Source organism: Gopherus evgoodei, chromosome 6 (assembly GCF_007399415.2).
Source record: "Gopherus evgoodei ecotype Sinaloan lineage chromosome 6, rGopEvg1_v1.p, whole genome shotgun sequence".
Taxonomy (NCBI): Eukaryota; Metazoa; Chordata; order Testudines; family Testudinidae; genus Gopherus; species Gopherus evgoodei.
In genome coordinates this window covers 97,525,078-97,775,140 of record NC_044327.1, presented here as the reverse complement: position 1 = coordinate 97,775,140, position 250,063 = coordinate 97,525,078, and the positions used below count along the sequence as shown (strand labels likewise).

General features: G+C 41.3%; 4 protein-coding genes across 13 annotated transcripts; 2 read left to right on the top strand and 2 right to left on the bottom strand.

Annotated features, from left to right (window-relative positions):
* Positions 1–13,848: 13,848 nt before the first annotated feature.
* Positions 13,849–71,688, bottom strand: ERCC8 (ERCC excision repair 8, CSA ubiquitin ligase complex subunit). Of its 3 annotated transcripts, XM_030565910.1 has the most exons (13): positions 71,452–71,688; positions 66,673–66,768; positions 66,438–66,539; positions 62,880–63,003; positions 56,547–56,628; positions 55,460–55,528; positions 52,593–52,659; positions 44,670–44,773; positions 42,248–42,372; positions 37,871–38,068; positions 24,532–24,618; positions 22,540–22,638; positions 14,940–15,024 (listed from the first exon to the last, which is right to left on the bottom strand). In XM_030565910.1, the coding sequence occupies exons 1-13, from the start codon at positions 71,526–71,528 to the stop codon at positions 14,968–14,970; spliced, it is 1,287 nt and encodes a 428-aa protein (XP_030421770.1). In that variant the 5' UTR covers positions 71,529–71,688; the 3' UTR covers positions 14,940–14,967. The 3 variants fall into 3 exon arrangements, with proteins under 3 accessions (XP_030421773.1, XP_030421772.1, XP_030421770.1); XM_030565912.1 differs by lacking the exon at positions 22,540–22,638 and having other exon boundaries at positions 14,938–15,024; positions 71,452–71,683; XM_030565913.1 differs by lacking the exons at positions 22,540–22,638; positions 24,532–24,618 and having other exon boundaries at positions 13,849–15,024; positions 71,452–71,686.
* Positions 71,689–72,002: 314 nt separating this feature from the next.
* Positions 72,003–214,928, top strand: NDUFAF2 (NADH:ubiquinone oxidoreductase complex assembly factor 2). The gene is made up of 4 exons (XM_030567306.1): positions 72,003–72,243; positions 145,760–145,849; positions 185,546–185,586; positions 214,076–214,928. Exons 1-4 carry the CDS (start codon positions 72,117–72,119, stop codon positions 214,325–214,327), a joined length of 510 nt encoding a protein of 169 aa, XP_030423166.1. The 5' UTR covers positions 72,003–72,116; the 3' UTR covers positions 214,328–214,928.
* Positions 214,929–218,900: 3,972 nt separating this feature from the next.
* On the bottom strand, positions 218,901–220,465 carry SMIM15 (small integral membrane protein 15). Of its 2 annotated transcripts, none has more exons than XM_030567308.1 (2): positions 220,363–220,465; positions 218,901–219,614 (listed from the first exon to the last, which is right to left on the bottom strand). In XM_030567308.1, exon 2 carries the CDS (start codon positions 219,597–219,599, stop codon positions 219,363–219,365), a length of 237 nt encoding a protein of 78 aa, XP_030423168.1. In that variant the 5' UTR covers positions 219,600–219,614; positions 220,363–220,465; the 3' UTR covers positions 218,901–219,362. The 2 variants fall into 2 exon arrangements, with proteins under 2 accessions (XP_030423168.1, XP_030423167.1); XM_030567307.1 differs by lacking the exon at positions 220,363–220,465 and adding an exon at positions 219,829–220,215.
* Positions 220,466–220,578: 113 nt separating this feature from the next.
* Positions 220,579–246,543, top strand: LOC115653721 (THAP domain-containing protein 6-like). Of its 7 annotated transcripts, none has more exons than XM_030567301.1 (7): positions 220,585–220,664; positions 230,522–232,838; positions 240,084–240,199; positions 242,687–242,894; positions 243,584–243,694; positions 244,432–244,527; positions 246,202–246,543. In XM_030567301.1, the coding sequence occupies exons 3-7, from the start codon at positions 240,120–240,122 to the stop codon at positions 246,394–246,396; spliced, it is 690 nt and encodes a 229-aa protein (XP_030423161.1). In that variant the 5' UTR covers positions 220,585–220,664; positions 230,522–232,838; positions 240,084–240,119; the 3' UTR covers positions 246,397–246,543. The 7 variants fall into 7 exon arrangements, with proteins under 7 accessions (XP_030423163.1, XP_030423161.1, XP_030423162.1 ...); XM_030567302.1 differs by having other exon boundaries at positions 220,598–220,664; positions 230,525–232,838; XM_030567299.1 differs by lacking the exon at positions 220,585–220,664 and adding an exon at positions 229,620–229,707.
* Positions 246,544–250,063: the final 3,520 nt, after the last annotated feature.

Genomic DNA, 250,063 nt, shown 5'->3' with positions numbered 1-250,063 from the left:
CAAGAAACTTAAAACTGCTATGGTGATATCAACTGGAGAGATTCAGAGAGAGTGATGACATACACACTATGCTAGGATTATTTTAGTGGCTTTATTTTACATAGACACGAGGAGATGGCATAATATAGGCAAAGTAATGAAGATGGAAGAGAAGGTAATCAAAAAAGTTTTTTGACTCTCATCACAAAGAAAAGGTCAGACTTTAGAAAAGTTATGGAGGAAGGGGTGGCAAGATCTGGACTCTGTCAAGATTTGGACCTGTTGGATAACAGATGCATGCATGGGTCTGAGTGACACAGAGGTTGCTGCTGTCATCTTCAGTGACAGAAGATGAAAAAGTTTTGGCAGGAAAGTAAAAAGTGCAGTCTGGTCCATCTTCAGCTGACATGGTGAATACAGGAAATGTCAGATAAGCAAAAATGTGAGTTTGGATAGAGAGACAAGTCAGGCATGGAGGAGCAGATTTGCAAATTATCTGCATAAAGAGTAGAGCTGGTAGACATCTTTACTGAATTAAGTTTTTTTTTAAAACAGAAAAATGGTCTTTTTTTTGAAAATCAAATTTTTCATGGATGTTGTCAGTATTAATGAAACATTCCACAAAACTTTTTGAAACATTTTTAATTAGAATTATTTTGTTTAAAATGTTCATGACTTCAAAAAACATTCAGTATCAACATTTTTCATTTACTGATAAAACTTCAGGAACTCTTGAGTTTCAGAAAATTGATAATTTTTTTTTAAAGTTGTAGATAATTTTGCAAATGTCAAAAATGTGTTTATGTTAAACCCTGAAAAATGAAAACAACTCTTAAATATCAATATTTTTCACAAAATTATTTTCCATTTTCTGCTCTCTCTAATAAAATGGTAGGTGAATGGTGAGCTGATGAGGTTACCCGGATTAAGGGTATAGAGGGAGAAAAGGAGGAGGACACACTGAAGAGACATGGAAAGAATGATCAGAGAGGTAGGAAGAGACTCAGGTAAGGATGGTGTTGCAAAACCCATTGAAGCAGAAGATATAAAGAAGTGTGATCAACAGAATCAAAAGAAGTGAAATGGTTAAGGAATGGAGTATATACCTTGAGACTTGGCCAGAAAGGGGTCATGAGAAGCCTTGGGTGATGCTCCCAATGTTGACTCGAGAGCATGAGTACCAGCCTCAGGGCAGATTTTTTTTTTTTTTTAAACAAACTACTAAAACCAGGCCATATATCCAACATTGGTTGTGAGTTCTAAACTTAGATTTCACCAACCAACTGCAAACTCTTCAGGCACTTTAACATGGAATCACAGACAGTCCCCTTGGGTCCTCTGGTCTGTCTTGCTGCCCAGGTGAGCGTTAACTCTGTGATAGATGGACTCCTTACACCAAGAATCACAGCAGTCTTCAAGTTACTCCTACTCCCAAAGGACCAGTCGCTTACCGCAGGGCAATTGTGTTTTAGGTGTCACACCAAGGATAATGACTGAGGTTAAGGAAGATGGGGCAGTAGTTGGGAATTCACGTGGAGTTAGACCTGAACTGGACTGGACAAAACAGAGAAAATGCAGGTTATTATGTATCATTGTGCTGGGGTCGCTCATTGTTATCCCTAGCATGTTGTTTTCAGTAGAGTGCATACCCTATTTGCAGCCCACAGTATTTCTGTAATTAACAGGAATAATAAATCATAGAGCTGAATAAATAATCCCTTCATTACAAAAGATGGAGAGATTATAGGTATATAGGAGATACAATGTAATCCTCATGAGGTATCAATCTATAATATAACACAGTTATTAAATTTTGGGAGGAGGGATAGCTCAGTGGTTTGAGCATTGGCCTACTAAACCCAGGGTGGTGAGCTCAATCCTCAGGGCCACCCAGAAGATTCAGGGGGTCTGGGGTCTTTGGCGGCAGGGGGGCCCCTGCTTTGGCAGTAATTCGGCAGCCGGAGGGTTCTTCCACTCTGGGATCCGCCACTGAAGTGTCCTGAAGACCCGCAGCAGGGGCCCCTCGCCGCCAAATTACCACCGAAGTGGGACCTGCCACTGAAGTGCTGGATCTTGGGCGGTAATTCGCTGGCTCTGGCCCCATGAGAGTTTTCCGGAGCTCCCGAAGTGAGTGAAGGACCCCACTCCAGGGGCCCCAAAAACTCTCATGGGGGCCCCTGTGGGGCAGTTTTGTCAATCCTTGAGGTGGCCACTTAGAGATCTGGGGCAAAATCAGTACTTGGTCCTGCTAGTGAAGGCAGAGGGCTGGACTCAATGACCTTTCAGGGTCCCTTCCAGTTCTGTGAGATAGGTATATTTGCATTTTTGTTTAGACAGCAATATAAATCTTAACTCATAGTAGCTGTTCAACTTGAATCCTAGATAATCACATTTAATATGGTAAAACCACCGTGAATGAAATACAAAGCAAAGAGTTCAGCAAACCCTGGCTGCAAGTTTGTCAGTTATTCTCCTCCTTAAGGTAAGCACCTCCTGCTTGGTGGAACCCTGACTGATTTGCTTAAGATGATTTTAATATCTTACCCTGACTTTATTGAACATGCTCAAATTTTGTGCAGGTCCAGCCATCATCTGCAAATTAGTGTAGTCTAGAAACATACAGTAGCCCTCATTCTGTAATCAGATTGGAGCAGGCAGGCTCTTGCACCTACATAGACTAAGGCCAGAAGGGACCATCATGATAATCTAGTCTGACCACCTGCACATTGTAGGCCACAGAACCTTGACCATCCACTCCTGTAATAGATCCATAACCTCCAGCTGAGTTACTGAAGTCCTCAAATCATGGTTTAAATATTTCAAGTTACAGAGAATCTGCCATTTGCACTAATTTAAAGCTGAAAGTGACTCGTGCACCATGCTACAGAAGAAGTCAAAACTTCCCTAGGGTCTCTGCCAATCTGATCGGGGGGGGAGGGGGGGGGAGATTCCTTTCCGACCCTGAATATGGCGATCAGTTAGAGCCTCAGCATGTGGACAAGACCCACCAGCCAGATAGTTGGAAAAAATTCCCTGTACTAACTCAGAGCCTAGTGTCCCGGTGCCGGCTGTTGGACAGATTTGCTAATAGCAGTTGCAGATTGGCTACATGCCATTGTAGGCAGTCTCATCATACTGTCCCGTCTCATCATACTATCCCCTCTCTAATCTTACCAAGATCAGTCTTGAAGCCAGTTAGAGTTTTTGCCCCCACTGCTCCCCTTGGAAAGCTGCTCCAGACCTTCACTGTTCTGATGGTTAGAATTTCATCTGATTTCAAGCCTTAGTCCTTAAGTGCATGACCTTGCACTGCGCACTATTAAATATAATTCGAGCTCCCATTGCTATTACTCCAGTTTTCAAAGTCATCCAGACCCACTGAACCCAATGGAGCTCCACAAGGGTTTGGCTGGATTTGACTGCAGGATCAATCAATCTAGGTGATGAAGGCAAAGTTATATAGAAAACCTGGTCTTAGAAGAAGGTTAAGGTTGCAAGGTCAGACACTCAGATGGTAGGAAACACCAGCAGTGACATTGTCCATGAAATCTTCTCTAATTCTTCCTCTTAGTGCTGACATGTTGTGATTTTTAATTCTATTTTTTCTTTTAAAGTAGTCCTGGGTTTTGTTTGTTTCACATGCAGTTTAACATATGTTGCATTAGCACCCAGAGACCCCAGTCAGGATCACCATTAGTGTGGTAGGCACTATACAAATACACAGTAGGAGACAGTTCCTACAACTTGCATATATGCATGCAAAGCTAGCAAGGATAAATTAGTTGATTGTAAACCCTATTTCCTTTTCCAAAAGTTGGTTTCAATATGCTGTAACATAGTGTACTAGTTAAATATAAAACACCCACCAATACGAACTACCTTTTGTCATCAAACAATTCCATCACATTTCATCACCCCAAAGATAATGGTTTTCCCTTTTATTCATCAAAACATCTTATTTACACCACACTAGCAGAAAACATATGGACACAGGCTAATACAGGCTGGGAGTAAATTGTAGAATTGTGAAATGAGTTCTAATTAAATAGCATACTTCTGTAGATATGCAAGATATGCAATAACAAAGGGGCACAGCTACGGTTGGGTGACAGGCATAATGTGCATTAGGTAATAGTGGCTGAGTAAAGTGGTTACCTCCCTTAATTATTCATTTCCATACCTGCAAACAGATTTTTTTAGGTTACACTGGGGTTTTCTGATGGACGATTTAGTCTCTAGAAGTAAAACATTTGTCTGTTAGGGAGACTCCACTGATAACACACACAAAATCTTAACTAAGTCCTAAGTTTTTGTATACTAACACTAATATACAGTGATATTTTGGCTGATTTTCTTAGTGTTTGCTGGAAGTTGCCCAGGGTATTGTTTAGCAGAAGTGCTTTGTCAGTATTTCTTACAGTGTGAGCTAAAGATCAAAGGTGAAGAGAGCACTGCATTGTACTCATTTCCTCTCCAACAAAGCCAATCTATTAGGCTTGGGAGTCTGCAGCTGGACAGGATGATTACTTTCTAAGGAAAAAGGCCTCCCCTCCTCCCCCCATGACTTGTTGCATAAGTTAATGCAGACTGTCATAAAAACATTGTTTTTATTTATTACAGTAACACCCAGAGGTCTTAATCAGTATCAGGACTCTGTTGTGCCAGGAGCTGTACAAACACACACATTCTCTCTACTAGACCCTTTACTATTTAAACTGGCAAGTGACATGCAAAAGATTGGGGAGAGAGGCATAATCAAATAGACATGATTATAATTTTGTTTAAAGTGCAAATGTATACAAAAGGGGAATAGAATCTCCTAATGCTAGCAAGCATTAATAAATTGATATTTTACAGGCACTGTAGCAGACTGGTGTGGGATTAGCAATGCTAATTACTTGTTGGGGAACACAAGACATTCCCTCCCCACTGCTTTGGAGACCCTCTTTGCAATGTTCCTGCCAGACACCATCTGATGTAACTTTAAGGAAAATCAACTTGCACTCTTCCAGTAGCTGAATTCACTCTACATCCTTGCTAGAGCATCCATAGAGAAGAGTAAGTGGACAGATGGTCAGAACAACTTACTGCTACAGGCAGTACATATTGTAGATTAATTTTTTATGGCAGCACATGCAACATGACTATTCAGATTTACACTATAGTAGAACCTCAGAGTTACAAACTGACCAGTCAACCACACCCCTCATTTGGAACCAGAAGTACACAATCAGGCAGCGGCAGCAACAACAAAAAAGGTGTCTACAGTACAGTACTGTGTTAAACTACTAAAAAAAAGGGAAAGCACCATTTTTCTTCCGCACAGAAAACGTTTCAAAGCTGTATTAAGTAAATATTCAGCTGCAAACCTTTGAAAGAACCACCACAATGTTTTATTCAGAATTATGAACATGTCAAGAGTTATAAGGAACCTCCATTCCTGAGGTGTTCGTAACTCTGAGGGTCCACTGTAATAGGGCCTGAGTCAAAGTCCATTAGTCATGGACTTCAGTGGGCTTTGGATCAGGCTCACAGAGAATTAATGACATTTTATCTTAGCTAGAGGGTTAGTTTTCTACATTTAACAGCCCCCCTTTTTTTTCTTCTTAAAATGGCATCTGACAGATTACAAATTCTTACAGACCAAGGATTATGCGTTTGGCAACCTAAATCAAGTTTGTGGTGGTCAAAAACTGTGTCTTCAGAGGCCCTGATGAAATACAAACAGAGGATTAATAATCAGCTTTAAAACTGTGTATACAACTGAAGTTTTATGGCTGTCAGGACGGTCGTACCATTGTTAGTCTCCACTAAATGAAAAAACCCAGCACACAAACTCACTTCTCTCCTCGCCTTATTTTGTCTAGAATTTTCACTAATTTTGCTAAAAGGATGTGTTCACGTTTGCTTACAATTTCCTCACAATGCCAGTGAAGCTCAAGCCCTGCATTACTACAGGTACATTCAATCCTGCTGTGTTGAGTACCTTTTGAAGTCAATGGGAACTGAAAGCACTCATTAGTTTGCATGGCCGTCTGCCTAGTGAACACAAAGCCTGGAGGAAAAGTAGAAAGGTGTAATTTTTGTATCGCAATGTTGTCTGTCAAAAAATAGAAATGTGCAATTTTTGTGTTCCTGCCAGCTGAATTACCTGTTCTTGCTTGCACGTTAATGTAGTTTGCAACAGAGCAGACCAATTTTTAAATTAGTGACTCCAATCTTTCCTACAGCAAGTTTCTCTTTCTGTGGGAAAAGTTACTAAACTCTCTGTAGTGTTAAAGGAGCAGAAAAAACACTGTGCTCCTCCCTCACAGATCCAGGGAAATGGCAGGAGCTATGAACTGCCAACGGCACAGAGCTAGAGGATCTTCCTCAGCACTGATAGCTGGTTTTGTTTTTTTTTTAATTTCAGATCAGTTTCTTTTCCTCCTCTTTAAGTTTCTTTTAAAAAAAAAGAGCAAGCAAGAAATATTTTAAAAATAAGGCCTAGCATTTTTGGCTTCTTTATTATGTAAGGTCCAAAAAGTTTTATTTTTTAAAAATAGTCTATTTTTACTTTACATTTAATATTTCTAAAGACTCATCTTTCTTGGTTTTGGTGCAAGCTCTGAAACTCCCAAGAATGCCTGCAATGTGAGAGCAATCAGACTTCAATTGAAGGCGTGTAACAGATGCTCTGAGGTACATCACCATGGCTTAGGATGCCTGATATGGCCTTTAATGGGAGGGTCAGCTAACCAAACATGATGTGCTGGAGACAGAGCCAAGGTTATTCCTTGATACAATCTTAACAAGATGAGGGTTGAGGAAAGACCCTAAAGGAAGTCAATCATGAGAAACTTTGAGGAGCCCTCTAGGGGATAGCTAGGAAGGTTGTCATCTTCCCTTCCCAGCTTGCAGAAAGCAGGACAGGGCTCTTACAAAAACCTTAATACACAACGCTGGGGATCTTCTGTTTATTAATAACACCAGCCCACAGGAAAGGGACATGGAATTCAACTCGAGTTTGGGTTTTATTTTGGCTTACATGATGACAATGTTAAATTTTAAATAACCTCTTCCACAATGTTCATTTGTCATTGGAGTTAAATAGCAGTTAAGAAAAACAGGTTCCCTAAAAATTGCTCAGTTTTGTTTCTTTACTCTTGTGATGTTGTATTTGCACTAGTGTTCTAGCCACCACAGTTTTTCACAGGCAGGTAAGACTAGACTTTCTAATAATAATTAAAAATGGAGAATCCCAATTCTCTCCTGTTTTTCTATACAAAAACCCCTCAGTTCTTACATATAAGCACATAAAACAAAACAAGCCACGCAAGCCCTTTCCATAACTTACCATTAAATATTTACTCAGAGCAATGAAGTACATTACGTAAAATTAATCTTAAATTTGTATTTTAAGAGTTACTTACGTTATGTTTTGATAGAGGGTGGGAAATATGGAATAGCAGAAATACAGGAAGGAATCTGCTACCCTTTGAAACAATATACTGTCTTCAAGAATATCTTCTAGCTGGAGAAAGCTAAATGCACATTGAGTAGTTCAGCTAGCATGCCACAAAAGGTGTAACTTGTATTATTTGTATTACAGTAATGTCAGGAGGCCTTGATCAGGGTCCTAGCACATCAAATATTGGAGACACATTCTAAGACTGCACTGAAGAACTTACACTGTACTGATCCGTAGCGATTTACACTGGGAGCCTTTAGGGTTCTTACATTACAAAAATGAGACACAGGTAAAACTGAGGCCCTTTCTCAAATGGTATGATAGTTCTAGCATACATGTGCAAGGCAGAAGGACTGTAGCACTGGATTAAGGGAAAAAAAAAAAAGGAAAAATACCACAAAGGAAAATTATAACTATCACTCTAAGGGTCTCTGGCCCAGTGTTGCCAGATCTAACAATTTCCTGATCAGTTTTGCGATATTTGTTGCTTCTCAAAGCCCCAGTTGCTGGAGTAAAGTGATTACTGAAGATTGCTGGAGATGAGTGGGATGAAAATCTTAACTTTCAATTAAATGAAGATAGCTTAGTCCTCATGACTGCATAGAAAAGCTTGAAAACATGAACCCCAACAGCTCAGAACAAGATGACACAAAAGACTCTTGCATTTATTACAGTTTCATGGATTTTGAGGGGTTTAACACATCATTTTTGAACGCTTGGAGTTGACAATATTGATGGCTTCAAATCACAGATGACAATGCTGGCTGGCCCCTTGAACCTCAGCCCTGGCTATAAGGAAAAAGAACCCTGTTTTCCTCTGTCTTGAGTCATTCGGAAGGGTCCACTACTAAACCACTAGCAGACTCCTTTCAATCCTCATAACCAAACAGAAACACAAAATCATACATCATACCTAAGAGTCTCATTGGACAGAGTTCAGGCTTCACGCAGAGATGAAGCAGGCTGTTTCCAAGGGTTGCCTGGCTCTTCAGTAGGCCTGACTCAATTCCCTCTTTAGAATGGAAGGAAAATGGAAGAGCGAAAGAGAGGATTCTGAGTAAATCATTTCCTTTTCATGTTACAGTACTTGTCCTGCCAAGTCCTGGTGGAAAACTTCCTATTTTACTGGAAGGCAAAGCAACTTCTCTGGCCAGAGTAGATTCCTGGTCTGACCTTCCCTGCAGAGAATTAACCTCTTCCCTCCTGCTCTAAGCATTATCCCTGTACCCACTGCTGTAGCAGAAGTGCCCTCAGTAAACTACTTCCTTTTCTATGGAACTACTTGCTTTCAGAAGCAGTAGAATTTCCCTCTTCTAAGTTGTTCTGAGCTTCCAAATTTCTTTCAGATTATCAGGCAGTATTTCATAAAGATGCTCAGATACCATGGAGATGGATATGGTAAAAAGAATCAGACCAGAACTCATTTAAGGTCTTAGGCTTGAATAGCACACAGAAGAAAGAACTGGGACTGTTCTACAGCTTCTACAATTTAGTGTAGCCTATACCTGGCACTGTTTCAAATCCTGCTACACCGCATTCAGTTCTATCTTTGTTTAGTATTTGGTGTCTTCTGTCATAACATTAAGGGAAAGAAATTACTGCAACAGTCCTGTTACATTTATATGGCATATTTCACCCAGAAGAATCCTAACCACGTAATGTATCAATGAACTACTGTAACTATTGAAGAATGGAGTAGCAATTTAAAAAAAACAATAAAATCTCCTGTAATATTTTAGGGAAGGAAGTAAATGTCAAAACTGAATCTTTAGGGGAAATCTAAACAATTACCCGCAATAGAATTTGTCCAGAATGTATGTAATGACAATTAAGATTCTGTATAGTGCCCAAGTGTTTAATAACTTGGGAACTAGCCATATGCTATGGGGCACTGCCAGTATGATTTAAGATTTTCGGCTGCTGGGAGATGGCCAGGACTTTTGCCTGGTGTCAGTGAATACAAACTGGCCCCACCTTCCCTCAAACTCCTCTCCCTTCAGCTTGGAACTAAAGCCAGGAGGGTGCATCAACAGCCAAGAGGTTCTCAGGCTGGGAAAGGATCGGTACACTGCAATACTACACAGAATGAAGCCAGGCAGAGATTCCCTGAGTGCGCAGAAAGTGGGGGAATGGGAAGCACGTAGCATTTCATTTTGAAGAGAAAGGCAGTGCCACACACAGGAGACATAATTAATGACTGTCAGTTTGGAACCCTGGCTGGAAAATGAAAACTCTCTTTACCGTATTTGTCTTCTTCCATTGGACAGATTTGGATCTCTCTACCTCCCACTGGGTATGGAACACAAAAATTACCCCGGGCCTGCTTCTTTAAGTACCAACATTTTCCATGATCACTACACAGCTCAGGAAGAACTGATTAGTATGTTATTTATTTCTCCTTTTGATGGTGGGCTCTGAAGTAATGCACAAATCAGATGATCACTAAGGAGAGTGGTTTAAAAAACACAGGATTTAATGAACATTCCTCTCAAGACCAAAAAAACACCTTTTTACTAAATTTTGAAAATGTGAAGTACAAATATGATATACAATATGTAGCATCTGTATATACACATAACATGTTACAAAAACGTTGCCCAAAGATACAAATAGTTTATTCATTTTGCTTTTGTCTTGTAATAAAGCTTATTTTCATTAAGTTACCAAGGTTCCCTATGCTTTGGGAGGAAAAGAACTAACAAGTGGTAATTAAATGAAAGTTTCATCTTTAAGAAGCCAATTTCAATTTGTTATATTCCCCTACACTTACTGGGTCTGGCTGGTCCCTTGAACTAAGATTAAGTGAAGCTTTTGGGAATCTCCCTGCCCCCAACTAGTACAGCTTCATAACAACTTTAAGGGAGGCCAAATTTTGGATTTCACCATTCCTGGCAATTGTAAACTTAGTATTTTTATATTAACACTTCTGAATTACTAGGATTTCCTTGAGTCTCTCCATGCCCCTTTCACTGGACTGGTATATGGAATAGTATGCAATTTTTTACAAATGTAATTCTGAAATGTGCACTAATTCTGTTAGTGACATACAATACACAGGCTAAATAATTTTCATCCAGTTGCGTTACACTTTTTCCCTTGTTGTTTGAATCCTGCTCCTCCATTTGGTATGAACTTTTTCCTTGGAAGTACTGCATCCCAGCTATCCTTCCTCCACTTGATGGGAAGCTTTTTAGTTCAGTTCCTTAACTCAGTCCTCAGTGAATAGCGAGTGCTGCTCCTGTAGCACACTCAGCCCAGCACTGGGCTAAGAACTGACCCACCAAACCTCCCGCAAGACAGTACAAAGCAAAGACCCTACCCACACATTCAATTGAAATGAAGACATTTTGAAGCACTGTTGTTTACATTACCATTTTATTCAAATTTTTCTTCTGACTTACTCATAGACTCATAGGTCAGAAGGGACCAATCTGATCATCTAGTCTGACCTCCTGCACAAGGCAGGCCACAGAACCCCACCCATCCAATTTTATAACAACCCCTATCCCAGGACCGAGTTATTGAAATCCTCAAAATTGGTTTGAAGGCCTCAAGCTGCAGAGAAACCACCAGCAAGCGACCCGTGTCCCACGTTGCAGGGGAAGGCGAAAAACCTCCAGGGCCCCTGCCAATCTGCCCTGGAGGAAAATTCCTTCCCGACCTCAAATATGGCGATCAGCTAAACCCTGAGCATGTGGGCAAGAGTCACCAGCCAGCACCCAAGAAGGAATTCTCTGCAGTAACTCAGTTCCCATTCCATCCAACATCTCCCCGCAGACCATTGAGCAGACCTATCTGGTGGTAATCCAAGATCAATTGCCCAAATTAACGATCCTATCAAAACATCCCCTCCATATACTTATCAAGTTTTGTCTTAAAGCCAGGAAAGTCTTTTGCCCCCACTACTTCCCTCGGAAGGCTGTTCCAGAACTTCACTCCCCTAATGGTTAGAAACCTTCGTCTAATTTCAAGTCTAAACTTCCTAATATCCAGTTTATACCCATTCGTCCTCGTGCTTACATTAGTACTAAACTTAAATAATTCCTCTCCCTCCCTAACGTTAACCCCCCTGATATATTTATATAGAGCAAGCATATCCCCCCGCAGCCTTCTTTTGGCCAGGCTAAACAAGCCAAGCTCTTTGAGTCTCCTTTCATAAGGCAGTTTTTCCATTCCTCGGATCATCCTTGTAGCCCGTCTCTGAACCTGTTCCAGTTTGAATTCATCCTTCTTGAACATGGGACACCAGAACTGCACACAGTATTCCAGATGGGGTCTCACCAACGCCTTGTATAACGGTACTAACACCTCCTTATCCTTGCATCACAAAATCGCATTTGCTTTTTTAACAGCCGTATCACATTGGCGACTCATAGTCATCCTGCTATCAACCAGTACCCCAAGGTCCTTCTCCTCCTCCGTCGCTTCCAACTGATGCGCCCTCAACGTATATCCAAAATTCTTATTATTAATTCCTAAATGCATAACCTTGCACTTTTCACTATTGTATTTCATCCTATTTCTATTACTCCAGTTTACAAGGTGGTTCAGATCTTCCTGAATAGTATCCCTGTCCTTCTCCGTGTTAGCAATACCCCCCAGCTTCGTGTCATACGCAAACTTTATTAGCACATTCCCGCTCTTTGTGCCAAGGTCAGTAATAAAAAGGTTAAATAAGATCGGTCCCAAAACCGATCCTTGAGGGACTCCACTAGTGACCTGCTTCCAGCCTGACAGTTCACCTTTCAATACGACCCTCTGGAGTCTCCCCTTTAACCAGTTCCTTATCCACCTTACAACTTTCATATTCATTCCCATCTTTTCCAATTTGACTAACAGTTCCCCATGCGGAATTGTGTCGAACGCCTTACTGAAATCTAGGTAAATTATATCTACCGCATTTCCTTTATCTAAGTAATCCGTCATCTTCTCAAAGAAGGAGATCAGATTGGTTTGACACAATCTACCTTTACTAAATCCGTGTTGCAATTCGTCCCAATTACCATTGACCTCTATGTTCTTAACTACTTTCTCCCTTAAAATTTTTTCCAAGACCTTACATACTACAGACGTCAAGCTAACAGGCCTATAATTACCCGGATCACTTTTATTCCCTTTCTTAAAAATAGGAACTACATTAGCAATCCTCCAGTCATACGGCACAACCCCCGAGTTTATCGATTGCTTAAAAATTCTCGCTAACGGGCTCGCAATTTCACGCGCCAGTTCCTTTAATATCCTCGGATGGAGATTGTCCGGGCCCTCCGACTTCGTCCCATCGAGCTGTTCAAGTACGGCCTCTACCTCAGTTGCGGTAATATCCACTTCCATATCCACATTCCCGTTTATCATCCCTCCATCATCGCAAGGTTCCTCACTAGTCTTATTAAAAACTGTAGCAAAGTACTTGTTTAGATGTTGGGCCATGCCTAGGTTATCCTTAACCTCCATTCCATCCTCAGTGTATAGTGGCCCCACTTCTTCTTTCTTTGTTTTCTTCTTATTTATGTGGCTGTAGAACCTTTTACTATTGGTTTTGATTCCCTTTGCAAGGTCCAGTTCAATGCAGCTTTTAGCCTTCCTCACTTTATCCCTACATGTTCTGACCTCACCAAGGTAGCTTTCCTTACTGATCCTGCCTTTCTTCCACTCCCTGTAAGCTTTCTGCTTTTGTCTAATCCCCTCTCTGAGTTGCTTGCTCATCCAGTTTGGCCTACAACTCCTGCCCATGGTTTTTTCCCCCTTTCTTGGGATGCAGGCTTCCGACAGTCTCCGCAGCTGCGACTTAAAGTAATTCCAGGCCTCCTCCGCATTTAAATCCACTAATTCCTCTGTCCAATCCACTTCCCTAACTAATTTCCTTAACTCTTTAAAATTAGCCCTCGAGAAGTCAAAAACCCTAATCCCAGATCTACATTTGTTTATCCTTCCATCTAGTTTGAACTGAATCAGCTCATGATCACTCGAACCAAGGTTGTCCCCTACCACCATTTCTTCTACGAGGTCCTCACTGCTCACCAACACCAAATCTAAAATGGCATCTCCTCTCGTAGGTACTTCAACTACTTGATGAAGAAATCCATCCGCTATCACATCCAGAAAAATCTGACCCTTATTATTCTTGCAAGTACTCGTCCTCCAGTCTATATCTGGGAAGTTGAAGTCCCCCATAATCACACATTTCCCCTTTGTGTTTACTTCATTAAAGACATTAAAGAGGTCTCTATCCATATCCCAATCAGATCCTGGCGGTCTGTAGCACACGCCAAGCACTATCTCAGGGGAAGCTCTAGTTGCTTTTTTACCCAGTGTGATTTTTGCCCAGACAGACTCTGTCTTATCCATTCCATCGCTTCTTATTTCGCTACAGTTAATTTCATCATTGATGTACAAGGCTACTCCACCACCTTTGCCTTTCTTCTTGTCTTTTCTAAACAGCACATAGCCTTCAATACCCGTGCTCCAGTCATGAGTACTATTCCACCAGGTTTCAGTCAGATTTAACATTGAGACTTGTTAAATCTAGAAGGCTACATTATAACTGAAGAGGGAAAAAACACACCCAGCAGAGACAGGAGACTCTCAGCTTGCTGAGATTCCTCTAAATAATCTTGATAAGAAAGGGAGAGCTGGTCTTGCGCACCCAGAACATGCAGGAGGTTCAACCTCGTAAGTCACAGCACACTGGCAGAGGCCCAGTGACTCAGCACTAGCTTTCCCTTTCTCCTCCTCATCCTGACTCTTTGGCTGTCACAGAAGCCAAGTCCCCATTCAGTGTTTGCCTGCTGCTATCCATGAATTTTCCCCTCCACTTGTGGGGGTTTCATGCAGCAGAGGATGCCCACTGATCTTGTGATCATGTTAAAAGGACCAGTAAGATCCTATTCCATGTACTTTGCTTCTACTTTTAAATACCTGGGATGGAGTCAGATATTAAATTGATGGGGGCTATATAAATACCTAGATAGAGAATACCAGCCTTGCTTCCTTCTAATTGAGAAAGCTGGATTCCATAATGCACCCATGGAGAGGCATCTGTAAAATGGGGATAATACAAAGGAACTGGGATTTACACACCCTAGCTCCTCTCCACACTCATCTTGTCCCAATCTGCCCAATTTAGAGTCCCTGAAAATAGAAGGAATCGTCAGGCCTCACTATTTTAGTGACACAAGAAGAGAGATGGGTTGTACTAGCATCTGATGATCAGAAATTTTGCTTTTCTTAATAGTCAGCTCAACAACTAGGTACAATATAACAAATTGCTTTGCCTAAAGTTTGGGGGTGGGTGGGAAGAGAGTGAGAAGGCCAGGTGAAATAAAAGAATACTAGTTCAAAATATAGTAACAACACAGAGGAAACATTAAGACAGTACAAGAAAGTAACTTTATAAGAAAATCTCATTTCTGAACGCCTGAGCTCTAAGCAACTCTACAAAAGAAGCTGATGACAAATACTTGTTCAATTCTGCAGAAAAAGTCCTTTCTTCACAAACATGGTGCATGAATGTCAGCTTTATATCAACAGCTAATTGAGATTCATCCTTCATCATCACTGCTGCTCCATCCATCTTCAAATGCTGGATGTAAGTGTTGCTGAGGTAGGAGATAAAAGATTTTTTTTCAATAGTTTGCTTTTTAAAAACAGTGAAATAATTGAAATTTAATTATGATTTAATTAATAAACATTTAATTATGAAGAACTAAATTAAGGTCACCACTCAAGTCATTTCTTATATTACTATTTAATATATACTATTCATTTTCTCTTACTTTTACTGCATTTTTGAAGCAGATGGCTGTCCATCCTATAAATTAATATATTAGAAGAGTAAATTATGAAAGAAAGTAGTATCCTGCATATGACTGATGTAGTCACATGGTTTCTGGCACATGGATTGAAATGTACAATTTCTTACCCAGTAATTTCCTTTCTGCTAACAGCATCTCCCACAATTCTGTTACATATGGGCTATTCCCTTCCTGCCTGCAATTTACAGAGGCAGCTCAAAGCTGCAGCAGAGCCTGTGCTAGCCACACACCTTCTGCTGCTTGCTGCCAGATGATTCATTCCACAGCTGTGAAAAACCTCCTAGAAAAATTAACAAAAAACGTCAGTGCCAACTAATGAATTATGTACAGTAGGCCACTGCTGACTCTTGGTTGTGAAGCCATCCTGCAGGAGAGAATTGTGGATGATCCTGTTAGCAGACAGAAAATTACTGGCTAAGAAATTTTTCATTCTGCAGCCCAGCATCTCCCACAATTTGGATATGTATGAGAAGTAGCACACAGTGAACTGGAACAGGGAGGGACAGAGAAGTGAATATAAGAAAACAGGATATACCCCACTTTTTGAATTGTTCAAATGGCCAAGTTATGTCTGGACCACTACCTGCAGAACCTTCTTGCCAAAGAGGCCTCTGTGGATACAGAAACTACATCCTATAGTTTCTGATAGAGACATTAGCCAATGATCACATGGCTGCTCCACAGATCTCTGCCATGGAAGTGCCTCTCTTTTGGCCCAGGAGGTTGCCATGGATCTTGTAGAATGCACTTTGATTTTCCAGAACCAGCATGCTGAATGACTTGTATGCCTCAGCAATGCATAGTCTGAGACACCTGGTATGGGATAGCTTAGATACTAAGCCTTGGCACCTCGGGATGAAAGGAAATGAAGATGGCCTGATCTCCTCAAGGATTCTGTATGCCTGATATAAATATTCAGTGCTCTTCTGACACCTAGGGTGTGCCACTGCTTCTTGGTCAGGTGCTGTGGCCATGGGCAGAATGAACAGAGGCTCAAAGGGTGGCTGAGTGGTTAGGGCTTTCAACGCCAGTGGTAGTTCCCACTTAGGGAAGATCAGTCTGATCACTGTTTTTTCTCTGACAAATCTGCATACCTGAGGGTTTTGCCAAGGAGCCCAAGGATCCTGCAAATAGTACACTGCTTACGGCTGGCAGCTGGTAGGCTACAGTGCTGGGCAAAAGACCTTTATCCACACATTCCCGAAGGACGTCCAGAGTGGCCAGAATCCCAGAATCCCTTGGATCTCCGCTGTGCTCCCTGCATCATGAACTGAATTTGTCCATATGTAGGAGCAGGTTATAGGGTGGAAACTCTCCTGGATGAGTAGAGTCCTGATCACTTTAGAAGACTGACAGAGCAGATAATGCTTCCCTCTTTCAATAGCTAAGCTGCCTGTTGAAGACTATCTGGGTCTGGGTGGACAAATGGGTCTTGGAAAGAAGACGTCTGGTCTTGTCAAAAGCTGCAACAGTGGTTCCAGCTTTAATTCTCCTAGATTAGAGTAGTAGGGTCTCCTTGGTTGGTATGGAATTAGCACTGTCTCCCTTCCTTCTTCTTGCCTTATAGTTTGGATCACCTCCCCTAGAAGATGAAAGGGTGGAAATGTGTGTAGCAGGCCTTGTGGCTGTCTATGCAATGCAGCATCTGTCCCCATTGGGTCTGTTGCTAGGTGAAGAACTTTGGCCATTTTGTATTCTTGAATTTGACAAACAGGACAACTGAAGGGAGACCGAAGGTCTGCAAAGATCAGAGTTAAGACTTCCTGGTGCAGGCATCACATTGAATAGTTGACTTTGCATCTGCGGAGCCAGTCTTCCTTTAGGTTCAGCTCTCCCTTTTATATGTATCACCTTTAGGGAAGGGAGAATCTTCTTTAACCATTTCATTATTTCCATCACTTCTGCATATAGAGCTACACTCCTCGTTCCCCTTTGGTTGTTTATGTATGCAGTTGTGGCTGCGTAGTTGAACCAAGACATGGCTGCCCTCCTGATGCACTATGCTGTTCTGGGTCCTGGAAGCATTCCCCCTCTCTTCAGCCTGGCATCTGTTGTGAAAACCTACAGGCCTGGAAGGTATATATGAAGATCCCTGTGGATGTTCTCTGAGACTATCCATTATCTTAAGGGATTCCAGCACCTGGTTTGGAACCGGAAAGTGGTCTTGCATTCGCTCCAAGGAATGGTCCCATACTCTCAGAAGAAAGGCCTGGAGACACCAGATGTGTGACCCAGTCCTTGGGGAGACCCATGTGTACGAGAGCAGAAGGCCCAGTGGATAGAGACACTGAGCTATGGTTGGCCTCATGCATTTGTTCAGCATGGATATGAGATCTTGGATCATCTGGAACCTGTCTAGATGGGTAGATCTTTGTCACTGAAGTGCATCTCCACTGCTAGGTGAATTATGTTTGTCTAACGAATCAGGGAGCTTTTCCTGGTGTTATTGCAAAGTCTGGTTGTAGCAGGGTGCTGGTGCAAAAGCACCTAATTACCTCTGTTCAGCCAGCTCCAATCAAGGGAAATACATTGGGGCTGCTGGAACAGACCTGATGCCTGGCCTGGGGATTGGCTCCACCTGTGGGCCTGACAAGCCAGCAGTTATAAAGGCTGGGAGCCAGAAGAAAAGCGAGGCAGGGAAAGGTCAGACTCCTAGCTGTGGGCTGACTGCAGGAAAAGAGGGAACTAACCCTGTAAGCCTTGTATATAGCTCAACGCTGGTGGTGGGAGAAATGTGTATGTGTAAATAAAGCCAGAGGTGCTGCATACCTGAAAGCCTCTCTGCACTTTATTGGGATAGCCAGCAGGCTCTGGAAGAGGGGTGTGACAGAGAACCTGTCACACTGGTGCTTGGAGATAATCCAGAGTCTAGGTTGTGGCACTGCATGCTGTGGTTTGTGAGCTGTGCCTTGTTGTACAACCAGCCACTGAGGACTCTGGGTGCAGAGGGTGAATCTCAAAGAAGGATTTAGTTATGCTGAGGATTTTGTTGGTGTGGAGGAATACTGATTTAGGTTTCCTTGGAAGCTTCTGCTGCAGATTTTTTCCCTATGCCACTGTACAAGTATTGCAATGCAATCACTATCATGAAAGTGCAACTTACATTTTATATGAATGCACTCAAAAACAAAACGTAAAAGTTTAGAGCCTACAAGTCAAAGCATGAAGGGGCATATGAATGTTTAGCATATATGGCACGTAAATATCTTGCAACAGCCACTACAACAGTGCCATGCGAACACTTGTTCTCATTTTCAGGTGATGTAAATAAGAGGCAGGCAGCATTATCTCCCATAAATGTAAACAAACTTGTTTGTCTTAGCAACTGGCTCAACATATAGGATTTGTATGAGGTGAATTGAAAAATACTATTTCTTTTATGTTTTTAGTGCAAATATCTGTAATAAAAAATATAAAGTGAGCATTGTACACTTTGTGTCTGTGTTGTAATTGAAATTACTATATTTGAAAATGTAGAAAAAGATCCAAAAATACACATAATAAATTTAAATTAGTATTCTATTATTGTTTAACAGTACAATTAAAACTGTGATGAATCATGACTATATTTTTAATCTAGTTAATTTGTTTTGTGTTAGTTGCATGCATTAGCTATAATTTATTGACAGCCCTAATATAAATATAAAAACGCATTTTAGTTTAAGACTTGGTTTAATCAGGTGTGCTCATTTCGCTTGTGATACCTTGAAAGAAGGCATCAATGGGAAAACATGCATCATCATAATGCTCAAAAAGAAAGATCTGCTAATAAAAAGTTTCTTCCACGCCACTGACAGACATCTGGTCTTGGAAAAGTTCTGCAGGGTTTTTTTTTGGTTTGTGCGAGTATGCAGACAACAGGGCTGTCCCTAGCCATTTGGGTGTCCTACGCAGGAGGGCCGTGTGGGGCCACAGGCCTCCCCCTCCAAGGGTCTGGAAGGCAGGAGCTGGCTGTGGGGATTAGCAGGGGGCTAGAAGCAGCCTGCTCTGCTTCCCTCATCCCTGCCCCAGACCTGTCACTCGGGGGAAGGGATCCCCCACTCACCAACAGCAGCACGAAGCAGAGCAGCCCAGTCCCAGCCCAGTCTGCTCTACCCCACCAGCTCCCACCTGTGGCCTCTGCTTCCAGCCACCGGTGAGAGCCGGGGGCGGGCCTTTCCCCAACCCGAGGGACATAGCTGAGGCTGGGGCAAGGGAAGCAGAGCGGGCTGGGGCCACGTCTCTCCACTTACCACCACCAGTGAGTGCAGGAGGCAATCCTTTCTCTGCACTCACTGGGCGACAGGAAGTGGAGCGCTGAAGCTGGGAGCTGGTGGAGTAGAGTAGGCTGGGGTTGGGTTGCCCTGCTTTCCGCTGCTGCTGGTGAGTGGGGGGGGTCGCTGGGGGAAGAGGTGGAATGGGGGCAAGCCAGAGGCAGAGCAGAGGGGAAAGGTAAGAGGCAGGGCGGAAGGAGTTGTCCGGGGCCCCGCACCCCTCTAGGGACAGCTGAGGGATAGGGCTGGTGCCCCAAATTTCATGGTGCCCTAGGCAGCTGTGTATGCCTAAGGATGGCCCTGGCAGGCAATGCCTTTTTCTTTTCTTCCCCATCTGCTTACAGCGGGAAGTAGTACACTATTCATCCTGATCTGGGGACTGTACAATAGAGGGGTACTTTATACATCTCTCAGTTGTGAAAATAGTTGTTAGAGGTCCCAGAAGCTTGAAAGATTGTCTGCCTGCTCCTCCTAGTAGTAAGTACTATATGAGCAACCCAGTACCACTTAGATATACTCAGGAAATCAGTATCACTTTGAACATGGGAAGGGATTTCTCACATACCCCTATGTAATCCTACAAAAGTGCCTCTGTTCTGGTCACAGACTGCCTGAAGTGCTCAAGACTTTAATGTGGCACCACCCTGTGGAGCTGGGAAGGGGCACTGAGAGACCCTTCCCCACCTTTCAGAGTCTGAGCCCCTTTACATGGCACAGCACAGGTTATGGCTGATGCTCAGAGGGCACAATTCCCATTCTGCTGCGGCCTCAGATCTCAGCCACTTTCCTGGCAGAGTGAGAGTCCATGGGCTGAAAGCCAGACAGACCATGCAGCCAATTCACATGAGGCTGCAGTCCGAGGCAGAGCTGCACAGGAGGGAGATGCTTCTCTGCGTGCCTAGACATGCCGCAAGGTGGGAGAGGGATAGTGAGCATGCTACAATGCACGGGGAGAGACTTTGTGCAAGAAAAAAGCCCCAGCAAACACTCTTTCAGGAGGAGAAGGCAAAAGTAGGGTTGCCACCTGCCCAGATTTTACTCAGTCTGGGTTTTGGCTTCTTGTTCAGGAGCCAACTAGGGTTGCCAGGTGCCTTGTAGTAGACCAGAAAGTCCAGTCAAAAAAGGGACCTGGCAGGGTCTAGTCAGAGGTACTGACTGGACACCAAATGTCCAGTTACCGCAGGGCAGGGGGAGGTGCCAGGTCATTAACCCACACTAGACCCTGCTTACCAGGGCTCCCTCCTACTTGCAAGAAGGCTCCTTGTCAGGCTGCAGCAGCTCCTGTCCCAGCCACAGGGCAGAGGGAGCCCAGCTGAGGGGGGGGGGAAGGGGGGGCATGTGAGCTGATTTTCAGTGGCTCTCATGCTGCCCGGATCCTGGCCACTGGTCTGGGGGGCTCTGCATTTTAATTTAATTTTAAATGAAGCTTCTTAAACATTTAAACAACCTTATTTACCTTACATACAACAATAGCTTAGTTATATACTAAAGACTTACAGAAAGAGACCTTCTAAAAATGTTAAAATGTATAACTGGCATGCAAAACCTTAAATTAGAGTGAATAAATGAAGGCTTGGCACACCACTTCTGAAAGGTTGCTGACCCCTGATCTAGAGAGCAATGGAGGAGGGAGAGGAGCAAGTGATTGCAGGGGGCCTTGGGGAAAGAGGCGGAGAAAGGGGCAGGGCTTTGGGGTGCCGATTACCAGAATTAGAAAGGTGGCGACCCTTGGCAAAGAAGAAGTGGTTTAGCCCCTGATTTTCACGCCACCCCACAACAGTAGTACTTGCTCCCTTGTGCAGGACACTGTTGCTTTTGCCTTTCTGGGACAAGTTGCAAAATCCAGAGAGTATGGTGTGAATCTGGATTCAAGATGTGAGGAAGCAGAGCTGTGTAGGAGCCCTCCTTCTCTCACCAAGAGATTCTAGGACCCATTTTAGGACTTGTGGGGTGACCCATAGCCTTTGCTGCTCCAGTATTTACCCCCCTGGATTGAGTCCTCCTCAACCTCAGAGCCTCCCCCTGGTCTGCTCTGTCTCCCCTGGTTGGGTTTTGCAGTGGAGTTGCAGCTACTAGGGGAGGACGGGGGGGAGGGGCCAACATGCCTGTCTGACTCAGAGCCTCTGCCCAAGCAGAGAGAGTTGGCTGGCTGGGCACATTTTACCTTCTGCCAAGCCTGAGAAACTTAATGCATATATAGAGCACCTTTTGGATTTTGCCTGGTGTTTGTACAGCTGCTCTGCCATACCTGAAAGAGGGCAGAGGAGCTTGGCAGGGAGGCATTACTAAGGTTGCCAACAACGTTCCCTCTAACTTTTCCCATCCGTGTGCAGAATTAATTTTGCTATATGCACCAATATGGAGATGATGTGTGGTGGGGGTGGAGCCAAGGGGTTTGGAGTGTGGGAGGGGGCTCGGGGTGGAGCCGAGGGTTGGAGTGCAGGGGGGTGAGGGCTACAGCCTGCGGTGTGGGCTCTGGGGATGAGAGGCTTGGGGTGTAGGCTGCCCTGGTGCTGTGACGGGGAGAGAGGACACCCCGCCATCCTCTCTCACTGCAGCACCTCCGGGGCCAGGGGAGAGGCACCTCTCCGTTGCACCAGCTCTGTGGCCAGGAGGGAGAAGCGTTGCTCCCGCCCCACGGGTGCGCCCCTGCAGCCGGGAGGGAGGGGCGTCGCTCCTTGCCACACTGTAGCCCCAGAGCTGTAGGAGTTAAGTGCTTTCCCTTGGTGGTCTCCTGCACGGCCAGACAGGTGCTCACCTTAGAGGGAATTTAGGTTGTCAACTTACCACAATTGCCTTGGAGTCTACAGGAATTAAAGACTAATCTCTAACTAAAGATAATGTCATGTGATGAAACCTCCAGGAATAAGTCTAGCAACCCTAGGCACTGCTGGGGAGGCTCCGAGTGGCTGTGAACATCATGCTGCTCACATCCCAGACCAGAAAGAGGCAATGAAGCTTGAAAACAAATAAAAACACTTTAACTGTCCAAAAAAACAGGTACATATAACAAGAAGAAGAGGAGAGGAATGATGAAAACCACCACCTGACTGCTGCTGTAGCAGTGGCAGAAGATCTGGCAGCAAACAGGAGATGGGGTATGGCTTGCACAGGCAGTGCTGCACCTTTTAACTGTCACAGGAAACTGTAGACAGGAGAAGAGTAGCCAATGTGTATCAGAATCATAGTCGATGCTGGGCTGCTGAAACTTCACAAATATCTGAAATTACTTCCAATATATTACGTACAGTAGCCAACTTTAGTTTTGTGTTGGTCTTAAAAATCTAGAACAGATTTCAAAACTCAGTGGCAGTTAAAAGGTCACATGTGTCTCTCTGATGGTGGGTAAGGCTATGTTTTAGTCGTGTATTTTTAGTAAAAGTCATGGACAGGTCACGGGCAGTAAACAAAAATTCACGGCCCATGACCTGTCCATGACTTGTACTATATACCCCTGAAACTTGGGCCGGAGGTGCTCTGGGGGGGCAGTCCGGGGCACCATGGGTGCTGTGGGGGGTGACCTGGGACCCCGGCTAGTGCTGGGGGGAGGCAGGCTGCGGCACGCGGCCCTGGCTGGTGCTGGGGGAGGCGGGTGGCACATGGCTGGGGACCCCTGCTCGGACTGGCAGGCTCCCTAACGGGCTCTGCACAGCTCCCCGGAAGTGGCTGGCATGTCCCTGCAACCTCCGACTCTGCAGCTCCCATTGGCTGAGAACCACAGCCCTGAGCCCCTCCCACAATCGAACTACCCCAGCAGTGGCTGGTGCAACTGGCCCAGGGGCTGTCTCATCTGCTAGGGCAACCCCAGAGCTAACTGCACCGACCATTGCAGAAATCAGAGGTCACAGAAAGTCACGGAATCTGTGACTTATGTGACAGACATGAAGCCTTAATGATGACAGCAAGCCTTAGAGACCAATAAGTGAGGGAAGCAATGTATATGCCTTTGGAAGGTACTGGTGCTTAGGTTTTCCCTTTGGAAGCTGAAATTAGAGGTATTGCTACCGAGAAACACACACTACTCTAGGTATCACAGAATAGTTACAAAATAAAGAAAATAAAGACTTTTTAAAAATAACGTTACAAATATGCAGTACCAACTATAAATCATGAAACAGCTAACAGATCTCCAGTTTAAAAAAAAAGGATGATGAAACTGGACCCCATTTCATAAATAGATCCTGTAAGACAGAGGTCTACATCTAAATTCACTTTATAAGATTTCCAGACTTTGTTTTATAGGCTTCAATGATTCATTAAAAATATGTAGATGTATCAAAAGTGTCTTGGGAACTTGGATAGTAAATACATACCAGCCCCAACTTCCTTTTGTCTCTAACAGACTCTTGAGTAAGCTTGCTTAGCATTTTCTTGATGTACTTCCAGATCCAAGTGTAACTGGATGTGAAAAACTGCTACCCTTAATCTTACTGTTCGTTTACTACTCTAACTTTATATTTTTAATTTTTTTTTTTACTATATTTCCAAAGGACCTTAAAACTATGGCAAGTAAAATGTAGTATGGAAATTGGAAAGACTAAGAAGAAAGTCAAAAAAGCCAAACAACATAAAAACAAGAAACACTTTAAATACAGGAGAAGCAGGAAGTCTAGTAGAGAACTGTAAACGCAGCAAAGAATCCTGTGGCACCGTATAGACTAACAGACATTTTGGAGCATGAGCTTTCGTAGGTGAATACCCACTTCGTTGGATGCATGTCGACGGATGCATCCGACGAAGTGGGTATTCACCCACAAAAGCTCATGCTCCAAAACATTTGTTAGTCTATAAGGTGCCACAGGATTCTTTGCTGCTTTTACAGATCCAGACTAACACGGCCACCCCTCTGACAGTAGAGAACTGGCTACTCTGCACTAGAGGAAAAGCACATTGCAGAGAAAAGACAGCTAGATCATTTCTGTGTATCAGTCTTCACTGCAAAGGGCAATAGGGAAATATTTTCTTTATATCTAACTTTCCCTTTGCTGTTTAAAAAAAAAAAAAAAGGTACAATTGACATTCATAGAATATTCTATACCTTTGCAGCATCTTCATCAGGCATTGGCTCTCGTAGAGCTGGCACCCACGCAAGTATATTGCAATCTTTGCTACCACTATATAGTTCCTGTGAGAAAGAAAGAAAGCAAAAATAATGTCTCTCATGGTATAATTCCCCACTCTGAACCTTAGCGTCCAAAAGATGGGGTACCAGCATGAATTCCTCTAAACTTAATTACCAGCTTAGAACCTGTAGTGCTGCCACCAACCAGGAATTCCAGTGCCTGGTACACTCTGGTCCCCCCAAGACCTTGCCCGGGGAACCCCAAGACCCAGACCTTCTGGATCTTACCACAAGGAAAGTAAACCCTTTCCCCCACCATTGCCTCTCCCAGGCTTCCCCTCCCTGGGTTACCCTGGATGATCACTGTGATTCAAACTCCTTGAATCTTAAACAGAGAGGAAAATCCACCTTCCCCCGTCTTTCTCTCTCCCCCTCCCAGACTCTCCCTGAGAGAGACAGTAATCCTAACACAGAGAGAAATTAGCCTCTCTCTCCCACTTCCCTCTTTTCTCCCCACCAATTCCCTGGTGAATCCAGACCCCGTCCCCTGGGGTCTCACCAGAATAAAAAAATCAATCAGGTTCTTAAACAAGAAAAGCTTTTAATTAAAGAGAGAAAAACATTAAAAATTATCTTTGTAAATTTAAGATGGAATATGTTACAGGGTCTTTCAGCTATAGACACTGGGAATACCCTCCCAGCCTAAGTATACAAGTACAAATTAAAATCCTTTCAGCAAAATACAAAATTTGAACTCCTTCCAGCCAAGTACACATTTGCAAATAAAGAAAACCACCATAAGCCTAACTCGCTTTATTTACCTAGTACTCACTATTCTGAACTTATAAGAGCCTGTATCGAAGAGATTGGAGAGAAACCTGGTTGCACGTCTGGTCCCTCTGAGCCCCCAGAGTGAACAACCACCAAAATCTAACAGCACACACAAAAACTTCCCTCCTTCAAGATTTTAAAGTATCCTGTCCCCCGACTGGTCCTCTGGTCAGGTGACAGCCTGGCTCACTGATCTTGTTAACCCTTTACAGGCAAAAGAGATCTGAAGTACTTCTGTTCCATTAACTCTTAACTATCCGTTTATGACAATGTCACTCAATGTTTGCTGAATATCGAACAAGAAATGCTTATGAGAAATATTACATTTAAGTGATGTTTAATGTTTAGACATAAAGAAACATTCTTAGAATCCAATCTGTAATGTAATCTAGATCACTGCAGATTTTAAAACGTAAAAGACAATAGGACACATCTGCTGCTAATTTCCTTAGGAAGAATTTACCAAAATAGCGTTGCTACCATTTAAATTGACTTTACTGTTAAATTTAACTCATTTCTCATCTCCCTACCAACTGTTTCCAAATTTCTTCAGAGCAAAACTCCTTCCTTTGACACCATAGATCAATAATTTAGGTTTTGTCTACATGGAGCATTTAAACCAAATTAAGTCGAGTTAATTCTGTCTGAAAATGCTTGTATACACCTGACACAATCCACTGTAGTATACTAATTGAGTTAGTACAGTGTATTGTTCGTGTGCACACAGTGCTGCAGCAAACTATTTGGCAGGTCTCAGACAGTTATCCCACACTGCTTTCCAAGCAACCATTACTGACTTGTCTGTTTAACTTTGTGCTCTCCCCTGCTCTGGCGTCAAGTCTGCTGATGTTCTATCCTTGTTTAAAAGCTGGCATGGGATCAGATTTTGCCCATTTGCTCCTGGATTCTAGTATATCAGAACTACAGCATTATTATTCTGGAAGCCCTATAACAGGGGTTGGCAACCTTTCAGAAGTAGTGTGCTGAGTCTTCATTTATTCACTCTAATTTAAGGTTCCGTGTGCCAGTAATACATTTTAATGTTTTTAGAAAGTCTCTTTCTATAAGTCTATAATATATAACTAAACTATTGTTGACTGTAAAGTAAATAAGGATTTTAAAATGTTTAAGAAGCTTCACTTAAAATTAAATTAAAATGCAGAGCCCTCCAGACCAGTAGCCAGGACCCGGGCAGCATGAGTGCTACTGAAAATCAGCTTGTGTGCCGCCTTCAGCACGCATGCCATAGGTTGCCTACCCCTGCCCTATAACATGTCTCAAGCAGCATCTTGGAGCAGGGCCACCCAGAAGCAATTTCGGGGGCCCCTTTCATTACAAAAAAAAAGTTGCAATACTATAGAATACTATATTCTTGTGGGGGCCCCTGCGGGGCCCGGGGCAAATTGCCCCACTTGCCCCTCCACCCCCCTCCAGGCAGCCCTGGCTTGGAGCAATGTTAAGACCCTGAATCTCATCACAACCTGAGGTGGAGAATCTGTGCCGTAAACTCTTGTGGTCAGGCACTGCAATAAAGATCTTTTCTGTGGACATTGCTAAGCAGCAGTCTGTGACTAGGATGCTGATCAGTGCCAGATAATGAGCAAATAGCTCAGGAGAATCTATATTAAAACAAGGGTGACATTACCTAGCATGAAATGAGAACATTGAAATAACAGACATCATGGAAACTTCATGGAATGAGGATAATCAGTGGGACACAGAAATAACAGGCTACAAAATATGTAGGAACAACAGAGTAGGTCATGCTGGTGAGGGAGTGACACGATACATCAAAGCATAAAGTACAAATCTTAAATGAATCAACTACCATAGACTTGTCTATCGATAAAAATTTCATGCTTGAATAGCAAGTGTACAGAAGTAGGAATACACTACCAACCACCTGACCAGTATGGCAACATTGACTGTGAGGTGCCTAGGGAGATTAAAAGGACTATTATTGCATCTTCTACCTTCGTAATGGGGGATTTCAACAATCCTTACATTGACTGAGTATGTGTCATCTTAGCAGAGATAATATTTTTAGACCCCATAAATGATTGCTTCTTGGAGAAGCTTATCCTGGAACCCACAAGGGGAGAGGCAATCCTTGATATAGTCCTCAGTGGAGCACAGGATCTAGTCGAAGAAGTGAATATCACTGAACTGCTCTGTAACAGCGACCATAATGTATTTAAATTTAATATTAAAGCAAGAAAATACCAAAGAAAGTCACTACAGTAGCATTTAAATTCGAAAATTAGGAAGCTAGCGAAACAGAAATTAAATGCAACAGTCCGACAGAAATACCTGTAAATTGCAAGGAGACTATTTTAAAACACCATAATAGAAGATCAATCTAAACATACACTCCAAATACCAAAAAAATGTCTCCATGGCTAAAGAGCAGAGTAAATGAGGCGGGTAAAGGCAAAAGGGCATCCTTTAAAGACTGAAATTCTACTGAGGAAAATAGAAAGGAACGAACAGATATAAAATTATAAGGCAGGCCAAGAAAAAATTTGAAAAACAACTAGCTAAGAACAAAATGTAACAGCAAAGTACATCAGAAGCAGGAAGCCTGCCAAAATGTCAGTTGGGGCCACTGGATTGAGGTGCTAAAGGGGCACACAAGGAAAACAGGGTCATTGCAGAAAAGCTGAATGAATTCTTAGCACTGGTCTTCAGGGAGAGAATATGAGGGAGTTCCCTACATCTAAGCCTTTTTTAAATTAAAAAAAAGAAAGTGACATAGCTGAGGAACTCTCCCAGAATGAGGTATCAATAGAGAAGGTTTTTGAATAAACTGATAAATTAAACAATAAGAAATTATCAGGACCAACTGCTATACACAAGAGTTCTGAAGGAGTTCAAATATGAAAGAGCAAATCTACTAACTGTGGTATATAACCTATCGCTTAAATCAGCCTCTAATCATCTGGTACAAAGGAGAGCTACTGTAACAGTGATTTTTAAAAAAAGCCTCCAGATGGGATCGCTGCAATTACAGGCCGGTAAACCTACCTTCATTATCAGGCAAACTGGTTGAAACAATAGGGGAAACAGGTGAACACGATATGTTGGGGAAGAGTCAATACAGCATTTGTAAAGTGAAATCATTCTGTACCAATCTATTAGGACCAGAACTGTTCAACGTATTCATAAATGACATGGAAAAATGGGGTAAACAATGAGGTGGCAAATTTTGCAGACAATACTAAATTATTCAAGATAGTTAAGTCCAAAGCTGACTGCAAAGAGTTACAAAGGGGTCTCCCTAAACCAGGTAACTGAGCAACAAAATGGCAGATGAAATTCAGGAATAGCTGAATAGTCATTCCCCTTTATAGTTCACAATTCCCACTTCTATAGCACTTCTGGGGAGACCTTCTTCGTAAATAACTTCACAGAGTATCTTCCTGGCCTACCCTTTGCCTTTTTGAATGCCATTCTCTGCCTGCCAATCACCTGTCTCCCTGTAACATTATCCAGAGCCAGGACAACCTAAAACAGGCGTGGGGGGGGGGGTGTTACTATCTAGTTTGTACTCAGATGCACCCTACTAAGCCCTCTGACACCATACAGACACCTCCATAATTCCCCTCAGCCACCATAAGACCAGGAACATAATTCTTAAAAACACCAGACTCCAAGGCACAATAGCAAAGCCAAACAGCATATCATGCACAGACAAAAATGCCAATGCACACGCTGCTCATCTCTGAGGTACCCTCAAAACTGGGAAGACTCTCAGGGAGGTGAAGTCAGAAATGCTTATTAAAAAATGCTGTCACAGCCTCTCTGGAATATGAATAACCAATTGTGATTTTTATTAATACTCCCAAAACTACAGCACCTACACTGGCCAGACCTTCAAGGACAGGGACTGAGTAGGGCAGCTAACCTAAGTGAGAAAAAAAAATCAGAAACTTGTGATGAAATGTTGGACCTCATTGCAGTGTTCCTCCCAGTACCACAAAAACACCAAACAAAACACTCCCCTGCCCCCCAAAATAGCAAAGTGCAGACAGTATTTGAGGGTGGAGAGAATGACAGACAGGGAGTGCTAGAGAGAGATTGTGGGAGTGGCCAATGACAGTATGGCAGTTGCCAGGGGCAGCCTTGCTGTGACAAAAACGGCTCCAAAAAAGACAGGGAAATGCCGAGGCAATACAAAGCCAGAATGCCCTGCTGAAGTGTACACTGCTGTTGGTGAACAGTCTGCATTGCCTGCTATCCTCACACCCAGCCATGTTATGCAGTCCCTAGACAAAAGAGTACTGGGAACAACGTTACCCCCACTGTGCCCCTGCAGCAGTACTCCCAGAGGCCATTCCCTTCACAGGGCACTGAGAACAGCTGCACCTGGGATCCCAGCTCTTCTGAGCCCTGCAGCACGCCTGATACCTTTGAGCCTCACCACTAAATATTGGAAGGCTCACAAACAAGAAGAGATAAATGCAAAATGTATATTCACCTATGACTTTAAGCCTCCCCACCCCTAGTGTTGTGCCCACAACTGCACTGTTGCACTTTGGTATTCTGTTTCACTATTGTTTTAATTACAAGTTTACTTATAGTCATTGGACAATAGATTGTTATTGTTACATAATATAAAATGTTTCATTCTTGTTTTATTTAGAGGTTTATGTTTGTTATACAATATATCATTTAATAACAAAAACTTTAAAAAACTTCATTCATAAGCAGCAAAGAATCCTGTGGCACCTTATAGACTAACAGACGTTTTGGAGCATGAGCTTTTACAGATCCAGACTAACACGGTTACCCTCTGATACTTCATTCATAAGGAGTCAACAAGGCATTTTACACAGAAAAGCATTACATTTTATATAATACATAAGGTTTTACAAAAAAGTATCTAAGCAAAAACACAAGGTAAAAATAGGTTGGCCACAACGTCGCATCTCCTCTGTCCAAAAAACACTGAGCTGCTCTCAATCCATGCTACCCCCACAGTCCTGAGACTAAAAATTAAGAATAATGCATCCTTGACAGAACTGCCCTGAGTGTTTCTATTTTAAGTTAAATGCCTTGCTGGTTGCTTAAATCGCTGAGCAAGACGCTATGCCCAAGTCTCCCACTTACCATTAAGGCTCTCTCATTTATTCTAAAAATACTGCACAAAATATAACATATTGCTACAATTTTTGACATTTTTTTCCTGCTGTGTCCAACCTATTCCACAAACAGTATCACCTTCCTTTTAAATGCACACTCCACTACCATTCTGCAACTACTGAGGAAATAGTTAAACAGTGTGTTCCTTCTGTTCATGCAGCCCATGAATGGCTTCATTAACCAAGGAATCAGAGGATAACCCGAGTCTCCCAGGATAACCAGAGCAATGCAAACTCCATTAATGTCTATAGTGCTCCTGGGGGCAAACGTTCCTTTCTCCATTAAGGTAAGCAGCTGAATTCTGAAAGATACTAGCACTGTGAGCCGTTCCAGACAACCCTGTTTTTATTTCTCTAAACCTGTCATGTATGGAGAAATACCCCTTTCTGTTTATAAATTCTGATCCCTGATTTGGCTGGGGGAGGAGGAGGATAATAGGCACATGGGTCCCATCAATTGCCTCAGTACAGTTTGGGAAGCTGACATATGGGAAGCCGACATATGTGAAGCCACCAATAATCTCCTGAGCATTACACTAAGCTTTCTAAATTGGTGCAACAGCACCTTTTCCATGGCATCATATACCTGCATGACAGCAGCCGATATCCCCATGCTGAACTGGCTGGTTATAGACTGGCAGCATTTGGGAGTGGCCAGTTTATAGATGGCAATGGTAAGTAACCCCACTTTTCCACAAATATGTGGCACCACATGATGGTATGCTGCCGCTGCAGCTCCCTATAGCTCAGCACATATCTCCAAAAAGGCTGCCTTCCCCATCAGGAAATTCTCTCACCACTGCTGGTCATCCCAGATCTGCATAACAACCTTTCCAATCAATCCAAACAGCATGGCACAGGTGAAGTTGCTCCAGGAATCGATCCTGTACTATCAATTGCTTGGTGTCTTCCTTTTCTTCCTTGTACTGCTTCCTCTGCTGTTGAAATTTCTGCTACTGTTAGAGGAGCAGCTGCTGCCACATCTTCTGATTGTTGGTATGGTGGGCAAAGTCCATAACTGAATTCATCTAGCTTTGAATGCTGAAATATAGCTGAAGCAGCTTTTGTTCATTCACAGTTGCCAGTATGGACTGTTATTGGGGCCATACTGGCTGACAAAAATTGGAAAATGGCACTAGCCCAGCCAAAAATTAAGTATAGGATGGAGACAGGAAAAAACGGGATTTTTTAAAAAACTTGCCTGGCTTCTGCTATGCATCCCAAAATGCACAGGTAGAAAAATTTCAGAATGCACACTATTCAGCAGCAAAGCAAAGAACCACGGAATACCCTGCAAGAATGCCACACCCTTAGTATGCAGTAAGCCACCACTGTATATACAGAATGATGTGCAATGAAAGAAGGCACGCCATCCAACACACATGCTGTTAGTGCAGTTTATGTAATGTGTGTTACCTGACATCCATCAATGTGGATTAAACTCCCCCTACCTTCACCATACAGACAAAATCTCAATTATGCAGATGGCCACTAGGGGTTCGGATATTCATCTTATTTGTTTACTAATAATAATGTGTTAAAAAAATTAACCAACTGAAAATAATCTGTGCACATTTCTGTCTTAGATGTGCAATTATGGGAGCAGTAAGGAGGTGGGAGAAATCTCGTTTTGTTCAGGGTGAGAAAAGAAAATAGGAATATAATGTGAGGCTTGTATCATGTTAGGAAGGCAAAAATCAAACATGTTCATTATTATTGCTGGTCATGTTTATTATGGTAGTGCCTAAGGACCAACCAAGAATGGGGCCTCATTGTGCTAGACTGTACAGAGTAGCAGAGAGTTCCTGCCCTGAAGAATTTACAATTTTTTCACATTTTATTAAAAGGACTCTGGTATTTTCCAGACTGCCATTTATACAGATGCATAGCATAGGAGGATGTTTATATAAGGTACTGTCTTCAAACAGTTATTGAACTGTTAATTTTTTGCTACTAACGCATTTAAGACAAGAAATGCTGCATGTTTAAACAGCTGGAGTGAAATATATTATGTATAATTTTTTGTATTTAAGTTAAATAATATAAATTCTGCTTAAAGAAGCATTAGCTTTTACACTAAGCTATTGAGCTGCTATGATGCCTTCAAAACAGCAAGTTAACTTATTGGTACCTAAAATGGATCATCACTACTCCTTCTTTCCAAAGGCTCTTTTCATATTATATCTAAAGTAAGTTCCAATACAGGCTGAACTGATTAAAGCCTGATACCCATTCTATGGCCCCAGTCATGCAAACACTTGTGCACATGAATAACTTCTCAATGCGAGTTGTCACACTGGCCTCAATGGGACTATTCACACAAAGTTGTGCGTATAAGCGTTTGCAAGATCCTCTGGATCCTATAATCCTCTGGATGAACCTGCAAAACAGTTTTTTTCTTTTTGTTTTTTTTAACGATTAATAGGTATATGCTGTGCTATACAGACACTAACATGGAATCTTTTAATCTTGCCAACAGTGCATTTAAGTGTTCTACACAATTTTTAAGAGGATATTATAGATCAAGTTAGTCCTTATGTATTCAAAGATTATAAACAATGCTAACTCACTAGGATTTGTGTACAGCTGTGGATATTCTGCATGTACTGTTTTCACAGATTATATACTTAAAAACAAATTTGGAAATAAAAAACACTTTAGTCTATAGTAAAGTGTAGATCATTACTAAGGCTTTAAAAAAAAACAACCACCCAACAATCTTCCCTTTGAGCAGTGTAATGGGGACATCACTACATTTACTGTGAGCATTACAACTATTCTGTCTTGCTTTCCTGTCCAAGGATTATATGGTTTTTCAGTTAGCCTACAGTTTACATTAAATACAATTATATTAATACAAAATAAACATATTTGAGCTCCTGAGTCAATTAAGAGCCGAACAATATGTAGACTGCAAAGCACCATGCACGTCTATGGCACAGTATAGCGTAATTCTGGGAATTCCTAATACAGGATGCATAAACCTTGTGTAGTTTATAATTATCTTAATTTTTCTGTATACTTACTGACCTGCCACATCAGGGCAGGTCATCAACTGCCTTTGGGCGTAGTTGTCATAGATACTGTACAAAAAAGCAAGGTCTCAGGAAAAAAGCAGCTAAATTTTCCAATGAAGTTTCAATTCCTGACACATTAGGGGCTCACTTTATACTTAAGGCCATGTTTTTGGCACAGGTATTTTTATTAAAAGTCACGGACAGAATGTAGGCAATAAATAATAAATCACAGATTTACTGAAACCGAAGCCTGAGCTCTGCTGCCCAGGGCTGAAGCCGAAGAGCAAGCCCCACTACCCAAACTGAATTATTGGAATTTTCAAGATGCCATGGAGGTCTCATAAAATCATGGAATCTATGACAGATTCATAGCCTTATTTATATTGTTCCTTAGGTTTGCATGCTGCTTTACAGACAAGACACTGTCCCTACTCCTGACTGAGTCAGGAACTCAAATCATGTTTATCATCTGAATACCAGGCCTGGTCTACACTACACGTTTAAACCAAATTTAGCAGTGTTAAACCGATTTAACCCTGCACCCGTCCACACAACGAAGCCCTTAATATCGATATAAAGGGCTCTTTAAACTGGTTTCTGTACTCCTCCCTGACGAGAGAAGTAGTGCTGAAATCAGTATTGCCATGTCGGATTAGGGTTAGTGTGGCTGCAAATTGATGGTATTGGCCTCCGGGCGGTATCCCACAGTGCACGATTGTGACCGCTCTGGAAAGCAATCTGAACTCAGATGCACTGGCCAGGTAGACAGGAAAAGCCCAGCGACCTTTTGAATTGCATTTCATGTTTTCCCAGCGTGGAGCTCTGATCAGCAAGGATGGCAATGCAGTCCCAAATCCAAAAAGAGCTCCAGCATGGACTGTATGAGAGATACTGGATCTGATCGCTGTATGGGGAGACAAATCTGTTCTATCTGAGCTCTGTTACAGAAGATGAAATGACAAAGCATTTGAAAAAAATCTCCAGGCTATGATACAGAGTCCACAGCACAGCGCTGTGTGACAAGCGTAATGGAAAGCCAAAAATTAAATGGACGCTCATGGAGGAAGGGAGGGGGGACTGAGGACTCCAGCTATCCCACAGTCCCCACAGTCTCCGAAAAGCATTTGCATTCTTGGCTGAACTCCCAAGGCCTGTAGGGTCAAACACATTGTCCGGGGTGGTTCAGGGTATATCTCGTCAGTTTACCCCCCCTTCCCCCGTGAAAGAAAAGGGAAAAAAATAATTTCTTGACTTTTTTCAATGTCACCCTATGTCTACTGCATGCTGCTGGTAGACGGGGTGCAGCGGCACTGAACAGCAGCATCCTCTCCCCTTCCCTCCCCGGTGGCAGACGGTACAGTACAAAAGGACTGATAGCTGTCCTCGTCATCATCCTGTGAGTGCTCCTGGCTGGCCTCAGGTGAGGTTGGTCGGGACGCCTGGGTAAAAATAGGAATGTCTCCCGGTTATTCCCGGCAGATGGTACAGAATGGCTGGTAACCGTCCTCATCATAGCAACGGGGGGCTGAGCTCTATCAGCCCCCCTTTTCATATCTAAAGAAAAGATTCTGTACTGCCTGGACTATCATAGCAGCTGGAGGCTGCCTCCCCTTCATTTTATCTCACTAACAAGTCAGTGTTTCTTATTCCTGCATTCTTTATTACTTCATCACACAAATGGAGGGACACTGCCACGGTAGCCCAGGAGGGTTGGGGGAGAAGGGCAGCAATGGGTGGGGTTGTTGCAGGGGCACCCCCTAGAATGGCATGCAGCTCATCATTTCTGCGGGATCTGACACGGAGCAGCTGTGCTCTCTGGTTCTCTGATGCACTGGCTCTTTAGTACTCTTGCCCCATATTCTAGGCAGGACTGACTATTTTTAGATACAACATAAAGGAGGGAATAACCCGGGGAGTCATTCCCATTTTTGTCTTTGCGCCCCCGGCCGACCTCAGCGAGGCCAGCCAGGAGCACCCATGACAGCAGCAGACGGTACAGAACGACTGGTAGCCGTCTCTGCTACCTTGCAAAGGCAAATGAATGCTGCTGTGTAGCGCTGCAGTACCGCCTCTGTCAGCGGCATCCAGTACACATACAGTGACAGTGATAAAAGACAAAACAGGCTCCATGGTTGCCATGCTATGGCATCTGCCAGGGCAATCCAGGGAAAAAGGGCATGAAATGATTGTCTGCCGTTGCTTTCATGGAGGAAGAAATGAATAAGTGATGACATTTACCCAGAATCACCCGCGACACTGTTTTTGCACCATCATGCATTGGGATCTCAACCCAGAATTCCAATGGGCAGGGGAGACTGTGGGAACTATGGGATAGCTACCCACAGTGCAACACTCCAGAAACCAACGCTAGCCTCGATACCCGGACGCACACCGCCGAATTATCGTGCTTCGTGTGGCCGCGTGCACTCGACTTCATATAATCTGTTTTACAAAACCGATTTATGTAAAATCGGAATAATCCTGTAGTGTAGATATACCCCCAGACACTAAATGCAAAATATTAAACTCCCATAGCAGATTTCACAACCAGGCTTTCCTCTGCATAGCCTCCGAAATCATCCAAACCCCCGAGTTATAATAATGGGCCAAATCCTGCAGTCCTCAATACTTCATCTCATCAACGTCAATGGGATATTTGCTTAAGCAGAATTTGAGCCAATAATAATAATAATATTGTACTTGCAGCATCTTTACTCCCGGTATCTCAAAGTGATATATAAATATGAATTAAGCAGGACACCATTCTTTGAAGGTAGTATATATAACAGCAACAACTCAAAGAAAATATTGTAAGCAATGTCAGGTAACTATTTTAGATCTCTTTATGATGGATAAAGATGAATAGATAGCCACCAATTTTTCGTCCAGTTTTCTAGGGACCAATGATCATGACATTCATGGGCAAAGAGAGGACAAATTCCAACCAGTAGTATATATACGTGGAGATTCCAAAGGGCTAATTAAGTTTAACGATTAAAAGCCCATCCTGGTTAAGAGAGGAAGTGAAGGTAACAATTAAAAATTATATATAAACAAAAAGGGGAAATAAACAGCAAGCAATGTAAAATTCAAGGTTATGGAGGTGTAGAACAGAGATGACAGAAGCTAAAGATCTCTCAGACAAATCATACCTGGCAGGTCTAAGGACAACAAGCAATTTTTATTTTAAGTATATTAGGAACAAATTAAACCCTAATAATAGTACAGGCCCATTGCTAGATAGAGATGGTAGAATTGTTTATAATGATGCAGAACAGGCTGAAGTCTTCAAATAATATTTCTGTTCTGTATTTGGGAAGAAGTAGAATGATGTACTCATATTACATAAGGATGAACTAATTTTCCAGTATATTAACTCAGGAGGATGTTAAACAATCTGTTACCACAGATACATATTTTTAAATCCACAGGCCCAGATAACTTCCATCTATGACTTCCAAAATAAATGGTGGATGAGATCTCCTGGCCTGCTGATGTTAATTTTCAATAAAGGAAGAGTACTCAAGTTGTACCAATATTGAAGGAGGCAAAGAATGGGAGGCTATATTCTGGAAAACAGGGACTCTGAAAAGGATTTAGAAATCATACTGGATAAACAACTGAACATGAGCTTCCTGTGTGATGCTGTGGCAGATGGCTAATGTGATCCTTTTTTATATAAAGTAAAGTAGGGAGTTAATTTTACCTCTGTATGCAGCATTAGTGAGATGGATTCTGGAATACTGCATCCAGTACTGCTGTTCCCATTTAAAAAGGATGTTATAATTTGGAAAGTGCAGAGAAGAGCCAAAAAAATGATTTGAGGGCTGTAGAAAATATCTTTAAATGAGAGACTTAAGGAGCAATCTGTTTAGCTAATCAACAAAAATATCAAGAGGTAAATTAATTATGTTGTAAAAATAGCTGCACAAGGAGAAAATAAAAGGTACTAAAAGGTACTCTTTAATCTAATCAGAGAAAGGCAGAACATGTACCAAGGATTGGAAGTTACAGCCAGACAAATTAAAAATTGCAAAAATAATAAAAAGGTGGTTTTTGGACAGGGAGAGTGATTAACTAGATAGCCACTGGAACAAACTACTAAGGAGAGAGGTAGATTCTCCCTCTCTTGATGTTTCTAAATCAAGTTGAGAAGATAGCTAACATACTCCTATATTCAGTCAAGTAACTTGGGCATCTGGATGAAATACTATGGCTTATGTTATATAGATCAGACTAGATGATGTGATTATCCCTTTCTGGCTTTAAAATCTATGAACTCATTATTTTATGAACATTCTAAATTCTCTTAAATACTTCACTTACCTGAAAATTAGTCTGAAATACACAGCAATCAACAGTATTATAATGTCCCCTAAGCATAGTTATCAGTTCTCCTGAGTAGATTGTATAAACAGCAATGGTGCTATCATATGGTACAAATGCAAATTCTGGATCACAGCCAGTAGAGGTGGTGAATTTAAGTCCTTTTCTGCTTTCATTACAGACTTTCCCATAGTTCACCTGTAGGACGCAAATTATACATACATTATACAAAGCTAATTCTTGTGGTTTAAATTATTAAAACAAATTTAAAATTATGAGTTAAAAAAAATCTCAATAAAGCAATGGTTATGCAAGCACCCTGCTACTTTGGAATTTAATGCAACTCTGAGGTTCCCAAATGTACGAACCTTATTTTTGGTTCCAAAGTTAATGAAAACAGTACAATTTATCCTATTCATTATGCTGAGTGGAAGATATGGGACAATGTAGTTTCTATACTCTATTTGAAGTATAAGAGATCTACTTTCTTCTCATTCTGAATAGGTGAGTGAGGGAGTGGGTTTCAACTGGGATTGATAGGTGATGTGTGTTGGGCAGGAGGCAGCCCAAGATCACAACAAAGTACAAAAGGGTAGATTAGATATGCTGTTGGCATTTTCTGGCGGGTAAGTGGAAGATGGTTACTAGTAAGAGCATTCATGGGATGGTATAATGGCCAGTATTAAGACTGTTTGTGGAACTTTAAATCTGGCTTTCAAACATTTAATTTCTTCCAAAGGCCAACATCTCAGTAAGGCCATTTTAAGTTCAAGTATATGTCTTTTTATCCATAACTATCTCAATTATTTTTTGTTTGGGAATTTCTTATAGTAGTTTAAATTTTTGATTAACCCTCATAATGGCAATGTGTCAAATATTTCAAAAGTAAGTCAAGTAAATGGATTTCTCTGACATTATAATTTGTTAGCGATTTAAAACCAAATGCTAGAATTTTAAATTAATGCATACAGGCTCTTTGGTGTTACTGCCAATTGTATAATCAGTTCTCTGTAAAATCACTGCTGAACAAAGAGTTCTTTCTGTGCAGGTCTTCTGATGCAAAACCAGTTACTTGCCCCATGGAATTTACAAGTAATTGCTGGCACGTTCCTTCAACCAGAACTATTTACCTTCCAGAAATTAAAAGCTCCACCAAGCGTGTCTGTAGACACTTCTTAAATTGTTGAACCAGAACCATGTGGCTTATGAAGTTAGTAGATTCAGACTATTCCATGGAAGATTATATATTCTGCAAGACCTATGAAGAAGTTTCTAAGGACATCAAATATATGACAGAGCTCTCAGAGATTCATATTTTCACAGTTAAATCAAAAAATTTTCACCGAACTTTAAATAACATTAATGAAAAATCATACAATTCTGGAAACTCTAACCAAGCTATTCTACAGATGACAATATAAAGAAGATTTTTTTTTCCAAATGTGAAAATAATCACTCCCCCTCCCATAGTCCCATAACTCAAAAATACAAAAACAAAAATCAAAACACATGCACAAAATAACTCCTCTCTCAAAATAACTTCTCTAACTTCATTTTCCCCAACATTTCTTTTCTCGCCAGAATTCACATATGAGAAATTTCAGGTTAAAAAAATATTTTCACACATGGAAATGAGAGGAAGGTTGAAATCCAACTTGAATAATGAAAACAGAGTCATATTTTTAACTATAATAAAGTAGCTACTATCGCTCCATAATGCAGAAGTTGAGAGGGAGGGGGAGCTAGATAAATTAAGTCACTGTGTGCATGGAAGCAGCCAATCAGAGCCCAGTAGGCTCAGATTAAAGGTGTTGCTGGGCCTTTGGAGGGTAGTTTGTGGCTGGGACCAGAGGGACACTGAAAAGTGCTCCTCTGTAGTCAATGGAGTTCGACTGGCTGCATTTGCGTAAGCTAAGAGGGAGAGGACTTGAGAACTTTAACCTTAAGGCATAGGTGAGATGGAACATTTGGGGAAGGGGGGTGGGCAACCCACCACAGGGGTTGAGGAGGGAGTGACACCCAGCCCCTCTCCGCCCCCAGCTCTGCTCCGGCCCCGACTGCAGCCATGTCCCTGGCTCCTGGCCCCATCCCCAACCTCAGTGTGGTTCCATTCCTGGCCCCACCCCCGCCCCTGGCAGCAGGTGGGGCTCGGAATGGAGCAACACCTGGCCGTGGGCTGGCTACCAGCCCCCACCATATATTGGCTGCCATATATTCCCTCGAATCAGAGAGCATGAAATCACGCAGGGCACAGATGCAGCCCCACCAGACATCGCTGGTCAAAAATTCTGATCTTGTGCACGAGGTGCATGCACACTGCAAGTGGGATCCACACAAAGAATGGTAGAAGTGGTAAACTTTGCGTCTGCTTTTGTAATCAAAATCCCTATTCAAGAGCGCAAATACTTAGATATTCTCTTTTTGCATTCACTCATTTTTTTCCCAATAAGAAGATAACCTAGTTTTATAGGCCAAACTCTCCTTGCCAACTCAAAAGGGATACCAATATTTACTCAGAATCCAGAATAACTCTTGTGGTACAATGTGAGAAAATGCCTCTCTCAACCTGCTCCATAACAAAGCCTACAAGCTGTGAAAAGACAAAAATCACCCTCTTTCTGGAATTCTGACAGTATTATCAAAGACCAGTTTCAGCTCTAAGCCTTCTCCTTAGTCATCGCTACTACCAGGGCTCCTCAGCCCACCTTTTATATACATTCTCTGGAGAAACACTGCCACCTCCCTTTGGGGGTGTCTTCACAGCAGAGTTAACCCTTGGGCTCTTACTCAGGTGTTGCCCCTCACCCCCTTTCCATCCATGGGCAAAAGCTTCTCAACCAAGTTTAGTGGTGCTTTCAGTCTGGGCCAGATTGCTTATATGGGGCTGTAGGCTAAAACCTGAGTGAGGCTTTCATTTGGGCTGGTAACCTACTCATTTTACAATGAGGATGCAGCCTAAATCACGTATCCCGCAATTCCCCACAATGTGCCCTGAAACACAGACAAGTTTTCCCACAACCCACTGGGAAAGAATCATAAGCAGGTCATCTTATGGTAGCACAAAGAAGCATGGGATATTCCCCCAGAAGTCTCAGCAACCAAGGGTAGTACTGGTAACTCAGATAGACTTTGCAGAGTGGCTGCCCAAACTCAGGCCAGGCTAAACCAGATGTTCAGAACCTGTTGCCGATCAATTAATGCTGGTGCTGAATTAATGCTGCAGTGAAGACATACCCTTAGAATATCTAGGTGGGGTACTGAGCCATTTTGCCTCAGAAGGAACCCATTAATCTCTTCCCAGCAAGATCAACCCCTTCTAACAGGAGGATGCTGCCAGTTTTTAACGCTCACTTTCAGGCTTATCTTGTTCCCACTGACAGGAGTTTTTTGTCATTTACTCGAATGGGAGCAGGATTTGGGCCTCAGTCTGTACTTTTGGGTAGGGATTGCCATTTATACTTATCTAAATTCTTAATCAAATGTTTTTAGAGTGTTCCGAAACTTTAATTTTATATTACTAGGGTTGTATTTTCACTGGGACTGTATATCTAATCCTCTCTAGGGAGAAGCTGCAGAAGCAGTTTAAAGCAGGCACAAGAGCACTGGGGGCAGGGAGAATAGAGAGCTGAAAGGATATAATCTGTATCCATACTGAAAGGTGGTTGTGATCTGTGATATCAGGCATTAGTTGTCCCCTACTGGACGACCCACTTCCTTGGTACAATCTACACGAAGGTGTCCTTTTGGGGTGGAGGGTGGGGAGATGGCCTTCAGGAATTACCTAAAAAGGCCATTCAGGATCCGCTATGGGTGGAACCAATGAGAAGTGGCCCTCCCAGTGGCTAAAACGATTAGGAGGGAGCATGCAGAAAACAATAAGGGCCCACCAGGCTGCATAAAGAGGGCTAGCTGCAGCCTACTTCTCCCAGTGTATGTCAAACTTATTTGGAAACAGCTAAACCTACTGACAAGAGATTAATTCAGTCTCCATACTTACTCAGTCTGTGGTGTGAACACTCACCCAATGAAAAGTAGACTGAGAACCAAATTTATTTCAGACAAACTGCCAACAGATCTTTCTTTCTGGTTACTGCCACCCTGATCTGGATTTGAGCTACTGTCACAAATGAACGGTTTTATAGTCTCATCTTCAAACTGGTGGGCCATGCAGACCCTTAGTTACTAATTTTCACTGGACAAAATGATAGAAAATAAATTATTTTGATTAAAAATATAGAGATCAACTGAGATTACGCAGCAGTGTCCAGCATGAATTTACTTCCAAAGCTAAAACTATGTATCATAACTGGACCACTGGTCTATTACCCTCTTAAAAGTAACCAAGAAATGCAACGGAAGGTCCTTTAAAAACCTTACCAGTGTGTTTTCCCCACTGGAACTATTCCAGAGTCTCATACGGTCATCTGTGCCAATAGTCAGAAGATGAAGCCCATCACTTGTAAAGCATAAGCCATTAACTCTTCCATTGTGAGCAGTGTTTGCTGTCAGAAAAATATAAGCCTGTTCAGTTTTTTAGGGAAGATTTATTATTTTATTTTGTACACCTGCAGAACTGAATGCACTATTCAAATATTCAAACAACTTTCACTCGAGAATACATAAATGTTTATTTGAAAGCAACAAAGTTTCTTATGAAATATATATTGTAAAACCTTTGGCTTTTGATACCAAGTGATGAAGTTCCTTATATGTTAGGTTCTATATGGTACATGTATTATGTGCATTTGAACATATTTCATTCAAAATGAGAGTAAACATACAGAAGTTTCAATGCCCTTTTCACTTTCTACAGATATCACAATGCTCAGATGACATTGCTCTACTGTTGATGTTACTGTAAAGCGCTAACGACGACTTCCAGAAAGGACCCAATCCTGAACTTTTGGCAAAACACTGACTACTTTAATGGTTGTTTTGGGTGCAGAAAGAATGCAGGATCTGACACCATTTTAAAGGTTTACAAGTGTTTCTGTAGATAGCTTTTGCTCCATCTATAACAAAAATATATTTCTCTTTTACAGCATAAAATATAAGCTTTTTGGGAACATGATGTAAAAGCCTATTTGTCCAATGATCTGTTCTGTAGCACCCCGTCACAAATATTGTTTACATCTACATTTTTTATATATGTGAAGAAGTCTTTTGCACATACTTAGTCTTCTTCTCCCCACCCCCAAGTCTGTAATTTGGAGCTTCCACTTTACTTTGTTAAAACTGTTTTACTTGCTCTGCAAATTTTTTGGAAGAAATTAATGAACTAAGTTTATTTTAGAGTTCTGACCTAGTATTTCAAATTCTCTTGATTTTTTCCTTCCACTGTTCATAATTTCTTCCTCAGTTTCTATTTTAAAAACACCACAAACCTAACAGTTCTCATTAAACTATATAGACACTTCAAAATTTGTCCTTCCAGAGAAGAAAAAAAAAAATCAATCAAGTGGGAAGTAGAGGAATTAACTGTGTGTTTACATTTCTAACATACAACAGTCATCCAAGAGAACAGATTTTTTCCCCCCCATCTTTGGCATTTCTCAAGCACCTGAGTTATCGATTTTTGTACATTCATTAATCCATTTTAAGACAACATACACAGAGGTCCATTTGTTGGCACCCAAAAGTTGTAAGCTAAATTAAAAAGAAATTTAGTTCTCCCAGTATGTGGTCATTTCAATAACTTGAGTGTCAATGACATTTTTAATTCTCAAAACCAAACATTAATATTCTATATATGCAACAGAGAACATGACACGTTAAACCACAGCCTACAAAACAAACTCAAATGTTGTTTTATGTATAAATCCACCATCAGTATTTTCCTGAATAAAACTCTGATCCTACATGCTTAACTTTACACACTGTAATTAGTCCAATTTATGGGACTGCTCACAGTGTTTAAATTTAGGCATGAGTTAATCTTTTCAGGATTAGGATTACAGACTCAGTCTTTTACTTTGTCTGTGTTTAAATAAAACATCCTTTTTCATTTCAGAAGCTGCTTTATGAGATCTAATATTTGGTTTTGTTGGCCCAGTGTACGGAACTTTGATCCAGAGTTAATCCAAACTAATTTCTTAACTACAATTTAAAGTACAGTGCTGCTCCTTTAATTTAGTTTGCTTCCCAAGTGCAGAAATTGTGTTTAGCCGCAGTTGTATAAAATGTTAATAATGTTAATGTTTTAACCAAGGCATATTTAGTATATTCCAGGACCAGGCCACCTTTGGTAGTATTCGAGTAACACATAATTTATCATTAAGCAAAGTTAATTTTTTTTTGAATTTTATAACTAATGAATACATATAAGTCTTACTTAGTATAGATGAAGATATCTACTAATAGAGAGCTCTTTAATCGAAAAGACCAAAGCATAACAAGATGCAGTGGCTGGAACTTGAAGCTAGACAAACAAACTGGAAATATGCACACATTGTTTAACAGTAAGGGTAATTAACCACTGGAACAGCTTATCAAGGGATGTGGTCAATTCTCCATTATTTGAAAATTTTAAATTTCCATTAACTTCAAACAGAGCTAAGATTTCATCCAGTATGCCTTTTAAAAAGATATGTTCTATTTCAGCCCCAAGTTACTGGGTTTAATGCAGGAGTTAACAGGTGAAATTCTATGGCCTGTATTATGCAAGAGATCGTACTATATGATCACAATGGTCATTTCTTGCATTAAAAAATGTGATGGTATGAAATTCACAAATGCTTCTAGGTAACGATGTAGCATATCACCACTATCATATATCCTTTATAAATATATTCTTTATTACCTGCTTCAGAGGATGCTTTTGACTTCTCTCCATTGTACTGATCAAGAGTAATCAGACATCCAGATGCTCTCCTTACATCCCAGAGTTTTACTCTACTGTCAGCACTAAGAAAAATAAATTATATGAATTTATTAATTAGAGAAACTGCCTCCAAACATCCCCATCTCTTGCTGTTATGGGTCCAGCAGATGTTCCCATTTTGGGCTGGATTCTGACCTGACTTACATCTTGTGCTATCACAGTCAAGCTAATGAGAATGCAGAGTGGACATCAAGGCAGACTTTGAGCTTCTTGCTCATCAACACAATGTCTGAATAACTAGTACAATATTATTGTACTTGTTAATAATATTGTACAAGTACAACAACAAATAGAATGTGGTGGCAAAAATGCTAAGGAACAAGATACAAGTCTACCTAGTCCTTGGAGAAACAATATGCCCATGTAATTTAATCTTTTCCTGCTTTTATGCTGTTATTTTTATTTTGTCCCTATTCTGCAAACAAGAAACAGATTATTTGCTTTGCTGTTTTTGATCCTCAGTTTTCTTCTGCTAATGTTGCACACTGAATGTATGCTGAAAAGGCAGTAGTGCACCAACTGAAAGTAACAGCTTTTCATTTTGCTTATGAATTAGTGGTACCAAGTATTTCCAACAATGTTTTCTGGGTAAAAATAGATCTGGATTAATAAAGGCAGCAGCATATTTTACCTTCAGTGGAGAATATTAAAACATACACTTGTTCTGGAGGAGAGACCCCAAATTGTATCCACTTTATATACTGCATATTTATGGTGACACAAAGTCTACTTGATTTCACATACATACATGCATACACACAGACACACCCCCAAGAAAAAGAAGGCTAACAACAAAATTTTACAATAAGAAAATGTTCTGCATTCCTGAGTGAATAAGATACAAAATATTGGGGGCATCAATTTTCTCTGCAGCTCTTAAAGCCTATCTATATCTTCCCTATTCTTTAAGATAGGTCAGACGTTTACAAGAATGTGTCTCTCTCCGGATTCCTATAATTTTAAAAAGGGTCCAGTCACAAAAAGTGAGCAGAGAGGGACACAGTCAAGAGTAGCTTATTCACAATCTCAATGTAGCCAGTAGGGAAAACATGTTTTTTAAAATGGAAATATTAAGCAAAAGACACAACAGTGGCTATTTTCCTTAGGTTCACAACGTGACAATGCACAGTTATACTGTAACAGTATACTTCCAAATTAGCCAAAATTTGTTTTTTCCAAATTTTTTATTTCAGCTAAAATTAGGCAGCTAACAAAGTGTAAACACCTGTAGCTTCACAGATTCCAGGTATACTGAATTATAGTGAAAAAAACAACAAACAACAACAACAGGAGCTACAGGTAACCAGCTACAGAAAATTCTCTTCCCAGCAGAGGGATCTCTGAATGCTTTATGTCAAGATCAGAGAATCTGGTTAAGTGTGTTATTCACTTCTGGGGTCAGTACTAGCTGAATGTTAGTAAATCTGAGTAACTTCCCTGGGAACTCAAACCTTTGCATTCATCTTAGGAGACTCTCTACCTGAAAATATATGTATTTAAATGTATTCATTGTAGTTGCTGAACAGCCTACAAGATTTGAGATACATCAAGCACCACTAATAGAGGTTTAAAAAAAAAAAAGAGCTGCCTTTCCCTCTTCTTTAAACCGGTTGTTTACAGAAACCAAGTGCTGGTGACTGGCTCCCTCTGTGCTGGGTGTCTCGCAACATGAGTGTTGAGGAAATGCTTGTTTAAACAGGCATAGCTTGCTGCATGGTTTGTAGGGGGTGAGATTCATGGTTCGCTCAATATCCTGTGGGAAGCATGTTCCATAACCATATGTCCTTCACCAAGGATGCAGTCACAAATCCACATTGAAACCTGAGCTCTGTGTGTCCCTCACTGAGCACAGCAGCCATTCAAATGACTTGTGACACAGGCAGTTGCCAAAATACTGTAATTACGTTTTAGCTCATTGAAAGATTAAGAGAACAAGAATCTTAAATATGATTAGCAGCAAGCATAGTAAGAACCAGTTGTGTGATAGTTTAATGCTGGTCAGCTTTGCATAAAATATGGGCTTCAGCCACCCGAGTTTCTTGATGGTTCCTTGGGTTGTCTGAAATAGAGTAACAGCTGTCTACTCCAGAGGAGACAGATTTGTGAATCAGTGTTACAAGGTCTATTCAGATGTGACTGGACATAGTCAGGTGGTCAGCTGAAAGTGCTAAAAGGCATTTCTACTCACAGCTGCTACACTGATATTTAGAAGTAGTAAGGAAGTCAGCAGGAAATGGATTGCTTAAACACTTTGAACTCCAGGAATGAGATGCCTTCAACAAGAGGTAAAATTATCTTAAAAAGGAAAAAGGAACCCACGAAAGAGACCTGAGATGGAACTCAGTTCATAACTAAATTTGGAAACACCATATGAACTCTCTCAAAGTTTTATTAACGTTCAGAATGTGACAGCTTTACCAGCTGAAATCTGATGGATCATATGCATTTTTTTTCTCTTCTCTGAAAAGCTTCCCCACTTTTGAACCTATAATCAGTCCCCGTTTTTCTACTGCAGCTAGACAGTTCATCAAGTTCTTACAAAGCAGTACAGTAACTCCTCACTTAACGTTGTAGTTATGTTCCTGAAAAATGCGACTTCAAGCGAAATGATGTTAAGCGAATCCAATTCCATAAGAATTAATATAAATGAGGTTAGGTTAGGTTTCAGGGAATTTTTTTTTCACCAGACAAAAAAAGACACACACACACACAGTATAAGTTTTAAACAAACTATTTAATACTAGTACACAGTGATGATGATTGTGAAGCTTGGCTGAGGTGGAGGAGTCAGAGGGTGAGATATTCCCCTTACTGCTAAATGATGAACTAGCAATTGGCTGAGCCCTCAAGGGTTAACTCTCTCCCTCTGCAAGGCAGCAGGAATGGAGGGAGATATGCGCATTTCCCTTAAGTATACTGCCTTGTTAATTTGATCAACTTGTTGAGACTGCAGCCCTGGGTTGTTCCCCCTGCTCTATGGAAGATGGGGTAAGTGAGATGCAGAAGACACCCAGACATTGGCCCCCCCCGCACAGCAAGCAGGAGTCTCGTGGAGCAGCTCCAAGGCAAAGCAGAGAGGGACACAGCTGAACTCCAGGCAGCTGCTGCACAGGGAACTTAGGTGAGCAGGGAGCTGATAGGGGGCTGCCGGTCCACCCTGGTTCCAAGCCCCCACCAGCTAGCTGCAATGGGCTGCTCTTCCTGCAAGCAGTAGACAAAGCAGGTAGCTACCAAACGATGTTAGAAGGGAGCACTACACAACTTGAAACGAGCATGTTCCCTAATTGATCAGCAACATTAACAACGAAACAACGTTCACCAGGATGACTTTAAGTGAGGAGTTACTGTATTCTTGAAGAAAGATGAAGGTTCTCTCTGTCCTTTGTAACTATATCCTGGGAGAAAGTCACCCTTAGCAGGTCAGCCATCAAGGAACATACATAAGTCATATATTTGGTCTGATTTCTAAAGCCCCACATCTTCTCATTTCCTTTGTCAATTGTGAACATCTAATGCTACCATTTGTTTTCTTCTCCCTCTTATCTCTGTGCCTTCTTCTAGCTACTTCTGGGTGTGTAACACAGCGGGCAGGATTGAACCTGGGACCTCTGAAGCTTAGCGTATGAGCCTCTAAAGCATGAGCTAAAGGCTCAGCCTGTAGTAGACTCATTAATCTCTAAGTGGTCTAGGTGCCACTAGTGGGGGGACGGAGCTCCACACCCAGCAGGCCTGGGTTACCTATGTATGGACAGACATTCCACTCCAAGCATCTATCAGACTATTTTGAGACAGCATCAGGGAATCCTGGTCAGTCACACAGCAAGCTCAAAGCTAGTAATAATTTCATATACTGCTGGCTAATATTTCTTTTCTGGCTAATATTTCTTTTCTCAGTAAATCAGATTATATTGTCCAAATCTACAAGCCAACTGTTATTAAGAAGATAATAGCTCCTCCAGTTTGCTGTCAGTGCATCATCAATCATCATCACCTAACAGAGCAATATGAGAACATTTGATACACAAACCACATAATATATTCCCTTCCTCTTGTGGACTAGCTGGTGTATTTCAAAATACTACTTCTGAGTGAAACTTTTACCACATTCTATATATTTACAATACTCTTCTCTTGTGAGGATTTGATGATATTTACATGAAGTTTTGTAAGTAGTCTCTCAAATATGGAGAACATATTCAGTTCTAGATTTCTTTCTATAAGTTCAGATCATCATGGTTTCCCTTTTTCTTCTGACGCTGACTCTGAACTGCTGTTACTAGAAGACGATCATTTGTGTCTCTCTTATTCCTTTATGCTTTGTTTGCACTTCTAGTATCTATTATTGTGGTTTATGGTGCTTTAAGAATGCTGGTGACTGACTATTGTACCTTAGATTCTTGAATGCAGAGTTCAAAGAGACTTGTTATTTGGAAGCAACTGTAGCTAGCATTGGTTCAGAATAATACTAAGAATAAGTGTGCTGGATGCAGCTTGTAAGAAAGAACCTCTCACTATGCTAAATTGATTTATTTTGTTGTTACTTTAGTTTGCTGTTTTTTATTTTGATGAATTTAAAGTAGTTGTAAATGCACAACTGGCTGAATCTTGGGGAAACATTTATGTACAGATGAATCAGAAGAGCAGATGGAGAGCAGAAGATAATAAGAGAAAACGGAGCATGATCCTCTTTTTTTGGACTTCAGCTGATTCCAATGCCACAAATAAATTTGCTGCAAACATTCCATTAAGAGGCATATTCAGAACCTTTCCCTCAAAATTTTGGACACCTTGACTGGAATTTCTCTGAATTAATGAAAGTGTGTAGAATATTTCAGAATAAGATTAGAATTATTATTATATGGCAAAGACTCAATCTATGGTTTTAACAACCAAAATTACCTCAATTTTTCAGCCACTTAAATGTGAACACTTTTGTGGTAAAAAGAATAACATTATTAATTATGGATCATTGTTGTGATTGTTATGGTTTTTATAATCAATATTTAGAGTTTTGTACATATCACATTTCTCTGAGTTAAGTGATAGCTGTATATCAGAGATCCCAGTGAAAATGAGTTTGCTGACAAAAAAAGTGACTGGCATCTAAAACTGCTGACTGCAAAACTTATGACCTCTAGATGACAAACAAATCTCATATTAAACCTGTTAGTCACATCTGCAGTTTTAGAGATGAAATGCTGGGTCATGTGAAGTGTTACTGGACTAAAATTCTATTAACATTTTGTCATCTAAAGCTTTGGATGACAAACCTTTTCCTGACTAAAACTTATGATTGCAAATAAGTTTGATGCCAAAAACATTTCTCATCTTTAGATGACAATGTTTCACCTCTCACCAAAATATCTAAACTGCAAAAATGTACTCAAACACAAAGGAGGATTTCAAATTACAGCAACAGGAATATTCATGTTCTTTAGAGTAATGTGTCACATTCTGCAACACACTCTCCTTAGTGTTTTCCCCATTTCTGTTATGGAAGGCACTCTAAATATAATTGTTAAGTATTGAGATAACTTTTACTTTGAGAGTCATATAAACTTTGCAGGAATTTTCAGCATTGCCTAAATAACAAGACATTTTGAAAATTTTACCCATTGTCTAAAAATGCATAGCAATTCAAACTGTGGATTACAGAAGAGTTATAGGATGTAGAAATGTAAGACAAGAATGAGGTAGCAACAGTCAGTTCATTCTCAAAAAAAATTAGAAGACCTCAAAGCCTCTCTTAAGCCTCATAATGAGCTATCACAAATTAAAAATGATTTTTTACACTGAAAGAGCCAGTGAATTAGATTTCTGCAAAAGAGTAGATCTACTATTAAAAATCTTCTAAAATTTTGCGTCATTATTTACTGATGTAAAATGATATTGGAGATATGAAAATAATACATTTGTTACAGAGAAATGTTGCTGCACTGACTGCCTTGTGCTTCTTTCTCCCTGGCTTGACATACTGGCTTCCCGACGCAGCTTGACTCCTGGCATTTGACTTATCATTCCTGACCTACAGTTTGGCTCCTGCTTCTGACCTCTCAGTATCCTGACCTAGCTGACATTTGACTCCTGTGTTGTGGCTGTGGATTCTGGCTCCAACTATTAGTCTGGCTACCCACGACCCTGTGGGACCAAGCCCAGTGCAAGAAGGATGGACGTGACACCACTATCATAGCCACCAGAAGCATCAGACTTGCTCAAATGGATAATCCAGGTAGATAATCAAGCATGGCAGTCCCATGCTGCATAGTGACAAGAGATAACCAGTGGCTGCAGTAGCAAGTTACACAGACCACAGTAGCAAGTTAGGCAGCTCAGCACTGATAATACCACTCTGTCAACCCTATCTGCAGGGCCTTGTCCTGAACAGGGACATTTGCCTGAACAGTTAGAGAGGAATTGACAGCAGTTCTTAAGTTTCATGAGCCAATCCAGCTTCTGTTTCAGATACATCCCCAAATCTATGTCTCTAACCAGGCCAAGGTAGCCTTAGTTATCAGCCTGCTGACAGGAGACACATTAATAACAATTCTGGCGGGGGTTGCAGGAAGAAATAAAGATGAACTGGTCTGAGATGCCTGTAGGTCTAGACTTCTTTCTGGACTTTACCATCTGCATAGATAATTGGCTGGGACAACAAAGAGATGAAAAGACACTTGCATCTCTTATATCCATGTGCCATGACCTTATCATCTGTATCATCCACCAAACCCGTCTCTTATATGTGCTACCCATACACAAACTCAACCCATAACCTAGCCATAGTGTAGCTATAGCTTAAGAACAGCCCTCTAGCATAGAAGCAGCCTACACTGAAAGGAGGTGTTTTTCTGCTGATTTAAGACCACTTCTCCAAATTTCATTAGCTTCACTGATGTAGCTGCGTCTACACTGGGGATTTTCTTGGCAGAGCTATGTCATTCAAGGGTGTTTATTTTTCACACTCCGGCCAACACAGCTATGCTGACATAACTTAAATGTAGACCGGGGTGGGCAAACTTTTTGGCCCAAGGGTCACATCGGGGTTGTGCAACAGTATGGAGGGCCAGGTAAGGAAGGCTGTGCCTCTGCAAACAGCCTGGCCCCCACCCCCTATCCGCCCCCTCCCACTTCCTGCCCTCTGACTTCCCCCCTCAAAACCCCCAACCCATCCAACCCCCCTGCTCCTTGTCCCCTGACCACCCCTCCCGGGACCCCCACCCTCATCCAACCTCCCTGCTCCCTTTCCCTGACTGCCCTCCTAACCCCTATCCACATCCTTGCCCCCGACAGGCCCCCTGGGATGACCACTCCCAACTCTTCCTGTTCCCCATCCCCTGACTGCCTCCCCAGAACCTCTGCCCCATCCAACCGTCCCCTCCTCCCTGACTTTCCCCCTGAATCCGCCACTCCCCACCCCCTTACCAGCAGCAAGAGCTCGCAGCCGCGACATCTGGCCAGAGCCAGCTGTGCTCCCCACACTGCCCAGTGGGAGCAGTGGGCCAGAGCGCAGCCCAAGCAGTGGTGTGGCTGCAGGGGAGGGACTCGGGACTAGGCTCCCCGGCCGGGAGTTCAGGGGCCGGGCAGGATGGGTCCCACTATAGTTTGCGCACCTCTGGTGTAGACCAACCCTGTGTGCACCATTTGGCTAGCTCTTCAATGCAATTTTTTCCATCTAGGATCTACAGTATCACGGTAGTATAAATACTAATGCAGACCTTTACCTCATATGCATATTAAACTTCACAGATGTTATGTATCAAAATATTTTTTCTAAATAAGTCAGTTTACAATGCTTTCCATAAAAGACATTCTACTGCTTATTTACATTACAGAAATAGCTTTTACCTTGCAGTTGCCAAGACATACTCATAACGCGGGGACCAGGCCACTGCCAGCACTTCCTGTCTGTGACCTAAAAATATGGTACCATGAGAAATTTCAGGTAACTTATTGATAAACAACTTTTCTGATATAAGTAAATGTAGCATATATTTAAGAGAAATGCAATTGGACTAATCTATCAATTTACAACTGTCATAACATTTCTTCCCAGATCTGGACCTTAGCGTCCAAAATATGGGTGTTAGCATGAAAACCTCCAAGCTTAGTTACCAGCTTAGACCTGGTAATTGCTGCCACCAGCTAGGAATTATACAGTGCCTAGCTCACTGTGGTCTCCCCAAAACCTTCCCTGGGGGAGACCCCCAGACTCAGATTCCTTGAGTCTCACAACAAAGAGGAATAAACCATTTCCCTTCCCCCTCCTCCCCTCCAGGTGTTCCCTCCCTGGGTTCCTGGAGAGATATACAGAAGCAAGCTCCGTGAATCTAAACAAAGGGATTCTACCCTCCCTGTTTCAAGTCCTGGAAATACAAGTACCGAGAGAGCTAATCTCTCTTCCCCCTCACCCAAAGGGTATGCAAAGTCAGGCTTAGTAAATCTAACACAAAGAGATTTTCCCCCTGCCTTCTTCCTCCCACCAATTCCCTGGTGAGCTGCAGACTCAATTCCTTGGAGTCCCCACTATAGAAAAACTCCAACAGGTCTTAAAAAGAAAGCTTTATATAAAAAGAATGAAAAAGGACATAAAATATAGTCTCTGTATTAAGGTGACAATATACAGGGTCAATTGCTTAAGAAAAAAAGTGAATAAACAGCCTTATTCCAAAAGAATACAATTTAACACATTCCAGCAACTACACACATGTAAATACAAAAGAAAACAATATAAACCTATTGTCTTACTATCCTTGTACTTACAACTTGGAAACAGAAGATTAGAAAGCCTGGAGATAGAAAAATCACTCTCAGAGCCGAGAGGGTCAGACCCAAGACAAAAGACTCACACCCAAAACTTCCCTCCACCCAGATTTGAAAAAGTCTTGTTTCCTGATTGGTCCTCTGGTCAGGTGTTTGGTTCCCTGTGTTAACCCTTTATAGGTAAAAGAACATTAACCCGTAGCTATCTGTTTATGACAACTACCACCATCAATATTCTGGTATTAATTTGGAGTTTATGGGAAGAGTGTTCCTTATTTTGGATTATTGGCAGTTTACCCCTCCCCGGCCCCCCCTTTGCTTGGGTAAGAACGCTTTCAGCTGAAAGTGATATGAAGAATACTAAATTTAATCTCTCTATACTTTACTAGCCCAGACGACTTTATCATTCTACAGCTATGCTAGCAAAAGAATAGAACATACAACTCCCAGGACTACTCCATTACTGTTACAGAATTTTTAACAATAAGGTTTTAAATACACAAATGTAAAAATCAATTTAGTGCCAGTTTTTATTGAGCTATTTCACCGTGTTTTACAGCAGATTTTTTTTTAAATACATGTTTATTCAGCAGATCTTATATCTAGATTATTTATCCTACTCCTTACCAACATCCCAAATTTGAAGTTAAGTGCTTGTTTTCTTTTGGTCTCTTAGCAGCATGAGGATCATGCACTGCTTATTGAGTGGTGATACAATACATTTATTAACAAACCATAGTGGGTTTTGAGCTCCTCAAGAAGATGTTTAGAAAAACTATAAACAATAGAAAGTGTTAGGCAATTTAAATACAGTGTTGCTACAATGCCACTTATAATAAAATGGGCATGAGCGAGCAAATAATCTGATTGATAAAAACTAGGTGAGATCATATATATACACATCTTTGGCCTCATAATCAAGAGTTATTTACACCACTTCCTTCTGTACATCTATATCAGTACACTCAACATTTCATCGTTTATATTTCCTTTATAGTGTTTCATTTCAATTACCCACAACCAACTCATCACCAAGGCTTTCCAGAGCATAAAGCCCTAGGGCCTCCTAACATTATTAGATAAAGTTAAAGGTTCAGATACTGCTATCCTTATGTCGAGTAATATCTTACTCCCCGAGCCTCTGAAGCCAAAGAATCTTAAAGGAAGTACATCCATAGAAAATCTCTAGAGGATATTTTGTTTTTAAATATTACGGTTTTGTAAAAAAGCATACAAACACACACACACACACACTCAGAATCTTCATGAACACAAGTATAACATTCCTGGAGGTCCTAAAACGTTTGAACAAATATTCATCTATACTGAGTCAGAACTTCAGATGGTGTAAATTGGTACAACTGTGTTGATTTTCACCAGCCTAAAATAGGGCCCCTTATTCTCAAGGGATGTTATACGGAATTTGCCTTTTTATAGAACGATAAATTAAAAGGCCCCCAGAAGTCTTTTAAAACTTGATCTCAAATTCATAATTTGTTTTTAAAAATAAACTACACTAACTAGATAACACTTTTGCTCTGCTAATTAATATTTTGATTGAAGAAGTCTGAGTTATGCAAACGGAAATACCTTTGAACGTGCTTTTATAATTTTAAACGTATAAACTAATTTTCCTCCAAACTGGTTTCACACACGTCTAGTTACACTAAAATGATTTAAGACTAACTAGTACTCCAGAAATCAGGGTTTATTATGAAAATTCTCATAACCCTAAAATGATAGCTGTTCTTTAAATAGTATTTGCGTTCTCCAATTCAGTAGCACTAGAATAATACACAGAACAACCTTTTCCACTGTAATTTTCACAACTGGTACTAAACACATCAGTCACGTTACTTACAGAGAACACATTATTTATAGTGTTTCTTTACACTGGCTGGTCTACTGAAAGTAGCTATTGTTTAAAAATTATGTTTCAGACTAAGAAGTACCCTGCAGAATTTGAGAACAGGATCCAGACTTCAAGTCACAAAGCTGTACTTTGGGGCTTTTGGTACCAACTGTAAGAAGAGAAACAGAACAATGTAAAAAACAACACTTAACAAGGAATAAAAAGAGTCTAACTACAAAGATATAAAGAAACTATCAGCTTTATAAGATTTCACACACATTTGAACTGATAAAGTTACCAAATAGATTTTTAAAAATGTATTGCAACTACAATAGATTTATATTTTAAGTTTCTGCATACAGTTCTACTAAATTTCCCACATTAACAATATATTTAAGGGTCGTTGGGCAGGAGTTCTCAAACTTTCTTTGCAACAACAAAAATTACTACCAGACCTCAGGAGGTGGGACTGAAGCCTGAGCCCTGCTGCCAAGTCAAAACCCGAGCTCCACCACCCCAGGTAGGATGACCAAAGCCAAAGCCTAAAAGCTTCAGCTCCAGGCAGGAAGCCTATAAACCTGAGCCCTGCTGCCCAGGACAGGAGTCTTCAGGTTTTGGCTTTGGATCCAGGCCCCAGCAAGTCTAATCCAGCCCTGGCACCCCATTAAAACAGGACTGGACCCACTTTGAGGTCCCAACCCACAATTTGAGAACCACTATTGTAAGAGAAACAAGGCTGCCCTTTTTTCTAGATTTATGAATTAAGAATATAGTCCCTTGTCTATTACTAAAAAAAAAAATCTTTAGAGAACAGTAAATACATACAGTATACAATACGCATTCAACTCCAATAGATCTCAAGACCAAATACTGATTTAGCTGCATTAATCTGAGTTGTGTGTATTTAGAAACACTAGCTGAACCATGCACACTCGGTGGTGCATGGTTTGCTCATTTCAAAAATGCAAAAGGGGTACTTTCCTTTTGTAACAGTATAAGCCCGAATGAAGAGATTTTATTTAAAAAATGACCTCGGTTTTACAAAGCCTTTGATATTATTTGCTTGAAAATAGACAAGACTGTTGCATAGGTAAAAAGCCATTATAGAAAAAAATGCTAATTTTTAATCGTTTGCCTCTTACTTCAACCCAAATATAGATATGAACTTCTTAAAAATATATACATACCTGCTATTAAGCAGTGCTTGGTAGCAACTGGAGACATATGATGGCTATAAACTGTTCCCTCAAAATTAAACACATCTGCAGGCTGGTAATTAAAAGAAAACATCCATCAGCTTTTCCCCTTGATTAATATCATAATGAAAAATGCTTAACAATTTTAAAGAAGATTCAAATTCTTAAGTTAGAGTTACTGTTTACAGGGCTGCTCACATGCTAACTCTCTACTGACTAAGTGCTTAATCATGAAAAGTCATGCTATCAGAACTAGATATCCAGCACTGGCAGGTCATGGAGCTAATGTCGCAGAGTACTAAAGCCTGGAAGAAAATACTCTGATTACAGTGAAAGGAGGGAAAAAAGGAGGAAGAAAAAGTAGCAAGGAAGAAGGTGGGGTATGGAAATGGAAATCAGTGGTAACACTGGTCTACAACTTTTGAGAAGTCGTCTGCTTCAGAGATAAAATGTGATATTATGTATTTTGATGTACTGAATTCAATTATGACAATTAAAACAACTGATTGGCTACTGTTTCTAAGATATTTAAGTTTTTACATTTTATGTCTATGTATATTGTGTAGATAGAGTTTTAATCATAAATTGTAAACCTAGGTCTTTTCACGTGTTTATGGTTGCTTTACATGATATTTCACCTGTCCTATTTACGTAACACTTTAAAAATCAGCAAAAGGGTTATATAAATAAAATTTATTATGAAACAAAAGGCAAAAAACTATTATGTACATAGTTTAGTCCTATTCAGTGTCTACTCGGCGCTTCTTGGCTTGTCTCTTGTATTCATTAAATGGAGCATCTCTTGTCACTATCCAGCAATAGTCTGCAAGCATTGATGGGCTCCATTTGCCCTGATAGCCTGCCAGGAGATTTCACTGCTGTAGTCTGGAGCCCAACAGCTCTGCCTTACTCTTGGGGAGTTCCAAATCCCTGACAAGGTCATTCAGTTCACCTTGTGTTATGAGGTATGGTTCAGAGGAGGAGGATGGGAGAAAATGTGGGTCCTGTGACATTGATGATTCAGGACCAGAGGTTTCATCCCCTTCCTCATCTGACTCAAGTGAGAATGATTCTGGTGCATCAGGAACCGGCAGTCCTTCTCCGTGGGGTACTGGGCGTATAGCTGATGGAATGTTTGGATAATGCACAGTCCACTTTTTCCTCTTTGACACACCTTTCCCAACTGGAGGCACCATGCAGAAGTAACAACTGCTGGTAGAGCTGTTGGCTCTCTCCAAATCATTGGCACTGCAAAAGGCATAGATTTCCTTTTCCTGTTCAACCGCTGGTGAAGATTTGTTGCACAAGTCTTGCAGCATGTGTGTGGGGCCGACCTCTTGTCCTGATGTCCAATTTTGCAGCCAAAATCAAGGTGATACGCTTTCTTAACCATAGTGGTTATACTGCGCTTTTGTGATGCAAAAGTCACTTCACCACAAACATAGCAGAGGTTATCTGCACTGTTCACACAAGTAGGAGGCATCTCTGCTCACTTTGGCTAAACAGAAATGTGTCCCTTTGCAAAATCAAACACTGACAAATAAGAGAGCAGGACACTGTATTTCTACAGCTGATATAGGGCAATTTGTTCCGCAGAGTGATGTAAGCTTCGTTATGATTGCATCATCCATGACTTCTAGGAATAACATGATGCAATTCATATCATGTATGACGCAATACCAGCTTCAGATTGCATCATTCATTGTTTTGCCTAAAAAGCAAGTACTGTCCAAACCCAGTCATAGATTTATTCATAGATCCAGTCAAAGATGTATTTTAGTCATTTCTGGTTTAAATTGAGATCCCTTCCCTTTATAACTCACTTATCCTCCGCCATTCCCAAGTCAAGGGTCATATATACTGACCCAATAGCATATCTTGAAAACTAGAGCCAATCAACAATTTTAAGCATCATTTTCGTTCTCAGTGACCCAGAATTAGTAAAGTTGGACTACATTTATTTCAGAAGCATTTTGAGCATACAGAGCAGTGTAATAGCAAAGAAAGAAAATGTTGCATACCAGAGCTAATACCTCTTGTTAATCACATACAAAATATCCTACCTCAAAAAAAGTATATAAACAAAAGGCAACAGTGAGTGGCTAAACTGAAGTGTCATCTTAATCTTAAAGTTGGTTCCTTATTTTATATATTTTTCTCCCATTTTCTGTTGGGGCTCAAGAGCTATGTTGACAAGTTCCTGAAATCACCTCTGTTTTGTTGTTTACATACTAAAATATAAGCCACCAAATACACATAATGGTAATATTAGTTTTCGTGCACATAAAGAACCTTGACTTCTCAAATTTCCTTACCAGTATCCTCAATTTTTCAACATCAGTGTTGCATTATTGTCACAGTTCCTGAATTGTTTAGTACTGTCTCCCCCTTATCGATATTTTAAAGCTTGGTGGCTTCTCACAACCAAATAAGGACACGAGTTTGGACTGTTTTGTGATTTACATACTGTTTATTACATAATCTGATCTAATCTGGATTTTTAAAACTATAATGTGAAAATTTGAATTTTTTGGCATGACTAGACACAGCCTAAGATTTTATTGGGACGAACAGACCTGTTTCAAACTGCATAGTTGTGCAATGTTTTATTGAATCTCTGATAGTGCCAGTCATTTTAGAAATTTAAATTACTTCTGTGTTTAGTTTTCATAAAAATTGTTGCTGACTACTTAGACTCGGAGAAAACTGGAAGTGAAAGGAAGCAGCACTTTCATAGCTCTATCACAGAGTTCTTTGCGCTCTCTCAACAGAAAATCTAGAATTCCTGATCTATAAGATTTGAAAACTTGGCCTTCTGAATAAGATCTCAGCTTAAAAAAAAAATATTTGAATTGTCAAGAGAAAATAAAGGTTGGAATGGATTCAAATGTTAGTGAGAAGAGGTTTCAAATCCATTTGGTATCCAAAGATTCATGTTCAATTCCAGGAAAATCATCATCAAAATAGGATTATTATCCAAACAAAAAACCTCGCAGTTCCTTCTGACCCTATGATTCCATAAATGAGTTAATATTTGGTCTTTAATAGAATGCAAGTGATAAAAATGCTATTTAAAAATGAGAACACTGGAAACATCTCAGTAATTTCCTTTTCAACATGGCACCTCTAAAGACAATGCTTGTTCATGAATCCTTCAATTTTATGTTTCATATCTAGTATATTTGTATTTCTACCTTGAAGTGGTAGGCTCAGTGCATTAAATTTGCCTGCTATATCCACCAGGTAAGCTAATGTAGTCAAGAAATCCATATTACTCATGTTATCTGCAAGATCTGTTTTCCCAAGAAGAAAAATTCTGATTTTGTCAGGCAATTCAAAGATGTATTGTAACACTTTCCCATGTGATAACCACAACTTTACTGTGAAACAGGCTGTAATCCAACTCAGCTTCTATCTCTTTGCACACTAAGACACTGTGTGTTCACTGCCTGGGATTTTATAAAGTTAACACCACTACTGAAGGCCTAAGTACTTCAGGTCACAACTTTTTCAGTGCTGATGCCTGGTGATGAATCGTTCAGTGTGTCCAAACGATGCCACTTCCTTTACTCGCGCTGCAACCCCATTGTTCTTCCCGGCCATGGCTGCTGCCTCACCACACAGGACAGCACACCTCCGAGTGTCCAATTAACACCTTCATCCATCATTAATTTATCATCAAGGATCTTGAACATATGCTCACTGGTTGTTCAGGGTTTCTTTGCAAAATAAAAATTCTTCAACTATTGAACTGCTTTGACAAATCTCACACAACACAGAAACTGAGCCAGGTTGGCTATGTTTGTGGATTCATCAAACTATGGTGAAAAATATTGACTTCTTCACTTGTTCTACCAACTGGTCCTGAACATTTTCTGCATGGTCATCAGTGCATCAATGGATGGTATTACTTGACATGGGAATGGTTTTCAGTGCCATGACTGCTTGTTTCCCAACTTAATTCTTCATGGCTATTGCTGGTGAAAGTGTAAGGGTCTTGCCAGTGGTGTGTGCCTGCTTGCATTTTGTAATTCACAATAACGTAAGATGAGCTTTTGAAGAACTGCCGCTTCTTTAGACATGACTTTGTTTGTTTTTATTCTTCTAGTTTCTGAAGGAAAAGTTTGTGGCTCTTGTTTACTAATTCCAGGGGTTTCATTTCTAAATGTCTCTGTAGTTTCCCTGGCTTCATACTTTCATTTACTAACACTTGAAAACAAAGGCCACATTGTGGCTGGGAACTTTCTGCAGCAATACTGAGACACAAAATCCAACAGCAAAGAATCCTGTGGCACCTTATAGACTAACAGACATTGTGGAGCATGAGCTTTCGTGGGTGAATACTCACTTCATCAGATGCATGCATCTGACGAAGTGAGTATTCACCCACGAAAGCTCATGCTCCAAAACGTCTGTTAGTCTATAAGGTGCCACAGGAGTCTTTGCTGCTTTTACAGATCCAGACTAACACAGCTACTCCTCTGATAGTTAGTTACTCTGTTTGGATTTTAAGTATTATCATATCGTCTACTTTTCTTCCTTTTCTGTTTAACTTTATTAAAATCTTCATCTTCAGCTTAAGATCTGCCACATGTAAAAGTCTTAGTACTTGGTCAAAATCATTCTATTATAAAGAAAAGATCCACCTCTCTCTCTTTCCACCCCTCAACCATCTGCTAGTGCCAGAAGAGTGGGCAGGGAGCCTCCGTTTGCCCTCTGCACCACCAAGGGCTTTCAGCCAAGAGGCTTCCTGAACGCTTCCTCCAAAAGGAAGTCTCTCTGCTGAAGGTCCCCTGCAAGAGCAGAGGGCACAACAAGCTTCCAGCCTAACAGCAACAGCACATAAGAGACACCAATCCATTTAAGCCTAGCTAAATAGGCTGATTTACAGCTTAATATGGATTTTTTAAGCCTAGTTAATAGTCTCCTAATTAGAAAAACAAAAATGGGCATTATTGATTAAAACTTCCCCATCCCCGCCACTCACTGAAGGCTCCCACATGAACTTTCATGGTTCACCAAGGAAGCCACAGCTCACGGTTAGGGAAGCACTAGTTTAATGTGAGGGTTTATGATAAGTAGCACACTGTGTCCTGACATTTTAACAATTACGAAGTTCAACAGTTTAAATCTGGGACTTCATCTTTAATGTTGTGGACAATGTCAGGTAATTTCATTTTGTTGTTATGTTTCTTTTTTTTTTAAAATAGTTTAAAATTGCTTTTTATTTTAAAGAATGAACTCAAATCTTTTGGAAATACCCCATTTTGTAGCAGTTTAGACACGAAATGTCCTTTATATACTGTTTACATTTTGTAACTTCTAAGAGGATGGTCTAAAGTAGAATCTTGTTCTTGCTAAGCACACAACACACTTTAAACAACAAAACACAAACACTACCTCCTCCCTCCACAAAAATAAAGCTATACATCTCAACATTTCACTTTTAAAAGGTTGTGAAAATAATAATTTATTATTCAATCAATCATATAAATATAGCCTATTGTGTCCTTGGGATGACAGAATCTCCAGTTTTCAAGATCGTCTCACCTTAATGCATGAGCCAATATTCTTGGCAAACAATATCAATGTAAGGCCGTTGATACATGAAATAAGAGGTTAACCACAGTCCAAAATTCATATATCAGTTACTAGAGGACAAAATTTAGTAGCAGATTAATAGCTGTAATATGCAAACTTCATTTAAGTCATGACAAATTGGTTAGTGTTTCTCCTCATGGTTTCTCTTGTTCTATTGCTTTAAGCTTACAAATCCTCTCACGCAAATATGGCAAAAGGTTTAAGCCATCAAAGACAGTGTTCATATTGTATATAATTATAACATGTGCTCCCATGGTACACTACCAGTGCTATGCAAATAAGATAACCAACAATTAATATTGTTCACTAGGTGTTTAACACCTCACGTGAAATAAATTATGCTCTCAGACCAGTTGCTGCTGGACAAATGTACATATACCACAAAGTCTACCATAACAAATCACATTCTTATTGGCAGGCTAAGCAGAAAAATCAGGCAATCATGAAGACTTTGAACTACCATATTATGGGTAACATAAAAGTGGTTTCTAAAACAAGGCTGAAGCATGGTGGCAAGTATGGGAGTGCCTAAACTTCTGCCCTTTCATTCCGTACCTACAGTTTTGAATGCTACCAATCTGACATTTTTCATCCTTCAAAATGCTGAGCAACTCTCACTGAGCTCAATGGGAATTTCAGGAACACAATCCCTTAAAAAGGGTGCTCAGCATATCACAAGGTCGAGTGCATAGGAAGTTATGAAAATGGTTAGTAATTACTTACTTGTAATGTGTTTGTATCCCATATTTTCAATGTTTTATCAAATGAGCTTGATGTAAATATGCCAGTGTCACGAGGGTACCATTGAACTGTCTCTACGCTGAACTTGTGTACATCAGGATGGCTCCTATAATACAATAATAAAATTGTACTGGTTAAGGTCAGCAGTGTATTTTTTATTTGATACTAATTGACCAAGATGGTTTTAAAAATTTTACTAGGTTTTCTTCTTTTTTTTAATTTTTTTTTATTTTTTAAACTACTAGGTCTAAATTTTCAAAAGCGACCAGTAATTTTGGTGCCTCAGTTTCTGAATGACCAATTTGAGCCCCCTTGGGGCTGATTGTCAGAAAGCACTGATCATCTGCTCTCTCAAAACCAAGCTATTTTGACGTGTCTCAAGTTGGGAACCCAAATACTGAGACACCAAAATCTGTAGTCACTCTCGAAAAATGTAGGTTTTGACATTTAAATATTATTTTAGGGCCTGGCTCTTAAAACAGTTATGACCCTGGTGAGCTCTGCTGACTTAAATGGGATCCATATTATACGCACAAGTTTGCAGGAGTGGGGTCTTTAACAATTATTTGCTAATGGTAATGTCAAATCACAACTATGACTTAAGTGCCACAAAATTTTACTATTTTAGTATGTTGCTAACCACACAGTCTTAGTTCCAGTAGTAATCTGGGCAAGATCAACACTTAAGGGAATTTAGATAGTATCTTGTAACACAGATCCTGTTCCATTTCATCTTCACAGGCTCCTGAATACATTTCAATTTAATGAGATCTTGAGAATCAGTGAACTATTTAGGATAGCATATTAGAATCTCAAGTGGTTGCTGAGGAACTATAATTGGATCTCTGCTCCTATTAGTATCCTTATCACTGAGAGTCTCACCTCTTTTAGATGTTCCCAAAGCTCACCGTCATTACAAGTGAACTCAGGAAAATAAAATGACAGGGATCAAGATTTAGAACAATGGTGAAGTGGTGAGCTTCAGGACTCTAGGATACCCTCCATCAAGTCCATACGTAGATGTATCATAGCATTACAATACAGAGGAGAATATCTGTCTTTGCTACAGCACAGAATCACTCAGTGGAGCTGTAGAGACAGGTGAAGTGTAGAATCCGAAATTTCCTCTCCCTCTGAAGCCATCTCCTAGTTTAAAAAACTTAAGCCATTCTCTGTGTCTACTGAGAAAAATCTGTCATATTAGAACCAGTCTCTGCTATGCTAGGCAGTGTCTTATCTTACAGTAGGCAGACGTCTTCTAGTAAAAATCACAATCTGAAGCAGATTCACAGGGCTCAGAATCTATAGTTCATTTTGACCATGAGATGAAAATGGAAGCACAAGTTTAATCTCTCAAATATTTGGAGGCTGTTAAGAGTTGTATCTTCAAGAAAAATCATCACAGTGCTTAGATCAGTGTTTCTCAAGTTGGGGTCGTCGCTTGTGTAGGGAAAGCCCCTGGCGGGCCGGGCCGGTTTGTTTATCGCCCTGTCCACAGGTCTGGCTGATCGCAGCTCCCACTGGCCGCGGTTCGCTGCTCCAGGCCAATGGAGCTGCTGGAAGCGGCACAGGGCGAGGGACTTACTGGCTGCCGCTTCCAGCAGCCCCTATTTGCCTGCAGCGGTGAACCGCGGCCCGCGGGAGCCGCGATCGGCCGGACCTGAGGACAGGGCAAGTAAACAAACCGTCCCGGCCCACCAGAGGCTTTCCCTACACAAGTGGCGACCCCAGTTTGAGAAACAGTGGCTTAGATTCTTTCTGACTGCCAATGCAATTTATTCAGGACTCCCCTTGACACATAGAAATTACAACTCTGTAAAACACAGCAGCACAAGTACTAAAAGCTCTTTTCTTCTTAATGGCAGGCATTGGCTTGTGATGTTCTGAATCAGGAAGAGGGATAATTATTTCCCCTGTCTAGTTTAACTCCAGATATTATATTAGAAATCTATATGAATTATAGATAATTACATTTAATAATACTAGGCTCTTTGCCTCATTTTAATTCTCTTTGGTAAAAATGTATTTCCTATTGTATCATTGGATAGAGTCTAATGAATGAGATTAAGTTTTACTATTAGTGTTTAAAGCTGGAAATAAGAGATGTATCTGTCTGAGGATTGTGCCTGTTGTGGAAACAAACTGACATCCATCTAACTGTATAGTCTTGATGTGGCCATAAACAGGGTCTTCAGCTATGGAATATTCCACTCATTCTTGACATACACTAAGAAATATAATGATGGCATCGTTCAAGGCTGGATTCAGAATTATTCTCTTATTTAATGTTTTATGTTGTTAGTGTGTATTATGTAATTTTGTTATGTTTAAGAGTTTGTTCCAATTCTAGGATTTATTCACTTAATGTTAATCATCATTTTAGTTTGTCCAGACACTCATAAGGATGGACATCTAGAGACTGCAGGTTATTAACAGTATCTGTACCATGTTTTGATGCATTCTCTAGCATATTTTATTAAAACTATCATGAGACACAGAAAAAAAGTCTTTGCTTGTGGGAGGGCCCAACTTCCTAAGTACAAAGATGGGCAACAATAAATACATAAAAAGAACAAATCCATATGACCTGCAGGGAAAGTCTGACAAATCTGTAAGGGCATTGGAGACTTGTGAGTAAGTTATATAGCTGCATTAATTCTACTACAGGGCTACCATATATACTGAGTTTCTGTCAGTTTTAGCTGTAATATTGTAGCATGAATTGTGAATAAAAATTATGGCCTCTTTCGCCAGTAATATTGGGACTGTCCTCATTCAAGCATGACCTTGGTAAATTCCAGATTACCACTGCATGAATCATTTATGTCTAGAACCCTCTAAATAGTTTTTCCAACTTCATAAGTAACTAGCTGCAAATTATTTTAGATTCTATCCAGTTTACTAAAGAAAGTAAAGTGTAAATTACTGTCCTTATGCCTAGACATAGCACTGTACATCTACATGGTCAATTTCAGTGTGGGATAATATGAAAGAGCCAGAATAAGGAATCTGTGAGTTGAAAACAGGAAAAGCAGGGTTTTCTAGTGGTTAAAACAGGACTGTAAGTCGGGAGACTAGGCTTCTATTGCTGACTCTGCCACCGATGATCTGTGAGGTCCTAGGCAACACACAATCTCTGTGTGCCTCCAATTTTCCTCTCTGTAAAAATAACCAATGTTTTACAGTATTGAACTCCTTGGATGAAAAGTTTTATACAACTGTATCATCAGTAGATTCCTATTTTTACAGGTATTATTAATGAAACAACTAGCCAACATTTAAAAAACAAAACAAAACAAAACACTCCAAACAGCTGCTCCTACAACTTCAGAATTGATATATTATATTTTTAACTGAGTGTGTCATCAATGTTTTTTTTAATCCACTTTCTCTAGTTCTATGCATGATTAGGGTTTTATGCAGGAAGTAAAATACTGTAAAATACTAAAGTGCAACAATTTGTCAATTTAATGCAAAAATACACAATAAAATTGCTAAAAATATTTCACAGTGATTTTTTTTTTTAAAAAAGGTACATACCTGCCCACAGAGCAAATTGCTTTACATGTATAACATGGTTTTCTGCTGAAGTTTTCAAGGTCATAAAGTACAATAACACCATCTGATCCACCTGATAACATGCTATAAGAACAAACATAACATAGCTTTTAGATATCCTACACTCACAGTGTGTTCAAAATAACTGAATGTTCACATTCAGCAAAGTAATTTCTATAAAATAGAGATGATAATATAAACAGCATAATTTACTTACTATCTTCCTTCAACAGGTTCAATATCCAGGGTGTTAACACCACTCCCATGGATTCTTTCCACATCTCTATCTTTGTTTAGCTCCAAGCTTAGTACCCTTTAAAAAAAAATAGAATATATCAAACCATGAACAGTGAGAATCAGGAAGTACTTGAATTTTACCTTTTCTTTAGTACAACAGAAGTCAAATTTGTGATCCTCAGAATTCTTCTTTGACTCAATACATGCAATTATTACCCTTTACATTTTAAAGTAAAAGTTCAGACTTGATGTAGAAATAAAAATAAGAAATGTGTGACTGGCTGAAATTACCACACTGTATATTATTTGGAGGTGGAGAACTATAAATCTTTATTTAGCAATTAAAGTCAACAAATGTATAACTGAAAATTGGCATATAATGCAAGTATCAGAAATATAAAAAAGTGAAATGAAATGTTTATATACTTTTATATCTAATATATTCACAAATAAGTTAGTCTTCATCCCAATTATGATCATTTGGTAGTTTATTTAATAAAACTAGGACACCTAGTGGACAAACCAGTTATTTTAGTAAATGAAAAAGTGATTTGTTATACAGAATGAATAAGAAAACTACCAACATGTGATAATTATAAAAAAAATAAATGTTTTCCACATCTTTTGTATCATTAAGAAAGAAACAAAATGACAGCCTCATGAAAATTATTTCTGATAAAAATTCAAATTCAGCTAATGAAACATCAGAAGCATTCACTGTGTTATGGACAAGATTTGTTTTTACTCCTAATTTGTATGATTATGCAAACCCAGCTACTGTTGCAAGTGTCAATCAAGCAATATCCTACTGTTGTAATTGACAAGAATAACTACAATGTTTCTCAACATCCAATCAAAGATAAGAAAGATACTTGGTCTTAAAAAAAAATACAAATTAAGCAAAAAAGTGTGTTGCTGAGATCACAATGCGCTCTGAGTTTATTATCCATGATGAAACAACACCAAAAAAAAAAAAAGACACAGCATTTTATAGATTTAGAAAAACACTAAGTAGTTCATTTGACCAAAAGACATATGAACAGCAAAAGGAAATTAATGAGAAAAATATGGTGAGTTCATAGTTGTGGGTTTATTAAAATATTTCTATGAAAGTCCTTTCACATTTCAACTGATGTCTTCTAATTACTGAAAGTGAAACTAGCTTTGAACAAGGTAGCTGATAACCAGAAACACTTTTGATATGTTCTTTGGTTCAATGAGTTACGACTCCTCTTAGTTATGAAAACGTGATATGCACCAAAACCCAGCTCCTTAAGTGGAGTCAGAAGTCCTGCTTCCATGTTATGAAAAATCTACACTCTACTGAGCAATCCCACTTGCCAACAAAAGTACAGGAAAACTACAATTTATGTGTGAAATAAACATCCAGTTTTCAAGGTGCTGAATGTCTCCTGCAGCTGAAGCCAAATAGAGCTGGAAGTACTCAGCACTTTCACAGATTGGTACCTAAATTTTGGCTTTAGCAGTAGTCTCTTACCTACTATTCTTATACTAAAAGCTATTTATTCTCCATTGCAATCTGGAACTAAATTCTGTGCTAAATGCCAGGGTGTAGCAGACCGGAAATCCTGCTGCAGCTTAATTAAAAAAATTAGGGTTCTATTGAATTAAATACAGAAAACGAATAATACAATCAGATGTTTGGATTGACAATGCATAGCTGCATCACAGAGATTCTTGAGAGGAGCTGAAGATTTCGGCAGGTGGGTAGGTGTACACATCAGGCTCTCGGTACGTGGAAAAGTGCAGGATGCTGTTTGGGATTATGAAAAACATGTAACAGACCATGAAATCTGGTCTTTTTTGTGCTTTTACCCTACACCAGGGGTCGGCAACCTTTCAGAAGTAGTGCTCCGAGTCTTCATTTATTCACTCTAATTTAAGGTTTCACGTGCCGGTAATACATTTTAACGGTCTTAGAAGGTCTCTTTCTAGAAATCTGTAATATGTAACTAAACTATTGTTGCGTGTAAATTAAATAAGATTTTTAAAATGTTTAAGCAGCTTCATTTAAAATTAAATTAAAATGCAGAGCCCCCCAGACCGGTGGCCAGGACCCAGGCAGTGAGAGTGCCACTGAAAATCAGCTCACGTGCTGCCTTCGGCATGTGTGCCAGAGGTTGCCAACCCCTGCCCTACACTATACAGATTTCATGAGGAAGACCAGCATTTCTCAAATTGGGGGTCCTGACCCAAAACAGAGCTTCGGGGTGGGGGAGTCACAAGGTTATTTTAAGGGGAGAGGGCGGCACAGTATTGCCACACTTAGTTCTCCATTGCCTTGAGAGCTGAGCGACCGGAAAGCGGCAGCTGCTGACTGAGGGCCCAACTTTGCAGGCAGCAGCACAGACATAAGGGTGGCAATACCATACTATGCCATCCGTACTTCTGTGCTGATGCTAGCAGCGGCACTGCCTTCAGAGCTGGGCAGCTGGAGAGCAGCGGCTGGTGGCCAGGAGCCCAGCTCTGAAGGCAGCACGGCCGCCAACAGCAGCACAGAAGGGTAGCAGTACTACAACACTCCCTACAATAACCTTTTGACCCCCACCACAACTCTGTTTTGGCTCAGGACCCCCACAATTACAACACTGTAAAATTTCAGATTTAAATAGCCAAAATCATGAAATTAACTATTTAAAAATTCCTATGACCGTGAAATTGACCAAAATCGATGTGAATTTGGTAGGGCCATAATTATGGGATAATGAGACTGATTATGGTTTTACTAGAAATATTCAGCTAGTGAACCTTTTAACAATGTTGACATTTAAAATTGTCATCTTTAGGTTTCAGAATTAACACCTAATTGAGATTAAAAGAGAAATTCATGCCTCATTTATTGTTTTAGTGTGCCTGCAGATTCACAAGGCTTTAGTGTATTGGTTTTCACATAGACCTAGTCTACACTAGAAAAGGTTCTCTGTTATAGCTAAATGAAAAGAATTGTGACTTGACAAGTCCAACAAGGTCCAACCATAACTCAGTGACTTATCTCTAAAATATTCAGAAAGAAGGAGAAGCCACACAAAATTATTTTAAGATATGAAGCTCAAGATGTACATATTAGTGTCTGTGAACAGGTGCTGTATAAAGGATGTAGAACAAATACACTTTAAGGGGATGGAAATAAGCATGCTATGTTAATGTGTTCATCGTGTAGGATATAACTTAGTTTTTACAATGTCATAGTGTTTACTGTAGCATGTTACAGCAACACAATGCTACATTCTGGCAAAAACAGCATTATATCACCTGGCATTGCAATGGCTGCTGCGGTGAAACGTACTTCACTGAAGCCAAACTACTTTACATGCACCAGGTAGTGGAAGGTAGCAAGCATGAGTCTGACACAGATTTGGGGTAGAGCATAATTCTTGTTTCAGAGGAATAGCCGTATTAGTCTGTATCAGCAAAAACAATAAGGAATCCTTATGGCACCTTAGAGCAGTGGTCCCCAATGTGGTGCCAGCAGACGCCATGGCACCTGCAGGGGCACTTATGTGTGCCCACCTCTTGACATGGGAGCACCTGCCCTGAGGAGTGCAGCCGCCGGACAAGCAGCCACTAAAATGCCGCCAAGAAGCGTTGTTGCTGAAATGCCAGTGCTTCTCGGTGGCATTTTGGCAGCGACGCTTCTCGATGTTGTCACTTCTCGGGGGCATTTTGGCAACTGGTCGTCTGGTGCCCGCCACACTGAAAGGTTGGAGACCACTGCCTTAGAAACTAACAAATTTATAAAGCATTTGCCCAAATATATTTGTTAGTCTCTAAGGTGCCACAAGGACTCCTTGTCATAATTCTTGTGTATTTTAAAACACTATATAACACAATTAAAGTGTGCAACTGAAATGAACACAGCCAGTTCTATACATAACTTTGTCCAGCCAAAGGACAACAGGCTAGATCACTACTTCCATGCAGCCAACTCTCATTTTATCAACAGTCTTAGTAATAGTTGTAATTTTTTTTATTAAACCCCCAGCTTCATGAATTGTGTGATTACATGAGAATCTCAGTTTTCATTTTCTAAGAAGGAGGTTTCCAGCCTTAGTGGTTACAGAAAAGTTTAAACACGTGAAACCAAACACACAAAATCCAGAAAGTAAGTAAAAAGAATCCAACATACATGCTTTTAAATACCTTATTTTTGGACTCGCATTATTTTTCAATGCTTGGGGTTGGCACTACTACTACCATCTCTAGACTAAACACCTATTTTAGAGTGACTACTCTCAGAAACAACGTTGTACACAACAGCACCAATTAATATAATCCTTCACATCTGAAGAAATCATTTAATTAATAGCCCGTCCTCTTTTTTCAAACAAAGGTCGGTACAAAGAGCTGGTAGAAAAAGCTTAATTGGAAAGGGCCGGGGGGCGACGCGGGCGCAAAGAGGAAGCCGAAATAGAGGGGAAGAGCGTGACCCTTGGTTGCATCCACTGACACTCAAACTGGAAGCGAGGGTAAAATACAGACAAACGAGACCGACATGTCATGCCCAAACGCTCGCTGTGACAGGACAGTGTCAGGTCCTGCCATCCCATTCCCAGTGAAAAGCTCTGGCCCAGCAGGGCCCTATCGATGTCTAGTGGTGGGCAAAGGACGACACTGGTGTAAAAAACATCACCCCCTACCCCGAGTGGAGACACTAAGGCACGGCCCCGTCACCCGGCCCTGCCTCCCACAGCCCCCAGCCGAGAAGAGACTGAACTGCGGGAGCCGAAAGACTCTTTACCTCCGGGTGGACTCAGCCCGGCGCAACCGCAGCGGATCGTCGAGACCGGCCTGGCGGGCTGAAATGAAGGCCAACATGGCGGGACCAAGCAAGTACCAGACCCAAGAACGCCGCCATGTTGTAAATAGGGTGACGCCGATTGGCTCAATGCGAAACGACCGTGACCAATACAGAGCGCGGTTATTGGATAGTCGGCAACCCACCTCTAAGCAGGCGAGACTGAGACAGGGGACCGGGCATGTACACGGTGCTCTGAGCTTAGGGGGCGCTGCTGAGACGGAAGGGGCGGGGCACGTACAAGGTGCTCACAGCGTTGAGGGCGCTGCTGAGACGGAAGGGGTGGGGCACGTCACGGTGCTCACAGCGTTGGGGGCGGGGCCGAAGCGGAAGGAGTGTGGCATGTACGTGGAGCTCACAGCTTTGGGGGCGGGGCCGAAGCGGAAGGGGTGCGGCACGTCACAGTGCTCACAGCGTTGGGGGCGGAGCCGAAACCTAGGGGGTGTGGCACATACGTGAAGGTCACAGCGTCGGGGGCGGGGCCGAACGGAAGGGGCGGGGCAGGTACTTGGCGCGGTCGGGCTCAGGGGCGGGGTCTATGAAGATGCTGGCCTGGCGGCTGGGGGACGGCGTTATCGCGGCAGAGTGAGCGGGTCTCGCTCGGCAGGATGGGCAGGCTCTGGGGGCTCCTGCGCGCTCTGCGGCTCCGGCTCCTCGGACTAGAGAAGCAGCTTGTGGGTAGCGACCAGTTTGGAAACAAATATTACAAGATCCCCAAACACCAAACCTGGGCTGGTAAGAGTGGGGGGGACGGGGCTCCACAGCTTTCTCTCGGGGGGTCGCTGGGCCTGTCTCTGGCAGAGCACCCCCCCTTGCAACTCAGCCCGCCTATAGCGTTTCCAGGGTATCCCCTCACCGTCTACGCCCTGGTCCTCAGCCTCTCCCAGGCACCTCGCTTGCCCCCAGCCTTCTCCCCCAGGCACCCCCAAACCCACCACCCTGCCTCCATGGCACCCTACTCCCATTCCCCGAGCCTCCCCCAGGCCTCCCCTGCCCCTAGGCTCCCTTCATTGTTCCCTGTACTACTCTCTTCTGTGCTGTATTGGTTCTTATACCGTGCTTATCATCCTAGTGCCTGAGCGCCTTCCAGTAGTTCATTAAGTAGCATGACAGCACGTCTGTCACATGTTTGTTCTCTCATCTTCTATACAGGGGAGACCTGTGTGCAGCACAGTGTCTTCTTGTGGTCAGATTTTTAAACAAGTAAATATACGTATGGCTGTGTGTTTATATTCGAGAAGGCAAGGTCAAAGAAATGAGCTAGACACTTGGAATGTAAAGTGGTGAGGTTTGTGGTGGCCTTTAGTTCCCAGGGGACTTCATTCCACAGCCTAGGACCGCTCCTGAACAGAGCTGTGTCTCCCACAGACACTAACTTTATTCTTACCATTGGGGGTTCCGTTGGGCAGGAGGAGTGATGTCGGCAACGTGGTCTTCGTCACAGAGCTTTAGATTGCATTTCATATATCCTGGGTGATGGTCCCAGAATAAGGAGAACTTTGAAGATAATGACTGAAACCTTGAACTTGTCTCCAGGATACCCACTACTCTTAATCATAGTCTCCTTTGCTTACATCCTATCCCTTGCCAGTTTCATCTCCCAGAAGTCCTTACAACTTCTCAATACTTCTTCTCTGCCAGCCTCTCCACCAGTTTATGTTATGTGGTCCACCCCATGTCCATATGTTTGCCCTTTCATAGATTGTTTCCTGACCAATTATTTATTCTCCATGCACATTGCCCAGAAATTCCTCTGCATGTCTTTTAGGTGTTTCTCCTTCTTCCCCTTAGTTCCCTATACACCCCCACATTCTCTATAGTTTTCCTTAGGCTCCTAATCCAAGTACTTTTTATCTTCCTTCAACTTTGCCACTACTGTGAAGCTTGTACTGTGTTCCTTCTCAGATCAGCTAGCAGCATACTGTATATTGGGGGCTGTTTTGATAAAGACGGAAAGGGGGAGGTGCCTCTGAACTAAATTTGTTTAATAGCGCTGTAATATTGAATCAGGTTCTTAACTTGTGGTCTAGTCTGACTCTGTTCCCTGTCCTGGTGCTTTCTACTATTGTTATTTTAAATAATTCTATTTCCGTGGGGGGAGGGGGGGGAATTTGAAAAGACCTGCATTAGCCATATTAGAGGGCTATATATAAAAGAAGGAAATAAGTGAACCAGGCTTGAAAGACTAACAAGATTAATTTCATAATACTTAATATATATACAGGGGGTCCCCTGTATACGTTGAGGGTGAGTTCTTGGAAAGGGCAATGGATACTGAAACAATGAATACCAGGGAATTTTCCCCCATGAGAAATAATGGAATAAGGGGGAGATGTGTTCACAACTTCACCGCACTTGCCTATGATAATGCTCTTTTTGCCTAAACAGTATACCTAAACAGTGTATTTTTTTACAATGACAGGTCATACAGTACACATTACATATGAAACATTGAATAAAATGTAGAACCCTACTAACACCATTCAAACACACAGAATATTTTAATAAAGTAAATACAGTACTATAATACAGTATAAAATAGTGTCAATTACACTAAACTTAGGTGGGGTGGCCACTGGGTTTCCTTGGGCTGGCTTTTCCATGGTTGACCTGGTTACAGAAGTCTTAAAAAAGGATTTTAACGATATCTGCTCTCCTGCATGAATCTTTGAACAATAGATTTCCTTGTAGCAAGCCACTGCATCGAGAGCCCTGGAGACTTTGCCAGACTGTTCATGATTTCCCTCATCTCATCCAGCAATCCAAAGAAATGGGAGAGATTCTTTCTCATCAGACTCCTGAGTTCCTGCCCTATGTCATCATCCTTGCTTTCTTCAGATAGCTGTTGTTGGTCCAGCTCAATCAATTCTTCATTTATCAGTTGCTCAGCGCGAGACTCCAACAACTCCTATACATCCTCCTTCTCCTCCACCTCCTTGAAGCTGACATCCTTCACCAACTTGACAATTTCTTGCTTGAGAACAGGAATGGCATCAAATCCCATGAAGCTGTGGACAGCATCTGGCCATGCATGGCACCAAACGTCATTCATACATTCTTCCCACGACGTGTCAATGTTTTCCATGCTGTTCAAGATGTTGGAGGACTTCCAAAACTCCTTTACACTGGGCTTCGCCTGTCTCCTTAATCAACATGGAGAACGTCCTCCGTAGGTAATAAGCCTTGAATGTGGCCAGCAGACTTAAGTACAGTGCTGTACTGTACAATAGGGGAACGTGTTCCAATTCACGTCAGTCCCTATCCGTGCAAATGATGGATATGGGATCAGGACTAGTGTAAATTGTAACATGTTCCCCTATTGATGAGTGACAGATATCCAAAACAACGGATAAAGGGGGGATGTATACCAGGGACCTCTGGTAACCTTTTTTGCTCTTTCTATAGTCTGTTAGCTTCCCAGTTTCTAATGCACAGGACAATAGGGAAGAGAGACCTTTTTTTTTAAAATAAGAGAGTGGGGAAGGGTCTGGAACATGAAACTCATTAAAAAAAACAAAACACCGATTTCAAATTGACTCTTATTTTAAAGTAGGTAAAGATAAACCCACACATCAGGTGATCTTAGAGCTTTGCTTTTACCTCTGTCAAAACAGACTTTTCTAAAGGACTTCTTTTTCATTTAGGACATTTTTTAGGATATGCATGTAGATGAAATTCTTTGGAAACTTACACGAAACTAGTCTGTCTTTCTTTGGACTATTCTCCCTAAACTGTATAAACTCTTCCATAAGTGCTTTTAATAGTATCTGCTCCCACAATTCTCTACAGATATTAGACTCCTTTCTTATATTGCACATACCCACATTCCTCAATCCAGGCAGCTCATGCAGCCTCTTCTCATCCTTCCCCAGCGCATAGTTTTGGATTAAGTGTAGTTTAGAGTGTGATATAGTACGGTTGGGGTGCTGGAATGTTCTGTAATTATGTCAAATTAATCTTAATTGTTCCATCAGATTATCTAGCGTCCTAATCATTATGGTTTTCTGTAGTCTTTTAAAATGGGACTAGTTATGAGCCTTAGTAACTAATTTACCCTGAAAATTGTCTCTGTAGATCACAATGCTAGTTTTAGAACAACTTTGTTTTGTGTGAATAATTTTAAATTGCACGCTTTTAGCAGCTATTACTGCAAGTAGAAAATGTCTTCAGGCTTTTAGAAAGAGGATCTTAGGGAAGACTAAAACCTTTTTGTCTTGGAGAAAACAACAAATTAAAATAACGAAAAAGGATTTGATGGTGGTAGGGACTTGATTTAAAGGAAAGTTGCGCTGCAGAAAACACTCACTCATTCATCTTCTGGTATTATTTATTTGTACTTTACTTATTTTTGCGGCATGCTTTGTTCGCAATGTGTTAGGTACTGTCAAGATGAATAGTTAGCTACAGTAGCTCTTCCAGAGATCTCATAATCTAAGACAGGGATCAAGGGATCAGCAACTTTTGGCACGCGGCCCAGGACGAGGGATGTGCTTGCTGCGGCTTCTTGTAGTCCCCATTGGCCTTGAACGGTGAACCGCAGATAGTGAGAGCTGCAATCGACTGAACCTGCAGACGTGGCAGTGAACAAACCGGCCCAGCCCACCGGGGGCTTACCTTGGTGGGCCATGTGCCAAACGTTGCCGATTCCTGATCTAAGAAGACTTAACAATTAACACTTAGAGGAGAGGGATACAATGAACAACCAATTTTTTAAAAAAAGGGGAAATATCCTTGCAAAATTTTCTGACTAACTCTTATTAGTCGAATGATTTCTTGTAGGAATCAGGTAAAATTGTCGTAGCGTTTGAGACCAGAAGGGACCAGCAGATCATCTAGTCTGATCTCCTGTATATCACAGGCCGCTAACATCCCACACAGCACCCACACACTAAACCCAAACAACTGAAAATAGACCAAAGTACTACAGGACCTGAGAGAGAGAATGCTGGTGCCATCTCAGCACCCTGGCCCTCCCTTGACAATTTCTCATCTTGAAAAATCTGAAGAATTAGTTTAGAGAAGTGGGTTCCATATGTAATAGGTGAAGGGAATTCCATATGTAAGGGGTGGCATAGAAAAAATGCAATTGTGGTTATGGAAGAAGTGGACAAGCAGGTTGCGAATACTGGTGGTACTGGCAGAGAAGAGGGAATAATATGCAAGGGTGGTGCAATAAGATGACTGATAAGGAGAGAGACAGTGTGGTGAAAAGTTTAAAGATGAGGGAGGGCCCGTTCAAAGCACTTAAATGGTTTCTTCAAAATATTTTTAAAAAATGAGATCTGCATTTATGAACATAGCGAGTCTATATAGTCAGCTGTTCCTATTGCTGTTGTGCTCATCTTCCTCCCAAATCCCCACCCCTTCCATTATGGCTTCATCCACTTGTTATCTGTTACTTCTATTTAATTTGTAAATTCTTCAGGCCAGGGACTTAATTTTACTCTGTGGTGAAGTGCTTTGAGGTTGCAAACCTGCTTGAAGCCTCGGGTGCTATCAAAATAGAAATGATTAACAATAATGCGGACAGGCAGCTAGACTTTGCAGTGAAAGACTGGGAGGCAACCATTGGAGAAATTCAAAGAGAGGAGGATGGCTGTTGGAATGGCAGGCAAAGAAGATGATCTTAGCAGTTGCGCTGTATATGCCCGGAAGTTGGAGTAGGGATGTGGTGTTTAGGACATCGCAAAAAAGAAAGTTCATGTGAGATGATGAGTGCCCAACAAGAATTCTTGCTGTGTGGACTGAAAAATGGCTTTGCTGTTAGAAAAGTTATGGAAGGGAAAGATGCATTTGTGAGCCATCAATGCAATGATGTTAGATGAGTCTGCAAGTGGATGAAGTTCTTTGAGGAGAGGAAAGAGAAGGAAGGGAAAAGAACAGAGCTCTGAGAGACACCGCAGAGAGTACGAATGGAAAGTGGGAAAGGGGAAGGAAAGGAACCAGGGGAAGACAGAATCATAGAAGCTAAGGGAGGATGAGACTTTGAGAAGGAGAGTATGACTAATTAGTGCGAGAGAATTTATAAGAGTTATAGCAGTTCATTTTCCTAAAACAGAAAATTCAAGTGTCAGATGTAGCTGGGCAGAAAACACTCTCATATGGCATTGTCTCAGACCCTTGTGTTAAAGCAGAAATGTTACATGGTCTCTAGAAAATAAATGTAAATCTTCAACAATACTACTCTGTTGTTTTCTACCAAATAAGCTTATGCTACAAGTTAAACTTTTTCAAAGATTAGTAAAAAATTGATGACAGTGATTAAATAGTACAATTTCATCATGCCTGTCTTGAGAGGAACATCCAGTATAACTCATTAATTCTGAGATTACACTTCAGATGCCAGTCCTGAAACTGGATGTGATAGAAGGTGAGGTTGGACATTTAGATAACAGTGATTGATGACTAATTTTAGTATCACAGACAAATATTTTGCCAAACTGGGTAGCTTAATCTATGTAATGTATTTATTTTTTAACTGTATAGCACACTGTCAGAGCATCACCATAGCTTGGCTACATGATGAATTGTTTGCTCTGCAACCGGCAATGATTTTTAAACTATTCATAGTTCAGTAATTGCTAAAATTCCTCATACAGTTTATGTATTTTATTAAAACTGCATATATTTCATAGGAGGTAACTGATCCCATTTTCCACTGTAAAACTTTGTAAATATGAAGATTGTTAGGGCGTAGTTCAAGAGAAAAATTTAAACAATGTAAAATGCACTAGCAGTAAGCATCGTTCAGGCTCGAGAGATCCTGGGTATGTGTCCCTGTGAGGTAAAGAATTTACTCAGTTAGTTTTATGGCAGCTGTAGCTGAAGAGATTCCCTCGAGAGAGACAATCTCTGCTGCATCGGTCACTTTTAAAGGTGATGTTTTGACCCTTTGGGCTCTGCCTTCAGGTAGCTCTCTTCTTCTGTGCTAAGCTGGACTGCTTCCTCTTGTAACTTTAGAGACCTTTATTGAGCTCTTGGTTACAAAGGCTGCGGTCCTAAGTGTGATCTTCCCAGTTGTCCGCATCCATGTCCATTTCTTTGAAGTCTCGCACACATCCTTGAAATGCAATTTTGGGCATCTTTTGGGTCATTTTCCAGATGCCAATTCGATGTAGAGGATGTCCTTTGGGATGCGTCCATCATTCATTCGGCATACATGCCCAAACCAGGGGAGGCATCTCTGTTTGAGGAGTGTTTGCATGCTGAGTATGCTGGCCTGCTTGAGCACCTCAGTGTTGGTGACTGTCCCTCCAGGAGATTCCAAAGATTTGACGAAGGCAACACACATGAAAGCGGTTGAGCCACTTTTTCTGATGAGAGTATAAGGTCCATGTCTTGCTCCCACACAAAAGTGTGCTGATAACTCATGCACAAGACACACAGATCTTTGTGTGTTCTGTCAGTTTGTTTGCCATACCCTCTTGCTCAGTCTAGATATTACTGTGGTGGCTTTTCCGCTATACACTTAATATCTAAATATTTTCTAACTGGTATTTATAAATATTGTCTTTGTACACAACTCATTTGTCAAACTATGAAATAACTTCGTTTGTGCTGGCATTCATAGTAATGGCTGAAACTTGAAATGTATGTGCTCTATGAAACATTCATTTATACTTTTTAAGTTTTTTGTAATAGATGGGGTAGCAGATCAGTGAAAGTGTAGGTAGTAACTTTAAAAAAAAATAGTAGTAATGAAGCATAAAAATAACTGAAACAACAAAAGGCTTTAGAAGCACACTGAAAAAATAATAAAGGTCACCAAATTAGCTGATTTCTATCAAGAGAGGATGTTCCTCTGAGTGCCAAGAAGAAGGCATCACCTTGGAAAATGTTTAGGGGAGCATAGGATCTTTGACGTTAACTGAAGGGGAAGTGGCAGATGAGGGTCGGGCTGGCCTGCAGCAAAGCAGCCTAGAGCAACTTGAGTAATGTGCATAGATTTCTGGATATGCATCTGCCCCAAAATCATTGGGCTCCTGTGGTGTGGGCCCGTGATGTGCTGAGCTTTGACTTGTCTTGCAGGAGTATGTTCAGATATTGGGAATTAAAGAAATAGCCACCAACAACATCTACTGTAGCAACAAAGAAGTTGCATAAATAGGAAAGGACATCCAGTTCTCAAACACATTAATTTTCAGTTTTCAGGGTACGTAACTGTACTGAAATCAACATAGTTACCGTGAGGGATGAATTTGGCCTTAATTGCTCTCTAAAAGTTGATTTGACATTGCTGTCAGTCTTCATTCCGGCCTGGATAAGAATAAATTTCATTCCTCCAGAGGTGTGAGGGGAGGAATAAAATGGAATTACTATAGTTGATGCTTGAGTGGATTACTATTTTTATTATAAAAATCAGTGGGAGAACTAGTTGTGGAAGAAAAAATTCTTAATCGGATCTCTGCAAGGATATGTCTGCACAGCAATTAAACCTATTGTATTTGTGCGTGAGAAGTGCAGAGTAAAATTTACCTGTATATTTTCAGAGTAAAGTGCAAAAATTAACCTTTTAAATGAAAAGCAGATCTTGAGAACTTGACATGATGCTTACTAACCAGGAGAAAAATATGTTCCCACACCCCCTCCAAAACCATGCTTCCTGCAATTTAAGGGCTAGATTCTTCTTCCCATACTTTTGAGTAGTACCTTTTCCCACACCACAAGTAGTCCCATTGAAATCCAATGTGAGTACATTAAGGGCTTGTAGATGAACAGGTTGTAAACCTACCGCACTCTAGTATACATGCTCTAACTGTCCCTATAGATCCCTAGTGTGCTTTGATTTACTCCACTTTGAAATGGGAGTAGGTCAGTGTGCGCTGAGGAATTTCTTATTGTGCGACAAAGTCCACACAGACAGTTTGCGGCATACTACTGCGCTGTAGGTTATACCCCAACTTGGGGCTCACTAAACTGTTCATCTAGACAAGCCTCAGTGTAAGTATGAGGGTTGGAATCTGGTCACCAAGGTATCAAATATTTGTGCACAGTGTATTGAATGCTTTAGTTGTAACATTGTAATCAACTTTCTGTTTAAGCTCTTTAATGCTTCTTACTACACATCTCTTTTATTAAGCCCTCTTTTTTTCTTTTTTGGCTTCTTTTCTCTTCTTCAATAGATTGGGGCCTTCAACATTCAGAGACAACTCCCAGGAAAGAAGCCAGGCTTCCCTCATTATTCCCTCACCCCCAAAATAAAATAGGGAAAAAAAAAGTCCACAAAGCTGCTGCAGAAGTGGAGGGTGCTGGAGTTCCTATAAGATGTTGTCCCTGTAAGCTATTCATGGGCTCTATCTCTGTAGCCTCCAGCTAATAGATGTCTAAAACACTGGGTGCTAGGAGGAAAGAAGAACATTCTTGTTTTATTTTCTTTGCAGCCAAATCCCAGGGACTTTTGGCTTTTGTAATGTTTGTGCTATGAATCTTGGCTAATGTGTCATCTGTGTTTGCTTGTTTTAGGTTCCCTTACCCAGTGTATGACTCCATTGATGCTCATGGTTAGGGCCCTACCAACTTCATGGCCATGAAAAACGCATCATGGACCGTGAAATCAGCTCTCCCCCCATGAAATCTAGTCTTCTGTGTGCCTATACTATCCAGATATCCTACCCTATACTACCCAGATATATTACCCTATATTATCCAGATTTCCCAGGAGAGACCAGTGTTTCTCAGATTGGGGGCCCTGACCCAAAAAGGAGTTGCCGGTGAGGGTGGGGGGTTGTAAGGTTATTTTAGGGGGATCACAGTACTGTCATCCTTCTGTGCTGCCTTCAGAACTGGGCGGCTGGAGGGCGGCAACTGTTGGCCAGGTGCCCAGCTTTGCAGGCAGTGCCCTGCCAGCAGCAGGGAAGGAATAAGGGTGGCACTACTATACTATGCCACCCTTCTGTGCTGCTGCTGGCAGAGGCTTTGCCTTCAGAGCTGGACTCCCGGCTAGCAGCCGCTGCTCTCCAGCTGCCCAGCTCTGAAGGCAGCACTGCAAGCAGCAGTGGAAAAGTAAGAGTAGGAGTACTGTGTGCAGACCCTACAATAACCTTGTGACCCCTCCACCCCCCGTACAACTCCTTTTTGAGTCAGGACCTCTTCAATTGCAACATTGTGAAATTTCAGATTTAAATAGCTGAAATCATGAAATTTATGATTTTTTAAAAATCCTATGACTGTGAAATTCACCAAAATGGACTGTGAATTTGGTGGGGCTTTACTCATACTGTTCACAAGCATAGTGACATTGGCCTAATTCTTCTCTTTTGCTGCTGCCAATGGAGTTTCCACTAGCAGTAGTGAACACTGACAAGTCTTTGATCAACTGTTGTTCTTGCTGCAACTAGTGGAAGCTATAAGCAGCAACAGATGTTGGAGCTCTGCCTGCAGATTTAGAAGGAAAACATTGCAATGGTTTACTCTTAGTTCCCATTTGGAAGTTGCTTTACAACAATAAGAAGTGGGAAAAAAATTTAAATAAAATGTTAGAATCTGTAAAAGTTAGTGATGCTTGACAGTGAAAGCTTCTTTCAAGAGGACTTCACAAGTTTTGGTGAAAATAAATGAGCAATTTTTAAAAAAAAAATTAGATTAATGTAATCTGAAGTGTTATGGAAACTTACTTAAAATTATAATTTTTACATGAGCAGTGAGCATTTAAAATAATTAGACCAAGTTCAAAATAGTAAAGTGAAATTCATTTGAATAAGAGAATATTGTCATAGCATTGAGGAGGTTTATTTTTTTTTTCTGGCAGGAAATATGTACTACCTTTGATTTTATGAAAAAAATTGACACTCTGGATTTGCCCAGAAGGAGGCAGCATTGTTTCACAGATGTCCTAGACTGACAGTTTATTAAAAGTACTGTTTTCCTCACAGTTGATAGGATTTTTTATTTTTTTAAACTCTCTGCAAAATAATTGGGTGTATATTTTTTTCTTCCAAAAATAAACCTTGCATTACTAACTGCCAACTTTTAGGACAAGGATTCTGGAGTGACAGTACAGATGTTCGATGTGGGCCGTGTACTATGTGCTGAAGCAATTATACTCCAAGGAACTCACTACAGATTTCTTTTCAAATATTTATGCTTTTAAAATCTATTTACAATGTTTCATTTTTGTCTTAAATTCCTAGAAGTTGATTGATTTGGGACGTGTTAATCTCACTGACTTGTAAATCACGAGTGACTGAAAACAGTGAAGATGATAGTGTTTAACATTTGATTTGTTGCTATAGCCTAGCCAGGCCTTAAGCATGTATTGAGTACTATTTTCCTAGTAGCAAGGTTCAGTTAAACTGATGATCATGTTGAATTCAGTCTGACAACAATAAACTTTCTATTATACTCATTCATTATCTTTAATCATTTTCCTACTGTTTTTGGCTTCAGGACCAGGTTTGGTTTCTTCAGTCTTTTTTTTGTTCAAGTCTATTCCCCAGCCATTTTTTCCTGTGGTATGTCTTTTTGTCTTAATTTTCTTGAATTTGTAGCTGTTTATTTTTATATTTAGTGCAACTTCTATTAACAATAAACTGTTACCTGTAGTCACCTGACCGAACAGCTGACACTCTGAGGGCTTAGATTTTTCTTTTTTGTCAATCATACTGCCTTACACAGCTAGCCAGTTAAAATGGTTTAGATAGGAATAGCTCTTTTGGTGACTGTTACTAACATTAAACTGTAACTGTGCAGAAGAAATGTGTGTTTGAATAAGCCCTGATGAAACCTCAGCATTATCATGTGTGTATCCAGATGGTGATATGATGAACCAATACAAATCTCATTGTAATGATTGCCCAGATGAGCTTATAAATGGAATTTGGGAGACAGGAGGAGGACAGCCTTTGGGAAAAAAGCTGGCCAAGAATAGGCATATGTTCTGGTAGTACATGTCACTTTCGTAACTGGTACCTGTCTGTCACTTGTACTTCATTCTCAGAACATGAGCTCTGCTGAGCTGCTAGTGTGATGTAAGTATCACGATATCAAATCTTCTACACTCTGCAGATAAATCCTACTATCTTCAGGTTCCATTACCCCATAGAAAATAAAAGAAAACATAAACAAAAAGATTGTTTTGCCTGTTCAAAATGGGAAATTCAAAGTTAGAGCTGCTAATCTATGCTTTTAACTGACATCATTGTTCCTGCAAACTGCAATTCTGTTCTGAGAACCTGCGCTGCTTATCTGAATAGATGTATTAAGCACAAAACTGCAACTTTAACCCTAACTTGCTGTTACTGGTAAAGTGACCATATACAGTTTCAGCACAATGTGTGTGTGGGAAAACGAAAAGCATGACGCTTGCTACTATGGGAATTTGGGTTATGCATTTAATTCAGCCTCTGACAGTGAGTTTCCCAATTGTATTTCAGTGTTTGTGTGTGCAAATTTCCTTAAATGTGACTTGATTAGAATACCAGTTTTTTTACTGGTAGTTTGAGTAGAATTTTAATTCTGTCGTTGAATGAAAGGGAGTCAGACTCTCTGCAAAGTGATGTAACTGTTAAACTTCATGTGAGTAAGAAACTTGTGTATTTTTGCTAGGAATTTTTCTATTAAGTGTGCTACATGCTGACACTTAAAAACTCCAGTCCTAAATTGATGATTTGCAGAATTATATTATTATTTTGTGTAGATGCACTAAAATGTGATAGGAACTGCTTATAAGTAAATCTTATTTTGCTAAGCTCATTTAACACGCAGTATCTGCACTGCACACAATCTGTAGTGGCAGTACAGATACTTCTCAAAGTTCCATATTTTAATACCATTAAAAGACTGAAGACTTAAATGCAATAATGTCTGGAGATGGCCTGAAACAATAGTTCCTCATGCATTTTAATGAGACATTTACTCTGAAACCGTCCACCAACGTCCTTCAGTGAGGAACTCTTGATGGGCTTGTCTTCATTGCAGTGTTAGCGCAAGGCATGACTGCAGTGGTGCTCCTAACTTTACTTCCATCCAAACACAAAAATCTCTAGCTCAAGTTAAGTGGTGCTTTATATTTGAGCTAGCTGGCCCACCAGTGTTTGTGGGTTGAAGCTCAAGTGCTGCTGCTGTTTGAGCTGCAAAGCAGTGGAGACTCAGCAGCTCTGTGCTGCTCACATATTGTTTCTATTTTGTGCACCTTTACATGCTGTTGAACTGGGTGAGAGCTCAGTTCTCCTTCCTCCAGATGGTCCCCGGTCTTTCTGATGAGCTGAAGTATTCCAGGGAGAAGGGAGGCCTTAAAGCAGACAGCACATGTAGTGACAGGGGCCAGCCACACTGCTATAAACATGACTTGTGGGCGTGGCTAGGATTTTGGATTGCCTTTCTTTGGCCCTGCACCCTGACCAAGCCACTCTTCTTCCTTTTTATTCTGTTCACCAAGTAGGTAGGCAACCAGGCATTCAGTTTTGCAAGGGGATAAAATGAGATGCCTGCATGAGCTTCATGCTCTGTAAAAGCTGCTGAAAGGTTTGCTTTGATTAAGAGAGATGAGGACCCAGAGTCAAATACTAACAGATTTTATGAGAATTGTTTCAGTGTTATGTTGAGACAAATGTTATGGTGGAGATTTTCATAGTCTTCTGATGTGGTCCGCCTGCTTGTACTTGAAATGGGATGACCTTTTCTAGGCTGACATATCAAAATTGAAGTATAAATATTAGATACTAATCTGATATAATCATCTCAACGGTGTAGTAACCAAGCTGCTTTAAACTTCACCTGAGCTAGTGTCATAGCTCCTAGAACAACATTGTCTGTCCTGACTTAAAAACTCCAGTCCTAAATTGATAGATGTATGATTATTACAAATTTTCAGGAAATATAACATGATTTTGATATAGGCTTTTTTGTTTTTACCAGATAAGAAACTTAATATTTAAGTTTTACATTTAATCAGTGATTGTTGTTTTTTGCCTAGTTATCACTATGTAACTGTGTTTTATCATGGGAAGAAATCCTGGCCCCACTGAATTCAGTGGCAGAATTCCCAAGGCCCCGGGCTTTGCCATTCTTCTCAGAAGCTACTGAGAGAATGAGCTTCATGAACATTTACCTATCTGACTCAGTGTATGTTGGCTCTAGTGAAGTTTTTGATTTTTTAAATGGGTTTAAGCATACTTTAAATACCTTTAAACAGTTACTATGGAAAAAAATAAAAATAGAATATCTCCATTAATTTTATTTTTTTTATTTATCTCCTAGAACTGGAAGGGACCTTGAAAGGTCATTGAGTCCAGCCCCCTGCCTTCACTAGCAGGACCAAGTACTGATTTTGCCCCAGATCCCTAGGGGGCCCCCTCAAGGATTGAACTCACAACCTTATTTAGCAGGCCAATCTCAAACCACTGAGCTGTCCCTCCCCCTCATGATTCATAATTGTCCATGACAAACAGCCCAGTATTAAAATACTGGGAACCGTTGTACAACAGTTATTACTTTTTTCTCATTTTTGCCCTGACAGCTTTGAATAAAAACAAATTGGAGTCTTGCTGCATAGAACCTAAATTCAAACCCTGAAATACAACAGTATTTTCTAAGAAAGCATAGTCCATTTGCATATGGAAATCTGGGTAGTTCTGGGAAATGACGTAGAGGGACAGATTCTGATCTCAGTTACACCAACATAATTTTTGGAGTAATTCCATTAGCTTGGAGCATCAGCGTCCCTCACATTTATTTGCACCTCTGTGTAAACAGGTAGTGGAGGTTTGTAGGATGATAGTATTATTTTATGAAGCTCAGGATTTGGTTACATTGTGAAACTGTTGCAGTTTTTTGTCTTACAAAACAAAATTCAGTAGTAAAATTTGTGTATGATTATCCACTAGTCACAACAGCTGCTGAAGTCATAATTATATGGTCTCACTGGGAAAAGACTCAATCACCTTAACAGTATTACTTCTTTGCAAGGGACTTTTTTTTTTATTTAATCTTGTTGCAAGTTGTTTAAACAGCTGAAAAGCTTATATGCTTTAGCCAAAATTGACTACTTCATTTATAAAAGCTTCAACTTCCAAGCCTACAGCTAGGTAACATAACCAGGGATGGGCTGAGGATGTCAGTATCTGATCAGATGTTGCCAGCTCATGGCTAAGATGTAGATTTGATGCACCAAAATTTCATGAGCTGTTTTTGCTCGAATTCAGCCACAGTGAATGCCCGGAGAAATGAATGAGACTAGGCTCTTCCAGGGCAGAAATCACTAACCATTTAAAATTTTTCAGGTCAGTTTTGCTCCATGATCTGGAGAAGGATTTAGAGGGACAAATTCCCAAAGGGAAGCTAAATGAGCAGTAAAAACAGCGCCATTTCCCCTGCTGAGGAAAAGAATGCAGTGGGGCAGGTAATTGTCAGAGCTTGGTTTGCCTGCTCACCTTCACAGAGTGCAGTAGGGCAGGTCAGTGTAGAAAGCACCCAGCCATAGGCACATGCTGATTCCTCTAGGCATCCATGCACTCCACACCTTTGCCCCAGGAATTCTTTCTTCTTAGTAGAGGAAGGCCAGCAGTCCATATCGGAATTAGAGAATCAAATAGTAAAAATCTAGTTAAAACAAACAAAAATCAAAATAGCAGATAGACTTCTCCAGATAAGAGTGTACTGTGTATTGTGAAACGATGCTTAAAAAGTCTTCAGCTGCCCTGTATAAGTGATAGCTATATATTCCTTCTCATGCACCCTGGAAAGGTGTAACAGATAAATAAGGATTTCCTGCCATATCTAAAAGACTAGGAAAGTATCAAGATATTGTTCCCAGCTGCCATTGTGGGTCACCATCCCCTAATGTTCAGATTACTGTTCCCAGCGTCCATTGTAGGTTAACATGCTGCGCTACCACCTCCCCCGCCCCTCCCATACTGATACCACTGTGGATGGAGGAGAGAGCTAGCAGCCAAGATGTGGAAGAACTGTCAGGCAGTAATGGGCCTCTTGGCCCACTATTTCTTTCACTCTACTGCACCCTTTCCTGGCCTCAGTTTTTTAGTCCAGAAGATTCCTTGTTGTGCACCAGTCAAAATATCACTACAGGGTATTTTCCTTGGTGGTCAGGGACTCTGTGCTTCTAACTAGGGAAAATTTTTTTACCTGAAAGAGTGGCCTCCTCACTATACAGGGCCCTTCATTGGCAGCAAAGTCCAGGCAGGCGTCGTATCAGCCCCCTCCTTTGGGCATGAAAACAGGTGGTATTAAGCCAACAAAAATACATAAACAAATGTGAAATTTCCTCTGACACCCTAACAGCTGTCTTGGTAATACAATGGGAAACTTTAAGTAATTCTGAGACTATTCAGAGTCCTCAGAAAAGTCAGCTTAAAATTGTAATTCCTGCTAGAATCTTTAGAGAGGAATACGGGTCATATGGCAAATTGAAGCAGTCCTTAAAGTACTAATGAGAAAATACCTCTAGCTAGAATAAGTGCACCCTTCTGCGGGTCAGTAACTGCCTTCTGTTGCCTTAGAGCTATCTGGAGGTCTCCTAACTAGCCCTATCTGGAGTTAGATCCTGATCAATGCCAGGCTGTTTCAGTTAGGGAGCAAAAGAGCCACCTATATCTTTGATCAAATGAGGACATTAGATATGCCCCAAGGGGATACCCTATAGACATGTGCAGGAATTTTAGGAGCAGTGTGTCCCATTCCCAGCAACGGCTACAAGATAAATAAAATCATCAATCATTTACTCCATATCAGAGCTTTTAGCTTTAGAGAATTGGGGACAGGCAGAGTAAGGGCCTAAGGGAGGCTTGTCTTCAAAGCATTCCCATTTTCCATCCTCGGACAACTTTTTTGCAAATGGATGGCATTCTTTTTCTTTTCCCAACTTCTGTCATCACCATTTGATATTCCCTGTGCTCCCAAATGGTCTCTCCAGGACCATGATAGCAATATTATTAGCTTTCGAGAAGAAAAATTCATTTATCTCTTCCTGGACAGTTTTTTAAATCAGGTTTCTGTATAGAAAAGCTGAAGCAAACAGTGATATGGTTCCTGGAATATATTGGATTTGGGACAGACATGTAGCATCAGTGAAGTCAATCATAGACCTGGGCTGAGGAAGGAAACTATTAGGTACAAGGTCAAATCTCAGAAGAATTAAACAGAAGATGAAGATGGCCACAAATGGTATGTCAATTAAAAATTCAATTCTTATTGGAGACTACTGGAAATTCTCTTCTCCTAGACAGATATGTTTCAATGATTCAGAGTTCATATGACAGCTTCCAGTAATTCCAGGTTTTCCATCTGCGTCTCATCCTATCTCATTCATTGGCAGATGTAGCTCCAGTTGTATGTTTTCTACTCCCACAAATGGTGAACGTGGAGAATCAGATTTGTACTTGAAGGGATCTTCAGTTCAGGGAACAGATACCAGAAAGAGCATGCATTTCATCAATCAGCTGAAACACAGTGCTTCATTGATATCTCAGAATACTGCTCCCTCTCTGGGTAACAAACCAGTTCTGGTTTTGACAGTCCATCCGATAGTGTTCTTTCCCCTTATGAAAACCCTATCAGCCCTAGCCTGGAGAGAGATTCTCCTGTCCTGGGTAGAGCAAATACTTGTATCTCTAGATATACTGCCTACCCAGGAGGAGAGCGATACCAAGACTTATATGGCAGAAGTCATTAGCAGAGTGGCTCCTACACCAGGAAATACCTTGTTCATTATAAGTCAGTTTGGTGGGCTGGTGATTGACCTCTTTGCATCTGGAAATAGTAAATCAAGTGCCCTGCAGCTTCTGTGTGTGTCAGGATCTGGAGTGTGAGGGGGTGAATGACCTCAGAGGTGAGAGAGGTCCCTGCCATAAGTTTTCTCACCTTTTCCACTGCTCCGCAGGACAGTACAGAAGATAGACATGAGACAACAGCAGTGATACTGTTTGTCTTTCTGGCTGAAGAGGCTGCGGCTCTGAGGCCTGATTAACCTAGCACTGGATCTTTGGATGCCTCTACCTCACAGAGGAAGTCTGCTATTGGAAGCCTGGTCCTCCATCCAGGATCAGAATATTTAAAAACTAATACTTAGCTGAAATGATTATTGTTCTCAGGGACTCCAAAAGAGAAGTCAACAAATACAACTTACTTTATTTGCTATGCAAAGTCAATTTGCAATTTAACTACCATGCTAAATCAGTGAAATATAGGCTTGAGTTCTTTTGGGAGGGCTTTATTATGGGCATACAAGCAAAAAGGTCAAGCCTCTGTAATATCATGTTCTCTGCATATTGAAAAAAAGGAAGTGTTTTTGTACAGATCCCAACACTGAATGCTGTCTTAAGGCGTCAGCCTATTCCAGTCCTGTAAGGTCAGAGCATGGCCTTGCAACCCCATTCTGCTCCTTATAGTACTACCCAGACTGAGCCTCTGTGGGAAGTGTCTTTATACATCTGTGCCATTAGAATAGGCCTCCTGATGGTTACACTGTCCAATCATATTGAGTATTTTGTTTTTCTGTTTGAAATTGGGAGCTTTCTCTGAAACCCAGTATTGTGAGGACTGTCTGACTTCAAAGTACAACTGTCATAACATTTGTTCCTTAAGTAAATTCAAGAAATAGTCCTCTTTTAGTTAAGCATCAAAATCCAGTCTTTAGAAGCACTGACAATCCCAGGGCACAGTAATTATGTGTAAAATTAGTAAAGTTTTTTTTTAAATTTCAGCCTCAGCTTACAAATATCCAAATACATTTGCTAAATACATTCAGCTCCCAGTCCCAGACCATAATCTCCAGCCTGGAATATATTGTTACAGCTGGGTCATAAGGCCCTTAAATAAGAGTGTATAATAGAGATGTGAAAACAAACATACATTATAATTATCTTATGGTAATCAAGACAAAGGATTCAGCAACTGAAGTACAATCACTTCCAGTCTCTCTAAGTTTGAGCAAGGGAACACAATCCCTTTCATGTTCTTAAATCCATGTGGATACCTCTGTGCCTTCTCCCACGCTGCCTCACATGCTTTGGAAGCACTCCCCATAAATATCGCAAAGCTATCTCATTATTTATCTTCAGATACCTCCTCAAAACTCTCCTTTGTTGGGGTGCCTACTGAAAACTAGGTAAGTTAGGCTGTGTGTGTTTAGAGATCATTGCTTACATGCTGACCAGTATTGTCCCATTATTTTCTGGTATTCACCTGTCAGTGTCTCTCCACCTGTGGTCTCTTATACTTAGCTTGCTAGCCCCTGGGGATAGCAGTGAACTTTTTGTTCGGTATTCGTACAGTGCCTAGTGCTATGAGGTCCAGTTCATGAATAGGGCTCCTAGGTGCTATGGCAATATAAATAACAATGATTATCCTGAGTCCAAAGGCTTCATCAAAGAGAATATTTGTTCAGTAGAAAGGGTATGGCATAATTTGAAGAAGGAAAATAACTGACGAAATATACAAATGGGGAATTAAGTAGAAATAGTCATTTGTGTGAACTAGAAGAAAATAAATTGATACAGTTTTAATAGCATGTAGTGTGGAAGTCAAATCAAAGTTCAGCTCATTTATGTGGTACTTTGTTCTGTTTAACCACAGACCTTGAGAAGCTGCAAACATGAGCCCTCTCAATGTAAGTATGAGGAGAAATATTCTATAGATGTGGATTTTTTTTTTTAATGACACTTGTATTTCTCTTTAAGTAGGCACATGTGACCTGGTGCTCAGTGTGGTGTAGGTGATTGGAGTTTTTGTGTGCCTATCCAGACTAGGTCTGCTAAATGTTCCTAACTAACCACATATCAACATTTGGTATTACACTACATTATTTAAATGAGCTCTTGTAGTGACCACATCATTCTGTTCTTCCAGAACAGCAGAAAAGTGAAAACCAGTGTTATGGTATCACACGTGCACTGCACACACTTCAGCTAATATCGCCACCAGTGTTCTCCTGTCAATGGTACTAAATCCTTCTTCTTCTTTTTTTTTTTTTTAATTTACTGGTAAGAAAGAATGTGCTGTGCAATAAAAACTCTGCCTGAGGATAAGAGTGAGAGAGTTTGGTAAAATTCTGCTTCCCTACATGCTTTTTCTGCTATTGTATTTTGTAACACACCATTCCCCACCACTAGAACTGAGTGAATAATTGATTTTTTTAGTTCCATTAGGTTCTGAAAATGTTTTAAAATTTTCTGACAAAGTCCTTTTTGGAGCAGGATTAGGGCACTTGCTGGGAATGTGGGAGATTCAGGTTTGAATTGCCTCTCTGGAGCAGAGGCTTGAACTCGGATCTCCCCTCACCCAGGTGAGTATAATACTATAGGCTATTCTGAGTTGGGTTGCTCTCAGTTCTCTCTTGTTGAAGGTGTGCCACTTTATATATAAATACTTAAATATTTGTTGGGCCAAGGAGAGAGAAAGAGTGACTCTTTAGCCTGGTGATTAAGGCCTTCACCTGGGAGGGAAGAGACATGGTTTCAAATCTTCTCTGTCTGATTCAGAGGAAAGATGTATTGTAAGGGCTGCGTGACTGTGGCAGTAAAATGAAAGGTCACTGAAAATTCTAATATATGGAAGGGGAAATTTCAAGCATGTGACATTCTGAATGGAACTCAAGTTTCTCCAAGTACTTTTCCTGATTCCTTATGATGGGCAACTGAATCAGACGAAAAACTATGTAATTAAAAAGGGGGGAAAATACATGTCAAAATTTTTGTAATGGCTATGTATTAAATTGTATATTAAAGTGTTATGGCTACATAGTGCTGTATGTTTCAAAGTCATATACAAAGGTTATCCTCATAGCCACTCCCCTTGCCCCCAGTGACTTCTCTGAATAAATTAGTGGTAGTGATGATACTAATATTCAGGAGTTCTTGGGTCTCTGTCATGTTCCCCCAGTAATGGACTGAAAATAAAATGTGTTTAACATGGAAGTGCTGGAAACATACTCCACTTGATTGAACAGACTGCTGGTTGGCAAATGTTCCAGCTGCTGAGAGGTGAATATAATAAAGGTTGGAGGATTGAAATGTTTGGTGTCTTTTTCTAAACTTTTGGCCTTACCTTTTGTCCTTTGCACATTCAAAATTCTCACTTAAATCTACTGGAGTTACAGCTGTGCAGAACCTTAGCCCTTTTGGATCCTTAAAAAAAAAAAAAAAAAAAAAAAAAGTCTGAATTCCTCCCAACCGTTGGTTCTCTGACAGTGCCCAGCCTCCTTCTAGTGACCTTTGCTGGACAGTAAGAGTTTCAGGGAGAGTCATCTGCTCTCACCTTCCAAATAGCAGGATTTTTAGCAGGATTGTGATTTCTCGGTTCTCCCACAGAAGAAAATAGTCATGTTCTTGGGCCCTGCTGCCACAGAGTTATAATACTGTGCATCATCCTAGACTGCACAACTTCCATTCAGTACTAATCAGGGCCCAGCTGTGAAGAAAAATAGGTTATGACAGACACAGGAGAATGAGGGTGATTAGAATGTGGGCAATGAAATGAGGAAAGCATTGGAGGGTCATGGGGTTGCAACTCTTTACTGGAGCAGCATGGAGAAAACACCTGTTTTGAAGAGAGAAAATTAATTCTTTTTTTAAAATGAATTCTAAACATAGTTTACAACAACACTGTGCCAAAAACCACATTTGGCAGTTTAGCATAGAAGCAGATATATCAAGAAGATGACCATTTTGAAAATTGAGAAGTAGAAAGCTTTGTGTCTATAGTTCTGTAGTTGGATGTAGATCCATTGTGTATTTGTGTACAGCTATTTGGTGCAAGATGCTCACAAGCTAGGCTGCTGAAGCTGGTAGAGCTTGCAAGCTCCATGAGCTGAACCACTACCTAGCATTAGTTTACAAGCTCTAGTGGCAAACATGCAAAGCACGTAACTGTGGATTATTTTTAGGAATATGCACCAGGAAGTCAAATATAAAAATTTAAAATTCCTACAGCAGTGTGTACATGCATCCATAGGCGCTAGTATTTCCTATTAATATTTTTCTTGTTAAATATATAAATAACGAGAAAACAGCATATTAACCTAGAAAAACAGGACTGAGATCCACATTGCACATTTTGTATTAAGCTCATGTTATGGCAACTTAAAATTTTTGCCCTTCCTGACGTTTTGTGTCTTCTGAAAAGTGCAGTGCCATTGCACTTTTTAGTATTTGACTATATCCAAAGTAGTTTACTAACGCTTGATTCTAATATGTACAATTACAATAGGATACAAACTTCATTGGGCAGAATTTGCTAGCCCTTTGACCTCTTCTGTCTAAAACAGAATAAGACCTCTAAAATAAAGATGACTGCATTATTTGGATGCTGGATACACTTGGTCATTGGTCTTTTGTTTCACTCAATGTATAATCAAGTTTATTTCACAGCAAACTAAAATATTTCATATCTCTCTGTAGGCTGGTTGGCTGGGGCTCATCTCTCTCCGGGGCAGTGGGGAGCCAGACCGCCTAACTGCGTTGGTCAGGTGTGTTGGGGAATTGATGTGGTCCTGCAGCAAACAGTCAGTATTAGCAGGTCCAGGCCCTGGGTCAGGGCAGGGCAACAACCCGTAGTAGGCCAAACCCTCCAAAGGCCTGGAAGAGGGGGAGACTGCCACCCGCGAGTTGGGTGGCAGGGGGGACGCAGGACCACCCACTCCATTGCGTCCCAACCCAGGGCCCTAGCAGTGGCAGAAGACCCGCTGCTGTCAGTGGGGATCCTTGCTGCAACACACTGACATGGGCTCTGGCAGTGCTGCAGCCAGACTAGAGTTGGCTGCCCCCGGGCTACTTCCTTCCTCCCCCTCAGAGGTATCTGAGTCACAGTGGTGTCCTCCGGGCGGTCTAGCACCATGGACTCCTCAGGATAACTGGTGAGTGGTAGACTTGGCAGCTCCTCTGGGTAACTGGCACACAGTAGGCCTGGCAGTTCCTAGGGGTAATGGATGAGCGGCAGGCTTGGCAGCAACCCTGGGCTCGGGCTAGCTTCCAGTGGTGTCTGGTCAGGCCAACCCTTGGGTCAGCCGCCGATCACCATGGTCTCCCCACCGGGAGCTACGCTGCAAGCGTCTGATCGCTCCGGTGGCTGATAGCCGAGTGAGCTCTGGGGAAGGGCTTTTATACTTTCTGTTCTGCGCCCTGACCGCTGAGGGGCAGGCACAGGGTTTGCTGGCTCTGCCCACTTTGGTGTCCAGAGAGGCTCATCACCCTCTGGGGTGGCAGGGAGCCAGACTATCTCGCTACACTCTATCAAAAAATAGTTATCCTCCTGTAGAGATCTGTCTGTTTTCCAACCCACCTCCTTCTAGCACAGCATAAGAATCCTAAAAAGAAGCATAACTCTTCTGCCGCACATAGTGCCTCCTCACCAGTACTGACATAAGGGCCAGAATCAAACTAACAAGAATTTCATAGTACTTAACCTGTTTCCCTTTGTTCCTGTTAGTGCTGCCAAGGAAGCATAATCCTCCACTTGGGCTGTTTTGAGGATGACGGCAAAATCAAACAAGTGGAAAAAGTAAGGAGTAGACAAAAGTAATCTCACTGAGAGAGACTCACAAACCTAAAGGAATTCTAGTTTAATGGCAGCACATCCAAGGTCAAGAATCTTGTTTTCCCATTCAGAATACTAAGAAGGCAGTATGTTCTTCCTCTATAGAGAAGGTGTGCCTCATGGTTCTTAGTTACTCCCTCTCTCTGACTGAAGGCACAGCACTTGCATGTACTTGAAGCTGTTTCCAGCTCTAATGAGTCAGAGTTGCTGTTGGAGGCAAGTGATCTCTGAAGATATTGTAATGTAAAAGAGAGGGACCAGAGGAATCAGTGAGGTGGAAAGGAAAGTGAAGAGAGAGAAATCCATGGGAAGACAAGTTGGGGGTGAAGGTAGACAGCCACCAAAGAGGAGGGAGGAAAAAAGAATGAAGTGAATATCTTGTGAAGGGAGGATAGGAGGGATACTGTTTTTGAGGCTTTTTTTTTCAGACACCGGAATGGCAGCCTTTCTTAAAATGTCTGCAGTCTTGTCCTCACTTGAAGGAACAGGAGATGAAAGGAGGCAAAACACCCCAGCAGAAAAAATGAAATTAACCCCTTGCAAGTAGAAATAAATCCTCCTACATAAAATTATTTTGAAACACTGCTTCCTGTAAGATCAGTAAATGCTCCCCCATAATAATACTACTTTCAATATTACAGTAGTGATGAGCAATAATAGTTTGGCATCTGTTTTAGTTATTTCAGTATTTGCTTTTCCTCCTTACACTTCATTTAATTTTAATTACAAAATTTGGTATCTGCTTTCACTATTCAGATAATTCAAAATGCTAAGAGGCAATAGCATCAGGGGAAAAAACATTGTTAAACACTTTAAAATTACGTATTTCTAGAACTATTGCTACAATCAGATGGTATAGGGCTTTCAAAATGTCAGGTCTTCTTTACTGCTCAAAACCCGCCCAAGAGTTGTGATCTCTAGGGTTGGGTGTGTACTTCAGTATTGTTCATAATTCAAAAGATTGGTGTGTGCGCATACATGCTTTCTAAAAACTGGATCTGACTCTTCATTGAAATAAAACTATTCAGCACTATGGACACTGAAAATACTTAAAGGATTTGTGTGTAGCGTGTAACAGTTTCTTTTAGCTGGTGCTTACAAAACTATTCCTTGTAGCTTAACTGGCAAAACCCCGCCCACATGCTGTTTCTTGGAGGTGCAAGTACAGTCTAACAACTTTCAGTAAACAAATAAATGAATTGGAGCACATACTTGGTTATTGAGGGAGTAGTGTGGTGACCTCTATTAGTGCACGTGTACAGTACATAAGAGCAATGACATAACTGATCCTAATTCTGTCATTGATTCTCTCTGCCCTGGTTTCTTATCTGTAAATTAGGGATAAATTGTACCTACCTCCATAGGTGTGTTGTGAAGATTAATTGGAAGTTTTTCTAGAGCTTTGAAAATGTAAAATGTTACATGAATGGTTAGTAGCATTATCATTCATGGAAAATTACTTATCACATTGGCTTCAACCTGACTTAGTAATTATATAGTTCTTCACGTGTTGGAAGCACTACAGAGGTAATAACTAGTTAATCATCACAAGGCATGAGAGTAAGTAGATGCTTTTGTCATGTTACAGATGTAAAAACTGAGGGTCAAGTGATTTTGCCCAAGGCCACACAGTGAGGCAGCGGCAGAATCAGGAATAGAGCTAGGGAATCTTGACTCCCAATGCTCTGGTCATTCTTTCAGACCTGACTGCCTTCCACTTAGGCTTATTAATGTGATTATATTACTATTAAAAGAGCCATAACTGTAGATCCCTCTTTATAAACATGCTTCATAGTCCTTGCTAAGCTAAGAGTCCAGTTCTGATATAGTACAAATAAATAATGCACAAAAATGTGAGTAGATGGGAACAAATTAAGAAAATTAGAAGAGGAGAAAGATGTCACTTGGTGCATGCACAGGAAACAGGAGGAAAAGAGGTGCTTAGTCAACAGTTGCAGGGTGCAAAGGGAGCACTTAGAAAAAATGGCTAGCCAGAGTTGAGGGCACATCACAGGGGATAAAAGAGAGAAGAGCTGGTGGGGGGAGGAATCAAGGGAGGTAGAATTGTGCATAGATTTGAAGGTAAAGGTGAGGTGACTGAACTTGATGCAGAAGAGGAAGGCAGTGATGGAGTTTAAGGAGGGAAAAATGTGGTTAATGCAGGAAAAAAATGATTTTCAAAGCAGCATTTTTTATGACAAAGGGTGCTCAGTTTTAAAAAAGACATGTTACACTAGTCAAGGCAAGAGATGACAAAGACATTAATCAGATCAGGGATTTAGTAATTAGGATGTTTGAGGAAGAAGTGGATTTTAGAGAGACGGCAAAGTTGGAAGTTACAAGACTTCGTGAGAGCTTGGATATGAGACAGTGATTGACTGCATTTCAGTCCATCCATACCAAAAGGCTTTGAACTACAACACTAGTTTTGTGCTCCCCCATTCTCTCCCGCTAAAATCAGCCCTTCTGTAAAGGTGGTTGTCCCCCACCTCTTTCCTGTGGACTAAAATCAACATGCTGAAATTTAAGGAAGTCTTATTTTAATGCATTTTTTCACCAGAGATTATGATGTATCTGCTGTCACGCTGATGTACTAGACGCACAAATGTCTACTGTTTCATCAGCAGTTAGACTGAAATATTGCATAGATGTACAGAATGATATAATATCAATTTAATCTCTGCAGCATTCAGTTCACTGTTTCTGGGGTGACACATCTACTTCTTTAGAAGAAAGGAGAAGCTTTCAGCTTCATTTCCATTATATTTTGGGTATTGGTCCAGTTAACAAAAAATGAAAAATTCCATCTGTTCAATTGTCATGAAGAATGTTTTATCTCTGAAGCACATTATCACATCTAAAATTGACAGCATAATCTGTCTGTTGATTTTCCCTGCTTCTCTTGGTACAGCTTTGATTAACAAGAAAGATTTCTCTCATAACCTTCCTCAAATGACAGGTTGTCTTCTACCTTTTTTTACAGTGTCCCAATGACCAACAAAATACTGATAGCTGAATACTATTCTTTATTCTGCTTGCCTTTTTCCCACCTAATCCTTGAATTGCACAGCAACCAATGCATCTCTTAGATTGCTAGTAAGGTTGTACATGCAAAGGCAGAATTTCACCCCCTGAGGGCACGTCATTTAGCTATAGTTGGCATTACATTGAATGGCACCGGTATGCTTTCTTCCTCCAAATGTACTGTATCAACATATATTGAGTGTGTTACATTCTGTCCTTTTGAACCTGATTTGATGAAGGTATATGATAATGCCCAGTTATCTTTGTGGTGTTTCTCTTGCAGTGGAAAGATTCCAATTTCAAATTGTTTTGTTTAAAAAAATAAAAAATAAAAAAATGGTTACCCATAATAAAAGAGCACTCAGTATCTCCAAAACAGATTTAACTTTCTGCTTGAAATAATTGGAAAGTCAAAATTCCTGTCAATTAGTTAATTCTTAACAACATTAAAATTTTAAAATTATTGTAAATGCACTCATTTGTTTGTATTGCAGTAGCATTTAGAGACGCCATTCAAGATCAGATCCTCCATTGTGCTAGGTGTATAAATGCTTAGTAAGAGATAGGAGTTGACAGCCTAAATAGATAAGGCAAAGGGTGTGAGGGAAACTGGCACCACAGAGTTAAACTGTTTCATTTTATAATTTCGGGGAAGGAGAATGGAGCTTCTTTCTCATGTATTGAGCAACCCCAGCCATGTTCTCTGAACTTCTGTGGGTTGACCAATATTGTCTCATTGTTTTCTTGTACACCTCTACCAACCTATAATTGTTGTGTTATACTTAGAGTGTCAGCTTCTTGGGACCATCTTTTTGTTCTGTTTTTACAGTGCCTAGCACAATGGGGTTTGGGTCTGTGAGTAGGGCTTGTAGGTGGTAAGGTACTACAAATAATGAAGAATTACCATAATGGGGTTCAACAATGCATTGAACCAGAGGCTGACTTTGAGTATGAGCTTCACAGAGAATATTTTCTGCTTCTCTAATACAACTGCTGGTAGATTAAAGGTTTTAAAAGTGAAATGTGTTAAAATGAAGAATGAACCCAGTGAACTAGACTGGCAATGTTCTTAGCAGGAAACACAGTGGGAGAAAACTGGCTAAAGTTTAAAGAGTTCATGGAGTGAGTTCAAAAAGAGTGTTTGCTGTTGGGCAAACTTAAATATGGGAATCAGTGTGGATGAGTAATAAATTGTTAAAAATGACAGCTAAAATAGAGCTCCTGAAAACTACAATACGTAGAGAAAAAACTTGCAGCACTGTTGGAAACTGAAATGAGAATGTAAAAAGTGTGTTTGAAGAACAAAATCTGCACATTGGGGAATTAAAACAAATAATAGATTCTTTAACACAAAAAATACTGGAGGTCAAGTAAATGACCAATTTAAGCGTGGCTGTTAATAAAGCAACAAAGTCAGATACTGAAAGGAAATGGTGAAAGAATTCAGTAGTTTCCTCGCAGCAGTTTTAGTGAAGAAAACGTTTAAAAACATCTCTAAAATTTGTTTAATGTGTACTAAAGAGGATAAACTGGCACAGAATGAGTTAGTGAAGCAGATACCTTGGATAATAAAAAAGTAAATGAAGCTCTTTGTAGTGATGGGTGAAAACTTGATTCTGAATTTTATTTACGTCCTTGAACTCTGTAGAAACTACCACCTCATTGGAGACAGCAGATAGTCCCAATGTTTACAAAGTATCTAGGAGAGATACTTAAAATTGGATCTTCTAAAATCTAAGCAAAATACATTTGAGATGACATTTATGTACAACTTCATGATGTATTTGAAAAATTCATAGACTATAGAAAGGTGAATCATGATGGGGAAACTAAAGCTAATTGTAACTGTGAGCAATACTTGTAAAAAGATTTTAGGGTATATGGTATCTTGATTATGATGTTTACTGTACAGTCATTGCAAAATATAGATCAAGGTATTTTCAGGAAAAAAGTGAATGAGTTTATTATTCTTATTTGTGGCTTTTTACCCCTAAAGCAAAAACTTGAATCAGAAAAAGTAGTATAGCCAGTCCACGTAAGTATTGTTTGAGGCACTCACTCTATTTAGGGTGCTTCTGTATTTAGGGGGAGTACCCTACATCTTATGGTACCCCTATGACTTGCTTTATACTTCAAAAACATTTATTTTAATATGTCGAAAACTCAAAATATTTTAAAAGTTATAAGTGTGAAAGAGAAGGCCAGTTTTATTCAGATGTATATTGTAGCCTTTTATTTAAAATGATTTTAGTAATGTTGTGTTATACCATTGTGGGTTCAGCTTTGATGGTTATGGTTTTAAGCTCAGACTGAAAGTTACTTCTGCTACTTGCTTTAGATTTAGAGCCTTTAGGAACACAGAAAGAACGTGAATAGTGACCACACATACATTTACACATACAAGGTTTAGTTTGTTTTACAACTTTATTAAAGTTACAGTTAAGGTTATAATTATAGAATTTCTATATGAATGGGTAAAGACCTATGCACCAGTTACCAACATAGCCATACTCACATTCTTAATGATATTCTAAGGGTTTGATGGATGCCTTGCCAATTTGCTCATTAGTAGAGGGATGGTTTCTGCTGGAATTTTCCTGGAGGGAACTTATTTTACCGAATTTGGTTTCTTATTTGTATTGTATTCCCCAAGAATATTGGGGTACCCTGTTTTTTTATAAGATGGTTATAGTTTCTTTAGTATTTACTCCTGCTATTAGGGCATGTATTAGAACAATGTGACTATTGGGTGTTCTGTGGTCAAAATTACTCTTATGGTTAATTTTTTGCAGTACTGCCCATTGGCACATCATTTTCCATAATCTTGTGGCATAAATAAGTGACCAAATAATTCTTGGGTCACTTATATATGTCAAGCATTTTTGAGCCTATAGCCTCCTATATCTAAGCTGTCATTTTACAGGCCTCAGTCTGTAGGCTTTGCATTTCAGTCTTTCTTAATACGTACTTATTCCTTTTAACTACTAATCAATCTTATACTTTTATAATTCTACAACTTAAATCCATTTAACATACAATGGTTATATATGACATGACATGTTAGTTAATCATAACATCACACAATAAATGAATGATAAAATGAAGTAATTGTCTACAGCTCCCTCCCCACTTTGACAGGGTGAGTATTATGTTTAAAAAAAGAAAAAGGTTACATATCTATTATATGGCAGTGCACAGCAATTATTAGTATAGTAATATACAGCAAAAAATAATTGATAGTATTTAAAATTTTATATGCAACTTAAATTTATGCTTAAAACTTACGTAATAACTTTCTGTAATTACATTATTTTATACTTATTAGGAATTAGTGTATTTTTAGGGATTACCGTAAGTGGTGGATTTATTGTTTTTCTAGACTCTGGTATATCACACAACAAATAAATAATAAAATCAAGTAATGACAAAAAGTATTGTAGGCAAAGTTTGTTAAAACTTTTTTCTTTAGACATTTTTTAACATGGGCAGGTCTAGTTGTTTCAAGACAAACTATTAGTACTGTAGGTGTAAATACAGGTATTAGAGTGTAAAATGCATTGAGATAGTTTATCTGAAACAGTGTACAAAAGGTAGGGTTTTTTTAATATTACTGTAGTTATTGTCATATTTTCCAGTGTTACTTGCTTGTCTGTTCTACCTATTCACTTAAGGAAAATGAGTAGCTACAATTGTGACTATTAAGTCAGTGGAAGTCTACTAAAATATCGTACTCCTGCCATTACACTATTTCCTGTTCTGGTATTCAGTTGCAAGCACAGGCTCCAATTGTCTCACAGAGTGCTCAGCCCCCGCTCTGCCATGGCTTTGCCCCCACACCACCCCTACCCTCAAGCCCCCACCTCTGCCCTGCCTCTTTCCTGTCCCTGCTCCTCCCTCTCCCTCCCAGTGCATCCTGCATGCCGCGGAACAGCTGATCTGCGGCAGGTGGGAGGCACTGGGAGGGAGGATGAGGAGTTGATCGGCAGGGCTGTTGGCAGGCAAGAGGCACTGGGGTGGGGGAAAAGGCTGCTGGTGAGTGATAGGCACCCACTAATTTTTTTCCGTGTGTGCTCCAGCCCTGGAGCACCCACAGAGTCAGTGCCTATGGTTGCAACTATCTGTTCCTCTTAGTGGGTATGATATGCGGATAGGATTTTGCCCTCCTCCTACTCCCCTCTTCTGCCCCCTACCCGGCCAAAAAACACCCACACTGTAGAGAAGGATAATTTACTTCAACTGTAGGACAGATCCTGTAGAATTAAATGGGAGCAGCAGTAGGTTGTCTATGTTGTGTGTTTGATAGTGTTAACAAATGACCCCCATTAAAGATTCTGAAACTTGGCTGTATGCAGACTAGGTACCCAGCATTAATTTTGGGGCCTTCCTTGAACATTTGAGATATGCCTATGTCCTAATAACTACTGGGAACAGATTTCCGAAGGGAGAATACACTGTACTATGCAGTGATACTCTAAGAAGGCATGGGATTTTAGATGATTTAATTAGTACAGAAATGCTATCTGCTATACACGTCTATCTCGATATAACGCGTCCTGATATAACATGAATTTGGACATAACGTGGTAAAGCAGCGCGGCGGGGCTGCGCACTCTGGTGGATCAAAGCAAATTCGATATAACACAGTTTCACCTGTCATGCAGTAAGATTTTTTTGGCTCCCAAGGACAGCATTATATTGGAGTAGAGGTGTATTTTTATTATATGGCACTTTTTTTTTTCCAAGGGCAACATTAAGCTGCCAAGTGAACTGTTGCCAGATTAATATTGCATTCTCTGGCACTTTAAACATAGGCACATTAATATTTTAACATTCTCTGGACCTGCAATTTCATGTTATAATGGAAAATGTAACAAAATGCTCTATCTGCTGGAATTCTTTCTTTCCTTTTTCTTTCTCTCTTTTTTACAGCAAAATCTGACCAGCCTCAACCAATACTATGGCTATGAAAATGATGTATGCAAACATAATTTCTCATTTTAGGTGGGATGGCAGGTAACAGTTTTAGGTTAAAGGCCTAATGTTCTAATACTTACAAACCATGGCCTTAATACAGCATATCAGCAGCTTGACTTCTTATGTAGTTCTATGTTATCCTCAATATACTCATACTCTTATCTACTATATTTAGTGTATTTTGACATGTATTTGAATTGTGGTTGAAACTGGGTTTCTATAATAAACCATAAGATGTAGGAGACACTGAGTCTCAAGAGCAGCAGCGTCCAACCTTTAAAACTGGGAGTGCCACTTCATCTGTGGAGTCATGTTATTGAAACCAGTCTGTTTGATACTGCATTGTCATGATTCTGTTGTCATGCAGCAATAGAACGTCCTGATGAGACACTATTGAATTTTCATTTTCACTTCCTACCCTTTGGCTACTGAAAGGAAAGATGTGTATCCCATCCTTCCTCCTTGGTGGAGGTGCTGATAAGCCAATGGTGAGGGAGTTCCTACACTATCAGGCTCATTTTCAGCGCTCTCCTTTCTGTTCTTTATCAGGAAGATCAGGCCAGGACAGTGTAGTGTTGATTAGCAACTACAAGAGCCATATGTGGAGCCTTGAGCAGGCATGTATGTCTTGGTTCTTTGATGGCTCTCTCTGGGGTGCCTGACTCACATAGGTCTGGGAGGCCATTTATGGAGGAAAGGGTCCCTCAGCTGAGGGAGTTGTGGAATAGCTTTTTAAAAAAAAAATAAGGAATTAAAAATATTAACAAAGAGAGCGCAGCACTTATAAAACAAACAACGGTATTTTATTAGAGATGGTTAGGTCCCTATTCCCTAAGCCTGCCTGCCTACCTTTCTCTTTTTCTTATCTTCTTTCCTTCCAAGTTGAACTTCATGTCAGTTTTTAAAAGAATTTTCAGTGTATAATGATTAGAGTAATTATTTTAATTTTATTTAAAGACTGAGTTACAAAATATACTTGATAAGAAAGTCATTGACAATTATTGAAACTGGGCAAACCCAAGTTCTTTTTGTTCCCCCACCTCACGCAGGGCCGGCTCTATTGTTTTCGCCCCCCCAAGCAGCGCGCTGAATTGTCGTCGCGGACGACGGGGGCAGTCTGTGTGCCCTTAGGGCGGCTCGCGCATTTCCGCGGTGGCGGCAATTCGGCAGCAACTTCTGTCTTCAGCCAGCTGAACAGGACAGGTGAACATAGAAGCTGTCTCCGAATTGCACTGCCACGGAAACGGGCGTGCCGCCCTAACGGCACACGGACTGCCCCCGCCGTTCAAGGCGGCAATTCGACATGCTGCTTGGGGGCAAAAACACATGGAATGCCGCCCTTCGCAGATTGCTGCCCCAAGCACCTGCTTGGGAAGCTGGCGCCTGGAGCCGGCCCTGACCTCACATTTTAAAAATAATGTACTTTACCATGTTTTGTAGTGCAGCCAACCTTTTGAAGCTGTGATCTTGCAGCTGTCATAATACAGCAATTTAATTTAAACTTCTTTAGCAAGTCAGCTTAGGAACAGGAAAAAATATTCTTAATATTATGGAGTTATTAAATTACAGGAAGCAAAACCAAATTAGCTATTAATACTATAGATAATTAGACAGAAAAGTCAAGGAATTTATGGAATGTGTAGGTGGCTTGTTTTTGACTCTGGAACACAACTGAGGGCTTGTCTACACTTAAAATGCTGCAGCAGCGCATATGCACCACTGCAGCTGCGCCACTGTAACACTTGCTTCAGTGAAGACACTACGTATGCCAATGGGAGGGCTTCTCTTGTTGGTGTAGAACTCTCTCTCTCTCCAAAAGGTGGTAGCTAGGTTGACGGGATAATTGTTCTGTCGACGTAATGTGCTCTACGCTGGGAGTTAGATAGGTTTAACTGCATCATTCAGGGTTGTGAATTTTTCACACCTCTATGTGATACAGTTATACCAACCTAATTTCCTAGTGTATACCAGGGCTGATGCGTAAAAAATACTAGTGAGATTTTATTCATTTGAAACACTGCTGACAATTTAGAAGAAATTCGGTTCGCTTCCTCCTAAATGCATCTAATTTTTTATGCAATTTCTTTGGTCTCTCCTTTCTAGCTATCTATAATCAAATCTCCCCACTCATTTTTTTAAAATGTTAACTAAACTAAAATACTACAAAAACAGTTGTTCCACCGGTGATTATTTGATTTCTGTATATTCACTTTTTGTGTTTAACATAATTAGTAACTAATTGCTGTTTTCAGTGTCTTTAGGGTCAGATTGGGAAGAAAAGCATAAATGCTGTTCATTAAGTAGTTAATAGATAAGGTGCCAGTATATAATGCTTGAGAACATGTAGCATAGTTTCTGGGTTTTGTAGGACCAAAAAACTTGTGCACTGCAGATGGCTTCCTTTGTGCAGCTCTTTGATCATCTCTTAACAATATTCTCAAATTGCATGTTGGTGTTTAAATTTAAAAAATACAGAAGTATTTTCAGTTTTGAAAGAAAGCTAAGATTTAACAGATCTGACTCACTTAAAAAATGCAGAACTCAATAATTTCAACTACGCTTTAGGTAGATGGAAGTTTTAGCAACTTTCCTTTGGAATTGCTTTGGCCTCTGATCTATCAAAGCATCATGTCTCAGATCTTAGAGGATATGGATGGAGTGGAAATATTGTTTGATCTTCTGATATGAAGTGAATATGATCAACACAATGAGATGCTATATAATATTCTGCAATATTCCAGATAAAAGAATCTAAAAAGGAGTAGGAACAAATGTCGTTCTGGCCTGGTCTACACTACGCGTTTATACCAATTTTAGCAGAGTTAAACCGGTTTAACGCTGCACCCGTCCACACAATGAGGCCCTTTATATCGATAAAAAGGGCTCTTTAAACCAGTTTCTGTACTCCTCCCCGACGAAAGGAGTAGCGCTGAAATCGGTATTACCATATCGGATTAGGGTTAGTGTGGCCGCACATCTACGGTATTGGCCTCCGGGTGGTATCCCACAGTGCACCACTGTGACCGCTCTGGACAGCAATCCGAACTCGGCCAGGTAGACAGGAAAAGCCCCGTGAACTTTTGAATTTCGTTTCCTGTTTGGCCAGCGTGGAGAGTTCGCCAGCACAGGTGACCATGCAGAGCTCATCAGCACAGGTGGTAATGCAGTCTCCTGAGAATCGAAAAAGAGCTCCAGCATGGACCGCACGGGAGGTACTGGATCTGATCGCTATATGGGGAGAGGAGTCTGTGCTAACAGAACTCCATTCCAAAAGACAAAATGAAAAAACATTTGAAAAAATTTCCAAGGCTATGATGGAGAAAGGTCACACCAGTGACTCAGTGCAGAGTAAAAGTTAAGGAGCTCAGACAAGCCTATCAGAAAACCAAAGAAGTAAACGGAAGGTCCGGGGGCAGGGCCGAAAACATGCCGCTTCTACACTGAGCTGCATGCAATTCTAGGGGGTCTGCCACCGCTGCCCCACCCGTGTCCGTGGATTCCGAGGTGGAGGTGGTAATCTCAGCCATGTCTGAGGATTCTGCGGACGGGGTAGAGGAGGAGGAGGAAGAGGACGAGCTTGCAGAGAGCACACAGCACTCTGTTCTCCCCAACAGCCAGGAGCTTTTTCTCACCCAGACGGAATTACGCTCCCAGCCCTCCCAAGCAACTGTCCCAGACAATGAAGCCATGGAAGCGACCTCTGGTGAGTGTACCTTTTGTAAATATAAAACATGGTTTAAAAGCAAGCGTTTTTTAATGATTGATTTGCCCTGAGGACTTGGCCATGAATGCATCCCAGTACAGTTATTGGAAAAGTTTAACATGTCTGGGGATGGAGCGGAAATCCTCCAGGACATCTCCATGAAGCTCTCCTGGAGGTACTCCAAAAGCCTTTTGCAGAAGGTTTCTGGGCAAGGCAGCCTTATTCCGTCCACCATCGTAGGACACTTTACCACGTCATGCATGTAGCAAGTAATCTGGTATCATTGCATGACACAGCCTAGCTGCGTATGGTCCTGGTGATTGCTGGCATTCAAGCAACATCCGTTCTTTATCTCGCTGTGTTATCCTCAGGAGAGTGATATCGTTCATTGTGACCTGGTTGAAATTCAGGAATTTAATTAAGGGGACAGAGATGGCCATTCCTACAGGGCTGTTTGCTTGTTGCTTAAAAGAAATCCTTCCTTGCAGGTAGCCAAGTGGGGGGAGGGGAGGGGTGCGATTGGCGCCGAGCTTTTCTGCGTTTGGCTAGCAGGGATCTTCCCTGCTACCAGCCACACGGTGGGGGAGGAGTAAAGCGATCATCCCAGAGAATTGGATGTGGGGGGTGCTTTCTGCTGCTACATGTTAACAGGAAAGAAGCAGCACTGTATAGGATTTGCTTGGTATTTGGGAAAGGAGGGCACTGTGTATATGAAGGCTGCAGAAGCCGAAAGACAATGGCTTACCATGGCCACATTCAAGCTGAATTCTGCTGCCCGGACCTGCGTCTGTGAGATCTCTAACACCAGAGCCACAGGCACTCAATTTTAAGATGCAAAATGCGACCTTGTAGTGAAATCACGTGCTGTGTAAAGTGAATAGTGTTGTTCACTGTGAAAGAGTATAACCATTGTTCTGTAAAATGTATCTTTTTAAATACTTCTCTCCCTTTTTTACCTCCCTCATGCAGCTGCAAATTTTTCAAGCCTCCCTACTCCGTCCCAAAGGCTATCTCAGATAAGGCGGAGGAAAAAAAAAGACGTGAGACGAAGTGTTCTCAGAAATCATGGAAGTAACCCGCAATGAAAGAGCTCATCTGAATGAGTGGAAGGACGTGGTATCAAATTACAGGAAAGATGCCAGTGAACGTGAGGATAGGAGGGACCAACGTGAGGAGAGGAGAGACGCTCGAGATAAGAGGTGGCGGCAGGAAGATCAGAGGTGTAGGCAGGAAGATCAGCGGTAGCAGGATGCAACGCTGGGGCTGCTGCGTGATCAAACTGACATTCTCCGACGTCTGGTGGAACTTCAGGAACAGCAGCAGGGTCACAGAGTGCCGCTGCAGCCCCTGTGTAACCACCCTCATCACTCACCATGTTCCATATCTTCCCCACCCAGACGTGTAAGAACGCGTAGGGGAAGGCTTTGTGCACCCGCCCATTCCACCCCCGTGGACTGCGCAACCAAAAGGCTGTCATTACATTGAAATATTTTTAGTGGCCTTTTCCTTCCCTCCTATCCTCCTCGCAAACCACACCCAGGATACCTTGTCAGTTCTCTCCCTCTTTTTATAATGACTTTTTAGTAAAGAAGACATGATTTTTAAACGATAGTGACTTTATTTCCTTAAGCAAGCTGTAATCTAAGGGGGAGGGTGGGTTGCTTACAGGGATTGAGTCAATCAAGGGGGCGGGGTTCATCAAGGGGAAACAAACACACAAGTCACACTGTACCCGGGCCCGTGATGAAACTTGTTTTCAAAGCTTCTCTGATGCGCACTGCTTCCTGGTGTGCTCTTCTAATCGCCCTGGTGTCTGGCTGCATGTCATCAGCAGCCAGGTGATTTGCCTCAGCCTCCCACCCTGCCATAAAGGTCTCCCCCTTACTCTCACAGAGATTGTGGAGCACACAGCAAGCAGCAATAACAATGGGGACATTGGTTTGGCTGAGGTCTGAACGAGTCAGTAATGTGCGCCAGCGCGCCTTTAAACAGCCAAATGCACATTCTACCACCATTCTGCACTTACTCAGCCTGTAGTTGAACAGCTCCTGACCACTGTCCAGGCTGCCTGTGTATGGCTTCATGAGCCATGGCATCATGGGGTAGGCTGGGTCACCCAGGATAACGACAGGCATTTCAACATCCCCAACTTTTAATTTCTGGTCTGGGAAGTAATTCCCTTGCTGCAACCGTTTAAACAGAGTAGTGTTCCTGAAGACGCGAGCGTCATGAACCCTTCCCGGCCATCCCACATGGATATTGGTGAAACGTCCCCTGTGATCCACCAGTGCTTGTCGCACCATTGAAAAGTACTCCTTGCGGTTTATGTACTGGGCACCCGGGTGCTCCGGTGCCAAGATAGGGATATGGATTCCATCTATCACCCCCCCACCACACACAGTTAGGGAATCCCATTGCAGCAAAGCCATCCACTATGACCTGCACGTTTCCCAGAGTCACAACCTTTCATAGCAGCAGCTTAATGATTGCTTTGGCTACTTGCATCACAGCAGCCCCCACAGTAGATTTTCCCACTCTAAATTGATTCCCGACTGACCGGTAGCTGTCTGGCGTTGCAAGCTTCCAGAGGGCTATTGCCACTTGCTTCTCCACTGTGAGGGCTGCTCTCATCTTGGTATTATGGCATTTCAGGGCAGGGGAAAGCAAATCACAAAGTTCCCTGAAAGTGCCCTTACGCATGCGAAAGTTTCGCAGCCACTGTGAATCACCCCAACCTGCAAAACTATGCGGTCCCAGCAGTCTGTGCTTGTCTTCTGGGCCCAAAATCAGCGTTCAGTGGCTAGAACCTGCCTCATTACAAGCAGGATCTCCAAAGCGCAGGGGCCCACGGTTTGAGAGAATTCTGTGTCCATGTCCTCATCACTCTTGTCACCACTCTGCTGTAGCCGCCACCTCCTTGCCTGGCTTTGCAGGTCCTGCTTCAGCATAGACTGGACGAGAATGCGTGAGGTGTTTACAACATCCACGATTGCGGTATTGATCTGAGCAGGGTCCATGCTTGCTGTGCTATGGCGTTTGCACAGTACACCCAGGAAAAAAGGCGCGAAACGGTTGTCTGCTGCTTTCATGGAGGGAGGGGTGAGGCTGTACCCAGAACCACCCGCGACAATGTTTTTTGCCCCATCAAGCACTGGGATCTCAACCCAGAATTCCAAGGGGTGGAGGAGACTGCGGGAACTGTGGGATAGCTACGGAATAGCTACCCACAGTGCAACACTCCGGAAATCAATGCTAGCCTCGGTACATGGACGCACACCATCAAATTAATGTGCTTAGTGTGGCCGTGTGCACTTGACTTTATACAATCTGTTTTACAGAACCGGTTTATGTAAAATTGGAATAATCCCGTAGTGTAGACATACCCTCTCACAAGAATCAGGCAGCCATAGTCTCTTCTTACAGCCTGCCTTCATTCCTTGGAGTTTTTAGCTAGTGCCACAGTTGGAAATAGTGTAATGCTCAAGATACTGTGGTAATGGCAGCCATTGTAAAACACAAAATACAGTAAAGGCCTTTTTTATGGCAACTATGACAGCATCTATGGCTAGGTGCACACTCACTGAAACTAGTGACTAGAAACTACTAGTGTGTCAATACACAGGCTTTTTATTTTACGTGATTGGTGTACATTTTAATCAGTCTGTTAAAACCAACCAATATGCAAAACCTTATAAAACTGAAACATAATTCCTCAGCATCATCTAATGAGGATTTGTGACTTGATGACACAAACAGTCTTATTAGTTGGAGCTATAGTTTGAGCAGAAAATGGCTGTCATGTCTGAGTGGGATGTTAGCATTTTAGTACTAATCGGGAAATCAAAGAGGGAGTGGAAGACTTATTAAGGTCACTTCTTGAACAGGTAACTCCTAAACTTAATGCTGAACAGGCTTTGCTATATAAAGTTGTTCCTCTGACCTGTATTCTGATATGGAGGATTCACATTAAAAATCAACATCCTGCTAGATGTCAACAAAATATGTCTTTGTGCAGATGTTTTACCCAATGAAACAGTGGAGGGATATTTAAAGGTCAGTTACTTGGGAAAGTTAGGAAATATGAGGAACTTGATGCTTCTGCCAGTCCAAGCAAAGCATGATGCAATCAGGGTGACAGGGAGAGTTGTGCTGGGTGTAGGGTGACCAGTCAGCAAATCTGGAAAATCGGGACAGGGGGTGGGGGATAATAGGAGCCTACATAAGATAAAGGCTGAAAAATTGGGACTGTCCCTATAAAATCGGGACATCTGGTCACCCTAGTTGGGTGTGACTGAAGAATGATAGGATAACTTTTTATAAATAAGGGCTATAAAACCTTGTGCTTCCAGCCACAAACAAGCAAAAACCTTCCTCCATGGGTAGTTTATTCCATATCTATCCACTCTTGAGGCTTCTTATAATCTCTGAAGCCTCTGGAACTGCACACAGTCAGGCAGGATAATGTACAAGATAATCTGAGTATGGCAGGTGCTAATGATGATTGCTTGTGTTGGAGGCAGAAGTTCTTCATCTAGCGGCTTGGCATAATTGAATAATTTAGCGGGGCAATATGAACTGTGGTCTCTACATTTCCTTGAGCCCAGAGAAATCTGTGTAAATTATTCCCGTGCATAATGGTATGACCGGAGACATGGGCAATATTTGTCACATTCCTTTTAGTCCATAGCTAATATTTGCTTCTATGTGAGGAAAGAGATATACAAACATTTTATATTTGGGGGTTCTCTTTATGCTATGACAGTGACTACTTCATTGTGAATTATATTTATGTTGGTGAGGTGGTGATGAGAGGAAAATGTAACAAACAGGCTACTTAAAGTTTACCAGGACACATTGCAATTAGCAAAACAACATGTTGCATATTTTACATTAGTATTCTGGGAAGAGAAAAATGGATGTCTTTCTAAAGAAAAATATTTGAATTGGTATAATAAACCTTGTCTAGTGAACAATCTCTTTAAGCTATTGTAAAAAATAGCAATTTGAATGGAAAATTATATTCTCTTTTAGCTGCTCTCAAGAGAACAGTGAACTGTTCAGATGTATGTGCTAACCATCCTAGCCGTTTAAATTAATTTTATATTTTCACATTTTCTTTTTCCCACCAATATTTAATTACAAATAAGATTTACACCAAAGAAAGAGGAAACAGCAGCCATTGTTTCTCTGAACTGAACCTTCTCTATTCAGATGTTTGACTATTTTGACACCGTAGATAATTCTTTAATTTCATCACAGCTAATTCCTGGATTTTCATCACTGCAAAATACTATAAAATGAATAGTGAAGACCAGAGATCAAATAAGTAGCTCATTTGAAAACCTAAAAAATACATTGGGGTTCTTTATATCATGTTTTAATACTAAGTGGAATAAGAAATGTAATATAATTTAATTTTTGTTTAAAAAAATAAACCAGGTCACGTGTTACGAGTTTTTACAGTTTAACTCTGAACGATAAGGAGAGATAATGAGAAAAAAATTACTTGTCTCAAGCTGGTAGGCACTATATCTAGGCTAGCTCTATTTTAGTGCAGCTGAAATTCAGACATGAGAAAATTGCAGAAATTTACAATTCAATGTGTGTTTCATCAAGGAGAAATCCACAGTTTGTTTTGACACTCAGAAATTCAGCATGAAGATGGACGTCTCATGAAATTTGCAGCTGCTGATTGAATTTATATTTCCATAAAGGCCATCAACAGTAGCAGCCTGCAGGGGAAGGGGAAGGCGGGATGGGAGAGAAATGACAAAAATTGTGAGGCTAGCATTTTTCCTCAGCCTTATAGTAGCAAATTACTTTTAATAAGGTCTTATGCTGACCAAGATTAAAGAAAAATATAGGGAGCCAGAAGGGAATAATTCTCAGTTTAATTGTTTTGAACTAAAAATGTCTAAATTTGATACCTAAATATACATTTAGTCATTTGTAAAATAAGTAAAATGCAGCCACAAATCAGAAATGTCCTTAAATTGAAAATAAAACACTTACTCATAGTTACAGAAGGTTCATCATACAGGTAATTTGATTTTATAATAATTTGCAAGATAGAAGACAAATGTTACAGAAACACACAAAAGTAGGTCGTCTTTATTGGAGAGAGGGAGGAGAATCTTACTTCACTATCTCTATAAAAAGCCCTGGATTTATTTTTCTGTGTAGCAACAATCCTATATATATTTTAAACAGTAGAAAAGAAAAACAAATACAAAATCAGAGCTATGATATTTAAATGCTAACAAAACAATTAGTAAGGATTGCCATTTATATATGTGAGGTAAAAATAATTGAACAAATTGATTCTTTTTTCAGAACATTAAATATGTTGTTTTTATGCTATGTTTCCATAGAGGGAGAGAAAGTTAAATGTTTTATTAAATGCTGGGTTTTATGGTAGAGATTTGTCATTTATTATCATCCTTGAGAGAATATAATACCTTTAACAGCCAGGTTTCAAAATACTCACAGATCTCAAGATTATTAGAAAGTTAAACATTTAGAGGTTTAGTTTTATCTCATTGCATAAGGATTTGTGTATGTAACTCCCCATGCATAGTGAGGAGGCTATCCCCATAAGGTGTACTCTGAGGGCTTTACTCTGAAAAATACGGTGGCCTGCAGCCATGCCTCCTTGTGCTGTACTCCTGTTAGATCTCACAAGGGTCAGGATGAGCAATGTTTGGATAAGAGACTTTCAGAAGGCACCTAGGTATTTCAGGAAGTGAGGAAGATTCTCATTAGTCAGTGCTCTTTCTTCAGCATCTGTATCTAAATAGTACACTAGCATGGCCTTAGAAGTATTGTGCAACTGAAGATGTCCCCTTTTAAATAAGATAAGTCATTGGAAAACTTAAGAGTCTAATCATTTATAGTAACTCTAAGCACTTTTTGTAAGAGTAGCCATTTTAACCCTAGTGTCCTGGCCAAATTCCAATTTCAGTAACTACATTTTGCCTGCCTCAGTTCCCCCCTACAGTGTGTTGGAAATTGTATTCTTCACTTGCTGTCCTAAACTGTAGTCTACTAGTAGTTTTCCCATGTTTCATTGCAGTGTTTTGTTTGTGTGTTGACATACTTGATTCATGTATGGTCTTGTATCTCAGTATAGCCTTTTAGCATTTCGAGATGCTTAAGAACAAATGGACCTGTATAAATATTAAAATGCAAAAACATACATTACCCTAACATTAATATTATGAATCTAAATGCTCAAATCAGGAAAAGAAGATAAATAAAGAATTCAGGTTAACTCATTAGTATTGCTGAATTAATAGAAACTTAAAACTCAAAAGTTAGGAAAGTTTACTGTAATGTTAACATTGTGAATGTAAAGTTTATATTGTCTGTATTTTACATATAAAATGGGAACATCTAGAGCTGTTAAATTAGCAGATTGTATACATTTTTAAAGTACCCTTCACCTGAAATTATTGGATTGCAGAGTTAAAAGAATTTCATAATTTGTTCTTTGATCATAAGCGCCACATAAAAAAGGATGGAACAGAATCATTTGAAAGTGGTGGACCTCCCTTCTGTGGAGGCCTGAAGCTGTGCAGGAACAGAATTGCAATGTAAAATCTCTTTCTACCTCAAAGTCTATATAAAGAGAGGTTTCTGCAGAGCTGTTGGCTACAGTATGTAGTGCTGCAGTTAGTACTCAGATGCTGACATTAGAAAAGGTCACTACTACTATACATGCATGAAAATTGGATTTAAAACACTTAAACCTTCCTTAGTTTTTATTTATATATTATGCAAGAGCCTAGTCCTCCGAGAACTGCTTAGCCTAAAAATTTCAAACTGTTTAGTTCAACTGCTCTTGAGCTGTGTAAGCAAAAAAAGGGAAAGTTATATATATTTTTTCATCTTTGCATAACTACAAAATGACCTAAGAGATTGTTCAAACTTGAAAAGAAAAAATCAATCCCTCGGCTGAATCAGGTGTAGAAAGTTTCAGTTCCCAAGCAGTGTTTAGTTGGCCCTCCACTGTCCCCTTTTCCTGGTCTTGGCAGCTTCAAGACCAGCAGAGACATCACTCCAATGGTCTTGGCTCTGTGCAGTTTCTCCGTTTTCCTCCCACTTTGATCCCAGCAGGGCCAAGAGCAGCTAAGGATATGTCTGCATAGAAGCTTTAATCTAAAGCTTTTTGATGCACATCAGGTTAATTTGCAGTATGCTAGTCTCACCAATAGCATGCAAACAAAATGCCTGTTTTATTTTCAATTCACAGTGTGTCAATACATGGCGGTAGTTTGCTGCAAACTGAGAGATAGCATTCTTGAGGTTATCCATGGTCCTCTGTTTCACTGCTGAGCAATGTGCATCCTGGGATTGTTTTCCTGTGAATTGTGGGAAGCTGGATGCATTCTTTTTTTAAAATCCCATGTTTCCACTGTTTGCCCCACGCTTCCTTTCTGGATGAGTTAATATCTTTCTCAAATTGCTGGCTGCTAGCATGGACCCAGCAAAACTGCACACCACTACAGCAACAAGTGCAAATACATAGAGGCTGCTTGGGCTGTAATAAAATAGTAAATGCTGGATGAATTTGGCATTGCACTTTGCCTGTCGCATCACCAAGCAGATAATGAGGGAGCGGGACAATGTCCTGTGGTAGCAGGAGCAGTTCCTTTGGCAGCAGGAAAACATTCTGAAGTGGTGGCAGCAGGGTGAGGAGGTAGGGGATGATGCTGAGCTGATGGAACTAAGGGACCAGATCATGGGTCAGCTGCACAACGTTCAGTGCTGTTTCTGGGTCCAGGAAACCAACATGGATTGGAGAAAGAGGATCATTTTGCAGACCTTGGAGAGTGCTTTGTCTTTTGAGATTTGTGCAGAACTGACCCTGGAAATGCAATAACAGCGTGCCAACATGTGGTGCTTCATGCACATATAGAAGCACATTGTCATTGCCTTCTGTTAGCTGGTCACTGCAGAATGCTAATAGTCTATAGCCAATAAATTTCATGTGGGAAGATGAACGGTTGGGACCATTCCCATGCCAGTCTGCTTGGCTGAGGATAAAGTGCTGTCTAACTGGGTCACAGAGCTGTGTCATACTCAGGAGATGGTTGATGGCTTTGCACACATGGGGTTCCCAGACCATCTTGGGGCAGTTGCAGGCCACCCATGTGACTATCATTTCCTCCTCCTTCCCCTCCCTCACCCCTGCCAGGGTGCAGAATTTATGAGCAGAAAGGGTTACTCTGGTGCTCCAAGGACTGGTAGACCACCACAACAGGTTTATAGACATAACCGCAGGATGGTCTGGGAGGGTCCACAATACTAGGATCTTTTGGTACTCAGTTCTATTTAAATTAATGAAGAAAGGACTGTTTGCCCCCAGGACCATTGTGGATGTTAATGGGATGGTGGTTGGACTGGTTATTATGGGAGAACCATTTTATCCCCTGAAGTCCTGGTTAATGAAGCCACATGCAGGCTGCTTGGACAGAAGTCAGGAACATTTTAACTGTCTTCTGAGAAGTTGCAGAATGGCAGTCAAATGAGCATTTGGATGCTTGAAAGGCAGGTGTTCCTGTTTATGAAATAGATTGGAAACAGCAGAAAAAAACATTCTGACCACTATAACTGCATGCATGATGTTTTGAAAGCAAGGGAGAGGTACGTTGTAAGAACTGAAGTGTTGTGTAAGGGTGGTGGAAATGGAACTTTCCCTATGTACTTTTGTAAAATGCTGTAAATATATTTAAAGCTTTATTTCAAGGATTTTGTGAGTTAAATGCAACAATGACTCAATGAATGGATTTTAATTTTTTATTATGAGACAACAATAACAAAAATAAAGCTTTAATCAAACTGATGGAAAAAATATTTTTATAAAGCAGTATTTTTATAAAGCAAACCTTTAATTAAAGCAACAGCACAAAAAAAAAACAACAAAAAAAAACAAAGTGCAACAATACACATATTTGTTCTGTTTGTATGTGGAAGAAGGGGCTTAAAGTCACAAGTGACTATCCATCTTCCCTCTGCTGCCTCTTATCAAAATTATTGGGAGCGCTGCAAGGCTGCCAAGTGCTGAGATCCCAAGAGCTGGTGTTCCTGGTGCTAAGAGGTTGATTCTAAGAGGGGAAGTGCCACTGGTAGCACTGCTGTGGGGATAGAGCAGAGAGAAGTTGCTGCTGGTTTTGTAGCCAGTATTGTCCAGGGGCTGAAGGATATGGCTGGGAACCAAAGTAAGGGACTGCTGGCATAACAAGAGCGTGTTTTGAAGGAGAGCATTCTGGTTCCGGAGAGCGTCCATAAGTTGCCTCGACTTTCGCAATACTGTTCCTGACCACTGCAGTGGTATCCTTGGTTGATGTTATGATGTCCTGGGAGAGCTGCATTTCTTTCTCCTTCTGGGTTCTCATGTACTGCCTCTGCCTCTCAGCTAGGTTGGTTTTCTTTTGAGACTCTGCCATGAGTTCTGCAAACATTTCGTCCCATTTTTGCCCCCGCAGGTTGGCCAGTTTCCTAGTGGTCGATAGAAGCCATGTACTTGACAGTCTGGCTGTTGCAGGTGCTATAGCTGGGGGGATGAAAGAAAAAAATCACTTATTATTCATATTCTAGGAAGGCCATAACATTTTTTAAATTATATATGTGACTTTACCTCCCTGAGACTCTTCCTAATCTTGGGGGAATCTCAGAAATAAATGATCTGAATGTGAGGAGGTGCTGGGGACATTGGGATTTCTGTTTCCTATTGATACTGTTATGCTGTTTGTAGGGTGGGTGGTGGTGGAAAGGTTGGAATTATGTTCCCATTTTAGTTTTGCAATTTTATTTGTGTGGTGAAGGTGCTTTTGTGGTGTCTTAGGGCTTAAGGAGGATTATGGGGGCACCAGGAGCTGAGCCAGATAGTGATAATCTCTACATTTCCTGTAAGCTGTCCTCACTCTCTGAGATTATACTGAGGTGGGTGACTAGAAGGCAGAAACTGCTCTTATTCAAAAAAGGCAACAGGCACACCAGCAAGATGAACTGTAAAGCTGTTCCCCAGGATAGTCTCCCTCAAGCTCTTCCAGAGTGGAAGGAGCTGGCAAGTTGTAACTGTGGGATGGGTGTGCGGCTATTCCCTATGATGTGCAAAACAAAATAGAGCAATTTATCAGTCTTAAATTCTGGTACATCTCTCCCCAGAGACATGGGGAAGTGCTGAAAAAAATAGATCAGGTCTTGCAATGATTGTCTGTGCAGGGCATTTGTACCTCAGCAGGGAACGGTATAGTTTGTGCCTTTACTAGCATTTATACCTCCTATAAACTATGAACACTAGCTAAACTTTTTTTCCTGTTAACCCCTGTCTCAATAAATGTTAAACTTTGCACAAATGAATGGTTTTGTTATTTAAATCTGCTACAGGAGGGGGATGGGGACAAGTGTGACTGCGCCATGCTGGCATCCTCCATTTTGAGATGTTAAAAGCAGGGGGAGGCATTGCTAGGCAGGACAGATGAGGGAAGGAGAAGGAAAATGAGCAGATGGGCAGTGGTCTTGAAAACAGTTGATACTCATGCCTTCAGTAGGATTACCAACTTTCTAATCATACAAAACCAAACACCTTTGCCCTGCCCCTTCTCCAAGGCCCCATCCCCTGCTCACTACATTCCTCCTCTCTCAGTGGCTCACTCTCCCCCACCCTCATTCACTTTCACTGGACTGGGGTAGGGAGTTGGAGTGCAGGAGGGGTGGGGGCTCCAGTTAGGGTTGCGGGCTCTGGGGTGGGGATGAGGGGTTTGGGGTGTAGGAGGGGGCTTCAGGGTGGTGGGGGGGTCGGCTAAGGGATTCGGAGTGCGGAAGGGAGCTGCAGGTTGAGGCAGAGGGTAGGGGTGCAGGTGGGGGTATGGGCTCTGGGCTGGGGGTTCTGCGGTGGGACTGGGGATGAGGGGTTCAGGGTGTGTGTGTGAGGGCTCTGGGCTGGAGCAAAGACATGAGGTGAGGGCTCTGGCTGTGCAGGCTCTGGGGTGGGACCTGGGGTTAGGTGATAAGGAGTTTGGGGTGGGGGGGGCTCTGGGTTGTGGGGACTCAGGGCTGGGGCAGAGGGTTTGAGTGCAGGTTTACCGTAGGTGGCTCCCAGTCAGTGGGGCTAAGGCAGGCTCCTTGCTTGTCCTGGCCCTATGCTGCGCCCTGGAAGCGGCCGGCAGGTTCGGCTCCTAGGTGGGGGGGCCAGAAGGTTCTGCGCACTGCCCTCGCCCACAGGAAATGCCCTCCAGCTCCCATAGGCTGCAGTTCCCGGCCAATGGGAGTGTGGAGCCAGTGCTTGGGGTGGGGGCAGCATGCAGAGCCCTGTGGCCCCCCCACTTAGGAGCTAGACCTGCTGGCCACTTCCTGAACACAGGATGGAGACAGAACAGGCAGGGAGTCTGTCTTATCCCTGCTGCATTGCTGACTGGACTTTTAATGGCCCAGTCGGCGATGCTGACTGGAGCCCCCAGGTTCCAGTCGAAAACCGGACACCTGGCAACCCTAGGCTTCAGCACGTCATGTAGGCTAATTGCCTGGATGGTGCAGCTGCCATTTTGGAAATGTACAGGGGACCTGAAAGCACAGTAAGGACCAACAGAGGGAGGGAGGAGCCCTTCTGAGTATCCAGCCTCTATCTCATATCTGCCTACAATGGCTGCAGCCACAAGGCACCTGGAGCCAAAGCTGGAACCCCAGTATAGCAAAATAATAATAAATACATTGTAAAGATAGGTACATATATGTGAAACTGCCTCTAGGGGATCTGCTTCTTTGGACCCAGCCTGGGTTTCTGGCTGGGGCTCAGACTCAGACAGTGCAGGGCAGGAATCAGGGACTGCTGCAGGGCAGGACTAGGGCTGGCTTTCCAGCTGGCTAGCATCAGGGTCCTGAGTCCCCAAAAGATCCTGGCTCTTGGGGGACAGCTTCTCTGGCATCCTGCTCAGCGTCCAGTAGGTCTAGTCAGTTGTCCTCGATGGGGAGACAGTGCGCAGGCAGCAAGCTCCACACGGTGTCTGGGATAGGCTGTACTATAATTGTGTAGACTTCTATCCAGTTCATCAGTCATGGATGGGTCACATGTCCCCTGCCAGACTGGCTCTTTTTGTCCCTTGTTTCAATGCATTTTTTCCTAAGCTGCTTGCTGTTTTTCCAGCACTGGTTGGCATCCAGGTTGTGACCCCTCATAGACTTCAGTGTCAGAAGGGACCATCGTGGTTATCTAGTCTGACCTCTGTACATTGCAGGCCACAGAACCTCACCCACCCACTTCTGTAATAGACCAGTAACCTCTGGCTGAGTTAATGAAGTCCTCAAATCATGATTTAAAGACTTGAAGTTACAAAGAATTCACCATTTACACTTGTTTAAACCGGCAAGTGACTCATGCCCCATGATGCAGAGGAAGGGCCCCCCAAGATCTCTGCCAATCTGACTTGGGGGAAACTCCTTCCCGACTCCAGATGTGGCAGTCAGTTAGACCATCAGCATGTGGGAAAGACCCACCACCCAGATACCTGGGAAAGAATTTTCTGTAGTAACCAAGAGCTGTCTGCCTCTAGGGTCCTGTTTCCAGTGGTTGAGGAGTTTTGCTACCGGCAGTCACCGATGGGCCACATGCCATTATAGGCAGTCCCATCATACCATCCTCTCTATAAATTTATCAAGGTCAATCCTGAAGCCAATTTGTTTTTTTGCTCCCTTTGGAAGGCTGTTCCAGAACTTCACTCCTCTGATGCTTAGAATCATTTGCCTAATTTTGAGCCTAAACTTGTTGATGGCCAGTTTATAGCCATTTATTCTTGTGTCCACACTGGCGCTTAACTTAAATAACTCCCTCCCTGGTATTTATTCTTATGATGTATTTATAGAAAGCAGTGATATCTCCAGTCAGCCTTCTTTTGATTGGCTAAACAAGTCAACCTCTTTGAGTCTCCTCTCATAAGGTAGGTTTTCCATCCCTCGTATCATCCTAGTAGCCCTTCTCTGCACCTGTTCCAGTTTTAATTCATCTTTCTTAAACACAAGAGACCAGAATTGGATACAATATTACAGAGGAGGTCTCACCAGTGCCTTGTATAATGGTACTAATACTTTCCTGCCTCTAATGGAAATGTCTCACCTGATGGATCCTAGGACTGCTTTAGCCTTTGCAGTGTCCATAAAAAGGTCTTCACTCCAATGGCTGGCCACAAGAGCTTCCTTAACCCAGATAACGATAAGATCCAGGGTTTCAGCATGGCTCTAGGCACCTGGGTGAGGCATGTTGTGGGGCTTCTGGAATAATATTGTGGTTGTATTCTGGGATCTGGGGAAAATGTGCAAAATCTGGATTCATGTCAGCTTTAACAGGGGTAGGGGTTATCATCCTGGGAACTTGACACCAGAACAGCAGTGGGCACACACTTAAAAAGACTGGTTTGTAATAGTTGACCTGCAAAAGCATTGTGGGAGAGCCATTGGAAGTATGCAAAAAGTGTTGTGCAGCAATTTCATCCACATGAGCAATAGACTGAACTAATTAAATTTGGAACAAACCAAACCACTTTGCAAAAGGACTCCAGACTTAATAATAAATTCAGTTAGTGAGCAGTGATGGATTGCATTGTGTGTACGCAAGCATTTTCAAACCGTATTAACTCAATTTGATCTGATTTAAACCTCTATGTATGCACACTTTTAGATGTACTGTAGTATTGCTGGTCTCTGTTTTGTTGGAACAAGCCCTAAATAATAGGTGGGACACAACTCAGTTTAAGAATGCAAACCTTACTTTAAAAGTTTCTTTAAAATAGTTTAAGATTTAAAATGAGATCTGGCAAGACTTCTCAGCTACTTGAAAATTACAGTTAAATCCTGCTAGCCCTGAACCACTAAATTATTATTTTTGATTCGTGTTATGATTCAGAAAATAAAATAATTATGGGTTACCTTGAAAATACATGCTTTTCTTTGAGCTCAAACAGCTGAAGACTTTCATTTCTTAAATATATCTCATAATTACCAGTCATTACATAATCTGTATCCAGTTGTCTATTAATCATGACTCCTGCAAACTACTAATTCAGAATTACTAAATAGTTTGCTAACTCATACAACAATAATATTCATTAAGCTTATATAAGCAGTAATATTGCATGTATTAATCATACTTTAAATCTATTTCCTGTTATTAATAAAACTAGAATTGTAATTAATTTCAGGAGTCATTAAGCAAAAAGAGCAGACCAGAAATATTTGTGTATATATAAATGTGTATATTGTGTGCAAATAAATTCCAAAATAAATCAAAATTTATAGTGAATGTTTATGCTAGGGAACAGGTTTCAGAATGGTAGCTTTGTTAGACTGGGAGTGGATGGGTCATTACACAAACTAAAAACTACCTCCCCATGCTAATTTTTCCCGCTACTGTTACTCACACCTTCTTGTCAACTGTTTGAAATAGGCCATCCTTATTATCACGACAATAGTTTTTTTCTCCTACTAATAATAGCCCACCTTAATTGATTTGTCTCGTTAGAGTTGGTATGGCAATCCCCATCCTTTCATGTTCTCTGTGTATATCTGTATATTTTCCTACTGTATTTTCCACTCCATGCATCCAATGAAGTGGGTTTTAGCCCATGAAAGCTTATGCCCAAATAAATTTGTTAGTCTCTAAGGTGCCACAGGTACTCCTGTTCTTTATGCTAGGGAAGTTTTCATTGTACTCACAGATAGTATGAACTGTTTTGTTGTTTATTCAGATAATGCGTTCAATGTCAAATCAGTGACACAACAATATACCATATTTGCACCATAACTAATATATAGCTATAGTGAGATGTGGAATACTCTGACGTTATTTTTAGGCTTGGAAAAATTCAATTGTTTTTTTAATTTTGAAGATTACTATCAATTTTTATTTTAAAGATATTTTTAACTATTTTTACAGTTGTTGGAAATTAGGGGCGGGGGGAATAGGGATAGGGCAGCACTAACAGTGGGGTTCCAGCACACTCAGCAGGGCTGCAAGGAGGAGGGCAGTCCCTGGCTGTGTGGCGCTTGCTGAACAGTTCCTGCACAGGGATAGTTCCTGCACTCCTGACTGGTGAGTGAGTGAGCAGGGATGTTTACAGTGGAGCTGCAGATAGTTCCCTGCACAGACACAGGGTCATTGATGTGGGGAAGGCTATGGTCCTGGTGGGGAAAAGCAGACACCCCCCACCAGGCCTGTGAGAAGCAAGACAAAGATGAGTTTCAAGTTGCAGTGGCGGCTACCCTGCTGCTGAATTGCTTTCCCTAGTGAGGAGCCTACCCTACGGCCCAGGACTTGCACTCCTCCTTACAGCCCTGGCTCGGTATCTCTGCTCTGACCTGTTAAGATCTCAGCCTTCCCCACACCTTGTATCTTGGTGTTGGGTGTCAACAGCCCTGCAGCAGCAAAGGAAGCCTTCTGCAGCCCTACTGTCATGAGGATGAATGAGCAGGGCCATGAGTAGGTTTCAAAAGGCTCCAGGTGACACCTGACCCCTGCAGCTTCAAGCAAGAGAGGCTGTTGTTAGTGCTGTGGAATGTTGCTTTTGCTGCAGTGTGCTTACTGCTGCCAGTGTTGCTGTTCTAGGAGTGCCAATGTCAGCTACACTAGCATGCAGTGCAGCATGTTAATTCAGCAGACCTCCATGTTATTCATGAGAGAGAACAGAGGCTTGGTTTGGTGGTGAAGGTGCTTAGCCAGGTTTATTGTCAACAAAGCACAGTACTTGTGCCCCATAAATGCTACAGGTACATTAACACATGTATGTCCACGACAATGCTACCAGTTCAATCAGGACACCAGGATCCTGTCCCCTAGGCTAGCACAAAGTTGCCCCTCCTGTGACTTCTCCTTTTTATACATTGATACAAACCAGTTACGTATTATGCTCCAGAAGTTGTCAGTTACAACCCTTATCCATGGGTGGTGGGTAGGGAAGGCTGAACCTCTCCCCAGAGAGTCAGGCATGGCTCTGCCCACACTCAGCCCCCAGGGCTCTGCTTTGGTGGTGCTGCTGGGCTCCAGGGGCTAGGGCCACACCGCCCACCTTCCCGTGGCTGGGGAGGCTGCAGCAGCACTGCTGTGTGCTCTCCCTCCAGGTGCTGCAAGGCGGGGGGGCAGCAGGGTGGGGGTAGTGGCCATGGTGAGAGGGCTCTGTGTTCCTGGGTGCATGGAAGAAGGGGCGGGGCCTCAGGCAGAAGGAGCGGGGCTGGGGGCTAGCCTCCCACAGCCAGAGGTTCACGAGCTGTACCTGCTTGTTCGAACCAAACATCCTTATTCATTATCCTGTCATCCTATCCTTATCTTACAAGGTGTCAGTGTGTTCTTATAACATCCCTTGGAAGCTTGTTTACACAGTTACTTGAGAGACCTATGTGTTTTGTACCATCCTCTCCAGTCATGATTGTGCTTTCTTGATGTTAGCTAATGCCCAGTTTGGTGGTGTTTGCCAAGGCCTGGCCTACTCTCATTTACAGCCTTTGGTTCACACTGTTAGTTATGCTTGGAGCTCCAGCAAGGCCTACAGAGGCTAAAGTCTGTTACTGATCAACATTTTTCATCTATTTCGGTGTTTCAGCTGAAATCGATGTTTACCGACATCAATTTAAAGTGAATTCTGCCAAGCCTAATTAAATATAACACTTTGAGGTATAGAATAGTCTAACATTGCATTTGTTTCTCACGGAAAAATGAGGTTAAAAGTCCATCTTTATATCCGGGTCTGAATAAAATATTTGTAAAGCAGAAATCCAAAATTTTAACAGTTATTGCTGAATCTTTTCTCCTGTTTTTTTCCCCTATGCCAGTGGTTCTCAACCAGGGGTACTCGTACCCCTGGGGGTACACAGAGGTCTTCCAAGGGGTACATCAGCTCATCTAGATATTAGCCTAGTGTTACGACAGGCTACATAAAAAGCAGTAGCAAAGTCAGTACAAACTAAAATTTCATAGACAATGTTTTGTTTATACTGCTCTGTATACTACTGTATACTGAAATGTAAATACAAATTTATATTTCAATTGATTTATTTTATAGTTCCATAGTAAAAGTGAGAAAGTAAGCAGTTTTTCAGTAATAGTGTGCTGTAATACTTTTGTATTTTTATGTCTGATTTCGTAAGTTTAAGTGAGGTGAAACTTGAGGGTACACAAAACAAAACAGACTCTTGAAAGGAGTACAGTGGTCTGGAAAAGTTGAGAGCCTCTTGTCATAAACAGATAGCTAAGGGTTAATGTCTCTTTCACCTGAAGCACCTGACCAGAGGACCAATCAGGAAACCGGATTTTTTTCAACTCTGGGTAGAGGGAAGTTTGTGTCTGAGTCTTTTGTCTGTCTGCCTGCTTTCTCTGAGCTTTGGAGAAGTAGTTTCTGCTTTCTAATCTTCTGTTTCTAAGTGTAAGGACAAAGAGATCAGATAGTAAGTTATATGGTTTCTTTTCTTTGGTATTTGCATGAATATAAGTGCTGGAGTGCTTTGATTTGTATTCTTTTTGAATAAGGCTGTTTATTCAATATTCTTTTAAGCAATTGACCCTGTATGTGTTACCTTAATACAGAGAGACCATTTGTATGTATTTTTTCTTTCTTTTTTATATAAAGCTTTCTTTTTGAGACTTGTTGGAGCTTTCTTTTCTGGGAAATTTTAGGGAAATTGAGTCTGTACTCACCAGGGAATTGGTGGGAGGAAGAAATCGGGGGGGATCTGTGTGTGTTGGATTTGCTAGCCTGATTTTGCATTCCCTCTGGGTGAAGAGGAAAGTGCTTTTGTTTCCAGGACTGGGAACGGAGAGGGGGAGTCACTCTGTTTGGATTCACAGAGCTTGTGTCTGTGTATCTCTCCAGGAGCACCTGGAGGGGGGAAGGGAAAAAGGATTATTTCCCTTTGTTGTGAGACTCAAGGGATTTGGGTCTTGGGGTCCCCAGGGAAGGTTTTTCAGGGGGACCAGAGTGCCTCAAAACATGTCTAATTTTTTGGGTGGTGGCAGCAAGTACCAGGTCCAAGCTGGTAACTAAGCTTGGAGGTTTTCATGCTAACCCCCATATTTTGGACGCTAAGGTCCAAATCTGGGACTAAAGTTATGATACCTCTGCTCTATACTGTAGACTTAAAATGTGTTAAATTGTTTTAGTGTTAGCTTATGTTTGTAGCTGCCTACCCAAGATCTTCAAAGGAATCACTGAAATGTACTCAGTACTGTATAATAATTATATTAACTATGGAGGAATAGATGAGTGGTCTATTCTTTTAGTAGATACCAGGAAAAAATCTAAATTTATTAAAGGCACAAATGCATCATACCCTGGAATTACTATCCAGAACTGTCTTGGAACCCCTCACAATTATGTTTTCTTTTTGATGTGGTGAACATCTGTGGCTTACTGGCAATAATTGCAGTGTGGGAGATACCCAAGTTGAAAGCGACTACATTGAACAGAAATATAAGCTTTGAAGTTTGAAAAGCTGTCTATAAGGAGCAAATACACTTTAGTTCATTAGTATAAATGTTCAGTACATAATATCAAGATTTTGGTACAAAGTTCTTGGGTTTCTAAATCTTGATGTTTAACTAGTATTTTAAATCTTTCATTAACCATCCTCAACAGGAGATCAGTATTATGTGAATGGTAATGGTGCAGGTGGGAAGGAGGTGGTGGTCTGAATATGTTATGAGAGTGCTAGTTCTAAACTGAGGCTGTGATTCCTTTTGGTTACAAGTTCATCCCCACTGGGTGGTGGTTTGAAGTGCCAGTCTTCTAAAAGGGTAATTGCAAGTTGTGATGGGGCACACTGACCTCTTGTGAGCTCCTCCTGTCAGTTTGATGCAAACCTGCACTCATTCATTCACACTCTCTGCTCCTGGCACCCCCTGTCCGTTGTTAACCTCATCAGGTGGGGCTTCAGTGAGCCAGCCCTCCAGCCAAGTCACACATACTCAATATGAATGAATAAACCCCTTTCGGGGTGAGAGGTTCAACTGGGTCTGTCCCAGTTACCTTGCTAAAGTTTTTAGCCCTGTCTCTAGGCTCAGTCCTCAACCCCTTCTGGACTAGCTTTAAGTCCGTGCCTGCCCTCATATAGAGCAATGGCCCTAGGGCTTTCTCCTTCGAGACTCTTTGCCTTATCGGTTCTTATTGCCACAGCTCTCCAGCCAGGTCACTTCTTCAAGTTCAGCCCTCTTCCAGGGGGTAACAAAATGCAACAAATGGTTGGCCCTCTGCAGAGTCTTCAGCCCCATCCCTGAGCCCTTTAAATTCCAGCCCAGTGCTTGGGCTTCTAATAAAATGTGTGCCAGTAGCCAGTGAGGGGACCCGGGCCCACCCACTACTCCAGGTCCCAACCCAGGGACCCTACAAGTAGCAGCCATGTGCTGCTTCCTTTTATAGTTGCTGCTGCTATTCCCTAAGTCACTTCCCACATAACCACTTTCTTTTCACTCTTACCTCAGGGCTGAAGTTCTCCACTCCTCTCCTTCCTCACCAAATGCCAATGCCACCAGAACCCATCTTCTGGTTCTCCCTTGAGCTCCAGCTAGGAGCACCTTTCCTTACTTCTCTGGTCCCAACCAGGAACTGACCTGCCCAAGCCCCGTATCTCCTTTTAACCGAGCCTGCTGGGCACTGATTGGCTGCTTCCCTGCAGCCTTTCTAGGGAGGCCTGAGGGACTTACCTTCACTGCTACTTTTCTGTGATGTGGTAGGACAGTGAGACCTCCAGCAGGGGGCCTCAAAGGAACAGTACAGGTCTGGCGCATTTAACATGCGCGATTTCAGCTTTACGCGGTCGGCAAAAACAAGAAAAAAAAAAGAATAACAATTTAAATACTGTTTCTGTAGTGCGGGCGATTCTATCTGCCATTACACTCAATGTAATGTTGACTATACGCGGTTTTTGCTTTATGCACTGACTGTGGAACGTAACCTCAGCGTAAGATGAGACAGACCGGTAAACCCTGCCACACAGGCCTATCAGTCTGACATTGATTCTGGGCAAGATAATGGAGCTGTTGATATGGGACTTGAAAAAGAATTAAAGGAGGATAATGTAATTAATGCCAATCTACGTGGGTTTATGGAAAACAGATCCTGTCAAACTTAACATGATACCTTGTTTTGATGAGATTACAAGTTTGGTTGATAACAGTAATAGTGTTCATGTAATAGATTTTCTGTAAGACATTTGACTTGATACCTGTGATGCAGTGCTGGTTTGTTACTGTCAGCAGCTCTTGTCAGACCAACTCGCTGTGGGTATAATCTATATATAAAAGATATAATGTAATATGTCTGTGGAAAACTAATAACTCTCTGATCACTAATATTCTTCTGTGATGTATGTACAAAGAGTTATGGATATGTGCTAAAAAACCCTGAAAAACAGACTCCAACTAGAAACTGCAGAACTGGAATTAATTTGCAAACTGGACACCATTAAATTAGGCTTGAATAAAGACTGGGAGTGGATGGGTCATCACACAAAGTAAAAACTATTTCCCCATGCTAATTTCCCCCCTACTGTTACTCACACCTTCTTGCCAACTGTTTGAAATGGGCCATCCTGATTATCACTACAAAAGTTTTTTTCTCCTGCTGATAATAGCCCACCTTAATTGTTTAGTCTCATTAGAGTTAGTATGGCAACCCCCATTTTTTCATGTTCTCTGTGTGTATATCTTATCCTACTGTATTTTCCACTCCATGCATCTGATGAAGTGGGTTTTAGCGCACAAAAGCTTATGCCCAAATAAATTTGTTAGTCTCCAAGATGCCACAAGTACTCCTCATTCTTTTTGCTGCTACAGACTAACACGGCTGTCACTCTGAAACCTGCGATCCCTTTGTAGCTCTTCACAGTTAGCTTTGGGCTTAACTATCTTGCATAATTTGTATCATCTGTAAACTTTGTCACCTCACTGTTTACACCTTTTTCCAGATCATTTATGAATATGTTGAACAGCACTGGCCCTGGTAGAGATCCTTGGCGGACCTCTATCCACTGTGAAAACTTACCATTTATTCCTACCCTTTGTTTCCTACCATTTAACCAGTTACTGGTCCATGAGAGAGATCCTTCCCTCTTATCTCATGACTGCCTACTTTGCTTAGAGCCTTTGGTGAGGGTCCTTGTCAAAGGCTTTCTGAAACTCTAAGTCCATTATATCAACTGGCTCACCGTTGTCCACATGCTTGTTGACCCCCTCAAAGAATTCTGATAGATTGGTGAGGAATGATTTCCTTTTACAAAAGCCATGTTGACTGTGTGCCTAATAATTCTGTTCTTTACTATCATTTCAACCAGTTTGCTGGGTACTCAAGTTAGGCTGTAATTGCCAGGATCGCCTTTGGAGCCTTCTTTAAAAATCTGTCACATTAGTTATCTGCCAGTCATTTGGTATAGAGGTTGATTTAAGTGATGGGTTACATACCACAGTTAATAGTTCTGCTATTTTAGATTGTCCAGTGGCCTTCCACTCATTGTTTGGCATGCGTCCTGGTTCTGGTATAATAGCAAACTTTTTTTTGTGTCTTTTGCCAGTTGCTCTTCAACACTTCTGCAAGCCTCAAATGATGATTGAATCAGCTGATCGTATACAATATTACTGAATTATAAAAGTGTATCAAATAAGGTCTTTTTTTGAAAGCTAATTGCACACTGGTGATTAATATTATTGTATAATATATTAATACTGTATGAGGAACTATGAATATTCACTGATATTATGTTTAAAGTCTGTGACCCAAAAAAAGGAGAAACAGGCTTTCTCCCAGACAGTAGGGAAGGCAGCTATCTACCTGTCTACAATGAAGTTAAGCAAGGTGTGATAAAAAACAATGGAAACCCCATTTATATATAAATCCACAGGGAGATGGGACATCTCCAGGAAGGGCACAACAGCATGAGGTTATCCTGAATTGTGGACCCAAACAGTGAGTTTGGAAAGATAGAGAGAAGAAGCCATCTTGGTATCCATCACTAGACAGACTCCAGTGGCTAGAGCTTTCTGCAAGGTGAGAAAGATGGATCCTTCAGACAAGGAGGTTGCAGTGTCTGGAAACTGAGTCTTTAAGAATCTGCGTAGGCAAAGCTCCTTCACCTAGGAAGACAAAGGAGACCAGTGATTTGTACTTCTGTGGAAATTTGTGAATGGGAGAAAGTCAGCTATGTCTGAAAAGAAAAAGATTGGAAAGAAATCTACCTTGAATCAAGGCTGTATCTTAAGTTAGATCTTAGACATTAGAATAGTGGTCCCCAAACTTTTTAACTGGCATCCCTCCACACTTGCCCCTGTCCACCTGCCCTTGGGGTGGGCCGGTGGTGGGACTGGGGCTGCGAATGGGGGCAGGGCCGGAATGGAGCCAGGGCCAGGAGCAGGGTACAGTGCAGGGCTGGGTGGTGGTCCTTCCTTGCCCCCCCATAGGGGCTGGCCCGGGACCTGCTGTGCCCCCCGAATGTTCCTCCGTGTCCCCCTAGGGGTCATGCGCCATGGCTTGGAGACCACTGCATTAGAAAGCGTATTTTTACTTTTATTTGCTTGTAACCACTTCGTCTTTGTTCCTTTTACTTGACAACTTTAATAAATAGTCATTATCTCTTACTGACCTTTATTATTTCCCTAAATGTTCTGAGAGAGGGCTGGACATTTCCAGGCAGACAGTTTTGGGGAAGGTTGGGACCAGAGGTATGGTGTGGTCACTTGGGTAATAGTCACCGAGGCTGATGGAGACCAGAGTGTGGCTGTGGTGTAACAAACAGGCTGTTGGATTCAGAGTTGCTGAACCAGGGCAGCTTAACCCCCTGACACTCAGTAGAAGCTTGGCTGGGAGCGTAGAGACAGGGAGCTACAAGAACAGAGCATACTAAGACTCTTGTGCTTACAGGACAAGTGGTAACAGAACCTGTCACTGATCTGAATTTTGACCCAAAACATGACAATATCTTGTGACATTTTGATTAAAACACTAGAACAATATAAACTTAACATGGCACATATTAAAAACTGGCCAACTGAGAGCTCTCAAAATGTAATTGTAAATTGAGGATCATTATTTCTAGTGGGATCCCTTGGGGATTTGTTCTTGGCCCTATGCTATTTAAGATTTGTATCAGTGACCTGGAAGAAAACATAAAATCATCACTGATGACCCAAAAATTGGGGGAATGCAGAGCATAATAAAGATCACTGAATCGGAGAGATCTGGATCACTTGAGTGCAAGCAAACAATATCCGTTTTAATATGGCTAAACGTATACACCTAGGAATAAAGAATTTAGGCCATACTTACAGATTGGGGGACTTTATCCTGTGAAGCAGTAACTCTCTGAAAAAGGTTTAGGGATTGTGGTGGATAATCAACTGAACATGAGCTCCCAGTGCAACATTGTGGCCAAAAGGGCAAATGCAATCCTTGGATGCATACACGGAAATCTTGAATAGGAGCAGAAAGGTTATTTTATGTCTGTATTTGGCACTGCTGCAACTGCTATTGGAATACAGTGTCCACTTCTAGTGTCCAAAATTCAAGAAAGAGATTGATAAATTGAACAGGGTTCAGAGAAGAGCCATGAGAATAATGAAAGGACTGGAAAACATGCCTTCCAGCAATAGGCTTAAGGAGCCCAATATAGTTAGCTTAACAAAGACTTTATCACAGTCTGTAAGAACCTACATGGGGAACAAATATTTGATAATGGGCTCTTCTTGCTAGCAGAGAAAGATGGAATATTGTCTAATGTCTGGAAGCTGAAGCTAGATAAATTCAGACTAGAAATAAGGTGTACATTTTAACAGTGAGGGTAATTAACCATTGGAATAATTAATTTACCAAGGATAATGGTGGATTTTCCATCTCTGGTAATTTTAAAATTAAGATTGGATATATTTCTAAAAGACATAGTCTAGGAATTCTCTGGGGAAAGTTCTATGGCCTGTGTTGTACAGGAAGTCAGGCCAGATGATCACATTGGTCTCTTTTGGCCTTCGAATCTATGAATCAGATTAGAAAAAAATTACTTTCTAAATCAAGTTTTTGTACATGAGGGAAAAATGTCTGGATAATAGCCAAGAACATGTTATCTCATTTTATATTTAAAGCAAAAAGCACCCTACCATGTCTCCCCAACACTTTGGTAAATTTTCCAGGAAGTAATTACCCTGGCATTAAATATGTCAATATTGGAAATTCCAGGTGGATTGGTTGTAGTTATACAATGTATAGAGGTCAAAACTGGTTTTATAATAGAAGGCTAGGTGCAATGTATGGAGGAGTCTAGCATCTCTCCATTGTGAGGAAACTTTCTCCCAACCAGAACTCAGATGTATTGTTTTAAATAAAAAAAACCCAAAACCTTTATTTGAGAACTTCAACCTTAACTACTAATTCATGGTTTTATAACAGTTTGTTTTTAACTTGAATTTTCTTGGAAGTTAACATGTACCCTTAATATGTACTTGCTACGTTTTGTTTATTTAGGATTGCACTTTAAAGTGGCTTATTAGGACATAATATTTGTAGTTAATTCAACATTTTCAGTTACTAGTATTTTTTTTTTTCTGGAAATGTTTGCTTAGTGGTATGACTGCCTAAAGAGCAATGAAAAGGCATGCTATATTTTAGTGTGATAGTGACTACTTTTAAATGGTCAAATTGTACTCCAGACCAAAACAAAACAAAAAAACATTGTTGGGAAAAGGAAACTTCCAAAATATTTTAGATTTAATCTTATTAAAATTAATTTGTTAGAAATTCTTTAGTAATTTCATGGGAAAAAATTTCTCCCCAAAACTGTTCTTTACGTTGTATATCTGAAAGAGATGAACTAAAAAAAACTAAATTCTGTCCTCAGATGCAGTTAGTGCTAAAATATTGTACATATGTAGCTGTAAATGTGTAAGATTTGAACACTACTGAATTTCTTTACAAATCTCAAACCAATAAGCCACTGTTTATAAAATGTATTTAAACTTGTTATAAAAGCAGAAATAGGTTTAGTTCCTTGAGAATATTTGTACAATAATTGACTTTATTCTGAAAAAGTAAATTGTTAAATGAGTCTTTGCAAATTATGTATAATTGAAATGCAATTAATCATCCAAACCGGACCATAACACTGCTGTGTTGGGTCATATTGCTTAATTGATGTTCTCTCCAGCTGTAACTTTGCAATTCATACTCTGACTGTCATTTGCCCATTTCTCTTCCTTGCATGATTGCCTTTTTGTTTATCTTCACACCTGTCTTTATTTATAGACTACAAGATACTGTAAACCTCCTCTCTGCTTTATAAATTCCCGTTATAGATACTAAATCCCCATGTTATGCAGGTTTTTGAAAAATGTACAGAAAATATTCAGTACTTTAATCTTGGATTTATTGATACTGTGACAGTAATTGGTAGAAAACTGTTTCTTGCAGCAGATAGGCAAGCAAAAAAAGGCAGTTGGGACAAAGCTAGCAGCACCATGTGCCAGAGTGCTGAAAATCCATCAGGATTTTAAGAAGTGTACTTACATTATTTAAACCTCTGTTGAAAAAGGAATTGCAGTGCTGTATGTTTGCAGTAAACATATTAGGGAATTCATTTGCTAAACAGTGATTTTTATGTTAAAAGTGTAGTATCTATTAGGCTCAACATTGTTTTTGCTGAGGTGGAATAGTGTCGGAAGCTTTTCAAAGAGCAGAAAACAGCAAACACTGTGACTTACATGTTTGAAAACTGGCTTTGAGTAACTCTTACTGCATTCTAAACAAGAGCATTGTTAAAACTGCTGGTCTTTCTAATTCCAACTGAGGGCTTGTCTACATCACAAAGTTGCAGCGCTGGTGAGGGGGTTACAGCGCTGCAACTTAGGAGGTGTACACATCTGCAGGGCATCACCAGCGCTGCAACTCCCTGTTTGCAGCGCTGGCCGTACTCCCGTTTTGTCTCGGGTGTAGAGGATCCAGCGCTGGTAATCAAGTGTAGACACTTACCAGCGCTTTTCTTGACCTCCGTGGAATAAGCAGGTATCCCAGCATACCTGAGGAAGCCTCTCTGGTAATCAAGCAGGTCTCCTTCCCCGGTTTGCTCTCGTGTTCCCCGAACCCCCGTGCAAGCAGGTCTCCTTCCCTGCGGTTTGCAGGGGGGTTCGGGGAACGCGAGAGCAAACCGCGGGGAAGCTGGTCTCCTTCCCCGGTTTGCTCTCACGTTCCCCGAACCCCAGTGCAAGCAGGTCTCCTTCCCTGCGGTTTGCTCTCGCGTTCCCCAAACCCCCGAGCAAGCAGGTCTCCTTCCCTGCGGTTTGCAGGGGGGTTCGGGGAACGTGAGAGCAAACCGCGGGGAAGCTGGTCTCCTTCCCCGGTTTGCTCTCGCGTTCCCCGAACCCCCCTTGAAGCTGCCCAACAGCGCTGCAGTGTGGCCACATCTAACATCACTTGCAGCGCTGGTTGCTGTAAGTGTGGCCACTCTGCAGCGCTGGCCCTATACAGCTGTACTAATACAGCTGTAACAACCAGCGCTGCAAAATTGTAGATGTAGACATACCCTAAGAGGTTTTAGATCTCATTGTCCACTGAAGGAATTTGTGTGTCAAAACAAAATACAGTAAAGAGAATTATTACTTCAGTGCCTCTGCTGTACAACAAACTTCCTGAAAAGCAGTAGCTCTGTGTGCCTTCATAAAAGCCAAGGACTTCAGTCCCCAAAGCAGTCACTCATTCATCTTTTACAGGCATTAAATTCACATTCAAAAAGCCCAAAATATTACAAAACATATAGCTGGTGTGAACAAAGTTATGGAATGCAATTGGCTAATTCTTTTGTTTTGACTGGTTAACCTTTTGTGATATAATTATTTGCAGCATTGTAAATGTATTATAAAGGTCTCTTAATGTGTTCAGTAGGAAAACAGAAGTATTTTGGCTCTTTTCTGACTCATGTATATGTATTAAAAATGATGACAGACACTATATCTAGAAGCAGTGCCAAACTCCAATTGAGAACTGTGTTTAGGTCAGTTGTGTGTATTTGTATGGTAAACCTGAATCTGTGCAGTTTCCAAAGGTATGGTGTGCACAGGACAATTTTCACATCCCACTCACATAATGGTTGAGATCTGAAATGAGTTTCAAAGCAGATACATTCTTCTTTGAGTGCTTGCTCATGTCAGTTCCATTCTAGGTGTGCGCACACCCACATACGCAGGGGTTGGAGATATTTGTCTTAGCAGTAGCCGGAGGGTCGGCTGTGGTGCCCTCTGTAATGCTGAGCTCATATGGTGGTATATCAGGCGCCACCGGCGCTATGCCCTCTCAATTCCTTCTCAGCAGCTGTGGTGGTTAGTCGGAGCGCCCTTCCTTGCTTAGTAAGGGCTAGTGGTTTTTCTTGTTCTATTGACTTCGAGCCTTAGGGCGTTTGTAATAGTTTGTATATATAATTAGTTAAGTAGTAGTTAAGTGTAGTTGACAGAGTCGGTGGTCTCAGTGGTTTAAGCCCTTCATGGACTGCAACAGGCCTATGCCTGTGAGTGACCCCCATAGCAGCTGCCTTCAGTGCTTGGGAGAATCTCACATCCGGGATCAGTACCAGATCTGTAAGAACTCCTGGCCCAGAACCCAGAGGAAGCATGACATTTGTTTTTGAGGGCTCTCCTTATGGAGTCTGCCCTTCGCCCAGCTTCTGAGCCATCGCACCAGGTCGTGCCAAGCATCTTGGCCACCAGCACCGAGTTCTACCTGGCACTGTTCCCCATCGCCAGTGCCTAAGAAGAAAATGAAAAAACACAACTCCCCAGCATGAAGCAAGAAGGACCAAAGGTCATCTAGTAAGGGACCTGGGCCAGGCTGCCAGGCTACTCTGAAGCCACGTGTTCATGCCTCTCTGGCCAGGGCCTCTAGCCCCTTAAGAGGTCAGTCACTGACTCTCAGGAGCAGTACAGGACTCAACCCCCCGCAGGCACTGTCATCCTCCCAGGCTCCCCTGGCACCAAGAGAGCATAGGTTTGATATTGATATCAAAAGTATTTATGGTTCTTAGCAATTTCTTTTGAGTGTGAAGTATTCAAAATGGAATGCGTAACAGTCATCTGCCTACTCTTCATAGAAGCAATATATATTACAGCCAATGATTCAATCAACACATAATGAGTCTTGTCTTCTAGGGAAATAAGACGAGGGAATAGCCATACCAAACATCTTAAAAGCTTGCTCATAAATGGATATTACACCAGATTCAGTCTATTGATGAGTCTGCCTATGTGTCTGCTTGCTACTTGTTTTACAAATCAATTTATTGCACCACACTCTGGATTGGCTTCCCACTACAATTCTCAACAACTTGCCACCTTAAATGGAGTTACCCAAACAATTTAACTTAGTTTCAGTTAAAGAATAAAACAAGTTTATTTAACTAAAGAGGTTTTGAGTGAGTACAAGTAATGGACAAAAATCAGAAATGGTAACGAGAAAAATAAAGGTAAAATGTTTCCTAGTGCCGAACTTAACAAACTAGACTTTTTTTAATAAATTAGATTATAAAAATTCAATTTTTGTTTTTTAAAAAAATTAAGCTGCTGGAGGAGAGCAGGAGCAGAAGTTACCTCCTAATGGAACAGCATAGACAGACAGACACATGGACTAAATAGATTTATCACCAAACAATCAAAAAATGGATATAAAAAGGCCAACAGAGCTACAGCATCCAGGAACTCAAAACCACACACAGTCTAACCCACCCTGATCGACACACCCAATCCTGAAAAGATTGCTCCTAGTAGATGTAGGGGGGGAATCTGCATGCGTTTGGCGTGTCAGGCCTTGGTTTGGACGGCCTTGGGCCTTTCCTGTGCTTTGTAACCTGCTAATTTGGGTGGCCACAAGGAGAAGTCACAACTAATTTGGAGTATCCTCGTCTAGCCATGCTGCACTGGGGGTGCCAGAAAAAGGCTAGTTTTTGCAGGTGATTATTTTTTATCCCAAAGCAACTTCTTCGCTACTGGCCGTATCGGCGGGTAGCAATCGATTTCTCGGGGATCGATACATCGCGTCTCATCTAGACGCGATATATCGATCCCTGAACATGCTCCTGTTGACTCCAGAACTCCACCAACATGAACGGCGGTAGTGGAGTTGACAGGGGGAGCCACGGACGTCGATCCCGCGCCGTGAGGATGGTAGGTAACTTGATCTAAGATACTTCGACTTCAGCTACGTTATTCACGTAGCTGAAGTTGTGTACCTTAGATCGATCCCCTCCCCTAGTGTAGACCAGCCCTAAGCCTGCATGTGTGCGTGCACACAAAACGTAGCATATCCCTGAAAACCACCATCTGCCAGATACCCTCCAAGTGCTGTCCATTTGGAGCCAGTCTGAAGAATCACTTGAGAGGGGCGAGGGATAGCTCAGTGGTTTGAGTATTGGCCTGCTAAACCCAGGGTTGTGAGTTCAGTCCTTGAGGGGGGCCATTTAAGGATTTGAGGCAAAAATCTGTCTGGGGATTGGTCCTGCTTTGAGCAAGGGGTTGGACTCAATGGCCTCCTGAGGTCCCTTCCTGATATTCTATAATTCTATGACTTGATTCAAAGTAAAGTCCTTACAATATCCTTCCAACAGCATTATTGACCAAACTTTTCAGGTCAGGAGCCTTCCCCCAAAGTCCAACAGCTGTTTCCTTTGTCATCTTAGGCGCGAAGGGGGAGATGAACAGAGAGAGAGAGAGGTGTTTGCCCCCTCACTTTTGAAGTTCATTTCCCCCCTTTCAAATGCAAGTTCTTGAGTGTGATTTCTAGGTCAAAGTTCTGAGAGCCAGGCAGCATGAAGTCTTCTGGTGAAAAGTCTCATGCTGTTTTTTCTTGGCTCTGTTTGCTGAAATGCAGATTCTTTGTCCCCTGCATTCCCCTTTCATTGTCTGAGGACTCTGTTTACAAATATATAAATTTGAGGTAAACACATCCATTTGTTTTAAGACCTGCTTGACCCATTTTGCTTAATTTTTGCTACGTGAGTTTTAACATGCCCTATTAATATTATATTTATGGGGGATTTCATAATTTTACACACAACGTTGCTGCATACATTTCACCATAATATTATTGACCAGTGAGTTATTAGTTTTCAAATAATAGCTCTGTGACACTCCCCAGGATACAGTGTTCACTGTTGAACAGTGGTGCCCCCTTATCTCTATAACCTGGGATGCCTTTTACACAATTTTGTGGTCAGAGCAGTCACACCTGGCCTGCTCACACAGCCTTCAGGCTGGAAATTTACTCCCAGCTAAATACATGAGCACTCTAATCAGCTACTCATGAATTACACACAGGACAACACCCACAAATTCTTAGTCCCAGCTTTGTTCCCCCAGAAATGTGCATCTCAAACTGTCTAGTATGCTACTGAATCACAATGCACGCTTATAGAAAGACCATCATTTCATCAAAGGAAATGATACATGCACCAGTCTTATCCTAAATTGAGTTTCCCCACACACTTTAATCCAAACACACTGGTTAAGATAAAACAATAAAATTTATTAACTACAGAAAGATAGATTTTAAGTGATTAGAAGTATTGATACATAGAAGTCAGGATTGGTTACAAAATAAGAGTAATACACAAGCTAATATCTAATTTAACAAATGAAGTGGCTTTAAAAGCAAAGGTTTTGTCTCACCATACGATGCTGTAAATTTCCTAGACTGGGTCTCCTTTCAGCCTGGAACCACTCCCCCTTAGTTCAGCTATTTGATAGTCGTTGATGTCATGAACAAAGAGATGGGAGGGGGAGAGGTGAGTTGGAGGTCACGGTCTCTCATATTTATATCCCTCTCCCTTCTTCGAGGATTACCCCCAGCTGGAGTGTAGGCAACAAACCACCTCTTGTGGACATGAAATTTGAAATATTCATGTGATGCAAAGTAAATTTCTTATGCACACCTTCCTTCCTGCCCGGGAATACCCGTTTTAACTAGGTGATTGTTCAATTAATTATGCTTCTACAAGGCTGGGGGAGCCAGTGTGTCTTTGTCTCTGAAGAACTGGTTTGAGCCTGCCTTTCTAACTCTAGCCATGTTGTACAGTAGACACTTATAACTTTACACAGAATGTTGATATGCATATTTTACCAGAACATAATGTTCAGCAGATTGAATTTTCAAATGATAGCTCACACAGGGCATACTTTGTACAAAATTTATCAGAGTCTTGTAAAAGTGGTGACCATAATAGTATAGACTGTCACATCCTCACAAGGCATATTTTGTACAAACATGTTTACAATATGTTTAGGATGTGAATACAAGGGTGCATCCAGTTGCAGGCATCCTTTCAGAGGCCTTCAAAGTTGCCAAATGTGGCTTTTGGCTTGTTTTGAATTTTAAATGGCTCAGTGGTTTTGTAGACTGAAGACATTTCAAGACTAGTGAAAACAGGTTTGTTTAAAGATTAGTGGAATTCAAGCTCCATTTTATCGGAGAAGTGGGGGCAGAAGTGGAGGGTAAAACAGGAACAAAACTTCTTCAGGACTTACCTTCCTTGTTCCCTTTGGTCAGGACTAAATGTGACTCCCCAGTTCCTCCTTACTTGCCCTTATCATTAGGTGAAAAGACTGGTAGAACCTTTGGATGCTGAGAATTTAATGGCTTGTCTATCTCCTAGTAGCATATGCAGTAGTTAGACATGACTAGCAACTCAGAAATAATGTAAGTCTCAGAATGAATATCTACATTTAAATTCTTTGATCCCCATGGCCCAAAATAATTTGACAGATTGTTGATGACATGTGGAACGTTTCCTTGGAGAAGAGAGTCTGTATCTTCCAGATTGTGTCCCAGAAAAATAGCCTGATTTCTGTCTCAGTGACAGATGATCATGGACATCCATCTTGTCAGAAACTATTTTGAGCCCCACCCACCAGAAGGACATAATTTTGGAACTTGTGGCTCTGGTAATCAAATTCCTGGAGATGAGCCCAAATCCTATACATCTCATTTGTAAATAACTAACAAACTCATCACAACAGTCAGTCAAGGTCACTAATAGGGCACTTAAGATTAATCAGAATACACGCTACTCACATGATGTCTGCTAGGCAGTTCCACTCTGAGGCCGTGGCTGAGAACAACAGAAGTAACATCTTGGAATATTATAGCTTTTATGTTTTGTCCACATACAATCCCTGTATTGAGGATAGCAGGCAACTTCTAAGCTATCTGCTCTCCAGGCTCTGGACTGAGGCCCCCTCGAGAGCAGAACAGGTGATATTTCATGTTGTCCCTTGTAGTGACCCAGCTGATCATTGGGATGCCCCAAGAGGCGAAAATGACTCATCGATTTCTGGGGTTCAGGGACCACTCATGATTCAGGAAAAAATTCCTGCTGAGATGGTCCATGAAAAGATTCTGAACCCCGGACAGGTGATGAGCTATCTGAGTGAAACTCTTCAATGCAGAACTGCCACAGCCCAATTGCCTCTGGCTGAGCACCCTGGAGTGTGTGCCCCCGTGCCTGTTCACATAATAGTTTGTGGTGGTATTGTTGGTAATTATGTGAACCACTGAACCTTTGATATGATCTAGGAAAGCACGACAGGCATTGTAGCTAGCCTAGAGCTCCAGCACATTGATATGCCATGAAGCTTCCTTCTTTGACCACAGACCCTGAACCTTCAGCAACCCCAGATGTGCTTCCCAACCTATCAGGGAAGCAATAGTGACAACAGTCCTAGTTAATAAGAGCCACACAAAGTGACTACCCTGACATATATTCCCCTGAGCTATCCACCAATGCAAGGAGTCCAGGATCAATGGAGGGATGTGGACCAATCTGTTTAAAAAAAGGCATAGAGTAGGACGGGCAATTGTCATGAGCCACATTTGAAAATGGTGAAGGCACAACCTGGCAAATTGAACCACCTGTGTGCATTCAGACATGTGGCCTGAGAGCCTCAGGTACATCTGAACTCTCGTGCAAGATTGAGACTGGAGATCAAGATAAAGGGGCAAATTGCCTGGAAACAGTTGGCAAAACTGCTCTGGAGCTTGTAGAGTCTATTTAGGGCATCAATGAACTTGATTTTCTGATGGGGACCAACACTGACTTCGTAGTGCAGTAAACCAGTCATTCTGAGTCAGTGCAGGGACAATAGCTGGTAAGGTGACCGCACAGAACCTTGAGTACCTAGCACATTTGTTGAGGTTGCAGAGATCAAGAATAGGTCTTACTCCTCTCTTGAATTTGGGAACCAGGAAGTACTGGGAATAAAAACCTTGACCCCAGTGCTCCACAGGAACCTTCTCCACCACTCCAAAGCCAGTAAAGAGTGTACATGCTCTAAGAGCAATATCTCATGAAGAAGTGTATGGGGGAGGGTGGGAAGGAGGTCCCTGCACAGTAACGGGGCAGTTGAAAGGACCTGTTCCATCTCGTGTACCAGCAGTGGCCATACTCTTCTTGGAGGAAGAAGAAGAGTCTCCATGATGCCTAGAGTGGTCCCGATTGGTCTTATGAGATCTTTTCTTTGGCACACTCAAAAGAGAGTGATTTCTGCATCTCTTTGGAGAGGTAGTGGCTGCAGAGTGTGAGCCAGGACCACTCACCGAAGTCGAGGGCAACCTCTGACATGACACAGGCCTCAATACCAAAGCAGGCCTCATGGCCTACTCAGGCAGGTGCCGCTTCAGGTGAAGGTGTTTAGCCATCTGAGTCGGTTTTGTGAACAATTTACAGATTGAACACTGCTCTTTGACTTGAGCCTCATCTAAGCAGAGCAAGCATCTTGTGTGACCATGGCTGGGGATAGCCCCGCCCCCACACACACAGAGCCATTTTCAACCATGGTGAGGGCATCACCAAGGAAAAACACTTAACTAGCTAACGAACACTAATACTAGCGTACTACTAACTGTATACAACTAGAACTACAAAGTTGAAGGATTTTGAGGTATTGTGAGATTTAAGAACCGAACAGCGCTGTCACTCCAGCTGTGGGTTGTAAAAAGGAACTGTTGAAAGTTGTAATGCACTAGTTATTATTTTAACAACCTATGATGATATAATTCATTAGTGAATATAGCTGACTTTCTGACTTCCTTTCAAATAACATAACGTCCAGTTAATTGGAACACTTTTGAAATTTCTGCTTGAACTTTATTCTAGTGTTTTCTGAAATATTGGATAGATTAATAGCCCCTAAATACAATGCAACTTTTTTTCTTATCTATTAAAAAGGTCTAGATGATTCTTTATTTTTTCCAGGTCACTTTTTCAAAAAAATAAAATTAATAAAGTATTAGCATGGCTCATTTACTTCTCTATAATAACAAACAAGTGGTCTGGTCTGAGAACAGATGAATACTTCAGTTCTCTCTGGTGTGGGTGGGAGTTGCAGAGACTCGATGTAATGAATTGGCTTCGTGTTTGATTGTCTCCCTTCAGTGGCTGATCTCAGTGACTGTATAACCTGCTGAAATTTCACAGCCAGTGAAAGCTCAACTAGCAGAAGCTTTGGATTTTGATGGTGACTGCTGAAGGGTTCCAGATTTCTGCCCACACTCCTTGTGTCACTTTATGCAGCCATGGTTCAGTACACCTTTCATGATTTAAGCCTAGTATATGTACTTAGAAGCGTTGCACCGAAATCTCTCTCTTTCAAATGATTACTTTAAAAACAGTGAGTAAAAATGTATTGGAAAAATTAAAACACTATTTTAACTAATCAATAAAACCTTAAAATCAAGGTGATATTGACTACTTAAAACTATATGCAAAAAGGATTTTTATTGGCTCTCAGAAGAATAAGCCAAGCTTGAATTTGTTTGCGATAGTTGAGCCATTCTGTTTTGAGCTACATCTCATACAAGTACGATAGTGCAATCTCTTTATTGTGAATTTACAACTTGCAAGTGTAGAATTAGTTGGTTTTTTTTTTTTTTTTTTTTTTTTTTTTTTTTTTTTTTTTTTTGCATGAACCATGCTCAAAAACAAAACAATGTAAAATTTTAGACCTACAAGACGAATCATGAAGGGGCATATGAATGTTTAGCATATCTGGCACATAAATACCTTGCAATGCTGGCTACAATACTGCCATGCAAATGCCTTTTCTAACTTTCAGGTGACATTGTAAATAAGAAGCAGGGGCAGCATTAGCTCCCGTAAATGTAAACAAACTTGTTTGTCTTAGTGATTGGCTGAACAAGAAATAAGACTAAGTGGACTTCTATGAGGTGAATTGAAAAATGCTATCTCTTTTTTGTTTATCTTTTTTTACAGTGCAAATATCTGTAATAAATAAATAATATAAAGTGAGCACTGTATACTTTGTATGCTGTGTTGTAATTGAAATCAATATATTTGAAAATGTTAAAAAGATCCAAAAATGTTTATAATTTAAGTTGGTATTCTATTATTGTTTAACAGTGCAATTAAAACTGATTAATCGTGACTATTTTTAATCTAGTTAATTTGTTTTGTGTTAATTGCATGCATTAACTGCGATTAATTAATAGTCCGTGTCATTTGTGTTTAAGATCTATTAATGTCACATGAAGATTGGATTCATTTTGAAATTTAAACCATAGAATATTGAACTGTGACACTTGAGTAGGTACTTGCGTTTGCTTCACATATGTAACCCTTGCAAGGGAAGTTTCTTGAACTACCATAATGATGTCCTCATTACAAAATTTATGTGAAAGCACTTTATTATAAATGGACAGTTTCATACACAGCAAAATGGATATGAATGTTATTCCTGATTCATTTAAAAAAAAAAACTTAAGAATTGTGCAAGCAGGCTTTGTATTAGGAAGTGGAATAGCTTTAAGGCAATTTCTGCCCCAAAATATCAGTATCTGATTATGAAGAAGTACCTCTGTAACCTATAAAAGGGCTTAATTTAAATCCCAAAAGCCTTCTGTATGAACTTTCTTCAGTAGATAAATATGTGAATTACTTGTAAGCAAAAGTCTGACGAAGGAAAACTAAGGGACAAAGCAAACCAGACTGTTGTCGTTAATAAGCATCCTTTCCACATCACAGATGCAGAAAAGTTGTAAAAGCCACCAACCCAACAGCATGATGATTCCTCAAAATAATGACTTTGAGAAGTAATTTTTGGTGTTTGGCACCAGGCTCTGATTGTTACAAGACTGGCCTGTGTTGTACAGAGGATGAATACTGGAGGAAGGAGCCTCAGTATGCCATTACTTTTATCTGTTTTTAAAAAGCATGCATCAGAATGATCTAATAGAAGAAACATGTTTAGTTCAAAATGCATAATTTGTTATGTATGTAAACTTTATATAGCTGGGTAAAATACATGGATCCCATATGGGCTGGTGAGATCCATGTGCTGAATGACATTCAGTATACACCCTTCTATGTCCTCCACACCCAGGCCATTATTCCATCTCTGCCAAGACTGCAACATGTCTGAGCAGCTTTAACTACAATAAATCATCTCCACCTTCAAGGAAGTGGAGGAAAATATCTTCACTCCTCAGAGAGATACTGGCTTAGGCCTAGTATCTTTACAAGACAAAAGAAACAAACAAAAAGACACCCTGTGCTTTATATCAGTGAAGGTTGCTCTACTCAGAACATACCTACCACAAAAACAAGGAGATTAATACTCACCTCCACCCAGTGACATGTATCAGTACATAGAACAACCATCGAACAGTACAGACAACATGTTAAAACCTTAGCTCTTTCCCCATGCAGATGCTGTGTTTTCAGGACTCCTTTCACAAACTTGATTCCTCTCACAGGTCCCATATTAGTTAAACTAATTGCATTTGTCATTATGGGTAGAATTCCTGCTTATACCCAACCTTTAGAGGTACGTGATGGCCTTCCTCTTCTCTCATTTCCTCACCACTGGAGCTACTGCTCCATTTATTCTATGTGGGGGGAAAATACTTAGCAAAATGCCTTTTCTGCAGCTGATGAAAGGAACATGGATGTTACCTCTTTTACAACATGCTGTGGCCTGCGTTTTAGGCAGAACTGACGAATCAGAAGTGACATCACACCTGCATTGTATGCTGGCTTCCCGTCTGATTATGGAACCATTTAAAGATTCTGGTCCTTGGCCATTAAGGGCCTTAATGATATTTGAGTGTGTCAGATACAGTTTATGGGAAAGCTTCATCAGACAGTCCTCAGTGTGACATTCTTAATGCAGGAAACTCTGCACAATGAACTGATATTGAAATACTGTGTTTTCAAATTTGTCTTTGAATGACTTGATCTTAAACTTTTAAAAATACATATAAAAAGTTTAGCAGTTGGAACTGTAATATCTAATTGGCCATCTTTCCCCTCTGCATGATGATCCTTGATTTTAGTCTGTGGGGCTGATTTATTTTTGTGAACATAAAAAGTAACATTTGTTCAAATGAAAGCATATGTGATAGGGTGATTACCCCACATATGCTGTGAAAGCGTTATTATGGGGCTGAGAAGCCAATTAACCTGCCTGTTTGCACCTGGAGGGTGGGCCAGGCCTGATTAGAAAGAAGGCACAGGGAGAACAGGGCTTGTTTCCATAAAGAGCTGGGTGAGCCCGCTTGGGGAGAGGAAACTCCAGAAAAGAGGAGTTAGGCAACTTCCCTTGGTCTGAGAAGCAGCCTGATGGAAGGCTGTGAAAGAAAAAGGGGCAAAAACCAGATATGCTTTTCCAGGATAGAGCTAGACTGGAGCCTGTCTAATGTCCTAGATAAGAGGAGGAGGGTGCCAGGCCCTGGATCATGGGGTTGATTGAGGTACAGAAGGACAGTGTAAAACAGCAGGGGCACATTATGATGAGCTGGCTGCCAGTTGAGCCCATGTGGGCTGAAGGTTTGTTTTTTGTATACATTGCAGTGCTGAAGTGTGGTCCCAGAAAGGACACAGGACTCGAAAGTGGTCTGTACAGAGAAGGCAAAAGAATAGAGGGAAACTGAACCAAGGGCTTTGCAATGCCACAGCTAGTCAAGAAGGGGATGTGTTGGGGCAGCAACTTTGTCATAGCATGATCTGCTTGGCTGTTAATGTTACATAGGTGTAACTTTTAAATGTAATCTTTATTTATGTTAATAGGACAGACAATTCCAGAGAGAAGACTAGTAGAAGCTGTAAATCAAGAGGAGTATAAGTATGAAGTGGGCGACCTGCCAACAGAATGGGAAGGTAAATATTTGGGATTTTGTTTTTATTTTCATGTAACCTTGAAAGTACAAAATGCTGAAAATTAAAGTCAGTGGAATACCTGACTCTACACACTTACTTGCTCTTTCCTGAGATCTTTTTATTTTGAGTCATGAAGACTAAAGTAATCATATCCAGCTATTGTCAATTCTGAAAGTATCCACCTTTAAGCACGAGTAAAATGATGTTTGTCTTTAAGAAATGGATCAGTACGTGAAAATGTATGTAGTTTGCATGACCATGATTTTGATTTCCTCTAACCAGTTGTGAAAATATTTGAGAGTGAGGGAGCAATCTAACAGAATGTCCCTGAAAAGAATGTATCTGGGCTAAAACCTTTTCAGGTTCTCGCTGCCAGTGATTGGTGCCCATGTCTGAGTGGCCACACTCAAATTCCTGGGTCTGCACTCACTCAGGTATGTGGCTAGGACTTCTGGGGACACATCCCTAGTGTTTAGCGCTGCAGTAAGTTGATGCGCTATGATTCTTTCCCAGTTAATTGTGGGACAACTTGTTTGTCCTTCTGTGCACACAGCAGGAATTGTGGGAAGGCATTGGAGGACTATCAGCTTTCGAGTTGCTTAGCCTGCACCTCACACCAAAGGAGGCAGGTTACCAGCTGGAGTGAAAGCAGCACTTGGGCTTTTGCCTACACCCATTATTGGCCTGCTAGTTTGCATTGAAAGCACCATCTAAACTGAGGTCAGAGGATTTTGTGTGGGCAGAAGCCAGGGTAGGGACAACACTTGAGTAGGAGCCTGAGTTAACTCTTCAGTGAAGATATATAACTAGAGATGGCGTCCAACATTGTCAAACCAAGGGTGTTTGTTTAGCTTTCTACCTTGAAAAAAACATGTATGAACCACCACATTTTTATTACCTACATTTGCACTTTTAACACCACACTTTGCTTATTCTTGTAATTGCCATAAAAAATGCTTTGTGACTGGCAGCATTGAATTGGAAGGATGCATGAAGGTAAGGATAATTACCTATTTATTTTTCCCATTTCCATTTTCTTTTTAAATACAGAGTCTTTCAGGGAATAGGAAGAACAGATTCAAACCGCTGTGTTTCCCATCCATTATTTGAACAGAAGATATGTGCAGTGCATCTTATTTATGACAGATAAAGTGCAAAAAAATTCAAAGAGCCCAAAATGTGAACAGTGATGCTAAGTGGATTTTTCAGTGCTGTGTTAGTTGAAATGTTAACAGCTGAAATGTTGTGTTGTGGAACTATAGATGACTGAAATAAATGGAAAGGGCCAAATCCTGTCTCCTGTAGTATAGGTTTAGAGGGCCCTGTACCACAGCAGGATCAGTGTGCTTTTGCTGTGTCGGAGGGGTCAGATTTGGGAAGCTCTTTCAGGAAGCCATGGAGTTCAGTTCCTCAGTGACTTCATATGTATCTGTGCAAAGCAAGGATTGGGTGTAGGGTGAACAGGGGTATGGGAAGGCCTGGTGAATCAGTCCTACATGAATTCTGGTTAGTCTTACTACATTAAGTGGCCTCATGGAAGCTAGTGAATTTCTGAAGTGAAGCAGAGCTTGATTATGGTGGTATCCTAAATCCTATTACCCCATTTAAACGTGGTGTTCCTTCTTGGGGTGATAATAACAGGGGACACCACACAGCAGCTGTCTGCTGGGTTGGTGGGGGACCTGTCACTCCTTTGTGTAGTATGGGCTCTCCCCTCAGTTCTGTGGCACACTGTTCCCTGTCTTCAGGATGGTGGGGGTCTAGTTTAGAGAAGGGAGATCTCAGTCCCTACCAACACAAGCAGAGGGGCCTGGTTGACACTATTCCATCAGAGCTAAGATGAAGGGCAACAGTAAGGGCCACATCAGAGTCCTGTGCTGAGGTGATGTTGGTAAGGGATCCCCAGAGCAGCAAGCTTAAGAGTTAAAATGAAGGGGCATGTCACATGGTTTGAACTGTCATTTCAAGCTATCTGCATGCTTGGAACCAGGGCCATGAGGTACCTCACTACCACCTGCCCTTGGCATGAGGAAGCCTCATTCGTGCCTGCTGTGGTCAGCTCCCCAATTCCACCTGCCACACGCAGCATTAGCACTCCCCCCTGGGCTCATGCAGCCCTGCTATCTCTCTACAGTTGAGCTATAGGCATATTCAAGCTTCTGAGCATCTCCCTGGAGTGTCTAGCCTCTGTTCTGCTGGATATCTTGCAGATTTCAGATTCACTGCTTCCAAAGAAGCAGTACACAGCAGCTTACCCTTTTCACCTCAGATCACCACACCTCTTCACACAGAGCATTCAGATGTGTTTATAGTGAAAACATATTTATTCACTTATCATTAAATAAACTTTTTCACTAAATCTATAGATTCAAGTGATAACAAGTAGAAGCATTGGAAACAAATGATTGTATATAAAACAAAGTCATAATATGCATTCTAAAGCCTAGACTTATGTAACTACAGTAGGACCTCAGAGTTATGAACACCTTGGGAGTTGAGGTGGTTTGTAACTCTGAAATGTTTGTAACTGAACAAAATGTTATGGTGGTTCTTTCAAAAGTTTGCAGCTGAATGTTGACTTAATACAGCTTTGAAACTTTATTGTGCAGGAAAAAAATGTTGCTTTCCCTTTTTTCAATAGTTTATGTTTAACACAGTACTGGTTTTTTGTTTTTTGTTTTTGTTTGTTTTTTTTGTCTCTGCTGCGTACTTCCCATTCCAAATTAGGTGTGTGATTGACTGGTCAGTTCATAACTCTGAGGTTCTACTGTAGATATTTTCATGTCTTAGCCCTGGTCTACACTACGAGTTTAGGTTGAATTTAGCAGCACCCGTCCACACAACGAAGCCATTTTTGTCTACTTAAAGGGCTCTTCAAATCAATTTCTGTACTCTTCCCCAATGAGAGGATTAGCATTGAAATCAACCTTGCTGGGTTGAATTTGGGGTAGTGTGGACGCAATTTGACAATATTGGTCTCCGGGAGTTATCCCAGAGTGCTCCATTGTGACTGCTCTGGACAGCACTCTCAACTCAGATGCACTGGCCAGGTAGACAGGAAAATCTCTGAACTTTTGAATTTCATTTCCCTGTTTGGCCAGTGTGGCGAGCTCAGAGGTGACCATGCAGATCTCATCAGAAGAGATAAAAGCAGCAAAGAATCCTGTGGCACCTTGTAGACTAACAGACGTTTTGGAGCATGACCTACCGACCGCTATGCCTACCTTCATGCCTCCAGCTTCCATCTCGGGCACATCACATGATCCATTGTCTACAGCCAAGCATTGAGGTACAACCGCATCTGCTCTAACCCCTCAGATAGAGACCAACACCTACAAAATCTCCACCAAGCATTCTCAAAACTACAATACCTGCACGAGGAAATAAGGAAATGGATCAACAGAGCCAGACGTGTACCCAGAAGCCTCCTACTGCAAGACAAACCCAAGAAAGAAACCAACAGGACTCCACTGGCCATCACATAGAGTCCCCAGCTAAAACCCATCCAGCGCATCATCAGGGACTTACAACCCATCCTGGACAACGATCCCACACTTTCACAGGCCTTGGGTGGCAGGCCAGTCCTCGCCCACAGACAGCCTGCCAACCTGAAACACATTCTCACCAGTAACTGCACACCGCACCATAGTAACTCTAGCTCAGGAACCAATCCATGCAACAAACCTCGATGCCAACTCTGCCCTCATATCTACAGCAGCGACACCATCACAGGACCTAACCAGATCAGCCACACCATCACTGGTTCATTCACCTGCACGTCCACCAATGTAATATACACCATCATATGCCAGCAATGCCCCTCTGCTATGTACGTCGGCCAAACTGGACAGTCGCTACGGAAAAGGATAAATGGACACAAATCAGATATTAGGAATGGCAATATACAAAAACCTGTAGGAGAGCACTTCAACCTCCCTGGCCACACTATAGCAGACCTTAAGGTGGCCATCCTGCAGCAAAAAAACTTCGGGAGCAGACTTCAAAGAGAAACTGCTGAGCTTCAGTTCATCTGCAAATTTGACACCATCAGCTCAGGATTAAACAAAGACTGTGAATGGCTTGCCAACTACAAAAGCAGTTTCTCCTCCCTTGGTTTTCACACCTCAACTGCTAGAACAGGGCCTCATCCTCCCTGATTGAACTAACCTCATTATCTCTAGCTTGCTTGCATATATATACCTGCCCCTGGAAATTTCCACTACATGCATCTGACGAAGTGGGTATTCACCCACGAAAGCTCATGCTCCAAAACGTCTGTTAGTCTATAAGGTGCCACAGGATTCTTTGCTGCTTTTACAGATCCAGACTAACACGGCTACCCCTCTGATATCAGCAGACGTGACAATGGAGCTCCAGCATGGACCAAATGGGAGGTACTGGATCTGATCACTGTATGGGGACAGGAATCTGTGCTATCAGAACACTCTACTCCACTCCACCCCAGAGGACTGCCCAAGCAATGGAAAGCTGGCATTCAATAAGTACTGAAGTGCCATGTGGCCTTGTCCTTCCCTCCTCCACCACCCCGCCCGGTGCTTCCCTCCTCCTTGGCTACCTTGACAGTTATCTCCCCATTTGTTTGACAAATTAATAAAGAATGCATGAATTTGAAACAACAATGACTTTATTGCCTCTGTAAGTGGTGATCAAAGGGGGGAAGGGAGGGCAGTTGGCTTACAGGGAAGTAGAGTGAACCAAGGGGGTGGATTTTCATCAAGGAGAAACAAACAGAACTTTCACACCGTAGCCTGCCCAGTCATGAAACTGGTTTTCAAAGCTTCTGTGATGTGCAGCGTGCCCTGCTGTGCTCTTCTAACCACCCTGGTGTCTGGCTGCACGTAATCAGCAGCCGGATGATTTGGCTCAGCCTCCCACCCCGCCATAAATGTATACCCCTTACTCTCACAGATATTGTGGAGCACATAGCAAGCAGTAATAACAATGGGAATATTGGTTTTACTGAGGTCTAACCGAGTAAACTGCACCACTGAGCTTTTAAACATCCAAATGCACATTCTACCACCATTCTGCACTTGCTCAGTCTATAGTTGAACTGCTCCTTACTACTGTCCAGGCTTCATGAGCCATGGGAGGAAGGGGTAGGTGCAAACGCAGTGCTGCCAGCTGGGAGAGAAGCCTGAGGCAGAAGCCTCCAGCTGGTATGATACTCCAGGCAGGACTGAATCTCCATGAGACGAAATTTAAAGAAGAGAATGACCTGGAGTCACTCCCATATATGTCCAGGCGCCCCGACTGACCTCACCAAGGTCCACCAGGAGCACCCAGGAGACGACGACGACGGCTAACAGTCGTACTGCACCATCTGCTGCTGCGAAGACAAGGAGCTGCTGCTGTGTAGCAATGCAGTATCATGTCTGCCAGCAGCACCCAGGAGACATACAGTGATGGTGAGCTGAGCAGGCTTCATGCTTGCCATGGTATGTCGTCTGCACGGGTAACCCAGGAAAAAGGCGAGAAACGATTGTTAGCCATTCCTTTCACGGAGGTACGGAGGAAGGGAGGGGAGCCTGATGACATGTACCCAAACCCACCTGCGACAATGTTTTTGCCCCATCAGGCATTGGGAGCTCAACCCAGAATTCCAATGGGCGATGGAGAATACGGGAACTGTGGGATAGCTACCCACAGTGCAACGCTCTGAAAGTCGACGCTAGCCTCAGTACTGTGGACACACTCTGCCGACTTAATGCACTTAGTGAGGACACACAATCGACTGTATAAAATTGATTTCTAAAAAATCGACTTCTATAAAATTGACCTAATTTCATAGTGTAAACATACCCTGAGAGAGCAATGCTGAACCAAAGTCCTTCAAGCCTTGTTATAAAAGCCCTGGGTTGTGATCGTCCATTCATGAGACAATCATTCTGTCAGCTTGCTTTCTCGGTGAAAGATCCATGGGTACCTCTGCAATCTCCAGTTCTACCCCAACAATTCTTTGTCTTTACTTATAAACTGGATACTCTCTACCTGTTTACCTCTTCCTGTAGATGTCATCTCTTGAAGATTCCACAATCTTCTGGCTATCATTTGGTTCAGTATGCAACAGGTATCTCTTGTGAGACATACAGTGCCCGATACACACATTACCAGACAGAAGGATAAGTGTCTGTTTCTTCCTGCTTGAAAAGAACCTGTCTGAGACTTGTCACATACTTTTTAGTATAGACACAACTCCTTAAACATTAACCATACATGCATTTTGCAGTGATTGTAATGACCTGTGGGCTACTGACTCTTAGTAGAGACCTCACATGCCACCCTTTAGTAAATTGTTATGCACATATCTGACTCAGGGGGTCCCTATAAAACCCTGTGTATCCCCTGTGCCTTCTGCCAGTTGGTACCAAGAGATCCCTGGGTTACAGTCCTTGGGCAGGCATTTGTTGCTCTCGGTTCATCTTTTCAAGATTTTCTTCACTAGCCTGAGAACTAACAATATTGTATTTACTTGTCATGGATCAGGACTCCATTATACTAAATTGTAACTGATCCAGCTGCCTCTCATTCATCCACCCCCGCCAGCTTGGTTTAAGGTCACGCTACTGGCAGCCTGCCTCACTTTTTCCTCCTTGGACTGTTCAAAGAAATCATCCCTTCACGTTTTTTCTTGATCAAAACCAACCCCTCCCTGGGGACTTGGTTTATTGATATAATACAAACTGCAAATAAAACAAAGTCCATTCCGATGTCCACACAACACAAGATTTCTCTTCCTCCTCCCAGGCCTTCCTGCCTGGAGCCTTTGCCGTCTCTCCCCTGTTTGGTCTGGGTCTTTCCCAGCTCTCCCTTGGGGCAAATTCCCTGGTCTCAGGATATTCCCTGCAGGAGCCTTTCCTCACTTATTGCAGACTTGCCACAGCTTCCCCCTTCACTGCAGCCAGCTGCTAAACTTTATAGGGAAATAGGTGATTCAACCCAGATGTGCCCCATTCTGTAACCAGGGCTGACTAGGCCTCAGTCCGACGGATCAAACCACCTTGTTACATAGGTCCTGTACAAACACAGAACAAAAACAGTCCCTGCCCCAAAGGGCTTTTAAAATAAAAACTGAGCTGCTGATATAATTATGTGACTTACGGAGCTGGGGCCTTAAGCACGGCCCTGTGGTGACTAAACCTTAATTTGGTCCCAAGATGGAAGATTTCTGTCCCCTGACCTCGTCCCAAGGTTTTCCCCACTGCAGAACTTATTGGCTTGGGCTGTGTATTTGGGAGAGGATCTAAAAGAACAGGGCATGTGATGAAAAATGTTATGCTTAGAATGATGTGTAAACAGTTTTAAGGATTCAGTCTGCTATTACTATGGTCACCACTGAACCATGCAGCACACAATTAGTGTTCCCTTTGGCCAAAGTGTGACCTGTAGGTCAAATGCAGCCCACAGCATTTTACAGTGCAGCCTGCAGCCACTGCCATCTTTTATGTGAGCATGTGACCCAGAGACAGGAGCAGTGCCAGGGTTTTTGGCTCCCTAGGCGCAGGGCCGGCTCGCCGTTCCCGCAGCTCCGGTGGACCTCCCGCAGGCATTCCTGCAGACAGTCCGCTGGTCCCGGGGCTCCGGTGGACCTGCTGCAGGCATGCCTGTGGATGCTCCACCGGAGCCCTGGGACCAGCGGACCGTTTGCAGGCACGCCTGCGGGAGGTCCACCGGAGCAGTCTGCCGCCCTTCCAAATCATGGCGCCCTAGGCAACCGCCTAGGTCGCCTAAATGGAAACGCCGGCCCTGCCCAGAGAGGCTGTTAGTGCCAGCATGAAATGCTCTATTTTTATCTGAGCAACCAAGCTGTATTCCATGTAATCTCCATGAATTGCATCTCTGTGTTAAAGATGAGGGCAACTGCAATGTATTCCATTTATGAACCAGGTGCAAGTCGCAGTCTTCTGGTAAGCAGCCAATATAGCCATCAGTTAAGCAAAGTTTGGGCATAGAGCTGTGTGAAGAAAGACAATTTTGTTTCGTGGAGGATTTTGCTGTTTTGAAAATTGATTTAATTCCAATTTGGAACAAACCCCCAAAATGTCAGTCTCTTGCAAAAGGTAGTGGAGCCCTGGCTCTGAGGCAGTCGGCAGACCCTGGAAGCTTTGAGGTCTCTGTCTCCAAGACAGTCCAACAGGTGGGCTGACAATAAGCCAGGTGGGCGAGTTGATGTATCAAAATCTGCCTGACAAGCAGGGTTTGTTAAACCCTTGTGTGGGTTCTGTCAGATCTTTGTCAAAATCAAGCAATCTCCATGAAACATTTTGCTTTACACAAATCATCACAGTTAGACAAAAAAATGTTACATTGGCATTTTTCTGACCACCTCTAGTTGGGAACCCAGTAGACTTAAGTGCTTGAACTCCTGTACAGTTTTAAGGGGGGGCGAGAATTTAGTAAAGTTCTTTCAGTTTGATTACATTCTAGTTTAGGAAATATTTTAGTAATTTAGTGGTTAACAAGTGTGTCTGAAAACATGCTTGAAATATTTGAGGATGCAAATATAGAAACGAGTATACAGTGCTGAATATTTTAAGGTACAGTTATTATCTCAGCTCTAGTCAAACTTGCCTTGCTGGACACTCACCAGGCTGGTATGTTTGTGCCCTGCACACTTGGCATTTGTGCTTTTAGCTCTCCTTTGTCACTGGGCAGGCTCCAGACACCGTCTGGTTCTGGCCTTTCTGGCATGCTTCCTGGGCACTGACTCTGTCTGGTTCTTTTCTGAACCACAAGACCAGTGCTGAAATCTGTTTTCAACCCTCCCCCCCGAAAGACTTTCCAGTAGTAGCTTAAGAACTCTCTTTCCTTTGTGTTCACTCTGGTTTATACTTCACCCCTTCAGGACCCTGTGATAGTTGAAGCAAATAAACACTGATACTCAGAAGGATTTCTAAAAACAGTTGCTCTTTACTTAGACGTCATTAGAGACATACAGATCTAGCCAAAACAATAAACACCTAAGCACAATTCCCTGCCTCAGTTACCTCATGGGTGGTCTTTGGGAACTGGGTTGTCCTTTCAGGGTTCTGGGTCCCCTCTGCTGAACCTCATGCCTACAACTTATGACTTCTTCTCCATATAATGGAGTGTTCTTTCTGCCCATTTCTTTCAGCTTTGGTTTTCCCTTCACTAAGGACACCTGCCCCTTTGTTCCAATTTCCAAACTTCTCATCTCTGTGGTTTTAACGGGCTGTACCAACACCTCAGTCTCTCTTATCCTTTTTTGGAGATTTTCTACTTTTTCTTCTCTTGAAATCTGGAGAGAGCTGGCTTCATCTAGGTTGCAGGTCTCCCTTTGTTCTGCCAGGACCCAGCCTCTTCACTTGTTAATAACCCTTAAGGATGGTCTCCTTTAAAGACACACATTCAAGCCTCCCTCTCTCTCTGCTTAGCACAAGGAAGGTCTCTGGAAAAAAGTTACCTCTTTAAGACCAAGTGGCTAGCAGTACAACAGTGAGTGAGTAAACTGAGTCACATAATTTTCATTAAAATTTCCCATATTCTCCACAGTTATCAATATACTTCTAGAAGTACAGTGCAAATCACTTTTCCACATTCTGGAGTGGGGCTTTATGTTCCACTCCTGAGGGGTTACATAACTCTTTAAGGCTGAAGCTTTGCTCCTGCTGAGTTCCTCTGCAATTTTCTTTTCCTGCAGTTCTTAGTTTAGTTTAAAAGCTCTCCAGGACTAAATGTCTCAGCTGCTCAAAGCCATGAGTTTTTACAAAGGTTTTGAATGTCCTTCAAGCCCTACGTAAAGCTGAGATTTGCTTGATATTACAAAAGTAAAATCATAATCCCTCTATTCCCCTTAGTTATCTATACACACAAATCAGAGCCAAGTTTTGTTACAAAATGAAGCCTTTATTGTATATTTTCCTTTGTATTATTGTTTTGAATTCATTTAGTGTTAGTATTAAAAGAATCCATGTTGACATCATAAACATAGATAACTTTGTGATTATAGATAAAACCCTCCAGTAATACTACACTTTCCCCTTTATATAAGAAAAGAAAATAAAGGATAGATTTTTTCCTATGGCAGTATCTCATGGATGCAGACAACTGATAACCTTTCTGTAATTGTAATTTTGAATGGTCACCTACATGATCTAGTGATAGAATACCTCAGTTGCCTCCTCAGTTCATGTCAACAGTGCTCTTGAAAAGATATCAGTCATTTTCAATGCCTGTGGAGATTAAAGGAATTGTATGCTTCATGCAGCATTTTACTGCCTGCCAGTTCTTAGGGTTTTTTTTGGTTTTTTTGATTGGTAACATTTAGTGATTAATGGGAGTCTTAATTTGCATGCTCACTTTTACGCTTGTTACAGTGCATTATGTGCCAGTAGGAGTTATTAAAGTTCAATGAAAATCTCATGCATACTAATGAAAATGCAAATGAGCACTGCTGAAAGAATGCCAGGGTCTCAAGGTATGAAATGTCCAGTTATCTTGCAAATTTGCACATGGACAAAGATAGCAGAATAATGAGCACAGAATGCAGAAAGTACCATATAGATATAATTAGCAACACAAACATAATTAGACAATTTGAAATGCAGGCAATCTATTCATTTTCAAAAGCTTTTCAGAAAAACCCTCCTGTTTTGGTCGCAGACCTGTATCACCATCTTCACTTTGCTAGACCTAACGTGTCTTGGCTGTGTGAAGGTATTTTGCTTTGTGATAGGGAAAGGGGAGTGTTCGTGTGGAAATATATTCTTTAATTAAAAAACTAAGGAGCACCGTTCCAATAACACACATTAAAGCATCTACCTTACTTATTCCCATCAACAGTGTTTAACTGTGCTAGAAATATCATTGCTTCAGTCATTTAAAACTGGATTGGACAAAACACTAGAGGAGTATATTGCAAACACAAAGGGGATGGACTAGATTAGTGGTTTTCAAACTGCAGGTCATGACCCAGTACTGGGTCATGGAATGTAAGGCACTGGTTCGCGGTGGCTCTGGTCAGCACTGCTGTTAAAAGTCCCGTCAATGGTGCTGTCCTGGCTAAGGCAGGCTAGTTCCTACCTGATCTGACACCGCACTGTACCCCAGAAAAGGCCAGCAGGTCCGGCTCCTAGGCAGGGGGGCCACCAGGCTTCACGCACTGCCCCCACACTGAGCACCAGCTCTGCACTCCCATTGGCCAGTGGCAGTGCCTGTGGGCAAGAAGCACGTGGAGGCGCTTGCGTACATCTGCCTAGAGCCAGACCTGCTACTGGCCACTTCCAGGGCACAGTATTGCGGTGCCAGGACAGGCAGGAAGCCTGCTTTACCAACCCTGCTGCCCTACTAACCGGGAGGTGCCCGAGGTAAATCCGTGCCCCAACCCTGCGCCCCAATCCCCTGCCCTAGACCTGAGCCCCACCAAACCTAGACTCCCTTCCTGCACCCCAAACCTCTCATCTCTGGCCCCACCCCAAAGCCTGCATCCCCTAGCCCAGAGTCCTGACCCCCTCTCACACCCCAGCCCAGAGCCCGCTCCCATGCCCTGAACCCCTCATTCACAGCTGCACGCTGCAGCCCTCACCCCTGCATCCCAACCCTCTGCCCCAGCTCTGAGCCCCTCACACATACACGTTGTGTATTTGGTTGTATTTGGTTGTCATGGATTTTGTTCCTATGGCAATTGAGTTAGATTATTAGGGGATAGCCAGCCAGGTTAAGTGAGCTCTGTGTCTGTAAATAAATGGTAGTTTTGTTAGCTGTTTGCTGTCTGGCCTCAAGTGATTTCTTCCTAAATCGGCTGCCCCCAAGGATATAACAAGTGGCGACGAGGATGGGATTCCAGTGCTGCTCCAGTAACAGAAGGAAATAGAAGTCAAGGTAAAGAACAAACAAACAAAAAAACTGCTTGTTTGCACTGACTGTGAAAGTGAAACTAAAAATCATGGCTACTCTGACTGGGCCACTGGAACCTTTTCATAAGAATATAGTGCAATGGCATGTGTATACTGAGCGTTTTGAGCTTTTTGTTGTTGCAAAGGACATTACAGAAGAGAAGAAGGTGCCAATATTCTTAAGTGTTGTAGTGGCTAAAACTTACTCCCTGCTACGCAGCTTACTACACCCTGTTAAGCCTGAGACTAAATCTTACAGTGACATTGTGGAAATCCTGGGTTCCCATTTTTTCCCCCAAGCCACTGTTAATTGCTGAAAGATATAGGTTCCACAAAAGAGACCAAAAAGAAGATGGAACAATTGTACAATTTATAGTAATTTAAAAAAAGCTAGCAGAACACTGTGAATTTAAGGAGATGTTAAATGATGCCCTGCATGACAGGTTAGTGTGTGGCCTGTACAGTGAAGCTGTACGGAAGCGCCTACTGACAGAGGCTCAGCTTACATTACAGAAGGCTGTTGATATTGCTGTCTCCATGGAACTGGCTACAAGGGGAGGTACAATACATCGGTGCATTCCCTAGGGTGCAAAAAGTGTCACAGGAACCTACCCACAAAACTGTGCAGAGTCAGGAATGTTACCACTGTGGTAAGCCAGGTCACCAGGCATCAGAATGCTGGTGTAAAGACCTGGTGTGTCGACATTGTGGCAAAAAGGGACACATTGAGTGTGCCTGTAAACAAAAGAAAAAGAGGCCTGTGGTCTGGCTGACAAAAAGAGGAACCCCGCATACCCTAGAGCAGACCCAGGATGGTCAAGGTGACACCTCATCACAAGAGGAAGTGCCACTGCATGTTTTGTCTTTGGCAGTGGGCTCACATGAATACTGAGTAACCCTGTTGTTGGATGGCAAACCTATATGCATGGAACTGGACACCGGTGCAGCCGTCTTGCTGGTCTCTGAGACTGTGTATAAAGAAAAACTACAGCATCTTCCTCTTAAGGCAACAAAAACTGTTCTGAAGACGTATACGGGAGAAGCTGTGCCCATGTTGGGCACTATTGATGTTAAGGTGGAGCGCAATGGACAGGCTGCTAAATTGCCACTGTTTGTGGTGAGAGGTAATTACCCAGCCTTAACGGGTAGGTCTTGGCTTGGGAAGATTCAGCTGAACTGGGCGGAAGTGCACCGGATCACTAAAGAAGAAACCAGTCTAACCCCTATACTAAGGAAACATGCTGCTGTTTTTGGAGAGGATCTGGGAAGTATGAAGGGAATCACTGTGACATTGAACATTAAACCTGACAGCTCACCAAAATATCTGAAAGCCCGAACTGTGCCATATGCCATCAGGCCAAAAGTTGAAGCAGATCTGGAGCGACTGGTCACCAATGGAGTCCTAATACCAGTTACCCATAGCCCATGGGCCACTCCTATTGTTCCAATAGTGAAGAAAGATGGCTCTCTATGGTTTTGCAGTGATTTTAAAGTCACTGTCAACCCAGTGTTGTGTGCAGAGCAATACCTGCTTCCCTGCATCGATGACCTCTTCGCAGGCCTGGCTGGGGGACAAAAGTTCAGTAAGATTGATTTGAGTCAAGCATATTTACAGATGCATGTCAATGAAAAGTCCCAAGAGCTGTTGACTATTGTGACTCATAAGGGGCTTTATCGGTACTGTCGCCTACCCTTTGGAATAACGTCTGCTCCTGCCCTGTTCCAGAGGGCTATGGACCAGATCTTGTGTGGCTTGTCAGGAGCTCAGTGCTATCTGGATGATATCCTGGTCACTGGAAGGAATGAAGAGGATCACTTAAAGAATTTAGAGGCTACCCTACAAAGACTGGAAGAGTATGGCCTATGAGTTCGCAAAGACAAGTATGAATTCTTCCAGTCCTCTGTTGAATATTTGGGACACATCATTGATGCTGCGGGTCTTCATAAGGCCCCTGCAAAAGTTAAGGCTATTGTGGAGGCTCCCCCACCTCAAAATGTAAGCCAGCTGCGCTCGTTTCTAGGTCTACTAAACTATTATGGAAACTTCATCTTGCAGTTAGCCACACTACTAAAACTACTTCACGAACTCCTTGGACAGAACAAGGCCTGGAAGTGGACTGAAGCCTGTGATGTTGCATTTAACAAAGCTAAGAATGCATTGCTAAATTCTGAAGTTCTAATGCACTTTGATCCATCTTCACCCCTACAATTGGCCTGCGATGCCTCCCCTTATGGAGTGGGAGCAGTCGTGTCACACATTATGCCTTTGGGAGAAGAGAGACCTATTGCTTTTGCTTCACGCACTCTAAGCAAAGCAGAAACTAACTACGCCCAAATCGAACGTGAGGCATTAGGAATTGTTTTTGGAATTCGGAAGTTTCATCAGTACCTGTTTGGGTGGAAATTTACTCTTCTCACAGACCATCGACCTCTGACGTCAATTTTTGGACCCTACACAAGCATTCCCCCATTAGGTACTAGTCGTATGTAACGTTGGGGATTGTTACTTTCAGCACACACATATGAAATCATATATCGGAAATCCACTCTGCACGGCAATGCAGATGGCCTCTCAAGATTGCCTTTGCCGGTCAAACATCAAGATAGTACCCAAAAGGAAATCTTTTACTTTGAACAGGTAGAGAGTACACCCATCACTGCTACTCACATAAAGAAGGCAACTTGCATTGACCCAGTACTGTCCGAAGTTATGGACCTGGTGATGCATGGAAAATCTCGACAAACCTCTCTGGTCTCACCCGACCTTGTTACCTACATGTCCAGGAGGACGGAGTTATTGGTCCAATCTGGTTGTTTGTTGTGGGGGAGACGTGTCATTGTTCCACCACCACTGAGATCACAGATGTTAGAACAGCTACATTCCGGTCACTGTGGAATAGTGCGCGTGAAGAAAATTGCACGAAGCTATCTTTGGTGGCCTGGATTGGACAGTGCTATTGAAGAAAAGGCAAAAGCTTGTATGTCATGTCAGGGTGTGAGGAATGCACCCCAATGGGCACCCCTACACCCATGGGACTGGCCTGAAAACCCATGGCAACATATTCATGTTGACTTCGCTGGCCCCCTTGAAGGAAGCATGTTCTTAGTGGCAGTAGATGCCCATTCTAAATGGCCAGAAGTCTCTATAATGCAGTCCACTACTGCAGAGAGTACTATCCAAAAACTACAGGGACTCTTCAGTCATTTCGGTTTGCCAGAACAACTTGTGAGCGACAACGGACCGCAGTTTGTCTCTCAGGAGTTTCAAAATTTTATGAAGGCAAATGGGATAAACAACATCACTTCAGCACCATATCCATCCATCCACTAATGGATTAGCTGAAAGATTTGTGCAGACAATGAAACATGCTTTGAAATCAGCAAGGGGACAACACTCCGTTCAGAAGCGTCTGGATACCTTCTTACTTTCCTACAGAAACATACCTCATGCTACGACCAAGGCATCCCCGGCCTTTCTAATGATGGGATAACAGCTGCGCACCTGCTTTGATCTGCTGAAACCTTCTGAACCCTGACAAATTGTGCAACGTCAGCAGCAATATCAAGTCATCAGACGGGCACCCAGAGCAAAAGACCGAACCTTTAGCTCGGGACAGCCAGTTTTGGCTCGGAATTATACTTCCGTAGCTAAATGGGTCCCTGCCACGATCATCACTCAAACAGGACCTGTTTCCTACACAGTCCGGACTGCAGAGAATCTTACCTGGCGGCGACATGTAGATCAGCTGTTGCCAGGTCATGCCAGTCCTCAGGACATGTCTGCAGTTGAGTGGTCTGACTTCACCTCTTCTGGTGAGACACCGAATCACCTGTTCCTGACTGTTCTCCTCCGTTACTGCCGGCGGCTGAGATACCCCTTTGCCCAGCACGAGCTGATACCACCTCCTCACCTGTTCATGCTGCGGACCCATAGTACTTTCAGGTGCAACAACACCAGAAGTTCGCCGTAATCCACCTAAAGACAGATGGCATCCTCATCAGCTGGATCTTTAGCTGGGGTGAACCCACGGTTCTGGGGCAAAATGATCCCCAGGGTTTAGCCTGGAATGGAGGCAGTATACCCTCCTTCTCTAGTCTAGTGTGTGTTTTATTTAGAGGATGTTCTTATCTTGGAGGGAGGAATATGTTGTGTATTTGGTTGTCATGGTTTTTGTTCTTATGGCAACTGAGTTAGATTATTAGGGGATATCAGAGCCAGCTTTGGCTGGTTAAGTGAGCTGTGTGTCCGTAAATAAATGGTAGTTTTGTTAGCTGTCTGCTATCTGGCCTCAAGTGATTTCTTCCTAAACCGGCTGCCCCCAAGGATATAACAACTTAAGTACATGCCTAATTGTACTCATTTGAATAAAGTTTCATGCATGCATAAGCATTTGTTCACAGGCAGTGTCATGTCAGATGCAAAAAATACTACTTTTGCTTCCTGAACTCATGAAGACTTCATATTTTGCATATGAAATAAAATGTCCTGGAGCCTAATGGGGAAAATGCTTCTCCCCAAAGATAGAAGAATGATCTGGATTTTAGAAAATCTGGGAGTCGTTTTTGAAAGACCGATAAAGCTATTAAAGGCTGTCAGTTCAGAGGATGGCTTTGTTTCGGGGGGAGGGGAATGTTCATCTTGTAAAACATTTGAGGTGTGCTCTGTTGCACAGGAATCACTTGTATCAGGCAGTAAAGGAACACTTGTGTCACAAATGTATGATTTTCTGCTGTAGCTTATAACAGATACTAAACTGAATTCAGCTGTAACTGTTTGGAGAAGTAGTATCTAGTGTTGTGTTTGGATCAACAAGTTATTTTTATGGTTCAGCTGTGAGATTTTGTGGTTCTGGCGTTTAGTCCAAGGAAAGAAGGGTGGAACCACCTATAAAACTATAAAGTCAAAGGTTGGGGGGGGTTGGTGGTTTGTTTGTTTTTTGTAGGTGGAGAACGAAAAAATGCATACTATTAGACGTTATCTGTGTGTAAATGGGAGTAATGTGATGATGGAAGGTTTGATATGAGAAATAACTTCATAAATGAGGGATGACATTGGGTCACTCCATGGGTGCAGCAAACTGAGGATGATCTCTAATGAGTAAAAATATTTTTAGTGATATATTCCTCACTTCATATATATTTTGCTCATAAAATTTATTTAACTTTCAAAGATAAAGGTAAAGTACTTTCAATGGCCTCTGTGTGGAGTGTTGAGCTGAGGCAATTAATCAAATAAGTATCACTTTATAAAAATACTCCATTCAACTGCAAATATCTAATCAAATAATTGGTTAAGAGCTGGCAATGGAGGGTGGCAGGAGGCGGAAGGCAACCATTGAAATGCTTGTTTTTCTGCAATCACTTGCAGCTGCAGCTTATACTTGGTATGATTTCAAAGATGATTTTTTTACAGAACCATGAATTGGTGGTAAGCTGAAGCTGAAAAACAGCTGTGAAGATACTAGCATTTTAAGAAAATAATAGCAATTTTCCCAAAATGGAAAGCAAGTTATAGATGTTGGGGATTGAGGAATCAAACTGACTGTGCTGTAATAAAACCATTCAGAGAGAGAGAGAGAGAGAGACTGTAGAAAATAATCACCTATATGATGTGAGTTTCATGTTTTCCTGCTGCCTGCCTGTTGTTTTGTGTCCATTGCACACCTTTCATTGTGCTTCTAACATGTCTGCTGCTTTGCCTCTTTCCTAGGGTTGCCAGCTTCTTATCTGTAGAAAACTAAACACTGTCCCTTCTCCAAGGCTCCACCCCCGCTCACTCCATCCCCGCTCCCTCTAGCTCACTTTTCCCCACCCTTGCTCATTTTCACTGGGCTGGGGCAAGGCGTTGTGGTGTGGGAGGGGGCTGCGGATGCAGCTCTGCAGTTGGGCCAGGACTGGAGGTGGGGACTCTGGGCAGTGCTGACCTCAGGCGGAAGTGGCTGGCATGTTCCTCCAGGTCCTAGATGCAGGGGAGGCCAGGTGGCTCCACGCATCGCCTTGTCCTCAGGTGCCGCCCCCACAGCTCCCATTGACTGCGTTCCCAGTCAATGGAAGTTGCGGACCTGGCATTCGGGGGCAGCATGTGGAGTCTCCTGCCTATTTCCCCCTCCCCCCCATTGCTTGCTGCTTTTTCGTTCCCAACCCCTATCCCCCACCTGGATCAGGAGGGACTTGCCTGTGGAGCCGGGACAAAGGTAGGAGGCAGACCCAGCTGAGAAGGGGCTGGAGCAGGTGATGACCCAGTGCCTCCCCATCTCCCCTGCTTGCAGTGACTGGACACTGTCAGGTCCCCTTTTCGACCTTTGCTGAAAACCAGGCACCTGGCCACTTTACATTAAAGATACCTTAGTAGTAGCCTTGAATTAAGGCTATTAACTTTGGAGTCCTGGCTAAATTCCAGATTTGGTAATTTCATTTTGCTTATCTTCATAATACCACTCTCATTTTAATTGGAGACTAGTTCTTCCTAACAACTATTTCATGGTGTTACTGGTGCAGATTGGCTGCCATGTTTAATTTCAGTGCTGAAGTGAAACAATCTCTGTCTACGCAGCTTACAGAGTGCTCTTGATCTTTCTATGGAAGTGCTGTGTGAATGTAAAATAGTACTGTCTTCGAAATAGTAACAATTGCCATGAAGTGCTCCACAAACCATCTTGGAATTTTTAGACGCCCACAACTCATACTATGAATTTTTTAACATATTTCATTGAATGTCACTTTTACTCTAATTTTCAAACACAGTAGCAAGTGTCTTAATTCTACAGACACAAAATGTTCTCCTATGTTATATATGTGTATGTGGAACTAGTTGTCCTGATACTCACTACTGGCTGCTTGCGTTTCTGCTGCTTATTCATTTGAAAAATTATAGTTGAGGAGAGAGAATATTTGCAGGATGTACCAGTCATACACTCCTCATTTCTGTATATTGGAAGCTCAAATAAGCTAAATGCTAGCGCACCGGTGCTTTTAAATGCTGACAAATATTGATGTGTATATGGACAGTACCAGAGATATACATTTGTGTGGTATCTGTGATGGATTTCAAGTGGTTTTTAATTTATTAGCCAAGTGAAGTGAAGTCTAACATGGAACTTGATGGCATTTGTCTGTAATGCAGTAACTTTGGAACAGCTCATCTGATCAATACCAAAATTTCTGGGAATGTTCTAGACATCAGTGAGCAAAAACCTGTTGAGATTGGTGCAAATGAGAATGCTGGAAAAGCATGATTCACAGGAAAATGAGGGCCCCAGATTTTTCTGGTGCTGCAGGCAGAAAAATCTCAACTGCCCCCTGCTGCTGTGTACACATATTAGAAGCAGCAGTTTAACTTGTGTGGACATTGTATCCTGCACGTTAACAAAAGTAAGAGAGCCTTACAGGGAGTGTGTGCATGTGCACATGGAACAAGGAACGGGGTGGAGAGATGGGGAAGCAGCAGGCGCTGGAGGGATGCAGCACTGTTGATAGGGAGTGAAGGTACGAGAAGAGGGAAGCAGGGACCCAGAGAGGACTGAGGGACGGGGGGAGGGGAGGGAGGAGACTTGGTGCTTGGGGGTGGGAAGCTGAAACCCAGAATTGTGGTGGGGGACACAAAGCAGGGACCTTGCACAGTTATAGGGGATGATGAGACAAGCAGGGAATTAGGGTAGATGGAGGTATAGTATCTTCATGACAATCAGAGTTGAGTCAAGATAAACCATTTATTATTAACAGAAATTAAGTACAGAATAAGATAACACTTCCTACTACTCTGTGTAGCTGCAGCCTGCAACTGTCCTGTCTTACGGGACCTGTGTGGCTCCCCTGTAAGTTCTGATCAGTGAATCTGAACACCACCCCAGGCACTCTGAGTCTGAATCCCATCTGGGGCAGAAATTTGGGGGAAAAAAAAATACAGGGCATCATGCTCCAGTCTGCCTGTCCTGAGCTGCTTTTGTTTCTGCCCCAGCTGGAACTGTTACAGGAAACCAATGACAGAATCTAGAAGTGTGACATCTCTTCACTTCCAGGAGGACTTACCAGAACACTATACAGTGAACAAACTGTAATAAATACAGTACCTGACTTCACAACCCATCAGGTTGCTTTAACATGACCTTAACATGTTTCAATCAGTCTCAGGGCATTTCAGCAATGTGCCCGATCTTCTGTTTTGCAAACCTACTTAAGGCAAATCCTTATCTGTAAAAGACCATTCAGTCTCATAGTTAATTACAGGGTCAGTTTTGTGTATTTTCAAAAAGTGTCTGCTCTCACTTAACTTTTCTCAGCCATATTGTCAGGTATCTTGAGCAGATGCTTAGGATTTCTTCATAAGAATTTTGCCTTCATCTTTGATTGCTGTAACTTTGACTGGCCAGTGTCCATCTTGCCAAATTCCCAATCTTTTGTTTTTTAACTGTGGAAAATATCTTGTTCCTTTATTGTAATATTTTGTCTCATTGTACTTTCCTACTTTTTTCCTCACTATCACAGACCCCTGAGTCATCCCTTATTTTTGCCCCATATCTGGTAATTGAGTCTTTATACGTTTCATAGACTTTAAGGCCAGAAGGGACCATCATGATCATCTAGTCTGATCTGCACATCACAGGACCTAGAACCTCACCCATCCACTCCTGTGATAGACCCATGACCTCTGGTTGAGTTACTGAAGTCCTCAGATCTTGATTTGAAGACTAAAAGGTTACAGAAAATCCATCATTTACTCAGTTCAAACCAGCAAATGACTCATGCCCCAATGTGCAGAGGAAGGAGAACAGCCCCCCGCCCCCTCAGTTGTCTGTCAATGTGACCTGGAGGAAAATTCTTTCTCAATTCCAAATGATAGTCAGTTAGACCCTGAACATGTGGGCGAGACCAATCAGCAAGACACCTGGGAAAGAATTGTTTGTAGTAACTCGGGGCACTCCCCATCTTTTGTCCCATTTCCAGCCATTGGAAATATTTGCTAATAGCAGTCACAGATGGGCCATATGACATTATCAGCAATCTCATCATATCATCCTCTCCAGAATCTTCCAGTTTCAGTCTTCAGACCAGTTAGGTTTTTGCCACCACTACTCCTCTTGGGAAACTGTTCCAGAACTTCACTTCTATGATGATTAGAAAGCTTTGTCTAATTTTAAGCCTAAACTTATTGATGGCCAGTTTATATCCATTTGTTCTTGTAGAGGAGTTCAGCAGGTGACTTTTTTCACATTGTAGCTCTATAGCTGAGTAGTGCTAAATTTTATATATTATCATAATTTCTTTTAGCAAGTTCTTCATTGTACATATTCCACATACAGCATTGGCTTTGAAGGTATCTAGGACTAGCTGTCTTGTGATGAAAGTTCGTACATTTTAACAAAATCCAGGAATGCCCTGTTCTTGAACAGTTATCTGTCTGTCAGTTATTACTGTTCTTGGACTTTCATGATGTACAAATACAAACTTACTGTGCCTGTTGCTGCAGTCGTATCTTCAAATATGACATCTTCTGGGAAATTAGTAAAGTAGTCCATTGTAACCAGGTGGTCAGTTCGAGAAAACATGAACATATCAATTCTAACTTTGTTGCATGGAATTGAGCATTTTTTCATATACCATTGGTTCTTTCTGCTGGGAATCTCTGTACTTCTGACATATTCCTCACCTGTTCGCCATTTCTTCAATGTCACTAGTGACCAGAATACAATTTCTCTAGCTCTCCTCTTTGATTTGGTCATTCCCAGCTGCCCTTTGTGTATTCTTTCCAATATTTTCTTTCTCATCGTTGTGGGAACCACTATCTTGTCCTCTTTAAGAGCACTCCTGAGATCACTAAAAGCTGACTTTGATTGAGGGACTAGGCAGGTAGGAGGTGTTGCATTTTTTTTCTCCTGTACTTATAGCTTATCACTGCTTGCAGGATTTCACTTTTAGCGGCTTGTCTCCTATTCATCTCATAAGCTTGAAGATACAGCATGTGATGATTTTAAAATGTTCACTTGCATGTTTACTGCTTGTTTCAGATTATCAGGCTATGTACTGTCTAATGGAGCATAATCTTTTTGAGACTGTGTCTGCTGTTACTAAATAGGATACAGGTTGGAACTCCAGGGTCACAACTTTGAACAGAGGCAGGAACCAGGGGAGTTTTGGAGGGAGAACCTGCTGACTCTGTGCTTTGAGATAGCGGGACTTAGAGTATGTCTACAGTACAGCATTATTCCAATTTTACATAAACCGGTTTTGTAAAACAGATTGTATAAAGTCGAGTGCACGCAGCCACACTAAGAACATTAATTCGGTGATGTGCATCCATGTACCGAGGCTAGCGTCGATTTCCGGAGTGTTGCACTGTGGGTAGCTATGTCATAGTTCCCGCAGTCTCCCCCGCCCATTTGAATTCTGGGTTGAGATCCCAATGCATGATGGTGCAAAAACAGTGTCACGGGTGATTCTGGGTAAATGTCATCACTCAATCCTTCCTCCTTGAAAGCAATGGCAGACAGTCATTTTGCGCCCTTTTTCCTATGGATTGCCCTGGCAGACACCATAACATGGCAACCATGGAGCCTGTTTTGCCTTTTGTCACTGTCACCGTATGTGTACTGGATGCTGCTGACAGAGGCGGTACTGCAGTGCTACATAGCAGCATTCATTTGCCTTTGCAAGGTAGCAGAGATGGTTACCATCCCTATTGAACTGTCTGCCATTGTAAATTGGCGATGAGATGATGGTTATCAGTCATTTTGCACCATTTGCAACTGGAAATAGACGATGACAGTTATCAATCATTTTGTACCATCTGCTGCTGTCATGGGTGCTCCTGGCTGGCCTCGCTGAGGTCGGTTGGGGGCGCGTGGACAAAAATGGGAATGATTCCCTGGGTCATTCCCTTCTTTATGTTTTGTCTAAAAATAGTCAGTCCTGCCTAGAATATGGAGCAAGTCTACTAGAGAGCCAGAGAGCACAGCCGCTCTGGGTCAGAGCCCCAGAGATCCCGCAGAAATGATGAGCTGCATGCCATTCTGCATGCCCCTGCAACAAGCCCATCCATTGCTTCCCTCCTCCCCCAACCTTCCTGGGCTACCATTGCAATATTCCCCCCATTTGTGTGATGAAGTAATAAAGAATGCAGGAATAAGAAACACTGACTTTTTAGCGAGATAAAATGAGGGGGAGGCAGCCTCCAGGTGCTATGATAGTCCAGGCAGGACATTAAAGGGTGTGGGGAAGAGGAGCGCAACCTCCCGCTGCTATGATAGTCCAGGGAGTACGGAATCTTTTGTTTAGACATGAAAGGCAGGGGAGGGGCTGATGGAGCTCAGGCTCCAGCTGCTATGATGAGAACAGTTACCAAGCATTTTGTACCATCTGCCAGGAATGACAGGGAGTCATTCCCATTTTTACCCAGGCGCCCCCGGCCGACCTCACCGAGGCCAGCCAGGAGCACTCACAGGATGATGGCGGTTTTCCACCATTTTGTACTGTCTGCCATCAGGAAAGGAAGGGGAGAGGATGCTGCTGTTCAGCGCCGCAGCACCGCGTCTACCAGCAGCATGCAGTAGACATACGGTGACATTGAAAAATGGCAAGAAACAATTTTTTTCCCTTTTCTTTCATGGGGGGGGAGGGAGAGTAAACTGACGACATATACCCTGAATCACCCCAGACAATGTTTTTGATTCTACAGGCACTGGGAGCTCAGCCAAGAATGCAAATGCTTTTCAGAGACTGCGAGGACTGTGGGATAGCTGGAATCCTCATTTCCCCCTCCCTCTCTCCATGAGCATCCATTTGATTCTTTGGCTTTCCGTTACGCTTGTCACGCAGCACTGTGCTGAGTCCCTGCTGTAGCCTCTGTCTATCATAGCCTGGAGATTTTTTCAAATGCTTTGTCATTTCGTCTTCTGTAACGGAGCTCTGATAGAACAGATTTGTCTCCCCGTACAGCGATCAGATCCAGTATCTCCCGTATGGTCCACGCTGGAGCTCTTTTTGGATTTGGGACTGCTTCGCCACCCGTGCTGATCAGAGCTCCATGCTGGGTAAACAGGAAATGAAATTCAAAAGTTCGCGGGGCTTTTCCTGTCTACCTGGCAAGTGCATCTGAGTTCAGATTGCTTTCCAGAGCGGTCACAATGGTGCACTGTGGGATACCACCCAGAGGCCAATACCGTCGATTTGCGGCCACGCTAACCCTAATCCAACGTGGCAATACCGATTTCAAAGCTACTCCTCTTGTCGGGGAGGAGTACAGAAACCGGTTTAAAGAGCCCTTTATATCAATATAAAGGGCCTCGTTGTGTGGCTGGGTGTAGGGTTAAATCGATTAAACACTGCTAAATTCGGTTTAAACGCGTAGTGTAGACCAGGCCTTAGTTAGTGGTGTATTTGGTCCATCTGTGAGTTGTTTGGTTGACTAGTCTCTGTGAAAGGACTGTGTAGGTGGGACTGCTGTAAGGCTCTAGCCCTTTCATCAGCCTACCTGTTTGAAGTCTCTGACTGATTAATTTCTCCCTAATGGTGAGGGGCAGAGCTGAGTTAAGCAGGGAAAATGTGGTATAAAAAGTCACTTGTTAGGCAAAGCCAAGAGCTGCAAAGAGGCAGCTAACAAGGGAGTTTCCAAGGGAGTTTAGAGGGGCAGGGTGAGAGGCTTTACTTTCAGGTTCAGCACTACATGTGATATCAAGATGGCCAGCAATAGAATAGTGAGGATGACCTGCAGCAGATGTGCCATGTTCTTTTTCCTACCTGAGGACAGAAGGGATTTCATGTGCATGAATAGGAAATTCATGGCTGTGCTGGAGAAAAAGATTCTTGGATTGGAGGGGCAAGTTGAGATGCTACTGAGAATCAGAGAAGGTGAGGAGTTCCTAGACTGCCAGGTTGGGAAAACACCACCCAGTACCCCAGGTTCCAGGAAGAAAGGAGCTGGCTACCGAGAAATTGGAGATGGAGTAAGTCAGAGAGGAGGCCTGACAGTTCATAACCATCAGAAGCAAGAGGTCATTGTGGCATTCTACACAGCTGGAGATAGATGAGGATGGTTAGGCTGTTGCCCCCAGAGGGAAGAAGACTGGGAGGGATTCCATATAACTAGAAGTTTCAAATCAATACCAAGTTCTGAACATGGAAACTTTGCAAGGTACTTCTCACAATCCAGCAGGTTGAAGGGAACAAAGAAATCTGTAGGGGATGCGGATGCGGATCGCAGCTCAGCTCAACCTGTAAGAAAATCAGGCTTGCCCACAAAGAGTTCTCCAGTCATCCAAGGAAGACAGACTATGCTTGTTGAAGATTCAGTACTCAGAAGAGTAGAAAGAACATTCTGCAAAAGGACAACAGAGCAGCTACAGCTTAGACAGACAGCTGCAGTGACACAGAAGCCAGCAAGCAGACCTGTAAACAGGGGAGTTTGCAAGGAGAGTTTGAGGAGAAGACTAAGAGAGCCAGGCTAGTGAAGGGAGTGTTTCGTGGTCTAGCGGTGTTTTGGTGCTCGTTGGGGGTTTGTGTTGCTGTGGTGTTTTGGTTTGGTTTGTGTTTCCCGGACTAACAAGACTTAGGTGAGAAGGCTATAACAGATACAGAGGCAGCACTGATAGTGACCCTAGAGGTGGAAGACACAATGAAGATGACTGGTTGTGGAAGCTGCGGCATGTACATGATCATGGAGGGGGTACCTGAAAAGAGTTTCATCTGCATGAAGTGCCGCCTGATAGAGCTGATGGAAGAAAAGATCCGAGGACTGGAGATGCAGGTGGAAACTCTGGTCGAGTTTAGAAGGGGGTTCAAGCGGATGATCAAGCAAAGACATGAGGAGGCTGAAGGGAAAAGCTCAGACTTGCAGATGGAAGCAGGACCAAAGAACTCTGAGGGGAGACTGCTGGGTGAGGAAAGTGGACAGTGGAAGCATGTGACTAAGAGAACCAAGCAGAGGAAAAGACGAGCTAGTGAAGGAGCAATAGAGCTCAGAAACAGGTTTGCAGAGTTGGAAAATGAAGGGGAACAGCAGGTGGTCTCTTCTTCTCTGCCCTCTCACCTTCAGCAAAGAGCAGCTAGCCCTATAGGAAGAGGGGAAGTCAATGGAGATAACACCAAATATGAGCCCTGGGAGGATATAGGGTGGGTCGCAGAAGATTGAAAGGGACAATAGGAACTGAGAGGACTTACAGCCAGAGGGAACAGGGGATAGATCGGAGAATAGCACCATCACCAGGAAAGGGCAGATCTACATGATTGGGGACTCCTTACTGAGAAGAATAGACAGGCCTGTAACTAGAGCTGATCCAGAGAACAGAAGGGTGTGCTGTCTGCCGGGTGCTAAGATACAGGATGTGGACCTGAGGCTGAAGAGGATCCTAATGGGAGCAGGAAAGAATCCGCTGATTGTCCTTCATGTGGGAACAAATGATGTGGCTAGATGCTTGTTAGAACGTATCAAGGGAGACTGTGCCAGACTGGGGAGGATGCTTAAGGAAATTGAGGCTCAGGTGATCTTCAGTGGGATTCTGCCTGTTTCTAGAGAAGGGCAACAAAGGTGTGACAAGATTATGATGATCAACAGATGGCTCAGGCAGTGGTGCTATAAGGAGGGCTTTGAAATGTTTGGCCATTGAAAAGCATTCATGGAGAGAGGACTGTTCTCTCGGAATGAACTTCACCTGAGTAGGGAGGGTAATAGACTTTTAGAATGGAGGCTGGCACAACTGATTAAGAGAGCTTTAAACTAGAAATTGGGGGGAGATGGTTGGGAGATGTCCAAGTAATCTCCACGCCGGATTTTAACATTGAGAGGGAAGAAAACGAAGTAAGAAAGGATACAGGAAATGGACATAAGGAGGAAGGGTAGTGTAGATACCCGTCTAATGTTTGTGCCTAATCGGGTAAAAAATGTGAGAGAAGCCAAACAGCCAAAATTAAGATGTTTGTACACTAATGTGAGGAGCCTAGGTAACAAAATGGAGGAATTAGAGCTATTGGTGCAGGAAGTGAAACCAGATATTTAGGGATAACAGAAACATCATGGAATAATAGTCATGACTGGAATACAGGTATTGAAGGATATGTGCTGTTTAGGAAAGACAGAAATAAAGGCAATGGTGGTGGAGTAGCATTGTATATTAATGATGAAGTAGACTGTAAAGAAATAAGAAGTGATGGAATGGATAAGACAGAGTCTGTCTGGGCAAAAATCACATTGGGGAAGAAAGCTACTAGAGCCTCCCCTGAGATAGTGCTTGGGTTGTGCTATAGACCACTGGGATCCGATTTGGATATGGCTAGAGACCTCTATAATGTTTTTAATGAAGTAAATACTAATGGGAATTGTGTGATCATGGGAGAGTTTAATTTCCCAGATATAGACTAAAGGACAAAGGCTTAGTAATAGGGCTCAGATTTTCTTAGATGCAATAGCTGATGGATTCCTTCACCAAGTAGTTGCTGAACCAACAAAAGGGGATGCCATTTTAGATTTGGTTTTGGTGAGTAGTCAGGACCTCATAGAAGAAATGGTTGTAGGGGACAACCTTGGTTCGAGTGATCATGAGCTAATGGAAGGATAAACAAAAATAGATCTGTGACTAGGGTTTTTTATTTCAAAAGGGCGAAGTTTAAAAAATTAAGGAAATTAGTTAAGGAAATGGATTAGACTGAAGAACTTGGGGATCTAAAGGCAGAGCTGACCTGGATTTACTTTAAGTCAAGGTTGCAGAAACTATCAGAAGCCTGCATCCCAAGAAAGGGGGAAAAATTCATAGGCAGGAATTGTAGACCAAGCTGGATGAGCAAGCATCTTAGAGAGGTGATTAAGGAAAAGCAGAAAGCCTACAAGGAATGGAGGATGGGAGGGATCAAGAAGGAAAGCTACCTTATTGAGGTCAGAACATGTAGGGATAAAGCGAGAGAGGCCAAAAGCCATGTAGAGTTGGACCTTGCAAAGGGAATTAAAACCAATAGTAAAAGTTCTATAGCCATATAAATAAGAAAACAAAGAAGTGGGACCACTAAACACTGAGGATGGAGTGGAGGTTAAGGATTAATTAGGCATGGCCCAATATCTAAACAAATACTTTGCTTCAGTATTTAATGAGGAGCTTAGGGATAATGGTAGGGATGACGACAAATGGGAATGAGGACATGAAGGTAGATATTATCACATCTGAGGTAGAAGCCAAACTCGAACAGCTTAATGGGACTAAATCGGGGGGGCCCAGATAATCTTCATCCAATAATATTAAAGGAACTGGCACATGAAATTGCAAGCCCATTAGCAAGAATTTTTAATGAATCTGTAAACTCAGGGGTGGTACCGTACGACTGGAGAATTGCTAACATAGTTCCTGTTTTTAAGAAAGGGGGGGAAAAAAGTGATCTGGGTAACTATAGGCCTGTTAGTTTGACATCTGTAGTATGCAAGGTCTTGGAAAAAAAATTTGAAGGAGAAAGTAGTTAAGGACATTGAGGTGAATGGTAATTGGGACAAAATACAACATGGTTTTACAAAAGGTAGATCATGCCAAACCAACCTGATCTCCTTCTTTGAGAAGGTGACAGATTTTTTAGATAAAGGAAACGCAGTGGATCTAATTTACCTTGATTTCAATAAGGCATTTGATATGGTTCCACATGGGGAATTATTAGCTAAATTGGAAAAGATGGGGATCAATATGAAAATTGGAAGGTAGATAAGGAACTGGTTAAAGGGGAGACTACAATGGGTCATACTGAAAGGTGAACTGTCAGGCTGGAAGGAGGTTACTAGTAGAGTTCCTCAGGGATCAGTTTTGGGACCAATCTTATTTAATCTTTTTATTACTGACCTTGGCACAAAAAGTGGGAATGTGCCAATAAAGTTTGCGGATGAGACAAAGCTGGGAGGTATTGCCAATACAGAGAGGGACCAGGATATCCTACACGAAGATCTGGATGACCTTGTAAACTGGAGTAATAATAAAAGAATGAAATTTAATAGTGAACAGTGCAAGGTCATGCATTTAGGGATTAATAACAAGAATTTTTTTTATAAACTGGGGACTCATCACTTGGAAGTAACAGAGGAGGAGAAGAACCTTGGAGTATTGGTTGATCACAGGATGACTATGAGCCGCCAATGTGATATGGCTGTAAAAAAAGCTAATGCGGTCTTGGGATGCATCAGACGAGGTATTTCCAGTAATGATAAGGAGGTGTTAGTACCATTATACAAGGCACTGGTGAGACCTCATATGAAATATTGCGTGCAGTTCTGTTCTCCCATGTTTAAGAAGGATGAATTCAAACTGGAACAGGTACAGAGAAGGGCTACTAAGATGATCCGAGGAATGGAAAACCTGTCTTACGAAAGGAGACTCAAAGAGCTTGGCTTGTTTAGCCTAACCAAAAGAAGGCTGAGGGGAAATATGATTGTTCTGTCTAAATATATCAGAGGGATAAATACCAGGGACGGAGAGGAATTACTTAAGCTCAGTACCAATGTGGCCACAAGAACAAATGGATATAAACTGGCCATCAGGAAGTTTAGACTTGAAATTAGACGAAGGTTTCTAACCATCAGAGGAGTGAAGTTCTTCCAAGGGGAGCAGTGGAGGCAGAAGACATATCTGGCTTCAAGACTAAGCTTGATAAGTTTATGGAAGGGATGGTATGATGGGATAGCCTAATTTTGGTAATTAATTGATCTTTGACTATTGGTGGTAAATATGCCCAATGGCCTGTGATGGGACACTAAATAGGGTGGGATCTGAGTTACTACAGAGAATTCTTTCCTGGGTGTCTGATTGGTGAGTCTTGCTCACATGCTCAGGGTTCAGCTGATCGCCATATTTGGGGTCGGTAAGGAATTTTCCTCCAGGGCAGATTGGCAGAGGCATTGGGTTTTGTTTGCCTTGCTCTGCAGCATGGGGCATGGGTCACTTTCTGGAGGATTCTCTGCACCTTGAAGTCTTTAAACCACAAGTTGAGGACTTCAGTAGCTCAGACATAGGTCAGGGGTTTGTTACAGGAGTGGGTAGGTGAGATTCTGTGGCCTGCATTGTGCAGGAGCTCAGACTAGAAGATCATAATGGTCCCTTCTGACCTTAAAGTCTATGAGTCTATGAGAAAAGTATGCTGCTTTCTGGAGCCACGACACCAGAAGTCTGTCCAGTCTTAGTGACTTATCAAGTCATTGGGCAAGGATCCAGTGATGATGGTTCATATTGGCACTAATGATACTGCAGCATGGGATATCGTGCAGATAGCAGATGACTTCAGGGAACTCAGAAGTGTGCTGAAGAAGAATGTCCAAATGATCTTCTGAGACCCTTCTTGTCACATGAGCAAAGGAAGACTGAAGGTAAAAGATTCTAGAAGTGAACCACTGGTTAAAATTGGTGTAGGGTAAGGGATGTTGGTTTTGTGGAACATTGGTACCTCTTCTAATTAAGTGGAGGCCATCCAAACTACACAGTCCCCTCTCCCCACAGCAAAGTGGATCAGTCTCCTTGGGGACAGACTGGATAGAGTAATCAGGTGGTAGTTAAAGTAATAACACTGAGAACAAAAGTAATCAAGGAGCCAAAGGACATGAAGAGAAGAAATTCTTGACTATACTATACACCAACACTAGGAGCCTGTGTAACAAATGAGGAATTGGAATTGCTCATTTATAAACATAAATTTGGTCTAATTGGTATTACTCAATCCTGGTGGGATAATTTGCACATATTATAAAGTTAAAATCAATGGATATAACCTATTTAGGAAGGATCAAATAGACAAAAGAGGAGAGGTAGTGACATCGTATGTAAAACATGACAATACTTGTTTCCAAGTCACTGTTAACTCAGACAAAAATGCTATTGAATGCTTATGGTTCAATGTCTTAACAGAAAGCACAAGAGGAATATTAGTTGGTGTTTGTTACAGGCCATCACTGATAAAGTTTGCAGATGACACAAAAATTGGGGAGTGATAAATAATTAAAAGGATTGGTCACTGATTCAGAGTGATCTGGATTGCTTGGTAAACTGAGTGTGAACAAAATATGCCATTCAATAGGCTACATATAAATGTGTACATTTAGGAACAGAGAATGTAGGGCATACTTACAAGATGAGGGATTCTCTCCTGAGAAGCAGTGACTCTGAAAAAGATTTGGGGGTTGTGATGACTAATCAGCTGATCGTGAGCTCCCAGTGTGATGCTGTGACCAAAAAAGTTAATGCACTCTTGAGATGCATGAGCAAGGGAATCCTGAGTAGGACTAGAGCAGTTATTTTACCTCTATGTATTTGGCACCGGTGTGACTGTGGCTGGAATAATGTGTCCAGTTCTGGTGCCCGTCGTTCAAGAAGGATGTCAATACATTGGAGAGGGTTTAGAGAAGAGCCACAAGAATGATTAAAGGATGTCTGATATGATAAACTCAAGGAGATAAATCTATTTTGCTTAACACTTCAGTGGCTGGAATATGAAGCTAGACCACTTCTGACTGGAAATAAGGTGTACATTTTTAACAGTGAGGGTAATAATCATTGGGACAGTTTATCAAGGGTCATGGTGAATTCTTCATCACAGACAATTTTTAGAAAAACATCCATTCTTGATTTTAAAAATATGCTCTAGGAATTATTTTGGGGAAGTTCTATGGCCTGTATTCTACAGGAAGTCAAACTAGATGATCACTAAGGTTCCTTCTGGCCTTGGAATCTATGAATTCATAGTTCTCTATTTTCAAAAGTAGTTGCAGTTTTCTTGGTGATGCTTAGACTCTAGGACTGGCAGGGACTTCGAGAGGTCATCGAGTCCAGTCCCCTGCCCTCATGGCAGGACCAAATACTGTCTAGACCATCCCTAATAGACATTTATCTAATCTACTCTTAAATATCTCCAGAGATGGAGATTCCACAACTTCCCTAGGCAATCTATTCCAGTGTTTAACTACCCTGACAGTTAGGAACTTTTTCCTAATGTCCAACCTAAATCTCCCTTGCTGCAGTTTAAGCCCATTGCTTCTTGTTCTATCATTGGAGGATAAGGTGAACAAGTTTTCTCCCTCCTCCTGACGACACCCTTTTAGATACCTGAAAACTGCTATCATGTCCCCTCTCAGTCTTCTCTTTTTCAAACTAAACAAACCCAGTTGTTTCAGCCTTCCTTCATAGGTCATGTTCTCAAGACCTAATCATTCTTGTTGCTCTTCTCTGGACCCTCTCCAATTTCTCCACATCTTTCTTGAAATGCGGTGCCCAGAACTGGACACAATACTCCAGTTGAGGCCTAACCAGCGCAGAGTAAAGCGGAAGAATGACTTCTTGTGTCTTGTTTACAACACACCTGTTAATGCATCCCAGAATCACGTTTGCTTTTTTTGCAACAGTATCACACTGTTGACTCATATTAAGCTTGTGGTCCACTATGACCCCTAGATCTCTTTCTGCCATACTCTTTCCTAGACAGTTTCTTCCCATTCTGTATGTGTGAAACTGATTGTTCCTTCCTAAGTGGAGCACTTTGCATTTATCTTTATTGAACTTCATCCTGTTTACCTCAGACCATTTCTCCAATTTGTCCAGATCATTTTGAATTTTGACCCTGTCCTCCAAAGCAGTTGCAATCCCTCCCAGTTTGGTATCATCTGCAAATTTAATAAGCGTACTTTCTATGCCAACATCTAAATCGTTGATGAAGATATTGAACAGAGCCGGTCCCAAAACAGACCCCTGCGGAACCCCACTTGTTATACCTTTCCAGCAGGATTTGGAGCCATTAATAACTACTCTCTGAGTACAGTTATCCAGCCAGTTATGCACCCACCTTATAGTAGCCCCATCTAAATTGTATTTTCCTAGTTTATCTATAAGAATATCATGCGAGACCATATCAAATGCCTTACTAAAGTCTAGGTATATCACATCCACCACTTCTCCCTTATCCACAAGGCTCGTTATCCTATCAAAGAACGCTATCAGATTAGTTTGACACGATTTGTTCTTTACAAATCCATGCTGGCTATTCCCTATCACCTTACCACCTTCCAAGTGTTTGCAGATGATTTCTTTAATTACTTGCTCCATTACCTTCCCTGGCACAGAAGTTAAACTTCAAGTCCCCTTTTGTGTAGTGCAGTCAGTGGTTTGTGATCAGTTTCTGCTTTGAAGCTCCTACTATAGAAGGAGTTGTGACATTTTGTACACCATACCTAGCGTTTATTTTTCAGTTTGTGCATACATCTCTGTTGCTGTCATAGCCCTGAATGCACATGAGACTGGCAACCAATCAGTTTGATAACATGGTAATAGTACAGCTTCAAGCCCTTCTTTGAATGCCTCTGTAGAGAATTTGATGTCCTGCAGTGGGTCAAAAAATTGCAGCACTGGAGCTGATGTCAGAATGTGCTTTAAATCATTGAACTCTCTTTTATGCTCTGGCATACATATCCATTTGATGACCGAGACAGGGTATACCAGACCCGTTGAGGCTTCCTGCTGGAGGCCTTGTGGTCCTACCACACCTCACTCCAGTGAAGATAGGTCCTCCAGGCTCTCCTACAGACACTGCAGGGAAGCAGCCAATCAGAGCGCAGCAGGCTCAGATAAAAGGAGGTGCAGGGCTGGAACAGGTTAATTCCTGTCTTGGACCAGAGGAATAAGAAAGCGTGCGCCTTGCTGGAGCTCAAGGGAGAACCAGAAGATGGGTTCTGGTGGCATGGTATTCAGGGAGGAAGAAGAAGAGTGTAGAACTTCAGCCCAGAAGTAAGGATGACGAGGAAGGGGCTGTGTAGGAAGCAGCCCAGGGAATGCAGCAGGAGCAACTATTAATGGAATCAGTACATAGCTGCTGTTTATAAGGTCCCTGGGTTCGGACCCGGAATAGTGACTGGGTCTGGGTACCCTCTCGCCAACCACTAGCATGTTGGCCAAAGTCCCAAGAAGGAGACAAGTTGCATTTAGAAGCCCAAGCACAATGCTGGATTTAAAGGGCTCAGGGATGAGGCTGAAGACCCTGCAGAGAGCCAATCATTCGTTGGATTTCGTTACTCCAGAAGGGGACTGACCTTGAAGGAGTGACTTGGCTGGAGAGCAAAGGCAAAGAGTCTCCTGGGAGAAAGTCCTAGGGGCACTGCTCTGTACCAGGGCAGGCCAGACTTACAGCTAGCCCAGAGAGGAGCCACAGATACCAACAAAGGCACAGTGATAGGCCTTTTTGGACCTTTGTTTTTCCAGAAGGGGTTCATCCATTTTAAACATTGTGTGACTTAGCTGGAGGGCTGAGCCATTGAAGACACATCCGATTTGGGGGGCCGACAGGGGGCACCGCGAGCAGAGAGAGAATGTGGGTTCATACCTAGCTGACAGGAAGTGCTCATGAGAGGCGAGTGTGCTCCTTCACAATGATCTTGTGAGGGAGATATCTTAGATGAGTTGTGCAAGCTGTATAGTTTGTATGAGTTTGCTGACATAATTCAACATGCCTCGCAAAATTTGAATCCCCATTTTATCTTCAGATCTCAACATGTTCAGTACTGCCTTAATCTTTGATTCATCAGGCAGAATTCTTTTTGAGGTGAGTCTCTCCCAAGTATATTATTCCCATTGTTTGAAATTGACATTTGGTCACATTAAGGTTATTAGCTCTCACAATTTCCAGAAGTGTTTGGTATTTCCTGATGTTCAATGGCAATGCTGCTCCAAATTATGTCATCGATGTAGCCTTTCATGCCTGTTCGGCCCTCTAGCGTCTGGCTTGTTGCATGGCAAAATACTTTTGGAGCTGAGTATAGTCTGAAAAGCAGTCTTAGAAAGCAGTATCTGCCAAATGGTGTGTTGAAAGTGCAGATCTTTGAGCGCTCAGTGTCCAAGGGATCTGCCAAAATCCAGCTGATGCATCTAATTTGCTGAAGAATTTGGCTCCTGCCATCTGGGACAACAGTTCATTTCTTGTGAATAAGTGGATGTGTCCCCTTATATTTTAGTTCAGTGCCTGAGGGCCAGTCCATATACAGTCGTAGTCCCAGTTTTTCTGTACTGTTACTAAAGTGTGAACTCGGGTTGTACATTCTTCTATTCTTCAGAAGATACCATTTGGTTTGCAGCTCTTCATCTAGCCTCTTTCTTAAAGCTTGAGGAACATTTTGTATAGTGTGTACCACAGGTTCTGCATTTTCTCTTTGCTGTATCTTGTATATTACTCAAAAGCACTCATCTCCTGAGAATAAATTGTCATATGAAATGATTAATACATTCATAACTGGTTCTGTGTTGTTTTTCTGGCATACATCCTCTTTAACAAGACCAAGCACCTTACATGTGGGAAGGCCCAAGACACTTTGTTTGCTTTCCTCTGTGTACGATCACAAATTCTTGTTTATCATTTTCCCATTACATTTAAGTGTCTGTGTGCACTCTCCCACCGCTGGAATTTGTCCGTCCCTAATGCAGGTTCGGTGAATTATTTAATTGAGAGAGGAAAATGAACACCAGACAAATGTGAACTTCAAAACACCACGTGGCCGTTTATTAACAGGGAGAAAATCGCAACTTGGGCTGGGGAGGAGCACGTTTACCAACTAACAGTACTATTGGACAAGAAACCTTTACACAACCTGAAGCAATCTATTTACATTTATCAACAAGGAACCAAATGATTCAAAATTAACTGCCTTTTAGAAAAAGGTAAACGAATACACCAAATGAAATAAATTGTGTGCACACTAACCAAGTACTACTATTAAATACACCAGTTAACTTCAGTAGCAGTCAATACAATAACTTAGTTCTTACATACCATATATATGCAACTTCACATTAGATAACAGTATATGCAGTTTTGTACCAAATAAGAGAAGGGAAAAGAGAAAAGGTTAAGCAAGGCACAGAAAGAAATATTAGAAAGCAAGTACCGTATTCCAGGCGCAGCTGACCAGCAGAACAGACACCAGAAGCATACCGAATCCGTAGAAGATAATCTTGAAAAAGCAATAAAATGACATGTCCCGAGCCGGCTATATCCGGAGGAGACCCCTGGCCGAAGGGTTGATCAGGTCCTTCAGTCAGTACGTGGATACTCCTGCAGATCCTGGCACGAGGCATGGTTTTATTCAAAGGCCTTTTTTACACTTGTCAGGATCTGATTGGTCCCTAGCTCCTACGCCCTCCAGGTTCCAAGCTGTTGCCCCCTATGCAGATAGAATTTGCACACGGCACGCTAGAAGCTGCACCCAGCACACTAGCATAGTTTTGCACACAACCCTAATCTGACCATTTGAACTGAACTATGATTGGTCAGATTGGGCCTCTTTGCTCACGGCACGCTGGAGTTATGCACAGAGCATAAGAGCAGGAGACTGCACACAACACTAGCCTGACCCCTAGGTGACCAGGAAAAAGAGCGGGAAAATGCACACGGCATTCTAATGTTGCACACCGCACCACGGTGTTGCACACAGTACCAGTGTGACCTTTAGATGACCGACAGTTGGCCATACAGACACCATGTTGGAATAAAGACCTTAGGGCTGCGACAGAATTGTTCCTTGAGAATAGTCTTTCAGACACTTTTGACTTTTCCACTTTCATGTCCTCTCTACATTTCTCTATTTCACTTCCTATTATTCCATTTACGTGTCCCAATGTCTGTCTTGGACATGTCTTGGACGTCACATATGTGCCAGCTATTTGTGCACATTTTAATTACCCAGTCTTTTGAGTTATCTGACTCTTCGATTATTGTCTTAAGAGCAGCTCTTCCTCTTCATTTGAGGAATCCTGTGCGCTTTACTGCTTTCTCTGCACATTTTAACATAATGGTTGGGTTCACTGCAGTTTGTACATACTTGTCTGAATGCTAAGCGTTTCATTGCTACATAGAATATTACATCACTGGATTTGTTTTCTGCTTTCCATGTTTCTGTCCTTGGCCAATTTCTGTGAGCTTTTCCCTTGCTAGTTTAGCTATAATAATTTATCATGAGCTCTGTGCCTATCTGTAAGCTTTTTATTTGTGTTTCTCTTTGTTCTGCTGCTTGGTATGTACATAGTGCCCTTTCTAGCATCAGATCCATTGCCTAGTAACTGTTACATCAGAAGACAATCTGATCTGTAATGAGAGCTTTTTAATATTACAACACTGACTTTTTAGTTTTAAGCCTGACAGACTACTCTATTGTTTCCCCTTCATTTTGTGTTCTCATCCTGAACATATATCTCTCATAAGTAATGTTTTTTCCCTAGGGACATAATGATCCTCAAACACTTTCATTATTTCTTCAAACCTTCTTTTCCACCACTACCATCTGTATAGATGCATTGTATACAGTTAGGGCTTCTGTACCTGCTACCATACAATATTTTGCTTATTCTCTGGTTTATTTGCCCCTGTAGCTTTCATATACCATTCAAATTGCTGTCTGAACCTTTTCCAAACATAAGCAGAACTTTCCTTGATTTTTAGGGCTGGTGGGGAATTACTTGCAGTTGCATGGGCTCTGGAGTAGCCTTTGCAATGTGAACTCTCACTGGGTCTTCCAGCATGGTGTGCCTTCCACACCTGGTACAATGTAGTATCTGTCTGATGAGCAGAGTGGTGTCAAGATAAACCTTTATTAGGAACAAGAACTACACACAGAAAAGAGGTAACACAACTTCGTACTACTCTGTGTACCTGCAGCCTGTGGCTGCCTTGCCCTGGGCTGCTTTTGTTTCTGCTCCAGCAGGAAGTGTGTCATTGGGGAAACCAGAGATTGCATTTAGCATGTAGATGAAGCATTATCTATATGCTTTCTAGGGGATTTACTGTATGGCTCAGGGAGGAACTGGGTGGTTGGGGTGGGTGTGGAAGAGGGACCTAGGTTGGTGGAATGGAGCTAGGGAGTGGAAAGCAGGGACTTTGGTGTGGCAGGAACCTGATGAGGAGGAATGGGAATGGAGGGAACCCAGACCCTGCCATGGGGTGGGGGGCACACAGCAATCTTTGCAAGGGGGAGACTACACAGGAGACTGGTATGAGGGGGCTGCACAGAAACTTCAGCATGGGTAGAGGGGAGAATGGGGCACACACAGGATCCCTGCCAGGGGTGGAAGAGAGGAATAGGGTTGCCTCACAGCCCCTGCCATGGAAGGGAATGGAGCACAATGGTATGGGGAGAGGAAAACACAAAACCACTGGCATGTGACAGAGGGGGGAATGAGGAGGACACACAGAGCTCTAGCCATGGAATGGGTGGGGGGAGTTTCAGGGAGTCTGTGAAACAGAGAGGGATGGGAGAGTGGCATACAGGGAGCTTGTGGGAGGGACTGGATTGATGCAAGGAGCTCCTGTTGGGTGCAATGCACTTGGCCTACAGAAGCTATGAACTGTGCAACCCTATACTGAGTACTGTATTTTGACCTGGTTATTGGAATATTTACTGAATGACTACATTGAATTAAATCAACAGGACTATTGGGAAACAAACATGACTCGAGATAAGATATCCCTTAACAAACTCTTGGGAATTGTTACAAAACACCTGAGACAATGCACGGGCCTTTTGCTTTGATGCTCTAGGTTGGCCCCTGTAGAGCACACCAAACTGGTTTTGGGCATCAGGTCCAAGCATGTGAGTTGAGAGAACAAAGAGCTTTGTCTGCCTTTAAAGACAGCTGTTGCCCTAAGTCTCTCAAGGATGTGGTATGTCTACACTGCAATGAAACATCTGCAGATCATGTCAGCTGAGTCAGACTCGAGGTGCTCAGACTAAGGGGTGGTTTAATTGCAGTGTAGCCGTTTGGGGACCCTCTCCCACGTGAGAGAGGCCTGGGCTCCCGCCTGAGCCTGAACATCTACAGGGTAATTAAAATGCCCCGAAGCCTGAGCCCTACGAGCCTGAGTCAGCAGACTCAGGCCAGCCATGGATGTTTAATTGTAGTGTAGACATACCCTAAGATTCCAGAGGTTGGGGTGTCTGAGAAGTTAGATATACTAGGTCTTCATGTTAAGGATGGTAGGACTTCAGGTAAGACAGGCTTGCACATAGTTCTTGTGTTGTTGTTTTTTTAAAAAACTTTCTTATGTTATGCTTTGTTCCAGTGATTAAGAATAAACAATATTTTGCTTTAAGAAGGCTATTTAGAGTCACAGTAATCCACTCGTCACAAGTTCCTTCAGGGAAAAACTGTAGGCATACTTGTTTGGATAAGCATGGTTGATGTGCAGGGTACTGCACCCCAGGGAGAATCATGTGATTTCACCCTGGGAGAGTTGAAGGCACAAAACCTGATACCTCGGGGGATGTGCTCAGAGAGACCAAAGGGGGGTTGGAAATGCAGCTAGCCCTGTAATTGTGACATCTGCCACAGGATGGGCCAGATTCTGCTACTTGTACTTGCCAGTGGGACTATTTATAGAACAAGGGTACTACCTCAGCATGATAAAGGTTTCAGAATCCCACCATACATCCTATTTGTCACATTTTCATGAATGGACTTCAACACTTTAGTTATATCCAGGAATTCTCCCCAGTGTTGTGTAAAGCTATTGATCATGCCCACTGCTGGAGAGTCATTTTGTTGTTTTTCTCTGGGTGAAATTCACCGTTGTGCAGAGAGCTTCACAAAAGGCTTGAGCCCTTCTTTGAAGATTTATGTAGTGCATAGGCCTTGTTCATGCTCTCTAAACTGAAAGGGTGAATTTTATCAACTGGGGTTTTGGGCAAGGGCAAATAACTGCTTAAAAATTAAATACTGTATTTTTTGGGAATTTGGTATTATGGTTTCCTGCAAATTGTTGATGTATGTGGCTGTGCCTTTTGTGAATTCATAATATCTCTGAGATGTAAGAAATATTTCCCTTTTTTGAAATATTTTAATATGTTTTGCAGCTTGGATTAGAAAAAGAAGAAAGGATCCACCCACAATGGAGGTAAGAGCTGAAGTGCCTTGTCAATTGTAAATCCAGTTTAACTAGACCTATTAGTTTTCTTGGAGTGATCCGTCAAATCATTTTAGAGAGAATGTAAATGGTGCTGCCTGCCTATTTTGTTTTATGTAAATGATATACAGTAGAGATATAAACTCTTTTAGAATTTTATAGTACAGTGGGTTTTTTTGTTATAGAGAGATACCCATCTCCTAGAACTAGAAGGGACCCTGAAAGGTCATCGAGTCCAGCCCCCTGCCTTAACTAGCAGGACCAAGTACTGATTTTGCCCCAGATCCCTAAGTGGCCCCATCAAAGACTGAACTCACAACCCTGGGTTTAGCAGGCCAGTGCTCAAACCACTGAGCTATCCCTCCCCCTTGTTAATGTCAGGGTGTGGAAGTGGAAATGAAATTCCTGAATTGTTATATATCTGTTTCTTACATAGAATTTCTCAAAATTAAGTTACATTGTGATGTCAAGATAAGTAATTGTAGTCATTCAGAAACGTCTAAATAAGTGAATTCCAAAATGGTTATTATGAATATTTTTTTTAAAAATCAGACCCTCTATATCCTAGTATGGTTTTTTTTCATGCCAACTGACATTAAAGTGCAGGCTTCAAAGCCAATTGCCAGCATATTCATGAGAACAGAAAACGATATTGCATTAACATTTTACAATGCTAATGAGATGGGCTTTTTGCCGTCCTGACTTTTGAAAAAAAAAGTGCTTTCTAATGGAATAAAGCTGTGAAATATTGCTTACTCTTTCATGCTGACGAATGTGCAAAGAATGCAACAATTCTGACTGTTAAGGCCAGAAAAAACAAACTTGAATTTGACACACAGTTTTATTAAAACCCAGCACTTAGCAATGAATCTATATACTTAAAAATGAGTAATCAGTAAAGGCTCAATCCAAACAGACTGTGTCATTAAGTTGAGCTCTATTGACTTCAGTGAAGCTATGTTGTTGTACATCAGCTGAGGATCTGGCCCTATATCTGTGATCTCCTGAACTGCACAACCTAGCAGGTTACTCACCTTGGCTGCACATTAAGGTGATGTATACAGGATACTACTCAGCCTGTCATTTTTACACACCAACATCTTTTCAAGAGGCACAGAATTACAGAAGTGAGCTCTCACCTGCTATGCAACTCTTTCTATTAGTGTCTCTTCTACTTTCCCTTCCCCACTCCTCACTAGAGTTATACAGGCAAGGGGGCTGTAGTAAACCCGTAAGTGGAACTAAAATGGAGTTAAGCCTGTGTTCCAGAGGGTGTTGAGGACCTTAAAACAAAAATGCTTTTGCAAAGGGTACATCTTTGCTCAAACCCCTCCCTCTCTAGTCACTGAAGAAATGGGAGTGCTTCTCTCTCTCCATTCTTTCTGTTGGGAGCAGAGAGGGAGTCTTCAGACCACTGGGCTCTTTCTTCTCCCTGGCTGAGCTTAGGTCAGCATCAATTAAATGTCAACTTGGATCGTGATATCCTGTCAGTATTTCTTTCCTTGCTAAGAATATAGGTCCTGTGGTACTGGGACTTCAGAGATGGAGTGTTGCCCAATATCACTTCCATAAGTCAGATTGCCATGCTTGTTGGGCTGGATAGGGTCTGAGACTATGCCCCTGAGAAGCAGGATTAGTTTGTGCAGCCATGTTCTTTTGGAACTGGTGGTGTTAAGGCTGCTTCTGGATGGGCAGGTGTGGGGGGTTGGGACAGTGGTCAGTACCCCTTCAGAACAGGGAGCACGCATCCCTTGCAGATGAGCAGCTATGGAGGCACATTTGGATCATTAGACCCCTAAATATGTCACATTGTAGATGAAGTGAGCTGAGGAGGATGAAAGATTATTGGAAGTAATGGTGCATTCAGTCATAGAACTACTCAGGCCTTCAACTTCATGAGGTTTATTAGGGTCCAAAAATTATTTAGCAGCTAAGTACTCTACCTACAGGGCTGTGCATTGACCTTATCAGAGAAGAAATGATAAACCGGGAATCTGAATAGTAGTTATTTTTTGTGGAACTAATCCCTAAGATAGTTTTTTCCCCCTGTATGTAATATAAGTGAAACTAATACACATATATTAAAAACTCTCAAACAGACTGAAAATAGCATTATTATAATATATACAGCATGTGCAAAATATATGATGGTGTGGGATAATGATTTTTTTTCAGCATTCAGATGGGATGATATACAGAATTCACTTGCCCTGATAGTCTTTATACCACAACACACCATATATTTTACACAAATTTTTCTGTTTTCCCACAATGTATTGATAGCGTTAGTGTTTTATCTACAGTAATCCCCAGATATCTTTGCTGGTTTGTATTCTGTATTATACTCCCTTTTTGACAATAATGTTGATATGGTAACTGCTCTTTGACAGGTATGGAACTGGGGAATATTTGTGACCATATTTCATATTGAAACTGTTGTATAACAAATCTCCTTGTCATTCTCACTCCAGGAGAAAGATGTGAGAAAATCTCCTCAAAAGGCTGTAGAGCACACAAATTTTGAGTTTCACGTCTTTGACATGGCACTGTTATGTCACTTTGTGACGCTGCATTACGACACAGTGCAAACACTACAGTGAAGCTTTAGGAACTGGAGCTCTACCTCTGCTGTTTTGGTAGGAAACAGCTGTACCCTGGCAAATCCCTGCGTATTTTATCCATTGACCTTCTCTTTAGCCCCTTACCCATCCTTCCTTGCCCCTTTTTCCTCCTGCCCCAGCTCTAACATATATTGTCCTTTCTCTTCATTTCTCCTCCTCCACTCTGCCCTATTGGCCTCCTGTTTCCCTTTCTCTTTCATCGCAGACTTTATCTATCCAGCAAACTTTACTTGAGGTGGTTGTGAACAACAGAGCTAGGAAACATGATACTGACCATGGCTTTGTGGTCAGCATAGACCAGCAAAAATAGTGTTCAGCATCACATCAGTGTTTAATCACTTACTGACGTGCTGCTAAACATGATTTGTCCAGCTCTACACTGATCACTAAGCCGTGGTCAGCATCAAGTCACCTAACTGTATTGTTCAGAACTGTGTTCAAACATGATGCACATTTTATAGCACAAACGAGGCCTTTCTTCCTTTCATTCTTTGCCCCCCTTTAGCTTTGTCACCATGCACTCAACAAATCTTCATCATAATGCTTTAACTCAGTCTCTTATGGGCTGTAACACATAAGGAATTTAATTGATATTCATCTGTTGGTGTAGTCACTAGATTTAGCAGCAAAGAGTCCTGTGGCACCGTGACTAACAGACGTATTGGAGCATGAATACCCACTTCGTCGGATGGGTATTCACCCATAGAAGCTCATGCTTCAATACGTCTGTCAGTCTATAAGGTGCCACAGGACTCTTTGCTGCTTTTACAGATCCAAACTAACACAGCTACCCCTTTGATACTTCGCTAGATTTAGTTTTTCTTATAGTGGAATCCTGCAATAATAATTTCTATTGGATAACTACTTGTTCAGCTTTAAGGTACTTCACATACTTAGAGTTCTTTTTATTCCCCTTTTCCCCTCTTTTTGGAGGACGGTTACTTAGAACAACACCCCGTTTGCTTGGCAAGTCAAAACCCAAGAACATTTTTGTCCTGTTAATTATGTCTAATCTGGGCAGTAATGGAAAGAATGTCAGTAGTTGAGAGCCTGGAGTTTTACAAAGTAACCCTCTGGGATTGCTGAGCCACAATCAGTTGCCTTTTGATTTTATTCAAACATTAAATATACCAGATCTCTTCCTTAACTCATTTATAAGGTTGGTGATAAAACACAGCTTGGTCTGCATTCATTTGCAAAGTAATCTGGTTTTAAGACTACGGTATTCCTACGGTAATGAAACTCCATTTAGATAGAGACTTTGGGCCATATCCTGAGCTGGTATAAATCGGCGTATACATCATTTTATACCACCTAAGGATCTGGCCTCAGATAGCTATATCAGTGCATCCTAAAGAAAGTAACACTTTGTGTATGTATGGACATATATAGTCTGTTCAGACAAAGTTACAGTTACACTGAAATGTTCCTCAACTATTATAAAGGACATAATAAATTAAACCCTTACCAATAGAACAAGAGATGAATGAGTAAATATCTTGGAATATTCGGAGATTAGGCAGTGCCCATCTCTTCACTATGAATACAGGCACTAGAGGTGAGCATTGACCTTTGCAGACAAATGAAAAGACAAGTCTTTGTCCTGAGGGACTTATAGTCCAAATTAATCAGAATATTTTAAAGTCTACAGAAGTTGCAACTTTAAATCAAGTGCTATTCTGTCAAAGATATCTGGTAAATTATCACATTACATGCAGATCATCTTATCTGATAAGTGTTTGGGTGGCCCTAAATCTTTGATGGGTTACACTGGTGGAGTACTGTTGTAGTACTGTTGGGCCTACAGATTTACCCTGATTGTGAGTTGAACTATAAAAAGTGAGTCTAAGTTCATAAATGTTATAATAACCTATGATAGCAAATGTAAATAGGGACAGGTGCAAGAAAATCAGACATAAAACTTAAATTAGTCTAAACAAAAAAGCCTATTGATATAACTCCTGGATGCTGTTGAGATTATGCTTGGTACATAAGAAAATGTGAGTCCAAAAATTAATGAAGCAAAATTAGTATGTCAAATACTATGCTTACTCAGTGGACTGAATAGTGAGAGAATGGGCCATTTAACCCACTCCACTCCCTTTTGGGTCCTTACAAAAAGATGATTTGGTGGGGGAGGTGGGAAATAAGAACAACAGATGGGGACTACTGGAGCAAACTTGATCATCATAGCTGCCACCCAACCATCTTCCTGGACCCTGCACTTTGTCATCCTGATCCTGAGAGAGATCCTGACTATACCAGGCCAGAGATAGACCAGATGACAGTTGCACTTCTGCTGGTACTGACTAAATCCCAAACAGACCTGAAATAAAATGGGATTGTACTTCAACAACAGCTCCAGCCCAACTCAACTAACTTCTCTCTTTCCTGGAAGGACGCTTATTAATATCTTTAATATCCTCTAACAGACTGTCAGACAAGGGAATTTTCCTTCTAAAGACTCTTTCCAGCTAATGGGAGAGTGAACAAAGAACGTTCTTGGGTTTTTTTAATAAAAACCTATTTAATATTTTATATTTGAATTTTTTAACTGTTTTTCCTTCTTTTCTTTACCTTTAATAAAAAGTTAAAAGGAAGTTTAATGTTTGCGCCATGGTACTAAGCAGGCTAAGATCTCTGTACACTAAACCTTGGGCCTTGTTTAACACTGTTTAATGTTGGACAGTGACTGAGTAATGTTAATACCCTTTGGCCATATATTCCATGTAAATTAATAGGCACTCATCGTGGGGCGTAAAGGGTTAATACGTAGTCAGAAGTTGGCACACTGGCAAACAAGAAATTGTTTTCAAAGTTAGTTTAAAAAAAAAGTTTGTTTTTAAAATTCTTAGATGTTTTCAAATGAGTGTGCAAAAATGTTAATTTTTATTGAAAAAGGGGTTTACAATTGTTATAAAGTTATTAATTTTTTTAGCAAATGCTTTGTTTTATTTTTTCTTTAATTTCAAAGTTTGTACTTTCTGTAATTAGTAATTTTGAGTTCAATACAAATATTTTTAAAAGGCACAAAATAATAAAAAAAAAAGGTTAAGCTGCTAACCAATTTTTTACTAAAATGACATCTTAACCCTCTTATTAACCAAATGCTATTTTAATTCGGAGATGCTGCTGCATTCCCTGTAAATTAAATCTCAAACCACTGAAACCAAGAGCTTTTGCAATACAAAACTTTTTGGTAATTTTTCTAATTGTTTTATTTTTGCAAGCTTTTTTTCCCCTCTCTTGTTGTTTTTACCACCTGCAGATGTTGCAAATGGCTCCCAAATGCAAAAGTGGTTGCAGAAGAACTTTTTGTTGACTTTGATAAAAATGCCATCAGGGCTGAAGTGTTTGTTTTTCCTCCAAGGGAGCAAAAACAACCACTACTGCATAATATTTTTATGGTTTGTGTAAATACACAACTTTAATTGTACAAGCAGAAAAGGAGAGGGAAGTTTTTGCCATCTTTACCGATTCAGGATGTAGAGCTGAAAAAGTAATAAAGGCTAGTTTGTTCTTAAATATCTTACAGACATATACTGGCAGCAAAGTTTTGTGTTTTATCAACAAATGAAGTTCTTAAGCTTCATTAACAACACCACCTCTCCCAGCTCCATCTAAATCCCAAACACCACCTAAAACAAAATCAGACTTTAACAGCAGCTTCAGCCCATCTCAACTAACTTGTTCTCTTCCCTCTAGAAACCAGTTTTTAACCTCTTTAATATCTTAAAAACTGTCAAACAAGGGAGATTTTGTCTAAAAACTCAAAAATAATTTTTAAAATAAGTCTTAATAATATACATTTCAAATATTTTGTTTTTCCTTTTCTTTAATTTAAAAAAAAGTTTGCCAAAATATTAAACAAACATTCTCGATATACCAAACCTTGTATAACACTGTTTAATGTTAAACAATAACTTAAGTTATATTCACACCGTTAGCCCATATATTCCATCTAAATTAATACAACAGTACTGTGGGGGTAAGGTTGTATTCATGATGAAAGATTTCTCTTCAGTTGTTCTCCATGTCCACTAAGAGTAGGGAAAAGGAGTAATGGGCCTAATTTGTAGCAAGGGAGATTTAGATATTAGGAAAATTTTCCTAACTATAAGGATAGTTAAAGCAATGGAACAAGTTACCTAGGAAAGTTATAGAATCACCAGAGCCATCCCTAGGGTATGAAAAATGGGGGCGATCACCCCAGGCCCTGCACTTTGGAGGCCCCCACGCTTCATGCAGAGGCAGATGGGGAGGTGAGGTGTGGGGTGGGCATGGGGTGAGGACGAGCCCTGCTACCAACCTCCCCCTCCCTCCCAGTGCCCACTGCCCATCAGCTGTTTCACGGTGTCTGGAGGAGCTGTAGGGGAGGGGAGAGGAGCTAGGGCTCAGTGCACTTGGGGCAGGGGGTGGAACTGGGTGGGGAAGAGGCTAGGTGGTGCCTGGATGGATCCAGGGGAAGTATCCCTGGCAGATAGAAACTTAGTGCCTATGTCCTTGGCCCCGCACCCTCCTAGAGATGGGCCTATCAATCACTGAAGAATTTTAAGGACAGATTAGACAATTATCTGTCAAAGAGAGTCTGTTTATTTAATCCTGCCTCAGCATGGGAGGAATGGACCAGATGACCTCTTGAAGTCCCTTCTAGTCCTCTATTCCTGATTTTTGTGATTTTTTCCTGCCAGTATTTCAAGGCATTATCTGACTTAACTTTTAAATAGTGCCACTGGTAAACACCACTGTAATTAATGCTATGCATGTTATCAGTTATAGACCCCTATTCTTACAGTTTCCCTTCTGGCTGTAAAATCTACTCCAGTCTGAAAGCTAGCACTCTTCATGGTCTCTGCTCCAATACGTTGTCTATTGGATTTTTAAGACTTAATTGTAAAGGAACAAAAAAAAAAAGTTATTTTCAAAAAATCCTTTAGGGTCTTTCTCATGGACTCATGCTTCCATTGCATCACCGGGTGTGCTAAATTTAAAGCTCTTAGACACTGAGGCATCCATAGGAGTCTTATGGGCATCTCACAGTTAGTGCTTTAGGCTGCTTCCTGCATCCTAAATTCTTTTTCTTTTTGACTACAGTTGGCAACTAACTCCCAAGACCTCGCAGTGCTTTGGTGATCACTCAGGCTTGCATGTTTTTCTCAAGCTTCACAGCATTCTACATCTTCTGTATCCTTTCTGGGTCAGTTTCCTGATTTGATGGGGGTTTTTTGCTTTTAAATCAGTCTTTCTTTTTTGTTGGTGTATTCCTACTTAAGCCAGCGTCCAGTTGCATCAAATGGGTACTTCAGTGAGGAACTGGAACTCTTCTGTCCTCATCTGCATCATGCAAGTTTTCCAGGGATAACTTTAATCATAGATACACTGTCTTCAGTTTCTAAACTCCTCATTCTGGAGCTTCTTAGGAATTCAGGGCCTGATCAAATCCAGCCTAAGATCTATCTAGTTCAGTACCCTGTTACCTGGATAGCGGTCAGTACCAGTGCTTGTTTGTGTCCTGGCAATGCCTAGGTTACTATAACTCATACTCACCAAATAAGCAGTGTGATCCCTTCTGAAATGCTGCACTTGGCCTGGGTTGAGTATATCTCCCTACTGCAATTCCAGCCAGTGCAATGGAGGCTGCTGCCCTGATCTGGATTTTGAAAAAAGCCCAGGGGAACAAATATTGGGGGGGAAGCTAAGAACCGAATCTATGTAAGGGAGTGTGCCTCCATGAAGGGGAAGGGGAATGGGAATGGGGCAAAAGTGTTCTTCCACTAACCAACACTGACTAATCCTTCCTTCACTACACTGCCAGAATAGACTACCAACCTTGCCCCTTTCTGGTCCATCTTGGAGAATAGGAAAGATAAGTCAGCTGAACAACCTTCAGATCATTATGACCTATTTACAAGGGCGAAGTCTAATGGCAATGGAAATCTTCATAAAGCAGCCTATAACAGTATTCTGACTCAAGTGTGCTGACTTGCTTATGAACTTCTTCAGTTAAGCATAATGTCTGGAAGAAAGAGGATACCATCTGGCTTTCCTCATATAGCATGGCTGTCCAATAGGTAATATAGTTTCAGCTCTTAATGAGTCACCCACCACTAATTCTCTGTAATGCAACTTTGCACCTGGTAGATTGTGTGCCTGTTCCTCCAGGCAGCAACCTGAATCACAGGCTATTCATTCCTTCTTCCTACTCCTGCTGCAATCAAAACCATTCTACCCCAAGGTCTTGAAGACCCCTTAGCTCCAAATGTCACCCTCTGACACCTTTCATTCCCAATTGCTCTTTTATTACACATCAAGCTACAGGGGCAGAGAGGAATAGGGCTTCATCTTTGTGCCTGGCTTTCTGATACCTCTGCAGCAGCCAGACAGCTATCAGTAGTGGGAATACTTTGTGCCAGTTCCCATCTTATACCAGCTGTCACAATGAACCAGGTGCCCCTTAAACAACCCATCATTACTGGGGTTCAGTCGACAGCATTTCCTGCTGGATGGTTGGAAATGGATTTAGTTCAAAATATCCTCAATTTTCTCATTTTTTGTGTGTGCGCTAATATTTTGGGAGAGATTTAAGTAGGTATGTGTATTTCTTTAGCTAGTGTGAAAAGCCTGAAAATGGCGTGGGATAGAAAATACTATAGTAAATGGCTCCTTTTCATTCCTAATGCATTATGTGCTTGATATGCAGTAATAAAACTAAATGGCTTCTGAATTGCACAGTTGGATACAAGGTGAAATGTTAAAAAGAAAAAAAAATTATGACAGCTCCTGTCTTCTTTCAAACTATTTCTAGCATTTCCATAATTATCTGTTTTGACAGCCTCCTTGTCAAGGGAGGAAGAAATGTACTTCAGTGAGTAGTAATAAGTATAAGGTTTCAATGATTGTTTTGCCCCCAAAAGAGAATAATTACACTGAAACTTAAGTTCTGTTTAGTTACCACAATGCATACCTGTTTTTTCCTTTTATTTGATCATAAATATTATTTATTTCTGATGTGGTTGATGAAAACTAACTTCAGTCAGAAGGATTAGTTTACACAGAATTCAAATTCCCTCACCAGAATGATATGCAATTTAGAAATATTCTTTGTGACACTGTTTAAATCACACACTTTATTTTTGCTTCTGTCTCCTTTCATATTCTTCAACTGAGAAGTTTTAAAATGGAAACTGCTCCATGGAGATTCTAGTATAATTCTCTCTGAAAAACGATTGCACTTACACATAAAATAGGATTTTAGCATATTAGGTTTTTTATTACTGACACCACAAAAAGCTGCAAAATAGGATTTACAAGTGTTGAGAAATGGTGTGATAAAAGACAGAGGACAAAGAGATCTTTGGAACAATATACTTTTCACCGATGTTGCTCAACATCACTGGAAACCATGGCCAGATTCTGATGCTCTTACTCCATTGTATTGCACCTTACTGCAGGAGTCAGCATGATTTCAATGTCACTAATCGTATGCATGTGCTGCTGAACATCTGTAAGGGTATTGGAATCCGTTCCTACCATAGTATTGAGGCTGGAAAGCACTAATCAAAAAGCAGTGGCCTCTTTCCCTAATAGTCACCTGCTGAGGAGGGGAAGAATGTGTAGAATCCATCCTTTTACGTATTCTTTGCTCCTTGATTCCGTTTAATCGTTTCCTCGGTTTGATCATAAATTGGTCTATGAGCTGCACAGAGTAGAACAGGAAGAATAAGGTGTGCCCTTTTACCTCTGTGCTGGCTACCTATATATCCGTTCACAACACAGTAGTCTGCTACTCTCTCTCCTGCACATGTAAGTGGGAGGAACCTTGGCTGTATCCTCTAGTGCACCAGTCAGCACATCTGAGACAGTTGAGAGGGGATGTAAACTGTGTCAGGAAAAGAGCTGGTACAGATTACATCATACACTGAGCCAAGGAGAGGATCAGCGATCAATCTGTGACTCAGTCATATTTAGTAGCTGCTGTGCTCTTGGAGCACCTCAGCTATGCACTGTTCTTTATTCAGGACAGAATGCTAGGTGCCAGTGCAGCCCTGAATTATTTTAGTGTTCTTACTCCAACAACTTTCTCTTTTATACATGAGCACGTTTGGTTCTCTATAAAATTCTACTTACTTTTCTTGTCCTGTCATATGTAAAAATCAAACTTAGTTCCCCCCTCCCTGTATTTCCATGATACCATTATGGTGCTGATAAAGTTATTTCACTTTATAATTTCTATTCATTTCCCCTCCTTAGAATATATTTTTGCCAAGTCTACTGGAAAATAATTTCAACTGATACCATTAAATTATTTTAACTTAGAAATAGCAATATTGTAGCTTGGTAAAAATGTCAAATCACTTTGGTCTAAACTGGATTTAAACTAGTGTTCCTGCAAGCCATAGAATTGGTACCTATTCTGCTTAGCCCTGAAATGTACCTACACTACATTTAAAACTCTGTACAAGGCTATTATAGATGCATGAGCCTATATAAGCCTGTCAATGTGTTGGCTTAGTACATCCATGTTAAACTTACAATGCCCCTAGACATGATTAATTGCAGTTTTCATGCTGTTATCAGTTCGTATCAGGGTATTTGCATACCTCTCATTAAAAGGGTCACAAAAATGACATAAGCACCAATTTCACAGAGTATAACCGAATGCTGACCTTAGCAGAATATCCTGAAAGACATCTGTTCAGTTGTGTGTTCCATTGTAGGAGAATTACCTTCAATTTTACCCTTTTAAAAACATGTGCTGTTAGAATAATAAAATAACTAGACCCTTAGCTGCATATGTTTAGAGATTGGGTTAGGTTGTAAATGAAAGTACCACTTCTAAAACAATTACTATTTTAGCTTAATAATTAGTTAATTTGGAGGATTTAAAAATTATTTTGTCTTATGTTCAAAGAACAAAAAAAGCTTTCCACCAAAATTCTCTAGCCAGTGAAGAAGACTGTAATTGTCCCCAAATAAAGAAGATGGGTCAGATCAATTTGTTGCTGAAATATGCTGGACACACAAGCTCAAAAAAGCATGTCAAAGTAACAAAGCAGTCCACGTTTTAATAATTGTAATTAATCAAAGAGTGTCTTCAGTGAAACTGAATCTGAATAAATTACATTTGACGTTGATTTGGCAAATGTTTACTGTTGGTTGGCAGGAATAGTTAGAAGGCACATTTTATGCAAAAGCATTACTTGATTAGCCACTGTTTGGTTTAAACAGATTTCTTAGCAAACCCAGATTTATCTTTCTGACTTAAACTGCTCTTGTGTGTTTGCACTGCACTGACATTGCCCCTCATTTACTGTTTTAGTTACCACTCCCAGATAAGAATGGTTGGATTAATGTTCAATTGCTGAGCTAGAAGGAATTGCTTGGGTCAGAACATTCGGTGCTGGCTGTTGACTAGAAAGCCCTTTTCTCCCTCTCAGATTTGAAACATAATAACCTAATGGCCTATTATTTCATCTCCACTGTTTAACCTGTAAAACCAGAAAATGCATTTAATTAACCAATTTGGCAATACTATAAAAGTGTGCACATCAGTTTAGCTTTCATCACATTACTAGATTTTAATTATGGCTCGTCAGGTAAAAACTTTGCCGTTGTGAAATGAATACTAAACTTTATTAATAACATTTCAAAATAGCTTCTCTGTGTCCTTTCTGTTCACCAAATGTTATAGAAATACATTTCTGCTCAAATGTGCACATGCATTCTTAACAGAGTTTAAAATTCAAGTTTTATGGATTCAAAGATTCTAAAGGCAGAAGGGACCATTCTGATGGCTTAGTCTTACATACCATATAACATAGGCCATAGAACTTCCCCAAAATAATTCCTAGAACATAGCTTTTAGAAAAATCCAATCTTGATTTAAAATTTGTCAGTGATGGAGAATCCATCATGACCCTTGGTAATTGTTCCATTGGTTAATTACTTTCATCATTAAAAATTGATGCCTTATTTCCTGTCTGAATTTGTCTAGCTTCAAATTCCAGCCATTGGATTGTGTTATACATTTCTCTGCTAGACTGAAGATCCTGTTTATTAAATATTTGTTTTCTGTGTAGATAGTTATAAATTCTGATCAAGCCCCCCTTTTAATCTTCTCTTTATTAAGCTAAATAGACTCAAGGAGTTCAATCTATCACTATAAGGCATGTTGTCTAATCTTTTAGTCATTCTCATGGCTCTTCTCTCAAACCTTCCAATTTATCAGCCTCCTTGAATTGGGAACATCAGAACTGAACACCATATTTCAACAGTGGTCACACCAGTGCCAAATACAGAGGTAAAATAATCTCTACTCCTATTTTAGATTCCTGCTTATGCATCATGTATTGTATTAGCCCTTTTAGCCACTGCATCGCACTGGCAACTCAAGTTCAGCTGATTATCCACCGATGACCCCCAAATCTTTTTCAGAGTCACAGCTTCCAGAATAGAGTACCCCATTCTGTGTGTATGGCCTACATTCTTAGTTCCTAGATGTATACATTTACATTTAGCTATATTAAAACCCATATTGTTTCCTTGTGCCCAGTTATCAAGCGATCCAGATTGCTCTGTATTAGTGACTGGTCCTCTTAATTATTTAACACTCCTTCAATTTTTGTGTCCTCTGCAAATTTTATCAGTGATGATTTTATGCTTTCTTACAGGTCCTTGATACAAATATTAAATAGCATAGGACCAAGAATCAACCTTGTGGGACCCCTGCTCAATGATTCCCTGTTTACAATTACATTTTGAGACCTATCAGTTAGCAAGCTTTTAATCCATTTTATGTGTGCCATGTTAATTTTATATTGTTCTAGTTTTTTAATCAGTGGCATGTGGTACCAAGTCAAATGCCTTACAGAAATCTAAGTGCATGACATCACCACTACTATCTTTCTTTTATCAACCAAACTTCAAATCTCACAAAAAAAATTGTTAGTTTGAGAGGATCTATTTTCCATAAATCCATGTTATTAGCATTAATTATGTTACCATTTTTAATGCTCTCGGAATCAAGTCATATAACAGTTATTCCATCATGTTTGGGATTGATGTCAAACCAACAGACCAATAATTACCCAGGTTGTTGTCCCCTTTGCCCTTTTAAAAATATTGGTACAACATTAGCTTTCTTTCAGTTTTCTGGAACATCTCAGTTTTCCAAGATTTACTGAAAATCAAAATCAGTGGTCCAGCAAGGTCCCCTCAGCCAGCTCTTTTAAAACTCTTGGATACAAACTCTTCAGTCCTGCTGACTTTTAAAAATCTCTAAATTCAGTCACTGCTGTTTATCATCTTCTTGAGATACTAGTGGAATGGCAGAGTGTTATCAGATCAGTATTTGGGAAAAATAGATAATGGTCTGAATAGAATATTTATTGAACACTTCTGTGTTTTCTGCATCATTATTGATAATTCTATCATTTCTGTCAAGTAATGGACAAATACCATTGTCAAGATTCTTCTTTTTTTTTTTTTTGGTTCCTAATATACTTTAAAACCTTCCATCCTATTGTTAACACTGCTGGCCATAGATTTCTTCTTATGCCTGTGTGCATCCCTTATCAATTTTCTGCAATTCTGAGCTTCTGATATATATTTGTTACTGTAAAATTCCCATTTCTTACATTTGTTTATATAATTTGTTATTTGCCGTTTACTGTGTACTTGTTCATAAGCCGAATATTTTTGGTAAAAAAGTGATGCATCAAAGAGCGGGGCTCAGCTTATAAACAGGTCTACACCAAAATTTGATTATTTTAAACTCTATAGCAGGGGTCGGCAATCTATGGCAAACCGCAGCCACAGGGAGCTGAGGGGCTCCATGCCTGCAGACACACCAAGTAAACAAAATGTCCTGACCCACCAGCGGCTAACCCTGATGGGCCAGGAGCTGAAGTTTTCCATCCCCTGAAATATAGGGTCGGCATATGAAAGGGTCCTACATTTTTTGCTATTTTTACCTATCCATTTGGGGGGGGGGTCGTCTTATAAGTGAACAGGCTAATGAACGAGTATATACGGTACATAAAAATGCCTTCACATCCCGTCTAAACCAGGTTGGTATTTTAACCAATACAGCCTTTTTTTTTTCTTTTTAATTGTGGGATTCAGGCTTTTTGGGCATCAAGTGAAGTGTTCTTAAACAGTTTCCAATTATCATTCAAATTTTTCAGATTAAATTCAGAATTAAAAAACAAACAAACAACAAAAACCAAACTTTAAATGCCAGAGACTAAAATGCAAATCTCCCATGAATATGCAGTATCTGAGTAATTCAGACAAAGGGTATTGCTGTGTCCATATCTTTCTCACTTTTGGCATCCAACAATTGTGCAGCTAATCCTGTATCAGAAGCCAAATCAAGAAGCTTTGTGAATTTGTCAAAATATATAAAGTATTTATGATAATTTTGGATAATCTAGAAAGCTTGCATTTTTTAGATCACCATAAAGTGTCCATTTATTTTTAAATTGCATTTAAGACCAACCCCATGAAAAATCCCAACTGGAGTTATTTACAGAAATTAATAAAATAATCTAGATGTTACAGATATTGGATTGTCAAATTATTTCTTTAAAACTCCGCTCCTGCCTGCTAGTCCACATGTGCAGTATATCTAGTTTTCTATATGCTCAGAACAAGGATGGCTTTCACTTTTCCTTCAGGAGACTGACAGCCACAGCATGGGAAAACTGGGCCTTGAAGATCCAGACCAAGGCCTTGTACTGGCAGTGGAAGTGTATGGGGAGCCAATGAAGGGATTGGAGTACAAGTGTGATGTACTTATGAGGTACAATTAAAAACCCACAGCTGGCCTGTGCCAGCTGACTCAGGCTTGCAGGGCTTGTACTAAGGGGCTATTTAATTTCAGTGTAAATGTTTGGGCTTGGGCTGCTGCCTGATCTCTGGGACCCTTCCACCTTGCAGAGTCCTAGAGCCTGGACTCCAGCCCAGGCTTGAACATCTACACTGAAATTAAACAGCCCTTCAGCCTGAAGCCCAGTGAGCCCAAGTCAGCTGGTATGGGCCAGCCCAGGTGTCTAATTGCAGTGCAGACATACCCATGGAGGCCTGTGAAATTGCGGAGATAGTCATTCAGAAGTGAGGGCCTTCCCACCAGGGAAATTTTTCTGTGTTGCTAAACACTTGCGATTGTATTGAGTCTCACAATATACATGGGGGAGGGTTCCTGAAAGCCCCAGCTCCTGGAGTTCAGTAATTTTGTGAGAATTTCAGCTATCATTTTTTTTAAGTTGTCCTGCTTGATAAAAACATTAATCAAGTAAACTCTTGAGACTGAAAAGCCAAAAGGCACAAAACCATCCTCCCCCCAAATTCATTATTTTCTTTTAATCTTATGATTTTGGGCCTTGCCTCATGAATTTTGAACTCCTGATGGGCAATGCTGGAAGAACTGATTGACACCTGAACATTCTGGAATCCTCCTGGTACTCCACCCTGAACAAGAAGAGCAAGGTAAGTCGACAGGAGAGTTTCTCCCATCGACCCAGTGCAATGTAGACACCGCAGTAAGTGGACCTAAGCTATGTTGACTCCAGCTACATTATTCATGTAGCTGGAGCAGTGTAACTTAGGTCGACGTACTGCGGTAGTGTAGACATAGCCTAAGTTTTCAATTCTCTCTAGAAAACCAAGCTACTCCACTGCCAGGCCAAGGTGTCAGTGGTTTGTACAGCAGTCCACTTATTGTCCACTGCATTGACCCTCTAACTTCGTGCTCCTCACTCACACGCCCTGCCTGAGAAAATCGCCATAGTTCAGAGACTAGATCTATCAGATTAAGAACACACATGAAAATTTAGAATGCCCGTGACATTTAAATTTAAATCCATCTGCCAACACTAAAGATTTTTCCCACTGCAAAAGAGGCAAAACCCAGCTTTCTACTCCACAACCACTACTACAGTAGAATCACAAGCAGCAGAACTTTCCACATGATTAATTGGTTAATCAATCAATCATCAGTTTTCAGCATATAACCCAGACGAAGAACCCAAGCTGTAAAACGCATTCATCAAACTTCACTGAAAAGATCAACCAGATATGAACGGAACTATATATGAAAACTCCATTCCTGACCAGCCTGTATTCCCTAATCCCACCACCATTCTCAAACTGTGACCCTGTCATGCTTACCAGAGACCAAAAAGCCCTTAAAAAAAATTACAGCCACACTTGCAACACAGAGCCATAGCTGGCTGGCAACAATGAGCAAAGAATAACTATGCCAACTACTAATGACAGATATCAATGACACCTTCATAGGAGGTCTGCTCCATCCTCAAGAATCCAAATATCAACTCAAAAATCTCTCCAACTACTGTCCTACTTTCAACATCCCATTTTTAGTCACAATCGAGAAAGTAGAAACTACCAAATTCCATCATGAGCCATCTGCTGTCATCCTGGATGCCTTGCCTTTGGGCTTCAGATCAGAGCACAACTCAGAGACAGCCCAGGTAGCACTAAAAGACAAACTCCTTATGGCCATGGTTATTTTACTGGACCTCTCTGCAGTTTTTGGCACATTAGACTGGAAGGTACTGATAAATACATTAACACTCAAGGAGCTGGAGTATACAGCACAGCACTACATTGCCTCCAATCATTCCTTTCCAGCAGAACACCAAGAGTGGTGATGGATAACTGTTCCTTCTCCCTGAAGAACTTAACCTGTTGAGTCCTGCTGGGATCCAGACAATCCTCTCTTTTTGTCAATATCTATGTAAAGGCAGTTGGAAGAGAGTCAGATGTCATGGGCTTTACTGCCAATACTGCGTTAATGATACCTAAATGTGTATATCATTCTTCACTGATGCAACAACTATCATGTAGGATAGATCCATCAATGGCTATTAGCCAGGATGGCCAAGGATGCAACTCCATACTCTGGGTGTCCCTAAACCTCTGACTGCCAGAAGCTGGGATTGGACAACAGGGGATGGATCACTTGATAAATTTACTTGTTCTGTTCATTCCCTCTGAAGCATCTAGCATTGGCCACTGTGAGAAGACAACATACTATGCTAGATAGACCATTGATGTAACCCAGTATGGCCATGCTGATGGTGGTCATCACTCAGATGTCCAGAATTGCTGCAGGAGATCATCTTCTGGATGAGAAGCACCTGGTTCAGACTCAAACTAGGCAAGGCAAAAGCGATGCTGATTGACGGGAACTGCTTTGAAGAACCATCTTAAACATTTCCCTAGAATCCTTGCATTCCATAGGAAGGATACAGTCCCCAATGCAGTAAAGTTATGTGAAGCCTCTGGGTCCTGTTTTGTTCTTTACCAAACCTGGACAACAGGTAGCCTCAGTGACCAAAAATGACTTTTTCACATCCATTTTACTAGCACACTTTGCCCCTTCCTCACAGATGAGGACCTTGCCACAATAATCCAGGAACTTGTCATATCCAGACTGGATTATTGTAACTCACTGTATCTGAAGGTGAATGTCTAAACAATGTAAAGATTCCAGCTACTGCAAAATGCAGCTGCCTCTCTCCTTCATGGTTAATCTTTTTATTTCAGTTAATGAATCTTTTCTCCTGAGTTCTGCTCTACTCTGAGTAATAAAGAGCACTTTCAGCATTCTTCAGATATCATATGAGCACTTAAAATCTACCTGTTGAGAATTTCAACTTCAAAATCCTGACATCCTTAGTTTATATTCCATGAGAATCGAGTCAGGACTTCCACAAGTATAGCTGGCTAATGGATTTAGTGCTATATCACTGATACTTATTGGACAGAATTGAGCTTGTGACTCCCCTAAAGGTCAGAGCACATTACGCTTTAATATTCTTTTATTGAGCCCTCTGCTGAAATGCCCTCTAGCCATGTTTATTTGGGCAGTCAGTAACTAAATTAGGTCATTTTTATAAAATATTTCAGTTCAATTTAGTGACAAATTTCCTAAATGAGAAGCTAAGTCACTCTTCTAATCGTGGAGCAACAGTTAAAAATACTTCTCCATACCTGTCACTTCCATACAGTATATAGCACAGTGAATGTTTATCTATAAAACTTTTCCAGTCACAGTGTAAATGCAATCTCTTAATTCCTTAAAGAGTCCTATCCTGTTCTCTTCTCCTGAGGCACAGAGGGTACTGTATGGTGCTGGTGTGCAAAATGGGGCGGGGGGGGGGGAATTCCATAGGAATTCCCTGCGCATTAGCCTGCACTGAGGAAGTCAATGTGAATGTGTGCTGTAGGGAGGGTTCATGGCTGCTATTCTGATCTACAATCTACTCCTCATGTAGAGAGGGGTGAAATCAGCAAGACTGCAAAGGATGTTTTCCTAATGCCTCTTGCAACTACTTGGGCTGGATACTGCAGACAGGATTTGAAGCTGAATTGGTAAAAAGCCTGATATCTAAGGAACAGTATATTTTTTGTGAGTTTTAATGATTATTTTCCCCATAAATGAACTATGGGTGTATATATAATATATTAATCATAATTAGTCTTGGAAGGAATTGTTTCTTGTTTTTATAAATTTTAAATTTTCACTTTTTGACTTACTTTTGCACTAATAGGAAATCTTAAACTTGGTAACTAAAACTGTAATACCGTTAGAAGTTGAGATCTACAGCATTCAGGAATACAATCATAATACTGAACTTACAATACCAGGATGGATTTGATTTAAATCAAATTGATTGAAATCATGATTTACATCACTAGTCAGGAAGACTCGATTTAATCATGGATTTCCACATAGAAGTGCATTCCTGTTGGTTAGTATAACCTTAATACATATTCTTTACAATGCAGAGATAGATGAAACCCAAACTGGGTCTTTTTACAGCCTGCTGCTGTTATAGGTTTTCCCTTCTGGTGAGAGAATAGTATGGTAGATCTCAAATCAGTGAAGGCTACACTCAGAAAGACTTCTGGAATATGCTGTTCATACAGTTTCACTTTTGTTTCTACTGCCTGTCCCTTGCTTCTCACGTTTATCTCCAGACTACTTCTCCTTGTCCAGATCTGTTCAGCCCCCAACAATCTTCTATTCATTGAGCTTTTTAAAACTGTGCCCTTTTAGAGGGGTAAGGGATTGACTCTGTGTACACAAATTTGCAGAGGGATAGTAGGGTTGAGGTCTGTTATTTCTTGCCTCTATATATTATTTATTTTTTAAAAACATTTTTGTTGTTAACAAGCATGTTATCTCTGGAGACATGAATCCACAGTTTGAGAACTGCAAAACTAAGCATATCTGATGGTATCTTCTAGACTTAGCACTGAGTCCCATTGGGTAGATAAAAAGATTAACCTAAATAATCTATACAGAAGCCTTTGGGTCCCTAATCCATGAACTACTGGATCTCATTTACAAAACTTTTCTTAAACTTTACATGAATATATTGTCTCATACCATAGAAATAGAATTTATAATCCCTATTCCATGATGAGATATCTTTGAGCTATAATGTATCTTAATTAAAACTATCTTCAGATACATGTGTTTTCCTCAAAAAGCACTTTATCAAAAAATCCAATTTAAATTTAAAAAAAATCCATTTTTTTAAAATCTGATTATCTACCCTGTAATATACATATTTCGCTTTTGTTATTAACTGACCTCTAGAATTGACAACAAAAGAGTGCACCAGTTGTTCATGACTTCTATATACAGTATATGTCATGCTTATCATGACACTTTCTGTCTCTGCTTAAGATTATTAATAGTGAGGTTTGTTTGGTCAGCGTTTGAGTGGAGGGGGAAAGAAAAAATTAGTGCCATTTGCTGGCTGAAATTGAATCCTTCAAGTCTAATAATAATTCCTTTCATCTTCAAAACATAAATGATCATTACTAACACCCTCCTCTAAAATAAGTTAAATTATCCACATCTTACAGATGGGGAAATTTAGACAGAATGTAAGACACACTTGTCTGAGGCTACAAATAGTGTCAGGGTCAGAACTGAAATTAGAACTCAGGATTTACTTCACCCGAAGTCTTGTACTCAGACCACCAGCTGGTATCAGTGTCTTGAAACACATTCTGAATTCTGTTTGCAAACTGGGAAATGTTCCTTTTCTGTTTTTTATTTGTTTTTGTTTTTTTAATGTTCAGAACACTATTTAATTTCCAGGTGAACTGCCCCAAGAAAGTGAACAGAATCTGATAAAACACAAGTTATAGATTGATAACACAGCTAGGAGAGGTGGTGAAACACATTTAGATTGTCTCTAACGTGCATTAAACAAGGTCTACCTTTAGCATCTGTGTTTGCTTGTGTGAAATGTTTAAAAAACAACCCTTTTAAGACTAAGCCTATTTTTCTGTTTGTGTTACTCACAACACCTTAAATTAAAACTAAACTATTAAAAATACCCAATTTACTGTCACATATACACTGATGTTTGTATTTTGCATTTCAATACCAACAGTGAAAATCCATGAAGTAAGTTTTCCTTCTGTTTCTCTTCTCTTTCAAGTTATCATTCCTGCAATGTTTTGGTTGCAAATGCTGCAAGTGGAATGTTTGTTGAAAAATAACTTTCCAACTGAAATTTTAAGAAATACAGAAACATTTGTATTGGTCTTATGTTTTGTAGAATCTTGTTTATATGAAAATTATACATTTTGATTGGACAGTGCCTATCTTTACAAAACAAAACAAAACCCTTTAGCATCCACAGACAAGATTTTTACAAGAAAACTATCTGTAACATTATCTGCTTGGGCCAGTTTTTCAAATGTGCAAATTTCCACAAAACTCCTGACTCATATACTCAAATCAGGAGTTTCTCGCACACAAACCTCTGCTAAAAATGTATATATTAGTTGCATAAATTTTATGCATAAATTGAATTAATACAGATTCTTGCATTTTAAGGTCTGCCTCTGAAGTATGTAGATTGCAAATGATTCATTCTTAAACTTTGCAATATTGATTAATACCAAATAAGAAAAATACAATAGATTATTTCTTTTCTGATTTCTATGGTGAAATCCTGGTGCCAGGCAAAATCAAAACTCCAATTTCACAACAGCCAAGGATAGTGTAGATATCAGAGATTTTTTTATTTTATTTTCCGTGTGACTTTTAGCCAGTAAAAGCTGTTGAAACAATTAACATTAGCGCAGCCTGTAAAGCCAAACTACAGTTACAAACCAGTGAATAAAATGGACCCTAAAACATACAGGATTTAGTTAAAACTATTTTCATCTGATCCTGTAAGGCTCATTTCATTAATATCACTTGCAAAGATTTGGGATTAGTAAATAACTATTTCAAAAACAAAATGGACTAGATCCCTACCTTTTCAGTACCAATTTTAATATCCGTTTAACAGATTGTAAACACTTCCCAGATACTAAAAACATACATTTTGATTATTTAACGGTGAAATACTTACACAAGACAAATCTGGAAGAAGTCCTTGGAAATCAGTTAAATTATTCTAGATTTACACTAGAGTAATGGTAAATGAGGGCGGACTTGGGGGACAATGTAAATTCATTATATTACATCTTGACAATGATGAAGAATCATTATTTTGCTGTTCTAGATAATTTTTATTCCCATTCTAGATAGTGGAGATAATACCGGAACAGAACGCATATCCTGTATTCACACCCTGCACACGATTGTAATAATCTTTGAGAAAAATATGCCTTGTAAACTAATAACTCACTGGGCAATATTATCATGATGAAATACGTGTAGCAACATTATATGAAAAGTTAAGAATTCCTCCTGAATGATATTAGTAGCACATGTTTAAACCCATGCAGCCCCAATTAGGCAGGACTGGTCAAAGCAGCTCTCAAACAAAGGAATGTGTATTTGCCTTAATTTACATATAAGTAGTAAACAAGGTCCTTAAAACAACAAGAGGGATCAAGGCAAATCTGCATTTTAGCGAACGATAGCATGAAACCTCTTTTACCAGGAGACCCCACATATCCATCTTCATAGCTGGAAGGAACTTTTCTAGGGGTAACCATCTGGAAAATCCATTTAAAAAGGCAACTGAACTAGAAAAGTAAGGGGTAAAAACACCCCAAGTTATTTCTCCCTATCCATCTCTCTCCCTTACCTGAGAAGAAAAAAGAAACACCCTTTGGACTCCAAGAGCAGATCCTGACCAGAAACTTGGTCAGCAAAGTTATTGGGAACCTTTGGTAAGAATTTCACCTTGAAGCAAGTGTAGCTTAAGTTTAGCATTTTATCTTTTGTTTTTCTTGTAATCGTTTCTGACTCTGATGCTTTATACTTGTACTCACTTAAAACCTATCTTCTTGTAGTTTAAATAAACTTGGTTTAGTCTTTAAATAAAACTCATCTAGTGTTGTCAATTGTTTCGGTAACTCCATTTATCATAGCAGACTGTTCTATACTGATCTCCTTAGAGGAGCAACAGAAGTAATATATCTGTACTGTCCAGGAGAGGACTAGACACACATTTTGTGTGTGTGTGTGTGGGGGGGGAGTTCAGGACTGAGTGTGTGTTGGGGGTCACCGTGTAAGTAGTAACCCAAGGCTGGAAGCCAGAGGATGGCTGGGGTTTGATGACAGGCTCCTAAGGTCAGATTTGCTGGATCAGAGCTGTGGCTATACACAGATATTCAGGCTGCGACCTGCATGCTGGCAGGCTCTTTGTTAGTGGCACAGGTGGGAGCGATAGCAAGAAAGCATTGTAAGACACCTCAAGTAGCAGGGAAGAGGTGACAACACCTCACTGGTCAGGATTGTATCCCAGAGTGTCATAACCACCTACTTCACAAAAGTTTTTTAAATGTTTTAAGATCCTTGAGTGGAAATTACTATAAAAAGCATGTAATCTTTCCTGCTTTTGCTTTTCAGTCTTTGCTATTTCATACAATCTAAGCATTAGGGAAGTTTTATTACTGATATACAACATCACCTAGTGTGGGATATATCTGAGCAGATAAAGAAAAGGGCAATCAAAACTCACTTCTTCACTATTAAATATTTCTCTTATTTTCAGAGTCTTCTGGGCACTATTTAGTATTTTTCTTATTTTCAGACACTTCTGGGCACTATTTCCCCATTTTGCTTTATTTCTACTCATACCTATTTTTTGGAATCTTTCTGATTTTCCTATCAGCAAGATGGCAAGTATCACTATTAGTGATTGCTGCTGTGCTAATAATTTTTTGTAGAGGTTGTTACGTGAAGCATCTGGTTCATTCTGTCCTGCTCCATTGGCACAGTTTTCTGCCACAACTACATTACCTCCAGGATTATGAAACTAAATCAGATCTTTAAGTTTTTTTTTACAAAGGATCTTAGGTGCTTCCTTTTATAGACTCATAGACTTTAGGGTCAGAAGGGACCAATATGATCATCTAGTCTGACCTCCTGCACAAAGCAGGCCACAGAACCCTACCCATCCACTTCCATAACAAACCCCTAACCTATGTCCGAGTTATTGAAGTCTTCAAATTGTGGTTTGAAGACCTCAAGCTGCAGAGAATCCACCAGCAAGTGACCCATGCCCCACACTGCAGAGGAAGGTGAAAAACCTCCAGGGCTTCTGCCAATCTGCCCCAGAGGAAAATTCCTTCCCGACCCCAAATATGGCGATCAGCTAAACCCTGAGCATGTGGGCAAGACTCACCAGCCAGCACTCAGGAAAGAATTCTCTGCAGTAACTCAGATCCCATCCCATCCAACATGCCATCACAGACCACTGGGCATACTTATCTGCTGATAATCAAAGATCAGTTGCCAAAATTAAGCTATCCCATCATACCATCCCTTCCATAAACTTATCAAGCTTAGTCTTAGAACCAGATATGTCTTTTGCCCCCACTACTCCCCTTGGAAGGCTGTTCCAGAACTTCACTCCTCTAATAGTTAGAAAGCTTCATCTAATTTCAAGTCTAAACTTCCTAGTGTCCAGTTTATACTCATTTGTTCTTGTGTCTACATTGGTACTAAGCTTAAATAATTCCTCTCCCTCCCTAATATTTATCCTTCTGATATATTTATAAAGAGCAAGCATATCCCCCTTCAGCCTTCTTTTGGCCAGGCTAAACAAGACAAGCTTTTACAGTCTCCTTTCATAAAGCAGGTTTTCCATTCCTCGGATCATCCTCGTAGTCTGTCTCTGAACCTGTTCCAGTTTGAATTCATCCTTCTTAAACATGGGAGAACAGAACTGCACACAGTATTCCAGATGAGGTCTCTCCAGTGCCTTATAACATGGTACTAACACCTCCTTATCTTTGCTGGAAATACCTCGCCTGATGCATCCTAAAACCACATTAGCTTTTTTAACAGCCATATCACATTGGCGGCTCATAATCATCCTGTGATCAACCAATACTCCAAGGTCCTTCTCCTCCTCTGTTGCTTCCAACTGATGTGTCCCCAATGTATATCTAAAATTCTTATTATTAATCCCTAAGTGCATGACCTTGCACTTTTCACTATTAAATTTCATCCTATTACTATTACTCCAGTTTACAAGGTCATCCAGATCTTCCTATATGATATCCCGGTCCTTCTCCTTGTTAGCAATACCCTCCAGCTTTGTGTCATCCGCAAACTTTATTAGCACATTCCCGCTTTTGGTGCCAAGTTCAGTAATAAAAAGGTTAAATAAGATTGGTCCCAAAACCGATCCTTGAGGAACTCCACTAGTAACCTCCTTCCAGCCTGACAGTTCACCCTTCAGTACGACCCGTTGTAGTCTCCCCTTTAACCATTTCCTTATCCACCTTTCAATTTTCATATTGATCCCCATCTTTTCCAATTTGACTAATAATTCCCCATGTGGAACCGTGTCAAATGCCTTACTGAAATCGAGGTAAATTAGATCTACTGTATTTCCTTTGTCTAAATAATCTGTCACCTTCTCAAAGAAGGAGATCAGGTTGGTTTGGCACGATCTACCTTTAGTAAAACCATGTTGTAACTTGTCCTATTTACCCTTGACCTCAATGTCCTTAACTACTTTCTCCTTCAAAATTTTTTCCAAGACCTTACATACTACAGATGTCAAACTAACAGGCCTATAGTTACTCGGATCACTTTTTTTCCCTTTCTTAAAGATAGGAACTATGTTAGCAATTCTCCAGCCGTACGGTGCAACCCCTGAGTTTACTGATTCATTAAAAATTCTTGCTAATGGGCTTGCAATTTCATGCACCAGTTCCTTTAATATTCTTGGATGAAGATTATCTGGGCCCTCCAATTTTGTCCCATTAAGCTTTTCAAGTTTGGCTTCTACCTCAGATGTGATAATATCCACCTCCATGTCCTCATTCCCATTTGTCATCCTTCCATTATCCCTAAGCTCTTCATCAGCCTTATTAAAGACTGAGGCAAAGTACTTATTTAGATATTGAGCCATGCCTAGGTTATCCTTAACCTCCATTCCATCCTCAGTGTTTCGCGGTCCCACTTCTTCTTTCTTTGTTTTCTTCTTATTTATATGGCTATAGAACCTTTTTCTATTGGTTTTAATTCCCTTTGCAAGATCCAACTCTACATGGCTTTTAGCCTTTCTCACTTTATCCCTACATGTTCTGACCTCACTAAGGTAGCTTTCCTTGCTAATCTCACCCTTCTTCCACTCCTTGTAGGCTTTCTGCTTTTTCTTAATCATCTCTCTGAGATGCTTGCTCATCCAGCTTGGTCTACAACTCCTGCCTATGGTTTTTTTCCCCTTTCTTGGGATGCAGGCTTCTGATAGTTTCTGCAGCTCCGACTTAAGTAATTCCAGGCCTTCTCTGCATTTAGATCCACAAGTTCTTCAGTCCAATCCACTTCCCTAACTAATTTCCTTAATTCTTTAAAGTTAGCCCTTGAGAAGTCAAAACCCTAGTCCCAGATCTATTTTTCTTTATCCTTCCATCTAGTTTGAACAGAATTAGCTCATGAGCACTCAAACCAAGGTTGTCCCCTACAACCATTTCTTCTATGAGGTCCTCACTACTCACCAAAACCAAATCTAATGGTTCTTCAACTACTTTGTGAAGAAATCCATCTGCTATCACATCCAGAAAAATCTGAGCCCTACTATTCTTGCTAGTACTTGTCCTCCAGTCTATATCTGGGAAGTTAAAGTCTCCCAGGATCACACATTTCCCATTAGTGTTTACTTAATTAAAAACATTATAGAGGTCTCTATCCATATCCAAATCAGATCCTGGCGGTCTGTAGCACACCCCAAGCACTATCTCAGAGGAGGCTCTAGTAGCTTTCTTTCCCAGTGTGATTTTTGCCCAGACAGACTCTGTCTTGTCCATTCCATCACTTCTTATTTCTTTACAGTTAACCTCCTCATTGAGGTACAATGCTACTCCACCACCTTTGCCTTTATTTCTGTCTTTCCTAAACAGCACATAGCCTTCAATACCTGTACTCCAGTCATGACTACTATTTCACCATGTTTCTGTTATCCCTATAATATCCAGTTTCACTTCCTGTACCAGTAGCTCTAGTTCCTCCATTTTGTTCCCTAGGCTCCTCGCATTAGTGTACAGACATCTTAATTTTTGCCGTTTGGCTTCACTGACATTCTTTACCCTGTTAGGCACAGGTATTCTACCACCAGCATCACTTGTTAGTGTGGTATCTACACTACCGTTCCTCCTTATGTCAATTCTTCTGTGTACGGCTGTATCCCCTCTTACTTTGTTTTCTTCCCACTCAAGGTTAAATTCCAGCATGGAGATCACCTGGACATCTCCCAACCATCTCCCCCAAATTCCTAGTTTAAAGCTCTCTTAATCATTTGGGCGAGCCTCCATCCTAGAAGTCTATTTCCCTCCTTACTCAGGTGAAGTCCATCCTGAGAGAACAGTCTTCTGCTTCCCAGTGACTGTACATCCCAAAGCCCTCCTTATAGCACCACTGCCTGAGCCATCTGTTGATTGCCATAATCTTGTCACACCTTTGTCGCCTTTCTCTAGGAACCGGCAGAATCCCAGTGAAGATTACCTGAGCCTCAATTTCCTTAAGCGTCTTCCCCAGTCTTGCATAGTCTCCCTTGATACATTCCAGCGAGAATCTAGCCGTATCATTCGTTCCCACATGAAGGACAATCAACGGATTCTTTCCCACTCCCGCTAGGATCCTTTTCAGCCTCAGGTCCACATCCTGTATCTTAGCACCCGGCAGACAGCACACCCATCTGTTCTCCTGATCAGCTCTAGTTACAGGCCTGTCTATTCTTCTCAGTAAGGAGTCTCCAATCCCGTAGACCTGCCTTTTCCTGGTGATAGTGTGATTCTCCGGTCTATCCCCTGCACCTACTGGCTGCAAGTCCTCTCGATTCCTACTCACCCTTACAATCTGGGGCTTATATTTGGTGTTGCCTCCATTGACGCCTCCCCTCCTCCTGTAGGACTAACAGCTCTTCTCTTTTTCCTTGCCCTCTCTCCACAGTGACCACCTTCCTCATTTTCCAACTCTGCTTTTATCACGGATGTGTGTGATATGCAAATGATAATTTGAAACAACTGTGTGATATAAGGTCTTACATCAGAAAACTGTGGAAGATGCAGCAAATTTTGTGTATTTTCACATTCTGATCATAAGCCTTCCATTTTGATCTAATATCAGCTTTGAATAGTGCAATTCAGCTCTGCTTAAACAATTCAATCAAAATATTGGAGCATTTTTTTAGCTATGACTAGAATTGCAGTAATACAAAGCAATGCACTTTGACTGTCTTTATTTTGCAAATGCATATGAAGAGATAATGTATAAAATTAAGTTTAAGAAAAAAAGATACTGATGAGTTTTAGTGATGCTATTTCAGTAGTGTAAATTACATTGATATCTGCTTTAACTACTTTCCTTCTTGCCTGATGGCTTTTTGCAGGAAATTCTTAAGAATGAAATCTATAGAGAAGAAATAAAACTGAAAATCACAGCTGCTTCTGAAAAGGACAGCTTCCTTCAGACCAAGGAATATGAGGGACTTGTTGCTGAACCAGTTCAAACTCAAATTAAAGGCCATGCATCATCATCTTATTATGGAAAGAATGAGCCTTCACCAGACCCAGCCAGCACTGCAAAAACCTTTCAGCCAGGTTCCTGGATCCCACCAGATAGCAGTAGCCGTAATAAATAAACAGTTGTAACGTGAAAAATCTTGCCAGTGAATTGCACAGATAATTGCTCTAACAAGCAACATGACTGAAGAAAACTTTTTCATTTATCAACTGTTGTGTGAGACATAAACTGATATATTAATTTTGATTTGTTTTTACACAGCCAGATCTTAGACATCACTGAATTTAGTTATTACTGTGACTAATTAGAATATCTTAGTATAAAACTACTGCTACTTAATTTGTTTGGTTTTTTTTAAGAAATTGGTCATCTTTTGTTATTCTTGAGTTCATTCTATTTAGTTCATTGAGAAAGGAAAATGTCATCATATACTTTCTTTTGACAGGCATTTTTCCTTAAAGGTAACCTATTTTTTTTAAATATAACTATAATCTGGTCTTAACATAATGGATTTCACATAGTTTATTTGTAGACATGAAGCTTAGAAATGACCTTTTGCATTATCAAATCTAGATTTGTTGCTTAATCATCATGTATTTCTCTGGAATCCCAGAGAGTTCCTTGCCTGTTTTTGCCTTTTAATATGGTCAATGCTGTTAGCTCTCCTTGGTGATTTTAGGGTCTGTTTGACCTCATTAACATAAAGCACTTCAACAATATAGAGAGACTATATTCTTTGTTAATGTTAGGGGACTGTATTTTGTAACTGCATTAATAGATGGTAAAAATCAAGTGTCTCTCTTGCTGGCCATCTGTAAGTAGTGTAAAGTGCTATATGGAATCAGTCTGAGTCAAATAAGCACAGAGTGTAGAGGCCCTCTCATTTTCCAGGAATTTAAGACCTCCTAGGCAAAGTCTACACCAGGGGCTAACAACCTTTCAGAAGTGATGTATTGAGCCTTCACTTATTCACTCTAATTTAAGGTTTTGTGTGCCAGTAATACATTGTTTTTAGAAGGTCTCTTTCTATAAGTCTATAATATATAACTAAACTATTATTGAATGTAAACAAGGTTTTTAAAATGTTTGAGAAGCTTCATTTTAAATTAAATTGCAGAGCCCCACGACATGGTAGCCAAGCCCTGGGCAGTGTGAGTGCCACAAGTTACCTACCCCTGGTCTACACCAATGAAATTCGTATCAGGATAACAGGAAGGGCTAGTAATGGTGTAGCTGAATCAGTGATAGTAGAAGTGTAAAAATTAGTGTAAACAGGGCAGATTCTTTGTCCCTCTTCCCCCCAGTGCTATTAAACCTGCTCTGTACGGGTTGTCCTAACTGGGTGGTAAAAGCATCTGAGCTTTGTGTTAATGACTTAGCACACCTGATAGCAGTGGAGGGTGCTCTGGCTCAGTCTCCCTAAAAGCTGTGGCATACAGGCCCCAAATTCTGTGTTGAAGGCGTCAGACTTGTAACAGCTTCAACAGCAAAACAAAACTATTGAAATATGAAAAATATCAGACAATACTCCTTGTTTTGATATTCAACTTTGGATAGCAGTGTTAGAATGTCTTTCAACTATGCATTACCCCCAAAATGTTTAATTTGCGATGTATATTATCCAAACCAAATCCTAGCTTCATTACAGAAGTTGTCAGACAGGAAGAGCTGGAGGCTTTGGCTCCTGTCCAAGGGTCACTTAAGGTTTCAGGCCCTTGAGAGGCAGCTGAAACTTTTAGCAGCTGAAGAAAAGATACATCTCTTTTTTCTCATTTCCTATCCATATACATGGTTTGACACTTTGATCTCTTACTTCACTGACCCAGCACCCTTTGAAAAGAACCAGCTTCTCCCCTTAGATGTTTCTTAAAATGATCACTGTTGAGGTTAGTGCTTACTGTCACTAGTTTTCAGAGTTAGCCCCACCCTTGTGCTGAATGGACCATGTGTTTGTATCCTAAGAGTATCACTGGTTTATGTTAAGTTAGAAGATTGTAACCATAGATTATGAAGGCAAACGTGATTTTTAATTAAGTTTGGATTCTTTTGTTAAATTCTATCAATTTTATGGCCATGGAATTGGAAAGAAATGTAAAGGGCCAGAACTATATTATTACCCTAAGGTACTGCTTCTCTCCCCCACCATATTCCCAAACAATTTTAGAAATAGTACTGAATGGTATCTGAGGTGGAGACTGACCATTATGAAAGATTGTATATGATAAAGGGAAAAACTGTGTGTGGTTATTACTGCTTGCAAAAGGGAAATAGTAGTATACTTAAAAAAAATACATTATTTTGATGGGTTATGCCATGGTGTGAGAACAAGCAGAGTGAATTTGGATCTAGTATCTGCCCTGCAGCTGCCAAAAGAAAAAGCTTAAAGCTCACATTGTTCAGTAGTCAAAGTAGACCGTCTTACCCCACCTGATACCAGCCACTGCCTGAATTCCCCCTTGCTCCCCTCTTATCATTTTCAAGTTTAGCTTCTAGGCCATAGTTGTCTGACCTTTTTTGTACCACCTTTCTGTCCATCCCATCTACCAAAGATGTTGGTTTTGATGCTTCTGTTACACCTGTTAGATTTAGCCCTGTCCCTGTCCTCCCCCCCCAATCTTGAGCTGCTCTAAGCCACTCCCCTCTCAAGAAGCTTTTAACTTACTTCTCCAGTGTCTACAAGAAGCCTGGCACATTTTTAAATTACTTGCTCCATCATGCTGAGTTATTCCTAACAAATCATCATTGTTCCTTTCATCCTTTCCCAGGCTGCATATGTCCAAACCTGGGCTTTAGCCTCGTCTGGGATTTTCAGTGTTTTAGGAGATTCAGAATCCACATGTTTACTAACACGTTTTTGCTGTAGTGGGGGGCACCCAGCACATGCTGGGATATTAAAATAAAGGAAAGTGGTGGAAACACACACGGGATTTAAAGTGACTGAACAAAAAAATTAATATAGGAAATCTTGCAATAATAGACTAAACAAATAACATTTTCCATGTCTACCTTCTGATTCTATAAATTAACTAGGCTACATCTGGCTTTAATCTGTGTGCATGTTGAAATCCTGCCTTCCATCTCCAACACAAGACAAATGTTCCCAAGCAGAATGCATCAGCTGGTTAACAAATGCTTCATTTGGAGATTAAGAGTATGAGTCCTTTACATTTGCCACACAGAGTGAGCTATGTCTACTATAAACAACAGTGCATTCATTGGTGACATACAATAAGTCTCACCACTTTTAATAGAAGATTATGCTTAAGACTTAGTTAATTTGGATCATTTTCACTTACCACTGTATGTTGAACCCATTCTCCTTAGAACCCTTTCTTTAAGGAAATATACACTTAAGTATTGTACAGATAGCACATTCCTTTTCTCTGCAGCTGTTACACATTTTTAGAAGTCAGAATAAAGAAGGAACACATTTTTTAAAAAGTACCAAATTTATTTGTCAGTTTTGAATCTGTTCCATTTTAAAACTGTATAAATACCAAGGTGTAACCATACTGAAGACAATCCAGTAGATCTAACAGTTCTCACAATACTTGTCTTGAGCAACACTCTGAGAAGAAAGCCAACTATTACACCTCAGTGTTTCACATCTAACTCTTACCTAAGGGCTAGTCTACACTGGCAACGATCAACATGCCTTGTATGTGGCCATGGCACAGTACTCAAGAGAACTCTCTCAGTGCTCTAAAAAATCCACCTCTATGAGGGGCAGGGCTCCCAGCACTGGTGCATTGTCTGCATTGGTGCTTTACAGCACTGAAGCTTGCTGCTGTCGGGTTGTTTTTTCACACCCTCGCACAAGAAAGTTGCAGTGCTGTAAATTGCCAGTGTAGACAAGCCCTAAGATTGATTGAGCAAAACTTCCTGTTTATTTGTATTGGTATTTATCATCTCCTATTCACTTCCTCCTTTCAATAATATAGAGCATCTGCTTTCAGAGGTGTTTATCCTTTACATACTAAGTGAAGAGCTAGGCACGAGAATCCGGTATGACAAAACACAATTCTGTTTGCTCTGATTAAGAGACATGTTATTGGAACAGGACCTAAAACTTGATTGCTACTACAGGATCAGACCCATTGGAATTAAAGTAGTAATAAAAATTAAGATTTGCTAAAGCATATTAAACTACAAATTTTTCATTTTTACTATTATTCTTTGGACAGAAAAATCAATTAAATGTTAGCCTTAGCTCCAACTTACTTTGCAATGTTTACAGCATTAGAACATGAGGCTTTTGTTTCTTTTCATTATGCCATCCTTTCAAAGCAGGTAATATCCAAAGCAGTTCCTCTGCTGCTCCAGAGTTACTGTTGTCATCACCTAAACCTGGAATGATATTTAGTTATTTGCCAAATGGATCTCTACATTCATTTTGTGAAGCATATTATAGGCAATAGTTGTTCATATTGGGATATTGTGAAAATGAAGTAATTTGCCTACTGCTTGGTTGTAAAAAGTTTCCTTCTGTGAACTATCCAAAAAAGGCTCAGTGGACTGATAGTCCAGGAAGCGGATTTTGAGAGCCACTCATGAAGAATTTAGTTGAGTTAATGTGAAATGCTAACACTGTTCATATAATAAGACAAACTCATGAGAATACAAAGCTGTTAACTGCTGCAGAAACAAGGACTGCTATGCCAGGGCCAAGTTGAAACCAGAAAAAAAAAAAATACTATAATGAAGACAAATCAACAATAGAAAAAAGGCTGTATAAAAACAAAGTGCCTACGCTTCTAGAAAACCAAAGACTGCAGTATTTTTAGAAAGTCAGACATTTTAATTTTTTCTTCCTTAATTTAATATTGACATGTTTGAACAATTCCTAAAGCAGTTCCAATTTAAAAAACCAAGCCCCCCCCCTCCAATGCATTCATTTTAGTGTATGGCATGTAAACATACAAAAGTAAACTCGCTGGAAAGTGATATCTGGTTGAAATACACACATCAAATGCCACTGCAGATTAGACCGAGATATCAACACAAACTGTTTAAGCAGAACATGAATAATTTCAGGGGTTGAAATGTCAGTTCAAGAAGATTGTTGGATGAAAACAACACCACACAAAGATACAGGTGTACAAGAATGCTTCAACAAAAGCTCTTTTTTGCAAAAGGATGGCATTTTGCCTCACTTAATCCCTCTTTGTTCGTTTGGCTTTTGCAATATTTTCCTGGCGTTTCTGTTTCTTCTTTTGCTCTCGCTCCCTGGCTTCAATCATTTTTGCCAGTTTCCATGATAGCACTGCACTTGCTAGGAACAATGGTGTAAGGGCCAAGATCACAGTGGTGAGAAAGCCATATGGGTCCTTTGCAGCCCATTCCACAACATATTCAGCCCACGCTTTGATATCAAACATCTTTTCTATCATCCAAATGGGGAAACCTTATGTAAAAAATTGATAAAATATTTTCATTACACAGTCATAAAAATACTGCAAGTTATCGTGACTATGCAGTGCAACAGCAAGATCTGTCACCGTTGCACAGTTATTCGGAGTGCTTCACATTTATTTAGATAGAGGGTGGGAAGCAGCTATTTCACTCAGCTGTTACGATCGTTCTCCAACACATGCTTTCCACGGTCCACCCATCTCTCACCTTTCCCATTCAGACCAGTAAATAACTGATTGATAGCAGGTACGTTGTTTATGCAGCCAAGTGCATTTTCTTTTACACTCTTGTCCCAGCCTCGGAGGCGTCGGGACCCCCCCAAGTTAAAAGTCCCGGGCCTCGCGTATCTGCGGTTCACGCGGGATGGGTAGCGAGGCGATGCAGGGAACGCGGCTGGGGTTCGGCCGGGGCACTGCGGTGGGAGCCCCGCACTAGACCGGGCTGGGGCGAGGGAGCAGCGTGTCCGCCCAGCTACCCGCGCCCGGACCGGAGCGAGTCGTTCATTTCACTAGTCATTGGGGGCGGGGCGCAGCGAGCTGAGGAGCCCAGTGACCCCCCCACCCCGTGTGGGGTCCCGCTTCCTTCGCCCGCCCCAGCGCTCAGCAGCACCCGAGGGGCGGGGCTGAATGAATCACTGCCCCGTGGCGGGGAAGGGTGGGCAGGCGGCGCCTCCCGCGCGGGAATACGGGCCCAGCGGGAGGGTCTCTGGGGAGCCCGCCCAAGCCCCAGGGACGAACTGACCCCTCCTCGCGCTGCCTCGCCGGCTCCAACGGCAGCTCCACAACCAGAAACCGCGAGGCCAGGAGACTAACTGGCCAACCGGAAACAGGAAAAGGAGACAGCGCGACCCCACCCCCGCCGTTACGCCTACCTAGCAATAGAGTCTATCTCTGGCGCCGGCTAGAGTGTCCCTTCAGCCGGTACTTCTCGGAGCCTGGACTGGAGTCACGTGACGGCGGTTGGCGCCGATGTTTCTGCCATTGCTCTGTGGGGGTAGAGTAGTGCGTCCGGGCGGTGCGGGGCACTTCCGGGGCAGCCGGCAGGTAAGCAGCACGCGCGTGGCTGTTCGCGCGGAAGCTGGTTGGAGTCGTTCATCTGTTAGTGTACGCGAGGAGCTGGCTCGTGCTCGTCCTCTGTCGCCGCGTGGGGCTGAATGCGGGGCGGGGTGGAGACCAGGCTCCCTCAGGGAGACCGAAGGAGGAGGGATGCAGACCCCCCCCCCCACACACACACACTAAGATAGTCTGGTAGATAATGAGCGGGGTGGGGGCTGCGGAAATCCTTGGAAAAGCAGAGTCTGCGCTGCTCCTTAGGGCTGATGTTCGTGGTGCGCTTTCAAACTGAGCCCGACAGTGACAAATACTCCAGTGTCGTAGGCGGGAGTGTAACCCTGGGAGACTGACGGGTAAATCATCAACACCCCAAAGTCCGCTGGACCCCCACCCCACCCCACCCTCCGCCCTTCTCTCTGACTTAGAGCAGGAAAGGAAACAAATTTATTCTCCCAAAGTGCCTTGATCCACTCCCTTTATACACCAACGTGCAGTGCGGTGGGACCTGTCTGCTCTTTTTAGAGGGGTGTGTGCAAAGACCTTGTTTGTAATTGAACAGCTGGTATTCTGCTCTGTGTGGTGCTTATACCGCGCCCACCACTGTAGCCTTCCCGTAGTGCATTAAGCCACGTGACGGAGATCTGTGATGCGTTTGTTCTCTCATCGTCTCCCCTGAGTGCATGCAGTTAAGTCTTGTTTTGGAAATTTTTTAAATCTATGTCTACACACGTTGCCATAAATCCAAGAGATTTCTCTCTCGATTAAAAAAAGGCACAACAGGCCACTTCCAAGTTAAATTAGTTGAACTTCCTTGTTCTCTTGATGAGGTTCAGAATCCTAAAAGTAGTAGTGCATTGTTAAATGCATGTAAAATGGATGGAAAATGTCAACAAGTGGGAAAGGTAAAGTTGCCTGGAACATTTTTGCTATAGTAAAAGCCTACAGAATTGGTAGATAGAACAGTGTGTTAAACCCCACTCTTGCTTACACTTACACATGCTTAATTTTACCACTGTGAGTGATTCCACTGATTGCCATGGGGCTGTTTATGGAAGTAAGGCACATGCCTTAGTGTTTGCAGAATTGGAGTTTTAGCATGGTGGATTCAGAGATCTTGCAGTTACTTGAACTAGATTGATCTGTTCAGCAATTTCCATTCCTGGCTTTTGTGTGATCTAAAATTCTTTCCACTGGGTATATGTTATACATACATTTTTTCTACATGAAGATCCTTGTCATAGAATAATTTATGCATTCTTAAATACAAATTTAATTTTTTCTAAGGCTGTACTGTCCAGGCTATGCCTATGAAATCCACTGAAAAGCATAGTCTCACTTCGTGTACTAACAATGAGGAACCTTAGAAACTAACAAATTTATTTGGGCATAAGCTTTCGTGGGCTAAAACTCACTTCATCAGATGCATGGAGTGGAAAATACAGAGGCAGGTATAAAAACACAGCACATGAAAAGATGGGAGTTGCCTTACCAAGTGGTGGGTCAGTGCTAACGATATATTAAGGTGGAAGTGGACTAGTCTCAACAGTTGGCAAGAAGGGGTGAATATCAAGGGAAATCACTTTTGTAGTGCTAATGAGTTCAATGTAATCAAGGTGGCCCATTTCAAACAGTTGACAAGAAGGTGTGAGTATCAGCATGGGGGGATTAGTTTTATAGTGACCAATCCACTCCCAGTCTTTATTCAGGCCTAATTTGACAGTGTCCAGTTTGCAAATTATTTCCAGTTCTCCAGTTTCTCATTGGAGTCTGTTTCTGAAGATTTTTTTGTTGAAGAATTGCCACTTTTAAGTCTGTTGTTGACTGTCCAGAGAGATTGAAGTGTTCTCCTACTGGTTTTTGAATGTTATAATTCTTCAAGCCCTTATATAAGCACTGGAATCTCTAAGTGTTGTCTCTTTGTATAATTTCTTCTACAAATGTCAGGAAAATGCAGAGCTCATCTAAATCAATGATGTGGTTATTATTTCTAAGATATTGTATTAGCATTACTGTTAGATGCTTTTACAAACTGTTATCTAAGTTAACAGTTTATTATAGCAGGGAACTAGCTGGTTTTGGAAACTAGGGATACCTTAAAATGAACAGGCCATCCATGGCTAAATGATATGTTTATCATCATGTTTCCTGGAAAGCAACATAACACTATCTCCTTTAGTGGCATTATTTTATAAACCAATTAACTTCAATAATTGCCACCATTTAAAAAAAAAACAACCCTTTAACATACTTGAGCAGCATTGAAAGTTTTGTTAGGATGGAACCTTGAGTGAACTGACACTGGAGAGGTCTAGCGATATTGTCCATTGTCAAACTTCAGAAAGAATGGCTGCACAAAGGAGTGAAACAACGACCACAAGATTCCAAAAACTCCAACCATAGTAGAAATGATTGATAATGCAGAGAAAGGCACAGCAGTGCTGAGAGTATAATAGTGACATGGAAAATGGAGGAGTCACTTGCACAAAAGCAAAGCAGTCTCATGTTAGGAATCATTAATGAGGATGACCTTTTGAGTGTATATGTTTAATATGCTTTCAATAAATGTGTTCATTTTGCTGGTGGTGACATGTTACTGGTGTAGAATCATGTAGAAAACTAGTGCTAAATGTTTCAATCATAATTTAAATGCCTCTCTAGTTGCCTTTGTATCATGCTACTTTGTGGAGCAAATTCCACCCTGGTGTAACTCCATTAATATGTCCCATTTTGTGTCCATAAAAATATAAATTGATTTTCCCACTAAGAGAAGGATTTCTACAAAGTTCATGTACTGTTTAATTTCATAATTTCCTTGACCTTGTATATTCCACCTGCTGAATAATATCACTCTTGTTTCTGGATGACATGTATGAAGCTCCCTTACATTGCATATTGGTGAACATTTTTTTGAAGAACTGTAGACGTTAAGTTTATCTAGTGTCTTTTTTTTTCCCCCAGCTTGTAATACCACTAAAGTGTGGATGCTTTATCAGCACTTTCTTGGCCACTGTAGTATATGCAGACCAGTAAGCTTTCTGTTTCTTATAGCTATACTTCAGCCAGCAAAACTATATTGTACCATTGGGGATTAGAGCCTCTTTGTGTGTGCTACAAATCTTTATTTGAAAATGTTGTTGTGTTATGCTGAAGTGGACCTGCAGTACATCTTTATCTTTTATTCAGGGGTTCTCAACCTTTTTATTTCAGAGGCCCCTGCAACATGCTATAAAAACTCTACAGCTCACCTGCACCACAACAACTGGTTTTCTGCATATAAAAGCCAGGGCCAGCCTCAAAGGGTAGCAAGTAGGGCAGTTGTCCTGGGGCCACACACCACAGGGGGCACTGCAAAGCTAAGTTACTCAGGCTTTGGCTTGAGCCCTGGGTGATGGGGCTCGGGGCCCTGGACTGCAGTCTGGTGTGGTGGGGCTTTGGCTTTCTGCTCTGGGCCTCAGTGAGTCTAATGCCGGCTATGCTTGGTCATGGCTCCCCAGGAACCCTCAGACCCCTCGTTGAGAACCACTGCAGATTGCATGAAGAGCCCCTTCCATTTGTGCTGTTGCTACCATTTATACAGGTGGGCCTGAGCATCTCAGAAGAAATCATCAGTAATTCTGCTGGTGTGCTCAATCCATTTCCACATCATCTGTGTAAACTCTTCTTGGACTGTAAGCTGTTTAGGGCAGGGACTTGTGCGGATGATGTCTAGCACATTCTGGATACTACTGGAAGACAAATAATAATGAGAATATTACATTTTTTTCAATTTGTTTTCATAATAGTGGGTTTGTATCTGGCTTTAAAATTTTGATGGGGCCAAAAAAGTATGCATGACTAGTGTCAGATTAAAGTATGGCTGAGTACCTTCATCCTTTAAAAGTGACTCTCAATTATTTTTCTAGCAGCGTTGTTTTTCTTCTCCTTAGAATGTTTTGGTATCCTGTGGTTTTGATCAGACATGAACCATATTTAGCCTTAATCTGTCTCTGGTTATATCACAACTTTAACTTCCTTTTTCTGAGTAATCAATTTTAGAGATCAAACAGGAAGTCAATTGCCCATAAAGATAGTAAGGGAAACTGGATTGCTTGAGAGATTAATTGGATATGAAGCCGTCATCTCCTACCTAGGTCACTAGTTCAAATCCACCCCAGTATGGTAATGACTGAAATGGCTGTTTATTGGTTTGGTGTTTTTTTTAATGGTGAAAAAAGAACCTCAGCACTGCTATAACGTTTTCTAGTACTTAGAGTAAGGGTCCAGGAGTCAGAGACATGGAGATTTTTTCCCAGCTGGGCCATTAATTCACAGCATGTCTCTAGGAAAATCACCTCAATCTCCTCATCTGTAAATGAGGATAAAATGTATCCTTGGATAATACTCATCTTTGCAAAGTGCTTTTTCTTTTCTTCGTTTCCCAGTTATACATTTATAAATTGGTTCATCTTATCTGGATGAAAGAGAGTGTACATATAAGTGGGCCCATGATGGTGCTATCACAGCCTTCTGGAGCCTTTGTTCCATTTGCTTTTCCTGCTTGTGCCTTGGCTCTGTTTTCCTACTATATAATACTTATCCTGATCCACATTAATTCAGCTACGCTAATTAGTGTTGTTTCCATCAAGGTGTGTCATAACAGCAACTCATGCTTTATGTGGGAAAGACATTGAACTTTTAATAGAATCAGAAATGTAGGGCTGGAAGGGACTTCGAGAAGTCATCTAGCCCACCTCCCTGCTCTGAGGCAGGACCAAGTATACCTAGAACATCCCTGACAGGTATTTGTCTAACCTCTTCTCTAAAACCTCCAATGACCAGGATTCAGCAACCTCCCTTGGAAGCCTGTTCCAGTGCTTAACTATTCTGATTGTTAGGAATATTTTCCCTAATGTCTAACCTAAATCTCCCTTGCTGCTGCTAATGTCTAATCTAAATCTTCCTTCCATGGACACAGAGAACAATTGATCACCATTCTCGATAACAGCCCTCACGTATTTGAAGACTTATCAGGTCCCCTTTCAGTCTTGTTTTCTCAAGGCTAAATATGCCCTGTTTTCATAATCTTTACTCATAGATCAGGTTATTAAACCTTTCATTACTTTTGTTGCTCTCCTCTAGATTCTCTCAAATTTATACACATCTTTTTTAAGCTAGACAGAGTACTTCAGCTGAGACCTCACCAGCACCAAGTAGAGTAGAACAGTTACCCCTTGTATCTAACATATGATGCTCCTGTTAATACACCTCACAATATTAGTCTTTTTCTCATAGGCAGTACATTGTTGGTTCGTATTCAATTTGTAATGTAGTATAACCCTAGATCCTTTTCAGCAGTACTACCACCAAGTCAGTTATTCCTCATATTGTATTTGTGCATTTAAGTTTTCTTTCCTAAATGTAGTACTTTACACTTGTCTTGACTGAATTTTATCTTGTTGATTTCAGATCAATTTTCCAAGGTCATTTTAGAATTCTTCTGGGGTCTGTGAGTTGCTAGTGTCGTGCTGTATAACAAAGAGGCACTGCATAAATGGGGCTACTTTTGCCACCTTCCCCCACAAAGTTGTTCTTTCTATTGCTGAATTTTTATTTCTCCCCCCAAACTTACTTTTTTAAGGGGAAGCATTTTGCCCCCCTGTTCCCACCGAACACTGGTTCCTGCGGAGATCACAGCAATCTGTTTTCTCCAAAGCAAGATTTCACTGCATCTGAAATACCAAGGAACTGTTCCAAAAGCAGAGGGCACATTGCACACTTTTTTTCCTTTTTGATTCAAAAACATTCCTTCGCATTAGTCACAGTGCCTTTCCAGGCAGGGAGAAGCAGAGGCAGGGGTCCATTTTTCATCAACAAAACATTTTGACCTAAACAAGTACATTTTTACCCAGTCCCAAAGTTTAAGTATTATGTGCTTGTTTTGTTTGGTTAATTGGTCAGACATTTCCATGAGAAATTCCACTCTCTCCATTCTAGAATAGAGCATGGAAAGAGCCATGAGCATTAGGTGCTGGTTCTCATAAAATGCCCCAGTACTTACATTGCTCCTTCTAGTGGTGGCAAGAAAGGAGCTGAGACTCCTTGTTAGATGACAGATTTTCAGAACCCCTGGACTAATTCTGCTGCTGTTGAAGTTGGTGGAGAAGTTTCCATTAACTGCACTGGCAGTAGGATCAGAACCTTAGAAAAGACATCAAGGAAGAGGATGATATATATAAATCTATCATTTAAAAATTATTAAGATCTGTGGGATGAAGCTAGAGTTTGAATTGGTTGGTCTTTTTAAAAAAACAAACCAAAAAAACACCCCACCAACTGCATCTTCACTTTTCTCTGTTGCAGGAACTAGGAAACAAAAACTGAAAGAAGAGTCAAGGGGTTTCATGTATCTTTAAGTCTTCAGAGTTTTTTTTTTTTAATGCTACATCCAAATATCCTAATTGCCTTGCAGAACCAATATCTAGTCAGGCCGGCCCCTGCCTCAAGGAGTCCTCAAACTAGACTTTAGACATGGCACAACTAGTGAGAGGGAGCACAAATTAGGGGACCTCAGGGCTGCTTTAACTTATAATGTGCTTCCAATGGCCCTAGGAAATAGATAACAGCTATAGTGCAGGTCACTTTAGCTATGCCCCCTCCATCAGGTACTGGGAATGGAGCCACCAAAGCCCTACTTAGATGTCCTAAATGATACTTAAGAACAAGCACTAATCTATCCTTTGTTTATTTTTCATATTTTTTAAAAGTGCTGTGCAACAATATTGTATTGTTAAGGCTATGATATTAATATTATGAAAGATGTGTGTCAGGCTGTCTGGAGTGGTTCATGACCATGAGTGTTGACCTCCGGTATGTTCAATAAGTAGATTTCACCAACCCAGTAATAAATGTGAACTCCTAAAGCACTATAACAGTCTTACCATGGAGTCACAGGCAGTCCCCTTGGGGTCTGCAGTCTATTTTGCCACCCTGGAAAGCTGGACTTAGTACTAGTGGTTGTAGTATACACCAAGGATCACAAAAGATTCAGGTTGCTTTCAGTCCCAAGAGTCTAGTCACTTACCCCAGGTCAATTTGTACCTCAGATCTCACACCAAAGACAATGATTGTAGCCAATCATATAATAATCTAACTATGGATTTATTACTTAGGAAAAAGAAATGAGCAAATTATGTGCAGGTTAAAGCAGAGAACATATATACACAAATGAATTAGTCTGTAGTTCCAAAAGGTGACAGAGCAGTAATTATCTGTTAGCACTATGTCTTTTAGGGCTAACCCAGGTTAACCCTGGGGATCTCTGCTTTTGTTTCTTAGCTCTAGTCCTATGAGAGTCCAAACAGCAAACAGGTGAAGAATTTTTATGTCACTATCTTTTATTTCCTTCTTCCAAAATTCAAGCTGATGGGATGAGCTTTCTTGTGCATATCACCTTCATGGTGTAAGAAGGTCATTAACCCCATATTTGTATCATGATGTTTCACTGTGGCCCACTTAGTTTTGATAGTCCTTCTTAATGGGCTGGGGAACCACTCCTCCTGGATGTGCTCACAAATTCAGAGCAGGCATTTTTACAGTTATAAAGCAAAACCTGCATATTACCTTATAGCATGGGATACAGACGTTATGAGTAAGATTAATGCATGCAGTAACTAACCCCAGCATTTTAGAGTCTAAACACTAACAGATCTTCACAAGTTCAACACCTGTTTTGAACAATACTAACATACAGGTAAGTTGGTTTGGTTTCTATGTACGAGCTTGTCAGTGCTCAGCTGATGCCTAAAGCGTTGGCAAGAGCTGGCACTTTCACAGGAACCTTGCCTGTGCCCCCTTGGACTTATACTATGACAGGGTCTTGTTACATAATCGCACAATACTGTATAGCAGGACATACTATTTGGCAAATAATATGACGTAGGTAGCTGAGCTGTTGTCTGTAGCCATAGATGTACATATATACAGTAGTGTTCTATATTTATTGCATAGATGAATGTTATTTGATCATGTAATATAACAATGTTAAAATAGTGTTCCATCTCAAGTGTTTTTAGAGGCATGTAGCATTGTGATGTGTTTGATCTAAGGCAGATGAAGAAAGAAGAGTTAATGTTAACATGAAGACTTTAACTCTATTGCCCAGACACAAGTGTCATGTACACTAGGGCTGGTCTATGCTACCAAGTAAATCTCCTTGCGTTGACCTATTTGTGCCTGGCTATACTCAACTTTGTGTCCATCCAATGTAAATGCCCCATTACATCAACACAGTAAAACCACCTCCTTGAACAGCATAGAGCCATCATTAACCTCCTGAGGTTGGTGCACTGTGAGTGTAGATACGACATGGCCTGTGTCAACCCTAACAGTCCTCCAGCAGCTGTCCCACAATGCCCCATTCTCTGTAACAGTAACACTCTGTTCACAATTGCAATTTTAACTGCCCAGAAATCACAGATCCTGGAAACTACCCCCATTTTGAAGCCCCCCACATATTTTTTAAAATGCTTTTTCTTGATTGCCTACCTTGGTGAGCACACCTCGCAGCTCTCCCTTGTTGTATGCAACTGCCCAATCAACTGTTCCAGCACAATGTAATAGATGCGCTCCTGCCTGGAGTAGACAGAAGTGATAGGATCTTCTGGGCCTGTGGGGCGAATTGGCTGTGGGAAACACGGCTATAGACCAGTTGTAGAAATGTGGACATTTTGCATGGGGGATGCTGGCAAAGGGATATGACAGGGATCAGTAGCAGTACTGCATGAAAGCAAAGGAACTTGGCCAGGAATACAATAGATCTGGTGGTGCCCTGTAGATGTGCTGTTTTTACAATGAGCTGCACGCCATACATCAGCATCCCACAGACTACTATGGATATCTCAGAGGAGCCTGAGACAGAGACTTCTGCTGTGAACAGGGAGGAAGCAGAAGGGGTGGGAGCTCCAGCTATGCCGTGAGCCAGGACCTGTTCAAAACACCACGACAGTCTAGCCAGTCCCACCAAGTGAGCATGGATGAGCCTGGTGAAGGAAAGAGAGTAAGTGCATGCAAGCATTTTCCTTATAGTATGTTAAATTTTATATAGCACCTGGCCCATCCTCAAGTTAACAAGATAAAGGTGTAAACTTTTCATTCATTTACTTATATGAGAAAAAGTAAAGGTACAACAAACAGAGGTAAAGTTGGCATCTATTTTCATTTCCCTGTTAGGTTGGGCGGGAGATGCACAGCACTTTGTTTATGTACTTAGGGTTGTCCCTTGTATCCTTCTGAGAGATCTCTTTGAAACTTGTGGAGATACTCTGCTATCCTCTTCTGAAGGTTTCTTGGGATGGCTGCCTTATATCTTCCTCCACAGGAAAACACTTTCCCACACCACTCTGTGATTACTTTGGCTAGCATCATTGCAGTAAACAGGCTAATGTCATGTGGGCCCAAGCAGCTTCAGAATGCCAGTAGCAGTTGTGTTCTCTGTGCCTTTGGATATGAGATATCAGCCAAAACCAACAGCACCTGTGGAAAATAGTCCAGTATTCAGTGCCACTGCCCTATACTCAGGCGCACGGGAACAGGGACTGAAACGTCACTTTCTTGCTTCATGCAACAGAAGTAGCTTCTCCCTCCCACCCCTCCCCACCCTGGCAGACCATGCTAACTGTGCCTGTGGCTGGAGAGCAGTGCTGTGCCAAGGTGCTCCAAAGCTGAAGTGGCAATAAGCATTATTTACTAAACATTTTTATGGGTATAAGGGAAGTGAGGTGTGAAACTTATCTTTCCATTTCCATTGGGACTGTAAATGCAGTGGTACATATCTCTCTCTCTCTCTCTCTTTTTTTTTTTTTTTTAATCAGCAGCTACTGGTGTGGTGCTCCCCCATTCCACACCTGCAGAACATCTGACTCTGATGAGGAGGAGAAAGAAGAAGACTAGAGAATATATGTTCAGTCAGATCCTACAAGCCAGTGCTGTATTGTACCATGAACAAAGGGCTTGGAGGGCCAATATGATTGACAGTCTAAAGAAGGAAAGAGAGGACAAGAGAGAGGCCCAGGAACCCCAGCAGGACAAAGAGAGGGAAATGCACCAGGACATAATGGGACTTCTAAGGCAGCAGACCCAAATGCAGCAGCACATAGTTGACCTATAGATTCAAAAATGTTAGACGCTCCAGCCTTTTCACTCCTTGGAGAACTCCATGGTTTCTGCTCCCTGCACCTCTCAACATACCACATAGCATCAAGGGGAACATCTTTATCCCTATCATTCCTCACCAGGAACAGCAAGGAAAACCACAGCTTCACAGAACCACGGTTGGTGTATGTGTAGCCACAACGAACTACACTTGTGCATGGAAGTGGACAGAAATGTTTGCTGCCTTTCCAATTACAAAGTTCCACTCCATTAATTTGTTAGAATTTTGTATTACGTTGCCTTTGTTTTCCTGCACTGTTTTTCCCATTCAGTAAAGTTCTATTTTTGGAGAATAAAATTATCTTTATTAGTTCACAACACATATTGTAGAATGAATATCAGTACTCATAGCAAACAGTACTTGTTAATATCCAGCAAGCACCACCTAATTCATAACTTCAGGAAAACACCTAGTCATATTTATAAATGAAGAGCTAGCAGCACCCAAAGCTCCAGCTCTAAAGACTAATCCAGCACCGAATGCTACTGTGGCTGACCGCTAAAGTGCTCTTTCAAAGCCTCCCTCAACTGCATAGCCCCATGTTGGGCTCTTGTAATGGCTCTTGTGTCTGGCCGCTCAGAGGTGGCAGACAGCTGCTCCAGCTCCACCCGAGCAGGAGCTTTTCCCCCTTTGCCTCACAGATATTATGCAGAACACAACAAGCAGCTATAACTGTCCGGATATTTTTCTCGTTGACATCCAGCTAGCAGTAAATACTGCCAGAGTGTCTACAGTCTACCAAAAGCACATTCAGCAACCATTCTGCACCTGCTGAGCCAGTAGCTAAATCTCTCCTTGGAACTTTCAGGGTGACCAGTGCATGGCTTCATGAGCCAGGGGAAAAAGGAGTAGGGCGAGTCTCTCAACATCACTATTGGCATTTCAATTGCAGATGGTAATCTGCCAGTCGGGAAAGAATGTCCATGCTTGCAGCTTTCTGAGTAGTCCTGTGATCTTAAAAATGCAAGTGTTATGCACCTTCCCTGACCCCAGTCCACATTGTTCTTAGTGAAGTATCCCCAGTGATCCACCAACACTTGCATAACCATAGAATAGCAGCCCTTTCTAATGATGTATTCTGTGGCAAGGTGGGCTGTTGCCAAAATACGGCTATTGCCCCACTGCAATTCAGGAACCGCCATTGTTGCAAAAATCCATCCACTAAGTCCTGCGCATTGCTGAGAGTCCTCCATAACAGGAGACGATTAGTGACCCTATATACTTGCATTATGGCGTCTACTCCACTGTGGATTTTCCAACTGCAAAATGCTTTTCCACTAACTGGTAGCAGTCTGGCACTGCAAACTTCCAGAGACTGATCTCTACTTGTTTTTCCATTGTCAATGCAGTTTTTATTTTTGGTGTTGCTGCACTGAGAGCTGAGGTGAGCTTGGTACACAGATCCAGGAATATGGCCCCCACATTCACATCATCTCAAACCTATATTACAAAGAGATCCCTCCAGTCAGTGTTCGTTTCTGGGGCCCAAAAGTAATGCTCTACCATCTGCAGCTGCTTTGTGAACACCACCCACAACCTTGAATTGTTTTTCACTATGTCCCTTAGCAAGCTCTGCTTGAAGAAATTGTCATGTTCCCTATTTTTGCGGTACTTCTGTGGGTTTCCAAATAAAAGAGAATCAAGCATCCTATATTTGCAACATTCATGAGAACAGTGCAGAGCTCTGCAGGCTCCATGCTTCCGTGAGAGATGTTGTATACTGAAACGTGCTGTACAGGTTTCTGGGATTTAAAAAAAAAAAAAAAAGCATGAAAAGTATGGGGTATGGTTGGTATTAGGAAATTCAGCAAGTTGCTTGCTGGGAACTTGACCCTTGCATCCAGAGATCACTGGGCAAGTCATTTCTATCTGCAACATATTGTGAAAATTTCCCAAAAGGCATTGCACGATGGCAGCATGTGGCCCACTGGGATACCTACCTGCGGTGCATTACACTTTGCATCACTGCACTCTTGGTGAGTACCTGCAGTGCCAATGCAAACCATGTGTGTACATGCCTGAGCAATATACACGTTTTGGTGGCTGTCTGCCAACATAACTTGCATCAACCAAAGTGTGTATTATAGATGTGGTCTAAGTTTAAGACTTCTTTAAAGTAAGTTTAAATGTAATTATGTTTGTCCTTACTGCCCTTTTATTCTGCCAGAGTGGCATAAAAGGGCCTTAGTGTATATGATAACCTTGTTATCTCTAGCCTGCTTCTTGCTTGCATACGTATACCTGCCCCTGGAAATTTCCACTACATGCATCCGACGAAGTGGGTATTCACCCACGAAAGCTTATGCTCCAATACATCTGTTAGTCTATAAGGTGCCACAGGACTCTTTGCTGCTTTTATGAAATCCAAGATCCATCTCTTTGTGGTTAAAATCTCAAGCTAGTGTTATAGGCCACGTCCAGACTAGGAATTAAAATCGATTTTAGATACGCAATTTCAGCTACGAGAATAACGTAGCTGAAGTCGAATTTCTAAAATCGAGGTACTCACCAGTCTGGACGGCGCCGCATCGATGTCCGCGGCTCTCCGTGTCGATTCCGGAACTCCGTTCGGATTGATGGAGTTCCGGAATCGATGTAAGCGCGCTCGGGGATCGATACACCGCGTCCAGACTAGACGCGATATATCGATCCCGGAGCAATCGATTTTAACCCGCCGATGCCGCGGGTTAGTCTGGACGAGGGCATATTAAGGTTTTTATTGTTTTGATTTGGGATTTTTTGCATATGATTATTTCTTGCTTGGGTGTGTATTACAATAGGTGCCATGCACTTTTGTTACATAATATGAGCTACTAGACACAGTTCAAACCAGGTTTTGTCAAAAACATTTCAGTTCTGTTTTTGTTTTTATGAACCTGTGGTAGTTTTGGATTCATGGTATTTAGGAATGTTGTTATTCACCAAAATGTCTTTTATCATGATGTTTTACATTTTCTTGTTCTTTCTTTTTTTAAGAAAGCACAATAATATGGAATGCTTTTATTTTTTACATTCCAAAATTATTTTTATTTTATTAAAACCTGTATCACCAAATGTAGTACATCCAAATAGGTTAATATCTCTTTAAAGAGTTTTTGTGAGCCCCTCCATTGGTACTCACTGTGTTACATGTTTTCAAAAGCCACCAGAAACCAGTCAGAGCAGAGGTAGGGGTATAGCTAGGTTTTGCGTGTTTGTGTATATTTAGTAAGCACTATTATTTGGGATCCAGCTGTGCTGCGTTGTTTCTTCATATTGTTTTTGTTGTGGAAAGAGCAAAACCCGCCATACTGAACCAGACAGAGCACGAAGCATCTCCTAAAACAGAACTCACAAAAAGTCTAAAATCTTCAATAGTGTTTTAGTTCATAAGTTTTTCCATTTACAAATGTTCTACTTAACAGACTCTCCCACAAAAACTAAAGCCACTTTAGGCAGTCATCTTATGAGACCCCACCGAAATTGTTCTTCATTTTACAGCCCCTCCAGATATGAGCTCCCAACCTTCCTGGATGCTTGCAAGATAAGTTGGGTTTTGCAGCATGCCTGGATGGTGCCAAATCTAGGAAGCGGTGGACCAAGGAGGGAAGCAAATTTCCGAGCCACAGGCCTCGAATGGGGAGTTCCCTTCTTATTCCTGAGCTACTAAAGATTTTGGAGGGGGTTTGTCCCATCTCCACTAACACACATGAAATAAAGTATTTAAAGATGTGTAGAAGATAATGAGAAATATATGGTCCATCTGAATAGATATCACATAGCACTTGTAACTGTGAAAGCTAGAACATTTTTTCTCACACATTTAACTCTGCCAATATTTAATGCATCCGTGTTTTGAGGTTATTAAATATAAGCTAATTAAAATCAATGAGCAGCTATCCAAAGGGGCAGATTTAAATGAACTGTGATATAAATCAGGCCAGGTCCACACTACAGCGTTAAATCGATTTAACGCTGTAACCGTCCACAGTACAAGGCACTTAAAATCGATTTTAAGGGGTCTTAAAATCGATTTCTGTACTCCAGCTAAACGAAAGGAGTAACCCTAAAATCGATATTACTAAATCGATTTAGGGTTAGTGTGGACAGGTATCGAAGTTATTGGTCCTATTCTTTTATTGAGCTACCCAGAGTGCACCGCTCCGGAAATCGATGGTACCCTGGGACCATGGACGCACACCACCGAAGTAATGTGCCCTAGTGTGGACGCGTAAAATCGATTTTATAAAACCTGTTTTATAAAATCGATTTTACTAATATCGATTTAAAGCTGTAGTGTGGACGTAGGCTCAGTGTAAAAAGGGAAGTGTCTGTTTAAGTGCAGCTGTAATGTTTTGTGTTGTAAAATGCGAGATTTACTTTTGATTCTCTAGATCACACAGTGTGACAGTGAGATCAAAATCTTCTTCCCACATTACCTCAATACAGGGCATATGTGCAGGGGAGATGTGGTGTGGACCTTTTCTGTGGCCACTATAGAAGTCATACAGATGCTCTGTCTGCCTCCCCTCACGCCTTTCCGCCAGTGGATTGGCATAGCCTTGAATGGTCCAATCTCATTCCATGTAAACCCATCCTCCATGCAGGGAGCCTACACATTGTGTGTGTATAGGGTCTGAATCCCCCGTGCAGGCACAGGGAATCCTGACCCATCCATGGAATAGAACCACATTTGTTCTGCTCCGTCCAGGGCCTCATGGGAGGTGGGGGGGGGGGAGGGCAGGATTGGTTTCTTAATTAACAAAGAGCAGTGCAAATGCATCAGATTACAGAGCAATGCACCAGTGACAGCAGAGAACATGGCATTCTCAGTACCCCTTTTATCCAAAAGCAAAATGACCTTGAACTATAGAATCTTCACATCTAGATTAGACTTGCTCCTCATGCTTCATATATGCTACCAAAAAAGATTTTCTCCTTGTTTACAGAAATAAAAATAGTTTTAAATTTCCTCTTATGCTGTGTTTCTGTTGAGTTGTGAAGATTTGCGCTACATGCCTCTTTCCTGAATGACAATGTGCTTATTGCGTGGTTCTAAGAACTACTTGGTATTACCCAAATAGCTCTGATAGCAATTCATAACACCAGAATGTGACATGCAGGAGGATGCTTGTAAATATACAAGAGGGTCTTTACATTACATTTAGAAAATTAAAGTATTTGTATTGAGATTATGTAGCAGAACCCAGACAAGTGAAAGAGAAAGTCTGTAATATGCACACTTAGTTTGTGTTTGCCTCTAGGAAAGAAGTACCAGTAAGTGAAGCAAGGATTTATGATCTATAAATGCAGGGCACAGTTATCCACCAATAAGAGTCAGTTTAATGGCACCATTTTGTATGTAAATGTCTATATGAATTTGAGTTAACCATTTCAGGCCAGAAAAAGGAAGAGTAGTCTGGTCTCTTAGGGAAAATTGTGCCCTTCCACACAACAAGGAAATTAGATGGAAAATTCCACAGCTTCAAGGCCATAGGATTTTTTCTGGTGGGAAGGAGATGGGTTGTGCCCCTGTCCCAGTCTTCAGGTGTGGGCAGGTGCCATTACCTGTCCAAACTGAAGACATCTTGAGTGCTAAAAGATAATTCTAGGGATATCAGGGCAGCCACTCTAGGTCAAAACATATGCATAGAAGGCCATTTCCTCCACCATTACTTCCCATGATTCTCTCTGTGGTAGCACAGCTCCCTAGTGAACGATGCTCCTACTACTTTCCCATCCACGCTTCAGTGAAATCTCTACTCTCCTATGGTCTACGTAAGAATGGCCATACTGGGTCAGAGCAGTGGTGTAGCCAGGTGGGAGGGAAGAAGGGGAGTAGGGGAGGGAGGAAGCGCAGGTCTTCAGCAACACTTCAGCAATGAAGCTTCAGTGCCACTGAAGACACCTGGAGCGAATGAAGGTCCCACCGCCGAAGACCCGGAGCTCTGTAAAGGTGCTGCACTTTTTTTTTCCCCCCCGCTCCCAGGTGAGTAAAATTAAAAAGGCGCCATTTGTGCTGGATGGGGGAGCAGCTGCTGCCCCGCTCCCCCGCAGCTACACTACTGGGCCAGACCAAACGTCCATCTAGCCCAGTATTCTGTCCTCTGACAGTGGCCAATGCCAGGTGCCCCAGAGGGAATGAACAAAACAAGTAATCAGTCCATTTCCTGACACTCATTCCAAGCTTCTGGCAAACAGAAGCTAGGGACACCATCCCTGCCCTGTCTAGTCTCATTTTTATTATTAAATCAATGGTACATTTTGCAGTGAAAGTGTTTAATTGTGAAGTTTTTTGAGTCTGCATTAAGCACTATAAAAATAAAAAAAAATTAATAAATACATAAGTGATATTGCTGAGAACAGTTTTCCCCATGCCCTGTCTTCTTCCAACCCAGTCACTCCCTCTTGCAAGACCAAGGAAGTACCTAGAGAGAGAGAGAGAGAGAGAGAGAGAGAGAGTGTGTGTGAGTGTGTGTGTGTGTGTGTGAGAGAGAGAGAGAGAGACACGCACACACACACACACCATGGAATGAACCTTAAATAACATTTCTGCATATGTTTTAATATTCTCCTGCCTTTTATTACTCTTCAGGAGAGTCAGCAGCTCACTTGGTCACATCCTTGAGGTAGCCGTGGGAGATATTTCCCAAAGTAGTGTATGTTACCAGCATGTATAATTCTTGTATAACAAATTCACTTGCCTCTTTTTAATTATTTCTCAGTTTTTAACCAATGCCTTTGCTTGGTCCCTCTTCAGATAAGAGTCTTAGACTATTATTGGAGGGGCTAGCTCGGTGGTTTGCGCATTGGCCTGCTAAGCCCAGGGTTGTGAGTTCAGTCCTTGTAGGGACCATTTGGGGATCTGGGGCAAAAATCTGTCAAGGATGGTACTTGGTCCTGCTGTGAAGGCAGGGGACTAAACTGAATGACCTTTCAAGGTCCCTTCCAGCTCTATGAGATAGGTATATATCTCCATCAATTATAGTTCACTGAATGGGCTGAAAAGGGGAACACTGATTGCACAAAGCTAATAACCCTAATGGTAATATTTTTCTTCTCCTAATCACAGAGATGATGATGCCTCTTTGGTGTTTCTGTGCTATTTATTTAGCTATCACGTGAAAGAAGAGAACCCCACCTTTTCATGTGTCTCCAGATTAGATTGGAGTTAGCTCTTCAGTAGGTCTGATTATTAAATGTATATGCATTCCTCTTACACAATATAAAAGTAATAGAATTAAGAACAAAGTATATGACTAGCTGACAGTTTCTTCAGTGTTTCAGTTCATGTTGTGCTAATTCACCTTGATATTTCAGATAATTTTAGTCATTGATAATAGTTCCCTTAAAGCTCTGTAATATATATTTTTCCTTTAAGCATGAATAAAGATTATATATACAAAGTACTACTTTTCTGCTTGCTGTAAGAGTAAATGAGTGCAAGAAGAAACTTGTAAGAAATATAGTCTAGCAATAACAAATGTCTAAAGATGAGAGGCCTGATCCAGTGCCCAGAGAAGTCAGTGGAGGGACTTCCATTAAGTTCTGTGGGCACTGGATCAGGCCGTAAAACAAAAGGAATTTGTGCTGTGTCCCTTCTCTGACACGTCTTTTTAGAACTTGACCTGATTTTTTCAGATTCAGGCCTGATTATGCAAAACAGATATAGTTGTCTTCCTGTATTCAAGAGTTGCATTCTTCAACCTTCTAAAGGAAAGAAAAATGTGATCTGGCATTTTCTCCTGCATTAAATGAAGTCCCGTTTAATATTTATTTTGAATTGTTTGCTTGATGCGGTTATTGTGGAACACATTGCAACTTGTCCAAAGAATGACATTTCCAACTGCTGAGTAAACGACCCTTGAATTATAAAATTAGTTGTTCAATTTTAGCCAGAGGGATGATGCCACTTTCTATAAAACTGTGGTAAATACATTCCAGGTATAAAATACTCAGTGTACTGTTCCAGTATAACAAGGCCAACACCAATCTTTGAAATACATTTTTTCTTATCTGTTTTTAAGAGAGATGAAGTGTTGGACTATGTCATATTGCTATAGGTTTGTTTTGAAGTCATATTTGGCAGGAAACTGTTTTGTTTTTTTTTCCTTTAATTGCCTCACTGTGACTGTTTATGCTAAGGAGGTACACTACTTTCCAGAAAGAATAAACCACAAATTCAGCACTGTGCACACAAAGAAAACAACCTCCTCAGTTTTGCTTTTATTTATTTTTTCCTGTGTTTATTTTATAACTTGCTGCACCTTTTTTATAGGTTAACACTTCACAGTATACCCGTTCTCTGTTTGTGTAGCCTCCTTGCCTATAGAAACTGGCACCTCTGTGCCAGCATCCTCTATTATTGCACTAATTGAATTTCTCAGCTTAATTTCCTTCTCAGTTGAGCAGTAATTATGGATTTGTATGGCTACTGTGATGTAACTTTGAGACTGCTGTTCTGACATTTCGGCTGCCTTGCAAATACCATTGTAGCTATTTTTCTGTTTCTCTGAGATACAAATTTCGGTGCTGCTGCAGACCTGTTTAAAGTAATAAAGGTTATTCTTATTGAATACACTGTATTGGGGGAAAAATATGTGGAAAGTTGTCACAATTGCAGTTAAATACAGCACAATGATATTAATGATGTCCTGCTGTGACTGCTCACTGTATTAACAGCTTTCAGAATGATGGCCAGCTATTTTTCTTTTCTTTTAAATAATAAACATGACTGTTTGTTTTTCCTAGTGGCTATGCATGATCATTTATACACAAAACATGAATTACTGCATTTAACTGAATAAAGTATACGTCCATAATATCAGCATACAGGAATTTATCAATACAGTACTTATACTTATATCACATCATGTGGAGGAAGAAGGTACACCTCTACCTCGATATAACACGACCCAATATAACATGAATTCAGATATAACACGGTAAAGCAGCACTCTGGGCAGGCAGTGCTGCGCACTCCGGTGGATCAAAGCAAGTTTGATATAACGGTTTCACCTATAACGCGGTAAGCTTTTTTTTAGCTCCCGAAGACAGCGTTATATCAAGGTAGAGGTGTAGTTTGCTTTATTAATTATTATTATTATTATTTCTCATTCTCCCTTCTACTTTCAGCCTTCTAGTTGGAAATGTACTGCAGAAACTATCCATTGATACCCTTTCAGCAGATGTTATCTCTAAATGTGATCTCATGTTCAACATCTGTTCTCTTCTCATTCCAGCACTGAATGCAGTAACTATCTCTGAGGGGGACTATCATGGTGAAATACTGTGCAGCATATAACTGCAGTAATGTAGACACAAAGTTAAATCGGAAGCAGGGAATAACTTTTCATAGGTGAGCCTGACAATCCTGGATAGCAGTGAATTCTGATTGCAGGTACTACAGATATTGGGTGGAATCTTGGGCAAAATGCCCATTGATTCCAATAGGGATTTCACCCTCTAAGTATTTTGACCAAGTAAACCGTCTCACAAGCCTGGTATTCTGGAGTGGCAGGCTGATGCCAGGAGCTACCCCTCTGCAAGCCTTTCCTCCTGGCTGATGAATGGGACGCAGCACTTCCTGTCAGGAATTGGTAAGGAGCACTGATTGAGGAGTGTCATTTCAGGATACAAAAAAGCAGCAGCACAGCTGAGTGAGCACTGGAAATTGTGATCCTGGCTTTCTGTGAAGCGACCTGATTAAAGTAACATCCAGTAGGTGAAATACAAAATGTTGTTTAAATTAAAACAAAAGACATATGTTCAATGATATTAATGAGGAATTGTGCACAGGAAAGAGGCCATGAATGACAGACAAAAAGATGGGAAGGGCAGTGTGAGAGAAGTGAGGGTTAGTACCTGTTAGTCGAGATTTTAATGTATGATGAGTTGCATTTAGTTTTCTGCTGCATATAAATCACTCTCATTAATTGTAGCCTCCCAATAAACTACCTGAGGATGGGAACTGTTACTATCTCTGGTTTATAAACAGAGGGAATGAAGCAGGGGCAGTGGAGAGGATAACGCCTACATTATCAGAAGCGGCCTCTGCTTCTGGCTGCCATAATTTTTGGGTGCTCAGCTTTAGAGATTTAAGGCTTCAAATGCAGAAACTCCAACTGGCTCAAATGAGAATTTTAGGTATTCAACACTTCTGAAGCTGAAGGCTGCCTTTGAATGTTTGGCTGTACAGGCTAGACTGAGTTAGTGGCACTGTCCGAACTAGAACTATGGTCTCCTGACTCTCAGTGCCGTTCTCTAAGCACTAGTTCTAGTGCCAGACCATGCCATTTCCCACATCCTGACCCAAAAAAGATTTATAAATGGTCTTTTATTAATTTAATTATTTAATATATGGCCTTCAAACTAAACCTTTGAGGGCCAAAGCAACATTGTCAAGCATATTGTATAATCTTCTGAAAAATACTTGCATCTATCTCTGTTTACCAGTAATTTGGGTCATATTCACACAGCTGGGAGAATATAACACCCATCTTCCTTGCCTTTACCTCCTACTTCCTAAACATCATGTACCCTTCCTTGCCTCTTTCAGATCCTTCCAAAAATCCACTCCTTTTATGAAGCGTTCCCATCTTCCTTCTCACCAATTGTGCACCAATGCCGTTATGCTTTTGTATTGTCCGTTGTGTTGCCCTAGTCTGAGTTAGATGGAAACCTTCTCCTAGCTGGCACCTAATCTATGAATTTTTAGTAGAGTATCATCTACACTAACGTTATTTCTCCCTTGGAATCCTTGAAAATTATTATACAATTTTAAAAGCATAATTGATTCTCTGTATGTGGAGTCTGTGCTGCTTCTGGGAACTGAGTGGCATGAAATTAAGTAGAACTGGGTTTGTGAATGTGACATGCATATCATAGAAACTAAGAAATGGAAATAAGCCTATTAGGTCATCTAGTAAATTCTCTGAAGCTAATGAGCAATTGTTTTCTGCAGTATACTCTTCAGTGCTTTGTCCAGGTCATCTAAAATGACTAAGTGATGAGAATTTCACCATTTACAAAGAACATGTGAGATTGTGTTGTGAGAGTCTTACAGTGTATCTAGTGAACTTAGAAGATGTATGTACATTACTTCTTCCCCTCAATTTTTTTATCCAACTGGACATTTTAATAAGGAGACTTGTGTTTCTCCCTGCGTACCTTCTCTTTTCAAACTCAGTGGGTAACCAGTATGTTCTTTTTAGTTTTTATTTAATTGAGCTGTCACCCTCACTAAATACTTTGCAATATTTTAGCTTCCCTACCCCTCAGATTCTTAAAGTGATTTACAAATGTAGGTGAGCGTTGTTATCTCCAAAAAAACCAACAAGGAGTCCGGTGGCACCTTGAAGACTAACAGATTTATTTGAGCATAAGCTTTCATGGGTAAAAAACCTACTTCTTCAACTGCAACCCACAAAAGCTCATGCCCAAATAAATCTGTTAGTCTTTATGGTGCCACCAGGCTCCTTGTTGTTTTTGTGGATACAGACTAACGCGGCTACCCCCAATACTTGACATTATTATCCCCAGTTTTCAGAGGGGCAAACTGAGACACAGATTTAAGTCACTTGCCTAAGGGGAAAAGTGTAGTCAGTTGGAAAGCTGGGAATAGAATCTAGGTCCTCTAGCTCCCAGGCCATGCCCTGTGTACTGGATCATGCTGTTTCTCTCTGGTCCCAGCTCAGCAAGGTACTTGCGTGCACAGTTTTAAGCGTGTGAATTGTCCCATTGACTGTAATGGCCTGTATGGGTAACAACACCCCTAAGTAAAATATAATTACTAAACAAAACCCAGCTGACGTTCTTTGGTCTGTGAACTTTATTTCTGTTTTAGGTTTCCCAAGGATAATAAGAAAAAACAGCAGTGGGCCCAGGCAGTACATCGGGCTGACCCTGTGAGTGGCAAACTCTGGACACCATCTGAATGGGATATGATTTGTTCTCAGCATTTCAATCCTGACTGCTTCAAAGAAATTAATGGAAAGAAATTTTTAAAGGAAGGGAGTTGTCCTTCTATATTTTCCTTTCCTGACAATTTTCAGGTATAAAATGTGACACACTGTGATTTCATTAAAAATAACTGATTCATTATCAACTGAATCACATAACCGCCTCAGGTGGCAAGTTTTTGGAGTGACATTTCACACAGCATGCCATACTGTTACTAATATGCTAATAAACCTTTGTTAGGTCCTCTAAAAATAGCTGTAGTAAAATCTTGGGGACAGAGTGTGTTGAGGTGTTAGAGGGCGTGTATGTATATCAGTGGTTAAATTATGCATTCTAGAACTGTAATTAAAAACTGATTGGTTAAGTAAAAGCAAAAGCTATGTCCTGGTGTCTAGTGCAGATTCTTTCAGCCTGTTATTTCTCTTCAATTAAAGACTGCAATTGTTAAATTTGTCACAGCATGGATCACATCTCAATAGAGAGAATTTCTCATGGACAGTTTTTCCTTTTATTTACAATTGCATAGACCAGTACCTTGCCCATTCACATTTATGTGGACCAGGTCTCAACATCGCTGTGGCAGCTTCTACAGTTGGCCAGGTTCTCTTTTCTAACAGTGAGCCTGATCTGATGCCTGTAGAAGCAGGTGTGAAGGAGGCAGAGTCAGCGCCTAATATAACATTTATAAAACCTGGCTTTGCTGATGAAAACCCTATTGCCAACAACAATGGTTCTGAGCTGCAGTTCTCTCTGAACTTTAATTGCATTCTTTGTTTTGTAGAGAATAGATAATTCTCTACGGCGATCGGCGAAGAACTCCAAATGTGCTGGCACATTTCTAGAAAATCCTCCTCTCACAGCAGATCCTGCTGAGGTGTATGTTACAGTAACGGTAAGCATCAGAACTGTGACTGAATGCTGAAACAGTAGTGTCACAACATGAGCCTTTCCTTTTGTATTTCCAATGACCAATTCTGTGTCAATTTGAATAGGACAAATACTTGCCTATTTTAGCATTTAAAAATAATCTGAGATACTGTGTGATGTTGCGCTTGGTCTTGGGGCAACAATTAACGTTTGTTAGGCTTACTGGAGAACAAAAAGTACAAAGATTAAAATGTGCTTGTGTGGGGTTTACAGTGAGGCAACAGACATCTGCCATGAAGTGATTAAGATACATGGACTGAAATCCTGGCTCCACTGAAGACAGTGATAGTTCTGCCACTGATCTCAATAGGGTCAGACTTATACCCATAGCGTGAGACTGCGGGAGAGAATTTTGAGCAGAATTAGATATCAGAAAACCCATCTTTGTCTTTCAATAACTTGTCTAATATGTAACAAATTAATGTTCTTCACATTCAGCCATGGAGCATCTGCATCATGTGATCATATGTGCGTGCCTATGAACTGGCCTGAAAGAGAGCATTTAAATTTCCAAGTTTATAGAGGACTCCCATTTCTCACTGCTATCGGAGTGAGAGAAAGGCAGAAAAGTTTTTTAAAAGCTGTGAAAAAACTGTATCCTGTTAATTCTTTTTTGGGGGCATATCATCATTCACACTCTCCCACTCCATTCTTGGTTTCATGGGGGGAATTAAATTCCTGTGTTGTTGTTTCCCTTTGTAGAAAACAGCGAACAACTCAAAAAGATTAACAGAAAACTTCAGCTCTGCTCATGAGCTGGACACCAATGTGGTGTGTAATACAAAGGACACAGTAATGGTAAGCATCAAAACACCAATGGGTGCACTTCCTCTTTTTACATTATTTCAGTTTTAGGCTTTAAAAAATGTTCTCTTGTTGACACTGAGTCCAATCTTAAAGCCCTTAAATACTCAAAACTCCTGTTGACTTCACACTACCCATGAGAATCTTACTATGTTGAAACATAAGCTATAAGGCGCAATGATTTTGTGTTAAATGTTTTATTTATAGTTCAAGATAGCATTTGCCTACAGTTACCACACAGTGCTATAGGAGGTAGTACTGTTACCCTGTGTATTTAGGAAAAGGGATAAATGAAGCAAAAGCTCTGATATTTAGCAGTAGCCACTGTATATGAAATGAGTACATGCTTGCAGTCTAGTCCCAAGTGGACAGCTGTCTGCATCTCAAAAGCCACTGTACAATTGACACTGTTGTTAACCATGTCCCTAGAGAAACTTGAAAGATTGATTGATTGAACATGGAGACACAACCACCTTCTTGGCTTTACAGGTGATAGCTTTACCAGGTCAAGGTGCATCCTAGGCACTAAACTACCTTCTGTAAGTGAAAAAATAAAAAAATATTCTGAAAACTGTAGAAGTAGGTTCTACTTCCAGGGAAACTAGTTCAGGATAAAATGCTCAGCTGGTCAGAGGGAAAAAATTACATTTTATATTGAAATGAGGTATCCAGAAGGTGTAAATCTCATATATGTGAACTTAACTCTTTCCATGGCATGCTATATTAAGGGCTAACTTGCTAGCACTTCAACCTCTGAGCCCAAAACTCAAGGGAAGTGCTACTTCAGTAGTGCAGCTTTAGGAGGAGAAATGTTCTCATCCTTTGGATGAGCCATTTTTCCAACATTCCCTTTGCTAACCTAATGGTTTTTCAGGTGGATTTTAAAGATTGCATGGTACCTTTTCCATAGAGCAGAACCTCAATGTTTGGTCAGCATCCCTTGCCTTGATACACCAGGCTGCAACATTCAAGGCAGTAGATGAGTTACTGCTGAGTCCACAATTACAAACACCTCTGTGAAATGGATGGGCACCTTTTAACAAATCTGAATAAATAATAGCTGCCACATTAGTCTACACTATCACCACACTACTGATAGCACCTAAGAATTTTTTGATGAGCTGTGTGAGCCAGACCCATATCTTAATTCTAAAAATATCTTTATTCATTAGAGCATTCAATGGACCCTATATCCTGTGTCCACTTCTTATAACTCTGAGGATTCTCCTGTGGGCAGAGCTTAAACTGGGCCAGTACATGGCAATACTGCATGTCAGCAGGTGCTTCTTCCACTACAGACTGTAAATTGACAGAGCTGACAAGTAGGATGTATTGTAGTAGGGCCAGAATGCGCTCTGGTACTTGTCTGGCAGCTGAGTTCTAGTGCCCCATCTTTCAATCAGATCTGCTAGCTTGGCTTCATTGGGGCACTGTATAGGCACAAAGGTACTCTGCAAGTGGATCTGATTGTAGACTTATATCGTACTTTCTTTCCCTTCTCCACAGCTTTGTACCATGTTGTTATGAGTTCCTCACGCTACTCCCAGTTCCATCATGGAGGCTTTTTAGTTTTTGGGGTTTTTTTGGTAAATTAAGTCCCAGTTAGCTCTGATTCTACCAAAAATTGCAAAAATCCAGTATTGTTGCTTTCTTTTATCTTTAAATTAGACAGACCACCATTACCATATCACAGACAGTCCAAAAACTCTGAAGAGGAAACTGGATGAACTTTTAGCAGAGAATCACAAGCTCAGAAGAAAATTAAGAAATGCTTCTGATCAGGAAGAGAGACTCCATAAAAATATGGAAATCTTGTTGGACAAGCTGCACTCTAAAGACATGTCGTCATGGGAAATAACGTGATTGCTAGATCTGTGCAAAGGCCAGGGGCTGAATGACAGGTCTTCTCTCCCACTGCACCCAGCTGTTGGATAAGAAATGTTCACTAATGTTTATTGCTATACATGTCATTTTTGAATGTATTTATTAAATAAAAAGCTGTAAACATTACTGAAGTTTTCATATAAAAGCTAGAACCTTGAAAGTTAAGATTGGCACTTGTGTTGTTCAGGGAGTGAATGTCAGCCTTTTACTTTAATTCCCTGTCTCTTCATTTGTCCCACATGGTTATTTTTTAGCTATATAGTTTCATGAAGAGTGGATGGGAGATTTACTGCTTTTTTTAAAAAAGTCTTTTGTAGACATTTACTAAGCCTGTAGTATTTACCTGAGAATACACTAGAATGTTCCAATAAGTATTTATAAGTTTCCTCAAACCTGATAGGTTAGGAAAGTTATAGTCTGATAAATATACTGCAGCATTTATGAAAATTTGTATTGCTTCATCTCTCTTTATATTTAACCAGTGTATTAGACTAGTTTCAGATAATTTTTAATGGCAAAAAGTTGAAAAGACCACATCATGACACATTTCTTTTGCAGCTCCTCCAAAACTTCTAGCAGTAAAAACCTTCAACATCTCCAACCATCAGACTTTGCTTAGAGCACCTACTTTATTCATTGTTGTCTTTCCCCCCTGCTCCATCTTGTGTCACATTTTAAGTGCATTAATTTCTAACAGCGCAATGGTGTCACTGCACCAGCCATCCACCCATGCGCTATAAAGTCAGTTTACATAATGGTTTGAAATATATATATATATATATATTTTTTTTTTTTTGAAAGACTGGCACGTGCATTAACTATTGTATTAAAACTTATGATCACACATAGTAAGTGTGTGTGTGTGTGTGTGTAATATATATATATATATATACACACACACACACCCTGCTACCTTGATATAATGTGACCCGGTATAACACAAATTTGGATACAACGCGGTAAAGCCGTGCTGGGGAGGGGGGGTGTTGCACATTCCAGCGGATCAAAGCAAGTTCGATATAACGCAGTAAGATTAAGATTTTTTGGCTCCTGGGGACAGCATTACGTTGGGGTAGAGGGGGTGTATGTGTGTAAAATTTAATATTGTTTAATGGATCCAGACTTATTCTAGTCCGTTGTATCAATATATAGCTCTGCTGTCTATACTGCATGCTAAAATTGAACCTATTAAAATTCATTATGAAAAATAACTACCCTGTACAGTATGTGCAATATTGAGTCTTCACATAGGGTGCCCCCCTGTGTAGGGACAAGAGGGGAATGGGCAGAGGACAAAGCATTCCAGCTAATCTAGGCTGTGAATTTAGCCCCATAGACACCCATGCAAAGCTGCCATCAAGTTTGCAGCCCCAATGGCTAGTCAAGTTCATGCCGGGGAGTGCACTGGTGGATGGAGTAGTCCAGAATTAGGTAAATGCAAAGATGGTATATTAGCCACCTTTGTCCTTCCCCTGCTGTGGGCTGCACCTTTTGCAGCCTGCCTCCCAAGTGGCGCAGTGTGGAATTTGTCCCTATTTATTTAGATATTAAGGAACCTACTAGAAGGCCTTTGAAGGTAATGGAAAGACTTTCTCTGACTTCAGCTGCCTTTGAATCAGGTTCTGCATTATCAAGTGATGATCTTCAAATGATGACCAGGGGGTTGTGCACTTTTTCCAGAACTGTGATAGTCCAGATGCACTCCTGCAAATTTAAAAATTAATCAATTAAAAAGCACCAGCTAAAACTGTTCTTATTGTACAAAAACTGCACATCAGATTAGGCAATCTGTGTCACACCGGTCTTTTTTTATCCCATAAACAGAAATTGTCAGAACATTATACACATACCAAACCTCCATCGAAGTCAGTGGGAGTTTGGGCACAAAAGGAATGTTGTCTTCCAACATGTTCAGTACCACATGTTTCAGATGTAACACCCCCTCCCTACCCCCCATGGACAATTTTGCAATAATGCTCATATGCTAAAGTTAAAAGGGCACATGCATTTTTGCATTTAGGCCTGTTGTGGTCTCCTTTGAAAACTGGCCCTGAAAAAGATGTGGGAGTTTATAGCTGTAAGATTCCCATTGAATTTCATAGCCATTACATGGCTGAAACCCTGCACAGTTCTTAGCATCTAAGGTGTAATATACAGCTAGTTATAATTATACTGTTAACATGTAATTAAAGCACAAGTCACAACCTAAACATTTAGGCAGTTTAGAAATGTGTACAGCTGAAATTAAATAGGAGCTCTCTCCTTGTTCTTAACTGTGCTGGTGGAGATGTTCTGGGAAAAAGCACAAACCAGTTTGAAATAATATAATTGCTGCTGCAAGGTATTTTTTATGGGTGCAAGAGTGACTAACCAAGAAATAGGGGCAAAAATGAAACAACAGACTCAGCACAGAGCTGCAAGACACACACACAGAAAAACATTCTTCTAAAAACTGGTGCCTCCATCAGGACTCTTGTCCTGATTGGACAACAAAAAGTTCTGCATTATTTCCTAGAATCATTTTTCCATATCTATTTCCTATACTTAAATAATCACGAACCTTCACAGGCTCAGAGCCTGCAAGCACCTCTGGCTAAGGCTAAATGGCAATACTATGGAGGTGGAGGAAGGCACCTAGTAGAATACCACAGAGATCAGTGTTAGGGGGAAACAAACCTTTTAAACATCTTCCTTAATCATATAGGAAAAGCATTTAATGAAGTATAGATGATGTGACATTGAGGAAGACTGTGCCCACCAGTGAGAACAGAGATATAATTCAAAGGAATCTAAAGAGATTAGAAATGTGGACAGAAAAGAGGTTCAGTTTGGGAAATTTACATTAATACAGCTATGGAAAAATACTCTAAAACACAGCAAAGAATCCTGTGGCACCTTATAGACTAACAGACGTTTTGGAGCATGAGCTTTCGTGGGTGAATACCCACTTCCTCAGATGCATGTAATGGAAATATCCAGGGGCAGGTATATATATGTGTGCTAGCAAGCAAGCTAGAGATAACGAGGTCAGTTCAATCAGGGAGGATGAGGCCCTGTTCTAGCAGTTGAGGTGTGAAAACCAAGAGAGGAGAAACTGGTTCTGTAATTGGCAAGCCATTCACAGTCTTTGTTCAATCCTGAGCTGATGGTGTCAAATTTGCAGATGAACTGAAGCTCAGCAGTTTCTCTTTGAAGTCTGGTCCTGAAGTTTTTTTGCTGCAGGATGGCCACCTTAAGGTCTGCTATAGTGTGGCCAGGGAGGTTGAAGTGCTCTCCTATAAGGTGCCACAGGATTCTTTGCTGCTTTTACAGATCCAGACTAACACGGCTACCCTCTGATATCTAAAACACAAGCATACAATGGGAAGACTAGAGCTGGAAGCCGGTAATACTGGAAGAGAGCTAGTGGGGTGATAGATGATGACAAGCTCCATAAATGTTTACAATGGAATAGAGCAGCAGCAAAGCCAGTCTGCTATTGGGCTGTAAACGCAGAGGCATCCCAGTAATAAGCCTTCTCTTTGTGACTCTGCTGTGATTACATTTACAATGTGGAGCCCACTTCTGGGCTCCACCTTATTAGTGATATTAATACACTAGGAGGAGAACAGAAAAGAGGCCCAGAAATGATCAGAGGACTGGAGGC

Coding starts and splice junctions, on each gene's coding strand:
- LOC115653721 (XM_030567303.1), top strand. CDS start 240,120: ATGGTGAAATACTGTGCAGCATATAACTGCAGTAATGTAGACACAAAG. Junction 240,200..242,686: donor CAGGGAATAACTTTTCATAG/GTGAGCCTGACA, acceptor TTTCTGTTTTAG/GTTTCCCAAGGATAATAAGA. Junction 242,895..243,583: donor CCTTTCCTGACAATTTTCAG/GTATAAAATGTG, acceptor TTTGTTTTGTAG/AGAATAGATAATTCTCTACG.
- NDUFAF2 (XM_030567306.1), top strand. CDS start 72,117: ATGGGCAGGCTCTGGGGGCTCCTGCGCGCTCTGCGGCTCCGGCTCCTC. Junction 145,850..185,545: donor CCTGCCAACAGAATGGGAAG/GTAAATATTTGG, acceptor TATGTTTTGCAG/CTTGGATTAGAAAAAGAAGA. Junction 185,587..214,075: donor AGGATCCACCCACAATGGAG/GTAAGAGCTGAA, acceptor GGCTTTTTGCAG/GAAATTCTTAAGAATGAAAT.
- ERCC8 (XM_030565910.1), bottom strand. CDS start 71,528: ATGTTGGCCTTCATTTCAGCCCGCCAGGCCGGTCTCGACGATCCGCTG. Junction 55,529..56,546: donor CAAGCACTGCTTAATAGCAG/GTATGTATATAT, acceptor CTCTTCTTACAG/TTGGTACCAAAAGCCCCAAA. Junction 52,660..55,459: donor CTGTTCTCAAATTCTGCAGG/GTACTTCTTAGT, acceptor CCATATTTTTAG/GTCACAGACAGGAAGTGCTG.